The 239640-nt window shown below is 39.4% G+C and overlaps 8 protein-coding genes across 15 annotated transcripts in view; 1 reads left to right on the top strand and 7 right to left on the bottom strand.

The window, feature by feature from the left end:
• Window positions 1–11280: 11280 nt before the first annotated feature.
• On the bottom strand, window positions 11281–112424 carry ap4b1 (adaptor related protein complex 4 subunit beta 1). 2 transcript variants are annotated; one of them, XM_057822940.1, is made up of 14 exons: window positions 109652–112424; window positions 109349–109477; window positions 109008–109232; window positions 105468–105598; window positions 100494–100641; window positions 100049–100334; window positions 98036–98134; window positions 94327–94438; window positions 93946–94029; window positions 93749–93852; window positions 91842–92049; window positions 91463–91768; window positions 21442–21558; window positions 11281–11983 (listed from the first exon to the last, which is right to left on the bottom strand). In XM_057822940.1, exons 2-14 carry the CDS (start codon window positions 109459–109461, stop codon window positions 11478–11480), a joined length of 2439 nt encoding a protein of 812 aa, XP_057678923.1. In that variant the 5' UTR covers window positions 109462–109477; window positions 109652–112424; the 3' UTR covers window positions 11281–11477. The 2 variants fall into 2 exon arrangements, with proteins under 2 accessions (XP_057678923.1, XP_057678931.1); XM_057822948.1 differs by having other exon boundaries at window positions 91463–91765.
• Window positions 112425–112554: 130 nt separating this feature from the next.
• sephs3 (selenophosphate synthetase 3) lies at window positions 112555–128242 on the bottom strand. The gene is made up of 8 exons (XM_057822961.1): window positions 127863–128242; window positions 124241–124344; window positions 121874–121981; window positions 121646–121800; window positions 121293–121383; window positions 121086–121185; window positions 113627–113839; window positions 112555–113461 (listed from the first exon to the last, which is right to left on the bottom strand). Exons 1-8 carry the CDS (start codon window positions 128137–128139, stop codon window positions 113223–113225), a joined length of 1287 nt encoding a protein of 428 aa, XP_057678944.1. The 5' UTR covers window positions 128140–128242; the 3' UTR covers window positions 112555–113222.
• Window positions 128243–137446: 9204 nt separating this feature from the next.
• ikbkg (inhibitor of nuclear factor kappa B kinase regulatory subunit gamma) lies at window positions 137447–165016 on the bottom strand. 6 transcript variants are annotated; one of them, XM_057822236.1, is made up of 15 exons: window positions 164718–165016; window positions 164126–164266; window positions 161741–162000; window positions 159265–159339; window positions 159075–159176; window positions 153845–154027; window positions 153433–153494; window positions 150210–150257; window positions 146918–147115; window positions 146673–146825; window positions 142088–142160; window positions 141868–142002; window positions 139111–139247; window positions 138055–138146; window positions 137447–137941 (listed from the first exon to the last, which is right to left on the bottom strand). In XM_057822236.1, the coding sequence occupies exons 2-15, from the start codon at window positions 164262–164264 to the stop codon at window positions 137751–137753; spliced, it is 1848 nt and encodes a 615-aa protein (XP_057678219.1). In that variant the 5' UTR covers window positions 164265–164266; window positions 164718–165016; the 3' UTR covers window positions 137447–137750. The 6 variants fall into 6 exon arrangements, with proteins under 6 accessions (XP_057678219.1, XP_057678228.1, XP_057678238.1 ...); XM_057822245.1 differs by having other exon boundaries at window positions 138070–138146; XM_057822255.1 differs by lacking the exon at window positions 150210–150257.
• Window positions 165017–165284: 268 nt separating this feature from the next.
• tmed4 (transmembrane p24 trafficking protein 4) lies at window positions 165285–172188 on the top strand. The gene is made up of 5 exons (XM_057822309.1): window positions 165285–165475; window positions 170342–170442; window positions 170660–170785; window positions 170967–171113; window positions 171183–172188. The coding sequence occupies exons 1-5, from the start codon at window positions 165340–165342 to the stop codon at window positions 171330–171332; spliced, it is 660 nt and encodes a 219-aa protein (XP_057678292.1). The 5' UTR covers window positions 165285–165339; the 3' UTR covers window positions 171333–172188.
• Window positions 171993–191396, bottom strand: plpbp (pyridoxal phosphate binding protein). Its single transcript, XM_057822296.1, has 8 exons — window positions 191233–191396; window positions 188637–188744; window positions 188505–188540; window positions 188355–188430; window positions 188139–188279; window positions 187919–188061; window positions 179634–179732; window positions 171993–173140 (listed from the first exon to the last, which is right to left on the bottom strand). The coding sequence occupies exons 1-8, from the start codon at window positions 191320–191322 to the stop codon at window positions 172958–172960; spliced, it is 876 nt and encodes a 291-aa protein (XP_057678279.1). The 5' UTR covers window positions 191323–191396; the 3' UTR covers window positions 171993–172957.
• Window positions 191397–204578: 13182 nt separating this feature from the next.
• On the bottom strand, window positions 204579–218193 carry LOC130911996 (E3 SUMO-protein ligase ZBED1-like). The gene is made up of 2 exons (XM_057829703.1): window positions 217874–218193; window positions 204579–206466 (listed from the first exon to the last, which is right to left on the bottom strand). Exons 1-2 carry the CDS (start codon window positions 218086–218088, stop codon window positions 204828–204830), a joined length of 1854 nt encoding a protein of 617 aa, XP_057685686.1. The 5' UTR covers window positions 218089–218193; the 3' UTR covers window positions 204579–204827.
• A 4706-nt stretch (window positions 218194–222899) lies between these two features.
• On the bottom strand, window positions 222900–227660 carry snrpg (small nuclear ribonucleoprotein polypeptide G). The gene is made up of 4 exons (XM_057829704.1): window positions 227517–227660; window positions 227283–227305; window positions 226880–227004; window positions 222900–223092 (listed from the first exon to the last, which is right to left on the bottom strand). The coding sequence occupies exons 1-4, from the start codon at window positions 227546–227548 to the stop codon at window positions 223042–223044; spliced, it is 231 nt and encodes a 76-aa protein (XP_057685687.1). The 5' UTR covers window positions 227549–227660; the 3' UTR covers window positions 222900–223041.
• Window positions 227661–238555: 10895 nt separating this feature from the next.
• tbc1d22b (TBC1 domain family, member 22B) overlaps window positions 238556–239640 on the bottom strand; it is a 22704-nt gene continuing 21619 nt past the window's right edge. Inside the window, exon 13 of one of the 2 annotated variants that reach the window (XM_057829985.1) lies at window positions 238556–239640. This exon is cut by the window's right edge and continues 1471 nt beyond it. The gene's annotated coding sequence lies outside the window, so the exon portion shown is untranslated. The other variant, XM_057829984.1, reaches the window with a different exon arrangement.

Below are 239640 nucleotides of genomic sequence, written 5' to 3'. Positions count from 1 at the left end.
TTTTTTTTTTTTTTGATTGAAACAACTTTTTTGATTGACGTAATGTAGTTTTGCGTTTGGACCACATTCTGGCTAGGACATTTGTGTTTTTATTATTCAATCAAAAAGTAAGTTGAAAAAAAAAATTTCAATCAAAGAAAAATGGGTTCCAAATACATTTTTTTGAGTTTGAAATTTATTTTTGCATTCACATTTTTTTTTAATGGAAGCAACTTTTTTTGATTGAACAATAAAGACACAAATCTGAGGTAGATTTGTGTCTTTATTATTCAATCAAAAAAAAGGTTGCTTCAATCAAATAAAAAGTTGGTACAATCAAAATATATATTTTCAATCGAAGAAAAAGTCACTTCAATTAAAAAAAATGTGTTTGAATGCAAAAATAAATTTGAAACTCAAAAAAATGTATTTGAAGACTATTTTTCTTTGATTTTTTTGGGGGGGGGTTGAGTCAAGTTTTTTTTTTTTAATTGAAACAACTTTTTTGGTTGAAGTAATGTAATTTTGCGTTTGGACCACATTTTGGCCAGGACATTTGTGTCTTTATTATTCAATCAAAAAATAAGTTGCTTCAAACAAAAAAAGACATATTTTCAAAAGAAAAATCACTTCAATCAATTTTTTTTTTTTTTAATTCAATCATAGAAAAAAAGGTTTGAATGTGAAAAAATATTTTAGACTCAGAAATTCGCATTTGAACACTTCATTTTTCATTGAAACTGTTTTCTTTGATCGAAGCAATCCTTTTTGTGTTTGAGCCATATTATGGGTAGGACATTTGTGTCTAAATCATTCAATCTCAATAAAAGTTGCTTCAATAAAAAAAAAAAAAAAACTATTTTAATCAAAGAAAAAAACCTTTTGCAAAAATATTTTTTTAAAATATTTTTTTTATTTGAAATATATATATTTTTTATTGACGTGTCACTTTTTTGAAAAGCAAAAAGTTTTGAAGTTTTGACACAAAAAGCCAACTTCAACGCTACTTCCGACATGTTTGAGTGGCAGGTGACTACGCCAATGGCATAAAAGCAGGAAGTGAGAATAATGGCCACCAGGGCTCCATCCAACCATCGGACTCTGATGGAGTCCAAGCCGAAAATAGGGCACCACTACGGGGGTGTGACATTGGTGAGTGCCCGCGTTGGTACGGTGCCCTGTCGCGGCACACTGGTGGACCCTGATATCAACCCCCCCAGGCGCGGAGGCCGGCTGTCGAGTGGACGGCCCGCGAGTAATGTTCTAAATTTAAAAATAGCGGAGATGTGTCTACTAGATTACAAAGAATGGAATGAAATAGTTCGGTCATTGTTCCAGAATTAATTTGGATGTATACCTTAAGGCTTATATCATTCTGACACATATTTTGTAGATTTAATTAATTGGACTAAAGTGTGACCAATCCATAAGCGCAGTTTAAAGGGGGGGGTCAGGATGTCAGGCCCCCCGGTGTCCGAAAAGTGTCATTGCATGTAATTGACTTTCATATATATATATATATATATGTATATATAAATATGTTGTCAAGCAATAAAACAAACAACAAAAAATGAATGAAATGAACAAAAAAAGATATTTTCATACTGGGTCAAAATTATTTTTCGAACAGATCATGTTAATAGCACCTTAGACGACTATTTGCGTTGCATAGTATTTAAATTTTTTTTTTTTTTTTTAAAGAATAGGGGAGGGCAATTTTATTCTTCAAATGATTTTTTTCTTTGCTTGAAAATATTTTTTTGATTGAAGCAACTTTTTGGGGGATTGAATGATTTAGACACAAATGTCCTACCCATAATATAGCCCAAACACAAAAAGGATAGCTAAAATCAAAGAAAACGTTTTAAATTAAAAATTAAAGTGTTCAAATGCAAATATTTGAGTCTCAAATATTTTTTCACATCCAAAAACTTTTTTTCTATGATCGAAATTTCTCTTATTTTGATTGAAGTGATTTTTCTTTTGAAAATTTTTGTTTGTTTGAAGCAAAATAGTTTTTTGATTGAATAATAAAGACACAAATGTCCTCGCCAAAATGTGACCCAAACGCAAAACAACATTACTTCAATCTAAAAAGTTGCTTCAAATTTTTTTTTTTACTTCAATCAAAAACATAAAATTCAAATTATAGAAAAATAGCAAATTCAAATGATAGAAAAATAGCTTTCAAATGCAATTTTTTGAGTTTCAAATTTATTTTTGCATTCAAACATTTTTTTTTAAATTGAAGTGACTTTTTTTGATTGAAAATATATATTTTGATTGAAGCAACTTTTTTTTTTTTAGATTAAAGCAACTTTTTTTTTTGATCGAATAATGAAGATACAAATCTACCTCCATATGGCTCTGCGCAGGGGATACAATTTTTGACTGGGGTAACTACATTGGCACGACACCGGCGGGCGTACAATATTCAATGGATAACGATCTTGGTGAAAAGTATAGCTGTCCTAAGCAGCCTGATTTAGAATTCCCCTCAAGAATGATGGGAAACAAAAAACGCTCATTTTCAACTTATTATAAATATTCTTGTTTTTCTTTTTATTGCTGACACTGCGTTTTGGGGTCATCAACATGTTGTGCCCCCCCTGCCCCAAAAGTGAAACTCCGCCTATGGACCAATCCCTCACAAATTCCTAATAACAAAATTATCCATAGGTAAGATACTACCCTGCTAACCTCTTGATAAAAGAAAAAAAAATGAAAAAGAACATTAAGACAATTCAGCACCTCTTTTGGACATGCTTTTTTTAACATAAACTTCTGGATACAATTCTACAACTTTATCACCAGAAACCTGCTTGTGGACTTTAAATTCAGATAGAGAAAATCCTAACCCTAACCCTCTTTTTTTCCTCAGAATTAATAAAAATGAAGATGCTTTCTTTACCAACCTGCTAATCTCACTAAACTCTACCTTCACAGATGTAATGTTTGCAATCCCTTTTACAACGATACTTTCATATAAATCTACTGACGAAATTAAACAATAAAAATGCTATTCTGACACGAATCTTAAAGGGAACCTAGGACCTAAAGACTTGTAGGTTCTAATTGATCTTCTTTTACTCAAATCTGTTGATTGAAACAGAAAATATTGCCGTTGATTTGAAATACTGGTGCACGACAATTATCGGTCCGATAATAGGAATTATGACGTCATCCCTATAAATCCAATAACATTTATAATAGGACCAATAACGTGTACTGTTCTGGTTTTACAGTTTACACACTAGTATGGGAAATCAGTTGACCATTTGCGGGGCATTGCTCCCACCTGCTGGTCAGTATAATTCATTGCATCTATTTTTTGTTACTGTAGTTTGGTTCAATCACTTACACATTGCGATGTCTACCGGTAGTATTGACAGTCGTGAATGCTTTCTGATACGTTTCCGCCTCGGAAATATATGTAAGTATTTTATGTTTACTATAACATATGGATGTGCAATATAAGTTTACTTCTGTGGTGAAGGGTCCATACAGAACTTCATAAGTTATAGAAGCCAGCTAATGCTTTAGTAGCTCAAGCTAGTGTGCTATGCTATACATATAATTGTTGTGTATAAAAGTGTATTGTGCAGTTTGTTGTATATTGAGTATTGAATATGTGTATTTTTCTGTTGTACTTTCACAATATTAAGACGAGTGTCTTCCCATAAAAGCAAGAAAAGACCAAGCCTTGTGGTTTATGGAAGTGCATTCATTCTTAGCTGGCTGTCGGGCAGTGCAGAAATGAAACGCACGGTTTTGTTCATGTCATTATGAAAAATCTGGTGAAATCAAAGGCAAATCTATGTTCAATCCACTACTAGTTTTTTTTTAAACCTCCAGGTGTTCAAAAACTCAGGTTATACATTCAAAAAATTATATATTTATTATCGGGTATCGGTATCGGCTTTGAGGAACAGGAAGTTATCGATATCGGTTTCAAAAAATGGATATCGTGCACCCCTATTTTAAAATCTATAATATTCAGTACATGTTTTAACCTACATAGGACGCCATGTTTAAAGCGCTCAATGGACGCTCGGGGTGATGACGTAGATTGTCACTGTCACTCGACGAATACCACCGGTGTTCAAAACATCCTACATCGGTGAGTTATACATCCAAAGTACTACCGTATGCTTTCAACTTTTCATTTCTTTTCACTCCTTGTTGCGTCATTGTCGATGTCTATCTCAGTGTCGATATCTACAAATCCTTCTCAAAAAAATTTGCATATTGTGATAAAGTTCATTATTTTCTGTAATGTACTGATAAACATTAGACTTTCATATATTTTAGATTCATTACGCACACCTGAAGTAGTTCAAGCCTTTTATTGTTTTAATATTGATGATTTTGGCAAAAAAGTCCAGAAAAAAACAAAAATCCCTATCCCAAAAAATTAGCATATCGTGAAAAGGTACTCTAAAGAAGCTACTAACCTAATAAGCTGAATCAACGAATTAACTCAAAACACCTGCGAAAGATTCCTGAGGCTTTTAAAAACTCCCAGCCCGGTTCATTACTCAAAACCGCAATCATGGGCAAGACTGCCGACCTGACTGCTGTCCAGAAGGCCATCATTGACACCCTCAAGCAAAAGGGTAAGACAGACAGAAATTTCTGAGCAAATAGGCTGTTCCCAGAGTGCTGTACCAAGGCACCTCAGTGGGAAGGAAAAAGTGTGGCGGGAAATGCTGCACAACCAGAGGAGGTGACCGCACCCTGAGAAAGATTGTGGAGAAGGGCCGATTCCAGACATTGGGGGACCTGCAGAAACAGTGGACTGAGTCTGGAGTAGAAACATCCAGAGCCACCGAGCACAGACGTGTGCTGGAAATGGGCTACAGGTGCTGCATTCCCCAGGTCAAGCCACTTTTGAACCTGAAACAGCGGCAGAAGCACCTGACCTGGGCTACAGAGAAGCAGCACTGGACTGCTGCTCACTGGCCCAAAGCCCTTTTTTCAGATGAAAGCAAATTTTGCATGTCATTCGGAAAGCAAGGTGCCAGAGTTTGGAGGAAGACTGGGGAGAAGGAAACGCCAAAATGCCTGAAGTCCAGTGTCAAGTACCCAAAGTCAGTGATGGTCTGGGGTGCCATGTCAGCTGCTGGTGTTGGTCTACTGTGTTTTATCAAGCGCAGGGTCAATGCACCTAGCTATCACGAGATTTTGGAGCACTTCATGCTTCCACCTGCTGAAAAGCTTTATGGAGATGAAGATTTCTATTTTTCAGCACGATCTGGCACCTGCTCACAGTGCCCAAACCACTGGTAAATGGTTTACTATAGCATTACTGTGCTCAATTGGCCTGCCAACTCTCCTGACCTGATCCCCATACAGAATCTGTGGGATATTGTGAAGAGGAAGCTGAGAGACACCAGACCCAACACTGTGGATGAGCTTAAGGCCGCTATCGAAGCATCCTGGGCCTCCATAACACCACAGCAGTGCCACAGGCTGATTGCCTCCATGCCACGCCGCATAGAAGCAGTCATTTCTGCAAAAGGATTCCCGACCAAGTATTGAGTTGCATAGCTGATATACAGTGTTGTCAGTAACGCGTTAGTTAGTAACGCGTTACTGTAATCTGATTACTTTTTCAGTAACGAGTAATCTAACGCATTCATTTTTCTACACCAGTAATCTGATTAAAGTTAGTTTCCTTAGTGTCTCTGCGTTACTATTTTTTCATTGCCTCATAACGTATGTAAAATGAAGATTATTGTAGTCATGTACGAAGAGCATTTTGAATAGCAAATGCTAAAATAAGGCGTGGGCCAGGCGAGCGGACATTGGAGCCGAGTGTTGACACGTTGCGAGGGAATGTTGATCTGTGGATATCCATGAATGAAGGTGAGTATTTTTCCTTCATTCTGGAGGGTATCAGCAAAAGGTTGGACTTCCTACATGCCTGGCCGTTTTGTAGCTTTGCTGTAGCAACGACGGGCAGTCATCGCTCCAAGTTGGCAAGCTTTGTTTACATCATATGCGTGTTGCACATTTATGCCGTGAGGTGATGTGTTCGTTTAGCATCTGTGGGATGTGTTGTAAGTCCGATTGAGTGTAAAGTGCTTAGTTGCCGCCAAGTTTTGTGGCCAAATTGACCGCGTGTGTGTTGAGAGGAGTACTTCCGGGTTGTGGACGCGCATCCGCGCCTGCCACCACCTTTGCAATTTTGTGTAATCAGTTTGCATTGCTTTACATTGGCACTGATATGCTCTTAACCATAACTCGAAATTCAGAAGTTTTGACATTATGCTTAATCTTAGAGTTAGCGGGGTTTCATTGGTCGGTGGAGTTGATTTCAACAAATTCCAAGCAGTTTGTCAGATATTTGTTAGTTTCAGGGCTCCGGAGTGGCTAAGCTAGCGCGAAATTCTGATATTCCCCTTTAAATTCAATCATCGGAAAGTCAGTTACATGTTACATTATTCTGTTGTCATTCTTATGTTGAGGCAGCAAAGGGAGAAAAATGGGTAAAAAGTAACTGACAGATTACTTTTAAAGTAACTTAGTTACTTTGATGATGAAGTAATCAGTAAAGTAACTGGATTACTTTTTGAGGCGTAATCAGTAATCAGTAATTAAATTACTTTATCAAGTAATCTGTGGCAACACTGGTGATATAATTTATCACAATATGCAAATTTTTTTAGAAGGACTAGTTTTGTAATTTATTGATAAGTTTGGATGAAGAACCGACAAGAATGCTGTTACAGTTGTCAAGTCTGGAGGTGCTGAAGGCATGGATGAGGGTTTCAGTAGCAGAGAGAGTGAGTAACGGGCGAGGACGGGCTATGTTCTTGAAGTGGAAGAAGGCAGTTCTGGTGATGTGGTTGATGTGCTGGTCGAATCTTAGCTTATTGTCGAAAATGATACCTAGGTTGCGGGAATGTGTTGAGAGTGGCAGGGTGCAGTTTTTGATGGTGAGGGAAAATTGACAGTCTTTGATGTGAGGTGCAGGGTCGATGATGATTATGTCCGATTTGTTTCTGTTGAGTTGAAGATAAGTTTGCTTGCATCCAGGATTTAATTTCACTGAGGCAGTTGTGAAGTGTGGATTCGGTGCTGTGCGAGATTTTTTTGTGGAGATGTAAATTTGGATGTCGTCAGCATAGCAGTGAAATTGGGGACCAAATTTACGGATGATCTGACCAAGGGAGAGGATGTAAAGAATGAAGAGGAGGGAACCAAGTACTGAACTGAATTTAAAAAATGGAATAAAGCTTGTAAATTAAGAGGCAAACTAGTCCAAAACCTGGTTTAAAATCCCACTTTGCCTGGATTTAGTAAGCAAACGACAATACGAACCTCGCTGCCAAACCCCTTACTTTTCTCGCCAAACCCCTGGTATTCGATCGAACCTAGTTTAAGAGCCACAGTTTTATAGTTAAGACTAGGAAAATCAGTTGGCTTTTGCAGTACCATGAACATGATCACTAGTCCACAGGGCCGTGCAGAGACCGATGGAGGGGCAGGTGCTTATAGATCGAAAGGGGCACATGAACAAGTATTTAATACCTTACAACAACATAACTTCCATTTTAACCAGCTTTACAGTTTAATTGGCAGTGACTGTGACGAACTTTAATTGGGAGGGGGGAATAGTGAATAGAAATCAACACCGTCATCACTTTCTGGCTGTGGCTCAGTCAGTCTTTGCCTCTTTTCTTCCTTCAACCTCTACATCAAAACTTCCTTCCTCAACTTGTTCATCTGAAAACAGACTGCATCAGATGGTCACTGAGCCACCTTCAGCAGTTTTTTCAAAACTACTATTTCATTACTATCCATATTAGACAACTGTAGTACATAATTAATAAAGTAATGACATTAAGTGTTATCGAGCAATAACATTGTAATTGTTTATCATTTTTGTATTCTATACCTGAATATCCTTGCAAACTGTTGGTCTTACAAATTATGCTATTCACCCAGCTGATGAGGGATTCACTGCCTTTAGCAGGCTCATCCAGCTTCCTGTTTTTTTTTTTAATCCCTCAACCTCCTTTCCTTACGAGGCATGCCTACAAAATGAAATATAAATCTTAAATTTAAAATATCAGATTCCCCGGTGGCTTTTATTTTTAAAGGTTTCTTAATTTCTTTCTCTCTCAATACCTATGGAGGTAGAATTGTGTCTTTATTATTCAATCAAATAAAGTTACTTCAATTAAAAAGTTGCTTCAATCAGAATATATATTTTTAATTGAAAAAAAAGTCACTTCAAGCAAAAAAAAATGTGTTTGAATGCAAAAATAAATTTGAGACTCAAAAAGGAACTACGTGCTTCAATCCCAAAAAATATTTTTTCAGAAAAAAAATATTACAAAAAAATTCCCCTCCCCCAAAAATAATATATATATATATATATATATATATATATATACACCGGTATATATATATATATATATTTTTTTAAATATCGTTTTTAATTGAAATTATTATTGTATATATGGCAGTTTAGCGGCACGCAGACCTTTATTTTTTTATTTTAAAGGTGTTTTCAGTGGTCAAGTAAAGTACACGGCGTGCCTGCACAGTCGGCCAGCACGCATATACGCACAAAAAAATAAAATAAAATTAAATTAAAAAAAGCCCAGTCGAAAGGGGCACTTTGGCCATGTAGGGGAAAAGGGGCAGGTGCTTAAACACGCTCGCCCCCCCTCTGCACGTGCCTGCTAGTCCATAACTATAGGTGGGAACCTCTCTGGGTCTCATGATATGATTTTCAATACAAGGCTCACGATAATGATCTCACAATATGGCGATACAACAATTATTAATACACCGGTTGGGAAATCAATGTGTGAATTCTCACCTTTTAGTTCCCCTGACGGCGTTCCACCTTCAATTCATTTTGAATGGGAGGGACGAATAAGCAAATATCAATAGCAGCCAATGACTTGAAAACCCTAAAAAAATTAAGCTACAATACAATGACAATTATGAGAACGTTTCTAAACAGTTTATTGACTATCAAAATAGATGACGATTCATTTACCGATTGTTTTGTCAATTAAATGTGCCCAGTTTACCCTCTCAGTCCTAATGGATTGGAAATCTATCACCGTCAAAGGTTGCCAATGAGTAAACATACACTTTTCTCATTGATAAGTTCGGTACCAACCTGTTAGTGAAACCTTTTAAAAACTATATTTTGATAATCCACTGGCATACAAAGTATCGCAATATATCCCCATATCGATATACAGTCCCTGACAAAAGTATTGTCGCTTATCCATTTTGTAGAAACATTTGCTAACCTGACTTTTAATTATTCAATTGGTTTCAGAAATGGCTCATATGAAAGCTAAGACCCTCCCAAATTATGTTAAATGTACAAAAATATATTTCTTTCACTGAAAAAAGACTTATCATTTGAAGAAGACATAAAAGGTCAAATTTTGGCAAGACAAAAGTTTTGTTGCCTACAGAAAGTAGTGTGACAATTGAACAAAAAATGTACTTGTAATACATAAATATGTTACATAACATAAGTGAATTAAGTAGTGGTGCTGTGATATCCAAATTTAATATTTTGTATGACTTCCTTGGGCTTTGGCAAGGATTCATACAATTTATTGATGAAGTCATCAGGAACATCAAAGAAAGCAGTCTTTCATGCCTCCCAGAGTTCATCAACATTCTTGGGTTTCGTCTTCCATGCTTCCTCTTTCATCCTACCCCAGACATGCTCAATGATATTCTTGTCTGGTGACTGGGCTGGCCAGTCCTGGAGGATCTTGATCTTCTTTGCCTTGAGGAACTTTGAGGTAGAGATTGAAGTATGCGATGCAGCTAGCCTGGCTCTGCCAGACTATTCTCCCTGTATTTTTCAAACACTGAGAGAAATAGTCTGGGAACCATCCCATTAACGGCCTTTTCGAGCAGATACAAAATCAATCGACAAATCAGATTCGTTTATTTGCGTGACGTGTTCTTCACGAGCAACGTCACTCTTGCGCGTCGAAAGTAGTCTCTTCAGCAACACAGATGGTGAACGGCAGAGCCGAGAATATGTTCCAATCCACGGTAAAATCAGTTTTAAATGACCAAAAACACATCGAAACGAGTCATTGACAACAGTCTGTCTCGCGCTAGCCATGTCGAATAAACTCCGCTCTCTTCGTATGTTTACTTCCGCGCGCAAGTCCCTCGTCCTGCCGTCGCCTTTTTTCTAACGTCATGTCTGCCCGTCGCTGATTGGTCCACTCCGCTGTCTGTTTGCTGTGGCTTGCTCCGCCCTGGAAATTGTTTCCGTGGGAATGGTGGCCAGACTCAATAGCTGGAACAGCGTTGAGTCTGGTGTACCAGGCTACGATGCAGCACCATCCTGCTGTAGAATTTGTCCCTTTTTATAGTTAGGAATGTAAGAGGCAGCTAAGATTTGTTGATATTTCAAACTATTTATGTTGCCTTCCACCCTGCAGATCTCTCGCACACCCCCAAACTGGATGTAACCCCAGACAATGATTTTGGTAATGATGTCACCACCAAACTTCACCGTTTTCTGAGTGAACCTCGGATCCATGCGGGCTCCAGTAAGTCTCCAGCAATATTTGTGGAGACTGTGGTGTAATTCAATGGAAGATTCATCAGAAAAATCCACCTTTTGCCACTTTTCCAGCGTCCATCCTTTTGACAGGCTCTGGGCCTTGGCAAATGCCACACGGTTTTTTAATTGCCTGCAACCTGAGAGATGAATAGTCTGAAATATCAACAAATCTTAGCTGCCTCATACATTCCTAACCATAAAAAGGGACAAATTCTGCAGCAGGACAGTGCTCCGTCGCATACTTCAATCCCTACCTCAAAGTTCCTCAAGGCAAAGAAGATCAAGATCGTCCAGGACTGGCCAGCACAGTCACCAAACATGAACATCATTGAGCATGTCTGGGGTAGGATGAAAGAGGAAGCATGATAGACGAAACCCAAGAATGTTGATGAACTCTGGGAGGCATGCAAGACTGCTTTCTTTCATGTTCTTGATGACTTCATCAATAAATTGTATGAATCCTTGCCAAAGCCCATGGAAGTCATACAAAATATTAAATTTGGATCTCACAGCACCACTACTTAATTCACTTATGTTATGTACCGGTAACATATTTTTGTATTTGAAGTATTTTTTTTTTCAATTTTCACACTACTTTCTGTAGGCGACAAAACTTTTGTCTTGCCAAAATTTGACCTTTTATGTCTTCATTAAATGATGTCTTTTTTCAGTAAAAACAAAAATATATTTTTGTACATTCAACATCATTTGGGGGGGTCTTAGCTTTCATATGAGCCATTTCTGAAACCAAATGAATAATTAAAAGTCAGGTTATTAGCAATTGTTTCTACAAAATGGATAAGCGACAAGACTTTTGTCAGGGACTGTATTGTCACACCCATATCCACAACAGGATGTAAATATTTCACACAGTAAATGTTTCTAAACAAAGACAGGGAGAAAATGTAAGAAGCATTAAAAACATTCATTCTCCCTCTGGAGAAAGTGTATGAAGTACAGTGGTGAGTATGGAAAGGAAACCCCTCAGAGCTTTGTCATCTCTCGGTTTCTGCTTTAGAGTCACTTTTAGTTTTGCTACTTGTCCATTGTCCTTTGTCAAATCACTCTTGTTCTTCCCTTCTAATGTGACGTCCTCTTCATGATTTGCCTTTCTCTCTATTTGTTCTCCAACCACAATTATATTTGCATCGTGGTAGCCCTTCGTGTGCTCAAAGGCATCTTCTTCCTCATTTGCATTTCCAGTATAAAGTAACTCTCCCAGTATGAGTGTGCTGCAAGGAGGGGCTTCAGTGTGCGTATACAGATAAACCCTCCAAGGGAGTACATTTATTGGCGTGAAGGCCAATGTCTGGATGTTGACCAACTGCATTGCAGCCTGAAAACTTTGCGAGGAGGAGTGAGTGACATTATGACACTGGACATGTTCTATCATACAAACACCATCCTGCTCTTTCTCAGTATGCGTAATACCTAGGAGCAAAAAAAGATAAACAAAGGATTAGAAGTATTTATAGACCAAATACTAAACAAGTCGAACTTTAAACATATAAAATACCTGCTTTGAGTTGTGCGATTGAGCTATTTTTAAAGAATTTGTAAAATTAACTAAAAAAATGAACAACTGGATTAGGTTTACTTAAATCATTTATACAGCAAGTCTAAGTTTTAAGGTAATTCAAAAAATAACCCTTTTGCATCAATATACTAACTAGTAGTGGTGTCAACAATAATCGATGCGGCGATGCATCCCGATGCGGGGCATGGACGATTCGATTCGATGCGGGCAACAAGCGGAATCGATTCAGCGCATTTTAAAATATATAAGTACGTTCAAAAATCTTCCCTGCGCAATTCCGGTGATGCAACGGATTTGGTTCCCCCATTTGTATTATTATTCTCATGTTTCATTTTTTACACACCGCATAACTCTGGTCAAGTTGCCCACCAACCTCGTAGAAGCCAAAATGTCTCCAGATGTCTGCTTTCAATGTCTTAGGTGCATCAATAATCTTTCTCGCTCCCTCTTTCTCCGCTTCAGCCATTGTTATGTTATGTCCTATCTCTTAGAGGTTAGATCTTGTGCCCGAACCCGAACGGGTCGGGTCTGGCCCAAAATGTTAAGCATTCACGTTCGGGTCGGGTCGGGTCGGGCTGCGCGCTGGACTAATAAATTATAATAAAAAAAAAAAAAGGGATAAACCGAGAGCAGGCTCTCTGTATTGTGCATTTGATTGTGCACTGCGCCGCCCAGTTTTTCTTCTTCTCCGCCGCTGTGGCGCTTGTGATTCGTTATGAAAGACACTTTTATTTATGCACACAAAGGCAACACAAATGTGATCCTTTTGAATCTTCTCCTCTGTGTGTCTGCAAAATCGCATGTTTTTTTATATTAAACTTTCCCAGCGTTATTTCGTTGTGTTAAAGCTTTTATAATGATAATAAAAATATGTAGACTATTTAAACATTAAAGAAAACTTGCGTTTTTTTTCTGCCAACTGAGAATTCATTAATACACTTTTTTATGCACACAAAGGCAACACAAATGTGATCCTTTTGAATCTTCTCCTCTGTGTGTCTGCAAAATCGCATGTTTTTTTTTTTAATATTAAACTTTTCCAGCGTTATTTTGTTGTGTAAATGTTTTTATAATGATCATAAAAATATGTAGACTATTTAAACATTAAGAAAACTTGCGTTTTTTTCTGTCAACTCGAAGAAATGAAAATAAATGGCTGCTGCTGCGCTTTTTTTTCCCGTGTCACTCCAAGCCGGGTCGGGCTTCAATACCAGCGGGCCGTGTCGGGTCGGGCTGGATTTTTTAGGCCTGATCTAACCTCTACTATCTCTCTGCTCTCTCGATTGCAAACAACTGATATTTCCTCATGCTGAAACAGATTGTTATGGCTGCTAAAATGCTGCTGCACTTCATTTTAATTCATTATTTTTTATTGTTATGTGGTAGTTACTGATTGCATTTCTAAGTTGATTGCACATATATAGTGGGCTAGGCCTACATTTTCCTTTTGTTCTACATTGCAATTTAGTTGATGTTTTGTTTGCAACCCCTGGATTGATATTGCGATAAAGATGCTGCTGCACTACAATATTTTCTTTTTCGTTTTCTTTCATATTTACTTGAATATTTTTATTGATGGGTCGTTGTGACTAAAATACAGTGACCGTTATTACTGATTTTGCACAGTTCAGATGTTGCACTGTGTGAAAGGCTGCTATATTGTGTGTAAAAAAAAGAGAAAGCCCTGGTCACATTCAAAGCACCAATTAAATGCTGTGATCTGTTTTGTTTTTTGTTTTTTTAATATATATATATATATGAAAGTATTTTCATTTGACTTCAACCAGGAGTGACACAAGAGCCAATAAAAAGTTGTTTAATGTCTGACCGATCGTGGTGCCTCATGATTCACGAAAAATATGCTTTGCTTTAGAATTTTAATGCATCCCAGGCTTTAAGGCATCGCGATGCATTGCCGAATCGAACCGAATCGTGACCCTCTGAATCGAATCGAATCAAATCATGGTCCTCCGAATCGTAATCGAATCGAATTGTGAGGGCAGTGCCGATGCACACCTCTACTAACTAGTACATGGGCATCATGGTTTGGGGTCATGTAGGCCACAATATTAACATTTGGTAGACAAGCGTGGTCTATATGACCCAAAATGTATATGACCCAAAAATCATGACTATTATATGGCGGAAAACACAGACAAGAATGAAAAAGCAGTTTCTGCTCTTGCACTCCTCTTTACAAGAAACTGCTGTATTTTAGCCAAAAAAACTGTTGAGTTTGATAGAACAATGTCTATATGCTGCCATACTAGATTCATGACGCATTAAGCCCCCAACTATTTATAATTTGTTTGTTTTACCCTGGAAACCCCCATTTACAGACGTCGCGCAACCGCTTTTGTTCTAACTCAGCCAGAAAAAGAAGGTAAGTAATCGTATTTATTATCCGAAATGTCTGTCATGTTTAGCTTAGAATCATTAACTGATGTCTAATATTTAGTTTTTAAAAAAAAAAGACGAGGAGGTTAAAAAAGGAGAAGGAGGTGGTGGACGGAGGGCCTGGCGCCATGTAGGACGTGTGTCGCAGGCGCTCCGTGGGAATGCTATATTTAATGCCACTATTCAAACTCGTGAAACTGTCCGCTGCTGGAATTTAGCACACACTGTGCTGCTGCGTATTTTGAGATCGGCGGTTGTGGAAATGGCGAGCCTCCGACAGAGAACTGACCCATCGAAAGGTGGCCGAGGTAAGCAACGAACGGCGTCCGAATCCCCGCCACGGCCGACGGCAAACGACGATATGCTACGTAGCATCAAAGGCATGATGGATGAACTTCGAACGGAAATTGTAACAAAATTCGAGACAATAATTTCTGAGTCTGTTAAAACAGAAGTGGCACAAGCTCTGAAGCCTGTAGTTACGACGATCGAGGCTCAGAAAGAAACTATTTCGGACCTTGAGCGTGCGGCTAACGAGCACGGAACTCAGCTGGCTAGCCTAAGGGCTGAGGTGGATAAGCTGTCGGAAACGGTGGTGTCCCTAAACACGAAATGTGAAGACCTGGAAGCTCGTTCAAGACGAAATAATATTAGACTTGTGGGTTTAGCTGAAGGTGCTGAGGGTTCCAACCCGACTAAGTTTGTTGCTAAGCTCTTGGGCGACATGCTAAGCCTCGAGAACGAACCCGAGCTTGACTGGGCACACCGCACGCTGCGTGCTAAACCGAAGGATGGCGAACCTCCGCGACCGATGATCATTAGGATCCACATGTCCCAGGAAAAGAGCACAATTTTGCGTCGGGCGGGAGAAGCATCACCATTGCTGCACAATGGGAAGAGGCTCCATATTTTTCAAGACTTCACCCCTACTGTAGCAAAACAGAGGGCTGCATTTGCTAAGGTGAAGCGGGAGCTTCACTCGTGTGCTAATGTGAGATTTGGACTCCGATACCCGGCCACGCTACACATTACAATCCCTAATGGGCCAACTCATCGATTCGAAGACCCGAACAAGGCTTTGGAATTCGTCACCAAAACTCTCTTGAAATCCCAGGATCAATCGGGAACTTGACTTTTTTTTATTTTTTCTCCTCGCCTTTTTTTTTTACCCTGTCCAGACGCTGCCCCTTAATCTGGAATTATTTTGGAGCAATTTTGACTTTTTGAGCATCTTGGAGGAGGCTGGATTTTTTTTTGTTTCCCTCCCTCTCATCCGGATGCTACTGTGGAGAGACCTCAGACTCGAGATAAGTAATTTCTGCGATTCTGTTCCTACAAGGTACGTTGCTTGACACTAAACTACGGAGGATGATCGGCCTTTTTTTTTTTTTTTTTTCGCCTCCGATCATGTCCTGATGTTATCGGGCCCTATATTAATGTTGGGAACGTGCGCAGACTTCTGTTTTGTTTTCGTCTTTTTTCTCAAGTTTATTATTATTGTTATGAATGTATTATTCGGTTTTGCCCTCCAATGCTGTGGATCCTCGGCATCGTTCACTTCCTGTATGACCATGGGCAGTGTTACCCGGCGCATAGTATGCTACATGGTCTTAGCACAGTGTAGCTCTACTATTTTTTATTTTTTTCTCGAGCATTGTGTGTTCAATATTAGCACTGTAATGTGGATGGACAATTCATGTTAGCATTCCCCAGGCCGTTAAAAGGAACGGTAGTTTGCTAAGTTATGACAGAGTTTAGTATGTCATTAGGTAAGATAGCATGCTCCCCTTTTGGGATGCTTCTGCTAAGAGTGAGTTTTGTTTTTGGTTTTGTTACTTTTGTTGTTTTTCAATGGGTTATATTGGGGTTGAAGCCCAGGATGAGTTGGGCTGTTCAACATGGGGAGGGTGGCACATATCTCTCTTTGTATGCATATGGTCAAGTTGATCCATTACTGGCCTCATCAGGTGTACTCTTTTCCAATTTTACTCGTTCTTTGCGATGGCCAATGCTCAACTAGGTGGAGATGTCAAATTTGTGAGCTGGAATTGTAAAGGCTTGAACAACCCTATTAAACGAAGTAAGATTTTACATCATTTATCTCAACTTAATGCTCATGTTGCTTATTTGCAGGAGACTCATCTTAAAAATACAGACGCCTTTAGATTAAGACGAAGCTGGGTAGGCCAGATATTTCTCTCCTCCTTTACCACTAGAGCAAGAGGGGTGGCAGTACTCCTACATAAAAGCATTCCTTTTGTTCATATTAAGACCATTTCAGACTCTACCGGTAGGTTCATTATTGTTTTAGGCCATATTTATGAGGTGAAGGTTGTCTTTGCAAACATATATGCCCCAAATTGGGATGATGAGGGTTTCTTTAAACGGATTTTTTCAATGTTACCAGATTTGGCACAATATAAATTAATTCTTGGCGGCGATTTTAATTGCTGGCTAGATCCCTCATTGGATCGCTCCTCTTTGACCTCAGTACCACAATCAAAATCAGCCAAAACAATTGGAGCCTTTATGAACGAGTTTGATGTCTCTGATCCGTGGCGCTTTTTTAATCCAGATAAAAAGGAATACTCATTTTTTTCACACGTGCATCGAACTTTCACTCGGATCGATTTCTTTTTAATAGATAACTGTTTACTTACTGCTACTTCTGGCTGTAAATATGACTCAATAATTCTTTCTGACCATGCCTTAGTCTCCATGAAGATATACTTTCGCAAGTTCATAAATACACGGCCACCTTGGCGTCTTAATACCCAACTTCTATTAGACAAGAATTTTGTTGACCGTATGACAGAGCGATTAGATTTTTATTTTCATGTTAATAGAACTTCAGGTATTTCAGCTGCGGTACTATGGGAATCAATGAAGGCATTTATGAGGGGGGAAATAATTTCATATGAAGTATATCAAAAGAGAACAATTATGACAAAATTGACCAAACTTTCTCAGAATATAGCAGCGCTGGACGCTCAGTATGCTGTTTCTAAATTGCCTGAGACTTATAGAGAGCGGATGGTTCTTCAAGCAGAGTATGAGTCCATTATTTCTCAACAAACTACTAGGCTCTTACTTCTCTCAAGGTCAAAATTTTATGAACAGGGAGATAAAGCTGGTAAGCTTTTGGCTCACCAGCTACGTCAAAGTTCATCCTCCCAGCTAATTTCACGAGTGGAGACTGACTCAGGCATTACGTCAGATCCCTTAGAAATAAATAGAACATTTTTAGACTTTTATAAATTACTGTATACGTCGGATCACTCCTTTGGGCCTGAACAATTAGAACCATTTTTTAGCAAAATACCGCTACCCGTTCTAAATCAAACCTTGAGAGAGGAGCTAGAACGCCCTATTACTGGACCTGAACTCGAAAAGGCAGTTAAATCCTTACAGAGCGGCAGAAGCCCGGGTTTGGATGGTTTTCCGAGTGAATTCTATAAAACGTTTTGGAAGCCATTAGCTCCTTATTTGTTGGAGGTGTTTACAGAGGCCTTCGAGCTTGGCGTTCTCCCTCAAACGCTGAATCAGGCATGTATTTCTCTGATTCTCAAGAAGGGTAAAGACCCATTGAAATGCAGCTCTTATCGCCCTCTCAGTTTGTTGAATGTAGATTTTAAACTTTTGTCTAAATTGTTGGCTCTTCGTTTAGAGCGAGTACTACCGTTGATTATTTCTCAAGACCAGACTGGTTTTATTCGTGATAGACACTCTTTTTTCAATCTTAGAAGGGTTTTCAACGTTGTGTATAACCACTCAACTGAAGCCCGGTCGGAGGCCTTGTTGGCCCTAGATGCTGAAAAGGCCTTTGACCGAGTGGAATGGGATTATTTATTTTTTTGTTTGGGGAAATTTGGGTTTGGAACGAAATTTGTATCTTGGATTAGGCTTCTGTACTCGTCTCCACAAGCGTTAGTTAGAACTAATAATACAAATTCCAAATATTTTCACTTATCTCGATCTACCAGGCAGGGCTGTCCTTTGAGCCCATTGTTGTTTGCGGTGGCCATGGAACCTCTTTCGGCTGCACTGAAATGTCACCCTGACCTATGTGGTATAGTGCGACATGGTGTGGAGCTGAAAGTTGGATTATATGCTGATGATCTTTTGTTATTTTTGTCTGACCTATCGCGTTCCATTCCTGCAGCACTCACTGTTTTAAGTGATTTTAGTAGAATCTCAGGATATAAACTGAATTTGGGAAAGAGTGAAATATTTCCTGTAAATCAGCTAGCCAAAGTATATCCGTTAGAAACATTGCCATTTAGAGTATCTAAATCAGGTTTTGCTTATCTTGGAGTTTATGTGGCAGACACATTGAGCAACCTCCGTAAGATGAATTTTGAATCGCTGCTTGTACAGCTCAAACAAGACTTTGAAAGATGGTCCTTGCTCAATCTCTCTGTTCCAGCTCGGATAAATTCGGTTAAAATGAACATTGTCCCTCGATTTCTTTATTTGTTCCAGTGTATTCCGATTTTTCTTCCACTTTCCTTTTTCAAATCTGTGGACACTCTTATTAGGGATTTCATATGGAATAAAAAGAAACCCAGGTTGCGCTATCAGACACTCCAAAGACCCAAAGAACTAGGTGGGATGGCTCTTCCAAATATTTTGTACTACTATTGGGCAGCTAATATTAAGAATTTAACGTATTGGCTCTGCTATGAGAGTACTGATAGCACCCCATTGTGGCTTGATGTTGAAGCCAACTCCGTCAAACCGGTGACATTGAAATCCCTATTGTTTTCACCGCTCTTATCCTTTACCTCTCCATATTCACAAAATTTTGTTGTATTCTCCTGTCTCAGAATTTGGAACCAATTTAGAGCATATTTTGGTCTACAGGCGCCTTCTATTCAGGCTCCAATTTCACCTAATCATGCTTTCCCCCCTTCTTTACTGGATAACACATTTACTATGTGGTCTAGGCTGGGCATTGAAACATTTAAGGACTTATATCTGAACTCAACCTTTGCTTCCTTTCAACAGCTGGCTGAAAAGTTTTCATTACCTAACTGCCATTTTTTCAGATATCTTCAAATCCGCAGTTATGTTCGCTCACTTTGGCCAAGTTTCCCGATACTCCCGGCTACCTCTGTTTTAGATAATTTTTTAAAACCTTTGCCATCGCTAAAGGGTGCAATTACCACAGTCTATTCAAATATTTACAAAATCAGCTCTGATTCCACTTTAAACACCCTTAGGGCGATGTGGGAGTCGGGTTTGGAGATGAGTATACCTGAAGAGGTCTGGAAAGAAATTTTGGGTAGGACGCACAAATCCTCAATCTGTGCTAAACACTGTTTTACCCAGTGCAGGATCCTACATAGAGCACATTATACCAAAGCTAGGCTAGCCAAAATGTTTGATGCGGTCTCCTCCACTTGTGATCGATGTAAGCAGGCTCCAGCTGATTATGTACACATGTTTTGGTTATGTTGTTCTTTATCTGCATATTGGTCTGGTATTTTTGCTGTTCTATCAAAGATCACCGGGATGGATATTGCTCCAAATGCCTTGACTGCTCTGTTCGGTGTGGTTCCAGCAGCACATTTTCTACCTTCTCAGAAAGGGGACTTTATAGCATTTTCAACCTTGCTGGCTAGAAGGCTAATTTTGTTAAGATGGAAGTCTTCAGTCCCACCTACGCAAGCCTACTGGCTCAAGGAGATGTTATATTTTCTCAAATTGGAAAAAATTAGACTGACACTCAGTGGATCGGCTGAGTCCTTTGAGGACGTCTGGAACCCTTTTTTGGTATATGTTAAAAGCGCAGAATGTCATCTTTGTGTGGATGTTTGAACTTTGCCCTAAATATTTTGGGAATATTAGTTTTTCTTGAGCTGTGCCTTTTTCCCCTTTTAATGGGAAAATAATCATAGTTTTTTTTATTTTTATTTTTTTGAGATATGTGCCTTGGGTTTTGGGTGGGTCGAGGTTTTTTTTTATTTTTGTTTTTGTTTTTTTTTGTGTTCTTTTGATATGGTGGAAAAGGAAAAAATGCTCACATCTTGTTACTTATGTTATGACTTATGTGACCAATAAACAAAGTTTCCAAAAAAAAAAAAAAAAAAAAAAAAAAAAAGACTTCATAAAAAATGATTCACACACATATTTTAAACTTAAACAAATTATGTCACAATGAAAAAATTAGCATCTGTAAATAAGTCACGGATATCTACCTCATAACTATTGGTTAATTGTATTTTTTTCGTTACTGTCGCATTTTCCCCAATATTTTAAATGATAATCGACCCAAAAAAAGAAAATTTGAAAAAAAAAAAAAATTTTTTTTTAAAGGGTAAATATATGAAAATGAAAATCTTGACTACTCCTTAATGTTTGCGATTTCTGCATCGCGACCCTTGTTATATTACCATCTATCACCCATAAAATCTCCCCCAAATCCATCTGTGGCCATTCACAGCTGTGTCTTGACTCTCGGTGATAACATGCTACATGCAGTTTTTGGATCGAAAAGAGGTAAGTACGGGATAGTTCATAGTATCTCCTTAAAATCATGGCGTCTTTAATTATGCTCTCGCGTGCTCTCAGTTAGGGTTTTGCTATTTAAAAAAAAAAAAAAAGTCTTTTTTTTTAAAAAACAACACTTTGCCCATCATGGTTGTAGTTTATTATGCCCAAATTTAACTATTGGTGTCTCCCAGGGAGTTTATTATCAGGTATTCACTGGAATTATTCAGTATTTGTGTCCGCTCTGTAATGGTTAAATGCCACATAAAGGTGAAATAAAAAACAATAGTTGTATAAGAAATGTTATCTCATTCATTCAATAAATAACACCAAGTAAAAGACTGGCTCAACTGATGACACTCAACCCCTCTTGTGAGATAAGTAACTCAGGTTGTGCAATCTAACCATTGTGTTGGTTGTCTTAGGACAGAAGAGACCCTGGCTTTTTATCTGAAAATGTTACCTTGGATCCACAGATGCTCAAACTCCGCTGGAGTTAAAGTGGGAAGTAAGCTGAGAGGGACTATAGTGCTAGTAACCAGGATGTCTGAAGGCGATTGTGTGTGCTCCCCAACACTCTCTAAAGGAAACAAATGGATAAAAATTATTCAGACACAGAACCATTGGGACTGTTAGTCTTCTACTGTTAAAACCTTCACACAGGGTTCCTACAGGTTTAGTTGAAGTTAAATTTAAGACTTTTGAAGACCTTAAGACTTTTTTTTTTTTTCAACTTAATTTAAATTTATTTCTCGAAAGTGGAAATGTGGAATGTGCAGACACAGACAGCAGGCCAAGTAGAGGCATTCTTGTTAGCATTAGCATTTAGCGTAGCCAGCATCATCTTAAACTCTCGGGCAACAACAAAACTTCTGCTTTCATGGTGGCTGTGAAACCAAAAAATGTGCGTAGATTCACTCACGCAAATCCCCTAGTAATCGTAGCTGTGCAGGGTGGAGGGGGGCTGCAGCACTAGCAGCTAGCTGGCTAGTGTTAGCTGCTGTCGCTTTGCTTACATTGGCAGCTTGCTGGCTTTAGTTTCTGTCTCTTCAGGCTCGTGAGCAGCTGGCTGGCTTAAACAGGCAGATTGAGGGAGTTTGTTTCTTTCCTCTCATGAATAGGGTGACCATATTTTGATTTCCAAAAAAAAGAGGACACTCGGCCCGGCCTCGAGATTTTTACTCGAAGTCCACTCAAAGATGCCTATATAACTTTAATATATTTAAAGTATGCCTCCTCCGTCTGGATAGAAACATTCAGTTTAATTAAAAAAAAACAAAAAAAAACAACAACAACAAAAAAACATAGGCCTATTGCCATATAGTATATATTAGAGCTGAAACGAATACTTGAGCAACTCGAGTTTAAAAACTTATCCTAGTAATTTTATTCACCTCGAGTAATCGTTTATTTTGACAGCTCTAAGCATCACGTTTAGCTCGGACTACTTTTAATGCAGGACAACGCGCTGATGTCACGTGCGTAGAGGAAGAATTAAAAAAAAAAAAAAAAAACTTACTGCAGCCGACAGCCGCTACAAACGACGCCGGCGTTGCTAAAAACTAGCCTGCATGATGCTACGTTTGGAGCAGGTAGCGTCTGATGCGTCTCATGGAGCTCACATGTACAATGGGGAGAACAAGTATTTGATACACTGCCAATGGCCCATTGGCAGTGTATCAAATACTTGTTCTCCCCCCTGCATGTTGAACTAGATGCAAAATGACAGAGTCAGCGGCGTTGGTAAACAGCAGCCATCTTAAAGCAGTAGAGCGCTAAGCGCTAATAAAGAGCGCTAAGCGCTAATAAATAAGATTAACGTTACTGTCACTAGCTCACGTAACGTTAGCCCTGCGGAGGGCTAGGTTTCTATTAATTATTATGACCACTGTCGATGCGTGGCTAACGTGTCTTACATACAGGCTTTAACATAACATAGCGCTGTGGAGTGATTAGGGTGTAAAATAAAAACTTAATAATGCTAACTATCAATTTTAGCTCAGTAGTCATTGCTGGATAAAACACCAAGTAGCACTGGTCCCTAATGTGCTCCAATACAGCCTGTATCATACATTTATTTTGAACACTGCAAAAACTCAAAATCCTACCAGGACTTACAGTTTAGACTAACTTAAAACTTAACTAGAACTTAAAAATGGCTTGACACAAATAGAAATTCAATTGAAACACGTGGGAAAAAATCCAAACTTTTAAGTGATGTGTGTTATCAAGCGTAATGGCATTTTTAGGTAAGAAATATATATATATATATTTTTTAAAAAATAAAATCTAAAGGTTTTTTGAGTGAAAGCAGTGAATTAGTCTTTTTTTATTCTAGTTACATCAGAGATGCAATTGTTGGCTGTTTTTTTAACAATGTACAAGACATTGATTGACTGAAAATGGTTCAATATTAGATGAAATGTCTTGTTTTCTCATGTAGATTTATAATTGCTCTTCACCTAAAAATATACAGTATGTTTTATCCGATTACTCGATTAATCGATAGAATTTTCAGTCAATTACTCGATTACTAAAATATTCAATAGCTGCAGCCCTAGTATATATTATACACTTTATGGAAATATTTTTTTACTCAACTGGTTACTCAACAGGCTTTTTTCTTCCTAAAAAATTAATCAAACCTTTAGGGAAAAAAAACAAAAAAACAATAATGATTAAAAAAAAAAACATATATAAATAATGCACACCCATGGAAATGTAGTCCAGTCAATACGCACACACAGTAGGCTATGTGCCAACTCAACATTTTTATTATAAATTACTATCACGACAATTGTCGTTGACAAATTGTTATTCCCAATAAATTTTTATTCTCATTCAGTGTTTTAGATTGTATGCAAACAATAACCGAAATAAACTGACAAGATATTCTACCAGCATGTTTCCAAACGAAGCAGTTCAAAACTACAATGCCTAGCGCGGCTGAGCACACTGATCGCTACCCTGTTAGCAAGTACCGGGCGAGGCAAAATCAAACTTATATATAAAAGTTCATAATCATCGGCAGCACAACGATGCGACACCAAACGGGATTTTACAGATTACGCCAGTACAAATCTCTGACAGAAGTCAACAGTTGCCATTATATACGTATTTATGGCAGGCGCTCCTACTTAAAATATAATACTAACATTCAACCAAATACACGAACACAGAACAATTAATAAAAGACTAATACAATATACTGCACCTCTGTGTACACATATAACTCAATATACAACAGAAGAGACGTGATCAACATTAACAGGAGAGAAACCTACAGAAAGGTGTATGGAGCCACGTCTTAAAACTCCTTACTGTAGTCTGATCTCTTGCCAAACTGTCAACCCTCATTAGATGGTGGAAATTCCCCATGAAACAAAGGGTGAACTGACAACAAAAAACAAGAAGAAGCTCTACTCCCTCTCCCGCCCCTACTAGTCGGAGCCACGTCAACGCAGGCAGGCGCTGCCTCCTAGCGGCCGGATGGATTCTCTTCAAATTGGCCCAGTGAAAAATCATTAAAACCGGACATTTTCATGAATTTATGAAACCCGGCCGGACCCTCCGAAGAGCACGTAAGAAGAGGACATGTCCGGGCAAAAGAGGACGTTTGGTCACCCTACTCATGAAGGTTATGTGCTTGGACGAATTAGCATGGGACTCTTAGCACTTTCATACTCATTGTTCCCAGCTGTTTTTTTTTTGTTTTTTTTGCGTATGATGCAAAAGGTCTCGAACACACTGCTATCCACTGCTTTGAGCCAAAGCTGAAAGGATTGTTACTCAACTATGCTTTGTGGAATTTACATTTCACCATCTACTGTATCTAATATGGCTAAGTGTTTATAAAAAAAAAAAACTGCTTCTGAGTAGCGTAGTGTGCAGGAGCGACATCGATCTGTATCATAATAGTGATCTTTTTCAGCTGGTCGCACAGTACACCAAATTGAAGAAGCAACCGTATTTGTAGCATCTTTCAGTGACCCAACGCTGTTTTGACTTGGGTCAGCAAGTCAAAAGAACTACACAATATTCCATAATCCATCAGTGCTTGCAATCGACGATTTTTGAACTGTGGCTGCGTTGCGTTCTTAATGATTGGCCCCTCCACCCCGTTTATTTATTTAAGTTACATTATATAATCAAAAATGACAACACTTTTAATGGAGAAATGAGATACTGAGAAATCGTACATCATAAATTTTAAGACTTAGATATTAAAATTCAAGACTTTTTCAGGTGTTATTTCCCAATTCATAAATTCAATGCTTTTAAGACTTTTAAGACCCCGCAGGAACCCTGTAATTCCACTTTGTTGTGGCATCACACAAGCAAAATAATTTTAAGTCGAAGCAAAACACAGTTGAGTTAATCCTTTAGCTCAAGGGAGCCCAGACATTTTCTTCTGAATGCTTTATACAGGAAAAACTGAAAAATGCAAAGGTCATTTTGATATTCCTCAGCTTTCATTAGACAAGGGCGGCAACTATCGAGTAATTTAGTAGTCGATTAATCGATGAACCATTAGTTCGAATAATCGAGTAATTGGATAAGGAACATGAAAAATTAAATTACCTGAGCTGAGCCTCAAATGGTATAAAAAATAAATGAGGATCTGTGTACAACAAAAGAAATGGCTAGCGGGAGGAGGGATGGGCTGCGCATGGCCCCAAGACCCCACCCCCCTGCCCGCCCTCCCTCCCCGGGCTGGCTGGGTGGGGGCCGTGGCCCTGGGTTGGCACCCGCGCGGTCTCTCCGCCCGTCTGCGTGGCTGTCGCGCGCCCGGTGGGGCTTGCGTGCTGCTGGATGTGGTAGGGCATGCTCGGGTTGGGGGTTCCGGTGCCGGGATTGGCGATGCGGCGGCGTAGGGTTGGTCGCCAACGGGCTTACACTCATAAGAGATTCACACGATTACTGGGTTCTAGATCACAGAACTGATTTGTGTACACTCTACCCCTTTCAATCGCTTAGCTTATAGTCTTATAGATACCCCCACCCCCATTCTCCTCTTTCACTGGCCAATTGGCCCCCACATGGTGTAAACCGGAAATACATCTCGCTGACGATAGCACCAGCATATTAGTAACTAGTTTAGATGTTCAATGTATTTCTTGTTGTTGTTTGTGTATGTGTTTCTTTTCTTTCTTCTCTTGTATTTCTTTTCTTCTGTCCCCCCATAATCCCCTTCCTGTTCGCTGCTTTGTCATAATAAAAAGGTATTTTGAACTAGAAACTGCAATTTCGGGAGAAATTACACACCTTGGTCTTTCCTCTGTGGAGATACAGATCTTAGCCCCACTCAGGTCTATCAATAGAATGGATCATAATGCCAGTCATTGGCACTAAACATAGTTAAAGCCATTAGAAAAGATTGGGAGAATTGGACGTCCATGTCCGTCAATGGCAGCACCCTCCATAATTGTTAATGGAATCGGGGAAGTTTGGGGGACACGTCCTATTGATATCTAGTCATTTTCTGTTGATTTGGGAAAAAAAAAAAAATTCCCATTGAAAATGAATGGGAAAAATTTTGGACGTCCATGGACGTCAATGGTATCAACTTACATAAGCGTCAATGGAATCCAAGTACATTGGCATCAATAAAATGAACAAACATGAAGAAATGCCATTGGAAATGAATGGGAAGTTTGGACGTCTGTGGACGTCAATGGCATCACCCTCCATAAGCAGCAATGCAATCGGGCACATTTGGGGGACAGGTCCTATTGATATCTAGTCATTTTCTGTTGATTTGGGAAAAAAAAAAAAAAATTCCCATTGAAAATGAATGGGAAAAATTTTGGACGTCCATGGACGTCAATGGTATCAACTTACATAAGCGTCAATGGAATCCAAGTACATTGGCATCAAAAGAATGAACAAACATGAAGAAATGCCTTTGGAAATGAATGGGAAGTTTGGACGTCCATGGACGTCAATGGCATCACCCCCCATAAGCGGCAATGCAATCGGGGACATTTGGGGGACACGTCCTAATGATATCTAGTCATTTTCTGTTGATTTGGGGAAAAAAAAAAAATTCCCATTGAAAATGAATGGGAAAAATTTTGGACGTCCATGGACGTCAATGGTATCAACTTACATAAGCGTCAATGGAATCCAAGTACATTGGCATCAATAGAATGAACAAACATGAAGAAATGCCATTGGAAATGAATGGGAAGTTTGGACGTCCGTGGACGTCAATGGCATCACCCTCCATAAGCAGCAATGCAATCGGGCACATTTGGGGGAAACGTCCTATTGATATCTAGTCATTTTCTGTTGATTTGGGGAAAAAAAAAAAATTCCCATTGAAAATGAATGGGAAAAATTTTGGACGTCCATGGACGTCAATGGTATCAACTTACATAAGCGTCAATGGAATCCAAGTACATTGGCATCAATAGAATGAACAAACATGAAGAAATGCCATTGGAAATGAATGGGAAGTTTGGACGTCCCTGGACGTCAATGGCATCACCCTCCAAAAGCAGCAATGCAATCGGGGACATTTGGGGGACAGGTCCTATTGATATCTAGTCATTTTCTGTTGATTTGGGGAAAAAAAAAAATTCCCATTGAAAATGAATGGGTAAAATTTTGGACGTCCATGGACGTCAATGGCAGCACCCCCCATAAGCGTCAATGGAATTGGGGACGTTTGGGATATACGTCCTATTGATATCTGGTCATTTTCTGTTGATTTGGAGAAATTTAGTTTTTTCCCCATTGAAAATGAATGGGAAAAATTTTGGACGTCCATGTAAGTCAATGGCGGCACCCTTCATAAGCGTCAATGGAATTGGGGAAGTTTGGGGGACACGTCCTATTGATATCTGGTCATTTTCTGTTGATTTGGGGTAATTTTGTTTTTTCCCCATTGAAAATGAATGGGAAAAATTTTGGACGTCCATGGCAGTCAATGGCATTGACATCCATATAATCAATTGAATCCAAGTACATTGGCATCAGTAGATTCGACATGCATGGCCGTCAATGGCATCAATGCAATGTAAATTCCATTGGAAATCCCACTGGAAGTGAATGGGACTTTTCCCATTCGAAATGAATGGGATAGTTTTTGGCAAATTTCCGAGGAAGCGTAATTTTTTTCCAAATTCTGTATACAACTTTTATGCCCCTCACCGTCCCGGAATTTTTGATGCCCAAATTATGTGATTTGGTCAAAAATTGCAGGACTAGATACATTTTGAAACTTTTTTTTTTTTCACGGAAAATTGCCGTTTACGGACGAACGGAAAAATTTTCGGGGCCATTTGTAAAGTTTCCTGTGTCACGCGAAAATTCCGGTCGTACCGATACTTGAACGGTGCCGATCGGTCTAACGGTTCGGGCTGTGAAGCGCGCGTTTTTTTTCCATTCAAAATGAATAGGAAAGTTTTTGGCAAATTTCCGGGGAACCGTAAATTTTTGCCAAATTCTGTATACAACTTTTATGCCCCTCACCGTCCCGGAATTTTTGATGCCCAAATTATGTGATTTGGTCAAAAATTGTAGGACTAGATACATTTTGAAACTTTTTTTATTTTTCGGAAAATTGCCGTTTACGGGCGAACGGAAAATTTTTCGTGGCGGTTTGAAAAATTCCCATCGTCACGCGAAAAATCCGGTCGTGCCGATACTTCAACGGTGCCGATCGGTGCTACGGTTTGGGCTGTGCGTTGGCTCAAAAAAACGCGGAGAATTATTGAATAATAATAATAACTAGAAACTGCAATTTCGGGAGAAATTACACACCTTGGTCTTTCCTCTGTGGAGATACAAATCTTAGCCCCACTCAGGTCTATCAATAGAATGGACCATAATGCCAGTCATTGGCACTAAACAAAGTTAAAGCCATTAGAAAAGATTGGGAGAATTGGACGTCCATGTCCGTCAATGGCAGCACCCTCCATAATTGTTAATGGAATCGGGGAAGTTTGGGGGACACTTCCTATTGATATCTAGTCATTTTCTGTTGATTTGGGAAAAAAAAAAATTTCCCATTGAAAATGAATGGGAAAAATTTTGGACGTCCATGGACGTCAATGGTATCAACTTACATAAGCGTCAATGGAATCCAAGTACATTGGCATCAATAAAATGAACAAACATGAAGAAATGCCATTGGAATATGAATGGGAAGTTTGGACGTCCATGAACGTCATTGGCATCACCCTCCATAAGCGGCAATGCAATCGGGGACATTTGGGGGACACGTCCTAATGATATCTAGTCATTTTCTGTTGATTTGGGAAAAAAAAAAAAAATCCCATTGAAAATGAATGGGAAAAATTTTGGACGTCCATGGACGTCAATGGTATCAACTTACATAAGCGTCAATGGAATCCAAGTACATTGGCATCAATAGAATGAACAAACATGAAGAAATGCCTTTGGAAATGAATGGGAAGTTTGGACGTCCATGGACGTCAATGGCATCACCCCCCATAAGCGGCAATGCAATCGGGGACATTTGGGGGACACGTCCTAATGATATCTAGTCATTTTCTGTTGATTTGGGGAAAAAAAAAAATTTCCCATTGAAAATGAATGGGAAAAATTTTGGACGTCCATGGACGTCAATGGTATCAACTTACATAAGCGTCAATGGAATCCAAGTACATTGGCATCAATAGAATGAACAAACATGAAGAAATGCCATTGGAAATGAATGGGAAGTTTGGACGTCCGTGGACGTCAATGGCATCACCCTCCATAAGCAGCAATGCAATCGGGCACATTTGGGGGAAACGTCCTATTGATATCTAGTCATTTTCTGTTGATTTGGGGAAAAAAAAAAAAATTCCCATTGAAAATGAATGGGAAAAATTTTGGACGTCCATGGACGTCAATGGTATCAACTTACATAAGCGTCAATGGAATCCAAGTACATTGGCATCAAAAGAATGAACAAACATGAAGAAATGCCATTGGAAATGAATGGGAAGTTTGGACGTCCGTGGACGTCAATGGCATCACCCTCCATAAGCAGCAATGCAATCGGGGACATTTGGGGGACAGGTCCTATTGATATCTAGTTATTTTCTGTTGATTTGGGGAAAAAAAAAAATTTCCCATTGAAAATGAATGGGTAAAATTTTGGACGTCCATGGACGTCAATGGCAGCACCCCCCATAAGCGTCAATGGAGTTGGGGACGTTTGGGGTATGCGTCCTATTGATATCTGGTCATTTTCTGTTGATTTGGAGAAATGTAGTTTTTTCCCCATTGAAAATGAATGGGAAAAATTTTGGACGTCCATGTAAGTCAATGGCGGCACCCTTCATAAGCGTCAATGGAATTGGGGAAGTTTGGGGGACACGTCCTATTGATATCTGGTCATTTTCTGTTGATTTGGGGTAATTTTGTTTTTTCCCCATTGAAAATGAATGGGAAAAATTTTGGACGTCCATGGCAGTCAATGGCATCGACATCCATATAATCAATTGAATCCAAGTACATTGGCATCAGTAGATTCGACATGCATGGCCGTCAATGGCATCAATGCAATGTAAATTCCATTGGAAATCCCATTGGAAGTGAATGGGACTTTTCCCATTCGAAATGAATGGGATAATTTTTGGCAAATTTCCGAGGAAGCGTAATTTTTTTCCAAATTCTGTATACAACTTTTATGCCCCTCACCGTCCCGGAATTTTTGATGCCCAAATTATGTGATTTGGTCAAAAATTGTAGGACTAGATACATTTTGAAACTTTTTTTTTTTTCACGGAAAATTGCCGTTTACGGACGAACGGAAAAATTTTCGGGGCCATTTGTAAAGTTTCCTGTGTCACGCGAAAATTCCGGTCGTGCCGATACTTGAACGGTGCCGATCGGTCTAACGGTTCGGGCTGTGAAGCGCGCGTTTTTTTTCCATTCAAAATGAATAGGAAAGTTTTTGGCAAATTTCCGGGGAACCGTAAATTTTTGCCAAATTCTGTATACAACTTTTATGCCCCTCACCGTCCCGGAATTTTTGATGCCCAAATTATGTGATTTGGTCAAAAATTGTAGGACTAGATACATTTTGAAACTTTTTTTATTTTTCGGAAAATTGCCGTTTACGGGCGAACGGAAAATTTTTCGTGGCGGTTTGAAAAATTCCCATCGTCACGCGAAAATTCCGGTCGTGCCGATACTTGAACTGTGCCGATCGGTGCTACGGTTTGGGCTGTGCGTTGGCTCAAAAAAACGCGGAGAATAAGATGAATAAATAATAAGTACAATAAAGTTGCACAATAACAATACCTTGTTCTTTCTTTCAGAAAGACCAAGGTAACTAGAAACTGCAATTTCGGGAGAAATTACACACCTTGGTCTTTCCTCTGTGGAGATACAGATCTTAGCCCCACTCAGGTGTATCAATAGAATGGATGATAATGCCAGTCATTGGCAAAAAACAAAGTAAAAGCCATTAGAAATGAATGGGAGAATTGGACGTCAATGGACGTCAATGGCGGCACCTTTCATAATTGTTAATGGAATCGGGGAAGTTTGGGGGACACGTCCTAATGATATCTAGTCATTTTCTGTTGATTTGGGGAAAAAAAAAAAAAATCCCATAGAAAATGAATGGGAAAAATTTTGGACGTCCATGGACGTCAATGGTATCAACTTACATAAGCGTCAATGGAATCCAAGTACATTGGCATCAATAAAATGAAAAAACATGAAGAAATGCCATTGGAAATGAATGGGAAGTTTGGACGTCCATGAACGTCAATGGCATCACCCTCCATAAGCGGCAATGCAATCGGGGACATTTGGGGGACACGTCCTAATGATATCTAGTCATTTTCTGTTGATTTGGGGAAAAAAAAAAAAATTCCCATAGAAAATGAATGGGAAAAATTTTGGACGTCCATGGACGTCAATGGTATCAACTTACATAAGCGTAAATGGAATCCAAGTACATTGGCATCAATAGAATGAACAAATATGAAGAAATGCCTTTGGAAATGATTGGGAAGTTTGGACGTCCATGGACGTCAATGGCATCACCCCCCATAAGCGGCAATGCAATCGGGGACATTTGAGGGACACGTCCTAATGATATCTAGTCATTTTCTGTTGATTTGGGGAAAAAAAAAAATTCCCATTAAAAATGAATGGGTAAAATTTTGGACGTCCATGGACGTCAATGGCAGCACCCCCCATAAGCGTCAATGGAGTTGGGGACGTTTGGGGTATACGTCCTATTGATATCTGGTCATTTTCTGTTGATTTGGAGAAATGTAGTTTTTTCCCCATTGAAAATGAATGAGAAAAATTTTGGACGTCCATGGACGTCAATGGTATCAACTTACATAAGCGTCAATGGAATCCAAGTACATTGGCATCAATAGAATGAACAAACATGAAGAAATGCCATTGGAAATGAATGGGAAGTTTGGACGTCCATGAACGTCAATGGCATCACCCTCCATTAGCGGCAATCCAAGTACATTGGCATCAATAGAATGAACAAACATGAAGAAATGCCATTGGAAATGAATGGGAAGTTTGGACGTCCATGAACGTCAATGGCATCACCCTCCATTAGCGGCAATGCAATTGGGGACATTTGGGGGACACGTCCTATTGACATCAGGTCATTTTGTTTTGATTTTGGGAAAAAAAAAAAAATTCCTATTGAAAATGAATGGGAAAAATTTTGGATGTCCATGGACGTCAATGGCAGCAACCCCCATAAGCGTCAATGGAGTTGGGGACGTTTGGGGTTTACGTCCTATTAATATCTGGTCATTTTCTGTTGATTTGGGGAAATTTAGTTTTTTCCCCATTGAAAATGAATGGGAAAAATTTTGGACGTCCATGGACGTCAATGGCAGCACCCCCCATAAGCGTCAATGGAGTTGGAGACGTTTGGGGTATACGTCCTATTGATATCTGGTCATTTTCTGTTGATTTGGAGAAATTTAGTTTTTTCCCCATTGAAAATGATTGGGAAAAATTTTGGACGTCCATGGAAGTCAATGGCGGCACCCTTCATAAGCGTCAATGGAATTGGGGAAGTTTGGGGGACACGTCCTATTGATATCTGGTCATTTTCTGTTGATTTGGGGAAATTTTGTTTTTTCCCCATTGAAAATGAATGGGAAGAATTTTGGACGTCCATGGCCGTCAATGGCATCGACATCCATATAGTCAATAGAATCCAAGTACATTGGCATCAATAGATTTGACATGCATGGCCGTCAATGGCATCAATGCAATGTAAATTCCAATGAAATCCCATTGTAAGTGAATGGGAACTTTTCCCATTAGAAATGAATGGGAGAGTTTTTGGCAAATTTCCGAGGAAGCGTAATTTTTTTCCAAATTCTGTATACAACTTTTATGCCCCTCACCGTCCCGGAATTTTTGATGCCCAAATTATGTGATTTGGTCAAAAATTGTAGGACTAGATACATTTTGAAACTTTTTTTTTTTCACGGAAAATTGCCGTTTACGGACGAACGGAAAAATTTTCGGGGCTATTTGTAAAGTTTCCTGTGTCACGCGAAAATTCCGGTCGTGCCGATACTTGAACGGTGCCGATCGGTCAAACGGTTCGGGCTGTGAAGCGCGCATTTTTTTTCCATTCAAAATGAATAGGAAAGTTTTTGGCAAATTTCCGGGGAACCGTAAATTTTTGCCAAATTCTGTATACAACTTTTATGCCCCTCACCGTCCCGGAATTTTTGATACCCAAATTACGTGATTTGGTCAAAAATTGTAGGACTAGATACATTTTGAAACTTTTTTTTTTTTTCGGAAAATTGCCGTTTACGGGCGAACGGAAAATTTTTCGGGGCCGTTTGAAAAATTCCCATCGTCGCGCGAAAATTCCGGTCGTGCCGATACTTGAACGGTACCGATCGGAGCTACGGTTTGGGCTGCGCGGCGCGCCGAAAAAAACGTCAACAATTATTGAATAATAATAATAAAGAAAAAAAATAATAACTAGAAACTGCAATTTCGGGAGAAATTACACACCTTGGTCTTTCCTCTGTGGAGATACAAATCTTAGCCCCACTCAGGTCTATCAATAGAATGGACCATAATGCCAGTCATTGGCACTAAACAAAGTTAAAGCCATTAGAAAAGATTGGGAGAATTGGACGTCCATGTCCGTCAATGGCAGCACCCTCCATAATTGTTAATGGAATCGGGGAAGTTTGGGGGACACGTCCTATTGATATGTAGTCATTTTCTGTTGATTTGGGAAAAAAAAAAAAATTCCCATTGAAAATGAATGGGAAAAATTTTGGACGTCCATGGACGTCAATGGTATCAACTTACATAAGCGTCAATGGAATCCAAGTACATTGGCATCAATAAAATGAACAAACATGAAGAAATGCCATTGGAAATGAATGGGAAGTTTGGACGTCCATGAACGTCAATGGCATCACCCTCCATAAGCGGCAATGCAATCGGGGACATTTGGGGGACACGTCCTAATGATATCTAGTCATTTTCTGTTGATTTGGGAAAAAAAAAAAATTCCCATTGAAAATGAATGGGAAAAATTTTGGACGTCCATGGACGTCAATGGTATCAACTTACATAAGCATCAATGGAATCCAAGTACATTGGCATCAATAGAATGAACAAACATGAAGAAATGCCTTTGGAAATTAATGGGAAGTTTGGACGTCCATGGACGTCAATGGCATCACCCCCCATAAGCGGCAATGCAATCGGGGACATTTGGGGGACACGTCCTAATGATATCTAGTCATTTTCTGTTGATTTGAGGAAAAAAAAAAAATTCCCATTGAAAATGAATGGGAAAAATTTTGGACGTCCATGGACGTCAATGGTATCAACTTACATAAGCGTCAATGGAATCCAAGTACATTGGCATCAATAGAATGAACAAACATGAAGAAATGCCATTGGAAATGAATGGGAAGTTTGGACGTCCGTGGACGTCAATGGCATCACCCTCCATAAGCAGCAATGCAATCGGGCACATTTGGGGGAAACGTCCTATTGATATCTAGTCATTTTCTGTTGATTTGGGGGAAAAAAAAAAATTCCCATTGAAAATGAATGGGAAAAATTTTGGACGTCCATGGACGTCAATGGTATCAACTTACATAAGCGTCAATGGAATCCAAGTACATTGGCATCAATAGAATGAACAAACATGAAGAAATGCCATTGGAAATAAATGGGAAGTTTGGACGTCCATGAACGTCAATGGCATCACCCTCCGTAAGCGGCAATGCAATCGGGGACATTTGGGGGACACGTCCTAATGATATCCAGTCATTTTCTGTTGATTTGGGGAAAAAAAAAAAAATTCCCATTGAAAATGAATGGGAAAAATTTTGGACGTCCATGGACGTCAATGGTATCAACTTACATAAGCGTCAATGGAATCCAAGTACATTGGCATCAATAGAATGAACAAACATGAAGAAATGCCATTGGAAATGAATGGGAAGTTTGGACGTCCGTGGACGTCAATGGCATCACCCTCCATAAGCAGCAATGCAATCGGGCACATTTGGGGGAAACGTCCTATTGATATCTAGTCATTTTCTGTTGATTTGGGGAAAAAAAAAAAATTCCCATTGAAAATGAATGGGAAAAATTTTGGACGTCCATGGACGTCAATGGTATCAACTTACATAAGCGTCAATGGAATCCAAGTACATTGGCATCAATAGAATGAACAAACATGAAGAAATGCCATTGGAAATGAATGGGAAGTTTGGACGTCCCTGGACGTCAATGGCATCACCCTCCAAAAGCAGCAATGCAATCGGGGACATTTGGGGGACAGGTCCTATTGATATCTAGTCATTTTCTGTTGATTTGGGGAAAAAAAAAAATTCCCATTGAAAATGAATGGGTAAAATTTTGGACGTCCATGGACGTCAATGGCAGCACCCCCCATAAGCGTCAATGGAATTGGGGACGTTTGGGATATACGTCCTATTGATATCTGGTCATTTTCTGTTGATTTGGAGAAATTTAGTTTTTTCCCCATTGAAAATGAATGGGAAAAATTTTGGACGTCCATGTAAGTCAATGGCGGCACCCTTCATAAGCGTCAATGGAATTGGGGAAGTTTGGGGGACACGTCCTATTGATATCTGGTCATTTTCTGTTGATTTGGGGTAATTTTGTTTTTTCCCCATTGAAAATGAATGGGAAAAATTTTGGACGTCCATGGCAGTCAATGGCATTGACATCCATATAATCAATTGAATCCAAGTACATTGGCATCAGTAGATTCGACATGCATGGCCGTCAATGGCATCAATGCAATGTAAATTCCATTGGAAATCCCACTGGAAGTGAATGGGACTTTTCCCATTCGAAATGAATGGGATAGTTTTTGGCAAATTTCCGAGGAAGCGTAATTTTTTTCCAAATTCTGTATACAACTTTTATGCCCCTCACCGTCCCGGAATTTTTGATGCCCAAATTATGTGATTTGGTCAAAAATTGCAGGACTAGATACATTTTGAAACTTTTTTTTTTTTCACGGAAAATTGCCGTTTACGGACGAACGGAAAAATTTTCGGGGCCATTTGTAAAGTTTCCTGTGTCACGCGAAAATTCCGGTCGTACCGATACTTGAACGGTGCCGATCGGTCTAACGGTTCGGGCTGTGAAGCGCGCGTTTTTTTTCCATTCAAAATGAATAGGAAAGTTTTTGGCAAATTTCCGGGGAACCGTAAATTTTTGCCAAATTCTGTATACAACTTTTATGCCCCTCACCGTCCCGGAATTTTTGATGCCCAAATTATGTGATTTGGTCAAAAATTGTAGGACTAGATACATTTTGAAACTTTTTTTATTTTTCGGAAAATTGCCGTTTACGGGCGAACGGAAAATTTTTCGTGGCGGTTTGAAAAATTCCCATCGTCACGCGAAAAATCCGGTCGTGCCGATACTTCAACGGTGCCGATCGGTGCTACGGTTTGGGCTGTGCGTTGGCTCAAAAAAACGCGGAGAATTATTGAATAATAATAATAACTAGAAACTGCAATTTCGGGAGAAATTACACACCTTGGTCTTTCCTCTGTGGAGATACAGATCTTAGCCCCACTCAGGTGTATCAATAGAATGGATGATAATGCCAGTCATTGGCAAAAAACAAAGTAAAAGCCATTAGAAATGAATGGGAGAATTGGACGTCAATGGACGTCAATGGCGGCACCTTTCATAATTGTTAATGGAATCGGGGAAGTTTGGGGGACACGTCCTAATGATATCTAGTCATTTTCTGTTGATTTGGGGAAAAAAAAAAAAAATCCCATAGAAAATGAATGGGAAAAATTTTGGACGTCCATGGACGTCAATGGTATCAACTTACATAAGCGTCAATGGAATCCAAGTACATTGGCATCAATAAAATGAAAAAACATGAAGAAATGCCATTGGAAATGAATGGGAAGTTTGGACGTCCATGAACGTCAATGGCATCACCCTCCATAAGCGGCAATGCAATCGGGGACATTTGGGGGACACGTCCTAATGATATCTAGTCATTTTCTGTTGATTTGGGGAAAAAAAAAAAAATTCCCATAGAAAATGAATGGGAAAAATTTTGGACGTCCATGGACGTCAATGGTATCAACTTACATAAGCGTAAATGGAATCCAAGTACATTGGCATCAATAGAATGAACAAATATGAAGAAATGCCTTTGGAAATGATTGGGAAGTTTGGACGTCCATGGACGTCAATGGCATCACCCCCCATAAGCGGCAATGCAATCGGGGACATTTGAGGGACACGTCCTAATGATATCTAGTCATTTTCTGTTGATTTGGGGAAAAAAAAAAATTCCCATTAAAAATGAATGGGTAAAATTTTGGACGTCCATGGACGTCAATGGCAGCACCCCCCATAAGCGTCAATGGAGTTGGGGACGTTTGGGGTATACGTCCTATTGATATCTGGTCATTTTCTGTTGATTTGGAGAAATGTAGTTTTTTCCCCATTGAAAATGAATGAGAAAAATTTTGGACGTCCATGGACGTCAATGGTATCAACTTACATAAGCGTCAATGGAATCCAAGTACATTGGCATCAATAGAATGAACAAACATGAAGAAATGCCATTGGAAATGAATGGGAAGTTTGGACGTCCATGAACGTCAATGGCATCACCCTCCATTAGCGGCAATCCAAGTACATTGGCATCAATAGAATGAACAAACATGAAGAAATGCCATTGGAAATGAATGGGAAGTTTGGACGTCCATGAACGTCAATGGCATCACCCTCCATTAGCGGCAATGCAATTGGGGACATTTGGGGGACACGTCCTATTGACATCAGGTCATTTTGTTTTGATTTTGGGAAAAAAAAAAAAATTCCTATTGAAAATGAATGGGAAAAATTTTGGATGTCCATGGACGTCAATGGCAGCAACCCCCATAAGCGTCAATGGAGTTGGGGACGTTTGGGGTTTACGTCCTATTAATATCTGGTCATTTTCTGTTGATTTGGGGAAATTTAGTTTTTTCCCCATTGAAAATGAATGGGAAAAATTTTGGACGTCCATGGACGTCAATGGCAGCACCCCCCATAAGCGTCAATGGAGTTGGAGACGTTTGGGGTATACGTCCTATTGATATCTGGTCATTTTCTGTTGATTTGGAGAAATTTAGTTTTTTCCCCATTGAAAATGATTGGGAAAAATTTTGGACGTCCATGGAAGTCAATGGCGGCACCCTTCATAAGCGTCAATGGAATTGGGGAAGTTTGGGGGACACGTCCTATTGATATCTGGTCATTTTCTGTTGATTTGGGGAAATTTTGTTTTTTCCCCATTGAAAATGAATGGGAAGAATTTTGGACGTCCATGGCCGTCAATGGCATCGACATCCATATAGTCAATAGAATCCAAGTACATTGGCATCAATAGATTTGACATGCATGGCCGTCAATGGCATCAATGCAATGTAAATTCCAATGAAATCCCATTGTAAGTGAATGGGAACTTTTCCCATTAGAAATGAATGGGAGAGTTTTTGGCAAATTTCCGAGGAAGCGTAATTTTTTTCCAAATTCTGTATACAACTTTTATGCCCCTCACCGTCCCGGAATTTTTGATGCCCAAATTATGTGATTTGGTCAAAAATTGTAGGACTAGATACATTTTGAAACTTTTTTTTTTTCACGGAAAATTGCCGTTTACGGACGAACGGAAAAATTTTCGGGGCTATTTGTAAAGTTTCCTGTGTCACGCGAAAATTCCGGTCGTGCCGATACTTGAACGGTGCCGATCGGTCAAACGGTTCGGGCTGTGAAGCGCGCATTTTTTTTCCATTCAAAATGAATAGGAAAGTTTTTGGCAAATTTCCGGGGAACCGTAAATTTTTGCCAAATTCTGTATACAACTTTTATGCCCCTCACCGTCCCGGAATTTTTGATACCCAAATTACGTGATTTGGTCAAAAATTGTAGGACTAGATACATTTTGAAACTTTTTTTTTTTTTCGGAAAATTGCCGTTTACGGGCGAACGGAAAATTTTTCGGGGCCGTTTGAAAAATTCCCATCGTCGCGCGAAAATTCCGGTCGTGCCGATACTTGAACGGTACCGATCGGAGCTACGGTTTGGGCTGCGCGGCGCGCCGAAAAAAACGTCAACAATTATTGAATAATAATAATAAAGAAAAAAAATAATAACTAGAAACTGCAATTTCGGGAGAAATTACACACCTTGGTCTTTCCTCTGTGGAGATACAAATCTTAGCCCCACTCAGGTCTATCAATAGAATGGACCATAATGCCAGTCATTGGCACTAAACAAAGTTAAAGCCATTAGAAAAGATTGGGAGAATTGGACGTCCATGTCCGTCAATGGCAGCACCCTCCATAATTGTTAATGGAATCGGGGAAGTTTGGGGGACACGTCCTATTGATATGTAGTCATTTTCTGTTGATTTGGGAAAAAAAAAAAAATTCCCATTGAAAATGAATGGGAAAAATTTTGGACGTCCATGGACGTCAATGGTATCAACTTACATAAGCGTCAATGGAATCCAAGTACATTGGCATCAATAAAATGAACAAACATGAAGAAATGCCATTGGAAATGAATGGGAAGTTTGGACGTCCATGAACGTCAATGGCATCACCCTCCATAAGCGGCAATGCAATCGGGGACATTTGGGGGACACGTCCTAATGATATCTAGTCATTTTCTGTTGATTTGGGAAAAAAAAAAAATTCCCATTGAAAATGAATGGGAAAAATTTTGGACGTCCATGGACGTCAATGGTATCAACTTACATAAGCATCAATGGAATCCAAGTACATTGGCATCAATAGAATGAACAAACATGAAGAAATGCCTTTGGAAATTAATGGGAAGTTTGGACGTCCATGGACGTCAATGGCATCACCCCCCATAAGCGGCAATGCAATCGGGGACATTTGGGGGACACGTCCTAATGATATCTAGTCATTTTCTGTTGATTTGAGGAAAAAAAAAAAATTCCCATTGAAAATGAATGGGAAAAATTTTGGACGTCCATGGACGTCAATGGTATCAACTTACATAAGCGTCAATGGAATCCAAGTACATTGGCATCAATAGAATGAACAAACATGAAGAAATGCCATTGGAAATGAATGGGAAGTTTGGACGTCCGTGGACGTCAATGGCATCACCCTCCATAAGCAGCAATGCAATCGGGCACATTTGGGGGAAACGTCCTATTGATATCTAGTCATTTTCTGTTGATTTGGGGGAAAAAAAAAAAATTCCCATTGAAAATGAATGGGAAAAATTTTGGACGTCCATGGACGTCAATGGTATCAACTTACATAAGCGTCAATGGAATCCAAGTACATTGGCATCAATAGAATGAACAAACATGAAGAAATGCCATTGGAAATAAATGGGAAGTTTGGACGTCCATGAACGTCAATGGCATCACCCTCCGTAAGCGGCAATGCAATCGGGGACATTTGGGGGACACGTCCTAATGATATCCAGTCATTTTCTGTTGATTTGGGGAAAAAAAAAAAAATTCCCATTGAAAATGAATGGGAAAAATTTTGGACGTCCATGGACGTCAATGGTATCAACTTACATAAGCGTCAATGGAATCCAAGTACATTGGCATCAATAGAATGAACAAACATGAAGAAATGCCATTGGAAATGAATGGAAATTTTGGACGTCCATGGACGTCAATGGCATCACCCTCCATAAGCGGCAATGCAATCGGGGACATTTGGGGGACACGTCCTAATGATATCTAGTCATTTTTTGTTGATTTTGGGGAAAACAAAAAAATTCCCATTGAAAATGAATGGGAAAAATTTTGGACGTCCATGGACGTCAATGGTATCAACTTACATAGGCGTCAATGGAATCCAAGTACATTGGCATCAATAGAATGAACAAACATGAAGAAATGCCATTGGAAATGAATGGGAAGTTTGGACGTCCATGAACGTCAATGGCATCACCCTCCATAAGCGTAAATGGAATTGGGGACGTTTGGGGTATACGTCCTATTAATATCTGGTCATTTTCTGTTGATTTGGGGAAATTTAGTTTTTTCCCCATTGAAAATGAATGGGAAAATTTTTGGACGTCCATGGACGTCAATGGCAGCACCCCCTATAAGCGTCAATGGAGTTCGGAACGTTTGGGGGAGACGTACTATTGATAACTGGTCATTTTCTGATGATTTGGGGAAATTTAGTGTTTTCCCCATTGAAAATGAATGGGAAAAATTTTGGACGTCCATGGACGTCAATGGCAGCACCCCCCATAAGCGTCAATGGAGTTGGGGACGTTTGGGGTATACGTCCTATTAATATCTGGTCATTTTCTGTTGATTTGGGGAAATGTAGTTTTTTCCCCATTGAAAATGAATGGGAAAAATTTTGGACGTCCATGGCCGTCAATGGCATCGACATCCATATAGTCAATTGAATCCAAGTACATTGGCATCAGTAGATTCGACATGCATGGCCGTCAATGGCATCAATGCAATGTAAATTCCATTGGAAATCCCATTGGAAGTGAATGGGAACTTTTCCCATTCGAAATGAATGGGATAGTTTTTGGCAAATTTCCGAGGAAGCGTAATTTTTTTCCAAATTCTGTATACAACTTTTATGCCCCTCACCGTCCCGGAATTTTTGATGCCCAAATTATGTGATTTGGTCAAAAATTGTAGGACTAGATACATTTTGAAACTTTTTTTTTTTTTCGGAAAATTGCCGTTTACGGGCGAACGGAAAATTTTTCGGGGCCGTTTGAAAAATTCCCATCGTCGCGCGAAAATTCCGGTCGTGCCGATACTTGAACGGTACCGATCGGAGCTACGGTTTGGGCTGCGCGGCGCGCCGAAAAAAACGTCAACAATTATTGAATAATAATAATAAAGAAAAAAAATAATAACTAGAAACTGCAATTTCGGGAGAAATTACACACCTTGGTCTTTCCTCTGTGGAGATACAAATCTTAGCCCCACTCAGGTCTATCAATAGAATGGACCATAATGCCAGTCATTGGCACTAAACAAAGTTAAAGCCATTAGAAAAGATTGGGAGAATTGGACGTCCATGTCCGTCAATGGCAGCACCCTCCATAATTGTTAATGGAATCGGGGAAGTTTGGGGGACACGTCCTATTGATATGTAGTCATTTTCTGTTGATTTGGGAAAAAAAAAAAAATTCCCATTGAAAATGAATGGGAAAAATTTTGGACGTCCATGGACGTCAATGGTATCAACTTACATAAGCGTCAATGGAATCCAAGTACATTGGCATCAATAAAATGAACAAACATGAAGAAATGCCATTGGAAATGAATGGGAAGTTTGGACGTCCATGAACGTCAATGGCATCACCCTCCATAAGCGGCAATGCAATCGGGGACATTTGGGGGACACGTCCTAATGATATCTAGTCATTTTCTGTTGATTTGGGAAAAAAAAAAAATTCCCATTGAAAATGAATGGGAAAAATTTTGGACGTCCATGGACGTCAATGGTATCAACTTACATAAGCATCAATGGAATCCAAGTACATTGGCATCAATAGAATGAACAAACATGAAGAAATGCCTTTGGAAATTAATGGGAAGTTTGGACGTCCATGGACGTCAATGGCATCACCCCCCATAAGCGGCAATGCAATCGGGGACATTTGGGGGACACGTCCTAATGATATCTAGTCATTTTCTGTTGATTTGAGGAAAAAAAAAAAATTCCCATTGAAAATGAATGGGAAAAATTTTGGACGTCCATGGACGTCAATGGTATCAACTTACATAAGCGTCAATGGAATCCAAGTACATTGGCATCAATAGAATGAACAAACATGAAGAAATGCCATTGGAAATGAATGGGAAGTTTGGACGTCCGTGGACGTCAATGGCATCACCCTCCATAAGCAGCAATGCAATCGGGCACATTTGGGGGAAACGTCCTATTGATATCTAGTCATTTTCTGTTGATTTGGGGGAAAAAAAAAAATTCCCATTGAAAATGAATGGGAAAAATTTTGGACGTCCATGGACGTCAATGGTATCAACTTACATAAGCGTCAATGGAATCCAAGTACATTGGCATCAATAGAATGAACAAACATGAAGAAATGCCATTGGAAATAAATGGGAAGTTTGGACGTCCATGAACGTCAATGGCATCACCCTCCGTAAGCGGCAATGCAATCGGGGACATTTGGGGGACACGTCCTAATGATATCCAGTCATTTTCTGTTGATTTGGGGAAAAAAAAAAAAATTCCCATTGAAAATGAATGGGAAAAATTTTGGACGTCCATGGACGTCAATGGTATCAACTTACATAAGCGTCAATGGAATCCAAGTACATTGGCATCAATAGAATGAACAAACATGAAGAAATGCCATTGGAAATGAATGGGAAGTTTGGACGTCCGTGGACGTCAATGGCATCACCCTCCATAAGCAGCAATGCAATCGGGCACATTTGGGGGAAACGTCCTATTGATATCTAGTCATTTTCTGTTGATTTGGGGAAAAAAAAAAAATTCCCATTGAAAATGAATGGGAAAAATTTTGGACGTCCATGGACGTCAATGGTATCAACTTACATAAGCGTCAATGGAATCCAAGTACATTGGCATCAATAGAATGAACAAACATGAAGAAATGCCATTGGAAATGAATGGGAAGTTTGGACGTCCCTGGACGTCAATGGCATCACCCTCCAAAAGCAGCAATGCAATCGGGGACATTTGGGGGACAGGTCCTATTGATATCTAGTCATTTTCTGTTGATTTGGGGAAAAAAAAAAATTCCCATTGAAAATGAATGGGTAAAATTTTGGACGTCCATGGACGTCAATGGCAGCACCCCCCATAAGCGTCAATGGAATTGGGGACGTTTGGGATATACGTCCTATTGATATCTGGTCATTTTCTGTTGATTTGGAGAAATTTAGTTTTTTCCCCATTGAAAATGAATGGGAAAAATTTTGGACGTCCATGTAAGTCAATGGCGGCACCCTTCATAAGCGTCAATGGAATTGGGGAAGTTTGGGGGACACGTCCTATTGATATCTGGTCATTTTCTGTTGATTTGGGGTAATTTTGTTTTTTCCCCATTGAAAATGAATGGGAAAAATTTTGGACGTCCATGGCAGTCAATGGCATTGACATCCATATAATCAATTGAATCCAAGTACATTGGCATCAGTAGATTCGACATGCATGGCCGTCAATGGCATCAATGCAATGTAAATTCCATTGGAAATCCCACTGGAAGTGAATGGGACTTTTCCCATTCGAAATGAATGGGATAGTTTTTGGCAAATTTCCGAGGAAGCGTAATTTTTTTCCAAATTCTGTATACAACTTTTATGCCCCTCACCGTCCCGGAATTTTTGATGCCCAAATTATGTGATTTGGTCAAAAATTGCAGGACTAGATACATTTTGAAACTTTTTTTTTTTTCACGGAAAATTGCCGTTTACGGACGAACGGAAAAATTTTCGGGGCCATTTGTAAAGTTTCCTGTGTCACGCGAAAATTCCGGTCGTACCGATACTTGAACGGTGCCGATCGGTCTAACGGTTCGGGCTGTGAAGCGCGCGTTTTTTTTCCATTCAAAATGAATAGGAAAGTTTTTGGCAAATTTCCGGGGAACCGTAAATTTTTGCCAAATTCTGTATACAACTTTTATGCCCCTCACCGTCCCGGAATTTTTGATGCCCAAATTATGTGATTTGGTCAAAAATTGTAGGACTAGATACATTTTGAAACTTTTTTTATTTTTCGGAAAATTGCCGTTTACGGGCGAACGGAAAATTTTTCGTGGCGGTTTGAAAAATTCCCATCGTCACGCGAAAAATCCGGTCGTGCCGATACTTCAACGGTGCCGATCGGTGCTACGGTTTGGGCTGTGCGTTGGCTCAAAAAAACGCGGAGAATTATTGAATAATAATAATAACTAGAAACTGCAATTTCGGGAGAAATTACACACCTTGGTCTTTCCTCTGTGGAGATACAGATCTTAGCCCCACTCAGGTGTATCAATAGAATGGATGATAATGCCAGTCATTGGCAAAAAACAAAGTAAAAGCCATTAGAAATGAATGGGAGAATTGGACGTCAATGGACGTCAATGGCGGCACCTTTCATAATTGTTAATGGAATCGGGGAAGTTTGGGGGACACGTCCTAATGATATCTAGTCATTTTCTGTTGATTTGGGGAAAAAAAAAAAAAATCCCATAGAAAATGAATGGGAAAAATTTTGGACGTCCATGGACGTCAATGGTATCAACTTACATAAGCGTCAATGGAATCCAAGTACATTGGCATCAATAAAATGAAAAAACATGAAGAAATGCCATTGGAAATGAATGGGAAGTTTGGACGTCCATGAACGTCAATGGCATCACCCTCCATAAGCGGCAATGCAATCGGGGACATTTGGGGGACACGTCCTAATGATATCTAGTCATTTTCTGTTGATTTGGGGAAAAAAAAAAAAATTCCCATAGAAAATGAATGGGAAAAATTTTGGACGTCCATGGACGTCAATGGTATCAACTTACATAAGCGTAAATGGAATCCAAGTACATTGGCATCAATAGAATGAACAAATATGAAGAAATGCCTTTGGAAATGATTGGGAAGTTTGGACGTCCATGGACGTCAATGGCATCACCCCCCATAAGCGGCAATGCAATCGGGGACATTTGAGGGACACGTCCTAATGATATCTAGTCATTTTCTGTTGATTTGGGGAAAAAAAAAAATTCCCATTAAAAATGAATGGGTAAAATTTTGGACGTCCATGGACGTCAATGGCAGCACCCCCCATAAGCGTCAATGGAGTTGGGGACGTTTGGGGTATACGTCCTATTGATATCTGGTCATTTTCTGTTGATTTGGAGAAATGTAGTTTTTTCCCCATTGAAAATGAATGAGAAAAATTTTGGACGTCCATGGACGTCAATGGTATCAACTTACATAAGCGTCAATGGAATCCAAGTACATTGGCATCAATAGAATGAACAAACATGAAGAAATGCCATTGGAAATGAATGGGAAGTTTGGACGTCCATGAACGTCAATGGCATCACCCTCCATTAGCGGCAATCCAAGTACATTGGCATCAATAGAATGAACAAACATGAAGAAATGCCATTGGAAATGAATGGGAAGTTTGGACGTCCATGAACGTCAATGGCATCACCCTCCATTAGCGGCAATGCAATTGGGGACATTTGGGGGACACGTCCTATTGACATCAGGTCATTTTGTTTTGATTTTGGGAAAAAAAAAAAAATTCCTATTGAAAATGAATGGGAAAAATTTTGGATGTCCATGGACGTCAATGGCAGCAACCCCCATAAGCGTCAATGGAGTTGGGGACGTTTGGGGTTTACGTCCTATTAATATCTGGTCATTTTCTGTTGATTTGGGGAAATTTAGTTTTTTCCCCATTGAAAATGAATGGGAAAAATTTTGGACGTCCATGGACGTCAATGGCAGCACCCCCCATAAGCGTCAATGGAGTTGGAGACGTTTGGGGTATACGTCCTATTGATATCTGGTCATTTTCTGTTGATTTGGAGAAATTTAGTTTTTTCCCCATTGAAAATGATTGGGAAAAATTTTGGACGTCCATGGAAGTCAATGGCGGCACCCTTCATAAGCGTCAATGGAATTGGGGAAGTTTGGGGGACACGTCCTATTGATATCTGGTCATTTTCTGTTGATTTGGGGAAATTTTGTTTTTTCCCCATTGAAAATGAATGGGAAGAATTTTGGACGTCCATGGCCGTCAATGGCATCGACATCCATATAGTCAATAGAATCCAAGTACATTGGCATCAATAGATTTGACATGCATGGCCGTCAATGGCATCAATGCAATGTAAATTCCAATGAAATCCCATTGTAAGTGAATGGGAACTTTTCCCATTAGAAATGAATGGGAGAGTTTTTGGCAAATTTCCGAGGAAGCGTAATTTTTTTCCAAATTCTGTATACAACTTTTATGCCCCTCACCGTCCCGGAATTTTTGATGCCCAAATTATGTGATTTGGTCAAAAATTGTAGGACTAGATACATTTTGAAACTTTTTTTTTTTCACGGAAAATTGCCGTTTACGGACGAACGGAAAAATTTTCGGGGCTATTTGTAAAGTTTCCTGTGTCACGCGAAAATTCCGGTCGTGCCGATACTTGAACGGTGCCGATCGGTCAAACGGTTCGGGCTGTGAAGCGCGCATTTTTTTTCCATTCAAAATGAATAGGAAAGTTTTTGGCAAATTTCCGGGGAACCGTAAATTTTTGCCAAATTCTGTATACAACTTTTATGCCCCTCACCGTCCCGGAATTTTTGATACCCAAATTACGTGATTTGGTCAAAAATTGTAGGACTAGATACATTTTGAAACTTTTTTTTTTTTTCGGAAAATTGCCGTTTACGGGCGAACGGAAAATTTTTCGGGGCCGTTTGAAAAATTCCCATCGTCGCGCGAAAATTCCGGTCGTGCCGATACTTGAACGGTACCGATCGGAGCTACGGTTTGGGCTGCGCGGCGCGCCGAAAAAAACGTCAACAATTATTGAATAATAATAATAAAGAAAAAAAATAATAACTAGAAACTGCAATTTCGGGAGAAATTACACACCTTGGTCTTTCCTCTGTGGAGATACAAATCTTAGCCCCACTCAGGTCTATCAATAGAATGGACCATAATGCCAGTCATTGGCACTAAACAAAGTTAAAGCCATTAGAAAAGATTGGGAGAATTGGACGTCCATGTCCGTCAATGGCAGCACCCTCCATAATTGTTAATGGAATCGGGGAAGTTTGGGGGACACGTCCTATTGATATGTAGTCATTTTCTGTTGATTTGGGAAAAAAAAAAAAATTCCCATTGAAAATGAATGGGAAAAATTTTGGACGTCCATGGACGTCAATGGTATCAACTTACATAAGCGTCAATGGAATCCAAGTACATTGGCATCAATAAAATGAACAAACATGAAGAAATGCCATTGGAAATGAATGGGAAGTTTGGACGTCCATGAACGTCAATGGCATCACCCTCCATAAGCGGCAATGCAATCGGGGACATTTGGGGGACACGTCCTAATGATATCTAGTCATTTTCTGTTGATTTGGGAAAAAAAAAAAATTCCCATTGAAAATGAATGGGAAAAATTTTGGACGTCCATGGACGTCAATGGTATCAACTTACATAAGCATCAATGGAATCCAAGTACATTGGCATCAATAGAATGAACAAACATGAAGAAATGCCTTTGGAAATTAATGGGAAGTTTGGACGTCCATGGACGTCAATGGCATCACCCCCCATAAGCGGCAATGCAATCGGGGACATTTGGGGGACACGTCCTAATGATATCTAGTCATTTTCTGTTGATTTGAGGAAAAAAAAAAAATTCCCATTGAAAATGAATGGGAAAAATTTTGGACGTCCATGGACGTCAATGGTATCAACTTACATAAGCGTCAATGGAATCCAAGTACATTGGCATCAATAGAATGAACAAACATGAAGAAATGCCATTGGAAATGAATGGGAAGTTTGGACGTCCGTGGACGTCAATGGCATCACCCTCCATAAGCAGCAATGCAATCGGGCACATTTGGGGGAAACGTCCTATTGATATCTAGTCATTTTCTGTTGATTTGGGGGAAAAAAAAAAAATTCCCATTGAAAATGAATGGGAAAAATTTTGGACGTCCATGGACGTCAATGGTATCAACTTACATAAGCGTCAATGGAATCCAAGTACATTGGCATCAATAGAATGAACAAACATGAAGAAATGCCATTGGAAATAAATGGGAAGTTTGGACGTCCATGAACGTCAATGGCATCACCCTCCGTAAGCGGCAATGCAATCGGGGACATTTGGGGGACACGTCCTAATGATATCCAGTCATTTTCTGTTGATTTGGGGAAAAAAAAAAAAATTCCCATTGAAAATGAATGGGAAAAATTTTGGACGTCCATGGACGTCAATGGTATCAACTTACATAAGCGTCAATGGAATCCAAGTACATTGGCATCAATAGAATGAACAAACATGAAGAAATGCCATTGGAAATGAATGGAAATTTTGGACGTCCATGGACGTCAATGGCATCACCCTCCATAAGCGGCAATGCAATCGGGGACATTTGGGGGACACGTCCTAATGATATCTAGTCATTTTTTGTTGATTTTGGGGAAAACAAAAAAATTCCCATTGAAAATGAATGGGAAAAATTTTGGACGTCCATGGACGTCAATGGTATCAACTTACATAGGCGTCAATGGAATCCAAGTACATTGGCATCAATAGAATGAACAAACATGAAGAAATGCCATTGGAAATGAATGGGAAGTTTGGACGTCCATGAACGTCAATGGCATCACCCTCCATAAGCGTAAATGGAATTGGGGACGTTTGGGGTATACGTCCTATTAATATCTGGTCATTTTCTGTTGATTTGGGGAAATTTAGTTTTTTCCCCATTGAAAATGAATGGGAAAATTTTTGGACGTCCATGGACGTCAATGGCAGCACCCCCTATAAGCGTCAATGGAGTTCGGAACGTTTGGGGGAGACGTACTATTGATAACTGGTCATTTTCTGATGATTTGGGGAAATTTAGTGTTTTCCCCATTGAAAATGAATGGGAAAAATTTTGGACGTCCATGGACGTCAATGGCAGCACCCCCCATAAGCGTCAATGGAGTTGGGGACGTTTGGGGTATACGTCCTATTAATATCTGGTCATTTTCTGTTGATTTGGGGAAATGTAGTTTTTTCCCCATTGAAAATGAATGGGAAAAATTTTGGACGTCCATGGCCGTCAATGGCATCGACATCCATATAGTCAATTGAATCCAAGTACATTGGCATCAGTAGATTCGACATGCATGGCCGTCAATGGCATCAATGCAATGTAAATTCCATTGGAAATCCCATTGGAAGTGAATGGGAACTTTTCCCATTCGAAATGAATGGGATAGTTTTTGGCAAATTTCCGAGGAAGCGTAATTTTTTTCCAAATTCTGTATACAACTTTTATGCCCCTCACCGTCCCGGAATTTTTGATGCCCAAATTATGTGATTTGGTCAAAAATTGTAGGACTAGATACATTTTGAAACTTTTTTTTTTTTCCGGAAAATTGCCGTTTACGGGCGAACGGAAAATTTTTCAAGGCCGTTTGAAAAATTCCCATCGTCGCGCGAAAATTCCGGTCGTGCCGATACTTGAACGGTACCGATCGGAGGTACGGTTCGGGCTGTGCGGCGCGCCGAAAAAAACGTCAACAATTATTGAATAATAATAATAATAATAAACTAGAAACTGCAATTTCGGGAGAAATTACACACCTTGGTCTTTCCTCTGTGGAGATACAAATCTTAGCCCCACTCAGGTCTATCAATAGAATGGACCATAATGCCAGTCATTGGCACTAAACAAAGTTAAAGCCATTAGAAAAGATTGGGAGAATTGGACGTCCATGTCCGTCAATGGCAGCACCCTCCATAATTGTTAATGGAATCGGGGAAGTTTGGGGGACACGTCCTATTGATATGTAGTCATTTTCTGTTGATTTGGGAAAAAAAAAAAAATTCCCATTGAAAATGAATGGGAAAAATTTTGGACGTCCATGGACGTCAATGGTATCAACTTACATAAGCGTCAATGGAATCCAAGTACATTGGCATCAATAAAATGAACAAACATGAAGAAATGCCATTGGAAATGAATGGGAAGTTTGGACGTCCATGAACGTCAATGGCATCACCCTCCATAAGCGGCAATGCAATCGGGGACATTTGGGGGACACGTCCTAATGATATCTAGTCATTTTCTGTTGATTTGGGAAAAAAAAAAAATCCCATTGAAAATGAATGGGAAAAATTTTGGACGTCCATGGACGTCAATGGTATCAACTTACATAAGCATCAATGGAATCCAAGTACATTGGCATCAATAGAATGAACAAACATGAAGAAATGCCTTTGGAAATTAATGGGAAGTTTGGACGTCCATGGACGTCAATGGCATCACCCCCCATAAGCGGCAATGCAATCGGGGACATTTGGGGGACACGTCCTAATGATATCTAGTCATTTTCTGTTGATTTGAGGAAAAAAAAAAATTTCCCATTGAAAATGAATGGGAAAAATTTTGGACGTCCATGGACGTCAATGGTATCAACTTACATAAGCGTCAATGGAATCCAAGTACATTGGCATCAATAGAATGAACAAACATGAAGAAATGCCATTGGAAATTAATGGGAAGTTTGGACGTCCGTGGACGTCAATGGCATCACCCTCCATAAGCAGCAATGCAATCGGGCACATTTGGGGGAAACGTCCTATTGATATCTAGTCATTTTCTGTTGATTTGGGGAAAAAAAAAAAAATTCCCATTGAAAATGAATGGGAAAAATTTTGGACGTCCATGGACGTCAATGGTATCAACTTACATAAGCGTCAATGGAATCCAAGTACATTGGCATCAATAGAATGAACAAACATGAAGAAATGCCATTGGAAATAAATGGGAAGTTTGGACGTCCATGAACGTCAATGGCATCACCCTCCGTAAGCGGCAATGCAATCGGGGACATTTGGGGGACACGTCCTAATGATATCCAGTCATTTTCTGTTGATTTGGGGAAAAAAAAAAAAAATCCCATTGAAAATGAATGGGAAAAATTTTGGACGTCCATGGACGTCAATGGTATCAACTTACATAAGCGTCAATGGAATCCAAGTACATTGGCATCAATAGAATGAACAAACATGAAGAAATGCCATTGGAAATGAATGGAAATTTTGGACGTCCATGGACGTCAATGGCATCACCCTCCATAAGCGGCAATGCAATCGGGGACATTTGGGGGACACGTCCTAATGATATCTAGTCATTTTTTGTTGATTTTGGGGAAAACAAAAAAATCCCATTGAAAATGAATGGGAAAAATTTTGGACGTCCATGGACGTCAATGGTATCAACTTACATAGGCGTCAATGGAATCCAAGTACATTGGCATCAATAGAATGAACAAACATGAAGAAATGCCATTGGAAATGAATGGGAAGTTTGGACGTCCATGAACGTCAATGGCATCACCCTCCATAAGCGTAAATGGAATTGGGGACGTTTGGGATATACGTCCTATTAATATCTGGTCATTTTCTGTTGATTTGGGGAAATTTAGTTTTTTCCCCATTGAAAATGAATGGGAAAATTTTTGGACGTCCATGGACGTCAATGGCAGCACCCCCTATAAGCGTCAATGGAGTTCGGAACGTTTGGGGGAGACGTACTATTGATAACTGGTCATTTTCTGATGATTTGGGGAAATTTAGTGTTTTCCCCATTGAAAATGAATGGGAAAAATTTTGGACGTCCATGGACGTCAATGGCAGCACCCCCCATAAGCGTCAATGGAGTTGGGGACGTTTGGGGTATACGTCCTATTAATATCTGGTCATTTTCTGTTGATTTGGGAAATGTAGTTTTTTCCCCATTGAAAATGAATGGGAAAAATTTTGGACGTCCATGGCCGTCAATGGCATCGACATCCATATAGTCAAATGAATCCAAGTACATTGGCATCAATAGATTCGACATGCATGGCCGTCAATGGCATCAATGCAATGTAAAGTCCATTGGAAATACTATTGAAAGTGAATGGGAACTTTTCCCATTCGAAATGAATGGGATAGTTTTTGGCAAATATCCGAGGAAGCGTAAATTTTTTCCAAATTCTGTATACAATCTTTATGCCCCTCACCGTCCCGGAATTTTTGATGCCCAAATTGTGTGATTTGGTCAAAAATTGTAGGACTAGATACATTTTGAAACTTTTTTTTTTTTTCCGGAAAATTGCCGTTTACGGGCGAAGGGAAAATTTTTCGGGTCCGTTTGAAAAATTCCCATCGTCGCGCGAAAATTCCGGTCGTGCCGATATTTGAACGGTGCCGATCGGTCAAACGGTTCGGGCTGTGCAGCGTGCGTTTTTTTTTCATTCAAAATGAATAGGAAAGTTTTTGGCAAATTTCCGGGGAACCGTAAATTTTTGCCAAATTCTGTATATAACTTTTATGCCCCTCACCGTCCCGGAATTTTTGATATCCAAATTATGTGATTTGGTCAAAAATTGTAGGACTAGATACATTTTGAAACTTTTTTATTTTTTCGGAAAATTGCCGTTTACGGGCGAACGGAAAATTTTTCGTGGCGGTTTGAAAAATTCCCATCGTCACGCGAAAAATCCGGTCGTGCCGATACTTCAACGGTGCCGATCGGTGCTACGGTTTGGGCTGCGCGGCGCGCCGAAAAAAACGACTATAATAATAAGAAGAACTAGAAACTGCAATTTCGGGAGAAATTACACACCTTGGTCTTTCCTCTGTGGAGATACAGATCTTAGCCCCACTCAGGTCTATCAATAGAATGGACCATAATGCCAGTCAATGGCACTAAACAAAGTAAAAGCCATGAGAAAAGATTGGGAGAATTGGACGTCCATGTCCGTCAATGGCAGCACCCTCCATAAGCGTCAATGCAATCGGGGACATTTGGGGGACACGTCCTAATGATATGTAGTCATTTTTTGTTGATTTGGGGGGGGAAAAAAATTCCCATTGAAAATGAATGGGAAAAATTTTGGACGTCCATGGACGTCAATGGTATCAACTTACATAAGTGTCAATGGAATCCAAGTACATTGGCATCAATAGAATGAACAAACATGAAGAAATGCCATTGGAAATGAATGGGAAGTTTGGACGTCCATGAACGTCAATGGCATCACCCTCCATAAGCAGCAATGCAATCGGGGACATTTGGGGGACACGTCCTATTGATATCTAGTCATTTTCTGTTGATTTGGGGAAAAAAAAAAAATTCCCATTGAAAATGAATGGGAAAAATTTTGGACGTCCATGGACGTCAATGGTATCAACTTACATAAGCGTCAATAGAATCCAAGTACATTTGCATCAATAGAATGAAAAAACATAATTAAATGGCATTAGAAATGAATGGGAAATTTGGACGTACATGGCCGTCAATGGCGGCGCCCTTCATAAGCGTCAATGGAATTGGACTAGTTTGGGGGACACGTCCTTTTGATATCAGGTCGTTTTTTTGTTGATTTGGGGGGGGGAAAAATTCCCATTGAAAATGAATGGGAAAAATTTTGGACGTCCATTGACGTCAATGGTATCAACTTACAATGGAATCCAAGTACATTGGCATCAATAGAATGAAAAAACATAATTAAAAATAAATGGGAAATTTGGACGTCCATGGACGTCAATGGCATCACCCTCCATAAGTGTAAATGGAATTGGGGAAGTTTGGGGGACACGTCCTATTGATATCTAGTCATTTTCTTTTGATTTTTGGAAAAAAAAAAATTCCAATTGAAAATGACTTTGATGCGGGAGGTCGTAGGGTCGAACCTCTGTCAATACCAAGTTAGCTTTTGTCAATGCCTGTATCACATACATGATAACTTTATATACATATCACACAACACTGCATTTAGCAGATGGATAGCTCAGTGTTAATATCGCTGACCTTGGTACGAGAGGATGGTGGTTCGATCCCCGGTCAGTTTCCTACTTTATGCGTATACCTCAGAGTGGATTGGACGTCGCCGACGTCAAAAGAGCGGATGACGCCAACGTCCATCGAGAGGACGGCGCCGACGATCAACGAACGGATGGTGACGACGTCCAACGAGCAAACGGCGCCGACGTCAAAAGTTAGCGCGAGAGGCTGACGTCACCGACGTCAAAAGAGCAGATGATGCCGACATCCCACGTGGGACAGTGACAACGTTCAACAAGCAAACGTCAAAAGTGCAGAATGCGATGTCCAAGACGTCAATGACGCCGACGTCCCCGACGATCAACAAACGGATGGTGACGACGTCCAACGAGCAAACGGCGCCGACGTCAAAAGTTAGCGTGAGAGGCCGACGTCATCGACGTCAAAAGAGCAGATGACGCCGACATCCCATGTGGGACAGTGACAACATTCAACAAGCAAAAGTCAAAAGTGCAGAATACGATGTCCAACGAGCGGACGTCACCGACGTCCAAGACCTCAAAAGAGCAGATGACGCCGACGTCCATCGAGCGCACGGTGCCGACATCTCACGTGGAACAGTGACGACGTTCAACAAGCAAACGTCAAAAGTGCAGAATGCGCCGTCTAACGAGCGGACGTCACCGACGTCCAAAGTGCAGAATGCGCCGTCCAACGAGCGGACATCACCGACTTCCAAAGTGCTGACGCTGCCGACGTCCATCAAGCGGACGGTGCCGACGTCCAACGTGGGACAATGACGACGTTCAACAAGCAAACGTCAAAAGTGCAGAATGCGCCGTCTTACGTCCAACGAGCGGATGGTGACGATGTCAAAAGAGTGGACGACGCCGACGTCCAAAGTTTGGCGACGTCCAACGAGCGGACGTCACCAACGTCCAAGACGTCAAAAGAGCAGATGACGCCGACGTCCATCGAGAGGACGGTGCCGACATCTCACGTGGAACAGTGACGACGTTCAACAAGCAAACGTCAAAAGTGCAGAATGCGCCGTCCAACGAGCGGACGTCACCGACGTCCAAAGTGCTGACGCTGCCGACGTCCATCGAGCGGACGGTGCCGACGTCCAACGTGGGACAATGACGACGTTCAACAAGCAAACGTCAAAAGTGCAGAATGCGCCGTCTTACGTCCAACGAGCGGATGGTGACGATGTCAAAAGAGTGGACGACGCCGACGTCCAAAGTTTGGCGACGTCCAACGAGCGGACGTCACCGACGTCCTAATTGCTGTCGCTGCCGACGTCCAAAGTGCTGACGCTGCCGACATCCAACATAAAGACGGCGCCGACTTCCAACGAGCGGACGGCGCCGACGTCCAATGAGCGGACGGTGATGACGTCCAACTAGCAAACGTCGCCGACGTCCAACATGCGGATGACGCCGACGTCCAGTCGACGAAGTCCAACGTGCGGATGACGCCGACGTCCCATAAATTCCCATTGAAAATGAATGGGAAAAATTTTGGACGTCCATGGACGTCAATGGTATCAACTTACATAGGCGTCAATGGAATCCAAGTACATTGGCATCAATAAAATGAAAAAACATAATTAAATGCCATTAGAAATGAATGGGAAATTTGGACGTCCATGGACGTCAATGGTATCAACTTAAATAAGCGTCAATGGATACCAAGTACATTGGCATCAATAGAATGAACAAACATGAAGAAATGCCATTGGAAATTAATGGGAAGTTTGGACGTCCGTGGCCGTCAATGGCATCATCCTCCATAAGCGGCAATGCGATCGGGGACATTTGGGGGACACGTCCTAATGATGTCTAGTCATTTTCTGTTGATTTGGGGAAAAAAAAAAAATTCCCATTGAAAATGAATGGGAAAAATTTTGGACGTCCATGGACGTCAATGGTATCAACTTACATAAGCGTCAATGGAACCCAAGTACATTGGCATCAATAGAATGAACAAACATGAAGAAACGCCATTGGAAATTAATGGGAAGTTTGGACGTCCGTGGACGTCAATGGCATCACCCTCCATAAGCAGCAATGCAATCGGGGACATATGGGGGACACGTCCTATTGATATCTAGTCATTTTCTGTTGATTTGGGGAAAAAAAAAAAAATTCCCATATAAAATGAATGGGTAAAATTTTGGACGTCCATGGACGTCAATGGCAGCACCCCCCATAAGCGTCAATGGAATTGGGGACGTTTGGGATATACGTCCTATTGATATCTGGTCATTTTCTGTTGATTTGGAGAAATTTAGTTTTTTCCCCATTGAAAATGAATGGGAAAAATTTTGGACGTCCATGTAAGTCAATGGCGGCACCCTTCATAAGCGTCAATGGAATTGGGGAAGTTTGGGGGACACGTCCTATTGATATCTGGTCATTTTCTGTTGATTTGGGGTCATTTTGTTTTTTCCCCATTGAAAATGAATGGGAAAAATTTTGGACGTCCATGGCAGTCAATGGCATCGACATCCATATAGTCAATTGAATCCAAGTACATTGGCATCAGTAGATTCGACATGCATGGCCGTCAATGGCATCAATGCAATGTAAATTCCATTGGAAATCCCATTGGAAGTGAATGGGACTTTTCCCATTCGAAATGAATGGGATAGTTTTTGGCAAATTTCCGAGGAAGCGTAATTTTTTTCCAAATTCTGTATACAACTTTTATGCCCCTCACCGTCCCGGAATTTTTGATGCCCAAATTGTGTGATTTGGTCAAAAATTGTAGGACTAGATACATTTTGAAACTTTTTTTTTTTTTCCGGAAAATTGCCGTTTACGGGCGAAGGGAAAATTTTTCGGGTCCGTTTGAAAAATTCCCATCGTTGCGCGAAAATTCCGGTCGTGCCGATATTCGAACGGTGCCGATCGGTCAAACGGTTCGGGCTGTGCAGCGTGTGTTTTTTTTCATTCAAAATGAATAGGAAAGTTTTTGGCAAATTTTCGGGGAACCGTAAATTTTTGCCAAATTCTGTATACAACTTTTATGCCCCTCATCGTCCCGGAATTTTTGATACCCAAATTATGTGATTTGGTCAAAAATTGTAGGACTAGATACATTTTTTAACTTTTTTTTTTTTCCGGAAAATTGCCGTTTACGGGCGAACGGAAAATTTTTCGGGGGATTTTGAAAAAGTCCCTGCGTCGCGCGAAAAATCCGGTCGTGCCGATACTTCAACGGTGCCGATCGGTGGTATGGTTCGGGCTGCGCGGCGCGCCGAAAAAACGCGGAGAATAAGATGAAGATATAATAAATAATAATAATAAGGCGAATAAAGTTGCAGAATAACAATACCTTGTTCTTTCCATAGGAAAGACCAAGGTAATAATAATAAAAAAAAGTACAATAAAGTTGTACAACAACATAACCTTGTTCTTTCCCTTGGAAAGACCAAGGTAATAAAAAGTACAATAAAGTTGTACAACAACATAACCTTGTTCTTTCCCTTGGAAAGACCAAGGTAACTAGAAACTGCAATTTCGGGAGAAATTACACACCTTGGTCTTTCCTCTGTGGAGATACAAATCTTAGCCCCACTCAGGTCTATCAATAGAATGGACCATAATGCCAGTCATTGGCACTAAACAAAGTTAAAGCCATTAGAAAAGATTGGGAGAATTGGACGTCCATGTCCGTCAATGGCAGCACCCTCCATAATTGTTAATGGAATCGGGGAAGTTTGGGGGACACGTCCTATTGATATGTAGTCATTTTCTGTTGATTTGGGAAAAAAAAAAAATTTCCCATTGAAAATGAATGGGAAAAATTTTGGACGTCCATGGACGTCAATGGTATCAACTTACATAAGCGTCAATGGAATCCAAGTACATTGGCATCAATAAAATGAACAAACATGAAGAAATGCCATTGGAAATGAATGGGAAGTTTGGACGTCCATGAACGTCAATGGCATCACCCTCCATAAGCGGCAATGCAATCGGGGACATTTGGGGGACACGTCCTAATGATATCTAGTCATTTTCTGTTGATTTGGGAAAAAAAAAAAATTCCCATTGAAAATGAATGGGAAAAATTTTGGACGTCCATGGACGTCAATGGTATCAACTTACATAAGCATCAATGGAATCCAAGTACATTGGCATCAATAGAATGAACAAACATGAAGAAATGCCTTTGGAAATTAATGGGAAGTTTGGACGTCCATGGACGTCAATGGCATCACCCCCCATAAGCGGCAATGCAATCGGGGACATTTGGGGGACACGTCCTAATGATATCTAGTCATTTTCTGTTGATTTGAGGAAAAAAAAAAAATTCCCATTGAAAATGAATGGGAAAAATTTTGGACGTCCATGGACGTCAATGGTATCAACTTACATAAGCGTCAATGGAATCCAAGTACATTGGCATCAATAGAATGAACAAACATGAAGAAATGCCATTGGAAATGAATGGGAAGTTTGGACGTCCGTGGACGTCAATGGCATCACCCTCCATAAGCAGCAATGCAATCGGGCACATTTGGGGGAAACGTCCTATTGATATCTAGTCATTTTCTGTTGATTTGGGGGAAAAAAAAAAATTCCCATTGAAAATGAATGGGAAAAATTTTGGACGTCCATGGACGTCAATGGTATCAACTTACATAAGCGTCAATGGAATCCAAGTACATTGGCATCAATAGAATGAACAAACATGAAGAAATGCCATTGGAAATAAATGGGAAGTTTGGACGTCCATGAACGTCAATGGCATCACCCTCCGTAAGCGGCAATGCAATCGGGGACATTTGGGGGACACGTCCTAATGATATCCAGTCATTTTCTGTTGATTTGGGGAAAAAAAAAAAAATTCCCATTGAAAATGAATGGGAAAAATTTTGGACGTCCATGGACGTCAATGGTATCAACTTACATAAGCGTCAATGGAATCCAAGTACATTGGCATCAATAGAATGAACAAACATGAAGAAATGCCATTGGAAATGAATGGAAATTTTGGACGTCCATGGACGTCAATGGCATCACCCTCCATAAGCGGCAATGCAATCGGGGACATTTGGGGGACACGTCCTAATGATATCTAGTCATTTTTTGTTGATTTTGGGGAAAACAAAAAAATTCCCATTGAAAATGAATGGGAAAAATTTTGGACGTCCATGGACGTCAATGGTATCAACTTACATAGGCGTCAATGGAATCCAAGTACATTGGCATCAATAGAATGAACAAACATGAAGAAATGCCATTGGAAATGAATGGGAAGTTTGGACGTCCATGAACGTCAATGGCATCACCCTCCATAAGCGTAAATGGAATTGGGGACGTTTGGGGTATACGTCCTATTAATATCTGGTCATTTTCTGTTGATTTGGGGAAATTTAGTTTTTTCCCCATTGAAAATGAATGGGAAAATTTTTGGACGTCCATGGACGTCAATGGCAGCACCCCCTATAAGCGTCAATGGAGTTCGGAACGTTTGGGGGAGACGTACTATTGATAACTGGTCATTTTCTGATGATTTGGGGAAATTTAGTGTTTTCCCCATTGAAAATGAATGGGAAAAATTTTGGACGTCCATGGACGTCAATGGCAGCACCCCCCATAAGCGTCAATGGAGTTGGGGACGTTTGGGGTATACGTCCTATTAATATCTGGTCATTTTCTGTTGATTTGGGGAAATGTAGTTTTTTCCCCATTGAAAATGAATGGGAAAAATTTTGGACGTCCATGGCCGTCAATGGCATCGACATCCATATAGTCAATTGAATCCAAGTACATTGGCATCAGTAGATTCGACATGCATGGCCGTCAATGGCATCAATGCAATGTAAATTCCATTGGAAATCCCATTGGAAGTGAATGGGAACTTTTCCCATTCGAAATGAATGGGATAGTTTTTGGCAAATTTCCGAGGAAGCGTAATTTTTTTTCCAAATTCTGTATACAACTTTTATGCCCCTCACCGTCCCGGAATTTTTGATGCCCAAATTATGTGATTTGGTCAAAAATTGTAGGACTAGATACATTTTGAAACTTTTTTTTTTTTCCGGAAAATTGCCGTTTACGGGCGAACGGAAAATTTTTCAAGGCCGTTTGAAAAATTCCCATCGTCGCGCGAAAATTCCGGTCGTGCCGATACTTGAACGGTACCGATCGGAGGTACGGTTCGGGCTGTGCGGCGCGCCGAAAAAAACGTCAACAATTATTGAATAATAATAATAATAATAAACTAGAAACTGCAATTTCGGGAGAAATTACACACCTTGGTCTTTCCTCTGTGGAGATACAAATCTTAGCCCCACTCAGGTCTATCAATAGAATGGACCATAATGCCAGTCAATGGCACTAAACAAAGTAAAAGCCATTAGAAAAGATTGGGAGAATTGGACGTCCATGGCCGTCAATGGCATCACCCTCCATAAGCGGCAATCCAATCAGGGACATTTGGGGGACACGTCCTAATGATATTTAGTCATTTTCTGTTGATTTGGGAAAAAAAAAAAATTCCCATTGAATATGAATGGGAAAAATTTTGGACGTCCATGGACGTCAATGGTATCAACTGACATAAGCGTCAATGGAATCCAAGTACATTGGCATCAATAAAATGAACAAACATGAAGAAATGCCATTGGAAATGAATGGGAAGTTTGGACGTCCATGAACGTCAATGGCATCACCCTCCATAAGCGGCAATGCAATCGGGGACATTTGGGGGACACGTCCTAATGATATCTAGTCATTTTCTGTTGATTTGGGGAAAAAAAAAAAATTCCCATTGAATATGAATGGGAAAAATTTTGGACGTCCATGGACGTCAATGGTATCAACTGACATAAGCGTCAATGGAATCCAAGTACATTGGCATCAATAAAATGAACAAACATGAAGAAATGCCATTGGAAATGAATGGGAAGTTTGGACGTCCATGAACGTCAATGGCATCACCCTCCATAAGCGGCAATGCAATCGGGGACATTTGGGGGACACGTCCTAATGATATCTAGTCATTTTCTGTTGATTTGGGAAAAAAAAAAAAAATCCCATTGAAAATGAATGGGAAAAATTTTTGACGTCCATGGACGTCAATGGTATCAACTTACATAAGCGTCAATGGAATCCAAGTACATTGGCATCAATAGAATGAACAAACATGAAGAAATGCCTTTGGAAATGAATGGGAAGTTTGGACGTCCATGGACGTCAATGGCATCACCCCCCATAAGCGGCAATGCAATCGGGGACATTTGGGGGACACGTCCTAATGATATCTAGTCATTTTCTGTTGATTTGGGGAAAAAAAAAATTTCCCATTGAAAATGAATGGGAAAAATTTTGGACGTCCATGGACGTCAATGGTATCAACTTACATAAGCGTCAATGGAATCCAAGTACATTGGCATCAATAGAATGAACAAACATGAAGAAATGCCATTGGAAATTAATGGGAAGTTTGGACGTCCGTGGACGTCAATGGCATCACCCTCCATAAGCAGCAATGCAATCGGGCACATTTTGGGGGAAACGTCCTATTGATATCTAGTCATTTTCTGTTGATTTGGGGGAAAAAAAAAATTTCCCATTGAAAATGAATGGGAAAAATTTTGGACGTCCATGGACGTCAATGGTGTCAACTTACTTAAGCGTCAATGGAATCCAAGTACATTGGCATCAAAAGAATGAACAAACATGAAGAAATGCCATTGGAAATGAATGGGAAGTTTGGACGTCCCTGGACGTCAATGGCATCACCCTCCATAAGCAGCAATGCAATCGGGGACATTTGGGGGACACGTCCTATTGATATCTAGTCATTTTCTGTTGATATGGGGAAAAAAAAAAATTTCCCATTGAAAATGAATGGGAAAAATTTTGGACGTCCATGGACGTCAATGGCAGCACCCTCCATAAGCGTCAATGGAGTTGGGGACGTTTGGGATATACGTCCTATTGATATCTGGTCATTTTCTGTTGATTTGGAGAAATTTAGTTTTTTCCCCATTGAAAATGAATGGGAAAATTTTTGGACGTCCATGGAAGTCAATGGTGGCACCCTTCATAAGCGTCAATGGAATTGGGGAAGTTTGGGGGACACGTCCTATTGATATCTGGTCATTTTCTGTTGATTTGGGGAAATTTTGTTTTTTCCCCATTGAAAATGAATGGGAAAAATTTTGGACGTCCATGGCCGTCAATGGCATCGACATCCATATAGTCAATTGAATCCAAGTACATTGGCATCAGTAGATTCGACATGCATGGCCGTCAATGGCATCAATGCAATGTAAATTCCATTGGAAATCCCATTGGAAGTGAATGGGAACTTTTCCCATTCGAAATGAATGGGATAGTTTTTGGCAAATTTCCGAGGAAGCGTAATTTTTTTCCAAATTCTGTATACAACTTTTATGCCCCTCACCGTCCCGGAATTTTTGATGGCCAAATTATGTGATTTGGTCAAAAATTGTAGGACTAGATACATTTTGAAAGTTTTTTTTTTTTCACGGAAAATTGCCGTTTACGGACGAACGGAAAAATTTTCGGGGCCATTTGTAAAGTTTCCTGTGTCACGCTAAAATTCCGGTCGTGCCGATACTTGAACGGTGCCGATCGGTCTAACGGTTCGGGCTGTGAAGCGCGCGTTTTTTTTCCATTCAAAATGAATAGGAAAGTTTTTGGCAAATTTCCGGGGAACCGTAAATTTTTGCCAAATTCTGTATACAACTTTTATGCCCCTCACCGTCCCGGAATTTTTGATGCCCAAATTATGTGATTTGGTCAAAAATTGTAGGACTAGATACATTTTGAAACTTTTTTTGTTTTTCGGAAAATTGCCGTTTACGGGCGAACGGAAAATTTTTCGTGGCGGCTTGAAAAATTCCCATCGTCACGCGAAAATTCCGGTCGTGCCGATACTTGAACTGTGCCGATCGGTGCTACGGTTTGGGCTGTGCGTTGGCTCAAAAAAACGCGGAGAATAAGATGAATAAATAATAAGTACAATAAAGTTGCACAACAACATAACCTTGTTCTTTCCTTCAGAAAGACCAAGGTAATAATAATAAAAAAAAGTACAATAAAGTTGTACAACAACATAACCTTGTTCTTTCCCTTGGAAAGACCAAGGTAATAAAAAGTACAATAAAGTTGTACAACAACATAACCTTGTTCTTTCCCTTGGAAAGACCAAGGTAACTAGAAACTGCAATTTCGGGAGAAATTACACACCTTGGTCTTTCCTCTGTGGAGATACAAATCTTAGCCCCACTCAGGTCTATCAATAGAATGGACCATAATGCCAGTCATTGGCACTAAACAAAGTTAAAGCCATTAGAAAAGATTGGGAGAATTGGACGTCCATGTCCGTCAATGGCAGCACCCTCCATAATTGTTAATGGAATCGGGGAAGTTTGGGGGACACGTCCTATTGATATGTAGTCATTTTCTGTTGATTTGGGAAAAAAAAAAAAAATTCCCATTGAAAATGAATGGGAAAAATTTTGGACGTCCATGGACGTCAATGGTATCAACTTACATAAGCGTCAATGGAATCCAAGTACATTGGCATCAATAAAATGAACAAACATGAAGAAATGCCATTGGAAATGAAAGGGAAGTTTGGACGTCCATGAACGTCAATGGCATCACCCTCCATAAGCGGCAATGCAATCGGGGACATTTGGGGGACACGTCCTAATGATATCTAGTCATTTTCTGTTGATTTGGGAAAAAAAAAAAAATCCCATTGAAAATGAATGGGAAAAATTTTGGACGTCCATGGACGTCAATGGTATCAACTTACATAAGCATCAATGGAATCCAAGTACATTGGCATCAATAGAATGAACAAACATGAAGAAATGCCTTTGGAAATTAATGGGAAGTTTGGACGTCCATGGACGTCAATGGCATCACCCCCCATAAGCGGCAATGCAATCGGGGACATTTGGGGGACACGTCCTAATGATATCTAGTCATTTTCTGTTGATTTGAGGAAAAAAAAAAATTTCCCATTGAAAATGAATGGGAAAAATTTTGGACGTCCATGGACGTCAATGGTATCAACTTACATAAGCGTCAATGGAATCCAAGTACATTGGCATCAATAGAATGAACAAACATGAAGAAATGCCATTGGAAATGAATGGGAAGTTTGGACGTCCGTGGACGTCAATGGCATCACCCTCCATAAGCAGCAATGCAATCGGGCACATTTGGGGGAAACGTCCTATTGATATCTAGTCATTTTCTGTTGATTTGGGGAAAAAAAAAAAAATTCCCATTGAAAATGAATGGGAAAAATTTTGGACGTCCATGGACGTCAATGGTATCAACTTACATAAGCGTCAATGGAATCCAAGTACATTGGCATCAATAGAATGAACAAACATGAAGAAATGCCATTGGAAATAAATGGGAAGTTTGGACGTCCATGAACGTCAATGGCATCACCCTCCGTAAGCGGCAATGCAATCGGGGACATTTGGGGGACACGTCCTAATGATATCCAGTCATTTTCTGTTGATTTGGGGAAAAAAAAAAAAATTCCCATTGAAAATGAATGGGAAAAATTTTGGACGTCCATGGACGTCAATGGTATCAACTTACATAGGCGTCAATGGAATCCAAGTACATTGGCATCAATAGAATGAACAAACATGAAGAAATGCCATTGGAAATGAATGGGAAGTTTGGACGTCCATGAACGTCAATGGCATCACCCTCCATAAGCGTAAATGGAATTGGGGACGTTTGGGGTATACGTCCTATTAATATCTGGTCATTTTCTGTTGATTTGGGGAAATTTAGTTTTTTCCCCATTGAAAATGAATGGGAAAATTTTTGGACGTCCATGGACGTCAATGGCAGCACCCCCTATAAGCGTCAATGGAGTTCGGAACGTTTGGGGGAGACGTACTATTGATAACTGGTCATTTTCTGATGATTTGGGGAAATTTAGTGTTTTCCCCATTGAAAATGAATGGGAAAAATTTTGGACGTCCATGGACGTCAATGGCAGCACCCCCCATAAGCGTCAATGGAGTTGGGGACGTTTGGGGTATACGTCCTATTAATATCTGGTCATTTTCTGTTGATTTGGGGAAATTTAGTTTTTTCCCCATTGAAAATGAATGGGAAAAATTTTGGACGTCCATGGCCGTCAATGGCATCGACATCCATATAGTCAAATGAATCCAAGTACATTGGCATCAATAGATTCGACATGCATGGCCGTCAATGGCATCAATGCAATGTAAAGTCCATTGGAAATACTATTGAAAGTGAATGGGAACTTTTCCCATTGGAAATGAATGGGATAGTTTTTGGCAAATATCCGGAGAACCGTAAATTTTTTCCAAATTCTGTATACAATCTTTATGCCCCCCACCGTCCCGGAATTTTTGATGTCCAAATTATGTGATTTGGTCAAAAATTGTAGGACAAGTAGCGTTTTGAAAAAGTTGTAAAAAATCGGAAAATTGCCGTTTACGGGCGAACGAAAAATTTTTCGGGGTCGTTTGAAAAATTCCCATCGTCGCGCGAAAATTCCGGTCGTGTCGATACTTGAACGGTGCCGATCGGTGGTACGGTTCGGGCTGCGCGGCGCGCCGAAAAAACGCGGAGAAACCATTGCATAATAATAATAATAATAATAATAATAACTAGAAACTGCAATTTCGGGAGAAATTACACACCTTGGTCTTTCCTCTGTGGAGATATAGATCTTAGCCCCACTCAGGTCTATCAATAGAATGGATCATAATAACAGTCAATGGCACTAAACAAAGTAAAAGCTATTAGAAAAGATTGGGAGAGTTGGACGTCCATGGCCGTCAATGGCAGCACCCTCCATAAGCATCATTGTAATTGGGGACATTTGGGGTAGACGTCCTATTGGTATCTGGTCATTTCCTGTTGATTTTGGGAAAAAAAAAAAATTCCCATTGAAAATGAATGGGAAAATTTTTGGACGTCCATGCACGTCAATAGTATCAACTTACATAGGCGTCAATGGAATCCAAGTACATCGGCATCAATAGAATGAAAAAACATAATTAAATGCCATTAGAAATGAATGGGAAATTTGGACTTCCATGGCCGTCAATGGCGGCACCCTCCATAAGCGTCAATGGAATTGGGGAAGTTTGGGGGACACGTCCTATTGATATCTGGTCATTTTTTGTTGATTTGGGGAAAAAAAAAAAAATTCCCATTGAAAATAATGGGAAAAATTTTGGACGTCCATGGACGTCAATGGTATCAACTTACATAAGCGTCAATGGATACCAAGTACATTGGCATCAATAGAATGAACAAACATGAAGAAATGCCATTGGAAATGAATGGGAAGTTTGGACGTCCCTGGACGTCAATGGCATCACCCTCCATAAGCAGCAGTGCAATCGGGGACATTTGGGGGACACGTCCTATTGATATCTAGTCATTTTCTGTTGATTTGGGGGAAAAAAAAAACTTCCCATTGAAAATGAATGGGAAAATTTTTGGACGTCCATGGACGTCAATGGCAGCACCCCCCATAAGCGTCAATGGAGTTGGGGACGTTTGAGGTATACGTCCTATTGATATCTGGTCATTTTCTGTTGATTTGGATAAATTTAGTTTTTTCCCCATTGAAAATGAATGGGAAAAATTTTGGACGTCCATGGACGTCAATGGCAGCACCCCCCATAAGCGTCAATGGAGTTGGGGACGTTTGGGGTATACGTCCTATTGATATCTGGTCATTTTCTGTTGATTTGGAGAAATTTAGTTTTTTCCCCATTGAAAATGAATGGGAAAAATTTTGGACGTCCATGAACGTCAATGGCATCACACTCCATAAGCGGCAATGCAATCGGGGACATTTGGGGGACACGTCCTAATGATATCTAGTCATTTTCTGTTGATTTGGGGAAAAAAAAAAAAATCCCATTGAAAATGAATGGGAAAAATTTTGGACGTCCATGGACGTCAATGGTATCAACTTACCTAAGCGTCAATGAAATCCAAATACATTGGCATCAATAGAATGGACAAACATGAAGAAATGCCTTTGGAAATGAATGGGAAGTTTGGACGTCCTTGGACGTCAATGGCATCACCCCCCATAAGCGGCAATGCAATCGGGGACATTTGGGGGACACGTCCTAATGATATCTAGTCATTTTCTGTTGATTTGGGGAAAAAAAAAAATTCCCATTGAAAATGACTTTGATGCGGGAGGTCGTAGGATCGAACCTCTGTCAATACCAAGTTAGCTTTTGTCAATGCCTGTATCACATACATGATAACTTTATATACATATCACACAACACTGCATTTAGCAGATGGATAGCTCAGTGTTAATATCGCTGACCTTGATACGAGAGGATGGTGGTTCGATCCCCGGTCAGTTTCCTACTTTATTCGTATACCTCAGAGTGGATTGGACGTCGCCGACGTCAAAAGAGCGGATGACGCGAACGTCCATTGAGAGGTCCGCCGACGATCAACGAACGGATGGTGACGACGTCCAACGAGCAAACGGCGCCGACGTCAAAAGTTAGCGCGAGAGGCTGACGTCACCGACGTCAAAAGAGCAGATGATGCCGACATCCCACGTGGGACAGTGACAACGTTCAACAAGCAAACGTCAAAAGTGCAGAATGCGACGTCCAACGAGCCGACGTCCAAGACGTCAAAAGAGCAGATGACGCCGACGTCCCCGACGATCAACAAACGGATGGTGAAGACGTCCAACGAGCAAACGGCGCCAACGTCAAAAGTTAGCGTGAGAGGCCGACGTCATCGACGTCAAAAGAGCAGATGACGCCGACATCCCATGTGGGACAGTGACAACGTTCAACAAGCAAAAGTCAAAAGTGCAGAATACGATGTCCAACGAGCGGACGTCACCGACGTCCAAGACCTCAAAAGAGCAGATGACGCCGACGTCTATCGAGCGCACGGTGCCGACATCTCACGTGGAACAGTGACGACGTTCTACAAGCAAACGTCAAAAGTGCAGAATGCGCCGTCTAACGAGCGGACGTCACCGACGTCCAAAGTGCAGAATGCGCCGTCCAACGAGCAGACATCACCGACTTCCAAACTGCTGACGGCGCCGACGTCCAACGAGCGGACGTCACCGACGTCCAAAGTGCTGACGCTGCCGACGTCCATCAAGCGGACGGTGCCGACGTCCAACGTGGGACAATGACGACGTTCAACAAGCAAACGTCAAAAGTGCAGAATGCGCCGTCTTACGTCCAACGAGCGGATGGTGACGATGTCAAAAGAGTGGACGACGCCGACGTCCAAAGTTTGGCGACGTCCAACGAGCGGACGTCACCAACGTCCAAGACGTCAAAAGAGCAGATGACGCCGACGTCCATCAAGAGGACGGTGCCGACATCTCACGTGGAACAGTGACGACGTTCAACAAGCAAACGTCAAAAGTGCAGAATGCGCCGTCCAACGAGCGGACGTCACAGACGTCCAAAGTGCTGACGCTGCCGACGTCCATCGAGCGGACGGTGCCGACGTCCAACGTGGGACAATGACGACGTTCAACAAGCAAACGTCAAAAGTGCAGAATGCGCCATCTTACGTCCAACGAGCGGGTGGTGACGATGTCAAAAGAGTGGACGACGCCGACGTCCAAAGTTTGGCGACGTCCAACGAGCGGACGTCACCGACGTCCTAATTGCTGTCGCTGCCGACGTCCAAAGTGCTGACGCTGCCGACATCCAACATAAAGACGGCGCCGACTTCCAACGAGCGGACGTCGCCGACGTCCAATGAGCGGACGGTGACGACGTCCAACTAGCAAACGTCGCCGACGTCCAACATGCGGATGACGCCGACGTCCAGTCGACGAAGTCCAACGTGCGGATGACGCCGACGTCCCATAAATTCCCATTGAAAATGAATGGGAAAAATTTTGGACGTCCATGGACGTCAATGGTATCAACTTACATAGGCGTCAATGGAATCCAAGTACATTGGCATCAATAAAATGAAAAAACATAATTAAATGCCATTAGAAATGAATGGGAAATTTGGACGTCCATGGACGTCAATGGCATCACTCTTCACAAGCGTCAAAGGAATTGGGGAAGTTTGGGGGACACATCCTATTGATATCTGGTCATTTATTGTTGATTTGGGGAAAAAAGAAGAAATTCCCATTGAAAATGAATGGGAAAAATTTTGGACGTCCATGGACGTCAATGGTATCAATTTACATAAGCGTCAATGGAATCCAAGTACATTGGCATCAATAGAATGAACAAACATGAAGAAATGCCATTGGAAATGAATGGGAAGTTTGGACGTCCCTGGACGTCAATGGCATCACCCTCCATAAGCAGCAATGCAATCGGGGACATTTGGGGGACACGTCCTATTGATATCTAGTCATTTTCTGTTGATTTGGGGGAAAAAAAAAAATTCCCATTGACAATGAATGGGAAAAATTTTGGACGTCCATGGACGTCAATGGCAGCACCCTCCATAAGCGTCAATGGAGTTGGGGACGTTTGGGGTATACGTCCTATTGATATCTGGTCATTTTCTGTTGATTTGGAGAAATTTAGTTTTTTCCCCATTGAAAATGAATGGGAAAAATTTTGGACGTCCATGTAAGTCAATGGCGGCACCCTTCATAAGCGTCAATGGAATTGGGGAAGTTTGGGGGACACGTCCTATTGATATCTGGTCATTTTCTGTTGATTTGGGGTAATTTTGTTTTTTCCCCATTGAAAATGAATGGGAAAAATTTTGGACGCCCATGGCAGTCAATGGCATCGACATCCATATAATAAATTGAATCCAAGTACATTGGCATCAGTAGATTCGACATGCATGGCCGTCAATGGCATCAATGCAATGTAAATTCCATTGGAAATCCCATTGGAAGTGAATGGGACTTTTCCCATTCGAAATGAATGGGATAGTTTTTGGCAAATTTCCGAGGAAGCGTAATTTTTTTCCAAATTCTGTATACAACTTTTATGCCCCTCACCGTCCCGGAATTTTTGATGCCCAAATTATGTGATTTGGTCAAAAATTGTAGGACTAGATACATTTTGAAAGTATTTTTTTTTTCACGGAAAATTGCCGTTTACGGACGAACGGAAAAATTTTCGGGGCCATTTGTAAAGTTTCCTGTGTCACGCGAAAATTCCGGTCGTGACGATACTTGAACGGTGCCGATCGGTCTAACGGTTCGGGCTGTGAAGCGCGCGTTTTTTTTCCATTCAAAATGAATAGGAAAGTTTTTGGCAAATTTCCGGGGAACCGTAAATTTTTGCCAAATTCTGTATACAACTTTTATGCCCCTCACCGTCCCGGAATTTTTGATGCCCAAATTATGTGATTTGGTCAAAAATTGTAGGACTAGATACATTTTGAAACTTTTTCTATTTTTCGGAAAATTGCCGTTTACGGGCGAACGGAAAATTTTTCGTGGCGGTTTGAAAAATTCCCATCGTCACGCGAAAAATCCGGTCGTGCCGATACTTGAACGGTGCCGATCGGTGCTACGGTTTGGGCTGTGCGTTGGCTCAAAAAAACGCGGAGAATTATTGAATAATAATAATAATAAAAAATAATAAAGTTGCACAATAACAATACCTTGTTCTTTCTTTCAGAAAGACCAAGGTAATAAAGTTGTAGAATAACATAACCTTGTTCTTTCTTTCAGAAAGACCAAGGTAATAATAATAATAAAGTTGCACAATAACAATACCTTGTTCTTTCTTTCAGAAAGACCAAGGTAACTAGAAACTGCAATTTCGGGAGAAATTACACACCTTGGTCTTTCCTCTGTGGAGATACAGATCTTAGCCCCACTCAGGTCTATCAATAGAATGGACCATAATGCCAGTCAATGGCACTAAACAAAGTAAAAGCCATTAGAATAGATTGGGAGAATTGGACGTCCATGGCCGTCAATGGCGGCACCCTTCATAAGCGTCAATGGAATTGGAAAAGTTTGGGGGACACGTCCTATTGATATCTGGTCATTTTTTGTTGATTTGGGGAAAAAAAAAAATTCCCATTGAAAATGAATGGGAAAAATTTTGGACGTCCATGGACGTCAATGGTATCAACTTACATAAGCGTCAATGGATACCAAGTACATTGGCATCAATAGAATGAACAAACATGAAGAAATGCCATTGGGAATGAATGGGAAGTTTGGACGTCCGTGGACGTCAATGGCATCACCCTCCATAAGAGGCAATGCAATCGGGGAAATTTGGGGGACACGTCCTATTGATATCTAGTCATTTTCTGTTGATTTGGGGAAAAAAAAAAAAAATTCCCATTGAAAATGAATGGGAAAATTTTTGGACGTCCATGGAAGTCAATGGTATCAACTTACATAAGCGTCAATGGAATCCAAGTACATTGGCATCAATAGAATGAACAAACATGAAGAAATGCCATTGGGATTTAATGGGAAGTTTGGACGTCCATGAACGTCAATGGCATCACCCTCCATAAGCAGCAATGCAATCGGGAACATTTGGGGTACACGTCCTATTGATATCTAGTCATTTTCTGTTGATTTGGGGAAAAAAAAAATTCCCATTGAAAATGAATGGGAAAAATTTTGGACGTCCATGGACGTCAATGGTATCAACTTACATAAGCGTCAATGGAATCCAAGTACATTGGCATCAATAGAATGAACAAACATGAAGAAATGCCATTGGAAATGAATGGAAATTTTGGACGTCCATGGACGTCAATGGTATCAACTTACATAAGCGTCAATGGAATCCAAGTACATTGGCATCAATAGAATGAACAAACATGAAGAAATGCCATTGGAAATGAATGGGAAGTTTGGACGTCCATGAACGTCAATGGCATCACCCTCCATAAGAGGCAATGCAATCGGGGACATTTGGGCGACACGTCCTATTGATATCTAGTCATTTTCTGTTGATTTGGGGGAGAAAAAAAAAATTCCCATTGAAAATGAATGGGAAAAATTTTGGACGTCCATGGACGTCAATGGTATCAACTTACATAAGCGTCAATGGAATCCAAGTACATTGGCATCAATAGAATGAACAAACATGAAGAAATGCCATTGGGAATGAATGGGAAGTTTGGACGTCCATGGACGTCAATGGAATCACCTTCCATAAGCGGCAATGCAATCGGGGACATTTGGGGGACACGTCCTCATGATATCTAGTCATTTTCTGTTGATTTGGGGAAAAAAAAAAATTTCCCATTGAAAATGAATGGGAAAATTTTTGGACGTCCATGGACGTCAATGGCAGCACCCCCCATAAGCGTCAATGGAGTTGGGGACGTTTGGGGGAGACGTCCTATTGATAACTGGTCATTTTCTGATGATTTGGGGAAATTTAGTTTTTTCCCCATTGAAAATGAATGGGAAAAATTTTGGACGTCCATGAACGTCAATGGCATCACCCTCCATAAGCGTAAATGGAATTGGGGACGTTTGGGGTATACGTCCTATTAATATCTGGTCATTTTCTGTTGATTTGGGGAAATTTAGTTTTTTCCCCATTGAAAATGAATGGGAAAATTTTTGGACGTCCATGGACGTCAATGGCAGCACCCCCTATAAGCGTCAATGGAGTTCGGAACGTTTGGGGGAGACGTACTATTGATAACTGGTCATTTTCTGATGATTTGGGGAAATTTAGATTTTTCCCCATTGAAAATGAATGGGAAAAATTTTGGACGTCCATGGATGTCAATGGCAGCACCCCCTATAAGCGTCAATGGAGTTGGGGACGTTTGGGGTATACGTCCTATTAATATCTGGTCATTTTCTGTTGATTTGGGGAAATTTAGTTTTTTCCCCATTGAAAATGAATGGGAAAAATTTTGGACGTCCATGGCCGTCAATGGCATCGACATCCATATAGTCAAATGAATCCAAGTACATTGGCATCAATAGATTCGACATGCATGGCCGTCAATGGCATCAATGCAATGTAAAGTCCATTGGAAATACTATAGAAAGTGAATGGGAACTATTCCCATTGGAAATGAATGGGATAGTTTTTGGCAAATATCCGGAGAACCGTAATTTTTTTCCAAATTCTGTATACAATCTTTATGCCCCCCACCGTCCCGGAATTTTTGATGTCCAAATTATGTGATTTGGTCAAAAATTGTAGGACAAGTAGCGTTTTGAAAAAGTTGTAAAAAATCGGAAAATCGCCGTTTACGGGCGGACGAAAAATTTTTCGGGGTCGTTTGAAAAATTCCCATCGTCGCGCGAAAATTCCGGTCGTGTCGATACTTGAACGGTGCCGATCGGTGGGACGGTTCGGGCTGCGCGGCGCGCCGAAAAAACGCGGAGAAACCATTGCATAATAATAATAATAAAGTTGTAGAATAACATAACCTTGTTCTTTCCTTCAGAAAGACCAAGGTAACTAGAAACTGCAATTTCGGGAGAAATTACACACCTTGGTCTTTCCTCTGTGGAGATACAGATCTTAGCCCCACTCAGGTCTATCAATAGAATGGATCATAATGCCAGTCATTGGCAAAAAACAAAGTAAAAGCCCTTAGAAATGAATGGGAGAATTGGACGTCCGTGGACGTCAATGGCGGCACCTTTCATAATTGTTAATGAAATCGGGGAAGTTTGGGGGACACGTCCTAATGATATCTAGTCATTTTCTGTTGATTTGGGAAAAAAAAAAAATTTCCCATTGAAAATGAATGGGAAAAATTTTGGACGTCCATGGACGTCAATGGTATCAACTTACATAAGCGTCAATGGAATCCAAGTACATTGGCATCAATAAAATGAACAAACATGAAGAAATGCTATTGGAAATGAATGGGAAGTTTGGACGTCCATGAACGTCAATGGCATCACCCTCCATAAGCGGCAATGCAATCGGGGACATTTGGGGGACACGTCCTAATGATATCTAGTCATTTTCTGTTGATTTGGGAAAAAAAAAAAAAATCCCATTGAAAATGAATGGGAAAAATTTTGGACGTCCATGGACGTCAATGGTATCAACTTACATAAGCGTCAATGGAATCCAAGTACATTGGCATCAATAGAATGAACAAACATGAAGAAATGTCTTTGGAAATGAATGGGAAGTTTGGACGTCCATGGACGTCAATGGCATCACCCCCCATAAGCGGCAATGCAATCGGGGACATTTGGGGGACACGTCCTAATGATATCTAATCTTTTTCTGTTGATTTGGGGAAAAAAAAAATTTCCCATTGAAAATGAATGGGAAAAATTTTGGACGTCCATGGACGTCAATGGTATCAACTTACATAAGCGTCAATGGAATCCAAGTACATTGGCATCAATAGAATGAACAAACATGAAGAAATGCCATTGGAAATGAATGGAAATTTTGGACGTCCGTGGACGTCAATGGCATCACCCTCCATAAGCAGCAATGCAATCGGGCACATTTGGGGGAAACGTCCTATTGATATCTAGTCATTTTCTGTTGATTTGGGGAAAAAAAAAAAATTCCCATTGAAAATGAATGGGAAAAATTTTGGACGTCCATGGACGTCAATGGTATCAACTTACATAAGCGTCAATGGAATCCAAGTACATTGGCATCAATAGAATGAACAAACATGAAGAAATGCCATTGGAAATGAATGGGAAGTTTGGACGTCCGTGGACGTCAATGGCATCACCCTCCATAAGCAGCAATGCAATCGGGGACATTTGGGGGACAGGTCCTATTGATATCTAGTCATTTTCTGTTGATTTGGGGAAAAAAAAAAAATTCCCATTGAAAATGAATGGGTAAAATTTTGGACGTCCATGGACGTCAATGGCAGCACCCCCCATAAGCGTCAATGGAATTGGGGACGTTTGGGATATACGTCCTATTGATATCTGGTCATTTTCTGTTGATTTGGAGAAATTTAGTTTTTTCCCCATTGAAAATGAATGGGAAAAATTTTGGACGTCCATGGAAGTCAATGGCGGCACCCTTCATAAGCGTCAATGGAATTGGGGAAGTTTGGGGGACACGTCCTATTGATATCTGGTCATTTTCTGTTGATTTGGGGAAATTTTGTTTTTTCCCCATTGAAAATGAATGGGAAAAATTTTGGACGTCCATGGAAGTCAATGGCGGCACCCTTCATAAGCTTCAATGGAATTGGGGAAGTTTGGGGGACACGTCCTATTGATATCTAGTCATTTTCTTTTGATTTTTGGAAAAAAAAAAATTCCAATTGAAAATGACTTTGATGCGGGAGGTCGCAGGATCGAACCTCTGTCAATACCAAGTTAGCTTTTGTCAATGCCTGTATCACATACATGATAACTTTATATACATATCACACAACGCTGCATTTAGCAGCTGGATAGCTCAGTGTTGATATCGCTGAATGCGTATACCTCAGAGTGGATTGGACGTCGCCGACGTCAAAAGAGCGGATGACGCCAACGTCCATCGAGAGGACGGCGCCGACGATCAACGAACGGATGGTGACGACGTCCAACAAGCAAACGGCGCCGATGTCAAAAGTTAGCGTGAGAGGCGGACGTCACCGACGTCAAAAGAGCAGATGATGCCGACATTCCACGTGGGACAGTGACAACATTCAACAAGCAAACGTCAAAAGTGCAGAATGCGATGTCCAACGCGCCGTCGTCCAAGACGTCAAAAGAGCAGATGACGCCGACGTCCCCGACGATCAACAGACGGATGGTGACGACGTCCAACGAGCAAACGGCGCTGACGTCAAAAGTTAGCGTGAGAGGCCGACGTCATCGACGTCAAAAGAGCAGATGACGCCGACATCCCATGTGGGACAGTGACAACGTTCAACAAGCAAAAGTCAAAAGTGCAGAATACGATGTCCAACGAGCGGACGTCACCGACGTCCAAGACCTCAAAAGAGCAGATGACGCCGACATCCATCGAGCGCACGGTGCCGACATCTCACGTGGAACAGTGACGACGTTCAACAAGCAAACGTGCAGAATGTGCCGTCTAACGAGCGGACGTCACCGACGTCCAAACTGCAGAATGCGCCGTCCAACGAGCGGACATCACCGACGTCCAAAGTGCTGACACTGCCGACGTCCATCAAGCGGACGGTGCCGACGTCCAACGTGGGACAATGACGACGTTCAACAAGCAAACGTCAAAAGTGCAGAATGTAGTCATTTTCTGTTGATTTGGGGAAAAAAAAAAAAAATCCCATTGAAAATGAATGGGAAAAATTTTGGACGTCCATGGACGTCAATGGCAGCACCCCCCATAAGCGTCAATGGAGTTGGGGACGTTTGGGGTATACGTCCTATTGATATCTGGTCATTTTCTGTTGATTTGGGGAAATGTAGTTTTTTCCCCATTGAAAATGAATGGGAAAAATTTTGGACGTCCATGGACGTCAATGGCAGCACCCCCTATAAGCGTCAATGGAGTTGGGGACGTTTGGGGGACACGTCCTATTGATATCTGGTCATTTTCTGTTGATTTGGGGAAATGTAGTTTTTTCCCCATTGAAAATGAATGGGAAAAATTTTGGACGTCCATGGCCGTCAATGGCATCGACATCCATATAGTCAATTGAATCCAAGAACATTGGCATCAATAGATTCGACATGCATGGCCGTCAATGGCAATGCAATGTAAAGTCCATTGGAAATCCTATTGAAAGTGAATGGGAACTTTTCCCATTAGAAATGAATGGGATAGTTTTTGGCAAATATCCGGGGAACCGTAAATTTTTTCCAAATTCTGTATACAACTTTTATGCCCCTCACCGTCCCGGAATTTTTGATGCCCAAATTATGTGATTTGGTCAAAAATTGTAGGACTAGATACATTTTGAAACTTTTTTTTTTGTCACGGAAAATTGCCGTTTACGGACGAACGGAAAAATTTTCGGGGCCATTTGTAAAGTTTCCTGTGTCACGCTAAAATTCCGGTCGTGCCGATACTTGAACGGTGCCGATCGGTCTAACGGTTCGGGCTGTGAAGCGCGCGTTTTTTTTTCCATTCAAAATGAATAGGAAAGTTTTTGGCAAATTTCCGGGGAACCGTAAATTTTTGCCAAATTCTGTATACAACTTTTATGCCCCTCACCATCCCGGAATTTTTGATACCCAAATTACGTGATTTAGTCAAAAATTGTAGGACTAGATACATTTTTAAAGTTTTTTTTTTTTTCGGAAAATTGCCGTTTACGGGCGAACGGAAAATTTTTCGGGGCCGTTTGAAAAATTCCCATCGTCGCGCGAAAATTCCGGTCGTGCCGATACTTGAACGGTACCGATCGGAGGTACGGTTCGGGCTGTGCGGCGCGCCGAAAAAAACGTCAACAATTATTGACCTATAATAATAATAAACTAGAAACTGCAATTTCGGGAGAAATTACACACCTTGGTCTTTCCTCTGTGGAGATACAGATCTTAGCCCCACTCAGGTCTATCAATAGAATGGACCATAATGCCAGTCAATGGCACTAAACAAAGTAAAAGCCATTAGAAAAGATTGGGAGAATTGGACGTCCATGTCCGTCAATGGCAGCACCCTCCATAAGCATCAATGTAAGTTTGAGGGACACGTCCGATTGATATCAGGTCATTTTTTGTTGATTTGGGGGAGAAAAAAAAAATTCCCATTGAAAATGAATGGGAAAAATTTTGGACGTCCATGGACGTCAATGGTATCAACTTACATAAGCGTCAATGGAATCCAAGTACTTTGGCATCAATAGAATGAACAAACATGAAGAAATGCCATTGGAAATGAATGGGAAGTTTGGACGTCCATGGACGTCAATGGCATCACCCTCCATAAGCGGCAATGCAATCGGGGACATTTGGGGGACACGTCCTAATGATATCTAGTCATTTTCTGTTGATTTGGGGAAAAAAAAAAAAATCCCATTGAAAATGAATGGGAAAAATTTTGGACGTCCATGGACGTCAATGGTATCAACTTACATAGGCGTCAATGGAATCCAAGTACATTGGCATCAATAGAATGAACAAACATGAAGAAATGCCATTGGAAATGAATGGGAAGTTTGGACGTCCATGGACGTCAATGGCATCACCCTCCATCAGCGGCAATGCAATCGGGGACATTTGGGGGACAAGTCCTAATGATATCTAGTCATTTTCTTTTGATTTGGGGAAAAAAAAAAATTTCCCATTGAAAATGAATGGGAAAAATTTTGGACGTCCATGGACGTCAATGGTATCAACTTACATAAGCGTCAATGGAATCCAAGTACATTGGCATCAATAGAATGAACAAACATGAAGAAATGCCATTGGAAATGAATGGGAAGTTTGGACGTCCATGAACGTCAATGGCATCACCCTCCATAAGCGTAAATGGAATTGGGGACGTTTGGGGTATACGTCCTATTAATATCTGGTCATTTTCTGTTGATTTGGGGAAATTTAGTTTTTTCCCCATTGAAAATGAATGGGAAAATTTTTGGACGTCCATGGACGTCAATGGCAGCACCCCCTATAAGCGTCAATGGAGTTAGGGACGTTTGGGGGAGACGTCCTATTGATAACTGGTCATTTCCTGATGATTTGGGGAAATTTAGTTTTTTCCCCATTGAAAATGAATGGGAAAAATTTTGGACGTCCATGGACGTCAATGGCAGCACCCACTATAAGCGTCAATGGAGTTGGGGACGTTTGGGGGACACGTCATATTGATATCTTGTCATTTTCTGTTGATTTGGGGAAATGTAGTTTTTTCCCCATTGAAAATGAATGGGAAAATTTTTGGACGTCCATGGCAGTCAATGGCAGCACCCCCTATAAGCGTCAATGGAGTTGGGGACGTTTGGGGGACACGTCCTATTGATATCTTGTCATTTTCTATTGATTTGGGGAAATGTAGTTTTTTCCCCATTGAAAATGAATGGGAAAAATTTTGGACGTCCATGGCCGTCAGTGGCATCGACATCCATATAGTCAATTGAACCCAAGGACATTGGCATCAATAGATTCGACATGCATGGCCGTCAATGGCATCAATGCAATGTAAATTCCATTGGAAATCCCATTGAAATGAATGGGAAATTTTCCCATTAGAAATGAATGGGATAGTTTTTGGCAAATATCCGGGGAAGCGTAAATTTTTTCCAAATTCTGTATACAACTTTTATGCCCCTCACCGTCCCGGAATTTTTGATACCCAAATTATGTGATTTGGTCAAAAATTGTAGGACTAGATACATTTTGAAAAAAAAAAAAAAATCTGGAAAATTGCCGTTCGCGGGAAAACGGAAAATTTTTCGGGGCCCTTTTTAAAAAAGCCATCGTCGCGCAAAAATTCCGGACGTTTCGATATCCGAACGGTGCCGATCGGTGCAGCGGTTCGGGCTGTGCGGCGCGCCGAAAAAACGCGGAGAATAAGATGAATAACTAGAAACTGCAATTTCGGGAGAAATTACACACCTTGGTCTTTCCTCTGTGGAGATACAAATCTTAGCCCCACTCAGGTCTATCAATAGAATGGACCATAATGCCAGTCAATGGCACGAAACAAAGTAAAAGCCATTAGAAATGAATGGGAGAATTGGACGTCCATGGACGTCAATGGCATCACCCTCCATAAGCAGCAATACAATCGGGGACATTTGGGGGACACGTCCTATTGATATTTAGTCATTTTCTGTTGATTTGGGAGAAGAAAAAAAAATTCCCATTGAAAATGAATGGGAAAAATTTTGGACGTCCATGGACGTCAATGGTTTCAACTTACATAAGCGTCAATGGAATCCAAGTACATTGGCATCAATAGAATGAACAAACATGAAGAAATGCCATTGGAAATTAATGGGAAGTTTGGACGTCCGTGGACGTCAATGGCATCACCCTCCATAAGCAGCAATGCAATCGGGGACATTTGGGGGACACGTCCTATTGATATCTAGTCATTTTCTGTTGATTTGGGGAAAAAAAAAAAATTCCCATTTAAAATGAATGGGAAAAATTTTGGACGTCCATGGACGTCAATGGTATCAACTTACATAAGCGTCAATGGAATCCAAGTACATTGGCATCAATAGAATGAACAAACATGAAGAAATGCCATTGGAAATGAATGGGAAGTTTGGACGTCCCTGGACGTCAATGGCATCACCCTCCATAAGCAGCAATGCAATCGGGGACGTTTGGGGTATACGTCCTATTGATATCTGGTCATTTTCTGTTGATTTGGAGAAATTGAGTTTTTTCCCCATTGAAAATGAATGGGAAAAATTTTGGACGTCCATGGACGTCAATGGTATCAACTTACATAAGCGTCAATGGAATCCAAGTACATTGGCATCAATAGAATGAACAAACATGAAGAAATGCCATTGGGATTTAATGGGAAGTTTGGAGGTCCATGAACGTCAATGGCATCACCCTCCATAAGCGGCAATGCAATCGGGGACATTTGGGGGACAAGTCCTAATGATATCTAGTCATTTTCTGTTGATTTGGGGGAAAAAAAAAAATTCCCATTGAAAATGAATGGGAAAAATTTTGGACGTCCATGGACGTCAATGGTATCAACTTACATAAGGGTCAATGGAATCCAAGTACATTGGCATCAATGGAATGAACAAACATGAAGAAATGCCATTGGAAATTAATGGGAAGTTTGGACGTCCGTGGACCTCAATGGCATCACCCTCCATAAGCAGCAATGCAATCGGGCACATTTGGGGGAAACGTCCTATTGATATCTAGTCATTTTCTGTTGATTTGGGGAAAAAAAAAAAATTCCCATTGAAAATGAATGGGAAAAATTTTGGACGTCCATGGACGTCAATGGTATCAACTTATATAAGCGTCAATGGAATCCAAGTACATTGGCATCAAAAGAATGAACAAACGTGAAGAAATGCCATTGGAAATGAATGGGAAGTTTGGACGTCCCTGGACGTCAATGGCATCACCCTCCATAAGCAGCAATGCAATCGGGGACATTTGGGGGACAGGTCCTATTGATATCTAGTCATTTTCTGTTGATTTGGGGAAGAAAAAAAAAATTCCCATTGAAAATGAATGGGTAAAATTTTGGACGTCCATGGACGTCAATGGCAGCACCCCCCATAAGCGTCAATGGAATTGGGGATGTTTGGGATATACGTCCTATTGATATCTGGTCATTTTCTGTTGATTTGGAGAAATTTAGTTTTTTCCCCATTGAAAATGAATGGGAAAAATTTTGGACGTCCATGTAAGTCAATGGCGGCACCCCTCATAAGCGTCAATGGAATTGGGGAAGTTTGGGGGACACGTCCTATTGATATCTGGTCATTTTCTGTTGATTTGGGGTAATTTTGTTTTTTCCCCATTGAAAATGAATGGGAAAAATTTTCGACGTCCATGGCAGTCAATGGCATCGACATCTATATAGTCAATTGAATCCAAGTACATTGGCATCAGTAGATTCGACATGCATGGCCGTCAATGGCATCAATGCAATGTAAATTCCATTGGAAATCCCATTGGAAGTGAATGGGACTTTTCCCATTCGAAATGAATGGGATAGTTTTTGGCAAATTTCCGAGGAAGCGTAATTTTTTTCCAAATTCTGTATACAACTTTTATGCCCCTCACCGTCCCGGAATTTTTGATGCCCAAATTATTTGATTTGGTCAAAAATTGTAGGACTAGATACATTTTGAAACTTTTTTTTTTTTCACGGAAAATTGCCGTTTACGGACGAACGGAAAAATTTTCGGGGCCATTTGTAAAGTTTCCTGTGTCACGCGAAAATTCCGGTCGTGCCGATACTTGAACGGTGCCGATCGGTCTAACGGTTCGGGCTGTGAAGCGCGCGTTTTTTTTCCATTCAAAATGAATAGGAAAGTTTTTGGCAAATTTCCGGGGAACCGTAAATTTTTGCCAAATTCTGTATACAACTTTTATGCCCCTCACCGTCCCGGAATTTTTGATGCCCAAATTATGTGATTTGGTAAAAAATTGTAGGACTAGATACATTTTGAAACTTTTTTTATTTTTCGGAAAATTGCCGTTTACGGGCGAACGGAAAATTTTTCGTGGCGGTTTGAAAAATTCCCATCGTCACGCGAAAAATCCGGTCGTGCCGATACTTCAACGGTGCCGATCGGTGCTACGGTTTGGGCTGTGCGTTGGCTCAAAAAAACGCGGAGAATTATTGAATAATAATAATAACTAGAAACTGCAATTTCGGGAGAAATTACACCTTGGTCTTTCCTCTGTGGAGATACAGATCTTAGCCCCACTCAGGTCTATCAATAGAATGGACCATAATGCCAGTCAATGGCACTAAACAAAGTAAAAGCCATTAGAAAAGATTGGGAGAATTGGACGTCCATGTCCGTCAATGGCAGCACCCTCCATAAGCATCAATGTAAGTTTGAGGGACACGTCCGATTGATATCAGGTCATTTTTTGTTGATTTGGGGGAGAAAAAAAAAATTCCCATTGAAAATGAATGGGAAAAATTTTGGACGTCCATGGACGTCAATGGTATCAACTTACATAAGCGTCAATGGAATCCAAGTACTTTGGCATCAATAGAATGAACAAACATGAAGAAATGCCATTGGAAATGAATGGGAAGTTTGGACGTCCATGGACGTCAATGGCATCACCCTCCATAAGCGGCAATGCAATCGGGGACATTTGGGGGACACGTCCTAATGATATCTAGTCATTTTCTGTTGATTTGGGGGAAAAAAAAAAAATCCCATTGAAAATGAATGGGAAAAATTTTGGACGTCCATGGACGTCAATGGTATCAACTTACATAGGCGTCAATGGAATCCAAGTACATTGGCATCAATAGAATGAACAAACATGAAGAAATGCCATTGGAAATGAATGGGAAGTTTGGACGTCCATGGACGTCAATGGCATCACCCTCCATCAGCGGCAATGCAATCGGGGACATTTGGGGGACAAGTCCTAATGATATCTAGTCATTTTCTTTTGATTTGGGGAAAAAAAAAAATTTCCCATTGAAAATGAATGGGAAAAATTTTGGACGTCCATGGACGTCAATGGTATCAACTTACATAAGCGTCAATGGAATCCAAGTACATTGGCATCAATAGAATGAACAAACATGAAGAAATGCCATTGGAAATGAATGGGAAGTTTGGACGTCCATGAACGTCAATGGCATCACCCTCCATAAGCGTCAATGGAGTTCGGAACGTTTGGGGGAGACGTACTATTAATATCTGGTCATTTTCTGTTGATTTGGGGAAATTTAGTTTTTTCCCCATTGAAAATGAATGGGAAAATTTTTGGACGTCCATGGACGTCAATGGCAGCACCCCCTATAAGCGTCAATGGAGTTAGGGACGTTTGGGGGAGACGTCCTATTGATAACTGGTCATTTCCTGATGATTTGGGGAAATTTAGTTTTTTCCCCATTGAAAATGAATGGGAAAAATTTTGGACGTCCATGGACGTCAATGGCAGCACCCACTATAAGCGTCAATGGAGTTGGGGACGTTTGGGGGACACGTCCTATTGATATCTTGTCATTTTCTGTTGATTTGGGGAAATGTAGTTTTTTCCCCATTGAAAATGAATGGGAAAATTTTTGGACGTCCATGGCAGTCAATGGCAGCACCCCCTATAAGCGTCAATGGAGTTGGGGACGTTTGGGGGACACGTCCTATTGATATCTTGTCATTTTCTATTGATTTGGGGAAATGTAGTTTTTTCCCCATTGAAAATGAATGGGAAAAATTTTGGACGTCCATGGCCGTCAGTGGCATCGACATCCATATAGTCAATTGAACCCAAGTACATTGGCATCAATAGATTCGACATGCATGGCCGTCAATGGCATCAATGCAATGTAAATTCCATTGGAAATCCCATTGAAATGAATGGGAAATTTTCCCATTAGAAATGAATGGGATAGTTTTTGGCAAATATCCGGGGAAGCGTAAATTTTTTCCAAATTCTGTATACAACTTTTATGCCCCTCACCGTCCCGGAATTTTTGATACCCAAATTATGTGATTTGGTCAAAAATTGTAGGACTAGATACATTTTGAAAAAAAAAAAAAAATCTGGAAAATTGCCGTTTGCGGGAAAACGGAAATTTTTTCGGGGCCCTTTTTAAAAAAGCCATCGTCGCGCAAAAATTCCGGACGTTTCGATATCCGAACGGTGCCGATCGGTGCAGCGGTTCGGGCTGTGCGGCGCGCCGAAAAAACGCGGAGAATAAGATGAATAATAATAATAATAAAAATAATAAAAACTAGAAACTGCAATTTCGGGAGAAATTACACACCTTGGTCTTTCCTCTGTGGAGATACAGATCTTAGCCCCACTCAGGTCTATCAATAGAATGGATGATAATGCCAGTCATTGGCACAAAACAAAAAGCCATTAGAAATGAACAGGAGAATTGGACGTCCATGGACGTCAATGGCGGCACCCTTCATAATTGTTCATGCAATCGGAGACATTTGGGGGACACGTCCTATTGATATCTAGTCATTTTCTGTTGATTTGTGGGAAAAAAAAAATTCCCATTGAAAATGAATGGGAAAAATTTTGGACGTCCATGGACGTCAATGGTATCAACTTACATAAGCGTCAATGGAATCCAAGTACATTGGCATCAATAGAATGAACAAACATGAAGAAATGCCATTGAAAATTAATGGGAAGTTTGGACGTCCATGGACGTCAATGGCATCACCCTCCATAAGCGGCAATGCAATCGGGGACATTTGGGGGACATGTCCTATTGATATCTAGTCATTTTCTGTTGATTTGGGGAAAAAAAAAAATTCCCATTGAAAATGAATGGGAAAAATTTTGGACGTCCATGGACGTCAATGGTATCAACTTACATAAGCGTCAATGGAATCCAAGTACATTGGCATCAATAGAATGAACAAACATGAAGAAATGCCATTGGAAATTAATGGGAAGTTTGGACGTCCGTGGACGTCAATGGCATCACCCTCCATAAGCAGCAATGCAATCGGGCACATTTGGGGGAAACGTCCTATTGATATCTAGTCATTTTCTGTTGATTTGGGGAAAAAAAAAAAATTCCCATTGAAAATGAATGGGAAAAATTTTGGACGTCCATGGACGTCAATGGTATCAACTTACATAAGCGTCAATGGAATCCAAGTACATTGGCATCAATAGAATGAACAAACATGAAGAAATGCCATTGGAAATGAATGGGAAGTTTGGACGTCCCTGGATTTCAATGGCATCACCCTCCATAAGCAGCAATGCAATCGGGGACATTTGGGGGACACGTCCTATTGATATCTAGTCATTTTCTGTTGATTTGGGGGAAGAAAAAAAAATTCCCATTGAAAATGAATGGGTAAAATTTTGGACGTCCATGGACGTCAATGGCAGCACCCCCCATAAGCGTCAATGGAATTGGGGACGTTTGGGATATACGTTCTATTGATATCTGGTCATTTTCTGTTGATTTGGAGAAATTTAGTTTTTTCCCCATTGAAAATGAATGGGAAAAATTTTGGACGTCCATGTAAGTCAATGGCGGCACTCTTCATAAGCGTCAATGGAATTGGGGAAGTTTGGGGGACACGTCCTATTGATATCTGGTCATTTTCTGTTGATTTGGGGTCATTTTGTTTTTTCCCCATTGAAAATGAATGGGAAAAATTTTGGACGTCCATGGCCGTCAATGGCATCGACATCCATATAGTCAATTGAATCCAAGTACATTGGCATCAGTAGATTCGACATGCATGGCCGTCAATGGCATCAATGCAATGTAAATTCCTTTGGAAATCCCATTGGAAGTGAATGGGACTTTTCCCATTCGAAATGAATGGGATAGTTTTTGGCAAATTTCCGAGGAAGCGTAATTTTTTTCCAAATTCTGTATACAACTTTTATGCCCCTCACCGTCCCGGAATTTTTGATGCCCAAATTATGTGATTTGGTCAAAAATTGTAGGACTAGATACATTTTGAAACTTTTTTTTTTTTCACGGAAAATTGCCGTTTACGGACGAACGTAAAAATTTTCGGGGCCATTTGTAAAGTTTCCTGTGTCACGCGAAAATTCCGGTCGTGCCGATACTTGAACGGTGCCGATCGGTCTAACGGTTCGGGCTGTGAAGCGCGCGTTTTTTTTCCATTCAAAATGAATAGGAAAGTTTTTGGCAAATTTCCGGGGAACCGTAAATTTTTGCTAAATTCTGTATACAACTTTTATGCCCCTCACCGTCCCGGAATTTTTGATGCCCAAATTATGTGATTTGGTCAAAAATTGTAGGACTAGATACATTTTGAAACTTTTTTTATTTTTCGGAAAATTGCCGTTTACGGGCGAACGGAAAATTTTTCGTGGCGGTTTGAAAAATTCCCATCGTCACGCGAAAAATCCGGTCGTGCCGATACTTCAACGGTGCCGATCGGTGCTACGGTTTGGGCTGTGCGTTGGCTCAAAAAAACGCGGAGAATTATTGAATAACTAGAAACTGCAATTTCGGGAGAAATTACACACCTTGGTCTTTCCTCTGTGGAGATACAGATCTTAGCCCCACTCAGGTCTATCAATAGAATGGACCATAATGCCAGTCAATGGCACTAAACAAAGTAAAAGCCATTAGAAAAGATTGGGAGAATTGGACGTCCATGAACGTCAATGGCATCACCCTCCATAAGCGTAAATGGAATTGGGGACGTTTGGGGTATACGTCCTATTAATATCTGTCATTTTCTGTTGATTTGGGGAAATTTAGTTTTTTCCCCATTGAAAATGAATGGGAAAATTTTTGGATGTCCATGGACGTCAATGGCAGCACCCCCTATAAGCATCAATGGAGTTCGGAACGTTTGGGGGAGACGTACTATTGATAACTGGTCATTTTCTGATGATTTGGGGAAATTTAGTTTTTTCCCCATTGAAAATGAATGGGAAAAATTTTGGACTTCCAGGGACGTCAATGGCAGCACCCCCCATAAGCGTCAAGGGAGTTGGGGACGTTTGGGGTATACGTCCTATTGATATCTGGTCATTTTCTGTTGATTTGGGGAAATTTAGTTTTTTCCCCATTGAAAATGAATGGGAAAATTTTTGGACGTCCATGGACGTCAATGGCAGCATCCCCTATAAGCGTCAATGGAGTTGGGGACGTTTGGGGGACACGCCCTATTGATATCTGGTCATTTTCTGTTGATTTGGGGAAATGTAGTTTTTTCCCCATTGAAAATGAATGGGAAAAATTTTGGACGTCCATGGCCGTCAATGGCATCGACATCCATATAGTCAATAGAATCCAAGTACATTGGCATCAGTAGATTCGACATGCATGGCCGTCAATGGCATCAATGCAATGTAAATTCCATAGAAATCCCATTGAAATGAATGGGAAATTTTCCCATTAGAAATGAATGGGATAGTTTTTGGCAAATTACCGGGGAACCGTAAATTTTTACCAAATTCTGTATACAACTTTTATGCCCCTCACCGTCCCGGAATTTTTGATACCCAAATTATGTGATTTGGTCAAAAATTGTAGGACTAGATACATTTTGAAAAAAAAAAAAAAATCTGGAAAATTGCCGTTTGCGGGAAAACGGAAAATTTTTCGGGGCCCTTTTTAAAAAAGCCATCGTCGCGCAAAAATTCCGGACGTTTCGATATCCGAACGGTGCCGATCGGTGCAGCGGTTCGGGCTGTGCGGCGCGCCGAAAAAACGCGGAGAATAAGATGAATAATAATAATAATAAAAAAAATAAGTACGATAAAGTTGCAGAACAGCATTACCTTGTTCTTTCCCTTGGAAAGACCAAGGTAATAATAATAAAGTTGTACAATAACATTACCTTGTTCTTTCCCTTGGAAAGACCAAGGTAATAAGTACGATAAAGTTGCACAACAACATAACCTTGTTCTTTCCCTTGGAAAGACCAAGGTAATAAAGTTGCACAACAACATAACCTTGTTCTTTCCTTCAGAAAGACCAAGGTAATAAAGTTGCACAACAACATAACCTTGTTCTTTCCTTCAGAAAGACCAAGGTAATGATCACAATGGGAGTATGTCAGACTCTCCATGTGAAACATTAAAACTGTTCAGAATCCGGGCACTTAGACTTCCATTCTCTGTGTCAAACAGCTGAACAGGACAGGTTTAAAAAAAAAAAAAAAAAAAAAAAAAGAAATGGCTAACTTACATAGCAAAAGTCCGCTAGTTTAAATGCTATAAAATACTAACTTTTTTACAATGCTCTTAACAAATGGTTCAGACTCATACCCCAACAAAAATAGGCTAAAAATACCTATAAACTAAATAACGGATGCATTAAAAAAAAAACAATAGCTCAAACAAGAACGTAGCTTATGCTGGTCTTAATAGGGAGCATCTGGATTCAGCCATTTGAAATGAGGCAGACTAGAAGGCAGTGTATTCACCCAAATCAATAAAACTAAATGCATACGCTTTCAAAATAAACCATTAAAACGCCACTTAAACGAATACTCGAAGCAGCAACATTTTATTTGAATCTTTTTTTTCCTAATCGAACACTCGAGTTAATCGATTAATCATTGCAGCACAAAAAGATACTTAAAAATGTTTTTTTTTTTTAAATCAATCAGTGCAGGTTAAAATATGCTAAGCAATTATATATTTCCATAGTTCCATAAAAAATGTTTGCCTCCTTCTCAAATGTTTGCTTTTTTGTTTTCCACAAAAAAAATATTTTTGCAAACCCAAAAATTGTTTTTGTGAGCACTTTTTTTTGCTACTCCACACATTGTTTTTGTGACCACAAACTTTTTTTACAAATACAAAAAAAATTCAAGCACAGTTTTGGGGCCGTGGGCGAACACGAACAGTCTCTGACATGATTTTGATCCCATAGCATTCAGCATTTTATCAACTTTACCTCTCATCATTTGGCAGTTTTTTGAAACCCCTGACAATTGAAAACGAAGCATAATTAGGTGCATCCTATATATAACTTTTTTGCGAGATATTGTGTGCCATGGTAATGTGTCAATGTCAGTGCCTTTTATTAGCAAAAAGGTGAAATGTCTGAATACACAAGACAAGATTTTGTAGTACTTATTGACATTCTCATAAGATTGAAAGGTCCACATTTTAGGGCTTATATTAGACTTAAACGTACTCTGAAATGGTGACCATGTCAAAAAACCTTTACCGGTATTTTACATGTAGAAAATGAATTTGGCACTCAAATCTGGCTGTGCTTTACCATTTCATAGTTATTCCACCCAAAACGATGCATAATGGAACGCCCACTTTTTCCTAAGCAATTCTGGGTGTGACATCACAACCAGAATTGATGATCCTTCCTAGTTATTTAGTGCAAGTTGACAAAATGAAAGAACGGTCACATGGCAGCAACCGCATAGTATGCTATCAATAGCATACTAACAGACTCCAAAAATCTGCAGCTCATTCTGGATGTGACATCTTCTGTTGGGAGATTTTTAGCAGGCGGAGCAAATGCAGCTAAGAGAGGAAGACTATCGCAATTAGATCGTCTTACATTATTAAGCTTTTCGGTTAGGGCTGCAGCTATTGAATATCTTGGTAATCGAGTATTCGACTGACAATTCTATCGATTAATCGAGTAAACGGATAAAACATTTCTTTTTTAGGTAGAGAGCAATTTTTAATATACATGAGAAAACAAGACATTTCATCTAATATTGAACAATTTTCAGTCAATCAATGGCTTTATTTTCGATGTAAATTGTTGAAACTTGGGCTGCAGCTATGGATAATTTTAGTAGTCAATTAATCGATGAACTAGTTAGTTCAAATAATCGAGTAATCGGATAAGGAACATGAAAAATTAAAATACCTGAGCTGAGCCTCAAACGGTATACAAAATTAAATAAGGATCTATGTACAACAAAAGAACAATGGCTAACTTGCATAGCAAAAGTCAGTTAGCTTAAATGCTATAAGACGCTATAGTTTTTTTTGTTTACAATGCTCCTAACAAATGGTTCAGACACATATTCCCACAAAAAAATGGCTAGATATACCAAAGATCTAAATTACGAATGCACTAGAAAAACATTAGCTCAAACAAAAACTTGGCTTATGTTGGTCTTAACATGGAGCAGCTGGATTCAGCCATGTGAAATGAGGCAGACTAGAGGGCAGTGTATCCACCCAAATCAATAAAACTAAATGCAAACCCTTTCGAAATAAACCACTACAACGCCACTTTAATTAAACGAATACTCGAAGCAGCAAAATTTAATTCAAATCTTTTTTTTAATCGAATACTCGAGTTAATCGATTAATCGTTGCAGTACTATTCTCGGTCACATTTTTGATGGATTTGTGTCAAAAACATGGTCAGCTATCATTTTAAAGTCACTTGTGGCATTTCATAGCACCTATAAATTGCAAAAAATATCGTCAGCTCTACTTTAAAACTCACCTTCAATGCTTTGAAGTTGACAGGCGTTCATAGCATCTGAGAGGTCAGAGTTGGGTTGATATGATGTGTGTTGAAAGCTACTGTTGACTAATTCGGTTTCTGATGTGATCTGGCAAAGAGGCGTCAGTGTGTTGAAGATGTGAGCCCACTGACTTACGGGCTCTGCAGGACGTCCAATAAGAACACCGAGGGAAGGGTCTGACCTCCGACCTTGGACCACCTTACGTGTCTCGTCAACCCCGCATTGCAAGAGGCGGTAGTAGAGAAGTGCCTGATCACGGACACACATGTCTGTCTCCTCTTCTGCTAAGCAAAGATTTCAAAATATCTGAAATGCTAAAATCTGTTCGCCTTGTATTGCACAAGCACGCAAACACACCTATGCCGTAATGCAGCAGCCTTCCAAGCATGTCCTGAGTTTCAGCAGGGCGGCACAAAAACAACCTCAATGTGGCGGTCAGTAGCTCCATTTTGACTGCGGAAGAGGTTTCACACCTCACTCCGTCAATGAACGCCTCCAGCGTGTAGGGTGCGCTGAAAACTTTATCGCCATATGTTCCCAGCAACCAGAGTAAGGCCTGCTTACCCTGGGAGGATGAAGAGAGGAAGCGGACGAATGTTTCTCATTTACATCACCTTTTGAAACAGAATAATGATATGCCCTACTCTCAAAGAGCAAGCTATCAAGTTAAATGTCAGGATCAACCTAAAATGGACAAATATTTTTTTGGGTCCCAATTTCTCAAAAAGTGAACAGCTTGACAACAGGGACTGTTTATTTAAACACAAATTCTAATTTAACCAGAAAATGTTTTGGTCCAATAACTCCAATTACATATCAAAAACCTTTTGTGACTTATGTGCTTTTAGGGCTGTCCCAAACGACTAATTTTCTCCCGATTAGTCAGATGACTATTTTTACGATTAGTCAACTAATCAATTAATTAAAAAATATTTTTTTTACTAATTTAGCAATTTTTTTTTTTTTTTACACTTATCAATTCACAAAAACATTTTGTAACACTTAAATTATTTATTAAAGTACAAATAAACACGTAAATATCAATAATAAATCACAAATAAAAAATGAGTTCAAATGCTGATAGAATTAACTAGTGCAAAAGAATGGAATGTAAACAGATTCAGAACACTGACTTCGCCTTTCCAACATGATTCAAAACAATTCTTAAAAAAAAACACCTAGCATTAATATTATAGTATAGTACTATGTATAATAGTATTATAATAATTATAATAATTATTCATTGCAATCAGATTTTTCATAAAGGGTGTCACTTTAAAGGTATTCTTAGTGTAGAATCTGAATTCTGAAGTATGTGGGATTAACTCCAGAAATCGTTATTTATATGACGAACATGACATGCTTTTATTTTGAAATGTTCACCGGAAGTACGTTCGCTAAACAGCTAACTTCAACTTGACACTCCGCAAAAAAAACACTTTTTGTCATTGCATGTAGTGTCAGTAATAGTTTTTTTTTTTTTTTTCCATTTGCAAATGCTGTTAACCAGCGATTTTTCTTGTTTGACATGTCATCTTTTAACCGCAAGTTTGCTTTCATGAGACGACTGCCAGGCTAAAGTAGGTATCCTTTTTTCCCCCCATTCACCTCAGTGTAGCAGTGCTAACGTTACAGTGTTTCATATAGATGTGTTTTCTTATTTTGTACGTCTAAACTTTAATTCTACAGTGTGTTGATAGGAGAAAGGAACTGGAGTCTCATATTCCATCAACACGCACGCACCAATGTATGCACACATGCACGCGCGCAGCGATAAGATAAAACGCAGCCGTGAAAATTACTGCCCTCATTTTTATTTGCCGTGCGATAAATGGACTCATTGCATATCGTGACAGGCTTAGCAACTTCAATAAAACATGTCGTTAGTTAGTTAGATGGACTTACAAACTGGGTGACGGCGCTTCAGGTGTTTATTCACAGCCGACGTGCAGCCAAGCTTGGCATTGACGAGACAGGACACATGAGTGTACCTTCCTTTGTTTCCTTGAAATAAGTCAATGTTTTAGACACTCTGGCGCGCTTTTTTGGCTTTGTGCCGCTTTTGCCGCTTGCATACAGAGCGTCCGACATTCTGAACTTTCCACGCATATATTTTTTTAACCCTTCATTAACCGTCGACGGGATGTTGTGCTCGTCGACGGATTTACGTCATCAATGACGTCGACTATGTCGACTAGTCGGTACAGCTCTAGTTCTTTTTGCTGCGTGGGATTGCGGTTGTATGGCGTATACACCCGCCTTACCTGACTATCGTGCAGTATTTCCTCGCACCCCTCCAGAGCATTACACACAGTGTCACTGCACTGTGGAGACACCCAGACTAGGTCCCGCATTGTCTGTACCACAGCTGCAGATTGGGAGGAGACCAGGGGTTGAGTAGAAAAACAATTGATTATGTAACAAGACATTCCTGCACAGTACATGAAAAAAATAATATTACCAGATGTGATGTTCTCTTGTTTAAGCCCGAGCAGTCCAGTGAGAATCACGAGACATCTGTCGCTGTAGCTCCGTCCAATACGACCTGCAATCACTCCAGATGTCAACTAAAAGTGCATGGTTGAGGATAATCACAGCGCATCCCACAATGGTTTAAGATATCGCGCATATTTTTGTAAAAAGAAAGAAGCTATCACTTGATGCTAGATCAAGTTGATATGTCGCATGATTACATCCCGTAACACAGAAAATCTAAATATGACTATAGTAAGATTATGACCCATGCAAAAACATGTTTGGTCGCAACAGGTGACTATGGATCAATTTGGTTCACGACAGCGAATGACTCATACCTAAACTTCATTGCAAAGTGGCTACTTACCAATAGCTGATATTGCAGCTTGGGCAGTGTCTGTGTTGACATCAGTGCAGTATTCTTTCAGTTCATCCAGTAACATTGCAACATTATCATCATTTACCAGCTCTACCAGCACCTACAACCAAATTGCAAGACGACTTGTTGATATTGTGATAAAACAGCACCTAACACATGTCTGCAAAAAGAAAGTTGTGTCTGCATATTCTGTATTTTTTAAGATTTTCTTTGCAAATTGAGGCATAGTCTCATAGAAGTTCAGAAAAGGTTACACAGTGAGCCTTCGTTTTTCGCGGTTAATGGGGACCAGAAGGCGCCGCGAAAAGTGAAAAACCGTCAAGTAGCGCCCCACCAAAAAAAAAGAAAGCAAAAAAAAATTTTTTTTTAGTTTGTGTATGTACTAGTGCTGTCAAATTAATCACGTTAACGGGCGGTAATTCATGTTTTAAATTAATCCCGTTAAAATATTTGAGCATTTAACGCATGAGCTGAATGACCCGCTCGTACATTGCCTCATACAGATTACAATGACGCCGTTTTTTGCACATTGAGAGCTACGAGGCAACAAGTGTTCATTGGACCGTGCCGTTTATTGGCATAAGCTTCGGCAACTCCTTCACAACAAACATAAGTATCATTTAGTGAAAGCACAACAAAAATAATACAGTGGTACCTCTACATACGATCACTTCGACACACGATCTTTTCGACATCCGACGTAAAATTTGAGCCGCCATTTGTTTCTACATCCGACGAGTTGCTCGAAATACGACGACATGACAGCACTGCAAACGAACGCACGGTGGATTTTCTTGTGTGAGAAATCAACACAGTTTTCAAAAAAAGTTGATACAGTTGGAGAAACAAGGAAAAAAGTGATGCTTACCTTTGAAATGAAGATGCAAGTTATAGAAAAATATGAGCTTGGGGTGCGTGTCCCTGAACTGGCTCAACAATACAGCTCCGTGGTCCTCTTCCGACCACCGTTCGCCACTATTTATAAGTTAAGGTGAAAATTATCATTGTGGTAACATTGCCAAGGAAATCGCCAGCTTCGTCACGTTTTTATCATTTATTTAAGAACTTATCCAACACAAAACGCCCATTGTCTTAAGCAGTTGACTGCTCTCAAGAAAACGAAAGTATTATCTCTACCGCACCGACCTATCTCACTTCGCGGTGCGTTCAGGGACAGTAAAAAGCCTGAACTGGCTCAACAATACAGCTCCGTGGTCCTCTTCCGACCACCGTTCGCCACTATTTATAAGTTAAGGTGAAAATTATCATTGTGGTAACATTGCCAAGGAAATCGCCAGCTTCGTCACGTTTTTATCATTAATTTAAGAACTTATCCAACACAAAATGCCCATTGTCTTAAGCAGTTGACTGCTCTCAAGAAAACGAAAGTATTATCTCTACCGCACCGACCTATCTCACTTCGCGGTGCGTTCAGGGACAGTAAAAAGTGTCCGCCATATTAGAATCCGATTCGTTACATTATTTACAGGAATAATTATTAATTATTCTTCTTATTATTATATTATTCTGAATTATTTATTTATAACTTATTTGTTTTTCTATGTTTAATTGCCATTTGTAACAGTGCCAGCAGTATTTATTAAGAATTTAGTATATGTTTTTAGGCTTTGGAACGAATTAATGGAATTATAATGTATTCCTATGGGAAAATCCTGCTCGACATACGACCATTTCGACTTACAAACAAGGTCCTGGAACGAATTAAATTCGTATGTAGAGGTACCACTGTATTCCTATTACTAAAAAAAAAAAAAATAATGTTCACAAAAACAATGCAAAGAGAACTGGCATTCCCAATCAAAATAGCTTTGCAAAATACACATAAAATTTACTCAGACATTGGTCAAACTCTGTTCAAACATTTCGTCTAGCTCAACAAATACACTAGATGGCAATATTTAGTCACAATATCCAAACTATCAAAGGTCTCGTACTTGTGAAGTCAACACTCAAATGAACGTAAGGTACAATGAACCCGGAAACTACGGCGTCAGTCGAGGGGCAAAACGCACTCGTTGGCTAGATCTCGAATTAATTTAAAACTTGCCATTGACACCTTGTGGTGTATTTCAATCACTACCTTACTTAGTTAAAGACACTGTGGAAGAACGGCAGGGAGTCCATGTGGCGCTCGGCGACGTCAATAATGGTATATTATTATTAAATATTAGTTTATTTTTAATTGAAATTTTTCCAAAATTTTATTAAAACGAAAACATTAAAAGGGGTTTTAATTAGGGCTGTCAAACGATTAAAATTTTTAATCAAGTTAATCACAGCTTAAAAATTAATAATTAATCGTAATTAATCGCAATTCAAACATTCTATAAAATATGCTATATTTTTCTGTAAATTATTGTTGGAATGGAAAGACAAGACGTATATATACATTCAACATACTGTACATAAGTACTGTATTTGTTTATTATAACAATAAATCAACAAGATGGTATTTACATTAACATTCTGTTAAAGCGATCCATGGATAGAAAGACTTGTAGTTCTTAAAAGATCAATTTTAGTACAAGTTATAGAAATTTTACATTAAAAACCCTCTTAATGTTTTCGTTTTAATAAAATTTGTAAAATTTTCAATCAAAAAATAAACTACTAGCTCGCCATTGTTGATGTCAATAATTACACAATGCTCCTGGCGCATAAAATCAGTCGCACCCAAGTGCCAGCAGAGGGAGACAAAAACACAAGTAACAAATGGACATGACACTCTGCTGTCATTTTAATCTGTTTGAGCGGGGCAATGTGCGTTAATTGCGTAAAATATTTTAACGTGATTAATGAAAAAAATTAATTACCGTCCGTTAACGCAATAATTTTGACAGCCCAGTTTTAATATAAAATTACTATAACTTGTACTCACATTTATCTTTTAAGAACTACAAGTCTTTCTATCCGTGGATCCCTTTAACAAAAAGAAGGTTAATAATGTTAATGCCATCTTGTAGATTTATTGTTATAATAAACAAATACAGTACTTATGTACAGTATGCTGAATGTACTGTATATATCCGTCTTGTGTCTTATCTTTCCATTCCAACAATAATTTACAGAAAAATATGGCATATTTTAGAGATGGTTTGAATTGCGATTAATTACGATTAATTTCTAAGCTGTTATTACCTCGATTAAAAAATGTAATCGTTTGACAGCCCTAATATTTTTTAATAAATGGTTTTTAAGCAATTCAAATGTAATAATTATGATACGTTTTAAACATGTTACTGTCCCACCAAATTATTTTTAAATTAGAATAATGGAGAAAATCACTTGTCTGTATTAAATGCTTCATTGAGTGAGTCCACTCAAATCCGCTCAAGCTCACTTACACACAATGGGTTGCCACAACAACTGTTGACGCATGTGGCGCTTTGAAGTTTCGGCTTCCAAGCATTTTTGGCTGGATCAAATCTTAACGTCTGTCAATCGTCGTTAACTTTAATAAGCAACTCCAGTGCACTGCCTGACCAAGAAGAGCAGCAGGAGGGAGAGTGAGACTACGTGATTGGATCGGGACAGCTCATCTGTATTTATTTATTTTTTAATTGAGGGGGAAAAAAAGCCCCGATGGACTGAGGGCGTCAAGTTTAAAGCGCGAAGTAGCGAGGGATCACTGTAGATATTTGGAGAAAGAAAAATAAACAAAAAGCAACAGGCTTACCTGCATCTTTCTCTGCTTGATATATGCTGGTTCAGCATAGCCACAGAAAAAACGTTTGTAGTGTGCCCCCATCAGGCCAGGGACAGAGCGCAAGAGCAACTGTATGGGGATGATAACATGCATCAGCGATGTGGAAAGAAAGACGTGGCGTAATTATATTTAACGTTCACTTTAACAAAAAGAAAAACCAAACACCATAACTACACTACTTTTCAGACTCACTAACCTTATTGAAACTGAGAGCTACTTCTTTGCATTTAACAGGGTTACAAATTCGACAAAAATTTCTTAGGCTGCTTCAGGTTCAACAGCAATACATGCCAACTGCAGGTTATGAACACTATGGCTTCAAATAAATATTTATGATTCAGTGAATGATTTAGTTAGCACGTCAGAAAATATGGAAAAATTATTGGTTATTGTTTCAAATTAGATATGTCCCGATTGATCGGCATCCTGATCGATCAGGTCCGATCACGTCATTTTCAAAGTATCGGAATCGGCAAAAAAATATCGGACATGCCTTTTTAAATTTTTTTTTTTTTTTTTTAATTAAATCATTTTCTAATTGTATTTAATGTTACAGACATAATATGTTACACTCATCCAGAGTCTTTAGTTTAGGCTTAAGGTAGGGTTATCAAATTTATCCCGTTAACGGCGGTAATTAATTCATTCATTCATTCATTCATTTTCCATGCCGCTTTTCCTCACGAGGGTCGCGGAGGTGCTGGAGCCTATCCCAGCTAACTCGGGGCAGTAGGCAGGGGACACCCTGAACTGGTTGCCAGCCAATTGCAGGGCACAAGGAGACATACAACCATTCACGCGCACACTCATACCTACGGACAATTTAGAGTGTTCAATCAGCCTACCATGCATGTTTTTGGGATGTGGAGGAAACCCACGCAGGCACGGGGAGAACATGCAAACTCCACACAGGAAGGCCGAAGCCCGGGATTGAACCCTTGATCTTAGAACTGTGAGGCAGACGTGCTAACCACTCAGCCACCGTGCCGCCGGGTAATTAATTAAAAAAATAAAATAAAATGTATCACGTTAAAATGTTTAACGCAATTAACGCATGCGCTGCACGACCCACTCACGCATTGCCGCGTTCAATCTGTAATGGTGCCGTTTTACTTACACATTGAGCTAAAAGGCAGCGTAAAATGAGTAGAGTGAATTTTGGCAGCCTTTAGAGGCTTTTTTTAATTGGCTAAAGCCTTACAATCCCTCTCCCTACGATTAGAAATATCGTGGGAAGCAATGTGGGGAAGTAAGGTAGTAATTAATCTTTTTCTTAACACCCTATGTTATTTCCTAACGCAGAGAAGATATATCAATTGGTACCACTACGCACAGTCATGGTTGCACTTCCCATCATGCATTTGGGCAGAACCGTTAAATGGCTACAGTATCATTTACTGAAAGCTCAACAAATACACTAGATGGCAATATTTAGTCACAATATACAAAGTCTTTCTATCCGTGGATCCCTCTCACAGAAAGAATGTTAATAATGTAAATGCCATCTTGAGGATTTATTGTCATAATAAACAAATACATTACTTATGTACTGTATGTTGAATGTATATATCCGTCCGAGTTTTATTCCTTTTTTTCTTAATGCATTGGCAAAATTTATATTATCGGGAAAAATTATCGGGAATGATTGGAATTGAATCGGGAGCAAAAAAAAAAGCAATCGGATCGGGAAATATCGGGATCGGCAGATACTCAAACTAAAACGATCGGGATGGGATCGGGAGCAAAAAAACATGATCGGAACAACCCTATTTCAAATGTTTGCAACTGTCTTATTGATGAATAATAAAGAAAATCAATCTGATTTCATTGAGAACTACAGAAATCAGAGGCTGAAACGAGAGGATTTGCACTATTTTGAATTATACAAAATTTCACAACGATTAGTCAATTATAAAAGTAGTTTTAAATTAATTCTATGATCGATTAATTATGGATAAATACATGAACTTGGACAGCACATACCTGAATGTGGCATAGCACAGTGAACCTGATCTCTCTAGATGCACTCCCACAAGCAGCCAGCAGGGGACCCCGTACTCGTTCCAGAGCTGCCAGGCTGACTGCAGGCAAAGTCGAGCACAGGCTAAGGAAGAGGCTCAGCGTGGCGGCCATGACTGGCGTGTGAGGGCTGACCAAGGAAGCGTCCAGCAGAGAGAGGATGTCAAAGAGCTCATCTTCAGAGTGAGGTTGATAGCGCTGGAGTATCTTAAGAACTTCACTCTGACCCCACACGTCACATTCCTTCAGCCTATGTTAACATGAAACAGCTGTTCACATCAGCTATTCACACATTTGCCAATAATTGCATTTTAAATTGATAAATGCCGTTAAAAAAAAAATTTGAGCCAAACTCTAATTGTTTAATGGGTTTCACTTAGAAGGGAACACAACTGAAATATTGGCTAACCTATTGAGGAGGTGATGAGCAATGGGTTTGTTAATTGCAACCCCTCCTTCCTCCTTCAAGATCTCTTCCAGAGCTCGAAGGCAGTTCACCATCACCACAGGATCTGGGTCCCGAAGAAGGCTGTACAGCTCATTCACCACTGCACCATCTGTCAGAAGTAGGGGTATGACAAAATATCAAAATGGTGATATATCTTGATACTTTGTATCTCAAAAGGTTATCGATATACTCCTGCCAAGAATCGAGATATCGTTTAAAAAGGTGTCAACGTCTAAAAAATAAAATAAAAAGGAACCAACAAGTTGCTACCATAATCTTTCACTATAATAGTGTCTCAGTTACCTCTAAGGCCGCATTGACGGTGCACAACGCCCAATTCTTTTAGACTGGGGGTTTTCAGGGCATTTACAGGTCACTTACGGTTCATTTTAGGGCATTTATAGGTCATTTCCTGTTGAGTTTGAGTCACTACCTATTCATTTAGGTGATTCCCAGGTCACTTCCTGTTCTGTAACGCAAAATCAACAAGAAGTGACCCATAAAATACCCCAAAATCAACAGGAAGTAACTGAAGATCAACAGGTAAATGACCTTAAATGGCCCAAAATACCTCATTGCCTGGCACTGGCTGCCACTGACGGCCATAGACGTTCAATCCGTTTGAAGTGGGAGGGATGGCAGCGAATGAACACCCTCCCATTTCAAATGGATTAGACGTCTACTAGTGATAAACTCATTCCAATTCACAGCAGAAGCTTGTTTTTCTGTTTATTAGTTGTTGGTCAGAAAATCATTCTAGGATATTCTACAAATGTATCGATAATCAATGTATCGTCATTGGAGGCGTGCGAAAGATTATTCGCGATTCGGCCGTGGAAGATTCGAGAACGATTCACAAACATCCAAATTCTGATTATTGAATTATACCAGGTAAAGCGGAAGTAAAACACAGTAGGCGCGGTCTTTGGGACGAAATGAGGAACGGACCGAGAGTAAATATCATGTTCAACTCACGTCGCTAGATGAAAAAACAATCATACCTGAATGCGGCCGACAGCAGCTACAAACAACGCCCAGTTGCTAGTTGCTACGAACATACGGCTACAGTAGATATCATATATATGTAGAACTAGATGCAAAATGACAGACGACGGCAGTGTTAGAACATGTATTATTGAACAGAGATGCAAAATGACAGACTTGCCGGCGTTACTAAAGAGCCGCCATCTTAAAGCAGTAGACTTCTCTAGAAGGCTCTTTTGTAGCGAACCATATTAAGTTTTTATCTAAAATACTCCTAAATCGGCAAAATCTTGTCTTGAATCTATCTTTAAATGATGAAACAGTTTTAAAACTTTGACATATGTCAAAAGTACACAGAAGGGAAATTATGGGATAACGGGAGCAATTTTAACAACTGTAACGGTTGATTCACTACATTAAATTAATTGACTGTAGTTTAAAACTGCTGATACAGAATGGGGACTGGAGTATCTTATTTACTGTTATTTTTGTATATTTGTTTACTGTTATATGTTAACTTGATACTGAAATAGTAGTTTGGTTTAGCCTGAGAGGATTTTTGAACAATTTTGAAACTAATGTACAAAACATTAAAAAAAAAAAAAAAAAAATTTAATTAAAAAAAATTTTAATTAAAAAAAAAAAATAAGGAGGGGGGGTGCATCAATAATCATTTCATAATCGAATCGGAGCCTCTGAATCGTTATCAAATCGTTAGGTGCCAAAGGATTCACAGCTCTAATCGTCATATCGTCAGATCATTGTTATCGGGAGCTTTGTATCGCAAATCATATCGTATCGTGAGGTAACAAGAGGTTCCCACTCCTAGTCAAAAGTATGTCTAGAAGGGTAATATCATTATATACAGATATTGATGCACACTAAAGTTAGAAAAACATCTCAGTCGGACAGGTTATTAAGAAGAAAAAAAAGGTGACAGATCCAGCACATTTCCCCCCCTTTTACAGGCAATAACGGTAACACTTTTCGACATCCACCTGAAGACTACTTTCCAGGAAATATTTCAGCATTTCCTCTTCATTTCGACTTAAAAGGATGTGTTTTTTCAGTCAAATTGGGTAGATTTAAGTAAATAGGGCTCACACATGCTGGGGTTTGTCACTGAGTGTAGCAAATTGCTAAAAGAATTGATTAGCTAGCCCGAATAAATTCCTCTAGGAAAACAATATGCAAAAACTTTTAATCTCTCGGGTGAAATCAACTCACTGACAGTGTATGACTGATAAAGCAGATTTTGATAATTCCGTACTGATCGTCACAAAAATTCATGTGCACAGTTGAAGTTGGTATAAGTAGAGATGTGCACAGTTTGGTGACATTTTAATCGCAGTTTTCTGATATTTTAAGTGATTTAAGAGCTGACTTGGCCAGTGTTCTCTTTTATCTCTTAAATCTACTATAGCTAATACATGGACAGGCTTATTGTTAAGATATTTTCTTAGTTTGAAGTGTATAAAAGTAGAGATGTAAACATTTTGATGATAATCAACTGCAGTTTTAGGACATTTTAACTTAGCAACGCAAGTTTTCAGTTTCTTTGTTGATGTCATAAGCTGAAACCACAAAAACATTTGGGGGAAATGTCCATTTTGCCAATAAAAAGTACATATGTGTCATTATTCACAGATTTCAAAAAATGACTGATGATAATGGAAATCATGTACCTCGACATACTATCGCATCGACATACGATCCTTTCGATATCAGACGCAAAATTTGACTCGTCATTTCTCTCAACATATGACGACATGCTCGAAATACGATTTATGACGCTGTCACAATTTTATTGTTTTGCAGCAAGACGGACACGAGGCGAATTTTCTTGTGAGAGAAATCAACATGGGTCCCAAGAAGGTTAGTGCAGGCAGTGAAAAAAGGAAAAATGTGACGCTTAGCATTTCATTTTAAGATGGAAATGATCGAAAAATATGAGCGCGGTGTGCTGTGAACTGGCTCGACAATAAGCACGGAATATGTCTACTATCTCGATGGTCTTCCTCTGGCTTCCGCTTGCCAGTCTTTATAAATTAAGGTGACAATTATTATCATTGTAAGATCGGCAAGGAGGTCGCCAACTTTTTAATCATTTATTTCAAAAGTTGTGCAACACAACACTGCTATTGTCCACCGTACACAACAATAAGAGACAACTAAAAACTCCTACGCACCTCTCTCACTCTGTTGTTAGTTACACCGAATAGCTTGCAAAACACAACCGCCACATTACAACCTGATTCGTTACATAATTATTTTTTGTATTATTATTATTCCGATTTGTATTTATAATTTATTCGTTTTGCTATGTGTAATTTATATTTGTAATTGTTCCTGTGCGATATTTATGAAGGAATTAGTGTAGGTTTTTGGGATGTGGAACGAATTGATCGAATTATAATGTATTCTCGTGGGAAAATCCCCTCGACATGCAACGATTTCGACTTACGAACCAGGTCCTTGATCGAACTCAATTCATGTGTAGACATTAAATCAGGGCGGTAAACCGAAAATTTACCGTTACGGAAAATCTTCACGATGACAGACGTAATTTTGACCATGTCGGTAAATTCGGTAATTTAATAAAACAAGAAAATATAGTCTTTTCATCCCGCTTTGACTCTGTGCTGTTCGTCTATGTTCATTCCCCTTTAAGAAAGCATTCAGTGTGCTTACGAATGGAGTCATGTGGTTATCAGGAAGCCAAACAAACAGAAGCCCGGTAGGCTAACGCTATCATCGCTAACAAGCAAATGTGATGGAGTGTGGCTTAAGAGAAGTTCGCCAAACTTTCACCCGACATTACGTAGACTCTTGGTGGCATCCAGACGGGCTTTCACCCGCTGTCCTCCCTTGTTCTCACGATTTCCGGAGAGGGTGCTTTCAGTGCTTTCTACTGGTAGCCAGGCCACAGACTAACGCTAGCGGTTAACGCTACAAAATAACGTGATGGGAGTCGGATAGCAGCTCTAATCTTGTCGAAACGGCTGAACTTAATGAGTAGATTGGGCATGGACTGCATCTAGCAATTAGTATGTTGCGTTATTTTGTATCTGTCTGTGTGCGATTTCTCTGATAGCTTTTGTGAATGTAAAGCATTCAGCATAAAGTACAATCCAACAGTGAAACTTATAACATGACCATTTAATGGCCCCAGCTATTTTTCTGTATGTGCTTAATTCTGTGTCATTACTGCCGTCATAAAATCTTAAATTTTTATTTGCAGAAGATCAATATAGCTTTAATGTGTGTGTGTCTGTGTCGGGGTTCATGTGTGCATGCATGTATTAAAAAATGCACTGGGACAAAAAAAAAAAACTGAAACCTTGAAGTAAACACTTGTGTTGTGGAATTATTTCAGAGCAGCCATTAACAATAAGCTGTCTTTTTGAAGTGTACTGTTCAAGCTGTAAATCATTTGTGTTACAACGACATGTTTGCACAGGCATATTGATTTTGACAATGTACATTGTTCAAGCCATACAAGCTGCTATAAATGTTCATACTTGAATTCCTTTTTTTTACAATAAATTTTTATATACTTAATGTTTAGAGTGCATGTACAATCGTTAAATATATTAAATTGAAAACTGGTAAGTAAATCAATGAGAAACTGTTAATCTGTATTTCATGCATTGATTCAGATTTTCAAATTATATAACAGTCCGCTTCGGCGAATTTATCGTCATTTATCGTTATCGAGGTAAATCTGCTCCATTTACCGTGATACGTGCTTAAAGCCATATGGCCTAGCCCTAGTACACTGTATTAATAATGCTAATGTAATTTTCTTACAAAACTACATAAGGTGAGTTTGTTAATAACCGCAGGGTCCCTTTAAATTTGCTGCAAGCTTTGACTAGATATTAATTTAAGTTACAAATTTGCAAGCATCCAACATTTGTCAATTTGGGTGTTTTCATCCAAGCACCTCACCGATTTCCGAATTAGGTTGGAGTTTATGCAGTTTGGCCCAACCAAGAACAGCAACCCGTCGCACACAGGCCGCTCTGTCTCTAAGTCCAGCTGTGAGAGGCTGCTCCACATACTCCATCAAACTGGGCAACCTGGAACACAATGTACAAGTAGAAATCACCCAATAAACAACAAAAAGGATGTCCTGGATGTACAGTGGTACCTCGACATACGGTCGCTTCGACACACAATCTTTTCGACATCTGACGTAAAGTTTGACTCGCCATTAGTTTCTACATCCGACGACATGCTCGAAATACGACGACATGACAGCACCACAGACGAACGAACGCACGGCGGATTTTCTTGTGTGAGAAACCGGTTTCAAAAAGGTTGGCACAGGTGGTGAAATAAGGAAAAAGGTGACGCTTACCTTCTAAATGAGGATGCAAATTATAGAGAAATATGAGTGTGGGGTGCGCATCCGTGAACTGGCTCAACAATACATCTCCACAGTCGTTCTCCGACCACCGTTCGCCAGTCTTTACAAGTTAAGGTGACAATTATTATTGTGGTAACATCACCAAAGAAATCGCCAGCTTCATCAGGTTTTTAATCATTTATTCCAGAGTTTTTCAACCTTTTCTCTGAGTCACGCTAATTTTTACATTGGAAAATTTTTCACGGCACACCACAAATCTAAAATGTTCCAAAATTACTTTCTGTACACTATACTAAATTTTGAAATAATTTATCAACATTTATACTTACTCAGTGTTAAACTTGAGTACGTTTAAATGAACTCAAAACCGATATCCTGGCAGTAATCTTCGTCAACAGCTCAGAATGGCGTACCGCACGCAGGCTATTTTTAGACCGTGACGTCGCATCGTAAAGCTGAAGTAAAGCCGAAGTGGGACATTATAGACCCGCCCTCGCATAGACACAACGTAATTTGTGCTACTTTTCTCCGGTAATCTTTCAAAAATGAACATGCCAATCACGCATTGCTTTTTTGGAACTTTAGAAACGACTCTAGACATTACGACTCATGAAGGATGTTTTCTTCACACGTTTCCGGAAACCAAAAACTTGGAGGAAAAAATGTGAAGACCGAATTAACTTGCGCGGACTTTAACACCAGCTCGGTGAATCCATTCACATTTCATATGCAGTAAACATTATGTTGGGTTGGCATGGTCTTTCAGAGGACTAAGAGGTAAGCCATTTTTATATTTTTAACTTTTTTTTTTAGCGTAACGTTGTGCCGTACTGCTTCTGTCTGACAATGAATGACCTGAAAAGAATTACAATGGTATCTACTGCCACTATTACCGTTTCTGTTTTATATATATATATATAAACAACTTTAGTAAGGGGGAAGTGTAAATAAATTATAGAATTAAGATGTGTTATCAATGAAAAAATTAAAGGTGTTTGTTGGCTGTCACGGAGTAGCATTTGCGATCGCTACACAAAGCTAACTAAATTACCCCCAAGAACGGTAAGAGACGTAGGACAACCAGAGGATATATAAGAAAGACAGGGCTGATGGTAAAGGATAGCTTGTTGAAACAGGAGAATGTCATTGTCAGTCGCGTCGATAAAAAAGGTAAAGCTATGCTTAGGTCGGCTCGTTTTTTTTCGTCTTTTTCAGCCTTCGACACTAAAGCCATCTCTTTAACTGAACATTTTTATGTTCTTCCACATCTTTGCCAGTCAATTTGACACCAGGCACATCATTTTCAGAGAGAATTTGTAGGTTTAGCTCTGTAAACATCTCCTTCGTACACGATTTCCATTCATTTCCTATTAGGGACAAACGGTGGCTTGTCCCTACTTAGCAACAGTAGCTAATGTCATGAATATTAATGAGCGGAAGTGACGTGTTGCTTTCGGTACGCCATTATCAGACGGGGGGACTGTAGCAAGGTATTTACCGCATCAGAGGTGAGCATCTTGCAGGCAATGGTTTGCAGGCAGGTAGTTTTGTCTCTGCCACAGTGTGGGACTTTTTGGATTTGGCAACAAGTTCAGCAACAAGGTAACTGGCTTTGAGGGCTTTCCTATTTACCTTTGTTATCTTTCTCAAAAAAGTTTGCCTGTTTTTCTATGTTTTCACAAAGGCGAAGAAAATCGACTTGTTTGGAAGCGGCGGGTTTTTCGTTTGGAGATGACGTTTAAACTTGCTTGGCACCATAGCTCCTCATGTTGCGTTCAAGAACTGCTCGGATTTTTAGCCATCAGCCACCTTCGGTCGTCACATATGGATAAAATGTAAAGGACACTTTCATGAATATCGACTCTTGACGAGTATAATCAAATGATGTACAGCAGGCATGCTCTGGTCCACATCGTCGCGGACAGCAAGTTGGCTGATGGTTAGGAATCCGAGCAGTTCTTATACGCGACACGGGCAATACCTTGCTCATCTGCACACGACCAGAACCTCCTACCTACTCCTTCCTTCCTACTGCAACTCCGCCCGACGACGTATATAAAAAAAAAAAAAAAAAAAAAAAAAAGCGATATTGGATAATTTCTTGCGACACACCTGACGATCTCTCACGGCACACTGGTTGAAAAACAATGATTTATTCCATCAACTTGTGCAACGCCTACTGTCCCCCGCAGTTGACGGTGTTCTCAAGAAAACATTGAAAGTGAAAGTAAGCTTTCCCTCTCTCTGTCACGTCAGACGCGCGGTGCGTTCAGGTACAGCAAAAAACGTCCACCACATAAGAACCCGATTTGTTACATTATTACAAGAATTATTATTATATTATTATTCCAATTTTTATTTATAATTTATTTGTTTTGCTATGTGTAACTGCCATTTGTAAGAGTGCCAGCGGTATTTATTAAGGATTTTGTGGAGGTTTTTGGGCTGTGGAACGAATTAATGGAATTATAATGTATTCTTATGTGAAAATCCTGCTCGGCATACAGTATATCACAAAAATGAGTACACCCCTCGCATTTCTGCAGATATTATACTTAAATATCTGAATATATAAAAAGATATACTTAATCTTTTCATGGGACAACACTGACAAAATGACACTTTGACACAAAAGTAGTCTGTGTGCAGCTTATATAATAGAGTTTATTTTCCTCTCAAAATAATTTAAAATATAGCCATTAATATCTAAACCCCAATCTCTGCAGCAATGCTGACAGCACTCCTGTAACGAGTCACATGACATTTTGGAGGGAAAATGACAAGCAGTACTCAATTTGGACATTTAGGGATGTATGTTTTTTCATAGGGGTGTACTCACTTTTGTTGCCAGGGATTTAGATATTAATGGCTGTATTTTGAGTTATTTTGAGGGGAAAATAAATTAACAAATATTTAAGCAGCATAAAGCCTACTTTTCATTGTGTCAAAGTGTCATTTTGTCAGTGTTGTCCCATGAAAAGATGTAAATATCTGCAGAAATGCGAGAGGTGTACTCACTTCTGCGATACACTGTATGACCGTTTCGACTTACAAACAAGATCCTGGAACAAATTCACTTCGTATGTAGAGATACCACTGCATTGAAGAGTCTATGATACCTCAGGTTGGTCATGTTCCTTAAGGCCAAGCTGCGGACCATTGGGTTTGGATCTTGGCAGTCCTTCCTCAGTGTGTTGATGACCAGCAGAGAAAGCTCTGGGTTCAGAGAGGCATATGAGCACAAGAAGACATAGACCAGTTTCTTCTGGACAATGTCTACTGTGGCACATGCTTTGACCATCTCACTGAACAGGCTGGAGACATCTACACCTTGCGACATTATCCTGACACACATGAAGATGTGATGACCAAAAAGGAAAGTGATCAGAGGAGTTCTTATCATGATTGGATTATAATCACAGGCAGCTACATCCAAGTCTCAAAATGTAATCTAACCAACCTGATGACTTTGAGAATCGCATTCCTGTAACGCAGCTGGTCAGATTGGACGTGGGGGTTGGAGAGAACCCTCTTCAAGTCCTTCACCGTGTCATCATTGCCCAGATACGGCATTATGGACGCAGTCAACCTGTCATGCGTGGTCATACACATATCATGTTGATATGAATTACAACCCGTATTTCAAACACATTGGAGCAACATAAAAAGGTATCTCAAGATGACACTAAAACATATCCACAACGCTACATTTAAAACACGGGTACGGTATTTAATTCGCAAACATACTGACAACGTGCCATACCTTTCTTTCGTGTGTGTTTTCCCATGTACACTTTGTACAAGTCGAGTTCGTCAGTGTTTCTTCTTCGACGTTTTCTCTTGATTACATCTGTCGCCACCTGACGGTTTGGAAAGAAATACCATCACGCCAAATTCATTCATGGTGTGACAGACAAGACGAATTCAATTAAATTGTGTGAATAAAAAGAAAATATTAAATGTTTGGGGAATTTTTTTTTTTAATAGTTTCAATATGAATGCATTTCAAAGTACACTTGCAGACTGAACTAAAATACTACCCCATCAAATAAAATCATTAGTGGTTTTATCAGGTGAATTTTATTGTTTTTTTTCTCAAAAGTGGTTTACAGCCCAATGCTCACCAGTGTATCTCAATAACGTTCGATTCCTCCATGTTTTCGCCTAAGTCCAAACGGGCCATCATGCCAATAACCAGAAAATTGACTAAATATTGACCAGTCTAGACTGGGCATGTGCCAGCATGATATTCTGACGGTATAACCTTCAGCCAAAATATCACGGTATCAAGGTATTGCAATTACAACTCTAAAATGTGTTACTTTCAGAAATCTCTGTTAAAAAAAAAAAAAAAAAAAGTTTTTTCCATTGAACAGGATTTTGATTTTTCATAACATATTAGCAAACTGGAACCTAAGTATAATGTAAAGTTAAAAAAATATATATATATGGCGGAAAACAGAAGACTGAAAAAGCAGTTTCTGCTCTTGCACTCCTCTTTAAAAGAAACTGCTGTATTTTAAGCCAAAACAACTGTTGTGTTTGATAGAACATTTAGTCTATATGCTGCCATAGCAGATTCATGGCGCATTAAGCCCCCGAACTATTTTTAATTTGCCCGTTTTACCCTTGAAACCCCCGTTTACAACCGTTTTTGTTTCAACCCAGCCATGAAAACAAGGTAAGTAATTATATTTATTATTCAAAATGTCTATCATTTTTAGCTTAGAATCATTAATTGGTCTAATATTGTTTAAAAAAAAAAAAAGACTTTAAAAAATTATTCACTCGCATATATTAAACTTTTAAACAAATTACGTCACAACAAACAAAAAGTCACCGATATCTACCCCATAACTATCGCTAAATTGTATTTTTTTTTTGTTACTGTTGCATTTCCCCTGATATATTAGATGATATAATTGATTCAAACAAAGAAAAATTGGGAGAAAAAAAAGTTTTAAAGGGTAAATATCTGGAAAAGAACATCTCGACCACTCCTTGATGTCTGCGATTTCTGCATCGCGACCCTTTGTTATATTACCATGTTTCACCCATAAAATCGCCAAAAATCCATCTGTGGCCATTCACAGCTGTGTCTTGACACTCAGTGATACATGGGACATGGAGTTTTTGGATCGAAACAAGGTAAGTACGCGATAATATTTCGTTAAAGTCATGGCATCAGTAATTCTGCTCTCGGGTGCTCTCACCTCCGGATGGGTTTTGCTGTTTATTTTTTATTTATTATTATTATTTTTTTTTTAAATGACCTCCTGCCCAAAATTTTTCTTCCCCCAGAAAATTGAGATTTTAAGCATTCCAATGATGTATCACACATGCATATCGGACAATTTTGAAATTTGGCCAAATTGGGTTTCGGAACTTCAAGTCACCTGAGTGTTTTCTGCCATATATATTCTAAATAAAATTAAAACAAATGCAGTCTTTTAGGTGAGCCTAAACCAACAGCTCAACATATATATCTTTTTTTTTCCCCACAAAAAGCATGTGTGTATGACTTGTATAATGTTTTCATTATACACACACACACACTCTTTCTCAACACTGTTTTCAGAGAGAAAAAAAACACGTTTTACCACCGCTAGACACACTAAACACGCTGGAGTTAACGCTCGTAGCTGGTGGGAAACGTTCATAACAGAGTTTACCAACCTTTAACCCTGTAATGCCAGCAATATGAAGCACTTATCAGAGAATCCCAAAATTTGAAAAATAAGGTCCTAATGAAAACTTTTTTTCAAATTTGTAAAAAGAAAAGTCAAAATGAATATGTAATAAGCGCTCAGATATCTATAACCCTTGCTAAATCCTGTTTGTTTTTCTCATGGAACCTTTAGATGCATGCGTTGACTTGCATATCTCATTTTTTTTTTTTTTCAAAAAGGAATGTCAAAATTCGGAATTAGTCTCAAAATCATGAAATTTTAGGTGTATCAAATGTGATTCATTTGGCAATATAGGGTTAATTTTGTATAAATGCGAAATCATATTGAAGGTATTGCCTCCTCTGCAGCCACCCTCCGCAAACATGTCTGTAAAAGATCAGGAGTTTCACCTCCTCCAGCCTTCATGTAGCACAGCTGACTCACTTACACTGAGCAACAACCGGTGGGGGATGGTCAAGCCTTGCAGCTGCAAGCAAGGGATTTCTCCATGCATTTTTGGGACATAAAACAAATTGCTAGAACCTTGGGGACGGTATGACGGAAAATTTTTGTGGTTTTTAAACTAACGTTTTCATACCACGGTATATCTCGAAACCGGTAATCGGCACATGTCTAGTCTAGACTTGAATAAGCCATTTTTTTGGATTTGTTAAAAATATTAGTTGAGAGGGCAGCACAGTAGATTAGTGGTTAGCACGTCTGCCTCAGTATCAAGTGCAAGGGGTTCACTCCAGGCTCCGGCCTTCCTTTGTGGGTCTTTCCCTGGGTACCCCGGCTTCCTCCCATAAACATGCGCGATAGGCAGATTGAACACTAAAATTCCACGACACTTGTACAGTAAGCGATACGGAAGGTGAATTATTATTAGTTAAAAAATACATTCTTTGTCACATAAAATGTAAGCATGAAGAAAATGGCATTCCCTAATGTTAGGTGTTTTTTCCCCCATTCATGTTGAAACAGACTACACTCAAAGTTGATTTTTTGTTTTTATTTGATTGTGAAAAGCGGGAAATATACAAACAGCTTTAGCCCTCCAGCTAGTCAAGTCAGCGTTACCCTTCCATTGACAAGCATCCACTCCACCTGGCCCCTTAGCTGGGGTTTAGGGGCAGAGTTTCATAAACAGGAAGAATGTAACCGACTTGTTGCTGGACAACCAATCAGCTGAAAAAAGTCCATCTGTACCTGGCGCCACGTGTCCAGAGAAAGCTGCTCAAACCTTCCTCTGGACTGTAATGCCTGAGCCAGACAAACGACAGATGCACCATTCCATTAATGCGGGGGGCAAAAAAAATCATACACATCAGCCCCTATTCAACTTAAGCCATTAAAATAGCCCACGTGACATAAAAATCATCCGTACTCAAACATACAATCGTTCACTGATTAATATTTTTTTTGTTTAATCCAGTAAGGACGATTTGGAATGTTAACATTTAATTTTCCATTCATTCCCCCAATTAAGTTAAGATGACAAGATTTAAATGTACCAAAGACTGGGTAATTACACTAGATTAATAAGTATGTAGGTCCATACATACCAACTCTTATGGGAGAAAACTGAGTTGTGGTTTGTGCTTTCCAGAAGATACGGACAGCATACTCGCCACTCACACACATGATGACACATATTCATACAGTCTAGGACAAATTGGAACCAGGCACAGGGCTGGCAGAATTGTTATCCTGATTGGCCACTGGGCTTCCTCGTGGCGGAACCTCAATTATGCGGGGTTTGTCAATGATGCGAGCTCGACGGTCTCCTTTCTCTACAATTCCAATGATCCAGGCACCCTGACCTCCACCCCCTGAGCTCTGGCTCTTCATCTCAGAACAAAACTTAGCTGCCTGTTCTCTGGGCAGACACACCAGCAGTCCACCTTCAAAAGAGAAAGAGATGGAAAGGCCGTCATAAAAATACTGGATTATATAGACCAGCAATGACCAAGCAACAATGCAACGCGTAAAACCAGTATCACAATTTCCTGTTTCTGCATGTTTCCACAGAAACAAAAGCAATTGTGTGTTTGTGCCTGGATTCCTACCTGATGTTTCGGATGATGTGCCCTGAACCAGATTGAATATGTTTCCACATGCTTTGCTGACGGCAGCCATCTTGGCTATGATGGGTAGGTTATGGATGACGAAGGCCACATCGTTGCTTTGTTGTTTTGCCAAGTTGTTGGCATGTCCCAACAAACCGAAGCCCGTCACGTCTGTTGCTGCATGGGCCTGGAACTTGTGCATGAGACCTGCCGCTGAAGCGAAAAGTAAACATGACCAGACAATTTTGTATTATGATTTGATGCGCACACACACCCACACAAATATAAGGAGTTGTTGTATCTTAGATATTTCATGGCTGGATTTGGTTTTCCACAACTAGGAAAGACACACAACTCATGAGTGCATGACAAGTACACCATTATCGGTCTTGTTCTCAAAAGTACTACGTTCAGTGCAAAGTTACAAGTTACACCACCAATGTTGCCTCTAAACTGCACGCTTGCGCAATCACAAACTGCTTGCACATACTCAGCACACAAAAAATTTGATGCATTGCACAAAATAAAATTCAACATAAATACCAACAAGTCCACTAAGTAACTTTACAATCCAAACACGAAATACAGGTGAGCTGAAAGAAACGAAGCAGGAAGAAGAGGGCAACGAGCAAGTGCCGAGCTTCCCAGATAAGCAGGATTCTCAACACAAAGACAGACAGTGGGCGTGTTATGCTTGTGCTCGGAAAAAAATGCATTATCTGTAACAGATACTCAAGTCACTTGAAGATCCAGCTCATTCCTAACAACAACACTTATTGTCTGAGTGTTTTTTTTAAATAATACAGTCCCTGACAAAAGTCTTGTCGCTTATCCATTTTGTAGAAACAATTGCTAATAACCTGACTTTTAAGGCAACATAAATAGTCTCAAATATCATCTAATCTTAGCTGCCTCTTACATTCCTAATCATAAAAAGGGACAAATTCTGCAGCAAGATGGTGCTCCATCGCATACTTCAATCTCAACCTCAAAGTTCTTCAAGGCAAAGAAGATCAAGATCCTCCAGGACTGGCCAGCCCAGTCACCAAAAATGAACATCATTGAGCATGTTTGGGGTAGGATGAAAGAGGAAGCATGGAAGACGAAACCCAAGAATGTTGATGAACTCTGGGAGGCATGCAAGACCGCTTTCTTTGATGTTCCTGATGACTTCACCAACAAATTGTATGAATCCTTGCCGAAGCCCATGGAAGTCATACAAAATATTACATTTGGATCTCACAGCATCACTAATTAATTCGCTTATGTTATGTATAGAGGTGTGCAAAATTTCCAATTCTTAGATTATTCGCGATTCGGCCGCGGAAGATTCGAGAACGATTCACAAACATCCAAATTCCAATTATTGAAATATGCCAAGTAAAGCGGAAGTAAAACACACTCAGCGAGCCGGGCGCTCTTCGGGACGCAATGAGGAACGCAGCGAGAGTAGCTAAACATCATGCTTCTCATTACCCGGCCCCACGGGTAATGCCAATGCTCAACTCACGGCTCTAGCTCAACTCATGCCACGAGATAAATAAACACAACAACATACCTGACTGCTGCCGAAAAGCTGCTACAAAGTACATCCACATAATGTTAAGTAGATATCATTTATATAGGACTAGATGCAGTATAGATTCGGTAGCGTGAGCAGCACATCTACAAAAAGCTAGATGCGGGCGTTAGTAAACGGCCGCCATCTTAAAGCAGTACACTTCCCTGCAAGGCTATTGTAGCGAACCTTCCAAGCATACCTAATTAACTTTTTATGTAAAATACTCCTAAATCGGTAAAATATTGACTTGAATCTATCTTTAAAATAGTTTTAAAACTTTTACATGTCGAAAGTAGGCAAAAGGTAAATTATGGAATAACGGGAGCAATTTTAACAACTTTAACGGTTGATTCACAACATTAAATTAATTGAATGTAGTTTAAAGCTGCTGATACAGAATGGGGACTGGAGTTTTTTATTTACTGTCATTTTTGTATATTTGTTTAATGCTATATGTTAACTTGATACTGAAATAGTAGTGTGGTTTAGCCTGAGAGTATTTTTGAACAATTTTGGAACTAATGTACAAAACATAAAATAAATAAATAATTTTTTTTTAAAAAGAAGGGGGGTGCATCAATAATCGTTTTATAATCGAATCGGAGCCTCTGAATCGTAATCATAATCGAATTGTTAGGTGCCCAAAGATTCCCAGCTCTAGTTATGTAACATTTTTGTATTTGAAGTACAATTTTTGTTCAATTTTCAACTACTTTCTAGAGGTGGGAATCTTTGGGTACCTAACAATTCGATTACGATTCAGAGGCTCCGATTCAATTATAAATCAAATATTGATGTCACCCAAACCCCCCCTTTTAATGTTTTGTACATTAGTTCCAAAATAGTTTAAAAATCCTATTAGACTAAACCAAACTAATATTTAAGTATCAAGTTAACAGTTAAAAACATTTAATAAAATACTCAAGTCCCCATTCTGTATCAGGAGCTTTAAACTACATTCAATTAATTTAATGATGTGAATCAACCGTTAAAGTGGATAAAATTGCTCCCGTTATTCCATAATTTCCCTTCTGTCTACTTTCGACATATCAAAGTTTTAAAACAGTTTCATTATTTAAAGATAGATTCAAGTCAAGATTTTGCTGATTTAGGAGTATTTCTGATAAAAAGTTAATTAGGTTCGCTACAACAGAGCCTTCTAGAGAAGTCTACTGCTTTAAGATGGCTGCTGTTTACAACGCGGCAACTACTAAACAGCAAGCCTGTCGTTTCGCATCTAGTTCTTTTTATATGTTCTAACACCGCAGTCGTCTGTCATTTAGCATCTAGTTCTGCATATATGTGATATCTACTATAGCCGTATGTGGCCGTATGGTTGTAGCAACTAGCAACTGGGCGTTGTTTGAACCAGCTGTCGGCCGCAGTCAGGTTTTGTTTTTTATCTTGCGGCATGAGTTGAACATGATATTTGCTCTTGGTCCGTTCCTCATTGCGTCCCGAAGACCGCGCTGACTGTGTTTTAGTTCTGCTTTACCTGGTATAATTCAATAATCGGAATTTGGATGTTTGTGAATCGTCCTCGAATCTTCCACGGCCGAATCGCGAATAATATAAGAATCAGAAATTTCGCACACCTCTACTACTTTCTGTAGGCAACAAAACTTTTGTCTTGCCAAAATTTGACCTTTATGTCTTCATTAAATGATAAATCTTTTTTCAGTGAAGCAAATATATTTATGTACATTCAACATCATTTGGGAGGGTTTAGCTTTCATATGAGCCATTTCTGAAACTAATTGAATAATTAAAAGTCAGGTTATTAGCAATTGTTTCTACAAGATGGATAAGCGACAAGACTTTTGTCAGGGACTGTATTTAATAATATCTCTGCATTCCATGTTGACCTTCACTGTGCTTACTGTTCATTCACTGTATTAAGAGTTCATTCATTTTTAACATATCAGCTGGTTACCATACTACTTTTGACTGTGTTGTCTGTCCCACCCCCTCAGCCACAGCATTATTGCCACGCACAAATTTTTACAAGCCAGATGCCTGTGAGTTAGAGAATATAACTGGCGTGCATCTGAAAAGCACTGACACGAGTTGGAGGAGATGGGTGACTCATCCACTGCAAAATGCATACTGCATTGTTATTCTTTTAATTAGGGATGTCCCCGATCTGATCAAGTGATCAGCAATCGATCGAAAATATATATATAATTTTTTACTATACATTTATATATTTTTATTTTTTAATAGCAAAAAAGTAACAACATATTCCAGAAATAAAATGGCATTGCCAAAAGAAACAAAAACATACGTTTTATGCTTCGCAACTCTCCCAGAAAAAGAGGAAGTACTGTAAACCGTACAGTACTGTAACATGTTTGGAAAATTTGCTACATTTACATTTAATTCTATTAATGCCCAGGCTCCTTCTTATTTATCGGAAATTTTCACCCTCCGTAACTCTGACAAGGTTCTTTGTTCTACCAGCCAGCCTCTTTTGCAAGTTATCAAGGTCAAGACTTAAACAGTGGGGGAACCAATCTTTTGCAATTGCTGCCCCAAGGTTGTGGAATAGCCTACCCCCTGAAATCAGCACCATTACCAATCCAGGCCTTTTTAAATCTCAGTTAAAGAGGCACATTTTTTCCGCTGACTAGGGTAGCCTGGTTTTATTTCTTAAAGGGTTTTAATGTTTTCGGATTTTATCTGTTCAATTGTTTTATTTGCCGTTTTGACTTTTATTGTGATGCGTTGTCGTTTTTCTTTATGTCATAGTATAGTACTTTCCTTCATATCATGATCCATGTTTGTCTTTGTTGTAAAGCACTTTGAGGGCCTTTCAGGTTTTGTAAAGGGCTATAAAAATAAATTTGATTGACTGATTTGCTCAAAAACAAAAAGATTTTCGGGATCAGATTGGGATTCTGTATCGGCAGATTCTCAAAATCCAGCGACTGACTCCGGTGCAAAAATATGCAATCGGGAGATCTCTACTTTTAATTCTCTTTGGCAACCAACCACAGTATTAGTAATTATGACTAATTGGAGACCATTTCTTTCTGCACTCTTATACCAAATATATTTGTTAAATCACTGGGGATCGGTTGGTTTCCATGGCAAAGATGGCGAAATTTGGTTGCGAAAAAAATTATTTATAGCCGATTATTTATCCCATATCGTACTTGTAGTGATTTTCAGGCCATTTCTTGACCAATTGTTTAAAAAAATTAAACATCTTCCTTTGTCCTTGATGCATAATCCCACCAATTTTGACAACTGTGCAATCACAGACCGCTAGATGGCATGGAATTATATATACTATATATACAGTGCTGCTCAAAAGTTTGTGAACCCCCTCAACATTTTGGAATTTTCTATTATTTCAACCTGATTTCCTAATCAATCAATTCAGTAGTTTTTTTTTGTTTTTTTAACAGTTGTGTTGTCGAGACTAAATTAAAAAGAGTTTTCATCAACTGATGTAGGTGCAAAATTGAACTGTTTGGTCACAACCAAAACCGCCATGTCTGGCGAAAAGTCAACACTGCATACCACCAAAAGAACCTTCTCCCAACAGTGAAGCATGGAGGTGGGAATGTCAAGATCTGGGCTTGCTTTTCATCCTCAGGACCTGGACAACTCCACATAGTCCAGGGAATCATGAATTCTGAGGAATATTGTCAAATCCTAGAACATAACCTGACGCCATCTGTTTTGAAGTTAAAGCTTGGCAGAAGGTGGATCATGCAACATGATAATGATCCAAAGCATTCCAGCAATACAACCAAGGAATGGCTGAAAAAGAAGAAGATTCGTGTTCTGGACTGGCCCAGTCAAAGTCCTGACCTAAATCCCATTGAAATGCTGTGGCGGGACCTGAAGCGAGCAGTTCATGCCAGACGCCCATCAAACCTCTCTCAACTGACTGCGTTCTGCAAGGAAGAATGGGCAAAAATCCCCCAAAGTAGATGTGAGAGGCTGATTAGTCACTACAGAAACCGTTTGGTTGAGGTAATCTCTGCAAAAGGAGGCGCAATATCCTATTAACTGAAGGGGTTCACATACTTTTGCACACATGATATCTGAGTTTTTCTTAAATCAACCACTTTTGTTAAATAAAGAATGACAATATAACTATTTCTTTTGTTTCAGTCCATTATTTGGAATGTCAGTATTGTGGATTTGGGTATAACTTAACATTTAATAAGGTTATTTTAGTTTTTTTTACAAAAAATCTGACCATCGCTGTGGGGTTCACAAACTTTCGAGCAGCACTGTATGTGTATATATATATATGTCGGAAAACACAGACAAGACTGAAAAAACAGTTTCTGCTCTTGCACCCCTCTTTAAAATAAACTCCTGTATTTTAAGCCAAAAGAACTGTTGTGTTTGATAGAACAATATGTCTATATGCTGCCATAGCAGATTCATGGTCCCCGAACTATTTTTAATTTGTCCGTTTGACCTTGGAGACCCCCAGTTTACAGACACCGTGCAACCGCTTTTGTTTCAACCCAGCCATAAAAAGAAGTAATCATATTATCTTTTTTGTTACTGTTGCATTTCCCCTGATATTTTAGATGATAATCAATCCAAACAACGAAAAAAAGAAAAAAAAAAAAAAAAGTTTCAAAGGGTAAATATTTGAAAAAGAAAATCGTGACCACTCCTTGACGTTTGCGATTTCTGCATCGCCACCCTAGTTATATTACCGTGTTTTACCCATAAAATCCCTAAAAAGTCCGGTGGTTGCTGTGTCTTGACACTCGGTGACACATGCTACACGGAGTTTTTGGATCAAAACAAGGTAAGTACGCGATAATATCTCTTTAAAATCATGGTAGCTTTAATTATGCTCTCTCATGCTCTCACCTCGAGTTTGGGTTTAGAGGTTCAAATTATTATTTTTTTCTTAAAATGCCCTCTTGTTCAAAAATTTTCTTCCCCCAGAAAATTGAGATTTTAAGCTTTCCAATATGTATCACACATGCATATAGGACAAATTTTGAAATTTGGCCAAATTGGGGGTCTTAGAGCGGAACTTCAAGTCACCTGAGTGTTTCCGCCATATACCGTAATTTCTGGACTATAAGGCGCACCTGACTATAAGCCGCTACCCACCAAATTTGACACGAAAACAGAATTTGTTCATAGATAAGCCGCACTGGACTATTAACTGCACCTCTCCTCACTGTATTATGGAAAAACACGTTATTTGACAGTGGCATCATAAGACTGTCATAAGACCAACTGAAGCTTTGCATCTAACTGGTTTAAAGCTTCATTGCTTCGAGAAGCTTCATTTAGGGGAGACATTCAACCTCTGCTGCCAACTGCTGTCAACACTGTTGTCGTCCAATATGCCTCCTAGCATGCATTGTAGAGCTACAGATGTAAATATCAAAATTCATGTTCTGTGCCAATTATTTCTTCAGTTACTGTTCCGGTTGTTTCAGTAATCGCTAGTTATGGTATATGATAACACTTTATGTGATAGTGGCGCCATAAGACTGTCATATGACAATCATAATTATGACACTGTCATGAGCATTAGAGAATGCTTATAACAGATGTCTCTCAGTGTCATCAGGCAAATTATCTCACTTTTGAATGGATGTAAAAGCTCTGAGCTGGACTTAAAGGGAGTTAGAGACATAAATCCAGATGACACTGAATGACAGCTGTGATACGCATTCAGTAATGCACATGATAGTGTCATAATTATGACGATCTTATGATGCCACTGTCAAATAAAATGTTACCTTTTAACCCAAATAAATGAACAAATAAGCTGCGCTGGACTATTAGCCGCAGGCTTCAAAATGAGGGGAAAAAAGTAGCGGTTTATAGTCTGAAAATTACGGTATATAGAAGTTTAAACGATTGGTCTCAAAACAGATCACAACAATTTATACTGCATACCTGTACGGTTAAGCGTTGCCATTGAAAACATAGCTTCCTGATAGGCCTCTTTCACTTCCTGCTTGGTGATGACAAGCTTGATCTTGTTCCACCGATCAGGCTGGTTAGACAAAGCGATCCAAAGTACACACATAACAGAGGAGGTGGAGTCACGTCAGAATGTTGGTAGAGTGTTGCAAACTTGCGCACGGAATGAATGACACCGACCTGGTCGAGCCACTGGTGAGCATTGACAGCGACCTGTGTCCCAAGGGGTTTAGTAAGCACCAAGACATCACCTGGGACAGCACCGTCTGGCCTGAAAATGAGTTGGGAAGGCACCCATGGCAAGTGAGCAAGGAGAGATTAAATGAGGCTCAGAATGCAACACCTGTTCACAGGCCTTGCTCTCCATACCAGAGTTAATCAATAATCATCTTTCAAGCACAGTGTCTCAAAATCAAGCATGTTTAAAAAAAGGGTTTAACTTGCAATTTTCAAGCAATGAAAAAGAGTACAAAGGTTGTGATATAAAACAACCAACCAGAGATATGGTGCTGTCAAGAGCAATTCTGCCTTACATGATGAAGTCGGTGGGCTGGCAGACAACTGAAGCCACTCCCCCTATAATTATCCAAGGATTGACCACAGTCTGTCCGCCTGTCACTGAAGTTCCTCCCTCTTCAGCAGCATCGCGGAATCCTCGAATCATTAGCGGCATGACCCGTTCACGGTCCTGCGTCAATATGAACATAGGGAGGGAATCTCAAACAACATTCTACCTTTACAGAGGTATAAAGATACATTACCTTGTCGTTCATTTTCTGGCTGACACTGAGCAGCATCAGCATGTTGTCACACTCTGTGATGCCCATAGCGTAGAGATCACTAAGGACATTTGCACATGCTATCTTGCCCTGTAGGTAAGAGACAAAGAGTTTAATCACTGTCCTCAAACTGTGCTTGTTTACTTTTTAACATAAATTGTAGTAGCCAACCAATTCAAAACACTTTCATAAATATGTACATATGCCGTTTAACTGTACATACTGTGTATGGCAAAGGTTTCTTGTGACATCATGTTTCTGATGTTAATTATATAATGTCTATCTCCATTTTTTTGTTGTTGCTGTCACTGTTTAAAATAAAAAGTAAATGATTAGGGAGGAAATAGGCACAAAATAGACTTGAAGAGTTTTTTATGGTCATAAAACAAAAACGTTCAGCATTTAACAATCTTTTTAACTCATTTCAGTCTGGATTTCGGCCACAACACAACACCGAGACGTCGGAAAACCGATGCAGGCAAATCATCTGTTCTGCTACTATTGGAGCTCAGTGCCGCATTCAACACGGTTGATCACATCATGCAGTGGGGCAAATGAGTAGTCAACCACCAATTGTGCAAGTTCTCCTACTTGAAAAGATTAGAGAGGCCTGTAATCGTCAACATGGGTAAACCTCAACCATGAGAGACAGAATGTGGGGGAAAAAAAAGAATTTATTTCCAAATTAGAGTGGAAAATAAGTATTTGGTCACCTACAAACAAGCAAGATTTCTGGCTGTCTAACGAGGTCTAACGAGGCTCCACTCGTTACCTGTATTAATGACACCTGTTTTAACTCATTATTGGTATAAAAGACACCTGTCCACAACCTCAGTCAGTCAAACTGCAAACTCCACTATGGCCAAGACCAAAGAGCTGTCAAAGGACACCAGAGACAAAATTGTAGACCTGCACCAGGCTGGGAAGGCTGAATCTGCAATAGGTAAACGCTTGGTGTAAAGAAATCAACTGTGGGAGCAGACATACAAGACCACTGATAATCTCCCTTGATCTGGGGCTGCATGCAAGATCTCACCCCGTGGCATCAAAATGATAACAAGAACGGTGAGCAAAAATCCCAGAACCACACGGGGGGGACCTAGTGAATGACCTACAGAGAGCTGGGACCACAGTAACAAAGGCTACTATCAGTAACACAATGCGGCGCCAGAGACTCAAATCCTGCACTGCCAGACGTGTCCCCCTGCTGAAGAAAGTACACGTCCAGGCCCGTCTGCGGTCCGCTAGAGAGCATTTGGATGATCCAGAAAAGGACTGGGAGAATGTGTTATGGTCAGATGAAACCAAAATAGAACTTTTTGGTAGAAACACAGGTTCTCGTGTTTGGAGGAGAAAGAATACTGAATTGCATGTGAAGAACACCATACGCACTGTGAAGGATGGCGGTGGAAACATCATGCTTTGAAGCAGTTTTTCTGCAAAGGGACCAGGACGACTGATCTGTGTAAAGGAAAGAATGAAAGGGGCCATGTATTGAGAGATTTTGAGTGAAAATCTCCTTCCATCAGCAAGGGAATTGAAGATGAGACGTGGCTGGGTCTTTCAGCATGACAATGATCCCAAACACACAGCAAGGGCAACAAAGGAGTGGCTTCGTAAGAAGCATTTCAAAGTCCTGGAGTGGCCTAACCAGTCTCCAGATCTCAACCCCATAAAAAAATCTTTGGAAGGAGTTGAAAGTCCGTGTTGCCCAACGACAGCCCCAAAACATCACTGCTCTAGAGGAGATCTGCATGGAGGAATGGGCCAAAATACCAGCAACAGTGTGTGAAAACTTGTGAAGAGTTACAGAAAACGTTTGGCCTCCGTTATTGCCAACATTTGGTATTGACCAAATACTTTGTTTCCACCATGATTTGCAAATAAATTCTTTAAAAATCAAACAATGTGATTTTCTGTTTTTTTTTTTTTCACATTGTGTCTCTCATAGTTGAGGTTTACCCATGTTGACAATTACAGGCCTCTCTAATATTTTCAAGTGGGAAAACTCGCACAATTAGTGGTTGACTAAATACATATTTGCTCCACTGTGTATACAACTTTGTAAGATTAGTCACCAATTTGTCACTATTTGTAAGATTGCCAACGATCTCGGGTTGACAGATATGCAAACTCCGCCTATTGTTAATATTAAATTCAGGTGAAACAGTTTTCAGTTGCATCCTATGGTATACTTTATCTTCACTGGTATACTTTATCTTCAGTTAATCTATCATGCATGCCTTTCTCATGTGGAAGTAAACCCATGTAAACCTGAGAATGAAATTTATGCAACTCAAATCTGTGGGGCAGACTCGCTCACGACTGCTGTGGAGGGAAACTTCTCACCATCATGTAGGGATCCTCCACTAGAGGGTAGAAAAAGTCTGTTGTCTGGACTAAAGAAAGCCCACCGTGCCTCAGAGGGATCACACAGCAATCCATCCCCACTCCTGAAATCAGACAAATAATACTCTGTAAAGGTGTGCGGTAACACACACAAGTAGGGGTGTGACAAAATATCGAAATGGTGATATATCGTGATACTTTGTATCCCAAAAGGTTATCGATATGCTCCTGCCAAGAATCAAGGTATCGTTTTAAAATGGTGTCAATGTCTACAAAAAAAAAGGAAAATAAACCAACAAGTTGCTACCAACATCTTCCACCATAATAGTGTCTCAGTTAACTCTAAGGCTGCACTGACGGTGCTCGACGCCCAATCCATTTAGACTGGGAACGTTCGTTCTTTCGAAATCAGAGCATTCACAGTCATTTTGTCCGATTTTCAGGGCATTTACAGGTCACTTGTTGTTCATTTTAGGGCATTTACAGGTCATTGACTGTTGAGTTTGAGCCACTGCCTATTCATTTGGGTGATTACCAGGTCACTTACTGTTCTGTAACTCAAAGTAAACAGGAAGTGACCCATAAAATACCCCAAAATCAACAGGAAGTAACTGAAAATTAACACATAAATGACCTTAAATGGCCCAAAATGACCTCATTGCCTGGCACTGGCTGCCACAACCGACCATAGACGTTCAGTCCGTTTGAAGTGGGAGGGATTCGCTGCCACCCTCCCAGTTCAAATGGGTTGGACGTCTACTAGTGATAAAATCAATCCAATTAGCAGCAGAAGCTTATTTTTTCTGTTTATTAGTTGTAAGCCTGTTGCAATATGCAATAATTCCATTTATCGCACGATAAATAAAAATGAAGGCTGTAATTTTTCCGCTGCGATTTATCGCCTCGCGTGCACGTGCGGCAGACGTGCTGTCAAAAGTTCGGACTCCTTGTTACCAACTACGCAAAATGCATCGTCTTTCCAGGTCCGGCAAAAAATAGCACCGGAGCCAATCGTTCCCATTATATCCTATTGTTCAACGTATACCGGCCGCGTCAGTGCTCCGGATTGACTGCGGACCATCTCCGGCGTGTCGGTGTTGTTGACGTGTGGGCGCTCCCATCAGGGGTGGCCTTTCACGCAGGGCGGTTATTTTTCGGCACAACACCGGATATTTACAACTAAGTCCGCCAAAACATTGTTACTGACTTGGCTGCTACGAACAACCTCGCTTTGAAAACGGACAGCTGACATGATGAACATTGAGTGGCAAATTAAGAGCGCTGTGCTTCAAACTCGTCCTGTTTATGAAAGTCGATTGTCATATGCTGGTGTTGTGCAGTAATGAGCAGACGTGACTCTGGCGTTTGCTAACTTTTTTATGCGCGCACACACTAGATATCATGAAATAGCAAACTAGATGTGCTACGTCCCGTGCCATGGCTACGTGAGCCCAGAGTGATTATGGGACACGTAGTCCATATACTACATCGATGAATTATAAACCACCATGACTGAATGGAAGGCCAAATCAATCCATTCCAGTGACTATAGATAATGCTGCAAATATTGTTAATTCAGTACGTGACACAGATGGATTCAGACCACAAATAGGATGTCTTGCTCATGTAGTAAACCTAGCTGCTAACAGAGCTGTAGCAATCAACAGTGTCAGTGTCGCCTCACTTTACAAACAGTAAAGATTGTTCTCAGGACTTTTATACAAAATTTCTTCAGATCAGTAAGAAGTAAGCACATAAATATTATGCACTAAAATGCATGTTTATATGATGGCAATTTAATTTTTGCTCGTTAGCAACAACAACAACAAAAAAATACAATTGTTTTTTTTTTTCTTCAGAGCATTAAATGTATTGAATCTGATCGAAAATCGTGTCCCCCGTATCGAAAATCGTACCGAACTGTGACTTAACTGTATCGTTGCATCCCTATGGAACACCATAGCAGAAGCTATGAGGGGAAAAGTTTTCATTTGCCTAAATCAGGGGTGTCCAAACTTTTTGCAAATGGGGCCAGATTTGGTGTGGTAAAAATGTGGGGGGCTGACCTTGGCTGACGTTCTTTATGTAGAACAATATATTTAAGCACATTTTAGCAAACCATTCCTTGTGTCACATTTGCTTCATTTTTTTTTTAAATTAATAATTTCAACAATCTCGCAACTAGCCTTTGTGGCGTTCTCTTTCGACTCTTGGGCTCTTGTGAAATACTGCTGCTGTAAAATTAAACTAGCTTTAAGTTGCTTCAATTTCTCGCAAAGTATCTTCCCTGTAATCTTGTCATACATTTCAGTGTGTCTTGTTTGGTAATATCGCCTCAAATTGAACCCTTTAAAAACAGCGACCGTCTCTTTGCAAATGAGGCAGACACAGTTGTTGCGTATTTTAGTGAAGAAATAGTCCAATTTCCACCTATCCTTCAAGCATCGGCCGTCGCAGTCAACTTTTTTGTTGTTGATTGTTGCCATTTTAGAAAATTGGGAGTAGAGTTACACGGGGTAATGTTGCTTAGAATGCTGCTGCCTTTTAGTGGGTAAATGAGGAGCAGCATTTAGTGTGTAAGCTACTTCATATGTTGGTAGCAGTACTGCTGACCAATTTATTAAGTGTTTGTGCGGGCCAGACGTTATTGATTTTATGACAGAGGCTGGGGGCCGGATTAAATTTGATCAAGGGGTCCCCAGGCCGGACTTTGGACATGTCTGGCCTAAATGCTTAAGTTATTAAGTGCAATTTTATCTTTTTTCTTGAAAAACACATTTTATTTATTCTGTGTTTCTGTGCGGTATTAATATTGTTGTCTTTTACTTAAGAGGCATGGTCTATTGTTTTTAGTTGTGGTATCTTAAAAAGTATTTTTGAATTTAAGGGTAAATATTTATCGCGTTTAAATGGGTGTACTTGATCTATTAATATATACTGTATTCTCACTGTGTTATTGTAAATTGGTTTTGAAAAAAAAAATGGGGGGGGCGCAAAAATATCGCATATTACAATAATTTATGAGATAAATTACCGCACACTAAAATTTGTTATCGCGACAGGCCTAATTAGTTGGTCGTAGAATATCTTAGAATGGTTTTCCGACCAATGTATCGATAATCGTTGTATCGCCATATCGTCAGGTCATCGTTATCGTGAGCTTTGTATCGCAACTCGTATCGTATCGTGAGGTACCAAGAGTGTTCCCACTCCTACACACAAGCAACCAATGCGTTAGGCTGCAGTCATTCGCTCCCATTGACGACAAAAGACGTCAAATCCACTTTTAACTGTGAGGGCTGGGCAGTGATCATTCGCTCATTTCAAATCGTCAGTTATAGTGAGCTTTAAAAACTTTCCATAAGCTTAATTTACCGTGAAGATCATGGCGCATTGAAAGAGGGTGCCTCACACATTCAAATTATGCTGAATCATACTACCTTGTCAATTACTTTGAACTCCTACACGACGTGAATTGTTTTTTCTGGCGCTTGAAAAGCAGCCAAAGACATGCATTTGTAAAAGTTTAATTGGTCAGAACAACACCATTAAAACACAAAGTACGACAGCTAGCCTGGTTAGCTCACCGGCTAACAAAGCTTGCCTTAAAGCGGTTTCCTACCTAGTCGTGGGCCGGGCAACTGCTCCGTGAACTCGGACGCGTGGTCTCCGTCCTTCCTCGGCCCATCGACCCGGTTCGGCTCGAGTCCCGCCAGGAGTTTGAGCAGAGCCTCCTGCGGGACTTTGCAGCCTCATCCTTTCATTTCCGAGAAGGCTGTGAGACGAAAGCCGCGCTCCAAGCCATGCTCCTCGGGGTTGAAAGGCTTGTACCCAGGGGGGAAACACGCCTCGGTTGCCATCGCTTCTGCTTGGGGAAGCGGGGGAGTTGAGCTCGACATGCCTGTTTGGAGAGACCTGAATCCGCCACGCGGGCGGAGGAGACTGGCTACCTAAGACTCGCGTCCAGGATGAATGATGGAGGAGCGGGGAGAGCCGTTTGAAGTGTCACAGAGCCCACCAGGAAACGTTAAAACGACGTTAGATGATACCAAAATAAAATCGACGTAACCTCTCGCCAGAGGATCTACGGCTTTATCATTTTAATTCATGCATATGGTTCCAAAAGGCAATAAATAAAACATAAAGAACAGCATTGTTTTATTGAAAAATATATCCATCAAGTTAATACAGTATCTCAAAAGGGAAGTACATTCTCTTATTTTGAAAATAATGTTGACGAGTGTCGTAAATTTCCTTCTTTGCCTTTCACAAGAATCCACATTGGTCATCTGATCGAATTCTCAATAAACTCCGTATTTTTAATATATCGAAATCAGGCAAATATTTCGGTTAGTATTACGCCATTATGATTTATTTTGTTGTAATTGTGCCTGAATCCAACCCCAGACATTTATTTTCAGTTTCGTTGATTCGCTGGTGTCATGAATATTAATCATAAACCAATATTTTTTTTCCCCGAGTCCAAACAAGTAATTTTCTGTATCCTGTTTTTCCTGAATATTTGTCCTTATTGTTCTGGAATGTTCTTTTCTCAAGTGAATGCGACGGGCTTTTGTGGATTTTCAAAATTCAGGGTCGCGGGGATAATGGGATTTGATAGGCCCTATCCCAGGGGTCAGCAACCCGCGACTCTAGAGCCATACGAGGCTCTTTAGTGCTGCCCTAGTGGCTCCCTGTAGCCTTTTGAAAATTCTTTGAAAATGGAAAAAGATTGGGGGCAGGGGCGGACTGGTAATCTTTAGCTTCTGGAGGATCACAGAATGGCCGGTGCTCTGGACAGCCGTTGGCCGTCATACATATCCCCCCATCCTCTATGATTATCTACAGTTCACATCCAATCCGACGGGTGGCAGCAATGCACCTGGCTGTTAACCGCCAATCTGATAGGAGAAGAACGAAGAAAGCACAGAGTAGCCTACTTTGGTAAATAAAGCCTTACTCCTTGTGGAAGCTAAATAGCGACGAGCTTGGATAAACAATATGGATGGTGGTGGCAAAAGAAAGAAAAGGATGGCGCGGAGAAGATTATAGAGAAAAAACTGAAGAAACTCGAGAGCGAAGCATCAAAATGTCACAAGTTGACACACATGTTCGCAAGCAGCAGTCTGGCTGCAACGGCTACGCCGGCTAGCAACAGCCCAGCCCCCGGCGATGGTGAGCGTGGGAGTGGCAGCCGCTCTCACGTGCTGCCGGTGGAGGGAGAGACAACAGACGAGGGAGAGAGAGGGTAATGATGAGCTGGTGGAAGTTCCACAGACAAGCGCAGGGCAAGTAAGTAGGGATGAAGAGGGTTACTTGCTAGGCATATTGGCAATTGTTATCCAACAGGTAGCTACATTTTAAATCAAATAAATGGCAATTAAAGGGTTAGTGCCAGCTAGTCCATGTCCCCGTTTGCAACCGTGTCAAGTTACAGTATGCTAGTCCTACTATCCCTCTCCTAAGAATAAATATTTTAGCTGTAAAACAACGTATGCACACGCAGCAACAATATTAATTCAGAAGAAATATACCGTAATTTTCGCACTATAAGGCGAACCTGACTATAAGCCGCCACCCACCAAATGTGACATGAAAACGGCATTTGTTCATAGATAAGCCGCACTGCACTATAAGCCGCAGCTGTCCTCAATGTATTATGGGTTATTTAGACCAAAAGATATCAACTGGTAGCACTTTATTTGACAATCGGCATCATACAACTGTCATAAAACCAAATAAACCACCATGAAGCTTTGAACCAATTGGCTGCAAAGCTTGATTGCTTCAATAAGCTTCATTTGGCCATTACTGCTCCCTTGGGGGAGACATTCAACCTCTGCTACCACCTGCTGTCAACCCGGTTGCTGTCCAACATGCCTTTTAGCATGTATTGCAGTGCTCCAGATGAAAATAACAATCAAAATTCATGTTATGTGCGAATTATTTATAACTGTTATTGTTCCAGTTGTTTCATTTATTCCTAGTTATGCTATTTGGTGATACACTATTTGACAGTTGTGCCATAAAACTGTCATTACACAATCATAATCATGACATGACACTGTCACGAGCATTAGTGAATGTCTATAACAGATGTCATTCGTGTTATCCGGCAAATGATCTCACTTTTGAATGGATGCAAAAGATCCAAGCTGGATATAAATGGCGTTATTAACATAACTTGTCGAATGACACTTGACATCTGTTATAAGCATTGATTAATGCCCATGATAGTGTCATGTCATAATTATGACAGTCATATGACGCTGTTGTGAAATAAAGTGTTCCCAAATACCATAACTAGCCATTAATGAAACAACTGGAACAGTAACTGAATAAAAAAATAGCATAGAACATGAATTTTGATTGGTGTTTATATTGTTGGCGCTGCAATGTATGCTAGGAGGCATGTGTTACCTATTATCCCGAATAAATCAACAAATAAGTCGCACTGGACTATAAGCCACAGGATTCAAAATGAAGGAAAAAAGTTGCGGCTTATAGTCCGAAAATTACGGTAGTCTCCTGCCTTTTTCTGGTTCTACATAGAGATCCTGACAGTGTTCTGTTAATTTCTCAGTGAGTATTCAAGTTAAAATGTTTAATAATGCAATGTGTAGTTCTTCATAGCCGCTTCATTTTTCTCTCAAAGTGCACGAAATTGATGCATTTTACAATAAAATGTAAAAAAAAAAAAAAAAAATCTCCTGGGGGGGCATGCCCCCGGACCTCCCAAGAGGGTCTGTGTTTCTCTTCGTACAGCGATTCTTGTGAGTCAAAGTCCAGGGCTGCTTTTTAGTCCCATTCCGCCCCTGATTGGGGGGGTATATTTTTAGTTTCAATATGTTTTCTGTAGGAATACAAACATGTCACAAGCATTCTTCTAATGCTTTAATATTGTAATGAAGTTAAACTTGAGGCGGCATCGTACAACAGCGTAATCATGTGTTGGGTCATTTTCTATAAGATGCACAGCAGGGAAAATAAACATTTACCATATTTTCCGCACTATAAGGTGCATTGGAAGTAGTGGTTGACGTTGCGTTATGCATCCACAAGATGGAGCTGAGCTAAATGGAATATCATGCCATGATTAACCAATACTGATCCATATACAACGCACATCGGATTATAAGGCTTACTGTTGGCTTTTGAGAAAATTGAAGGCTTTCGGGTGCGTCTTATAGTGCGGAAAATACGATAATCATTAAGGCTCATTATGTATTTGTAGCCAACTTAGTCATTTTGATAGAAGGCTAATAAAGATACACATAGGCGGAGTTTGACTCTTGGGGCAGGCGGGGCACAACATGTTGATGACCCCAAAATGCAATGTTTACAATAAAATTAACTTACAAGAATATTTATATAATAAATTGAAAATGAGCGTTTTTTTGTTTCCCATCATTCTCGAGGGGAATTCTAAATCAGGCTGCTTAGGACAGCTATACGTTTCGCCAAGATCGTCATCCATTGAATATGGTACACCCGCCAGTGTCGTGCCAATGTAGTTGCCCCCGTCAAAAATTGCATCCCCTGGGCGGATCCCCTGATTTGCTTGATTTCCGTGTTTTGGTGATGTAGTTATTTACGAGGTTTTAAAACATGGCCCATCCATAAAAAAAACAACAACAACCTTTTCTGTCTTATAACGTAACATACGTACTAAACATAAAAAAGGCAGTATTTTACTGTTTTACTTGTAGGATGACCTATAACTGTTATCACTGTAATTCAAGTCCTGTATGGAGTTTCTCCAGTTTAATAAACGTTGCTGCCCAAAATATATAACTGTGGTTCTTTTCTGGCTTCAATTAACTATTTAAATCGACATAACTCATAACTAATGTGTGTGTGTGTGTGTGTGTGCGCTCCTGCAGCCAGGGGATAAAATTTTTGACAAAGGTAACTACATTGGCAAGACACCGGTGGTGGTTCTATTGTACAATTAGTGTCTTTAGTGGGCAAACTGAAACCCCCGCACCATTTTGGCGGTGCTCTCTGGCGTTTCATGGTCCACATTTTCAATCCTTGGTTCTTGTTCAGTAGTTGTTGTCGCTTTTGAAAGCTTAGGTTTGAAAAAATTACGTATGTCCATCTTGCCTCTTCAGTCCTCGGGTGGTTTTGGCTAAGCAAATCAAATGACCGTCTAAGGTGCTAGTCACATAATCTGTTCGAAAAATAATTTTGATAATTTTGTTCATTTCATTCTTTGTTGTTTTATTGTTTTAGAACTTTTATAGACAATGTTTTACCAGAAAACTCTTAATTTTAAAATCATATATAGGAAAATTAATTACATGCAATGACATTTTTCAGCCACCAGGGGGGGGGGGCCTGACCCCCCTTAAACTCCGCGTATGTAGATACTACATACAGGATGCCTTGCCTTATTTACACGGCATATATAAGGCTTTCAATTTTTTGTGGCTCCAGACGTATATGATTGTTTTGGGGTTTTTTTTGGTCCAATATGGCTCTTTCAACATTTTGGGTTGCCAACCCCTGCCCTATCCCATTTAGGGGTGAGAACCTCTTGGTACCTCGATACGATACAAGTTGCGATACAAAGCTCATGGTAACAATGATTTCACGATACGGCCAGGAAATCATTCTAGGATATTCTGCAAAAAAACAAATAAACAGAAACACATGCTATCTTTATCCTTCTGCTGTAAATTTATCTCTAGTTGATGTCCCATCCATTTGAAATGGGAGTGAATGAACCTGTCCCACTTCAAACGGGCCCCTCCCACTTCTATGGCCATCAGTGGCAGCCAATGTCAGGCAATAAGCTTATTCTGGGCCGTTTCAGGTCATTACCTGTTGATTTTCAGTCACTTCCTGTTGATTTTGGGGCATTTCAGGGTCACTTCCTGTTGGTTTTGGGTTATTTTTTAGGCCACTTCCTGTAGATTTTGGGTTAAAGAACAGGAAGTGACCTGTAAATGTCCCGAAAATCAGAAAGAGTGACTATGAATGCTCTAGTTTCAAATGAACGTTCATTCGCCCTTCCCAGTCTTAATAGATTGGGCATCGAGCGCCGTCAATGGCAGCCATAGAGGTAACTGAAACACGATTGTGGTGGAAGATTTTGGTAGCAACTTGTTGGTTCTTTTTTTTTCCTTCCAAAACATGGACACCATTTTAAAAGGATATCCCGATTCCTGGCATGAGCGTGTCGATAACCTTTTGGGATGTAAAGTATCACGATATAATCACCATTTCGATATTTTGTCACACCCCTAATCCCATCTGATTTAGGGCAGGAGGTGGGATCAACCTCGAACTTGTTGCCATGCAATTTTTATCATTTTGGATTAATCCATTCCTGGGTAGCCAAACTAGGATGTCGAGGAGGGAGAATAGACTATTTTCATTCAACGTAGCAATGCCTCAACACAATCATTAAGAAAAAGGTTCAGACGGAGTATTTATTGAAAAAACAAAAAGTAGGAAATTCATACATCGAATGGGCTGTAGTTATTAAAAAAAATATACAGTGGGGCAAATAAGTATTTAGTCAACCACTAATTGTGCAGGTTCTCCCACTTGAAAATATTAGAGAGGCCTGTAATTGTCAACATAGGTAAACCTCAACCATGAGAGATAGAATTTGGGGGAAAAAAAACAGAAAATCACATTGTTTGATTTTTAAAGAATTTATTTGCAAATCATGGTGGAAAATAAGTATTTGGTCAATACCAAAAGTTCATCTCAGTACTTTGTTATGTACCCTTTGTTGGCCATAACGGAGGCCAAACGTTTTCTGTAACTCTTGACAAGCTTTTCACACACTGTTGCTGGTATTTTGGCCCATTCCTCCATGCAGATCTCCTCTAGAGCAGTGATGTTTTGGGGCTGTCGTTGGGCAACACGGACTTTCAACTCCCTCCTCACCCCGTGGCGTCAAAATGATAACAAGAACGGTGAGCAGAAATCCCAGAACCACACGGGGGGACCTAGTGAATGACCTACAGAAAGCTGGGACCACAATAACAAAGGCTACTATCAGTAACACAATGCGCCGCCAGGGACTCAAATCCAGGCCATAACACATTCTCCCAGTCCTCTTCTGGATCATCCAAATGCTGTCTAGTGAACCGCAGACGGGCCTAGACGTGTACTTTCTTCAGCAGGGGGACACGTCTGGCAGTGCAGGATTTGAGTTCCTGGCGGCGCATTGTGTTACTGATAGTAGCCTGTGTTACTGTGGTTCCAGCTCTCTGTAGGTCATTCACTAGGTCCCCCTGTGTGGTTCTGGGATTTTTGCTCACCGTTCTTTTTATCATTTTGACGCCACGGGGTGAGGAGGGAGTTGAAAGTCCGTGTTGCCCAATGACAGCCCCAAAACTTCACTGCTCTACAGGAGATCTGCTTGGAGGAATGGGCCAAAATACCAGCAACAGTGTGTGAAAAGCTTGTCAAGAGTTACAGAAAACGTTTGGCCTCCGTTATTGCCAACAAAGGGTACATAACAAAGTAATGAGATGAACTTTTGGTATTGATCAAATACTTATTTTCCACCATGATTTGCAAATAAGTTCTTTAAAAATCAAACAATGTGATTTTCTGTTCTTTTTTCCCACATTCTCTCTCTCATGGTTGAGGTTTACCCATGTTGACAATTACAGGTCTCTCTAATATTTTCAAGTAGGAGAACTTGCACAATTAGTGCTTGACTAAATACTTATTTGCCCCACTGTGTATACGTATATGTATCCAGGACCTTTTTTTTTTTTTTTTGGGGGGGGGGGGGGCAAAACAAGTTAAAGTAATCTGTTAACTAATCATTTAACTTCATCTGTAGATGCATGGTAAAAAATGGTTTAAAAAAAAAAACATGGGGTGGGTTGGACAAAAATGGTAAGTATTTAGGGCTCACGGAACACACTTAGATATTCTCTCTGCAGTTAACAGCATCACGTGATTGCCAATGAATATGTGATTTATTTCGGAACTTCTCAAGTGATTGACACTATTTTCTTTACACTGACAGAGAGTATCCATCATCACAGACAATCACAAAACATTGAACTCAATGCTTTTACATTCAGATAATTGATAGCTACAGGGAAGAGAGTACAACAATATCCCATATCCTCAGTGATATAGCAGTGATGTAGTCGCCAGTAAACACAAACACAGTACATAGAAAATGACTACTTTGTTCGGTAAGAAAACCATCTCTAGTAGATATGTTTTGAGGTAATGCAGACTTGCAACATTTATGACCAAAACATACCATATTTGAATATACACTTTAATTTAAAGTTCTCTAGGTTACAAGCTCACACTTACTCTTCAGGGTTTATTGAGAAAGGATTCCACTGTTTTTTCAAGATATATCATCTTAGGTCCAAAGATTAGATATTAAACTATGGATGACACTTAAAGAAGACATTTAATTCCTTATACTTCATCTATTCCTTCCCCAAGATACCGCTATCTCTGCAGATTAAAGAGGGACACAGAAAGAAAATGGCATCAGGGACCATGTACAGACACAGTTAAAAGAAACATGTTGTTTATCAGGGCCAAAGAGTTTCATGTGAAAGGGAGGTGGAACAGTGGAAAATCAGCAAACAACAAAATAGAAGGAAAAGTACTGCAATGAATGAAAAAGCTCCAGCAGAAAGCTAATGGATGGACCATGTCAAGCGAATATAATACAATAACTATTTCATTCAGAGAAAAGTCCTTTGCTTGGCACATCGTTTCCATCTTTGTCACTTTAACTATCCATAACTATCCATAATATCCATGATAACTTGATTTAACGCAAGTTGCATTTAAGTGCAAATAAGGTGCGACAAAAAAAAAAAAATCGACCCTAGTACAGAGCTGGAAAGGGCTCGTCTGTCCTTGCCTACACCAATCAGCCATATCATCATAACCTTCAGTCTAAAACAGCAGTCATGGATTCCACAAGCCTGTGTATATTAATCCAACATCCAATTGCTTAAATATGTGTAAGGTCAAGTGGGAACCGATTGTCCGAAAAATCTGAAATTGGATGTGTATGGAGTTTGGACACCAAGTTAAAAACTAGAACTTGCATGGAAGAAAAACAACCATCACACTAGGTTATTCAATGATCAAATTCTTTAATGGTAGTTAACTACCTGGTTCAATAACTTGTCCTGTTAAGCCATTGTACTGTATGAAAAGGATTGGTTATTTATTTATTTTTTTAGGTTTTTGCTTTAGTAAATTTCTGTGGAACAACACTTGGTTAATCACTCTTAGGACCCTTTAAATGCTGTTGTTGTTGTTGGGTTGTTGGACCCCTCCTCAGAACTTGTATGGCAAATATTAGCAAGTCAGATACAGTGTATCACAAAAGTGAGTACACCCCTCGTATTTCTGCATATATTTAAGTATATCTTTTCATGGGACGAAACTGACAAAATGACACTTTGACACAATGAAAAGTAGTTTGTGTGCAGCTTATATAATAGAGTTAATTTATTTTCCCATCTAAATAACTCAAAATATAGCCATTAATATCTAAACTAAAAAAACTAAAAAAAAAGTGAGTACACTGCATGGGAACTACATACATCCCTAAATGTCCAAATTGAGTACTGCTTGTCATTTTCCCTCAAAAATGTCATATGACTCGTTACAGGAATGCTGTCAGCATTGCTGCAGAGATTGAAGAGGTGGGGGGTCAACCTGTTAGTGCTCATACCATACGCTGCACTCTTCATCAAATTGGTGTGCATGGCTGTCACCCCAGTAGGAAGCCTCTTCTGAAGACTGTACACAAGAAAGCCCGTCCGTCTCATCAGACCATAGGACATGGTTCCAGTAATCCATGTGCTTTGTTTACATGTCTTCAGCAAACTGTTTGCGGGCTTTCTTGTGTACCATCTTCAGAAGAGGCTTCCTCCTGGGGTGACAGCCATGCACACCAATTTGATGTAGAGTGCAGCGTATTGTCTGAGCACTAAAAGCTGACCCCCCGCTTCTTCAATCTCTGCAGCAATGCTGACAGCTGTAACGAGTCACATGACATTTTGGAGAGAAAATGACAAGCAGTACTCAATTTGGACATTTAGGGATGTACGTAGTTCCCATGCGGTATACTCACTTTTGTTGCCAGGAGTTTGAATATTAATGGCTATATTTTGAGTTATTTTGAGGAAAAAAATAATTAACTCTATTATATAAGCTGCACACAGACTACTTTTCATTGTGTCAAAGTTTCATTTTGTCAGTGTTGTCCCAAGAAAAGATATACTTAAATATCTGCAGAAATGCAAGGGGTGTACTCACTTTTGTGATACACTGTATGTTAATTCAATTAAATCAACTATGAGGGCAAAAAGTTAACACTGCATAGTCTTAAATCTTAACCAAGACAGGTGCAATTGGAACTAGGCGAGTTATTCAATTCACCTAGCAGTGGTTATGATGGTATGGCTGGTGGATGTATGATGCTGGTGGGTTATTTTTGTATTGTTTTTTTATTTTTTATTTTTTTAGATTGACTCTGAATCCTTTACTGTATACAGTCCATAACATGAATTTGCAGTGTGTCCATATCTGGAGCATGGTACTGGCACTTCGGACAGCATAAATCTGGCAGATCCTCAACTCCAACAGCTCCTTGATCACCAGCCTGCACCATTCCAGGATTGCGGTATATGGATGGAGGGGGCGCAGTGTTGAAAGTACCGGCAGAAAATCCACCTGATAAAAAGAGTGTGAGGAGACTTCTCAATAGCAGTATTGCTTTTATAAATTTTCTTTCAACAGGATTCCTTATTAATGTTGATATTATTTTTAATTCTGTGTATCAGTACTCAGTCGTGATGTACCCTGAGGAGGCGTAATGTGTGGAACACGTGCTGGGAAGTCATCCTGATGTCTCAGCTTCATCTGCTCCATACGTACCCTGAAACAGTTGAAACTGTGAATACCTTCATTTATCTGCTTAGGAAATCAATCTGTGTTTAGTGTTTACTTTCCCAGCATAATGGAAAAAATAAATATGTTAAATCCAATTTTGACCATGTGCCAATTGATCACATGATTCAAAAAATTGACTGATTTGCAATATTTAGGGTAATTTTTGCATTATAAGCCGCACCTGACTATAAGCCGCAGCTGTCCTCGCTGTATTATAGGATATTTACATCAAAAGATATTAACCGGTAACACTTTATCTGACAGAGGTATCATAAGACTGTCATATGACCAAATGAACCACCATGAAGCTTTGAACCAATTGGCTACAAAGTGTCATTGCTTCAAGAAGCTTCATTTGGCCATAACTGCTCCCTTGGGGGAGACCGTTAACCTCTGCTGCCAATGGTGTTGTATTTCAACATGCCTCTCAGCATGCATTGCAGCACTACAGATGTAAATAACAATCAAAATAATGTTCTGTGCTAATTAATTCTTCAGTTACTGTTCCAGTTGTTTCATTATTTGCTCGTTATGATATTTGGTAACACAATTTGACAATAGCGCCATAAAACTGTCAAAAGACCATCATAATTATGAAAAGACACTGCCATGAGCATTAATGAAAGCTTCGGACGGATGTCATTTTGTGTCATCCAGACAATTATCTCACTTTTGAATGGATGAAAAAGAACAGAGCTGGACATAAATTGAGTTAGTGACAAAATTTGCTGGCTGACACTTAATGACATCTGTCATAAGCATTCAGTAATGCCCATGATAGGGTCATGTCATATTTATGATGGTCTTATAACAGTCTTATGACGCTGCTGTTAAATAAAGTGCTACCCATTAACTCAAATAAATCAACAAATAAGCCGCACTGGACTATAGGCCGCAGGATTCAAAATAAAGGAAAAAAGTAGCTGCTTATAGTCCGAAAATTACAGTACCTGGATGCAGCTTCCTGTTTCTGTCGATCAATTTCAGCCAAAGCATGTGTCAGCTGATCCTGCAGCTCTTCTTTCTTCTGGTTTAGTTTTTCCCTTGCTTCTCGTTCTGCAAGGAAGTCTGCCTTGTAGATCTCAGCCTAAAGACATTAAGGGTGGAGGAGAAACAAATTGATTAAACCCAATAATGCCATATTGCACTTCAAATCAGAAAACCTTATCCCTCTTCTTTGTCTATGAATTCCAATTTGCTGATGGTTCAGCAGCAAGATTATTTTTCAGATGTATACAAATGGACAGAGTTTAAATATAGAATATTGAGGAACAATGTAATTTTCTTAGCAAAATATTCAAGCAATTTAAGTACTTTACAGATGTACTGTACTGCATATCCAAAATGACAAAATAATGTCAAAACAAATCTTTATAGTGGAAGGATAAGTGGGAAAATCTAGTCAGTATTGTCAAGTTGGGCCATATTGACAAACTGCACCTGAAAAAAAATGGTTTCTTCAAAGTAAAATGTGTTACTAGCTTTGGGCTGCAAACAGTTTGATGAAATACATAACAATAACTAGTAGCGGAGTCAAGCTTCAGTTTTACAGGAATGTAAAACCAATGGTTTATGAACGGTAACATGCTCAGTCAGTTGACTGATGTGCCTTTGAGCTGAGATGCTTCCTTGTTGTCAGAGGTGGGTAATAATGCGTAACATGTACTCCGTTACATTTATTTTACAAACGTTTTGAGAAAAATGTACTCATAAGAGTAGTTTTACTAAGTCATACTTTTTACTTGAGTAGATTTGTGACGAAAAAACGCTACTCTTACTCGCTACTTTGGACTACACAAGAGTTGTTCCATTTTTTCTCTTCATTCTACATATTAAATAGATTTTTTTTGCTAGCGATGCCAAGAGTAGCTCTACCACGCTCAACAATGAGACATCACAACAATAATCACATGACTCCATTATAGGCAATCAGACGCAAGTTTGCCGTTCTATGTTCACCCCAGCCTGTTCAATCACGTCGTGTCTTTTAAGCGCCATAAAAAAAAAAATGAAGTATTTGACATACAGAGCTGCCTTCAACATGACCCCAAAGCGCGGATTTTAAACTCACTCCCAATTTTTCAGTTGGCACTAATTGACCATGGAAAACCGGAGATATGATCCTTTTAATTTCATGATAGTAATTATGAAGGAACTACAGTATTCACTATTCAAAGTAGGATCTATTTTTTTCCACCAGAGGGTACTCATGCTCTTTGGACGAATAATGCTTTATTTATGTTTTTTTTTTTTTTCTTTCATCGGAATTCAATGGTTTTTTCTTATTTCTCAGGCTTAATGTGGTTATGTAATGGATTATTGTATAGCATGGGTCCCCAAAATACGGCCCGCCCCCACATTTGGTCCGGCCCCCTGAACAATTTTTTTTTTTTTTTTCAATAGTGTTATTTATTTCCTGGCTTTTTGTCTGTGAAGAACCCAGAGAGGGTTATTTGTTTATTATCTATTTAATTAATAGTGTTATTATTATTTATTTTTTATTATTACGTTATATTATATGGTACTATATTTAGGGCTGCAGCTATCGAATATTTTGGTAGTCGATTTATCGATGGACAAGTTAGTTCGAATAATCAAGTAATCGGATAAGGAACATGAAAAATTAAAATACCTGAGCTGAGCCTCAAACTGTATGTATATATATATTTTTTTTAAATGAGGATCTATGTACAACAAAAGAACAATTGGCTAACTTACATAGAAAAAGTACGCTAGCTGAAATGCTATAAAATGCTTAAGTTTTTTTTTTTACAATGCTTTTAACAAATGGTTGACACATATTCCCACAAAAAACGGCTAAAAATACCTATCAACTAAATTATGAATGCATTATCAAAGATTAGCTCAAACAAAAACTTAGCTTACGTTGGTCTTAACAGGGAGCAGTTGGATTCAGCCATGTGAAAAGAGGCAGACCAGAGGGAAATGTATCCACCCCAATCAATAAAACTAAATGTAAACACTTTCAAAGTAAACCACTACAACAACACTTTAAACGAATACTCGAAGCAAAAAATTTTAATTCGAATATTTTTTTCTAATCGAATACTCGAGTTAATCGATTAATCGTTGCAGCACTAATTTTGATTTTTTTTTTACTTTTGTTCCGTGAAGAATCCAGAAAGGGTTATTTGATTGTGGCTTTCTGAAAAACAATCAATTTTTACATTTAGGCACTCCTGCAATCGTCACACCTTTTCTGTTACAAACTTACCTCATCAGAGAAGGGAAAAATTATGTGGCCCGCACAGGAAAAAGTTTGGGGACCCCTGTTGTATAGTATCATTATAACAACACCTAATACAGATAAATTTGTGCTCACAAAAACACCATTGTTTAAAAAAAAAAAAAAATCAAACAAAAATGTAATCAATTACTCACAATGTTATTCATTACTTGAGTATCCTTTTCACCCAAAACTATTTTACTTGTACTTGACTACATTTTTTGGACGACTACTTTTACTTTTACTTGAGTAATATTATTTTAAATTAACGCTACTCTTACTTAAACGAAAAGTTTTGGCTACGCTACCCACCTCTACTTGTTGTAAACAAAGTGGTTGTAACATACTCTTTTGGTTTGGAGGTTTTTGAAATGTTAGGAAAATGATCAAATATACCTCAATACCTTCCACTTAAAAAAACTCAAATTCCCCATGAATTGAGTGACCAACAAATGTGTACCTGCGCAGTGAGGACAGGAACAGTCTCCAGTGAGCCTTTTTGTTGCTCTACCTCCTCCTTTAATTTGTCAATAAGGTCCTGCTTCAGGGCTAACGCTCTCTCTGCCTCCTCCAGTCGGCTGCACAAATCTCCTCCCTGGAACACATGGATGTGACAACAGTAATTCGGTATAAGTAACAGAATTAGCATGGGTAAGGGTTGATCATTCGATGATTTTTACCTCACTCTTGAGTATAGCATCATAGTCTCTAAAGAGACATGTGTAGGCATGCTGAAGTTGTGTCAACTTTTTCCTTTAAGAAAAGAACCGATGCAGAGTTAGGAATATTTTTCTATGACAGGTATGTTTATAAACTTTTTGATTTTTAATCAAGCACATTAAAATATATAAGCTGAAATTGATATGATTTGGAGTAAAAGTAACACGGTTTTACTTATTGAATAAGTCATGATAGAATTGCTGCACCGCGACTACAGCCACATTATTTTCAACAGTCTGTACAGTATGCATTTCATCTAAGAGCGTTGCTTTGTTCATAGACTCGAGGGGGTGGAACAATAGCATCATGAAGCATTATTAAAATAGCACCAATATATTCAAGTTAGGGCTGACAAAATTATCAGGTTAACGGGCGGTGATTAATTTTTTAAATTAATCACGTTAAAATATTTGACGCAATTAATACACATGCCCCGCTCAAACGGATTAAAATGACAGCACAGTGCAATGTCCACTTGTTGTGTTTTTTGGAGTTTTGTCGCCCTCTGCTGATGCTTGGGTGCGACTGATTTTATGGGCTTCAGCACCCATGAGCATTGTGTAATTATTGACATCAACAATGGCGGGCTACTAGTTTATTTTTTGATTGAAAATTTTACAATTTTTATTAAAACGAAAACATTAAGAGGGGTTTTAATATAAAATTTATATAACTTGTACTAACATTTATCTTTTAAGAACTACAAGTCTTTCTAGCCATGGATTACTTTAACAGAATGTTAATAATGTTAATGCTATCTTGTTGATTTATTGTTATAATAAACAAATACAGCACTTATGTACCGTATGTTGAATGTATATATCCATCTTGCGCCTTATCTTTCCATTCCAACAATAATTTACAGAAAAATATGGCATATTTTATAGATGATTTGAATTGCGATTAATTACGATTAATTAATTTTTAAGCTGTAATTAACTCGATTAAAAATTTTAATCGTTTGACAGCCCTAGTATCACATTTAAGACAGTTTATGAAAATGAATGTGTGTCAAAATGCTAATTGGACTAGGCCAAAATAATAAAACATGAATACAACATGAATACAAAGCCCTATTCTATGGTTTTTGTGTTTTCCTAAATGTTAAAAGGGAGCGATAACACCTTTATCATGTCCATCCCAGCAGAAAGAATTTTGATAAAAAATTTTCCATTTTTTTCATTTATAGATCAATGGGCGTTTTGATCAGCAATATCATTTTGATATATCAAAAAGCTGATGGACAGAGTAACCTTTAAGAATTGATATTTTCGGACTAATTGAAGATGTGCAATAAGCTTCAAAACAAAATGACTCTGGTGCTAAAATTTGGATACCCTTTGTCATTCTGTTGACTTGAATAGCAGTGGAACTTATTAGCACTGGTTAATTGGAAAGCAAAATTGACATGTGATCTTATCAAGCCTTGAAACTCATAGAATGATGCATGCAATCATGATAAAATGTATTTAATGTGGCCAAGTGCATGTTGTCTTTCTCTTTAAATCTCTAGAGAAGAATGGCAGCATGGGGGTTAAAAACAGCCCTCAGATGATGTGAACAAAAATATTGTTCAACGTCATGGTTTAAGCTAAAAATAAAAAATTAAAAAAAAAGCTATCTCTGATATTTCAGCTGCCGGTTTCCACTGTGAGGAACATAATGAGAACTGAAAGACCGCAAACACCATTCTTGTTAATGGCTGGAGTAGCAGGCGAAGAAGAGATAAGAGATGTCAAAGCGAAGGATGGTGTGAAAGGTCAAAGATAACCCACAGACACCACCGAAAAACAACAACTTCCTTTGCTGCAAATTGTGTCACTCTGCACTCTGACGCATAAGAAGCTTTTTCTGCATACTTGTTACAAACTAACTTGAGGTATGCAAAAGCACATTTAGATAAGCCAACTTCATTTTAGAACAAGATACTGTGGAGTGATGAAACAAAAATGACTTATTTGGTGATTAAAGAAGGCTATTTTCTAAGTAAAGCACTTGCTAGCCAAAGTAAAATTTGGTGGCTAATCTGTCAGGATGTGGGGCTGTGTGGCCAGTCCTGGTACGGGGGATATTGTTAAAAATGAGGGTTGCATGGATTCATCTGAATAGCAACATTCTACAATAACATTCATCAAGCATTCACAATGGGAAAGTCACACCGGGCTTAGAATACTTTACAGGGAACCTCGGACTTAAGACTCGAAGGCTTCAATAAGCCACAATTGTTCTCTTTTACTAAAATATGTTATTAGAAACACATAAAATATTGCCATTGATTTAAAAATCTATAATATTTAGTACATGTTTTGACCTAAGGAGGGCGCAATGTTTTATGGACGCTCGGGGTGATGACAGAGATTGTCACTCGACGTATAATACCGCGTTACTGCAATTCCTTCCACGCGGCAAGACGTCCAACACATGCGCTCATCGGTTAAAAGCGGCGAGGACTTACTATTGTGTTTTTATTGAGTCTTTTATTACCTCTTCATTGCCTTAAAATACTTCTTGCTTAAGCATACTGTTTTGTTGTTGGTAGCTTTAAAGCAGATTGTTGATCTGTTGACCACATTAGTCACGTAGCATATTTAAACCATTCTTATTTGATATTACTGTTTAAGTTTTTTCTTAAGGCAGCTTTAGTATGTTCTGTCTGTAAGCATCTAAACAAAACAAGCTGAAAGCGAACGGCAGTACTTTGGGTGTCAAATTAGTCTCTTGAAGATGTTTCGCCGGTGTAGCACATTTTGGCAGATGACCTTTTTTTTTTTTTACGACTCTCATCTCGTCTCAGACTGTCTTTCCTGTTCATTTTTGCGTTTGCTGCCTGTTTTGTGAAATATTGACAGTGCTGTCATGCTCATTAATGTTCCTCTCTGGTTCAAATTGAAAGGGTTGAAAAGATGGCATGTTTATGTCGCTAGAGTCATACGCTGGAAGCCCAGCAGCGTAATCATGTGATGTCACTAGTTAAACTAATTTTACAAATTGTGTAAAAACAAAAACATCAGGAGGGGTTTCAATATCAAATTATTTTAACACATAATAAAGTTTATCTTTTAAGAACTACAAGTATTTCAAACCGTGGATCCCATTAACATCACAACAAGCAACGATATTGCTTAAAATATACTTTGGTATTTATACAAAGTAGCTACAATGTTCTAGGAGGGCCATCCCAGTCCCCGGGCCTAAATATCATTGAAAATCTGTGGGATGATCTGGAGAGGGCTATCCATGCTCGGCAACGAATAACTGAATTGGAGATGTTTTGTAAGGAGGATTGGTCCAAAATAACTCTATGCAGAATTTCAGAAACTCATTGGAAGTCATAAGAAACTTCTGAATATTGATTTTTTTCGGGGGAGGTGGTGCCCAGATGTTTTCCCCTATATAATTTTGTTTTGATGCATATTGAACATCTTCCAATAGGTAGACCAATAAACCTGATTTCGCTCAATAATTAAAAAAATATAAATAAATAAATACATTAAAAAAAATAATTATATATATATATATATATATATATATATATATATATTAGGGCTGTCAAACGATTAAAATTTTTAATCAAGTTAATCACAGCTTATAAATTAATTAATCGCAATTCAAATCATCTCTAAAATATGCCATATTTTTCTGTAAAAAAAAAAAGTGTGTCTTTTTGTGAACATTATTTTTTTTTTGAGAGATAGGAATATTATTTTTGTTGTGCTTTCACTAAATGATACTGTTCTGCCCAAAGCCATGATGGCAAGTTGGGCAACCATGACTGTCAGTGGTGGCTGCAAATGGTATACAGTATGTTCTGCGTTGTGTTCCATTAGGCGTGTTAAGACAAAGATCGTCTCCTGCTCCGCCCAAATGCATGATGGGAATTTGGGCAGCCATGACTGTCAGTAGTGGCTGCCAAAGGTTAAGCCAATAAATGCGTGGTCCAATGACCGCCTGTGTCCACTCGCATTTCTCTGCCTTTTCGCACTCAATGTGCTAAAACGGCATCATTGAAAACTGTTTGAGGCAACGCATAAACGGGTCATTCCGTGCATGCGTTAATTGCGTCAAATATTTTAACGTGATTAATTAAAAAAATTAATTGCTGCCCGCTAACGCGATAAATTTGACAGCCCTAATATATATATTTGTTTATAAAAATGCTTGAGACTAGTGTGTATGTGCGTGGGTATAAGTGACATCACAAAATGGATGCATCCAGAAGCTGTGTCTTTTTTTTTGTTTTGTTTAAACATTATGATCAGCGGTCTAAGAAAGTCGCAATTTGCATAAGTAAATACTTTGAGCAACTGTCTTTTATATGAATGTCATTTATACAGGTGCTGTCTTGAGCTTTAACGCAGTAGACTAATGGGCAAAGCACTATCAAAATGAGTATGACTATTTTCTGCTGCACACAGTAAAACACAAAAAAAACCCTTTCACAATGTAGCTAAAAAAAAAAAGCCGTTTTGTCAAGCATGTGTATTTTAGTATTAATTAATAATAAAGCTTTCTAAATAGAAGAGACGTGTGCGTGTGTGTCCTCACTTTTCCACAGTGACAACATGTCTCTCTGTCTTGAGAGCTTGCTCCAAACTCTGAATCTGCAACATTAGTTTGTCCTTGTTCACATGGTGCTGGTTCCTCTGCTGCTCCAAGTCTTGTTCTGCCACTTGCAGGGCTTTTGCCTTACTACACAATCTGCTCAAGTACAGAAAAACGCCTCATATAAGCTCAATGCAAATGCTGACCCTCTTACAAATCTTAAAGACATGCTGAAAACAATAACATACTTGTCCTCCATGATTTTGCGCTCTTGCTCACTTTTGTCCAGGCAGCTTTGCCTCTCATTCAGTTCTGCTAAAAGAGACGTTGCCTGAGCTTTGAGCGCCTCACAGTCCTTGTCCTTTTGCTTTAGCAGAGCCTCAGTTCTGTCACGCTGAGCAGAACTCTTCTGTAGGTAGTCAAGCTTTTCCTCTAGCTCACGATACCTACAAATTTAAATTATATTGATTACACTGTGAAACAATTCAAGGAAACAAAAAACCTATTGGTTTAGGTCTGACAGCGGTTCTTTACTAATTATTGCGTGCGGAATCCAAAGCTGATCTCAGTTTTTTCTCAATCACTTCAACCGTTTTTCTTACTTACCAGGTTGTTACTATATGCATACAACTAGCCCTATCCTTAGTAAAAACATGTCTTAATTAACATTGCAGTCATTCCGGTTTCCTTCATATTTCATTGTATGTTATGATTTTAAAACTTTAATAAAAGAGCATGTTAAATACTGTGTTTTTTTTTTTTACATTTTAAGGAATATGGTGATCCAATAGTCCAAAAAAACGAAAAACTGATCAGATGTGGATTCCGGATCCTAAAAATTAGCTTTAAAAACAGCAGTTGGACCTCAACCAACAAATATTTTGCTGTCTAATGTTATGTGTGAATTATGATATACACTCACCGGCTACTTTATTAGGTACACCTGTCCAACTGCTCGTTAACACTTAATTTCTAATCAGCCAATCACATGGCGGCAACTCAGTGCATCTAGACATGGTTTAAGACAATCTCTTGCAGTTCAGACCGAGCATCAGTATGGGGGAAAAAAGGTGATTTGAGTGACTTTGAACGTGGCATGGTTGTTGGTGCCAGAAGGGCTGGTCTGAGTATTTCAGAAAATGCTGATCTACTGGGATTTTCACGCACAACCATCTCTAGGGTTTACAGAGAATGGTCCGAAAAAGAAAAAATATCCAGTGAGCGGCAGTTCTGTGGGTGGAAATGCCTTGTTGATGCCAGAGGTCAGAGGAGAATGGCCAGACTGGTTCGAGCTGATAGAAAGGCAACAGTGACTCAAATAACCACCCGTTACAACCAAGGTAGGCAGAAGAGCATCTCTGAACGCACAGTACGTCATACTTTGAGGCAGATGGGCTACACCAGCAGAAGACCACGCCGGGTGCCACTCCTTTCAGCTAAGAACAGGAAACTGAGGCTACAATTTGCACAAGCTCATCGAAATTGGACAATAGAAGATTGGAAAAACGTTGCCTGGTCTGATGAGTCTCGATTTCTGCTGCGACATTCGGATGGGAGGGTCAGAATTTGGCGTCAACAACATGAAACCATGGATCCATCCTGCCTTGTATCAACGGTTCAGGCTGGTGGTGGTTGTGTAATGGTGTGGGGAATATTTTCTTGGCACTCTTTGGGCCCCTTGGTACCAATTGAGCATCGTTGGAACGCCACAGCCTACCTGAGTATTGTTGCTGACCATGTCCATCCCTTTATGACCACAATGTACCCAACTTCTGACGGCTACACGGTGACCCAAAAAAAAGTTTACACTGCCATAATACAACTTAAATGCCATGTTTATTCAGCTTAGAATTAGCACAAATTATACATTATTGTAAAGAACATGTACAGTACACTCTATGTTTCAATGTGTCCTCCCTTAAGTGTCACAACAGCCTCCAGGCGCCTGCGGAACGCTTGACAGGTCTTCTTTATGTAGGATGCTGTCATCTTTTCCCAAGATCTAACAATGGACCTCTCCAAGGCTGCCACAGAAGTTTGTGGCTTCTTACAGGCAATGTCCTCCGCAGTTGCCCATATGCTATAATCCAGGCGATTGAGATCTGGACTCTGGGGTGGCCACATATCACCTTGTCAATCAACTTTTTGGTCCGCACAGATCGGGTTTTCCAGACCCAGGTTTTCGTGAGGCTGTTCCAGTATCTTTCAGCTTCTTTTTAACTTTGTAGACTGCACATCTGGATATTCTCAGACCGGCGGTGTCAGACCGGCACGCAGCAATTCAGGTACAGCTAAAGTTTTCTTCATTTTCAGCAGAAGCACAGGAATTGTAGAGACGAAAAATTACCAGCTGCATTGAGTGACCTTAATGAATCACTTAAGCATGACAACCTATTTAGATATTTTTCAATGGCTTTTAAACAAGCAGTCAACTGAGTGTAAACTTTTATTTGGGTCACCCTGTACTTTCAGCAGGATAATGCGCTATGTCATAAAGCTGGAATCATCTCAGACTGGTTTCTTGAACAAGACAATGAGTTCACTGTACTCAAATGGCCTCCACAGTCACCAGATCTCAATCCAATAGAGCATCTTTGGGATGTGGAGGAACGGGAGATTCGCATCATGGATATGCAGCCGACAAATCTGCATCAACTGTGTGATGCCATCATGTCAATATGGACCAAATGATGCAGCCGACAAATGTGCATCAACTGTGTGATGCCATCATGTCAATATGGACCAAACTCTCTGAGGAATGCTTCCAGCACCTTGTTGAAGCTATGCTACTAAGAATTGAGGCAGTTCTGAAGGCAAAAGGGGGTCCAACCCGTTACTAGCACGATGTACCTAATAAAGTGGCCGGTGAGTGTACAGTACAACTAAACTAAATTACGAAGAATGTGTAGGTCGTAACCCATCAGAATTCCTGCTTTTATAAAACCAATTACATTTTGGTGTGATCACATAATGTACAATGATTGCAATGATTCTGAGAAAACGGGAAAGAAATGTTTAAAGAGATTTGTTGGAAATGTATTTTTTTTAATGACATGTTTCTCAGTTTTTATATCTTCTCTGTTATTGATATGCAATATGATTTTCTAAGTTTAATTAACATTTACCTGCACAATTGTACCATATTGTCCAGCATTAAGAACATTTCTACTAATTCATTTTTGTTTTAGAAAATATGATTGCATTGAAGAAGAGTTCAAATAATTTTAGTCAGAAATTCTTTTACCAAGATGAAAAAATGGCATTGTAATGTTAGATTATAATTCAAGGTCTTAACACAAATTCTTCCACCATTTTGCAAATGTCTCATCTCAGTAAAGCTAAAATATAGTTGGTCACAACATAAAATGGAATGTTTTGGACTGGGGCTTAACTATTCACAATGTTTGCAGAACAGATAATTAAACAAAGCCACACAACAGGTTACAACAGCCACAGTGCAGAAGGGAGAAGACAGTAGCGAGGTAACATGCACATGACATGCTATAAGAGGAAAAAAGCCACACAGAGCTGTGGGCTCACCTGCCCTGTGTGGCCTGAAGCTGTTCTGTGAGTTTAGCCAGGCTAGAGCTGGAATAAGGAAAATGAATACAGGGAAAAGGAAGGAAGGCCTTAATTACAGAAATAAAACCTGCAAAGCACTCTTGGAAGTATAAGATTTTAAGTGCACATTTAGTTCAGATCAGAGGTGGGTAATAACACGTTACATACTCCATTACATTTACTTAACTTTTTGAGAATTAGAATGTATTTCTAAAAGCAGTTTTACCAAGGCATACTTTTTTACTTATACTCAGGGGTCGCGTTAACCGAATATTTTCCGTCGTTGACCGGTTTTTTAAAACGGTGACAGAAAAAACTGAAGTCCATCTGTCATTTTGACAGGTTGCAATTCACACCCCAGACCACAGGGTGGCGAGTGAGCATATTAATTAGCTATTGTCTCTCTTGATGCATGACGTCGTTGGCCTTACTCGGAGTTTCTTCAAAAAAAGTTTCTTCTTGAGACATTTGATTATGCACAAGCGGGCACGCAATTCAAGTCCATGCGCACCAGGTGGAAAGTGTGAGACTGCGTTCAGGCCACAGCAGGTGAACTGTTAATTTCATTGTTCCATATGTAGCCTACCTACTGGGGCCACAGTCAGCTGTTTTTGTCACTGCGGAGAAAAAGTTACATATTCATCTGCTTGATGTGTGATGGCACGGTGTGGATTCTCTGTTAAGCTTGTTCGGACAGAATATTAACTAAAAATGAATGAAAACTAAATACTATTGAATATGTCATTACTATCTAGGCCTGTTGCGATAACAAATTTTAGTGGGCGATAAATTATCTCATAAATTATTGCGATATGCGATATTATTGTGCCCCCCCCCAAAAAAGAGTTTTTTTTTTTTTTTTTTTTTAGCGTTTATTTATTTATTTACTGTCGTCATCATCGGTATCATTGACAGTTGCAAGATGTTATATGAGCAACCCGAAAAAAACGAAGAAAAGACAAGGGCTGACGAGAGAAGCATATGCTTATCAAGTCCCATCCCCTTTTAACCGATTTACAATTACACAGTGAGAATACAGTATATATTAATAGATCAAGTGCACCCATTTAAACACAATAAATGTTTACTTTTAAATTAAAAAATACCTTTTAAGAAATCACAACTAAAAACAATAGACCATGCCTCTTTCAAGTAAAAGACAACAATATTAATACCGCACAGAAACACATAATAAATGTCTTTCTTCAAGAAAAATGAAAATTGCACTTAATAACTGAAGAATTTAGGCACATAGGTATAAAGTTGCAGTAACAGTAATTGCACTTCAACAACAACAGAGAAAAATAGACTAAGTAAGTAGCAGTAACAAAAATTTGGCTCCCAAAGGTATCAAATATCATTTAACAGAGGTAAAACGGTCTCATTTCTTCAGCAATGTAGCGGACTTCACTTTCCGTGAGGGAACGCTATTTTGCGCGGTGTCGTCTGTATTTCTCACATCAAGCGAATACCTCTAATTGTCAATTAACGTGACGAGGAGGCTCCGCTTGTTGCGAAGCAGTTTTCTTACTAAGCAGTGAAAACTGGACAGGATGATAGTGTTTCAAATGAGAAAGTAGATTTATTCTGTTGGCCATCTTTGTTGAAAAAACCTCCAGAAACATTTTGCAGACTGGTTCGTCCTCTTCCTCATTCCGCTCTCTCATTGCTGTGCGCCGACAGTGCACTCGGTCCTGCCTCCGTCCATTAAATGACGGCCACTCAAACTCAAATGTATAAAACGAACATACCCAGAAGTCAATAAAACACAGTGGCACAAGGAAGCTGAACTCTAAACAGCGCTGTCAAGCACGTCTGCCACACATCTGCCGCAAGCGCGTGCGTCATGCGCGCACGCACGCACTTTACAAACGCACGCGCACGCACGTGCACGCGAGGCGATAAATCACAGCAGGAAAATTACAGTCTTCATTTTTATATACCGCCCGATAAATGGAATTATTGCATATTGCGATAGGCTTATTATTATCATTTTAAAAATTTAAGTGACGGGTAAAAATAGATTATGACCGGATTTTTATGACCCTGTCAGTCAAAATGACAGACAACGAAAAAGTCTAGCGCAACCTCTGCTTATACTTGAGTAGATTTGTGAAGAAGAAACACTACTCTCACTCCGCTACTTTGGGCTATAACAGAGTCGTTAACATTTTTCCTCTATAAAGTATTTTGCATATTAGATTTTACTTTATTTTCGCCAGATGTACCCACCGTGGCTCTACCAGTTTCACCAATGAAACATTGCAAAAATAATCACATGACTCCACTATACCAATCAGACATAAGTATCATTACATGACCACATACAAGCTTGTGCAAGTCCTGATGTTTTCTCCACTAGAGGGCACTCATGCTCTTTGAATGGTTGATGTTTCATTTTTTAGATTTTTCTAGTCTGAATTTAATGATTTTTGTGAGATTTTTTAAAATAGTACAGTACAGCCTATTATTAATAGCTTATATATATGACGTGCTGAGAATTTTTTTTTACCATTGTTTAAAATAAAATAAAAAAATCTGACATTTAAAGCATTTACTTATTACTTGAGTATTCTTTTCACTGAATTAAGGCTGCAACAACTAATCGATTAAAATTTATTCAAAAAATTAGTTGCCAACGAATTTGATAATTGATTTTTACCGGCAGCTATTAGCTGTCCCGTATGGGTCTTTCTTTGTGTGTAACGTAAGGCTGCGTGCACGCCAGTGATTATAGCAAGAGAGAGAGAGAGTTCACCGCAGTCTGCTACACTCAGGTTGGGTTGTTAAAACAATAACTTTACTAAGTGTTTTATTTTTGAAGGAAATAGTTATCCATTTTGTCTTCATTGTTAGTTACAACATTCCTGAAACAACTTTAAGTTAAATTGTGAAGGTCATTGAAAAAAGTGACATTTATCCAATTAACCGATTAATCGTTTAATTAATCGTCCGATTAATCGATTATAAAAATAATCGTTAGTTGCAGCCCTACACGAATATTTTTTTTACTTGTACTTAAGCATTTTTTTTTTGCATGACTACATTTACTTAAGTAATATTATTTTGAAGTAATGCTAATTTTCTCCCCACCTCTGGCTGAGATTGAAAATTTTTACATTGCAAAGTGTTGTTAGGACATTTTTAGTAGAGTTTGAGTGAAAGTAAAACCACGATAAAAAAAAAAAAATCATCATCATACCAGTCAGAGGAGTGCTGAGCCTCAGTCCGATGTTGACCAGCCTCCTCAGTAGCATTGCTTGCCTGTCACAGAAATTCATGTAAGCCTTTCGCGTAATAATTGATTCCAAGCAGCTCCTTGTTTCACAAAAAGTAAAACTATAGTAAGCTATAATTAAAAGTCTTTAATTTCCAACTAAATGAACAATGTAACGTATATTTTACCTCTCGATAATTAGGTTTGCGTAATTTGTTGGTGTCAATGTAAAGCATAACTACTTTTGTATTTGTCTTACTATTTATTAAAATGGGAGGTCTTTGTTGAATTAAGTTTGTAACCTTCCATCAGTTGACCAAACAAACTCAAATTAATCGATAAATCACCCAGCCCAAGTTCATGGTGCACAATTTGTGATGAGCTGGATGACCGTTACCTGTGCCTGGGACAGTTTGGCCCACAGTTGATCAATGCAGCGACGCATTCGCTCTCTCTCTTTTTCGCCCTCGTCCCTCTGCTTCTCCAGTTCTTCATTCTTCCTTTTGAGCTCTCGCATGCCTTCCTCCAGCTTTTCTTTGTGGCTCTTCACTTGTAGGACATCGATTGCACCCTCAACGAGCTGTAGAGAGAGAAATGAAAGGGGACAGCCAACTGGATGAGCATATGAAGGGAAGTAGGGAACCAATACTAAAGAAAGAAAGTGGATTGACTAGCTCTATAGTCATAATTGGCTGAGCAGAAATAAATGAAAATGTTCTTAATATTCCTGAGCTGGTTAGAAAAAGAATTTTAAACAAGCATTGCAGTGTAGTTTCTTTAAAGTGATCCTCGATCTTTATGACAAGTAATTCTTAAAAGATAAATATTAGTATGAGTTATAAAATTATTTTAAGTGATAGGTCGCCATTCTTGTTATGTCGCAGTGCGTGACGTCACCGGGCCGAACTTCCAGCGTGTCACTCTTAGCTACCCCAACACGACGTCGGTTCTGCCCTTCCAATTTGAACCAGATCGGAAAAGTGAAGACCAGGACAGCAATGTCAGTCGTTCACAAGATGAGCATCAAAGGCAAAATGAGAACAGGAAATACAGTACATTATAAGAGAAGAATTGGGCATAACTGGTGATGTACTCGCTGCAAGTGCATCTCATTGACAACGGAGCGAGAGAGTGTATGCTTTTGAGAACTCTGGTTTTTGTTGGCAGATCTTCAAGGTAAGATATTGCGTTTTCAAACTTATCCCAGTATAATTATGTAGATTGTTAGTGTCCAGAGCTGTTGTATGCTTTACATACAGTACAAGCCAACAGTTTGACGGGAACAAATCCTGGAATCGAGTGTAATCCATGTCTTGTACATTGTAACGCGTGGTAGGTAGGATACGTGCATAAAAGTACCAAAAAGGGGAGAAGCTTCCACTTATGCACATTTATTCACAAAAAAAATATTTTCACCTTGACCACTCGTCACTCGGGAGCTCAGCGGTACGCACACAGACGAACTCCAACATAAAAGTAAGGTCCATGTCAAAGTCACTGTCGTCACTGTAGCGTGCCATAGTGCGTTAATTATTTGGTAAGATTTGGGGAAACCTCCCACGAAGAATAGTCGAGAAAAAAGATAGCAATAGTAATCCAAATCCGCGTTTTTTCACTCACTCGAAGATTCAGGAATTAGGAATTAGACTGATCTCATGGCAATGTTGCAACTGCGATCAGGCCGTCGAATCCACAAAATAGACTGATCTGAGTAGCCGCTGTGGGACCGACAAATCCAGAAATTAGACAGTCCAAAACCAATATTGCCACCGCGGTGGGACCGTCGGATCCAGAAATTAGACGGATCCCTTACTTGACTGAGGATCCAGGAAAAATGTCCGGGCGCTAGTTGTAACGTGTGGTAGGTAGGATACCACAAAGAGGAGAAGCTTCCACTTATGCACATTTATTCACAAAAAATAATCAATTCCACCTTGACCACTCACGTCACTCCACTTGTTACCATTTGACTGGAAATTGCATCCAAAAGCAGCACATCGTGGCATTTTACTTCGCGAGTTTAGGCAGCAATACGCAATTGTTGTATACGCTACACATTTGGAAACATCCCATTTATGTCATCACTGCGAGCCCGCAAAACATGGCGCCAACTATCGGTCAAAATGTGTACTAAATATTATAAAATATTGCCATTGATTTAACATTTTATGTGTTTCTAACAACATATTTTAGTACAAGAGAACAATTGGGGTTAATTAGAGCCTACATGTACTTAAGGTAGAGGATCACTTTAAAGTATTGGATAACTTTATGAAAGCCAAGAAGGATTAGTTCAATCAAGCCAACAGTTAAGCGCTCCATCCAAATGCGAGCCCTTGCTTGCTTTTAGCACCACCAAAAATCTCCCAAAAATGGCCTCCTGTTGGATAGATAGGAATGCTACCTCAGAAAATATAGCACTGGAAACGTGGTGGTAGATCCTAAGAACTCAGATGCTGCTAAGTGGAGAGGTAAGAAGAAGTAGTCCTTGTGCACACGTAAAAGGCATCAACTTGGCCAATCATCCAAGTATAAATTCAAATTTGAGGCAATAAAAACGACTGTCATGAAAACCTCTGACCAAAGTGAAGATTTGGGAGTCCTCTACGAAATGTGTCTACAAACAATAACTGTTGTTTTACGTCTGGAAATGTCACTACCTGGGAAGAAATATGTTTTTACTAAGGCTGTCAAATGATTAAAATTTTTAATCGAGTTAATCGCAGCTTAAAAATGAATTAATCGTAATTAATTGCAATTCAAACCATCTATAAAATATACCATATTTTTCTGTAAATTATTGTTGGAATGGAAAGATAAGGCACAAGACGGATATATACATTCAATATACTGTACTTAAGTACTGCATTCTTTTATTATAAGAATAAATCCACAAGATGGCATTACAATTATTAACATTCATTCTGTTAAAGGGATCCACGGATAGAAAGACTTGTCGTTCTAAAAAGACAAATGTTAGTACAAGTTATAGTAATTTTATATTTAAAACCCCTCCTAATGTTTTCGTTTTAATAAAATTTGTAAAATTTTCAATCAAAAAATAAACTAGTAGCTTGCCATTGTTGACGTCGCCGAGCGGGACGTCACATGGGCCACCTGCCGTTCTTACAGTGTCTTTAACTACGTACGGTAGTGATTGAAATACAACATAAGGTATCAATGGAGAGTTTTAAATTAATTAGAGATCTGGCCAACGAGTGCGTTTTGCCCCTCGACTGACGCTGTACTTTCCGGGTTCATTGTACCTTACGTTCATTTGAGTGTTGACTTCACAACGTACGAGACCTCTGATAGTTTGTATATTGTGACTAAATATTGCCATCCAGTGTATTTGTTGACCTAAACAAAATGTTTGAATTGAGTTTGACCAAAGTTTAAGTAAGTTTTACGTGCATAGCTATTTTGTTTGGAAATGCCAGTTCTCTTTGCATTGAGCGCTTTTTTTTTTTTGTGAACATTATTTTTTTTGAGAGAGGAATATTCTTTTTGTTGTGTTTTCACTAAATGAAACTGTAGCGACAACTGTTCCGCCCAAATGAATGATGGGAAGTTGGGCAACCATGACTGTCATTGGTGGCTGCAAATGGTATATTTTCTGCATTGTGATCAATTAAGCGTGTTAAGAAAAAGATCATGTCCTGTCATTCTTCCCCACGTCGCTCGCCACAATACTTATGTTTGTTGTGAAGGAGTTGCCAAATCTTATGCCAATAAACGGCACGGTCCAATGAACGCATGTGTCCGCTCGCATTTCTCTGCCTCTTAGCTCTCATTGTGCAAAAACGGCGTCATTGTAATCTGTTTGAGGCAATGCATGAGCGGGTCATTCCGCGCATGCGTTAAATGCGTCAAATATTTTAACGTGATTAATTTTAAAAAATTAATTACTACCCGTTAACGCGATAAATTTGACACCACTAGTTTTTACATCACATATGTTACCCTCATTTATATTCAGAAACAGTCAAGCTGTTTCTTGTCCAGGCGTTTTTTTTCTTGCTTGTTCTTACAAGCTCAGTTCCTGCTCCACATACAGGAACACAGCCAAAAGACGGCATTAAGTGTGGTTAATTCCCGCGGTGGTACGTATGTATTAGGGGTCTAACGGTACAAAAAAATCTTGGTTCGGTACGTACCTCGGTTTTGATGTCACGGTTCGGTTCATTTTCAGTAAGAAAACAAAATATAAATGTGCTGGTTGTTTATTACACTTTTGTGCTTTCAACTGTGCCCCGATCTACCACTCAAGAGATCTGATGGACTTAAAAAGTGGGTTACGATTGCATATTAGTTTGAAAATCGACCGGATCCACCGTATTTTTACACAAGTGACTTCCGGTCTGCTAGCTAGTAGTATTGACACAGGAGGGCCGCGTCTCGCGTCAAATAATAAACTGCCATTCTTTTCGCGTGCATTGCGTTGAGCCGCTTCTGGGACGCGTCTAACACGCGGCCGCACTGCGACTGGTGTGCATTTGCTGATTGACTTTAACGCCCGCATTTCACTGCGTTCTCGCGGCGGCCACGGTGTTGCGCCGTTGACGTTTCTGGGTTATATACTGTTCTACCGTGTTGGTCCTCATTATAGTAGAAAAGATGGAGTAAATATAATCTACGTAAAAAAACTAACCCGATCGACTCACAGCCTCGAAAAGTAAGGGTTACATTTAGGGCTGTCAAAATTATCGCATTAACGGCCGCTAATTAATTTTTTTGATTAATCACGTTAAAATATTTGACGCAATTAACGCGCATGCCCCGCTCAAACAGATTAAAATGACAGCACAGTGACATGACACGTGTTTTTTTTGTGTTTTGTCGCCCTCTGCTGGCGCTTGGGTGCGAGTGATTTTGTAATTATTGACATCAAAAATGGCGAGCTACTAGTTTATTTTTTGAGTGGAAATTTTACAAATTTTATTAAAACGAAAACATTAAGAGGGGCTTTAATATAAAATTTCTATAACTTGTACAAACATTTATCTTTTAAGAACGACAAGTCTTTCTATCCATGGATCGCTTTAACAGAATGTTATTGTTAATGCCATCTTGTTGATTTATTGTTATAATAAACAAATACAGTACTTATGTACAGTATATTGAATGTATATATCCGTCTTGTCTTTCCATTCCAACAATAATTTACAGAAAAAATTTGGCATATATTATAGAAGGTTTGAATTGCGATTAATTACGATTAATAAATTTTTAAGCTGTGATAAACTCGATAAAAGATTTTAATCGTTTGACAGCCCTAGTTACATTACGTCAGAAACTCGTTCGGTACGCCTCCGTTCCGAACTGAGCACCCCGTACCGAAACGACTCAATACAATACATGTACCGTTACACCCTTAGTATGTATGGTTTTTTTTTTTAGGATTGAAAGGACAGAATATTAAGTTTTACAAAAAAAAAACAGTTACGTGTGGACACTGGACAAGGCCTGAAATCTCAACAGAAATATCATCTGAGGGATCCATTTTGTTTTGTTTTCCATGGGCCATTCGGACATGATTTTCGTCTCAGGAATGACTCGGGAAAAAGTCAAATAGATAGATAAAGAACATTTGAGTTAGAAAGCAGGGTTTGAGTGAGCAGTCTCACCTGGCCATTCTCCCTCCCTATTGACCCCCCCGATACCTCTGTAAGGGAGCTAGAGGGGGTTGGGAGGGGACTATTCACGGAGCTATATATACTTGCATCACCCTAGAACAGACATGCTCATTAGATGAAAAAAAAAAACTAAAACATCAGAATCCACAGCATATGCTGCAGGTGTCCACTCTTATCTTACCAAGCTACGGGGAGGAGTTGTCTGCGTATGCTGATCTGCTTCCTCTACTTTCTTCTTTTCTTGCTTATCTGGGATCTGTAGGAAGAAATAGAGTAATTCAGTCACTTTTGGTTTTGGAAAACCAGGAGTTTAGCAAAAAGTGCTACAATGAATGGGCCTTTCCCATTAGGCATCCATTACAGTTTAGCCACTGTTTTTGTATTTTTACTCAATATTGATCAATTCGAAACGCAAATCTGTTCACTTTCTTTACCAGTAAATGTTGCTGACGTTAGAGCATTAATTGACCATTAACTTGTTCTGTGGATCGTATTGAAGAACACAGAGTGTGAACTTCATTGTTAGCATACACAGTGTGCACACCAGGTTTCATAAATTCTTTCTGTGGACTGTGTGCTTATAGGTTTAAAGACAGGATTTTGCTTTTACAGAGTTTAAATAAGTTTGTGGCTTGCTAGAAAAGATTGTCACAGTTAGACGTCCAATCCATATGAACTGAGAAGGGCTGGCAATTCAATTCAATTCAATTTTATTTGTATAGCCCTATATCATAACAAGGTTGTCTCAAAGGGCTTTGCAGAGGCAATATGGTACACAGTCAGAAACAGTAGATGAATTAGTAAAGTTCAAGTCCTGGGCAACCCCTATCCTTAGACCCTAAGGAAAAACTCCAAAAACCATTTGGGAAAAATGAGAAACCTTGGGGAGAACCACAGTCAGGAGAGATCCACTCCCAGGACGGACAAGCTATAGACCCCACTCACATGACGTCACAACCACGCCTCCGCGCCATATTGTCCATCAGCTCGTCGTGTTTACGCATTACCGCTACGTAAATTCCTCCTATTATGGCGTGTTTTTCTGCTCGTTAACATTAATAATCAAAATGGTGAAGGCGTGTGTGGCGGTTGGTTGCAGTAACAGAGAAGATAGACGGAGAGACTTGAAGTTCTACCGTATTCCGAGAGACCCGGAGAGGAGAGCGAGATGGACGGCTGCAATTCGACGAGAAAACTGGGGTACTCATTTTATATCTGGTAAGATGCATTTAATATATATTTAGAGGGTTTTGGGCTGACAATCACAATTAAGATCATTGCGAGGCTAATCGCCGAAAACATACAGTTTCAAATTCAAGATGCTTATTTCTTCCACCATCATTATTTTTTCAATAATATTTAGCTGGTAACAAGTGAAAGAAGCTGGCCTCGTCTACGGATCATCAGTTAAACAGGGGTGTCCAAACTTTTTGCAAAGGGGGCCAGATTTGGTGTGGTAAAAATGTGGGGGGCTACCTTGGCTGATTTACGCAGAACAATATATTTAAACAAATTTTAGCAAGCCCTTCTGTGTGTCACATTTGCTTTATTATTATTATTTTTTTAATTCATAATTTCAGCAATCTCACCTTTGTGGCGTTCTCTTTCGACACTCGGGCTCTTGCGAAATACTGCTGCTGTGAAATTAAACTAGCTTCAAGTTGCTTTCATTTCTCGCTGCGTATCTTCCCTGTAATGTTGTCGTACATATCAGCGTGTCTTGTTTGGTAATATCGCGTCATATCAAACTCTTTGAAAACAGCGACTGTCTCTTTGCAAATGAGGCAGACACAGTTGTTGCGTATTTTAGTAAAGAAATAGTCCAATATCCACCTATCCTTGAAGCGTCGGCCATCGCAGTCAACTTTTTTTTTTAATTGATTGTCGCCATTTTAGAAAATTGGAAGTAAAGGGTCACACGGGGTAATGTTGCTTAGAGTGCTGCTCTTAAAGTTTTTCAAAGTTTCGTGAGAATAGGCAGAGTTTCTGTGGACAAGATAGTTGTAGATATCAGGGTAGCAGATGTCAGGCACAGACGTGAAGACAGCGGGTCGAAAAATATCGATTTAGGCATCAAATATGGATCTGGCGAATGGATCGACCGAAACTTTTCCACATAATGCCTTTTATGCAACACATCCAATGAGTTTACAGCATCTGAAGGCACCGGGGCTTCCATGAATTGCACTATAAATTGCACGATAAATTGAGACCATTGAGAATACGGACACACAATGACGGACAATATGGCAGAACAATACAGCGACACGTCATTGTGTGACGTTGGTGAGTGGGGTCTATAGATGCACCAGGACTGATGGTGGGTATTAGCAGCAGGAGGTCCAATTTGTAGAGATGCAATGGAATGAAGAAACAAGAGGAGGTCTATCTAGCCCAGAGGTTCCCAAACTATTCCACATCGGGCCACTGTGGGTGCTGGATTTCTTTCCAACAAAACAGGACGACACATGTGTACCAATCTGGTGTTTTACAAGTGTAATCAGTTAATTGTAGTCAGGTGCTGCTTGTTTTAGCAGAAACCTCATTGGTTAAACGGTCTGTGCTCAATCAGTAGGAATGATCATCACTCATCTCGATTGCATTATAGTGAAAACCAAAATGAATTGACAAGATTTACTCATTTTAAATGAACCAACCTGTGTTGCATCAAGAGGACCATTCTTTGTTGGAAAGGGTCCTTCAGTCTGACTGGAGCTACTGCAGTAGCTGGATGAAGACGCTGGTCCATTCACAAGACCTTGTAAAGAGTGGTTCTCCTGGGCCAACCTCTCCACCAGAGCCCTAGCCTCTTGGAAACGACAACTGAGAAATTCCCTGTCCTCCCTAGTCTTTCGCTGCCAACCTTCCATCTCTTCACAGCGCTGACGCAAAGCGTGGTTGCTCCGCCGCAAGGCATCTGAAATACAGTAAGACGGTAGTGGGCGCAATTTGTCAAACTGATATCACACAATGAAGTAATTCAGAGGTGCTAAGTTGGTAACTGATCAAATGGCCAATTCTTAAGAGGTGTACTTTATTTAAAAGACTTGAATTAATTATGTACCGTACAGCCTAATCTAAATTTGTCATACAGTACAAAGTTGCTTGTTTTCTTTTTGGTGTCACTTTTGATGACTGGTTAACACAGAAAGCCCGTCCGTCTCATCAGACCATAGGATATGGTTCCAGTAATCCATGTGCTTTGTTGACATGTCTTCAGCAAACTGTTTGCAGGCTTTCTTGTGTACCGTTTTCAGAAAAGGCTTCCTCCTGGGGTGACAGCCATGCACACCAATTTGATGGAGAGTGCTGCGTATGGTCTGAGCACTAACAGGCTGACCCCCCACCTCTTCAATCTCTGCAGCAATGCTGACAGCACTCCTGTAACGAGTCTAGAGCTGAAACGAATACTCGAGCAACTCGAGTAACTCGAGTTTAAAAATTGATCCGAGTAATTTTATTCACCTCGAGGAATCGTTTAATTTTGCCAGCTCTAAGCATCACGTTTTGCCCGTACTACTTTTAATGCGGGACAACACGCTGACGTCACGTGCCTAGAGGAAGAAGCAATAAAAAAATACCTTACTGCAGCAGACAGCCGTCACAAACTGCGCCGACGTTGCTAAAAACTACGCCCGCATGTTGCTACGGTGGTAGCAGCATAGCAGGTAGCGTCTGATGCGTGTCATAGATATCACATGTACGTAGAACTAGATGCGAAATGACCGACTCGGCGGCATTAACAAAACAGCCGCCATCTTAAAGCAGTACACTTCTTGGCGCTCATAAATAAGATTAACGTTACTTTCACTCGCTCACGTAACTTTATCCCTGCGGAGGGCTAGGTTTCTATTCATTATGACCACTGTCAATGCGTGGCTAATTCTTACATACAGGCTTTATTTAATCTGTGAAAACAGCGCTGTAGAGTGATTAGGGTGTAAAATAAAAAACATAACAATGCTGACTGTCAATTTTAGCTCAGTAGTCATTGCTGGATAAAACACCTAGTAGCACTGTTGCCTAATGTGCTCCAATACTGCACAGCATTTATTTTGAACACTGCAAAAACTCAAAATCCTATCAGGACTTACAGTTTAGACTAATTTAAAACTTAACTACACCTGATAGCTTGACACAAGAGGAAATTCAATTGAAACACGTAGGAAAAACACCTAACTTTTAAGTCATGTGTGTTATCCAGCGTAATGACATTTTTAGGTAGGAAATTATATATTTTATAAGAGCTAAAAGTTTTTGGAGTGAAAGCAGTGAATTAGCCTTTTTTTTAAAGTCACATTTGAGATGCAATTGTTGGCTGTTTTCAACAATGTACATCGAAAATAAAGACATTGATAGACTGAAAATGGTTCAATATTACATGAAATGTCTTGTTTTCTCATCTATATGTATAATTGCTCTTTAACTAAAAAAAAATGTTTTATCAGATTACTCGATCAATCGTTAGAATTTTCAGTCGATTACTCGATTACTAAAATATTCGATAGCTACAGCCCTAAACGAGTCACATGACATTTTGGAGGGAAAATGACAAGCAGTACTCAATTTGGACATTTAAGGATGTACGTTTTTTTTTCATAGGGGTGTACTCACTTTTGTTGCCAGAGGTTTAGATAATAATGGCTATATTTTGAGTTATTCTGAGGGGAAAATAAATTAACTCTATTATATAAGCTGCACACAGACTAACTTTCATTGTGTCAAAGTGTCATTTTGCAGTGTTGTCCCATGAAAAGATGGGTGTGGGGTGTACTCACTTTAGTGATACACTGTAGCTAAAAAGCAGAGTATGAGCGGGAAAGAACTGAATGTCATGCGAATATTTAATTTACAACCAACCTTTAAACACACCATTATATGTATAACTGCTCAGATTTATATGTACACTTTTATGATGGCAATAATCCTGTAATATCAAAGACCAGATAGCACATCTTTGTGGGGGTAAGTAAGGCCAGCTAGAACAAAGAAAATAATGGAGTGATCCCCTGCCATGCCAACATTGAGTGCCGACGAGGTACCTCTGAGCTGCTGATTGTCCCCAAGCAACCGGGTGACCACTTCATTGGCTGCCAGCTCAGGTGGGACCCTAAGCGCCCCCCCACTATCGTCTCCTGACATGTCCCACTGCAGTGCGCCATCAGGTTGGGGCTGCACCATGCCTAAACACACACATAAGTGCAAAATCTTATACAAACAATAGGCGTTATCGTGACATGAGAATGTTTATTTAAATTCAATTTAAACTTCAGACCACGCCGGACTGGACCCGTGAACCGTAACACAACCATCAGTACCGTACCAACATGGATGGGAGAAACGTCTTCTGTGACCGCAAGAAAACATTACGTCATCCTCATATTGGATGGGGGAAACTGAGGACTAGGAAATACTTCCCTGTACAGATTTTTTTTTCCATTTACCGTTTTTAATGTAAAAGAGAAAAGTAGCAAACAAAAGTACACGAATCATTTACTGGTACAGTATTTGAATATCTGGAAAGTAATGATGCCGTGTCCCACACAATAATAAGACAAGGTAAAAACTATCATATATGAATAAACAAACATAAACAATACGTTCATAATCTGACTATGAGGGACTTCTTGTTACCTTTTATTCTTTTCCAGCGTTGTTATCCGGAAAAAAATGCAGCCAGGGAGTTACTCGCTAACAATCAGATCGAAACCAGAGGTGGATGGCTACGACAGTTAGCCACTTAGCTCACTAAACTAGCCTGAAATGACGGCTTCTGGAATTAAAAGTAATTGTTGACAGTAAAAAAACAGACAATAAAAATAACATAACTCCAATTAATTATCAACCCCTATATTTTGTTCTCATAAATCATTTGGCGTGGGTTGAGATTAACTGTAAAACACATGACGAGGCCAGTGTTGTTAGCACAGGAAATTAACTACATAACCCCGACTTTTGACTTTCAGGCAGATCATTCTTGAGCGCTAGCACAGCAAGCAAAACGTTTGTCTGGGAAAAAAACATACTAGTCTTTTGAACTGTATGAAAACATTATATTCTTTGAACTGTATGAGAAGGACGAATTATGTATAGTAGTGTAACCAGAATAGGTGGAAAATTTGGTTTTGCTTTCATTGAGACAAAAACCAGGGCAAAATTACCCGTGTAACAAAAATCCTATCAATTCTTCCGCATTTGATGACGACACACAACGACCCTGCAGTCTGTACTTTTGCGGTGGTAGTCCACATTCAAGATGCTCACCTCCACTACGCTTGGAGTGATTTTGATAGCTGCTTGGATTTATCCAAGTTCCGCGCTCTATTTCCACATAGGAGAGACGGAGAAAAAATGCTTCATAGAGGAAATTCCGGACGAAACCATGGTTATCGGTAAGCAACGTTAGCTAGCTTTGGACGCAAGGAGCTGGCTTGTTGGATTTGAGGCGTTCGAATGTATTAATTAACGATGGCGGTGGAACATTCGATCGTAGTTGGAAAATTTCCACCTCCATTGAGTCCATATTTAAATAAAATATTCCGTATTTTTTAAAACCATGAATAATGAGTACAGATTCTCCATCACGTAAGCACAATTGTTTACCGTACTACTACCGGTTCCGCGACATTCACATTGCACCTGACACGTGGACTATACCAGTTTTATATATGGCAGAAAACACAGACAAGTCTGAAAAAGCAGCTCTTGTACCCCTCTTTAAAATAAGTTGCTGTATTTTAGAACTGTTGTGTTTGATAGTACAATATGTATATATGCTGCCTTAGCAGATTCATGGCGCATGAAGCCCCCGAACTATTTTTAATTTGTCCGTTTTACCCTGGAAACCCCCATTTACAGACGTCGCGCAACCGCTTGTTTCAAACTAGCCATATAAAGCTCAGTAATTATATTATTCGAAATGTCTGCCATTTTAAGCTTAGAATCATTAATCGATGTCTAATATTTAGTTTGAAAAAAAAACTTTAAAATATTATTCTCTCGCATATTTTAAACTTTTAAATAAATTACATCACAATGAAAAAAAATAGTGACTGTAAAAAGGTCACGGATATCTACCTCATAACTACTGCTTAATTTTATTTGTTACCGTCGCATTTTCCCCAATATTTTAGATGATAATCGATCCAAACAAAGAAAAAATTAAAAATGAAGGTTTAAAAGCGTAAATACTAGGACTGTCAAAAATATCGCGTTAACGGGCGGTAATTAATTTTTAAAATAAATCATGTTAAAATATTTGACGCAATTAACGCAAATGCCCCGCTCAAACAGAATAAAATGACAGTACAGTGTAATGTCAGCTTGTTACTTGTTTTGTGGTGTTTGGCGCCCTCTGCTGGCGCTTGGGTCCAACTGATTTTATGGCATCCTGTTTATTGTAATAATACACAAATACAGTACTTATGTACCGTATGTTGTATGTATATATCCGTTTTGTCTTATCTTTCCATTCCAACAATAATTTACAGAAAAATATGGCATATTTTATGGTAGATGGTTTGAATTGTGATTAATTACGATTAATTTTTAAGCTGTAATTAACTCGATTAAAAATTTTAATCGTTTGACAGCCCTAGTAAATACATGAAAAAGAAAATCTCAACCACTCCTCGATGTCTGCGATTTCTGCATCGCGACCCTTCTTATATTACCATGTTTCACCCATAAAATCCCCCCAAAATCCGGCTGTGGCCATTCACATCTGTGTCTTGACACATACACGCTACATGGAGTTTTTGGATCGAAACAAGGTAAGTATGGGATAATATAATAATAATACATTTTATTTCTAGAGCGCTTTTCAAACCACACAAAGACGCTTAATATCTCATTAAAATTATAGCGTCTTTAATTCTACTCTTGCGTGCTCTAACCTCCCGTTAGGGTGTTGCTGTTTATAAATGCTGTTTATAAAAAAATAAAAAAATTAAATGCCCTCCTGTTCAAAATTTTTATTCCCCCTGAAAATTGAGATTTTAAGCTTTCCATTTCCAATGATGTTTCACACATGCATATAGGACAATTTTGAGTTTGGCCAAATTGGGGGTCCAAACTCCAGAGCAGAACTTCAAGTCACCTGAGTGTTTTCCGCCATATATAAAATTAGATATTAACATTAACAAATATTTAGAAATGGCAAATAAGTCAGCAACACTAATTATTTAAAAAATGTATAGTTTACACTAAGCTTAGAAAATTGGCTTTTATATGCATCCACAAACAAACATATTGTAAGTGGACCAGTTCTTCCAGTTAAAAAGGTTTCGACGTCTATCGATGTCTGTTAAAGTCACTGATCATGATAATTTATTACCTCCAGTCCTTCCGGTTACAATCAGTTGAACGTCAGTTGCAGTCACTGGCCTCCATTGAATTCAAATTGGGTTAAAATCTGTTCTATTTTTGGTTCAATAGTCATAGTTAATAGGGGTGTGACAAAATATCGAAATGCTGATATATCTTGATTCTTTGTATCACAAAAGCTTATCGATATGCTCCTGCAAGAATCGAGATATCGCGATATAAAACAGTAAGAAAACATACTGGAAAAACAGGAGTGGAAACAAACGCACAAATCCCAATCAGACACCGTACCAAAAATTAGCATTAGGAGAGTTGGGACGGGGCTTTACAGTCCCGGCCCGGCTCCCCCCTGTTTTTAATGCACCACACACCAAGGTTGTGGGATGGTTGGGACCTGTTGGGGGTGGGGGTACCTGACGGCTGCCTCCTCACCACAGGCCCCGCCATCTCTGCACCTTTTTTAAATGCACCACACATCATACTCCACAGGAGAGCTCTGGCAAAGGGCGGTGGGACGGGCGGCTGGGCAGAAGCTCCATGCTGCGGTCCCACTGCCCCAAGCCAAGCTCTCCTATTTTAATGCATACATTGCACTACCCTCCCCTCACACCCCCATCACGGTGCTGGGTGATGGCTGCCAGTCGGGAACCTGGCAGCCACAGTAATAGGGTGGTAGGTGGGTCCCACACTTTTTTATATGGCGTGGCTCCTGGGGTGTGGCCTCCCCTCTGCCTCGGCTGCCGGCCGCGGGAGTAGGTTGGGGGGTCGGGTCCCCGATCTTGCATCGCCCCGTGGCAGTTCCTGGGCGTTCTCCTGCCTCCGCCTTCCCCTCTCTTCTCTGGCTGGGCATCCGCCCTGCGCTCCGTCGCGGGTCGCTGACTGGGCGCCGGTGTATCAGCGGGGTGTCGCCTGCACCGGCGGGGGACCCTGCCTTGCCTGGGGCTTGGTGGGCCGCTGGGGGTCCCGTGGCGTGCCGTGCCGGTTGGGGGGCTGTGGCTCGTGGCCCGGGTGGGCGGGCGGGAGTGGGTGTAGGCGTGGGGTTGGTGGTGCGTCCCCTCCTGCCATCCCTGAAGGCCGGTTGATGGGTGCGCGGGTGGCCCGGGGGACCACCCTGGGTCCCGGGGGGGGGGACGATGGCTCCTTTGCTGGGCTGCGGGAGGAGGGATGGGCTGCGCATGGCCCCCCGCCCCCGCGCCCGCCCTCCCTCCCTCCCTCCCCGGGCTGGCTGGGTGGGGGCTGTGGCCCTGGGTTGGCGCCCGAGCGGCTTCTCCGCCCGTCTGCGTGGCTGTCGCGCGCCCGGTGGGGCCTGCGTGCTGCTGGATGTGGTAGGGCATTCTCGGGTCGGGGGTCCCGGTGCCGGGATTGGCGATGCGGCGGCGTAGGGTTGGTCGCCAACGGGCTTACTCGTAAGAGATTCACACGATTACTGGGTTCTAGATCACAGAACTGATTTGTGCACACTCTACCCCTTTCAATCACTTAGCTTATAGGCTTATAGACACCCCCACCCCCATTCTCCTCTTTCACTGGCCAATAGGCCCCCACATGGTGTAAACCGGAAATACATCTCGCTGACGATAGCACCAGCATATTAGTAACTAGTTTAGATGTTCAATGTATATCTAGTTGTTGTTTGTGTATGTGTTTCTTTTCCTTCTTCTCTTGTATTTCTTTTCTTCTGTCCCCCCATAATCCCTTCCTGTTCGCTGCTTTGTCATAATAAAAAGGTATTTTGAATGATCACAATGGGAGTATGTCAGACTCTCAATGTGAAACATTAAAACTGTTCAGAATCTGGGCACTTAGACTTCCATTCTCTGTGTCAAACAGCTGAACAGGACAGGTTTAAAAAAAAAAAAAAAAAAAAAAAAAAAAAAAAAAAAAAAAAAAAAAAGACACCGTACCAAAAATATTATTAATAGGACCGATAATATATTATGTTATCGGATTTATTGGGATGACGTCATTATTCCTATTATCGGACCGATAATTATCGACCTCTAATAATTATATTATAGATATATTAATTATTAAATAAAAATGCACGTTGATACGACGCACATAAAGGCAACTTCCATTTTAAAAAAATTGTTAGAAAGTTGTATGGACTTACAATCCCCTAGCATGTTGTTTTTTGTTGTCTTCGAAAATTACACTTGGGTGACGGTGCTTCAAGTGTTTGTTCATAGCCGACGTGCTACCGTGGTATGCAAGCTCAGTTTAGCAAAGAGTACACACAGTGGCACCCTCCATATTTTCCTTAAAATAATTCCAGGCTCTGCCTATTCTGGTCCGCTTTTTTGGCTTCATGCCGCTTTCACGTGTTACCAATTCTGCCCTTTTTGGTAATTGGCGGTGTTTTCAACTCCTCGCCGTAGTGAGGAGTGAACCGGCGATTCACTTGGCTCATTGTTGTCGGATTTCCTCCTCAGGAAGGCTGTGGCATGCATAAAAACACCGAGAGGCGTCGGATGGCTCTTTATGGATACGTTTATTGAGCAAAACAAAAACGTGGGGGATGCAGCCACTCAACTCCGCACTGCCCGCGTACTCACAGATCTCGCTACCTCTCTCTCGCTCGCCCACTTTCTTCCTCTTTGCTCAATCTGACAATGCCGGTCAGATTAAAATAACAGCGGCCCCCTTGGGGGTGCCAGTAACAACCGCTTGCATTGCGAGCGCCCGCCATTCTGAACTTTATCCGCTTGTATTTTTATTTTTTAACCCGTCATTACCCGTTGACGGTGTGTTTTGCACGTCGACGCATTTACGTCATCGATGACGTCGACTAGTCGGGAGAGCTCTAAATTGTTGTATCGCCATACCGTCAGTTCGTTATTGTGAGCTTTGTATCGCAAACTGTATCAAATCATGAGGTACCAAGAGGTTCCCACTCTTAATAGTTATAGCTTAGGGGTTTTGTATCTTCACAGGAAAGTACAAAACTCAGCTGTGGGACAAACAGACAAATTCCTTCCTGCCATCCACACCTGGTCTTGGGATGCATGTTGAGATCAAGGATCCTGATGCAAAGGTATGGAAAAACAAAAACCTTGATACAGTACTAGGAAGTAGGCTCAAAAACACATTAAATTCATTGGTATCTATTCATCGGCATTTTAAAAAATGTCCCCCCAAAATTTGCCATTTGAAATGCAAAGTTGATTTGCTGCAGATTTAAAGGTCACCGTCATAAAAATGTTTTGTGGAACGCGTTCTTTGCACAAAATGTTCTTGGCAAACTTTTTCAGGTCATCCTTTCACGTCAGTATGGTTCCGATGGGCGATTTACATTCACTTCCCATACTCCTGGAGAGCACCAGATATGTCTGCACTCCAACTCCACCAAAATGGCGCTGTTTTCTGGAGGGAAACTGGTAGGACTCGACCACTTGAACTTTGAAATTTTGCTGTCACAGCTTGGGTTTTCTAGTTTTTTTTTTGTAATCCGTTGACTTGAGGGTCTTGTAAATCGGGTTGTATCAGTGTGCTCCGCTCTCTCCCACACACGGCAATTTAGTCCTTCCATTTGTAACCGCATCTTTTACGATGTTGCAGAGAGTGCATCTGGATATTCAGGTCGGAGAACATACCAATAACTACCCTGAAATTGCAGCCAAAGACAAACTAACTGAGCTTCAGCTGCGTGCCAGACAGCTTCTGGATCAGGTGGAACAAGTCCAGAAGGAGCAAAATTACCAGAGGGTGAGTGACAAAAGGTGTTAGCTTGAATTTTCTCTCACTCGCTGCTCACTGAAAGTTTTCTTTGTTCAGTATCGAGAGGAGCGCTTCCGTATGACCAGCGAGAGCACCAACCAACGTGTCCTCTGGTGGTCCATTGCCCAGACGCTCATCCTCATCATCACAGGAATATGGCAGATGAAGCACCTCAAGAGTTTCTTCGAAGCAAAGAAACTTGTTTAGCCAGAGAATGAAGGGGAGCAACAGACACGTTTGTAGACCGACTTGAATGACCGGAACGAAGACTCGCTCGCGAAAATTCACGCAGAGACGTTTTTTTTTTGTTGAGTGGAAGGATTGTGCAAATTCTAAGGCACTGAGTTGCTGTTCTCATTTTGTTTTAGTTGTTGGACAACATCAGGCATCTTTTGGTAATGCATCAGTGGATTGAACAATTTTTTTGTGACGTTTTGTATCCATTAACTAATTGACTGCGGTGGACGTCCAATCCTTTTTAACTGGGACGACTGGGAGTGGATTCGATATCTATCGGCATCATCGATGGCAACGAAACATGATCATTCACTGCCAGCCCTCAGTTAATATAAATTTGACGTCTATCACCGTCAGGGGCAGCCAATGAGTTAATTTCACTATTGAGTATATTCCCGTTTTCCAACATCTCTTTTGTGTTTAGACTTGAACAAATAAAGGATTTAAATGTTGTATAGGTGTCAGTGGAAAAGTATATACGGACAACTTGAATTCTTAACAGTTGGTCTGAAATTTGTATTTTTTTTGGTTGGTTTTTGGCGATAATTTTACTGCAGATGAAGTCATTTGATATTCGTGCAAGTTTTTTCATCCAACTTATTTATTACTATATGGGAATACTACTACATAAAATACACCAGTGCTGGAAAGGGGAAACACCTGATTAAGCCATATGTTTGGATTTTTCGCGTTGCGGTTTTAGATTTTTGCTGTTCATAGAAGTTCCATTTGAATCTCAAATTCCTGAGATGCACTGCAGCTGACCATAAAATGTTCCTTCAAAGTCTTGTCACTTCCCCATGGTTAATAAAGAAATTTGGTCTTATTATTTTTCAACAAGTTTTAAAGTACCACTTCACCAACCTATCTACATGAAAAACACTGGCAATGGAGATATTTGTAAAAGAGTTTATTGCTCTGCTTAGGTGTCTCAGAGCGATATGCTAACCAATGTTTAAATGCTCTCTTAGAGACACTATTTCCACAATAAATAATAGACTAATGCCTGAATAACGGAGACAGATCAACTGCTACAACCTTAGCATCCAGCTATGTTGAAAAGAAAACCATGTTGCATAGATCCCCTTACAACACAGCTACTGCTTGCACAGCATTCCCTCTGATTCACTCTTGGATTTGCACCTACAAAGTGAATGAGTCATGAAAACCACTAAAATACACAAAGTACTTAGGGAATTAGAGTGTTTTGACAAGTCTTTGCTTCACCTGCACAGCAAAACAGGTACATTTGTAAGACATCACTGTCAAGCACAAGTTGGGTTGGACTTGTACAAATGAACACAACACAAGAAAAAAAATATAGCTTATGTAAAGAAAATTATCATGTGTATGGTTGTCTTGTAACTTAGTATAGCTTAAAGTACCACGGCTTATTAACAATAGTTAGGTAGAACTGGTTAACTTTTTTTTTTTTTGACAAAAAGATTTTTAGAAAGTTAAAACAATTTTCAAAATATGCAATTTTTTGGCAATTCTACACCAGTGTGTGTGAATAGTACCGCTGATCTAGCTTGCACAACTTTGCTTCCTTTTCAATGGAAATTAACAAAAAAAGCACTTCATAGTGTTCAGATTCAGACTGTCAGGTGCTGCATTTTCTTGGCAGCCTCTTCTGATACCTGCTTGGATGTTTTCTCCGGGCTGGGAGCCGGACTGGGGGCAGGACTGGGAATCGGCGTGTTGGCTGCGCTGTTGGGATACTCCCTGTTGCCGAAGATGATGCTTCCCACCCGCACGTTAGTTGAGCCCACCTCAATCTGTAACACGACACCACCACAAATGATAAATATTTATGGATTTTTCACGGAAATAATCACATTGTACAGTAGGGGTGTGACAAAATATCGAAATGGTGATATATCATTATACTTAGTATCCCAAAAGGTTGTCGATATGCTCCTGTCAAGAATTGAGATAACGTTTTAAAAGGGTGTCAATTAAAAAAAGAAAAAAAAACCAGCAGCCATTGACGGTGCTCGACGCCGAGTGTTGTTAATAACAGCGTTAGAATATAACGGCGTTATTTTCTTCAGTAGTGAGTAATCAAATTACCGTATTGGCCCGAATATAAGACGGCCCTGATTATAAGACGACCCCCTCTTTTTCAAGACTCAAGTTTGAAAAAAAGGCTTTTTGAACACCAAATTAATTTTTATACAGAAAATAATTACAGTACATCTGAAACAATTGATTATAACAATTTATTTGAGAGGAAAAAGCATGTTATTTTGCCTCATTCAAATCTTAATATCTGAACATTTAAATATGTAAACTAAAGTGCAATCACATTCGTAAATGAATGGCTTCTGGTTTTTGAAATGTAAATTAACTAGGGGTGTCAAACGATTAAAATTTTTTTAATCGAGTTAATTACATCTAAAAAATTAATCGCAATTCAAACCATCTATAAAATATGCCATATTTTTCTGTAAATTAATGGAATGGAAAGATAAGACACAAGATGGATATATACATTCAACATACGGTACATAAGTACTGTATTTGTTTATTATAACAATAAATCAACAAGATGGCATTACCATTATTAACATTCTGTTAAAGCGATCCATGGATAGAAAGACTTGTAGTTCTTAAAAGATAAATGTTAGTACAAGTTACAGAAATTTTATATTAAAACCCCTCTTAATGTTTTCGTTTTAATAAAATTTGTAAAATTTTCAATCAAAAAATAAACTAGTAGCCCGCCATTGTTGATGTCAATAATTACTTACACAATGCTCATGGGTGCTGAAGCCTATAAAATCAGTCACAACCAAGCGCCAGCAGAGGGCGACAAAACTCCGAAAAACACAACAAGTACACATTTCACTGTGCTGTCATTTTAATCTGTTTGAGCGGGGCATTTGTGTTTTAATTACGTCAAATATTTTAACGTGATTAATATAAAAAATTAATTACCGCCCGTTAACGCGATAATTTTGACAGCCCTAAAATTAACCAATCTATTTTGATAAAACAACAAAATTGCAATAACTGCATTAACCATCAAAGTCTAACTGTAACTGTAGTCTTGAAACAAATCTGAATAAGGGAAAACACTGCAATAAAATAATGCAAACCGGTTAAACTTGAGAGTAGCTGAGATCTGTCATGACAGAACATCGTTTCAATGATATCTGGCGCCATCTAGCGTCGTGAATAGGTATAACGTCTAGACCGCGAATATAAGACGACCCCCACTTTTTCAGTCTTATTTCAATGCAAAAAACACTGTCTTATATTCGGGCCAATACGGTAATTACTTTTCTCATCTTGGCAACGCTGCTACCGTTACTGAAGCGGGAGAAGCGTGCGTTACGATGTTGGTTGACTCGCGCGAGAAAAGTCTGAAAAAGACCGACTCACAGAGACGAGAGAGCAGAGCAGGAGTGGGGAGGAGGCAAGGGAGTGTGACGCCGTTGCAAACGCGATGCTACTATGCTAGGTGGCTCAAATAATACCTGACTTAAGCCGATAGCCTACAAACTACGCCCATATGATGCTTCGGTAGATATCACATATATACAGAACTAGATGCAAATGGCAGACACGGCGGCATTAGCAACATGTATAATACAGAACTAGATGCGTTAGTAAACAGCCGCCATCTTAAAGCAGTAGACTTCTCAGGAAGGCTCTGTTGTAGAGAACTTTCCCCACGAACCTAAGTAACTTTTTATCTAAAATGCTCCTAAATCGGCAAAACTTAACTTAAATCTATCTTTAAATGATGAAACAGTTTTAAAACTTACACATGTCGAAAATAGAAGGGAACTAATGCAATAACGGGAGCAATTTTAACAACTTTAACGGTTGATTCACAACATTAAAGGACTTCCCACACATGGCAAAGGTTACTATCTAGTTATCGCAATATCCGCAATACCCCTGTGTCTAGTTAAGTTTAGGGTAAAGAATTGGGGTAGGGCCAATTGTCCCAAAAACCCTTTAAATTTCACATTGTGTGACCTGTTTTTTTTTTTTTTTTTTTGGAGGAAAAAAACAAAAACATGAAAATTATCACCAGTTACTTTGCCAAGTAACTAATTACTCTTACATTCAGCTACCTGAGTTACTAACACAATTACTTTTCGGGAGAAGTAATTTGTAACTAATTAATTACTTTTTAAAAGTAAGATTAACAACACTTTCAACGCCCAATCCATTTAGACTGGGAACGTTCATTCATTCAAAACCAGAGCATTCACAGTCATTCGGTCCGATTTTTGGAGCATTTACAGGTCACTTGCTTTTTATTTTAGGGCATTTACAGGTCATTTCCTGTTGAGTTTGAGTCACTGCCTATTCATTTGGGTGATTCCCAGGTCACTTCCTGTTCTGTAACGCAAATTAAACAGCAAGTGACCCGTAAAATACCCCAAAATCAACAGGAAGTAACTGAAAATCAACAGGTAAATGACCTTAAATGGCCCAAAATGACTAATTGCCTGGCATTGGCTGCCACTGACAGCCATAGACGTTCAATCCTCTTGAAGTGTGAGGGATGGCAGAGAATGCACCCTCCCAGTTCAAATGCATTGGACGTCTACTAGTGATAAACTCATTCCAATTCATATCAGAATCTTGTTTTTTTATTTTATTAGTTTTTGTAGAATATCCTAGAATGATTTCCCGACCAATGTATCGAAAATCGGTGTATCGCTGTATCGTCAGATCATCGTTATCGTGAGCTTTGTATCGCAAATCGTATTGTTTCATTAGGTACCAAGAGGTTCCAATTCATAGCAGAATCTTGTTTTTTTGTTTATTAGTTTTTGTTGAATATCCTAGAACAGTGCTTCTCAAATATTTTCTGTTTCGCCCCCCCAAGGAAGACGTAAATGTTTCGCGCCCCCCCAACTCTGCCGCCACTGTAAATAGTATCATTTGTCTATAATATTACTATAAGTACGCCTCAGCCTAACATTGTGTCCTTTTTTTCTATTAAAGAAAAAAAGTAACATAGATCAACTTATAATAAAGTAAAACTTTATTAACAGGGGTGCACATAAGTGGTCCGCATGCGCGCATGCGTACTGGACGTAGACAAACGCGCTGGCCCTCAACGGCTTCCATACGCTTTTGCGTACCGATGGCTGACCACTGTAATTGCGGCGGACATGAGAAAATAACTTCTCAAAATGTCGAAGAGGCAGGCCACACTGAGTAATTACTTCCGTATTCCCCCACCCCCGTCTAAAGACAGACAGACGACAGAGACGTCACCGGAGCTACCGAAAAAAAGGACTTTTGCTGAAAAGTGGCTACCGAAGGCATCTTGGCTAGAAGCAAATGATGCTCGCACGGAAATGCGGTACAAAATGTGCCGTGAGAATCCCAATGTCGCCGATAAGAGCAGCGCATTTTATGTAGGGTCAAAGAATTTCAGCCATCCAAACTTTGAAAAGCACGAAAAAAACAGAGAGCATGTGGGAATTAAGCAAACTATCGATGTCAAACAGGACCCCACTCGCCCTATGGACAAGTGGCGGAATAGGGCGGAATAAAGGTAATGAACAGCGACATGCACTGACAAACGTGTTTTAGCTCGCATTTTACAAAGCTAAACATGCACGTTCAATGAGGTCTTATGAGGAGGACATCCCACTTTTAAAAAGGCTTGGAGTTAATGTGGGAGCCGCATAATGCCCTTTATTTTGAAATGGTGCTTTTTATTTCTTTACATTTCACTTCAAAGTAATGGCAATTTTGTTGTGCCAGTTGATGTTAATCAAGCATTAATTGTTAATATAATTAATTAAAGTTAATTGGCTCTAAGTAAAGCTTGTCATAAATTTATCGCATCAGGCGGGTCGGCTCTCTAGCTGAATGAGGACCAAGTCACATCTCCAGGTCCTCCTCTGAGAACCTGGGCAAAAAAATTATGTGCACCCCTGTTTATTAACATTGTTTTGCTTGTAACAGAAAAGACAACGCGCATCAATTTGCCTGAAGTAAAAAAAAAAATTTAAAAAGTCACATCCAAACTGTAAAAATACACTCAAGGTACCTTTTTGACCATTTGATACTGAAAAATAAAATGTAATAAAATCAGTAAATACCGTATTGGCCCGAATATAAGACGATGTTTTTTGCACTGAAATAAGATTGAAAAAGAGGAGGTCGTCTTATAACTGCGGCCTAAAAAAAAAAAAACTGCGGCCTAGACATATACCCATTCACGACGCTTGATGGCGCCAGTCATCAATGAATCGAATGCTGAACGCGACTCGGGCGGCCAAAGCGAACCCCTGACACGAAGAAGAAAGTGGTAAGAAGGAAAAGAGAAGAAAATACCGGTAATAGAAGAGATAACCGAAAATGGAGAAACTTCGCGACAATTTGGAGAAAAGTGGATCGAAGATTGGCCAGGTTAACCGGTGTTTGGCCATTCCTTACTACGCGGCGAAACGTCCTACACAATGCTCAGGGCGCTTGCATATGCATTCACACGCATGCGCACATCGGTTGGAAGCGGCGAGTACTCACTATTTTTGTTTTTATTTAGTTATTTAGAACCTTTTCACAGCCTCAAAGATACTTTTTGCATGTATTACCCTCTCATACTTTTAACCATTGTGTTTTTTTGTGTTAGCTTTGAAGCAGTTGACCACATTAGTCACGTAGCGTATTTAAACCGTCCTTATTTGACATAACTACATTTAAGTATTTTCTGCAGGCATTTCTTTAGTACGTTATTCCTGTATGCATCTAAACAAAACAAGTTTAGAGCACACGGTAGTAATTTAGGTGTCAAATTCGACTAATGTAGCACGTTTCGCCGATGTAGGACATTTTGGCAGAACACCGGCAGCTGAGGAGACGTTATGACGCAAACTTCAAGTTGATGGTGATAAATGAGGCGGTGTCTTCAAACAACTGCAAAGCGGCTGTGAAATATGGTGTCACAGAGTGTAATGTACGGAGATGTAGAGCTCAAAAAGATCGCCTAAAAAATGCTCACAGTCAGAGAAAAGCTTTCCGTGGTCGTTTCTGTATAAAAATTAATTTGGTGTTCAAAAAGTCTTTTTTTCAAACTTGAGTCTTGAAAAAGAGGGGGTCGTCTTATAATCGGGGTCGTCTTATATTCGGGCCAATACGGTAATAACAAATTCAAAATGATTAGAAACATTTACTCTTCAGGACAACATGCCAAAAAATTTGACCGAAAAAACCAAAACTGAATAGAAGGGGGGGAAAGTGTCTTTGGACAGAAGGAAAGTTTTTATTTTCGCTGATTCACCACAGTGCTCACTGGTTTACTGATATAACACTGACAAAGCGGGACGATTGTGACAACTGGCAATATTCGGCACGTTTTCGCTGAAAAACAATCAAGCGGCTTATCAATGAGATTGAGGTCTAATGTCTTTAAGTGGCGTCTTAACTGATTTGGCTTCTGACTCTCCCCTATAATCATTTTTAGACTCAGTAAACAGTGGTCTTTCCTCATTTCTCACTATATTAAAAGTCAAAGCCAAAAGGCAAACGGCCCGAAAAAAGTGCATCCTCGGCGGCCGAGGGAGAACCGTAGGTGAGGGCGGTGGTCGTGACGATCCCAAGCCGAAAACGGCACTTCTCGGCCAGACACGTGAGAACCGGAGAAGACAGTGGGTCGCTGCGTGATTCCAGCTGTGCATGAGTCTCTTCCGTGTGCTCTTGCTTACTTCAAAAATACTGCACGCACTTCGAAAATGAGAGCGCCACTGCCACCCACGGAGTGGATGTGCAAGTACACTTTATTCTAGAACGGCAAAAAAAAAAAAAAAAGCATGTTCCCCGAGGTCACTCGCGCCACCCCTGGCATCGCTCTGCGCCCCCCTGGGGGGGCGCGCCCCACCATTTGAGAAGTACTGTCCTAGAATGACTTCCCGACCAATGTATCGAAAATCGGTGTATCGCTATATCGTCAGATCATCGTTATCGTGAGCTTTGTATCGCAAATCGTATCGTATCGTGAGGTACCAAGAGGTTCCCACTCCTATTGTACAGTATGCCACTTAATCAGAGTCTTTATTAAATTACCAATTTAAGTCAAGACTTTCTGACAGGGTTCAGTAAATATCATTTTTAAATAGCCCCGTAGGTCAAGCAAATTTGCCACAATTTTTGGTTTAATATGAAATCTTCAGTAATAGAATAATATCCTTTCCTGAAAATCTTTTTAAAAATCCTCACATAGCTGAAGTCTCTATTGTCATCTCCAATAAATTTTGAATTTGAGAGGTGTTAGTGATTGTTGCTACTTACCGCATGTTCAAAATCTGTGGACATACCCATGCTTAGCTCCACCTCCTCCAGAGGCAGCTTTAGAGTGTCGCAAACCTTCTGTCTCTGACTCAGAAGCATCTGTCAGAACAAAGAGTTTCAGAGGGAGCAAGAGACGAGATAAAACAGACAATATGTAACATTGTATGCGTTTACTGTGAATTATTCGGTCCATCTCAAATTTCTACTCAAAAATGAAATTAGTCATAAATGTGTGTTCTTAGCCTTTTTCTTTCCCTGTAATGAAATCTCTCAAAATCGCTTTGATTTTCAAATTTCAATCTGAAGTTTATATTGAAAAAACAAAAATGAAAGTACAGGGTCAAAGTGTGATTTCATAGTAATTCATTTTTTTAATGTAACCACATATATTATTCTCCAGGTTGTACTCGTGAACTATTTAAAACAGTTTAGGCAAGGCAGGGCAAATTTATTTACAGTGCGGAGAACAAGTATTTGATACACTGCCAATGGGAAAACCCATTGGCAGTGTATCAAATACTTGTTCTCCCCACTGTATATAGCACAATTCAACACAAGGCTATTCAAAGTGCTTTACATCACGTGAAGATCATAAAAATCACATTAAAATCAATAGGACGTAAAAACAGAGACAATCAAAATAGGAAATAAAATTATACATAAAAATCGCATTTAATCACGAATAAAAAAATAAAATAATAATAATAATAATAACGCACAAGAGGAATGAAAAGTAAATAGATTGAAATATATAGACAGTTATGGATATGCTGTGCTAAACAAAAGCGTTTTTAGCCCTGATTTAAAGGAGCTAACAGTTTGAGCATACTTCAGACCTTCAGGTAACTTGTTCCAGAAGTGAGGAGCATAATAACTAAATGCAGCCTCACCCTGCTTGGTTTTTGTTCTTGGAACATATAGGAGACCCGTTCCAGACGACCTTAGGGGTCTAGATGTTTCATAGGAATCTAACAAATCAAGCATGTATTTTGGTCCAAGGCCATTAAGTGTTTTGTAGACTAGCAATAGTATTTTATAGTCTATCCTTTCACTCACTGGAAGCCAGTGTAACGATTTTAAAACCGGTGTAATGTGGTCCAGTTTCCTTGTATTTGTGAGGACTCTGGCTGCACCATTCTGTACTAGCTACAGCTTCCTTACTCATTTTTTATCAAGACCCGTAAATATACCGTTCCAATAGTCCAATCTGCTGAAAATGAATGCATGCATAAGTTTTTCCATGTCTTGTCGAGTCAGAAGCCCCTTAATTCTGGCTATATTATTTAGGTGGTAATAAGCAGATTTAGTGACGGACTTTAGATGGCGATCAAATTTGAGGTCTGAGTCAATAATTACGCCATGGTTTCTGACTTGATTTGTAGATGTAAGTGACATTGTGCTTAGGTGCTTGCTTATCTTTGACCTTTCCTTTTTTGGCCCAAAAATGATCACTTCTGTCTTTTCCACATTTAACTGGAGAAAATTCTGCCACATCCATTCATTAATTAATGAATGCATTTACTCAGGGAGACTAAGGGTAGTCCCTAATCATGTGGGGACACACAAATGTAGAGTTGTGTGTCATCTGCATAGGCGTGTTAGGAGATATCATACTGTTCCATAATCTGAGCTAGGGGAAGCATATAGATGTTAAATAACAGTGATCGATTGGTAGAAAAGACACCTGTCCGAGACCGAGCGCCTACCATGTAGGACGTGTGTAGCAGGCGCTCCGTGGGAATGCGGCATTTCATTCGTATGATTAAATTTATTAAACTGTCCACCACCGTTAATTAGCACACACCGTGCTGCGACGCGTTTCTAAGACAATGGCTAACCTTCGATCGAGAATGGATCTATCGAAAACTAGTCGAGGCAAGCAAGAACTACCCACGGCGTCTGAATCCCAGCCGCGGCCCGTGGCTAATGAAGACATGCTACGCAGTATCAAGGGGATGATGGACGAGCTTCGGACGGAAATAGTTACCAAATTCGAAGCAATAATCTCCGAGTCTGTCAAGACGGAAGTGACACGGGCCCTGAAGCCATTAGTTACAAAAGTTGATGCTCAGAAAGAAATAGTTTCGGACCTTGAACGCGCGGCTAATGACCACGAAAGCCAGCTAACTAGTTTACAAGCTGAGGTGGTTAAGCTATCCGCAATGGTGGTGTCCCTGGACACGAAGTGCGAGGATCTGGAAGCCCGTTCTAGGAGAAAAAATATCAGACTTGTGGGCTTACCTGAGGGCGCCGAGGGACCCAACCCTGTCAAATTTGTCGCAAAATTGCTGACCGACATGCTGAGCCTCGAGAATGAGCCTGAGCTGGATTGGGCCCACCGCACGTCGCGTGCTAAGCCAAAGAACGGTGAACCTCCGCGGGCGATTGTTATAAGGATCCACATGCTCCAGGAGAAGGGTACAATTCTGCGCCGGGCTGGAGAGACTTCGCCCTTACTGCACAACGGGAAAAGGCTTCATATTTTCCAAGACTTCACTCCTACGGTGGCTAAACAGAGGGCGGCCTTTGCGAAGGTGAAGCGGGAGCTCCACTCGTGGGACAACGTGAGATTCGGTCTTAGATACCCGGCCACACTACACCTTACGATGCCAAACGGTAAAACCCATCGATTTGAAGACCCAGATCGAGCTCTGGAATTTGTCAACAAATCTCGCAGGAAGCCCCAGAATCAAGAGGAAACTTGACTTTTTTCGCCCACATTGGAAAAAACCTTTCAGCAGCTTTGATTACACTGGAAGAGTCTGGCTGTTCCCACCCGCTATAGTCTTCTTTTTTTCCCTTCTCTCATCTGGATGCTGAGGTGGATGTTCAGACACCTCAGTCTCGAGATAAGTATTTGTATTCTTCTGTACCTACGAGGTATGTTTTCTTGATGCTGAAACACTGAAGATAATCGTTTCTTTTGACCGCCGACCATATCTAGAGGAGCCGCGCCACCTGACTGTAATACTGTACAGTCTCAACACAGTGGGTTATTATTTCTTCATCTTGAGCGATGTGTGCTCAATACGAGTACTTTAATGTCTTTGGACAGTTCATACTAGCATTCCCCTGGCCGTTAGAAGGAACGGTAGTTTAAGGTATGACAGAGTTTAGTTTGTCACTAGGTAAGGTGGCATGCTCCCCTTTTGGGATGCTTCTGCTAGGAGAGAGTAAGTTTTTTTGTTTCCTTCTGTTTTTGTTGTTGTTGTTGTTTGTTTTTTTGTTTTTGTGGGGTTCTTTTTAAGTGTACTATGGGATGGGAGGCCCAGAGTGGGTTGGGCTCTTCACCACGGGGAGGATGGCACATATCTCCTTCTGTTTGCATGTGGCATTTATCACAGGCCTAATCAGATTTATTTTTTCCCAATATCACTCATCCCTTGCAATGGCTAACACCAGGCTAGGTGGAGATGTGAAATTTGTGAGCTGGAATTGTAAAGGCCTAAACAATCCTATTAAACGGAGTAAGATTTTGCATCACTTAGGCCAAGTTAATGCTCATGTTGTTTATCTACAGGAGACACACTTTAGGAATACAGACGCCTTCAGATTGCGATGAAGTTGGGTTGGCCAGATATTTCTTTCCTCTTTTACCAGTAGAGCAAGAGGGGTGGCTGTACTTTTGCATAAAAATATTCCGTTTGTTCATACTAAAACCATTTCAGACTCTACTGGCAGGTTCATTATAGTAATCGGCCACATTTATGAAGTTAAGGTTGTCTTTGTGAATATGTATGCGCCAAATTGGGATGACGAGGGTTTTTTTAAACGGATTTTTTCAATGTTACCGGATTTGGCAGAATATAAATTAGTGCTGGGCGGTGATTTTGACTGTTGGCTAGATCCCTCATTAGATCGGTCTTCTTTGAATTTAGTGCCACAGTCGAGATCAAGTAAAATAATTGGAGCCTTTATGGATGAGTTTAATGTCTTGGATCCTTGGCGTTTTTTCAATCCGTATAAAAAAAGAATACTCCTTTTTTTTACATGTACATCAGACTTTTACTCGAATTGATTTTTTTCTTAATAGATAAAACTTACTGCTGCCTCTGGCTGTAAATATGACGCAATAACTCTATCCGACCACTCCTTAGTTTCTATGAAGATATACTTTCGTAAATTCATTAATGCACATCCACCTTGGTGCCTCAATACCCAACTCTTACTTGACATGAATTTTGTCGAGCATATGACCGAGCGATTGAATTTTTTTTTTCAAGTTAACAGAACTCTGGGTATCTCAGCTGCGTTAGTATGGGAATCAATTAAGGCATTTATGAGGGGGGAAATCATTTCATATGAAGCACATCAAAAGAGAACAACCATAACAAAGCTGACCAAACTTTCTCGCAATATAGCAGCGTTGAATGCTCAGTATGCCGTTTCTAAATTGCCTGAGACTTACAGAGAGCGGATGGCTCTTCAAGCGGAATACGATTCCATTTCTTCACAACTATTAGGCTCTTACTGCTCTCAAGGTCTAAATTTTATGAACAGGGAGATAAAGCTAATAAGCTTTTAGCTCACCAGTTACGTCAAAGGTCATCCTCTCAGCTAATTTCTCAAGTGGAGACTGACTCTGGAACTACATCAGATCCCTTAGAAATAAATTATTTTTAGAGTTTTATAAATTACTGTATACATCGGATCACTCCTTTGGGCCTGAACAATTAGAGCAGTTTTTTAGCAAAATACCGCTCCCAGTCCTGAATTATACCTTGAGAGAGGAGCTGGAACGCCCTATTACACAATCGTGAAGTGGAACAAAATTTATTGGATAATTTAAACTTTTTTAACAAATAAAAAACTGAAAAGTGGGGCGTGCAATATTATTCGGCCCCCTTGCGTTAACACTTTGTAGCGCCACCTTTTGCTCCAATTACAGCTGCAAGTCGCTTGGGGTATGTTTCTATCAGTTTTGCACATCGAGAGACTGACATTCTTGCCCATTCTTCATTGCAAAACAGCTCGAGCTCAGTGAGGTTGGATGGAGAGTGTTTGTGAACAGCAGTCTTCAGCTCTTTCCACAGATTCTCGATTGGATTCAGGTCTGGACTTTGACTTGGCCATTCTAACACCTGGATACGTTTATTTTTTAACCATTCCATTGTAGATTTGGCTTTATGTTTTGGATCATTGTCCTGTTGGAAGATAAATCTCCGTCCCAGTCTCAGGTCTTGTGCAGATACCAACAGGTTTTCTTCCAGAATGTTCCTGTATTTAGCTGCATCCATCTTCCCGTCAATTTTAACCATCTTCCCTGTCCCTGCTGAAGAAAAGAGGCCCAAACCATGATGCTGCCACCACCATGTTTGACAGTGGGGATGGTGTGTTCAGGGTGATGAGCTGTGTTGCTTTTACGCCAAACATATCGTTTTGCATTGTAGCCAAAAGTTCAATTTTGGTTTCATCTGACCAGAGCACCTTCTTCCACATGTTTGGTGTGCCTCCCAGGTGGCTTGTGGCAAACTTTAAACGAGACTTTTTATGGATATCTTTGAGAAATGGCTTTCTTCTTGCCACTCTTCCATAAAGGCCAGATTTGTGCAGTGTACGACTGATTGTTGTCCTATGGACAGACTCTCCCACCTCAGCTGTAGATCTCTGCAGTTCATCCAGAGTGATCATGGGCCTCTTGGCTGCATCTCTGAACAGTTTTCTCCTTGTTTGAGAAGAAAGTTTGGAAGGACGGCCGGGTCTTGGTAGATTTGCAGTGGTCTGATGCTCCTTCCATTTCAATATGATGGCTTGCACAGTGCTCCTTGAGATGTTTAAAGCTTGGGAAATCTTTTTGTAACCAAATCCGGCTTTAAACTTCTCCACAACAGTATCTCGGACCTGCCTGGTGTGTTCCTTGGTTTTTATAATGCTCTCTGCACTTTAAACAGAACCCTGAGACTATCACAGAGCAGGTGCATTTATACGGCGACTTGATTACACACAGGTGGATTCTATTTATCATCATTGGTCATTTAGGACAACATTGGATCATTTAGAGATCCTCACTGAACTTCTGGAGTGAGTTTGCTGCACTGAAAGTAAAGGGGCCGAATAATATTGCACGCCCCACTTTTCAGTTTTTTATTTGTTAAAAAAGTTTAAATTATCCAAGAAATGTTGTTCCACTTCACGATTGTGTCCCACTTGTTGTTGATTCTTGACAAAAAAATTAAATTTCATATCTTTATGTTTGAAGCCTGAAATGTGGCGAAAGGTTGCAAGATTCAAGGGGGCCGAATACTTTTGCAAGGCACTGTATGTCCGCTCACTTTGGCCAAGCTTCCCTGCACTCCCTGCCGCCTCTGCGTTAGACACCTTTTTAACACCTTTGCCGCCATTAAAGGGTGCAATAACGACAGTCTATTCCAACATTTACAAAATCAGTTCAGACCCCACCTTAAACACCCCGAAGGCGGTTTGGGAGTCCAGCTTGGGAATGAGTATATCTGAGGAGGTCTGGAGAGAAGTTTTACATAGGACACACAAATCTTCAATTTGTGCAAAACATAGTTATACTCAGTGCCGGATCCTACACGGCCCATTATACTAAAGCTTGGCTGGGCAAATTATTTGATACAGTCTCATCCACTTGCGATCGATGTAAGCAGGCTCCAGCCGATTATGTCCACATGTTCTAGTCATGTACTTCACTAACTTCATATTGGTCGGACATCTTTTCTGTTTTATCCAAGGTTACTGAGTTAGATATTGTTGCAAATGCCTTGACTGCCTTGTTTGGTGTAGTTCCATTTGCACGTTCTCTTCCTCCTCTGAAGAGAGACCTCATTGCATTTTCAACCTTTTTGGCCAGAAGGCTAATTCTCTAGCAATGGAAATCTTCAGTACCGCCTACGCAAAGCTATTGGATTAAAGAGATGCTGTATTTTCTAAAATTGGGAAAAATTAGACTGACACTCGGTGGATCATCTGGGTCCTTTGAAAATACTTGGAACCCTTTTTTGTTATATGTTAGGAGCACAGATTGTCATCTTGATATAAATTTTTGAAATATGCCTGAAAACTCTCATAATATAGATGTACACTTTTGTTATGTAGCCTTTGTTCCATTCCCCTTTAAAGGGGAACTATAATAAAAATACATGGGTCGGAGATATGTGCCGGGGGTTTTGGGGGATGGGGGGTGGGTTTCATTTTTTTTTTTTTCGTTTTCTTTTTGGGTTGGTTTTTCTGTTTGGTTTGATGTATTAAAATAAAACTTAAGGGGGATTTGATGAACTGATGATGGGCGCATCTACTGCTGATTGCCTCTTAAATGTGGATTGTCCCACTTGCTTCTGATCCCCGAGAAAAAAAAAAAAAAAAAATAACAGTGGTCCAAGTATTGACCCTTGAGGGACTCCACACGTGAATTTGGTTCGTTCTGACTGAGTTTAGTGTGCTTGGTGTGCGATTCCTTTGCTTTCTTACACAGAAGAAGAGAGATATTTTTCCTGATAAGCATATACTGTATTCCTGTTTAATTGTTGCCAAACGGTTTTGAATTTTCCCATAAATGCCACCCGGTAAAACTTCATGTTGGCAAAAGCAGTTTTTCCCCTACTTTTAGAAATTAGAAACATACAAAAACCCAACTATAGGTCAGAATTTTTCAGAGATGAAACGTCATAGCCGAACAGCCGATATGTCATTGGAAAAAAACTGATCATTCTTTTTCTGATTATATCTAAAACTCAGTTTTGAAAAAAAAAAAAAAAGGGTCACAGTGACTCATTTTGCTGTCACATATGTGCACTGAAGCTCAGCCAAGCGATATAGAAACTCACTACCCAGATAGCAGACCGACATTGAATAAACGTTGATTTTCCATCAAAATCATCAGTATGGTTGACATAGAAATTTTCGAGGTCAATTGACGTTAAAACAAAGTTGTCCTATGGTATGTCCGGCGATGGTTGGGTTAATATTGTTTTATAGTTGATGAACTAATGTTGACAAAGAGTTGATTCATGATTGACCGGGAAATATGATTGAAAAGTTATTGAATTATGGATGAGCGGGCGTTTTGGTCGCAAACATAACATTGATTCAGCATTGTTCCAATATTATTAATAATCGAAATGACGTTTAGGTTTTGTAAGGATTTCAACATTGAAACAACATTAATTGAGGGTGCAAAAGAGACGTTGATTCAACGATGTAAGATCGACAACGGAATGTTGATCCAACATCTTTTCAAATTCGGTCTGCTATCTGTGTAGATAGCTTTTTGAACACAAATGCAAATTTATTTTTTTTTTTAAAAATCCAAACCGCGTTTGTACCTGAAAGTCTGGATTTGGGCCCAGTGAGAGGTTGTAGCCGTAGCGCCCAATGGTCATGAGTCCTGAGAACTGCAGCGCGGTGCATTCTAGCACAATGTGCTTCACAGTATTGACTGTTTCCTCCGGTGGGAGGCCGTATTTACCTACATTAGCACATTGATGTGTACGTCAACACACGTGAAAATACAATAAAAGATACAGTTAAGGGATAAATACGGACTCTGTTCGCCACTGGTGTTGATTTGCACCATGACCTTTAACCGCTGCGTGCTAACTCCTCTAATTCGCTGCCATGAACTGTTGACCTTGTCGGCCAATTTCGCCGAGTCAACGGTCTCAACCAAGAACAAATTTGGCACACCTGGAGGAAGAAAGGTAAAACAATATGCACGTTTTTTACGCATTCCTGAAAGGTGTACAGTGAGCTTTTACTCACCCAAGAGTTTGTTGACATTATTCTTCTGTAGATGGCCAATGAAATGCCACTTGATTTCTGGGCATGATTCTAAAATCTGAAACATGGCATCATTATTTTTAAACGTTAAACAATGACGATTAACTAAGCTTCGAAACCCTGACAACTTACCATCGGATCTGAAGCTTTGTCTACAAGTTCATTAACCTGGCATTGAGACACAAGCGTTCAGTTTATTTCCGTTTGTCACACCCTTTGCTCTTCAGAAAGATTCACAGCAGACGTTGCACACAGTGTACTCACGTAATTTTCTCCAAAGTTACGCTGGCCTTGGTTGTAGGCCTCCACGACCATCTCCGGCGGTTTGGTTTTGCTGACTGCAACGAGTCGGGGTGGCACAGCAGGTAACGTCTAAGGAAAAAGGGTGTCCTATAATTTTGTACAGTGCAGTAGATGTATTTACCTTGTGCATTTCCCAGTTGCTGCATATCCCTGGGTCCTATTTATTTGTTCTGTACTTTGTAACCTAAAATTTGGGTGTGACTGAGCTTTTTAACACTGCTAGATGGCGCCACGTTCATAGTGGCAACATATACCTTAATAGCTGGCGAGCATCAGGTCTCACTCACAAATTGAGACACTGAGCAATGAGCCTACAAATAAAATCCAAAATATGCAACAGATACAGTGGGCAAATAAGTATTTAGTCAACCACTAATTGTGCAAGTTCTCCCACTTGAAAATATTAGAGAGGCCTGGAATTGTCAAAATGGGTAAACCTCAACCATGAGAGACAGAATGTGGGAAAAAAAACTGAAAATCACATTGTTTGATTTTTAAAGAATGTATTTGCAAATCATGGTGGAAAATAAGTATTTGGTCAATACTAAAGGCTCATGTCAATACTTTGTTATGTACCCTTTGTTGGCAATAACGGAGGCCAAACGTTTTCTGTCACTCTTTACAAGCATTTCACACACTGTTGCTGGTATTTTGGCTCATTCCTCCATGCAGATCTCCTCTAGAGCAGTGATGTTTTGGGGCTGCCGTTGGGCAACACGGACTTTCAACTCCCTCCTCACCCCGTGGCGTCAAAATGATAACAAGAACGGTGAGCAAAAATCCCAGAAACACACAGGGGTGGGGGGGGGCTTGTGAATGACCTACAGAGAGCTGGGACCACAGTAACAAAGGCTACTATCAGTAACACAATGCGCCGCCAGGGACTCAAATCCTGCACTGCCAGACGTGTCCCCCTGCTGAAAAAAGTACACGTCCAGGCCATAACACATTCTCCCAGTCCTCTTCTGGATCATCCAAATGCTCTCTAGCGAACCGCAGACGGGCCTGGACGTGTACTTTCTTCAGCAGGGGGACACCTCTGGCAGCGCAGGATTTGAGTCCCTGGCGGCGCATTGTGTTACTGATAGTAGCCTTTGTTACTGTGGTCCCAGCTCCCGGTAGGTCATTCACTAGGTCCCCCCGTGTGGTTCTGGGATTTTTGCTCACTGTTCTTGTTATGATTTTGACGCCATGGGGTGAGGAGGGAGTTGAAAGTCCGTGTTGCCCAACGACAGCCCCAAAACATCACTGCTCTACAGGAGATCTGCATGGAGGAATGGGCCAAAATACCAGCAACAGTGTGTGAAAAGCTTGTGAAGAGTTTATCCTACACTTGAAGTGCAACAAAAATAAACAGATATGAATTGCTTACCACAATTACGTGAAATAGACATTCTGCTGTATTTATTGTTTGGTGTATGTTACGAAACTCATCAGTGATTCCGAAATTACAAATCGCTACAAAGCTACGAACAGTTTTGCTGCGGATGGGTGCAGGACCTGCACATTATGACCGTATCAAACGGCAACTCCATCGTTGTTGCAAAGCTAGGCTACGTGTGTTTACTATTTTCATTGCCATGAACCTGAACATGCCCAAAAGTCTTGGATGACAAATAAACAGAGCAGAGTAGACTCACTACAGCTGGTAGTTTCTTCAATTTATTCAAAGTAAGTAACGCACCGCTTTTGACCGCCAGTAACGGTAACGGCATTGTAACGGCGGAAAAAATAATTAGTTAGATTACCCCGTTACTGAAAAAATAACGGCATTATTCCCAACACTGGTCTTAACAGGGAGCAGCTGGATTCAGCCATGTGACATGAGTTGTCATATTCGCTGTTGCCACTAGAGGGCAGTGTATCCACCCAAATCAATAAAACTCAACGCAAACACTTTCAAAACAAACCATTACAACGCCATCTTAATTAAACGACTACTCGAAGCACTAAATTCAATTCGAATCGTTTTCTGATCAAATTACTCGAGTTAATTGATTAATCGTTGCAGCACTAGTCTATATGTGCCCTTCGATTGGCTGGCGACCAATTCCAAGGTCTCAGGTACCATACACTTCCTCCCAGTACATCAAAAAATGAGAATTTATCTGATTCAATTGTGAATTTTGACACAGCGTCTGTACTGAGGTCATTGATGGCATCTGCTGGTCTCCAGTGGCTTTGCTTGAATAAAAAAATAGTACAACATTTCTCTATTTGATTCATTGATAACACACTTGATAAGGGGTAGAACGCACTAACATCATAATATTTGTGTAGGGTGATAGATCAGTGGATGAATGTTATGGTCATAGTACTGCTCTGTAGTAGTCCATGGACACCACATGAATACAAAACTAGAATGGCATTCTATGCAAGAACCTTGTAGGCTGCCCGCCTGCTACACTGCCAGCTAGATCACGCGTGGTGTCAGAAGAGCCCTTGTTATGTCTCAGCCAAAGGTTGACAACCTTACATAACGGATCGTTGCAAAACACCACCACTTTTTCCAAAGTACGTGGTGTACTCGCTAGAACTCACTCGGCCCGGCACGTACCTTGGGTCGTCGGGAGGCCGCCTGGTTCACCCGCTGCACCACCGACTGTAGCGCCTTGCCTACCTCATCCGACATTGCTATTTTCCACATCGCGTTGAAAGCCTGCGGCGTGCTTCGGACGTAAGGCACCGCGTCTCCAGTGACGTCAACTGTCTTTCAAAATAAAAGCAGGGAACTGAACATAGCGCCCTCTGTTGTACAATACTTTACATCGCGCTCCTACTAAAACGCATGTGAAGATTAGTAAAATAGATTTTGGACTAGAATAAAAAATAATCCAGCACACGTATGAACCAAATTAGGGCAAACATTTAAAACCAGGGGTATCCAAACTATGGCCCGATTCCCAGTGTTTACTGGCCCGCAGGATAATATGAAAATTTCGTTGAATTTGGTCGACACAGGAAGATCGAGTTCTATGTTATGGGGCGCCGTTTGTAAAGCAGAACATGCTGAAAATGACATTTTCTCACATTTAGCGCCACACAGTGTTAAAAACGTGGGGTGGAAATTTTTACAGTCACTTTTTTTTTTTTTTTTTGCACATTTACAAAATTGTTTAGCAATTTAAATATTTATTTTTAAATAATAAGTATTGTACGACTACGACGGAGGATTAGGGCCAAATCAAGGAGAGAAAAAAAAAAAAAAAAAAAAGGACGACGCGATTAAAACCGTACTGGTACTACAAGACTAAACTCATTACATAGCGTAACCGCTACGCACATTACGTACATGTACCGTAGCTGAGCGCTACGACGAAGCATCAATATAAAGCAATCTATTGATTATAATTTTATGTAGATGAGCCAAAAGATAATGTGTTTCTTTATTTATGAAGCAAATTATAAAATATAGGCTCAGGAAAAGCACAATATCACCCGAATACGCTATGACGTCACTTACGGCGTACGTAACGTTATATTGACTTGGAACAACAGCGTGCATCTCGAGAGCGGTGGTGATTCTGTACTTCTGGATTGTTTCAAAAAGACGTTTTGGTGCATTGGCATCAAATTACAATCAATATAAAGAGTCATACACGTCGTGGCTCCCAGCCAAGGTAGGGTAACTTGTTATTTTAAGTACTTGATATAATATCCGTCGTAATCACACACAAAGCTTTCACTTCATTAAGTTTTCACCGTCAATTGCAGCCAATGAGAAAATACTGTGATAGGGCCAAATGTACGTTTTATTTATATTAAAAGGTAATACTCAAACGTACGTTTTGCTCGATGTATTTATATTAAAAGTAATAATTTATGTATCGTGAATCTTCACAATTCTTCTACATGGTGTGTCTGTATATCCATTTTTCATAGTTCTTCCCGAGCGCTTACATGTTTTGCATCTTCTCATTTTTGTCTTCCGAGTTCCCGATTTTCTTGTTTATTCAATTCCACCGATCCAAGATGGCAAAGAACTTGTTGGAAATTGTGACTTTCCTGAGACGTCGGAGTGTATCAGAGGAAACAATCAATTGGATTGAACAGCAAAAGGTATTTCTTACTTTTTTTTTTACCTTTTCATCAGTCAGTTCATGTCATTTGTAAATAACAATGTTTCAATATGCATTTGTTTCGACTATTTCTCCGTCACTTGTTACTTTTCTCATCCGCCTCTCCTCCTATGCACTTTCCTCTTACCATCCCCATCTTCTCACCTGCTTCTCTACTTCACTTCTCACACAGTATCTCGCAAAAGTGAGTGCACCCCTCGTATTTCTGCAGTATTTAATTGTCCTTTCACGGGACAACACTGAAGATATGGCTTTTTCAAAAGGTGAAAACGAGTCGGTGTACATCTAATAATACAGTGTAAATGTATTCTCTCAAAATACATTCATTAATGTTTAAACCACTGGCAACAAAAGTGAGTACACCCTAAGTGAAAAATCCCCAAATCAGTACGCCCTTTTCCCTCCCCAGCGTAACGTGAATCATTAGTGTTACGTGATCTTAGGTGAAAATACTGTAGGGAGCAATAGTGTTAAATGTGGTATTACTGCTCCTCTCTGGTTCAACATTAATGGCTGTATTCAGAGACAGATCTTCAGTTTCGTGGGATACTGTACCTTCTCTTTTCCTACAAATCTCCTCCTCATTTCTCCTCATTACCCCCTGAGCATTATTGTTACCTAGGAGTGATGTATACTAGGGCTGAACGATATTGGAAAAAACTGACATTTCGACTCTATAGGGGTTTACGATGTATGTTGTGATATTGAAACGAAAAGAATTTTCACCAAAGAACTTGCATAGCTCTATTTGGGAAGACTTTGGTTGACTCACCATGACAACACTGTATTCATATGATACCGTTAAATCCAGGCTAAGGTGGTTCATCTGTGAATGATGAAGATTGCTGCAAATAAAAGGAATCCAGGAGGACATGTCTCTGCACTATTGCTGCTTTTATGATGCAAAACAAAAATATACATGGCTAAAAAAATAATAATAATGAAATAAAACAATCACACGTCCTGCGATGGGACAATTGCGCTTGCGCACATTGCAATGGCGATGTTCAAACGATATATTGTGCAGGCCTAACGTATAGCCATTTTAACTAAAATTGAGAAATGAAAATCGGGAAATTTGGAACGTTCTGGATATCAGTGGACTTAATAGTGTTATGAAATGGAGTTCTGGATGAAAGTTACGTTGTCCTTTTTTTTCTTTGTTATGATGATGTGTCTGTCTTATTTTCAGATTGACAGCGAGGTCATCCTACTGATGGAAGATGCTCAACTGGCGAATTATCTCCCATCATATGGAGACAGGATTGCTCTCTTTAACTTTTGCAATCACCAACCACAGTCATCAAAGCGAAAGCAGGGACTGTTTGAAAAGCTAAGTGAGAAGCTCAAACTTAGAAAGGAAAACCATACAGAGAGTGAGGAAGCAACCACCTCCAATAAAACAAAAAGACCTAAACCAAAAACAAGAAAGCTTGAAATAGGGTGGATTCACACTGAAGGCCAACTGACCAAACAAATCAGAGCAAAACAAGGCGGAGGGACAAGAAAGATCTCAATTCGAAGTGAAGAAGGTTATAGTGAGATACTAAAACAAGGAAAAGTCACTTTTCTTTCGATACTTTTCTAGTCGATATTTTGACGACGAATGTTGCTGTCTGATTCCATTCAGTTTTAAATACTCAAACTGTTCTTTTTAAAATCACTCCATGAAGGGAATACTGTATTCACATAAAGATAATCAGAAACACAATTGTTCAATACCAACGTTTACAGTTTTACTACGTTAAATGTACAGTAGTCTGCTACTGCACCATATTTACAGAGATGACAGTTTTACTGTTACACGTATATATCACATTACGATGTTGTGTACGATGTTACAGTGAATCTTTAAAGAAGACCAGTATTACAATGCTACATGTAAACAGTATATGTAACTGTTACAAATCATTCTTATTATTTACAATGCACCATTATTTACAATGTTATATGTGTATATATATACAGTGGGGAGAACAAGTATTTGATACACTGACAATGGGAAAACCCATTGGCAGTGTATCAAATACTTGTTCTCCCCACTGTATGTAACAGTGGCTTGGTAATGTAACTGTTTAACAGGTAATTATGCTATTTACAGATAATGTGAATCATTGCTTTAAATTTCACTGCTGCTTTCTTGGGGACCTTGGCTGAGTGAACATTTCAAAGGGTCGCTCGCATTTGTTTGTTTTTTTCCACAAGTTCCATTTACTTTATATGTTCAATAAAAGGTTGTGAATACGTCTACATTTTACTGTGGAACATCCATAAAGCATAGAGGAATGCCATTTCCAATATTTCCACACTTTATATATGTTCGACTATTTCATTCCTTAGTCGTGAATAGAGTTCTACTGCAGCATATGCATCTGATGGAGCATTCCAGCCATTTTCCTCCATAAGGAGAGTGCAAAGCTCAAAAACCGTCTCATCGCAGGGATATGGCCCTTTCAGAGTGCAATCCTCCTTGCAAACAGGTATTTCCTCTGCAAGGACAGGCTACAGTTTGTCGTCTGCTGCATACAGCCGTGCCATGCTGAACATGAGGATGGGCCGTCCTCCAGGCGTCCCATGGGCAGATCTTGGTCGTATTTGGTGTGTGTTCCATGTCCTTACCACTTCATCCAATTCATCCTGCATGACAATTAATATACAATTGATAATCAATCAACAGAACCACTATAAATGTCTAAAAGGATAGTGGTTTTTTAGCTGTAGTTGTGAAAAAGTAGCCTTACGTCACATTTCGTTTTGGCAGATGTTTCAAAGTATTTTTACAAATGATATTGGATTATTTCCATCAATTCGCCTGCTATATATCTCTGTGTATGTTTATTATTCCTCCTCTTTATGTCTCACTCTCTGTCTGTCCCAATCTTAGTTGATATTACAGTACATGGGCAATAACTTCCTTTGTTTATTGAAATAGAATAGATTACAACTATAAACATGAACTATTCCTTTTTAGCCTCTGTGATGGAGGTGCAACATGTCATTTCTCGTAGTGGAAGTAACAGTATGACTTTTATTCTCAAAGTAACAGTATGACTTTTATTCTCGAAGTAACAGTGTGACTTTTATTCTCGAAGTAACAGTGTGACTTTTAATCTCATAGTAACAATTGGAGTTCTATTCTCGTACTAATAGGGTGACATTTTTCTCGTACTGTTACTTCAAGAATAAAAGTCGTATTATTTCGTTGGGCTAATGCTACTTACAGGGAGCTACGACAAAGTGTTGATAGCCTGTAAATAATGATGTAGATGAGCCAAAATATGAAGGATTTCCTTTTCCTTATTTGTAGATCCGATTCAAAAACACAAGACGCTTTCAATACAAAACAGTGTAAAAGCGACGTAAGGTAAGTAGCATTAGGACAACGAAATAATATGACTTTTATTCTTGAAGTAACAGTACGAGAAAAATGTCACCCTATTAGTACGAGAATAGAACTCCAATTGTTACTATGAGATTAAAAGTCACACTGTTACTTCGAGAATAAAAGTCATACTGTTACTTCGAGAATAAAAGTCACACTGTTACTTCGAGAATAAAAGTCATACTGTTACTTCGAGAATAAAAGTCATACTGTTACTTCCACTACGAGAAATGACATGTTGCACCTCCATCACAGAGGTTAAAAAGGAATAGTTCATGTTTATAGTTGTAATCTATTCTATTTCAATCAACAAAGGAAGTTATTGCCCATGTACTGTAATAATATCAACAAAGATTGGGACAGACAGAGAGTGAGACATAAAGAGGAGGAATAATAAACATACACAGAGATATATAGCAGGCGAATTGATGGGAATAATCCAATATCATTTATAAAAATACTTTGAAACATCTGCCAAAACGAAATGTGACGTAAGGCTACTTTTTCACAACTACAGCTAAAAAACCACTATCCTTTTAGACATTTATAGTGGTTCTGTTGATTGATTATCAATTGTATATTAATTGTCATGCAGGATGAATTGGATGAAGTGGTAAGGACATGGAACACACACCAAATACGACCAAGATCTGCCCATGGGACGCCTGGAGGACGGCCCATCCTCATGTTCAGCATGGCATGGCTGTATGCAGCAGACGACAAACTGCAGCCTGTCCATCCTAAGGAAATAGCTGTTTGCAAGGAGTATTGCACCCCGAAAGGGCCATATCCCTGCGATGAGACGGTTTTTGAGCTTTGCAGTCTCCTTATGGAGGAAAATGGCTGGAATGCTCCTTCAGATGCATATGCTGCAGTAGAACTCTATTCACGATGAAGGAATGAAATAGTCAAACATACATAAAGTGTGGAAATATTGGAAATGGCATTCCTCTATGCTTTATGGATGTACCACAGTAAAATGTAGATGTATTTACAACCTTTTATTGAACAAATAAAGTAAATAGAACTTGTGGAAAAAAACAAACAAATGCGAGCGACCCTTTGAAATGTTCACTCAGCCAAGGTCCCCAAGAAAGAAGCAGTGAAATTTTAAGCAATGATTCACATTATCTGTAAATAGCATAATTAACTGTTAAACAGTTACATTACCAAGCCAATGTTACATAAATATACATATAACATGGTATATAATGGTAAATTGTAAATAATAAGAATGATTTGTAACACAGTTACATATACTGTTTACATGTAGCATTGTAATACTGGTCTTCTTTAAAGGTTAACTGTAACATCGTACACAACATCGTAATGTGATATATACTGTACGTGTAACAGTAAAACTCATCTCTGTAAATATGGTGCAGTAGCAGACTACTGTACATTTAACGTAGTAAAACTGTAAACGTTGGTATTGAACAATTGTGTTTCTGATTATCTTTATGTGAATACAGTATTCCCTTCATGGAGTGATTTTGAAAAGAACAGTTTGAGTATTTCAGACTGAATGGAATCAGACAGCAACATCTGTCGTCAAAATATCGACTAGAAAAGTATCGAAAGAAAAGTGACTTTTCCTTGTTTTAGTATCTCACTATAACCTTCTTCACTTCGAATTGAGATCTTTCTTGTCCCTCCGCCTTGTTTTGCTCTGATTTGTTTGGTCAGTTGGCCTTCAGTGTGAATCCACCCTATTTCAAGCTTTCTTGTTTTTGGTTTAGGTCTTTTTGTTTTATTGGAGGTGATTGCTTCCTCACTCTCTGTATGGTTTTCCTTTCTAAGTTTGAGCTTCTCACTTAGCTTTTCAAATAGTCCCTGCTTTCGCTTTGATGACTGTGGTTGGTGATTGCAAAAGTTAAAGAGAGCAATCCTGTCTCCATATGATGGGAGATAATTCGCCAGTTGAGCATCTTCCATCAGTAGGATGACCTCGCTGTCAATCTGAAAATAAGACAGACACATCATCATAATAAAGAAAAAAAAGGACAACGTAACTTTCATCCAGAACTCTATTTCATAACACTATTAAGTCCACTGATTTCCAGAACGTTCCAAATTTCCCGATTTTCATTTCTCAATTTTAGTTAAAATGGCTATACATTAGGCCTGCACAATATATCGTTTGAACATCGCCATTGCAATGTGCGCAAGCACAATTGTCCCATCGCAGGACGTGTGATTGTTTTATTTCATTATTATTATTTTTTTGGACATGTATATTTTTGTTTTGCATCATAAAAGCAGCAATAGTGCAGAGACATGTCCTCCTGGATTCCTTTTATTTGCAGCTATCTTCATCATTCACAGATGAACCACCTTAGCCTGGATTTAACGGTATCATATGAATACAGTGTTGTCAAGGTGAGTCAACCAAAGTCTTCCCAAATAGAGCTATGCAAGTTCTTTGGTGAAAATTCTTTTCGTTTCAATATCACAACATACATCGTAAACCCCTATAGAGTCGAAATGTCAGTTTTTTCCAATATCGTTCAGCCCTAGTATACATCACTCCTAGGTAACTATAATGCTCAGGGGGTAATGAGGAGAAAGGAGGAGGAGATTTGTAGGAAAAGAGAAGGTACAGTATCCCACGAAACTGAAGATCTGTCTCTGAATACAGCCATTAATGTTGAACGAAAGAGGAGCAGTAATACCACATTTGACACTCTTGCTCCCTACAGTATTTTCACCTAAGATCACGTAACACTAATGATTAACGTTACGCTGGGGAGGGAAAAAGGTGTACTGATTTGGGGATTTTTCACTTGAGTGTTCTCACTTTTGTTGCCAGTGGTTTAAACATTAATGGCTGTATTTTGAGAGAATATATTTACACTGTATTATTAGATGTACACCGACTCGTTTTCACCTTTTGAAAAAGCCATATCTTCAGTGTTGTCCCGTGAAAGGACAATTAAATACTGCAGAAATACGAGGGGTGCACTCACTTTTGCGAGATACTGTGTGAGAAGTGAAGTAGAGAAGCAGGTGAGAAGATGGGGATGGTAAGAGGAAAGTGCATATGAGGAGAGGCGGATGAGAAAAGTAACAAGAGACGGAGAAATAGTCGAAACAAATGCATATTGAAACATTGTTATTTACAAATGACATGAACTGACTGATGAAAAGGTAAAAAAAAGTAAGAAATACCTTTTGCTGTTCAATCCAATTGATTGTTTCCTCTGATACACTCCGACGTCTCAGGAAAGTCACAATTTCCAACAAGTTCTTTGCCATCTTGGATCGGTGGAATTGAATAAACGAGAAAATCGGGAACTCGGAAGACAAAAATGAGAAGATGCAAAACATGTAAGCGCTCGGGAAGAACTATGAAAAATGGATATACAGACACACCATGTAGAAGAATTGTGAAGATTCACGATACATACATTATTACTTTTAATATAAATACATCGAGCAAAACGTACGTTTGACTATTACCTTTTAATATAAATAAAACGTACATTTGGCCCTATCACAGTATTTTCTCATTGGCTGCAATTGACGGTGAAAACTTAATGAAGTGAAAGATTTGTGCGTGATTACGACGGATATTACGTCAAGTACTTAAAATAACAAGTTACCCTACCTTGGCTGGGAGCCACGACGTGTATGACTCTTTATATTCATTGTAATTTGATGCCAATGCACCAAAACGTCTTTTTGAAACAGAATCCAGAAGTACAGAATCACCACCGCTCTCGAGATGCACGTTGTTGTTCCAATTCAATATTACGTTACGTACGCCGTAAGTGACGTCATAGCGTATTGGGGTGATATTGTGCTTTTCCTGAGCCTATATTTTATAATTTGCTTCATAAATAAAGAAACACATTATTTTTTGGCTCATCTACATAAAATTATAATCAATAGATTGCTTTATATTGATGCTTCGTCGTAGCGCTCAGCTACGGTACATGTACGTAATGTGCGTAGCGGTTACGCTATGTAATGAGTTTAGTCTTGTAGTACCAGTACGGTTTTAATCTCGTCGTCCTTTTTCTTTTTTTTTTCTCTCTCTCCTTGATTTGGCCCTAATCCTCCGTCGTAGTGCTTCTTGTTTTGTTGGGGAAAAAAAAGTTTCCATACTCGTATTTTTTTTTTTTTTTTTTTTTTTTTTTTTAGTGGCGGGAATGGGTTTCCATATTTTGGAGTGGCGGGAATGGGCTTCCATATTATGGGTAAATCCAGAGCTAAATATTTATTTAAATCGTAAATGTTAAATGTATTTCCAAAATGTAAATATGAAATAATTATGAAATATAAATATCAAATATTTATTTTAAATCTGAATTTTATATTCATATATCTTAAATCTAAATACTAAATATTATATCTAGGAACGGTTGCAACTATATATTTAACGTAATATGGAAATTGTTTATCTTGCTTGAAAATGAATAAAACCTTCTCAACGGTGGCAGTCGGCTCTTGGACATGAATCATTGTGATAATAACCAGAGGCGTCACGTCCCATTAGGCAAACCAGGCATTTGCATAGGGCCCCCAGAGGGCCAACAGGTTTAGTTGCAGCGACAAGTGAAAGCCTTGTGTCTGAGTTCCCTGAAGGGCCCCTTCACTCGATCTACACCCCCCCCTCACGTGACTCAGAGTGAGAGGCGATTTGGCTTTTTTTTAAATTGCCGTATATCCAAAATGAAGAGAAGTTATCCTTCTGGAGGCGACAAAAGAAAGAAAAAAAAGCAGAAGAGGAGAAAAGGAAGCAAGACAGCGGTGAGTGTACTATGTTACTGTAGTTTTATGTCCTAATGTAGTAGAAGCCGGGCACTTTGAATGTCCTAAAAAGCGCTCTATGAGACCGAGGCGTTATTATACTTTTATCAAATATGCTATTGCTCCAAGTCCAACTGTCCCCCTTACTTGCACACGCTCAAAGGGCCCCATGTTGCCTGGAGCCCCCAAGGAACCTTGCTACGCCTCTGATAATAACAATATCTAGGTAAAAACACATTTAGGAGCAAACATTTACAGAGTTTTAGTGGCACTTTTACACAGGAGCCCAGTAAAGTCACTAGGAATAGCCACGAGGGGTCTCTGTTGGACTGGACTGGACAGCAATGTTGTCTTCTCCAGAAGGGCCTTTTGGATTTCGGTGTAATTTTACGAGTATAATCTGGACGAGTTCGTCAAAACAACAGACAGCGCCCCATAGAGTTCAGCCTACATTCTGTTGAACATCTCATCTTTACCAGTAGATGGAGCTAGTCACAGTACTCAGGGTTCAAAACCTGACATGTTGAAATCAATTAAGGAAACTGTGTAAAATGTCATACTTTTTTTACCTACTTATTCCACTGTGATTAATTGAGCTTTATTTGATTGACAGAAGACAATTCAATGTGCTGAAAAATGACATTATGACATAAAAAGACTATTGTGGAGATAGACATGAAAAAATTACCTAGTGAAAAACACTTTTTATCTTGTAAAATCTCATTGTGAGGAAAAACGACATTATGAAATAGACTATTGTGGAAAAACGCGTTATGAAAAAAAAAAATGTGAAAAACGCTTTTCATCTTGTAAATCTTTTTCATATTAGTTCATTTTACAATTTAAGGGCCATTTTACACAATTTGTCTGGTATTTATCAAAATGTATTTGGCAGAAAACACAGACAAGACTGAAAAAGCAGTTTCTGCTCTTGCACCCCTCTTTAAAATAGATTCGTGTATTTTAAGCCAAAACAACTGTTGTGTTTGATAGAACAATATGTCTAAATGCTGCCATAGCAGATTCATTGCGCACTAAGCCTCCGAACTATTTTTAATTAGTTTGTTTTACCCTGAAAACCCCGTTTACAGACGTTGCGCAACCGTTTTTGTTTCAACCTAGCCATAAAAAGGTAAGAAATTATATTTATCATTCAAAATGTCTGTCATTTTTAGCTTAGAATCATTAATTGATCTCATATTTAGTTAAAAAAAAAAAAATTTGAAAAAATTAGTCACTCGCATGTTTTAAACTTCTGTAAAAAAAGTCAGATATCTACCTCATCACTATCGCTTAATTGTATTTTTTTTGTTAGTCGCATTTCCCCCGATATGTTAGATGTAAATAATCGATCCAAACAAAAAAAAATTGACAAATGACTTTAAAGGGTAACTATATGAAAAAGAAAATCTCAACCACTCCTTGTTGTAATTTCTGCATCGCGACCCTTGTTATATCACCCTGTTTCACCCATAAAATGGAAAAAAAATCCGGCTGTGTCCACTCACAGCTGTGTTTTGACACTCTACATACATACATGCTACATGGAGTTTTTGGATCGAAACATGGTATGTACTCGATAATGTCTTGTTAAAATTGTGGCGTCTTTATTTCTGCTCTCGCCTACAGTTAGGGTTTTGCTGTTTAAATTTTTTTTTTTATGCCCTCCTGTTCAAAATTTTTCTTCCCCCAGAAAATTGAGATTTTAAGCTTTCCAACGATGTAGCACACGTGCATATCCGACAATTTTGAAATTTGGCCAAATTGGGGGTCTTAGAGCGGAAATTCAAGTCACCTGAGTGTTTTCCGCCATTTCAAAATGGCTTTATTTAATTTGGACCCTTTTGAGGTTCCATATGTGAGAAAAAAACAAAAGGGCTGTCTGTCCCTCGAGAAGAGGCACCAAATATATTTTTAATTAATTCACTATTGTGAGTTTTAAAAGGATGTTGCATTATTAATTTGTGCTGCAACGATTAATCGATAAACTCGAGTAATTCGATTTGAAAAAAAGATTCAAATTAAATTTTGCTGCTTCGAGTATTCGTTTAAAGAGGTGTTCCGGGCATGTCCCACCGGGGGAGGCCCTGGGGACGATCCAAGACACGCTGGAGAGACTATAGCTCTCGGTTGGATTGGAGCTGGTTGAAGTGGCTGGGGAGAGGGAAGTCTGGGCTTCCCTGCTGAAGCTGCTACCTCCGCGACCCAACCCCGGACTAAGCGGTAGAAGATGGATGGGGTATTCGTTTAATAAGTGGCGTTGTAATGGTTTGTTTTGAAAGTGTTTGCATTGAATTTCATTGATTTGCGTGGATACACTGCCCTTTACTAGCAACAGCGAATATGACAACTTATTTCACATGGCTGAATCCAGCTGCTCCCTGTTAAGACCAACATAAACTAAGTTTTTGTTTCACTAATGTGTTTTTTAATGTATTTGCAATTTAGTTTATTGATGTATTTAGCCGTATTTTATGGGAATATGTGTTTGAACCATTTGTTAAGAGCATTTAAAAAAGTTTAAGCTAAGCATTTAAGCTAGTGGACCAATTGTTCATATGGTTTGTTTTGGAAGTGTTTGCATTGAATTTCATATATGACAACATTTCACATGGCTGAATCCAGCTGCTCCCTGTTAAGGCCAACAAAACTACGTTTTCGTTTGAGCTAATGTTTTTAATGCATTCGTAATTTAGTTTATAGTAGGGCTGTCAAAATTATCGCGTTAACGGGCGGTAATTAATTTTTTAAAATTAATCACGTTAAAATATTTGACGCAATTAACGCACATGTCCCGCTCAGACAGATTTAAATGACAGTTGAGTGAAATGTCCAGTTGTTAATTGTTATATGAAGTTTTGTCGCCCTCTGCTGGCGCTTGGGTGCGACTGATTTCATAGTCTTCAGCACCCATGAGCATTGTGTACGTAATTATTGACATCAACAATGGCAGGCTACTAGTTTATTTTTTGATTGAAAATTTTACAAATTTTATTAAAACGAAAACATTAAGAGGGGTTTTAATATAAAATTTCCATAACTTGTACTAACATTTATCTTTTAAGAACTACAAGTCTTTCTATCCATGGATCACTTTAACAGAATGTTAATAATGTTAATGCCATCTTGGTTATTTATTGTTATAATAAACAAATACAGTCCTTATGTACCGTATGTTGAATGTATATATCCATCTTGTGTCGTATCTTTCCATTCCAACAATTTATTTTACAGAATATATATATAATTTACAGAAAAATATGGCATATTTTATAGATGGTTTGAATTGCGATTAATTGCGATTAATTTTTAAGCTGTAATTAACTCGATTAAAAATTTTAATCGTTTGACAGCCCTAGTTTATAGATATATTCAGCTGTTTTTTTGTGGGAATATGCGTTTGAAGAGCATTGGGGGGAAAAATAAAAAGCATTTAAGCTAGCAGTTTTCTGCTATGTAAATTAGCCAATTGTTCTTTTGTTGCACTTTGATCCACTTTTATTTTTTTATACTGTTTGAGGCTAAGCTCAGGTACGAACTAACTAGTGCATCGATTATTCGACAACTAAAATCATTGATAGCTGCAGCCCTATTATTAATCAACAAATAATGCATGACTGAAATGATTGGCCTGTCTAATATACTAAACAATTTGCCTTTATCCACGTAAAAATAAAAAGCTAAAGACAATTATTCCGGGTATTGGCTCCAAAACTAAGCCTGTTTATTGCAAAAGAGAGGTTTCGTGCAAAGATAAATTAAAATGCAGATGTGAAGAAACAGGAGGCACATAACATTTACAAAATAATAGGCTTAGTAGCTGTAATCACAAAACAAACTTCTAATGGTCACATAGATGAGGTAGGTACTAGGTAGGGCTGTGAACATGTGCGTTGAGTGAGGGATCTTTTTTCAATGCATGTATGCAACTACTAGCCTTTACAACAGCATATGATTACAATGGAGAAAAGTCAACATATCAATATGTTCCGAACTAAGACTCGCTGTACGCTTTGAGACGACGTTCCCCGTAGTAGAGAACAAACGTTCCGATGGTGTCAATGTGGCCGGGATACAGAAAAACAACTTGGCCAGCTTTGCCACATTTGGATATCGTACTGCATTTGTTCTCCACCATGGCAGTGGATTCTCCTTCTTGGAGAGAGGATGTTCTCCAAAATACTGCAAAACTTCCTTTTGCACGGCTTGACTTCTTAGCTCGTCCTCATCGTCGTCTGTCTCGGAGTCTGATGACGACCCTAAAATACTGTTTAAGAATGGTTTATCATTTGAAGCTGGATAGCCTTCTAAAGCGGTGGCTATCGTTTTACTTTCGTTTGACTGTCTTTTTACAGCTAGTGCCAAGGATTGGATTGCACTTTGGACCTCAAGAACATCTTCAGCTGGCAAAAACTTCAGGTTCCTGAACCTCGGGTCCAAGGCAGCAGCTAGGAGGACAGTATTCGGAGCGTCAGGTTGAAACTGTAAGTGCTCTTTCCATCTATCTGTGATTTGTTCTGCTACTTCAGCCTGGAATGCCCTTACTGATGCGGTTTCAAATGCAAAACTCTGCGTTGCTTTCTTGAGGTTGTATATCAGCTGTGGAAGAGCAGAGAGAGTCACATATTGCTCCCCACGTAGAAACTCTATCACTCTTTCGAATGGCCCAAGGAGCTGAGTCAGCTCCTCGCTGAGGGTCCACTGCTCTGGGTTTAAATCTAGCGAGTGTGCTTTACTATTTGAATTGAAGGCAGGATCGGCAAGAACAGCCGTCATGGCCCATCTTAATCCGACGAGCCTGGACAGCATATGATACGTGCTGTTCCAGTGAGCACTTGCATCCCGAATCAACATTAGCGGTGGCATTCCCATTTGTAGCTGCATTTCTTTAAGTTTACCGCAGGCTAATTCAGTTTTCTTGAAGTGTTCAACCAGGGTTCTCGCAGAAGACACGCAATTAACTATGCTTTTGCTGCTTTTAAGTGTGCTCTGTACAACTAAGTTCAGAGTGTGTCCTGAGCACTTCACAGACGCCCAGCCGTGCCGTTCCTTTAAAATCAGAGCTGCTGCCACTATATCGGCCCCGTTGTCGTGAACAACTGCTTTCACCTTTGAGAATGGAATAAGAAATTTGACAGTTGTCTCCTCCAGCCAATCAGCAATATCGGCAGCCGTGTCCGTTTCTTTGAGAAGCGTCGTTGATAGGGAAAAGGACCTCATCTCCCAATCGTTCCCCAAGAAATGACAGGCCACTCTGAGATAGCCCTCTGAGTCCGTACTTTTCCAGATGTCTGTGGTCAATGCAACACACTCTGCTTCCTGAAGGACGGTTTTCAATCTCTCCGTTATTTGTAGATGCTTCTTTTCCATCAGGTTTGTGAAGTGAAGTCTTGATGGCATGCTGTAGTTTGGGTTGAGTGTAGAAATCATCTTTTTAAATCCCTCGTCCTCCACCATGGACAGTGGGTGCATGTCAGTCAACAGCATTTTTAAAATGCTTTCTGTTAGCAAGGCAGCTTCTTCAACAGTGCATGGCTGATTTGGGCGAGCAAAGATGTCCCCGGGCCGCTGTATCAAGCTACAAGAAATTATGAAAGAAAAAGAAAGGTATTAGCCAGAGCTGGGAATCTTTGGGCAGCTAACGATTCGATTACGATTCAGAGGCTCCGATTCGATTATAAAACGATTATTGATGCACCTCCCTCCTTTTTTTAAAGATTTTTTTTTTTTTTTAATGTTTTGTACATTAGTTCCAAAATTGTTCAAAAATACTCTCAAGTTAAACCAAACTACTATTACAGCATCAAGTTAACATATAGCAGTAAACAAATATACAAAAATAACAGTAAATAAAAAAAACTCCAGTCCCCATTCTGTATCAGCAGCTTTAAACTACATTCAATTAATTTAATGTTGTGAATCAACCGTTAAAGTTGTTAAAATTGCCCCCGTTATTCCATAATTTCCCTTTTGTCTACTTTCGACATGTGAAAGTTTTAAAACTATTTTAAAGATAGATTCAAGTCAATATTTTACCGATTTGGGAGTATTTTAGATAAAAAGTTAATTAGGTTCGCTTGGAAGGTTCGCTACAACAGCCTTGCAGGAAAGTGTACTGCTTTAAGATGGCGGCCATTTACTAACGCCCGCATCTAGCTTTTTGTAGATGTGCTGCTAACGCTACCAAATCAATATTCCATCTAGTCATATATAAATGATATCTACCGTAACATTATGTGGATGTACTTTGTAGCAGCTTGTCGGCAGCAGTCAGGTATGTTGTGTTTTTTTTAATCTCGTGGCATGAGTTGAGCTAGAGCCGTGAGTTGAGCATTGGCATTACCCGAGGGGCTGGGCTACTCTCGCTCCGTTCATTGCGTCCCGAAGACCGCGCGGTGCGCTGAGTGTGTTGTACTTCCGCTTTACTTGGCATATTTCAATAATCGGAATTTGGATGTTTGTGAATCATTCTCGAATCTTCCACGGCCAAATCGTGAATAATCTAAGAATCGGAAATTTTGCACACCTCTAGTATTAGCCCTTTTATGCAAGAACTATGATATTTTTTGTGGATTGTTTTTATCACATTCATATAGGACAGAGATCTGAAGCTTGCGGCACAAGGGTCAATTTTCTGTGGCCCCCATTTGAAATCCAATTGTGATGTTAGTGTTGCCTGCACTTCTTTTGCCATTGGCAATTAAAATAAATCTATAAATAATTTCAAATCTAATTAACGGAAGGGTCCATTGGGAAAAGGGAAAAAACGCAAATTTACAGAAAGCTACGAGAAATAAAAAATATAAACAATTCTAAATAAAATCAAACATTTCGAAAAACAAATTGAAGAAGAAGAATAAAGACAAATTTAAGTAAGTGTGAGCTGTGTGTACAGTCCCTGACGAAGGTCTTGTCGCTTATCCATTTCGTGGAAACAGTTGCTAATAACCTGTCTTTTAATTATTCAACTGGTTTCAGAAATGACTCATATGAAAGCTAAGACCCTCCCAAATGATGTTGAATGTACAACAACATTTGTTTCACTGAAAAAAGATTTATCATTTAATGAAGACATAAAGGTCAAATTTTGGCAAGACAAAAGTTTTGTTGCTTACAGAAAGTGGTGTGAAAATTGAACAAAAAATGTACTTCAAATACAAAAATGTTTTAAATAACATAAGCGAATTGTGGTGCTGTGAGATCCAAATATAATATTTTGTATGACTTCCATGGGCTTGAAAGACTGCATCCATGTGGTTCAGCAAGGATTCATACAACTTATTGATGAAGTCATCAGGAACATCAAAGAAAGCAGTGTTGCATGCCTCCCAGAGTTCATCAACATTCTTGGGTTTCGTCTTCCATGCTTCCTCTTTCATCCTGTTCATGTCTGGTGGGCTGGCCAGTCCTGGAGGATCTTGATCTTTTTTTGCCTTGAGGAACTTTGAGGTAGAGATTGAAGTATGCGATGGAGCACCATCCTGCTGCAGAATTTGTCCCTTTTTATGGTTAGGAATGTAAGAGGCAGCTAAAATTGATATTATAGCTTGATACAGTTGATATTTCAGACTATTTATGTTACCTTCCACTCTGCAGATCTCTCGCACACCCCCAAACTGAATGTCACCCCAGACCACGATTTTGCCACCACCAAACTTCACTCTTTTGTGGCAAAAGGTGGATTTTTCAGATGAATCTTCCATTGAATCACACCACAGTCGCCGCAAATATTGCAGGAGACCTACTGGAGCCCGCTTGGATCCGAGATTCACTCAGAAAACAGTCAAGTTTGGTGGTGGCAAAATCATGGTCTGAGGTTACTCCAATCTCTACCTCAAGCTCAAAGTTCCTCAAGGCAAAGAAGATCAAGATCCTCCAGGACTGGCCAGCCCAGTCACCAGACATGAACAGGATGAAAGAGGGAGCATGGAAGACGAAACCAAAGAATGCTGATGAACTCTGGGAGGTATGCAAGACTGCTTTATTTGATGTTCCTGGTGACTTCATCAATAAATTGTATGAATCCTTGCCGAAGCCCATGGAAGTCATACAAAATATTAAATTTGGATCTCACCGCACCACTACTTAATTCGCTCATGTTATGCAGCATATCTTTGTATTTGAAGTACATTTTTTGTTCAATTTTCACACTACTTTCTGTAGGCAACAACTTTTGTCTTGCCAAAATTTGACCTTTATGTCTTCATTAAATGATTAATCTTTTTTCAGTGAAACAAATATATTTTGCACATTCAACATCATTTGGGAGGGTCTTAGATTTCATATAAGCCATTTCTGAAACTAATTGAATAATTATAAGTCAGGTTATTAGCAATTGTTTCTACAAAATGGGTAAGCGATAAGACTTTTGTCAGGGACTGTAATTTACTCTGGGAATTTTTTGTTTCTTTTATTAATCTCTTGTCACTTCACTTAGCTTAACTCTTTGAGCTGCCATTGATGACAATAGACGTTCATTATACTTCATTATAACTAGGTTTCCGTCATCGACATTTGACGGTAGGTTGTGCTAGTCGACGCATTTACGTCATCGAAGACGTCGACTATTCGGGACGGTTCTACATGATGTTTCTTGTAAAAAAAAAAAAAAAAAAAAATTGTGCAACAGAAGTTCTATTGCTTGATAACTACAAAATGGGGGAAACATCCAGACACCAAGTTTTTACTATGTGAATAATGGGCCTACTCTTTTGTAGATTCAGTGATCGCTACAGGGCACAATCTCTCTGTGAAAACGAAATGGTTGAAGGCTGATGAACTTGTGCAATTTAACAAGAAACATACCTGTCAACCCGAGTCTGTTGGCAATCTTACAAATAGTGACGTATGCTCTTACAAACTGGTGACTAATCTTACAACGTTGTATGTAGCGTGCAATATGAAACAAAAATATAACTCAATTTTTTAAATAATAAGAATTTATTGGTAATATTGTAACATATAACCTGGTGCAATCAAAGAACAATCAATATCTTCTGATTTCTAAAATTTCACAGTGACTTTTGTTATAATTGTATGTAGCACTTTTGGCAATTTCTATCATGTCTTGATGGCTGCACATCATGGCACTTCAGCTCACAATTCAGTTTGAGTTGAAGGTAGTTCGTTAGTGTACCTCAAGTTACCTGAATGTAAGTGTAATTAGTTACTTGGCAAAGTAACTGGTGTCACGTTTCATGTATTTTATTTTTTCACCCCCCCCCAAAAAAAAACAACAAAACAAAACAAAGTAACCTTTGCTATGTTTGGAAGTCATTTAATGTCTTGAATCAACTGTTAAAGTAGTTAAAATTGCTCCCATTTTTGCATTAGTCCCCTTTTGTCTACTTTCGACATGTGAAAGTCTTAAAACTGTTTCATCATTTAAAGATAGATTCAAGTCAAGATTTTGCCGATTTAGGAGTACAGTGATACCTCAGCTCACGAACATAATTGGTTCCCAGAAAGTGTGTGTAAGGCGAAAAGTTCGTCTTCCGAACATTTATTTCCCATAAGAAATCATTAAAATGAGAAAAATCCGTTCCCAGGTCCCCATAAAACATAATTTTCTACTAAATAAGCCTTAAAACTACACAAAAATATACCTTATTTTATGTCTAATAAATGTGCTATTGTATTGTAATTAAAGAAATAAACTGTACTGTATAATAAAGTCGTTTTATTTACCTTTGTGATGGTAGTTGATGGCTTGATGGAATAGAGTGGGAGGAGGAGGGAGGGAGGGAGTTACTGTTTGGAAGGAGAGTCACCTTCCATAAGGACTGAAGGTAACTCAACCTCCGGTGTGCCACACACGCACCCTTAATAGCTTCCTTGTTCTTAAGGATGGTAGCAATGGTCGACTTAGCGTACTGGTACTGGGACGCTAAGTCACACAAACGCACACCTCGTTCGTGTTTTTCAATGATCTCCTTCTTCTGCTCGATCGTAATTTTCTTTAATGTCTTCTTAGGCTTAACACTAGCCTGTGGTGGGGTCTTTTTCGGTCCCATAATAGCAAAAGTACACTCAATATGCTCCAAAATGTCTATCAAACACAAACCACGTCCGCACTCAACGAAAGGGAGGGGACGAACTGGGACGCCGTGAGCGTGCGCCAGCTTCTCGTGGCGCTGTTCGACCGCGTGGTTTGGTTCGTCCGCCGAAAACTAGTTCGTCAGCAGAGACTATATGCTCGCGAATTTAATGTTCTTGAGGCGAAAAGTTCGTGAGCTTAAGCGTTCGTGAGCTGAGGTATCACTGATTTTAGATAAAAAGTTCCTTAGGTTCGCTAGGAAGGTTCACTACAACAGAGCCTTTCTGATAAGTCTACTGTTTTAAGATGGCGGCTGTTTACTAACGCCACCGAGTCTGTCATATCGTTTGTAGTTCTATATGGCAGAAAACACTCAGGTGACTTGAATTTCCGCTTTGAGACCCCCAATTTGGGCAAATTTCAAAATTGTCCGATACGCATGTGTGATACATCATTGGAAAGCTTAAAATCTCAATTTTCTGGGGGAACAAAAATTTTGAACAGGAAAGCATCTAAAAAAAAAAAAAAAAAAAAAAAAAAAAAATTTAAACAGCAAAACCCTAATTGGAGTCGAGAGCACGCGAGAGCAGAATTAAAGATGCCACGATTTTAACGAGATATGCTCGCTTTCTCACTTTGTTTCGATCCAAAAACTCCATGTAGCATGTATCACCGAGTGTCAAGACACAGCTGTGAATGGCCACAGCTGGACTTTTATTTTATTTTATAGATGAAACATGGTGATATAACAAGGGTCGCGATGTAGACATCGCAGACAAAAAGAAGTGGTTAAGATTTTCTTTTTCATATAGTTGACCTTTTTAAGATATTTTTTATTTATTTATTTGGATCGATTATTTATCATCTAACATATCGGGAAAAATGCGACCGTAACCCAAAAAAAAAAATACAATCAAGCGATAGTTATGAGATAGATATCTGTGACTTTTTTACAGACGCCAAATTTTTCATTGTGATGTAATTCGTTTAAAAGTTTAAAATATGCGAGTGAATAATTTTTTTAAGTCTTTTTTTTTTCTAACTAAAATGTAGAGATAAATTAATGATTCTAAGCTAAAAATGACAGACATTTTGAATAAAAAATATAATGACTCACCTTTTTATGGCTAGGTTGAAACAAAAGCGGTTGCGTGACGTCTGTAAACGGGGATTTTCAGGGTAAAACGGACAAACTATAAATAGTTCGGAGGCTTAGTGCGCCATGAATCTGCTATGGCAGCATATACACATTTTGTTCTATCAAACACAACAGTTGTTTTGGCTTAAACTACAGCAGTTTATCTTAAAGAGGGGTGCAAGAGCAGAAACTGCTTTTTCAGTCTTGTTTGTGTTTTCCGCCATATGCATGTGATATCTAGGCGTAGATTGTACGCTGTCGGCTACAGTCAGGAAATATTGGAGCCACCTAGCCTAGCATCGCGTTTACTACAGCGTCACAACAATCACTCTTCTCTCTCCGCGTCTCTGACTTTTCTCGCGTCATTCAACCAACGTAGTAACTAGCGGTGCAACGGTTTGCGGTTCAAAGTTCGCCCTGTACGGTTCAATACGCTTTTATGAACCGCGCCTTTTCGGTTTTGCAATTAATGTATTCCGAACGCTTGTGGAATGAATTGATCGAGCTCTGTGTGCCTGTGTGTGACATGAAGCACCGCTGTGGAGAAATACCCGCCCCGCAAGTAAATGTCGGATCGCTGTCAAGCAACTGTGTAATAGAAGCCGAGTAACGCCCTCTCTCGCTTATGAGCGAAGTGAAAATGAAACAAGAAAGAAAATAAATAGCTATGGTGAGCGGAGGAGTGGAGAGCCCGAATTTTGAGGAAGCACCGGCTTCTTTTAAATCTGCGGTGTGGCAACATTTTGGTTTCCCCGTGGACTTCAATGCGGAGGGAGAGAACATATTGAAGAAAAAAAAAATTGCAAGCATTGCTCAGTGCTTGTTCCCCATGCTAATGGCAACACTTTTATAACATGACTCCGGCACCTCAGCCGGCATCACCCACAGATATCACTTTCTCAGGGTAGGACAACCCCGAAGATGACATCAGTGAAAACACACGGCGGGCTTCGTTAATTTATTTGCAACGCTTGACCCGCGTTACATTGTTCCCTCGCGGACACATTTCTCCAACAATGTAATCCCCGACATTTGTGAAATGGCACGCAAAGCCATCGAAGATGATTTCGCTAAAGCACATAGTTTCGCCCTGACCACTGATAGTTGGAAGTTGGATGTCCCGTGCTACAGAGTGCTACTACCTAACTGTGACGGTCCGCTATAATTCATACCTGTCAAATTGTACGGTCTCGTCGTAATTTGTAAAAGTGAGCATTGATTTTTAAATGTGTACGCCGTACGTTACGTTCAAAATCTGCACGTTTTTCGTGCATTACGTTTTTTTTTTCATCCGTTCGAATTTGGTCACCGTTTCTGCAACTAGACAATGCGTTGGTTGAATGACGCGAGAAAAGTCAGAGACTCGGAAAGGGAAGAGTGTTGAGACGCTGTAGCAAACGCGATGCTAGGCTAGGTGGCTCCAATATTACCTGACTTCGCCAACAACATACAATCTACGCCTAGATAACTCCTGCATATACAACTACATTCGAAATGACAGACTCGGTAGCGTTAGTAAACAGCCACCATTTTAGAGCAGTAAACTTCTCAGAAAGGTTCTGTTGTAGTAAACCTTACGAGCGAACTTAACGACTTTTTATCTAAAATACTCCTAAATCGCCAAAATCTTGACTTGAGTCTATCTTTAAAAGATGAAACAGTTTTAAAATTTTCACATGTCGAAAGTAGACAGAAGGGAACTAATGCAAAAATGAGAGCAATTTTATCAACTTTAACGGTTGATTCACAACATTAAATGACCCCCAAGCATAGCAAAGGTTACTATGTTTTTGCTTTTTGTTTTTTTCAATGAAAAAAAAAAACATGAAAGGTATTAGGGATGTCCCGATCCAGGTTTTTGCACTTCCGATCCAATACCGATATTGTTTTGCACATCCGATACTGGCCGATACCGACCTAACTGAGCATGTGTTAAAGTTTAAAGTTATTTAGCCTCCTTACTTAGTTGTCAGACTCATGTTGAAAAAGATTTTAGTACTCTTGATAACAACTAGCCAGCTGAATTAGGTGAGTTTCAATAACACACAAGGGTTGGTAACAAGAAACTGACCTGTTTATTCAGTGACAAACACAAAACATTATAAATAACAAACAGAAATTGCATAGCCAGTCAGTAAAACGTGCAAATAATATTGTAAACTGTCTTAAAAAAGCAAAACACACCAACAACCTCAGTGGAAAATCCCACAAATCCCCCCAAACTATTAGATGCTTTTAATGTTTTGTGCACTAGTTACAAAAATTGTATAAAAAGCCTCTCAGGTTTAAATAAACGACTGTTTCAGTATCAAGTTAACATTTAAAAAAAGTAAATAAAATACTCAAGTCCCCATTCTGTATCAGCAGCTTTAAACTACATTCAATTCATTTGATTTTGCGAATCATCTGTTAAAGTTGTTAAAATTGCTCCCGTTATTCCATTATTTCCCTTCTGTCTAATTTCGACATGTGAAAGTTTTAAAACTGTTTTGAAGATAGATTCAAGTAAAGATTTTCTCGATTTAGGAGTATTTCAGATAAAAAGTTAATTAGGTTCGCTTGGAAGGTTCACAACAGCCTACTAGGGAAGTCTTCTGCTTTAAGATGGCGGCTGTTTACTAATGCATCTGGTTTTCAATACTTCAATGTTGCTAACGCAGTCGAGTCTGTCGTGTAGCATCTAGTTCTATATACATATGATATCTATTATCTCCAGTAAAACGACGTTGACGTAGTTTGTATCGGCTGTCAGCAGCAGTCAGGTATTCTTGTGTTTTTTATCCAGTGGCATGAGTTGAGCTAAAGCCGTGAGTCGAGCATTGGCATTACCAGGGTCTATGACAAGCATTATGTGTACGTTCGGGATGCAATGCGGTCAGTTTCTCATTGCGTCCCGAAGACCGCGCTGTGTATTAGTTCCGCATTACTTGACATTAGGCCTGAACGATATATCGTTTAAACATCGCCATCGCGATGTGCGCATGTGCAATAGTCCCATCGCAAGGACGTGCGATAGTTTTTTAATTTCCTTTTTTTTAATCCACAAACGTTTGTTTTGAGGAAGGAGAGGGAAAAAAAGCGCACAGCTTCTCTTTCTCTCCAGCAAGTCATCAGCTCCTCCCCCTCCCCCTGCAACAGCGGAGTGGAGGGAGGAGGGGCCGAACAGCAGAGCGGAGGGAGGAGGGCCCGTTCTCAAAGTGAAAGCAAGCAATCAACACGTTGGAGGAGCAAGGAAGACTGTATCCAAAAGGAGTTTTGGAAGTATTTTGGCAAGAACAAGACTATAAGGGACAAAAAACAGCCCTGTCGACAGTGCCTCGCCATGGTTGCCTCAACAAGAAGTAATCTGTCAAACATGTGGGACCATTTAAAACGCAGGTATCTATGCATTCCTGCTACGAGCTCCCCATCAGAGGCTTTTTAGCACAGGTGGGAACATTGTTACGTGCCAACGTTCTTGTCTCAAGCCTGCTATAGTGGATAAACTAATAGTCTTGGCCAAAAACCTATGAGACCCAGTTGAGAATTGCTGAGCAAGGAAGGTGGACGATATGCAGACAAATACATAACGCAGCTGAAGGAATGTCTTTTCTTCTTTTTATTCATGTGACAGCTATCAGGAAGGCAGGAAATTTGGGAGTTAAAATGGTTCTGTTATTCATCACAGTTATTTGCAGTTATTCAGTTCAATTATTTACTAGTTCAATTGAGTTTGTTTCTTTTATATTTAAATTTATTGTAAACCGTATTTTTCAAATAACTATATATAGTACAGCTGCACATAAAGTTTTGATACTTAATATTTTTGTTGAAATATTTTTACAACTTTGTTGCCGTTTTGCAGTTTTATATTGTTATATTTTGTGTAAACAACTCAGGGGACTAATGCACTTGCACTTTTATTAGTCAGATTTAATATTTAAGTTCAAATATGTTGACAACTTTGTTGTTTAACTGAGGTTTTTATGTATTGTTATAGTTTGTGAACTCTTTTGTCATATTTAATATTTTTGTTCAAATATGTTGACAACTTTGTTGTTTTACTGAGGTTTTTATTTATTGTTATAGTTTGTGAACAACTCTTTTATTTGTCATATTTAATATTTTTGTTCAAATATGTTGACAACTTTGTTGTTATTTTACAGAAGTTTTTATTTATTGTTATATTTTGTCAAAAACTTAGGGGACTAATGCACCTGCTCTTTTATTTATCATTTAATGTATTTGCTGCTGTTGAAGTGTAAAATATTGTATTCAATAAATGATCTATTTTGTGCAGACATGACTTCCTGGATACCTTCATACAGAAATCTTCATCATTCACAAATTAAACGGTATTATATGAATACACTGTGGTCACGGTGTGTTATGTAAAGTATTTCCAAACAGCTATTCAAGTCATTTAGTGAAAATTTCTTTAAAAAAGATAGATCTTTTTTTTTTTAATATCGCAATATAATATCGCAATATATTGCAAACCTAAAAAAAATCGCAACAATAGTTTTTTCCAATATCGTTCAGGCCTACTTGACATATTTCAATAATTGGAATTTGGATGTTTGTGAATCGTTCTCGAATCTTCCACGGCTGAATCGTTCAAGGATATAATGACGGCTGGGCATGTTGTACCGCGGTTCTAAGTGTTGGATGGTGCGTCTTTACTCACGTGAGATAATGGCTCGTCATCCAGAATGAATTCTTCGGCAATGACTCTTGTTATTCCCTGGGCTTTAGGACTGTCGAGAGCCAGTTTGTCACGCATAGCAAAAGTTTCTGCCAGTGTTAGTTGCGTAGGACCTTTCTTTTTGTCTTCGGTTTTCTTAACATACTCCTCAAATTGTTTGTGGTGGTATTTCGCGAAATGCTTGATTAGGTTGGTTGTATTAAAACTTCTTACAGCTTTACCACTACGCTTGACTTTATTGTGGCATATGTTGCACTCTGCCTCTTCGTCTTTGTCGTCCTTTAAGGTGAAATGATCCCACACAGCTGACATTTTTACCGATAAAGTCTCTCGGTAAATTGGGAGACGGTAATGTAAATGTGGTGTATTGAAGGTGTGCCGTAAAATGCGGACCGGATTTTAGGGAAACCGAAGCAAAAACTGGAATGGATTATGTAAATCGGTGCGCTAGTGCAGACATAAAAAAAAAAAAAAACTGGATCGGAAGTCTGGATCGGAATTTTTTCCGTGTTTCGATCAGATACCGATGTGCATTTTTTTCCCCCATATTGGCGTCCGATCCGATCCAAATATCGGATCGGGACATCTCTAAAACGTATCACCAGTTACTTTGCCAAGTAACTTTTTTACTACTGTGTGTGTATTTCAGTAGTCAGTCACTACACTAGCCAAAGAGCTAAGAGGCATTTTAACAGTCGAAAATGTTTACATTTTAAGTGTTTATTTCATTTTTTTAAAGCAAAATAAAGGCAGTTTAAAAAAAACTGTTCCAAAAAAAAAAAAAAAAAGCAAAACGCAAACCGAAACCGTGATCCCAAAACCGAGGTTCAAACCGAACCGTGGGCTAACTGAACCGTTGCACCCCTAGTAGTAAAGCATTGTAACACACATTGTCTCGTTGCCGACAAAATCCGAACGGAGGAAAAAAAAAAAACGTAATGCACGAAAACCGTAGATTTTAACGTCCGGCGTACACATTTAAAAATCAGTGCTCACTTGAACAAATTACGCCGAAACCGTACAACTTGACAGGTATGAAGAAATATCTTATGTGTCGTAACAGTAGCTGTGGTTACAGCCACATTACCTTTTAAATATTGCTGTATCAACGTCGATGTTCACTTTACCTTGTATAGGCGACGCTTGTTGAGCCACTGTCGACGCTTTCGGGATGCTTCCTTATCAGATGCTGCATCATCACAGACGTGCTGTTGTGGAACGCCAGTTCTGCGTTGCAGTAGATACACTGTACCTTTCGCTCTTCTTTTTTGAGTATGAAATGATTCCAAACTTTGGACATTTTCTGTCGTTTACGAACGGATTCCTCCTGAAACTCCGCCATTGCGAGAGCTTAATAAATGGCTTTACGACAGACTTCCGCTCGCCTCGGATTGATTTGTGCCTCTGCAATAATAGTCCGTGTGGAAACAAGAGCCGAGTTGAACGAAAGGCTACACGACATAGACGATAGGAATTAGACGTTTGCTTATGGCGGAAAATACAGACAAGGCTGAAAAAGCAGTTTCTGCTCTTGCACCACTCTTTAAAATAAACAGCTGTATTTTAAGCCAAAAGAACTGTAGTGTTTGATAGAACAATATGTCTAGATATTGCCATAGCAGATTCACGGTGCATTAAGCCCCCAAACTATTTTTAATTTGTCCATTTTACCCTGGAAAGCCGTTTACAGACGTCACGCAACCGCTTTTTTTTTTTTTTTTTTTTTAACCCAGCAATAAAAAGAAGCTCAATATTTATATTCGAAATGTCTGTCATTTTTAGCTTAGAATAATTAAATTTCTAATATTTTGCTTAAAAAAATATAAAAAACTTTAAAAAATAATTCCCTTGCATATTTTATAGGGTTGTGAATCTATGGCATGAAGCCGATTCGATATGTATCTAGATACACAGGTTACGATTCAATTAAAAAACGAAACATTTTTAAGGCCGATCGATCCGATACAGTTTAAGAACGATACGGTTCGATACAGAGTGAAAACAATACGATAGTAAATATTTGTTGTGTGTGTTCGTGCAGTATTTTACACATATAAAAAAAGATTAAAGATGAAATTAAACAACAAAATTTCATACCAATGTTATGTTGTTTTTTTTTTTAATTAAAAAAATAATAAAGCTTACTATATGACCATCATTTTGTTGGATGGGATTGATAATAAAATATAACGCCAGTGACAGACAACAATAAAGGGCAGTAATTTACTGTATTTCCTGGTGTTTTGAACACAATAGGTAAGTAATTTAAGTCCAAACTTTCAACATAAACATCTTACAAGCTAAAAATATTAATTATATGCAGCAGCTCTAGAAAAAAAAAAAATAAACCTGCGAGTGTTATCATAAATAAAAATAATAAATTATGCTTTACCACTGGTATAACTGAGGGAATAAAAACATGGCATTTTAGATAGACAGGTCTATAATCATTACTTTAGCCTTATACAGAGCAAAGTCATTCACTTATGTCTGTGCTTCCACATTTTAAAAAATTCCTCATCACTGTCTATATCTTTTTTGAAGGGCAGATTTTTCTTGAGGAAGATCAACTGATCCACATGTTCATGTTTAAGTACACTGCGTTTCGTGGAAACAATATGCCACCCTTTCAACCATTGTAGTGGGTTAATTTTTAGGGTTAAAAACTCACGATCTCTGTACCGCTTCACACTAGCTCTGTCCCATGCGAACAGATCTGGCTGCCTTTGTCACTTCGAAGTCCAACTTTTATTTTCCTGGGTGCGTTGAAAATCAATCGCTGCACGTCGCTGGCGTGGTGCGCAAACTGCCCATTGTTTTAGCATGTTGCTTCATTGCCACAACTAGTTTCGTTTTGGGCTGTGAAGAAAACGCTACGGAGCGTGCGTTACAGTGGTTTGGTTAGCTCTCGCGTTGTTATGACACGCCCGTGACGATCGGGTAATGATGGCGACTACTAGCGGTTCTGCCTAAATGAATGGGAAGTTGAGGCAACCACGACGGCGGTCACAATCTAAGTGCGCTGTGCGGTGAATGACTCAAGCGCAGCATGTGAGGTAAAAGCTAAATTATTATCATATTAAGCAATGCATTGAACTAAGCATTAGAAGCCATTTCTTGTGCTCGCGATAGCCGAATTCTATCTCTACTATCGATTCGTTGAATATTTAATGGCTAATTACTGTCGAATGGTAACTTTACTATCGATACAGCTGTATCTCTCACCTGTAAAACCGGATATCCGGTCGTATCGGTTTATCGTTCTCAAGCTTAATATTTTACTTTTAAACAAATTACGTCACAATGAAAAAAATGGTACCTGTAAAAAGGTCACGGATATCTAATAACAATCGCTTAATTGTATTCTTTTGTTACTGTCACATTTCCCCCCAAAATTTTAGATAATAATCAATCAAAAAAAAAAATATATATATTTTTTTAAATCTCCAACACACCTCGATGTCTGCGATTCCTGCATCGCGACCCTCGTTATATTACCATGTTTCACCCACAAAATCCCCCCAAAATCCGGCTGTGGCCATTCACATCTGTGTCTTGATACTTGATTATACATGCGACATGGAGTTTTTGGATTGAACCAAGGGAAGTACGCGATAATATCTCGTAAAATCATGGCGTCTTTAATTCTGCTCTCGCGTTCTCTCACCTCCAAATAAGGTTTCGCTGTTAAATTTTTTTTTTTTTTTTTAAATGCCCTCCTGTTCAAAAATTTTCTTCCCCCAGAAAACTGAGATTTTAAGCTTTCCAATGATGTACCACACATGCATATAAGACAATTTTGGAATTTGGCCAAATTGGGGGTCTCAGAGCGGAACTTCAAGTCGCGTGTTTCTAGCCTTATTTATTTACACTGTTTAGGTTCCTTGGGTAATGATTCCAACCACCTCCCCGCTCTTTGTGAACTCTTCACAGCATCTACTTGAAATTTCCTCACCTAATCTCGAAAGGATGTCCATACCACATATTTTAAAATGAGTCAAAGCCAAATCATTTTCAGGATCTGCCGATAATGAGTCCTGATCAGATATCACAGAAATTCACTGACGAAATAAAAGCACATCCAAGGTAAGGTAAGGTAAGGTTATGAGTGGTTTCAATGAAGTGGGGGGGGGGAGTCACAAATAGAATCAATTGTGCAGCTCAAAATAAGATTTTACCTAAATAAATTTACATTAAAGTTGATCATCCAATGTGATAAATTGAGCTACTTTGGTTGATTTTTGACTTTTTACTGTCACTAGACACATAGGCAGATCTACTATTCAGGCGAAGTAGGCGATCGCCTTAGGTCCCCAACCAGTTGGGGGCCCCCAACCGGCTGCCCTTGCCCCAACGAGCAAGGGCTTGGGCCACCGGAGCCAGCAGCACTGCCAACTATTCGTCATGTATAATTATGTCAGCATACCAAACAAACAAATAAAACAAAAAAGGAAGCCATTTGATTGTTGCATTTATATTATCTCTCCCCCACACACACGCTCTACAACGGACTGTTCCACGACGATGGACTGAGTATCAGTCGCTTAGCTTCATTTAGCACCGTTTAGCTTCGCTTAGCTGTTTGTTAGCTTCACTTAGCTCTCCAGCATTTTTCACACCACTAAGTTCGCGATTTTTACAGCTCACTTGCTACTTTGCACGTCGGGTATCGTTTATTTCGAACACATGAGCGAACGTGCTCTCCATGAGAGCCAAAGTGCAGTGAGGGAGAAGTTGAGAACAAGCCGCTAATGCCTCTTTTAACTTTCTTCTTCTTCTTCTTCACACCGGACATAAAAAACACGACAGCACACCCTGTGGCGAAACAATGCAGTACAGTTCCAATCAGCCATACATAACACTCAACAGCTGGTTAACGGCATTTGCTAAAGAAAAAAAAAATCTATTAGTGACACCACAAGCAATGACGAAGAATGTTTTTTTTTACGGAGTGTAAAGCTTTCGATTAGTGGTTTAGCGGACGTACCACAGGTGAACATTTCAAAATAAAAGCACGTCATGTTCGTCATATAAATAACAATTTCTGGAGTAAATCCCACATACTTCAGAATTAATATGTTGAGTAAATACTACGGAATACAGATTGTACACTAAGAGTCGCTTTCAAATGACACTCTTTATGACAAATATGATTGGCAATGAATAATTATAATTATACTATTACAGATAGTAGTATACTGTAATAATGCTAGATTTTTAACAATTGTTTTGAATAATGTTGGAAAGGCAAAGTCAGAGTTCTGAATCTGTTTACTTTCCATTCTTTTGCACTAGTAAATGCTATCAGCATTTAACTTCATTGTTTGTGATTATTATTTACATGATTTGTACTTTAATAAAGAATTTAAGTGTTCCAAAATGGTTTTGTGAATTAATGAGCGTCAACAAAAATTTCATTGCTAAATTAGTAAAAAAAAAAAGAAAAGAAAATTATTAGATTAGTCCACTAATCGTAAAACTAGTCGGCTGACTAATCAGGAGAAAATTTGTGGTTTAGGACAGCCCTAGTGTACCGGAACATATTTCTTCCACACCCTTCTCACCTTTTTAACCCCTGACCCATGAAGAGGGCCCCTGGATATGTTCGCCTTAGGCCCCAAAATTGCCAAGTCAACCACTGACTAGACATTTGCTCTTTTGGTCATTTAATTTCTTTATTTTTGAATAATTATTCAATATTTCTAAATAGCGTTTTTTAAAATATAATTATTAATACAGTGTTAATAAAACTAATTGAATTCAAATGTATAAAAACAGGAATACTGGTTACAGCTCCAAGTAACACTCGTTATATATTTTTAATAGTATTTAACTCATTGCATACCATTGATGGCAATACACCTCCAACTCATTTGAACCGGAGGATTAGCTGTGAATGCTCATGTTTCAGTGCCACTGACGGCACAAGACGTCCAATCCATTTTGACTGGGAGGGATGAACCCAGTAAAAATCGAGACATCTAGCACGGTCAATGGCAGCCAGTGAGTTAAATGAGTGCCCTGTAACGGTTTAAAAAAAAAAAAAAAATTCTTAAATGAAAGGGTATTGACAATTGAACTGCTTAACAAGCAAAACTCAAAAAGAAAGGCAGTAAATAGCAACAGACGATTTAATATGATGTGAGCACAGACTAGGAAGAAAAGGATTTATTTATTCACAAACCCTAAAAGCGAGTCATTTTACATAAATCAGACAGTTGTGTTGTTTCAGTTTAACCATGTATACATATATATAAAAAAAAAAATCCACAGACACGCTCCATTGCAGCTTTTCTCATACTCTTTCCAAAGCTTCCAACATGATGATGCTGTTACCTCGGATGACCTAGGAGACAAAATAAAAAGTGAGATGAGAAAGACAGATAAGACCAACAATGTTGCTGCTATATATTTTCATTGTGACGGCTGCAAATACATATAAGTCATCTACACGTAACATTAGGTGACATTCAAAACCACGCATCGTCTCATTTGTAATGTTTTATTCATTTGACACAGTAGACATAGGCCGATTACCGGTTTCAAGGTTTACAGTGGTATGAAAACGCCACGGTTTCAAAACCACAAAAAAAATTTCCGTCATACTGTCCCTAAGGTATAAGCTATTTTTATTACCCGTATTTTGCGGACCATAAGCCGCAGTTTTTTTTTTTTTTTTTTTAATAGTTTGGCTGGGGGTGAGACAAACTGGAGCGACTAATGTGTGAAATTATTAACACATTATTATATCATTTTACATGTTATTTTGGTGTTTTGGAGTGACACTGATGGTTTGGTAAACTTGTTAGGATGTTCTTTATGCTATAGTTATCTGAATAACTCTAAATAGCTATGTTACATTAACATACAGGCCACGTTTGCATTTCGTTGTTCATGAATCATGTAACATTATCATACAGTACACTTATTCAGCATGTTGTTCTCTATTGTATTTTTATTTTAAATTGCCTTTCAAGATGACATATGTGTTCTATGTGTTGAATTTTTATCAAGTAAATTTCCCCCCAAAACGCGGCTTATACAATTCAATTAACAAGTTCAATACGGAACGCAACTTTTAATTCGCAATTCGGAACAATTCCTTATATCAAAGGACAGATTTCAAGCCTATTCAAAAGTGCTGCAGAAGTAAGCTAAGCTAAGTGGCTAAGTGTGTCTGTGTCAGACAATGTCTCACTCGTTCGCTGTTTGCATTTGTGCGTAGCTATGGATGGGAGTTATGTTGCTGCTGGTGCACAAAGAGGGAGGCTAATAGACAGGATGCTGTGGTCAATTATTATTACTTATAATTTCATGAAAGCTGCTCTATTTGGCCTTTGAGAGCCAAAACCTAGAGTTTAAAAAAGTTTATTCATTATTCGTTCATTGAATTTTTACTTTCTTACTTTTGGGCTAGTATTATACAATTTTATAATACCAATTAAGCAATATTTTGGCCTTTGGGTTTCAATGGTTTATTTAACTATTGTCACTAGAGGCGTGCGAAATTTCCGATTCTTAGATTATTCGCGATTCAGCCATGGAAGATTCGAGAACGATTCACAAATATCCAAATTCCGATTATTGAATTATACCAGGTAAAGTGGAAGTAAAACGCAGTCAGCGCGGTCTTTGGGACGCAATGAGGAACTGACCGAGAGTAAATATCATGTTCAACTCATGCCGCTAGATAAAAAAAAAAACAAAAAAAAACAATCATACCTGACTGCGGCTGACAGGCGCTGCAAACAACGCCCAGTTGCTAGTTGCTACAAAGATACAGCTACAGTAGATATTAGAGCTGGGAATCTTTGGGCACCTAACGATTCGATTACGATTACGATTCAGATGGTCCGATTCGATTAAAAAACGATTATTGATGCACCCCCCCCTTTTTTTTTTTTAATATTTTGTACATTTGTTCCAAAATTGTTCAAAAATACTCTCAGGCTAAACCAAACTACTATTTCAGTATCAAGTTAACATATAGCAGTAAACAAATATACAAAAATAACAGTAAATAAAAAAACTCCAGTCCCCATTCTGTATCAGCAGCTTTAAACTACATTCAATTAATTTAATGTTGTGAATCAACCGTTAAAGTTGTTAAAATTGCTCCCGTTAATCCATAATTTCCCTTTTGTCAACTTTCGACATGTGAAAGTTTTAAAACTATTTTAAAGATAGATTCAAGTCAATATTTTACCGATTTAGGAGTATTTTAGATAAAAAGTTAATTAGGTTTGCTTGGAAGGTTCGCTACAACAGCCTTGCAGAGAAGTGTACTGCTTTAAGATGGCGGCCGTTTACTACGTCTGCATCTAGCTTTTTGTAGATGTGCTGCAAACGCTACCGCTACCGTAGTGCATCTAGTCTTATATAAATGATATCTACCGTAACATTATGTGGATGACGTACTTTTGTAGCAGCTTCAGGTATGTTGTTGTGTTTTTTTATCTCGTGGCATGAGTTGAGCTAGAGCCATGAGTTGAGCATTGGCATTACCCGAGGGGCCGGGTAATGAGAAGCATGATGTTTAGCTACTCTCGCTCCGTTGCTCATTGACCGCGCGGCGCGCTGAGTGTGTTGTACTTCCGCTTTACTTGGCATATTTCAATAATCGGAATTTGGATGTTTGTGAATCGTTCTCGAATCTTCCACGGCCGAATCGCGAATAATCTAAGAATCGGAAATTTTGCACACCTCTAGTAGATATCATATATATGTAGAACTAGATGCACAATGACAGACGATGTCGGTGTTAGAACATGTATTATTGAACAGAGATGCGAAATGGCAGACTTTCCGGCATAAGTAAACAGCCGCCATCTTAAAGCAGTAGACATCTCTGGAAGGCTCTGTTGTAGCGAACCTAATTAACTTTTTATCTAAAATACTCCTAAATCGGCAGAATCTTGTCCTGAATCTATCTTTAAATGATGAAATAGTTTTAAAACTTTGACAAAAGTAGACAGAAGGGAAATTATGGAATAACGGGAGCAATTTTAACAACTGTAACAGTTGATTCACAACATTAAATTAATTGAATGTAGTTTAAAGCTGCTGATCCAGAATGGGGAGTGGAGTTTTATTATTTATTGTTGTTTTTGTATAAATGTTTACTGTTATATGTTAACTTGATACTGAAATAGTAGTTTGGTTTAAAAAGAGGATTTTTGAACAATTTTGGAACTAATGTACAAAACATAAAAAGGAGGGGGGTGCATCAATAATTGTTTCACAATTGAATCGGAGCCTCTGAATCGTAATCGAATCGTTAGGTGCCCAAAGATTCCCAGCTCTAATTGTCACCCATGCCAAGTACGTTAAAAAAGTTCTACTGGATTCACTTTGTGTGTATAATTTTATATATATATAACTATATATATATATACACATTTCAAACAAAGTGGTATCGATATGGTATCGGCCGATACTGCACAGCCAGGTATCGGGGCCAAAAACATAATATCGGTGCGACACTACTTGTAATTAGAGATGCACGATAATATCGGTCACCGATAATTATCGGCCGATAATGGCAATTATGACGTCACACAGATAATCCAGATAAAACAAAATTCAACCGATAATGCAATCCGATAATTATATACTTGATTAAGCCTCCAAATGTGCGCAATCAACAGTTTTGTCCAATTCTGCTAGTTTTAAGGAGGTGTTTTTGCAGTGTAGTAATGTGATGTTAGGAACGGCTTACTTTTAAAGGCATTTTTGTGCAACTTGGTTGTTTATTCTCTGAATAATTGTTGCCAAAAGCATACCATTACAAAATGTCATTGCCATCGTTTAGATGTTAGAATTTACTACTTGTTCACATTTGGTTTGGAAAAAAAATAGCACTAAATTACATTTTTGCACAGTAAAATTTGATCTTTGTATACTTTAAAATTTTACATACATATTTGAATAGAATTATCGGCGTGACATTATCGGTTATCGGGTGGAAGGGGCAGGAAATTATCGGTTATCGATATCGGTTGAAAAATTTATTATCGTGCATCACTACTTGTAATCAAATCTATTAAAAAAAAAAAAAAAAAAAAAAAACTCATCCGGGTATCAGTAACCACTGGACAATGTCAGATAAGCAGTCACGCTGGATTGGTACTGACCACCATGCCAATGGTATGCTGTTGTCCTCCTGGTCCCATTTCCAGACAGTCATCCACCACCAGGTTCATAAAGGGGTCAAACCCTCGAAGGATGCCCTGCACGTGTCTGCCTCCATTTAGTTTGACTAAAACACAGGCAAAAACAGTTATTAAAAATTTCATTTAAGTATAATTTATTACCTATTAAAATGATATTGATTGTATTTGAAAGTTTATTACATTATTTTTCATGCTAAACAATTTTTAAAGCATTTAAACATTTAGAAGACATTAATAACACCAATTTTCAGCAATGGAGCAAACACGTCACGGTCAGTATGTGTATGAAGACACCTCCACCGCTAACAAGGTTAATTTTGATGCAGTCGAACAGAAATTTCAAAAAACAATGAAGCGAACTCACGCGAAAGCTTCTTGTCCATGAACCTGAAAGAAGAAAGTGAACATTTGTTTTATTTAACAGGAACCAAGAGAATGAATTATAAAAGCTCCGCGAACGTATCCGCTGCTAGCTTGATCTTGGTTTAGGTTGAATGGCGCGTTGGCGGCACACGCAATATGGACAAGTACAAACGTCTATTTACGAGTTAAAGGGAATACACAATAGGTTTAATATCATATGTGTTGCATAACTTACTTTTTCAACTCAGGAGGGTGTGCTTTGCTCATTTTGTTTGGTTCTTCACAAATCGACGGAGAATCGTTTTGTTTGAAACCTGCGGAAGAACGTGGGTAAGGCAACCGGAAGTTAATCCGCTAGTCCCTCTTTTCCGTACTTTCAAATTTGAATTACTGCCCCCTTTAGGATTTGGTCACCCATTACACACCTACGGAGTCTCTAGATTTCAAAATATATTCAACATTTCTATTTTCTACACGCTATTCAAATTAATAGCACATAAAGCCTGACGTAAACCAAAGTTCATTACACAAATTGTGCAATACATTTTTTCAAAAGTAGTTAAAAAAAAAAACTTACAGTAACGTTATACAATTATGACTTATTAGGGAAGTTTTCCATGCTCTTATGTACCTATATAGAACTTAATAATTCATTGCATGAATTACTTTTATTACAGATGTTTGCTTTCTATTTAATTAATCATTTTTAAAAAATGTTTATAATTTCTCTAAAATGGTCATCTTTACCGTTTGGTATTTGTCTGCTAAATCCATTGGAATGTTTTTAGCAATTTAGGCCTATGAACAAATTTGACTTGACTGGCTGGCAACAAGTTCAGGTTGTATCCGACCCCTTGCCCATCGCAGCTGGAATAGACTCCAGAACCCCTCATAAGGATAAGGGCAGACATGTCCAAACTCCGGCCCGGGGGCCAAATGCAGCCCGTGGTAAAATTTCTTCCGGCCCCCAGCCTCTGTCATAAAATCAATAACGTCTGGCACGCACACAGACTTAATAAATTGGTCAGCATTACTGCTACCAGCATATGAAGTAGCTTACACACTAAATGCTGCTCATTTTCCAACTAAAAGGCAGCAGCACTCTAAGCAACATTACCCCGCGTTACCCTTTATTCCCCATTTCTAAAATGGCGACAATCAACAAAAAAAAGAAAGTTGACTGTGACGGCCGACGCTTCAAGGATAGGTGGAAATTGGACTACTGTATTTCTTCTCTAAAATATGCAACAACTGTGTCTGCGTCATTTGCAAAGACACAGTCGTTTTTAAAGAGTTCATGTTTTTAAAGAGTTCAATGTGAGGCGATATTAACAAACAAGACACGCTGACATGTACGGCAAGATTTCAGGGAAGATACGCAGCGAGAAATTGAAGCAACTTGAAGCTAGTTTAATTTTACAGGAGCAGTATTTCGCAAGAGCCCGAGAGTCGAAAGAGAACGCCGCAAAGGCTAGTTGTGAGATTGTTGAAAAAATTAATTTAGGGCTGTCAAACGATTAAAATTTTTAATCGAGTTAATCACAGCTTAATAATTAATTAATCGTAATTAATCGCAATTCAAACCATCTATAAAATATGCCATATTTTTCTGTAAATTATTGTTGGAATGGAAAGATAAGACACAAGACGGATATATACCGTCAACATATTGTACATAAGTACTGTATTTGTTTATTATAACAATGAATCAACAATATGGCATTAACATTCTGTTAAAGCGCTCCATGGATAGAAAGACTTGTAGTTCTTAAAAGATAAATGTTGGTACAAGTTATAGAAATTTTGTATTAAAACCCCTCTTAATGTTTTCGTTTTAATAAAATTTGTAAAATTTACAATCAAAAAATAAACTAGCAGCTCGCCATTGTTGATGTCAATAATTACACAATGCTCATGGTCCTTAAACTCATAAAATCAGTCGCACCCAAGCACCAGCAGAGGGCGACAAAACACCAAAAAAAACACAAGTAACAAGTGGACATGACACTGTGCTCTCATTTTAATCTGTTTGAGCGGGGCATGTGTGTTAAATATTTTAACGTGATTAATTAGAAAAAAAAAAAAAATTACCACCCGTTGACAAGATAATTTTGACAGCCCTAAATTAATTAAAGAAATAATAATTAAGAAAATGTGACACACAGAACGGCTTGCTAAAATTTGCTTAAATATATTGTTCTACGTAAAGGCCAAGGTCGGCCCTCCACATTTTAACCACACCAAATCTGGCCCCCTTTGCAAAAAGTTTGGACACCCCTGGATAAGGGGCATGGAAGAAGTGTGAATGACTTAACCTAACATTTCTGAACTTTGCTCTGTATTGGGGCTCCAATTTCCCTGATTTATATTAGAAACCAAAGGCCTAATCCATTGTCTATGCAGACTGAGGTGCACTCGGTGCTGGCCAGTGGCATTTAGATAGTTAGCAAGGACAGATTTACATAAACTACAGTACAGTATATTCAGTATGTTCCTGGGAGCGCCCCGCAACAGCTGCCTCCGAAGTGGATTTTAGTTGGCTCTACATTACTCTCATAGGCCCCAGCTGCAGCATCACGACGCTGATTGTGCTATTCATTCTGCTGCATATAGAGAAGCTTTGACTTTTCTATAATATTGAACATTTTCACACTACTCATACGATGCACTTGTGTGATTCGTCTAACATCTAACTGAACTGTTTAGTATTCACCAAATAACTTAAAGAGTAACATCCCCAAAGAACAGTTTAATGACTGTAAAGAATAACAAATCAATGTACAAGTTTCAAAATCGTAGAAAATATCACACAGCAGCTGTTTGAAAACAGTAGTTAGTAAAAAAAAAAACACGTTAAATTGGCAAATCACAGTGTGTGTGAAACATTGAGTATGCACAGCCAGAAAAAGTGTACACATCGGTGACTGCCTTATATGTATATGGCGGAAAACACTAAGCTAAAAAAGCAGTTTCTGCTCTTGCACAACCTTTAAAATAAACTGCTGTATTTTAAGCCAAAAGAACTGTTGTGTTTGATAGGATAATATTTATATATGCTGCCATAGCAGTTTCATGGCGCATTAAGCCCCCAAACTATTTTTAATTTGTCAGTTTTACCATGAAGATCCCCGTTTACACACCGCGCAGCCATTTTGTTTCAACTCAGCCATAAAAAGAAGCCAAGTAATATTTATTATTCAAAATGTGTCATTTTTAGCTTAGAATCTTTAATTGATGTCTTAAAAAAAAAAAAAGGTCTAATATTTACTTAGAAAAAACCTTAACCCTTAAATATCTGCAACATGAAGCAATTATCAGAGAATGCCAAAATTTGAAAAATAAGGACCTATTGAAACCTTTTTTTCCAAATTTGTAAAAAGTCAAAATTAATATGTGTAATAAGCGCTCTAATATCTATAACCCTAGCTAAATCCTGTTTTCTTTCCTCTCATGGAACCTGCAGATGCGTGTGTTGACTTGCATTTTTTCTTTTGCATTTTTGCATTTTTTGCATCTTTTCTTTTTTCCATAAAGAAATGTCAAAATTCAGAATGTCTCAAAATCATGAAATTTTAGATGTATCAAATGTTATACATTTGGCAATAAAGGGTTAAAAAAAATTATTGACTCGCATATTTTAAACTTTTGAACAAATTACATCATAATTAAAAAAAATAGTGTCTGTAAATAAGTCACGGATATCTACCTCATAACTATCGCTTAATTGTATTTTTTTGTTACTGTCGCATTTTCCCCAATATTTTAGATAATTGATTAAAAAAAAAAAAAAAAAAAAAAAAAAAGTTTAAAAGGGTAAACATATGAAAAAGAAAATCTTGACCACTCCTTGATGTCTGCAATTTCGGCATTGCGACCCTTGTTATATTACCATGTTTCACCCATAAAATCCCCCAAAAATCCGGCTCTGGCCATTCACAGCTGTGTCTTGACACTCGCTGATACATGCTCCATGGAGTTTTTGGATCGAAACAATGTAAATATGCGATCTCGTTAAAATCATGGCGTCTTTAATTAAGCGCTCTCATGCCCTTACTTACAGTTAGGGTTTCGCATTTTTTTTTTTTAATGCCCTCCTGTTAAAAAATTTTCTTCCCCCAGAAAATTGAGATTTTAAGCTTTCCAATGATTTATCACATATGCATATGGGACAACTTTGAAATTTGGCCAAAATGGGGGTCTCAGAGCGGAACTTCAAGTCACCTGAGTGCTTTCCGCCATATATATTTTTAAAAAGTCACAGAGCAATTCTTGGGCAATTTTACCTTGAATTTGCATGTACTGTGTATATACATTCAATTAAACCTTCACCGAACATATCGGATAGCAAAGCCTCAAATCCCAGATACATGGACCAGTGAGATACTAATACTATACCTTCAACAGCCATTTTCTTCACAACAGCTGGGCATATCACTATAATGTGCTCTTGGTCGTCTCATCAATCACTCAAATTGAAAATGTTGCAGAGTAATGAAAACCCAAGGTTTCAAGTGCATAATGATTGCACTTATACCAGTACCATAAGTCGCAAAATGTGTTTCCTTCAACATATACGTACTATTTTCCCCTCATTGGAGTTACATTTCAGTATGCCCGCCACAATGCTCCATTATCTCCAATGTGTGAAAAAAGTGGTGATATGATACTTTAAATTTTTTTTTTTTTTTTGGTTAAACATGGCTTTTTTGTCTATTGGGGATTTGGAAAAAAATGAGAAAGTTTGTATTAAAAACTACCAGTATTTTTTAATATATATTTCTATTGAACAGTTTACAACCATTCCTATGATTGCTGTCCACCATGTCTAATTGCCATTAAGCAACACACTGATGTTTAGTGTGACAAATAGTTTCAGATAAATATTGATAACACTGTTCCATAATTTAAGTTCACTTGGACACTGTATTTGTCAAGCATGAAATATCCACTCTATCATGGTGACATCAATTTCAGAAATTTGTCAGTTTGCTTACTGAACTGTGTTGCTAACTAAGCCCTGCTGTTTAAATAAATGCTAACAAATGACAAAAATCCACAAAATAACATACTTGCATCGTCTACCTATATTACCTGATTCAATGCCATTGACAGAAATAGACATCAAATTTATATGAACTAGGATGGCTGGTACTGAATAATCATGGATCAGTGCCATTGATGGGGAAAGATGTCCAATCAATTTTAGACTGGGAGGGGCAGGCAGCGACACAGTCAAAATGGATAGGACGTCTATCACAGTCAATGGTAGCCAATAAATTGATTATATAACATTAAAGCAAGTACAAAAGAATGAATGGTATTGATCTGTCTCCTTAGTTTGTGTTATAAGTTATAATAGGCCAAAGTTACTTATAGCCTATGTAAGAAACTTCATTTTTAGAGATTTGGTTCATCTACCACCGCCAATGAGTTATGTTGTTAAAAAAATATACCGTAATTTTCGGACTATACGCAGTTACTTTTTTCCTTCATTTTGAATCCTGCGGCTTATAGTCCAGTGTTGCTTACCGTATTTTTCGGACTATAAGTCTCGTTTTTTTTTTTTTTCATATTTTGGCTGGGGGTGCGACTTATACTCAGGAGCGACTTATGTGTGGAATTATTAACACATTATGATATAATTTCACATGTTATTTTGGTGTTTTTTAGTGACACTGATGGTTTTGTAAAGTTGTTAGCATGTTCTTATGCTATAGTTATCTGAATAACTCTTTATAGCTATGGCCACGTTCGCGTTCTGCCTTTGGCAGTGTATGTTAAATTGTATTATTGACTTTTTTATCTTGAAATGGATGCATATAGTTTGTGGCGCTTTCACGCCCACGTGAGGGCGCACTCGCACTTGTTTACGTGACACGCCAGAAGAAGACGGACAGCTACGTAGCTCTGAGTGAGTGAGTGGGCGAGTTAGCTAGAGAGAATAGACGGATGCGAACCTACTTTCATTGTTTATGCTTTTAAATCATCTCTACAGAGGCAACGCCTGCGTGTATCATCTTTTCTGTTGCTGTTGTGTGTTTTCCACCCGCGATCGGACACTTAGAGCCAGTTGTGTGGTTGTTTGAACGATGTGCTAATGATAGCGAACGCATGCTAACCTGTTACTTATTACTAATAGTACCTGATTATCATTTATTTACGTTGATGCGAACCTGTTTTCTATCGAGGACCAAATTGATTCAGCAAATTATACGGACGTCCAGCATTGTCTTTTGCGAGTTTGCTGTATAGCCAGGACAGGCCGTAGCGTAGGACAGTATATTCACATTTCGTTGTTCATGCACTGTACACTGTACATTTATTTAGCATGTTGTTCTCTATTGTATTTTTATATTAAATTGCCTTTCAAGATGACATGTCTGTTCTATGTGTTGGATTTTATCAAGTAAATTTTCCCCAAAAATTCGACTTATACTCCGGTGCGACTTGTATATGTCTTTTTTCTCTTCGTTGGGCATTTTATGGCTGGATCGACTATACTCAGGAGCGACTTGTAGTCCGAAAAATACGGTATTTGTTGATTTTTATTTGGGTTAATTGGTCACAGTTTATTTGACAGCGGCGTCATAAGACTGTAATAATTGTGACACGACACTATCATGGGTATTACTGAATACTTATGAGAGATGTCATTAAGTGTCATCCAGCAAATTTTGTAACTCCATTTATTTCCAGCTAGTCCAGTTATTTCTTTTACAATCCACTCAAAAGTGAGATAATTTGCCAGATAACATAAATGACATCTGTTATAAGCATTTATTAATGCTCATTACAGTGTCATGTCATAATTATGATTGCCTTATGACAGTTTATGGCGACACTGTCAAATAAAGTGTTACCAAATAGCATAACTAGCAATTAATGAAACAACTGGAACAGTAGCTGAAGAAATAAGAAGCACAGAACATGAATTTTGATTGTTATTTACATCTGTATCGCTGTAATGCATGCTAGGAGGCATGTTGGACAACAACAGTGTTGACAGCAGGTGGCAGCAGAGGTTGACTGTCTCCCCCAAGGGAGAAGTGATAACCAAATGAAGCAATGAAGCTTTGAAGCCAATTGGTTCAAAGCTTCATGGTGGTTCATTTGGTTTTATGACAGTCGTATGATGCCGCTGTGAAATAAAGTGTTACCGGTTAATATCTTTTGGTGTAAATATCCCATAATACAGTGAGGAAAGCTGCGGCCTATAGTCCAGTGCGGCTTATCAATGAACAAACGGCGTTTTCGGGCCAAAATTGGTGGGTGGCGGCTTATTGTCAGGTGCAAAAATGCTTTTGACCTCAGTGTATTTCTAAAATATTAATGAGTATGGTTATGTGTCATCTCAAGAGCACCTTATAGTGGCATTGGCACTAAACTTGTTTCACCTGTGATTCACATCTAGTGGTTTCTTAGCTCTTTCCACTCAGATCCCAAATCCAAAAATCAGAAGACATTCATAGAGACCCTCAGGTCTGAGGTTTGAAGCCCCTTTGTGACTCAATCATCCTTTTCATCCCTGGATTTCAGGTGCTCCTGACAGTGTTCCAGGAAAGAATCCAGAGCTGAGAAGCCCTCCTGACATGGTACGCAGTGATAGAAGCGTTGCCTCCTTGATGCCGGCGGCTCAAAGGTGTCCATCTCCTCCATGCATACGCTGCACTCTCTCCTCACCATGGCTGTGTCGTGGAGCGCCACATGTTGACTCAGCTTGGACTGAAGGGAAAAAATCTTAGTGCAGGAAGGGCAAGGAAACTCTCCCTGTGCTTCAACATCTTCCTCCTGCTTGGGTCTCCCTGGACCGGTCCTTACAGTCTTTCCCTGTGTTAGACTGCTTTTAACGTTATAATTCGGTCTGTCGTCTAGCAATGTGCAGTCTTTGTTGTCATTTCCTGTTGCTTGTCGACATGAAGCCGCTGCGTAGTGTGCATTCAAAGATAGATGATGGAGGAAGAGCTTGCCACATTTTTTGCATGAATACGCACTTTTCTCCCTCCGCTTGCCTGATGCGGGCTGTGTGTCGCTCAGTGACATTCTCTTCCCATACGCTTTTATACTGTGCTTTTCTTTCCTGTGCATGCACAGTTTAGGTGTGTGTCTGAACACGATGCTGCCAGAAGCTCCACTCATCATTTGCTTTTAGTGGATCTGCAACATGATCAGATGGTATCTGAGATATGCTGCGAATGGCGGTGTTGTCCTGCGTCTGTACAAGCGGCTGTTGTACAGAACTTTGTCGATGTTGTCTTTCTGCTGTGGCTGAACGGCGTCTGGGAAATTGTGGGACAACATCCACCCAATTGCTGTGACTACAGGATCAGAAAAATAATCAGAGAGGTAGACACCATCTCTAAAAACAGAATTAAACAATGGATTTAAGCAGCAAATGGATTAAGGAGATCCGAGAGATATAAACACGGTCCGCAACACAAACGCTAGCTTTCATCTCTTTCTGTATAACATCACAATTTTGATTTAAACTTACAAAACATCAAAAATAGCAAGTATGAAATCTCGAGTCTACCGAGAAGTTTATAAACACCAGAGTAAGCACTTTGCCACCACTAGCATGCGGCTAACGCTAGCAATACAGCAGGCACGTTGAGAATGAACAGCGTGGTCTTAAAAATAGCACAACTTACTTCAACACCGAATTACGTGTAGTTGCAACGCCGAACAGTCCGAAAGAACAAACTGTCATTCGACATGGAATGTGAAATAAACACGTCTTTTGAATTCCGAAAGCCACGCTAACGCTCCGGCAAACGTAAATGCAAAGTTTGGGTGGGCGTTACCATATGGAATGACGTCTCTTTGCTCTCATCCAATCAGCATTGAGGACAGTACTCCTATTTAACTCATTGGCTGCTAATGACGGTGCTCGACATCTAATCCATTTTGGTGGAGAGACGCTGACACTCAGTCAAAATAGATTGGACGTCTTGCACCGTCAATGGCACTGGAACAAGGGCGTAGGTTTGAATAGGGACGCTAGGGACACAACACTACTTTTTAGGATGATCAAATTGTCCCCACCAATTTTTAAGCAACCTTATTTGCATTATATAAAGACTTTAGTTATATAGGTCTTTTAGATTGTATTCCCATATGCCGTAAGGATAGAATTGACCCTACTATTATTAAGTGAATTATTTTCATTATGTTCAGACTTACATTTACCCCTTTTCACTTCCTGAATGTTCCAGTCCATTCCCCCCCCCCCCCCCCCCTCAAACGCATGTTTGATTGGTTGATTACTTATACAACATGTTGACAACATGCCCCCTTTCAAAGAGGAGGGATATTAGTTTTTTTCAGCCGGCAGCACCAGCAGCCACTGTAAGTAATGTAAAAAGACGTCAATGTTGTGGGTGTGGGGAACACACCACAAATTTTGCTAGTGGAAATCTGACCTGAGTTCGCTTAACATTAAACTGTGTGAATTTGCTAACCTGCTAAACTCGAGTAGGAAGCTGCCTAGAGAGAAGTGTCCTCCTGTATGTGTTTTCTTCTCAAACTGTTATAAATGTAGTGAACTGAGGTTTACTCCCTCCTCCCCAATTGTCATTTTTATTTTATTTATGTGGCCTTAAAGGAGTCCAAAGGAGTGTTCATTTTCTATTGAGTTTGGCTTTGCTTGTGGGCCACAAGTTGTGGACAAAAGCATTAGTGTTTTATCTGAAGGAAGGGTCTTATTTAAAAAAATTTTTTGTTATTCCCCGACAAAGTTTTTTTTCAGTAATATTTAATTAATTTATTTAGACATTGTTGAGTGGTCTTAAGACAAATGTTTTTTTTTTTTTGCATTCCTGGATAGTTAAGACTATTAACAAGTTTGTATTTATTGTGTATGTTAATGTAATTTATGTTCAAATATTGCAATTTAAATTTGACAGTAAAATCCAGACATTTATGTTTTCAAAATGTTTCTTTAGTAGTTTTGAAAACAAAAGGTTTGAATTGAACGGTTTATCACCTGAAATAATATATATGAAAGTTAGCATAAGTCAATACAGACTTATTTTGTATTGATAATTTAGCTTATCAATGAATTAGGTTGATATTCGTGAGAAATGTAGCCCAGACCCCCATTCACCCAATAAGTTTGGTCTTATTGATGTCCTGTCCCCAGCAAAAAGTGTACATGCAGACTATGCTGTTCAATCGTCCCTGACCATTCAATTACTTTTATTCATAGGTGGAGTTTGACCTAACCCTGGGGCGGGGGGTGGGGCACAATATGTTGATGACCCCAAAACGCAGTGTCAGCAATAAAATTAACTTACAAGAATATTTAAAATAATAAGTTGACAATGAGCATTTTTTTGTTTCCCATCATTCTTGAGGGGAATTCTAAATCAGGCTGCTTAGGCGATACTTTTCGCCAAGATCATCATCCATTGAACTTGTTACGCCCGCCGGTGTCGTGCCAATGTAGTTACTCCAGTCAAAAATTGTATGCCCTGGGCGGAGCCATATGGAGGTAGATTTGGGTCTTTATTATTCAATCAAAAAAAGTTGCTTTATGCGATTAATTTAAAAAAAAAAAAAAAAAAAAAGGTTCTTCAATCAAAATACATATTTTCGACCCCAAAAAAGTCACTTAAAAAAAAACAAAAAAAAAGTGTCTGAATGCAAAAATAAATTTGAAACTAAAAAAAAAATCAAAAAATGCATGTGAAAGCTATTTTTCTTTGATTTTTATGTATTTTATTGAGGTCGTTTTTTTTTTGATTGAAGTAATGTTGATTTATGTTTGGGCCACATTTTGGCTCTTTATTATTCAATCAAAAAATAAGTTGCTTCAAAAAAATAGATTTTCAGAGAGAAAAATCACTTCAATCAAAATAAGAACATTTTCAATCATGGAAAAAAGTTTTTGAATGCGAAAAAATATTTGAGATTGAAAAATTTGCATTTGAACACTTAATTTTTCATTGAAAAACTATTGATTGAAGCAATCCTTTTTGAGTTTGGGCCATATTATGATAGGACATTTGTGTCTAAATCATTCAATCCCCCCCAAAATTGCTTCAATCAAAAAAAAAAAAAAAAAAAAAAAAAAAAATTCAATGAAAGAAAAAAAATCATTTAAAAAAATATTTTTTTCTCTTATATATATTTTAAATTACATGCAAAGCAAATGACTAAGGTGCTCGAAAAATAATTTCAACCCATTATAAAAATGTTTTTTTGTTCATTTCATTTTTGTTGCATTTATTGCTTTACAACTTTTATATGCAGTACAGTATATATAGGAAAGTCAATTACATGCAATGAAACTTTTCGGCCAGCAGGGGGCCTGACCTCCCTGCCCCCCCCCTAAAATCCGCTTAATGCTTTTATTACATCCCTTCTTCATCAACCAAGAAACACAAAAGACCACAGGACCACAAGGTTGGCCAAATGATCAATCGTTTAATATAAACAAGTAACACTACAGCAAGAACTGTAATAATTAAATTCTTCCTTTAAGGCATTAGTAAATGTCTGCTGATTTAACAGCCAGTGTATATTGACCGCAATAACTATTTGGCATTAATCGAACAGAAATAGACATTCATGAACACATTTTGATTTGGTCGGTAGTTAACACTAAATGAACACAAAAAATGGAATAAACAATGCCTTGATGGTAGGCATTGGGGGAAATTGTACCTGAATGAATAACACTCATTGGTAGCGAACATATTTTAGCAAAACAAAATTCAATCAGACCTGACAGAAAATTATTAATTTAGGTAGAAAGGTATTATGAGCACCTCACCGACAAAAAACTTTGCAGTGAACTGACATGAGAAAAGCCAAGTGATTCATTTACACCGAAGAAAACATTGTATTCAACAGCTGCCGTAAAAAGCCAGCATTCTTCCACACTAAAACTGACATTAGCAACACAACAACGTAATAGATGCTCGATCAACTTTTTAGCAGAAAAAATAGATATCTAATAAAGATTAAGGTACCAAAGGTCTAAAACTTTCAAACCAAATTAACATTTGCTATTGTTAAATTATCCTCTGCAATGCCAAGGAATGAGATTGCCAATGACCAGTTCCCATTCTCAAGGATGCGAGAATAAACAGGCCGAAACAAAAATCACAGAAAGAAGAAGCATGATTGATGACTTAGATTATTTGTAGCGCCATAAACGACATGAGTACAGTACATTACAATTGTATTGTCACATATTCTGAGCAGAACTTCACTGCTTCCAAATGACTATATCAAGTAAAATAGGACTTTATATCAAACAAAATTGAATCACTAGTATTCTTCGATGCAGTTGACTAAATTACCTGAAGTCCCATTGTATCAAAAAGTAAAACCACCATAGTTAATGTACTATATAT

Source organism: Corythoichthys intestinalis, chromosome 2 (assembly GCF_030265065.1).
Source record: "Corythoichthys intestinalis isolate RoL2023-P3 chromosome 2, ASM3026506v1, whole genome shotgun sequence".
NCBI lineage: Eukaryota > Metazoa > Chordata > Actinopteri > Syngnathiformes > Syngnathidae > Corythoichthys > Corythoichthys intestinalis.
This window is presented reverse-complemented; position numbering and strand designations above follow the sequence as displayed.

Bases quoted from the DNA above. Each gene is read 5' to 3' on its own strand.
- ap4b1 (XM_057822940.1), bottom strand. From the start codon at position 109,461: ATGCCGTATCTGGGCAATGATGACACGGTGAAGGACTTGAAGAGGGTT. The intron at 100,642-105,467 runs GTGAGGTGCTTG...TACTTCTGACAG, and splicing joins CCAACCTAATTCGGAAATCG to ATGGTGCAGTGGTGAATGAG. The intron at 91,769-91,841 runs GTGTGTTTGCGT...ATCTTTGCTTAG, and splicing joins GCTGCTGCATTACGGCATAG to CAGAAGAGGAGACAGACATG.
- ikbkg (XM_057822236.1), bottom strand. From the start codon at position 164,264: ATGGTGCAGCCCCAACCTGATGGCGCACTGCAGTGGGACATGTCAGGA. The intron at 159,177-159,264 runs GTAAGATAAGAG...TGTCTGTTCTAG, and splicing joins CAACTCCTCCCCGTAGCTTG to GGTGATGCAAGTATATATAG. The intron at 147,116-150,209 runs GTGAGCCCACAG...TTAAATTTGTAG, and splicing joins CTTCAGGCCACACAGGGCAG to GTATCGTGAGCTAGAGGAAA.
- tmed4 (XM_057822309.1), top strand. From the start codon at position 165,340: ATGCTCACCTCCACTACGCTTGGAGTGATTTTGATAGCTGCTTGGATT. The intron at 170,443-170,659 runs GTATGGAAAAAC...AAACTTTTTCAG, and splicing joins TCAAGGATCCTGATGCAAAG to GTCATCCTTTCACGTCAGTA. The intron at 171,114-171,182 runs GTGAGTGACAAA...TTCTTTGTTCAG, and splicing joins AGGAGCAAAATTACCAGAGG to TATCGAGAGGAGCGCTTCCG.
- plpbp (XM_057822296.1), bottom strand. From the start codon at position 191,322: ATGTGGAAAATAGCAATGTCGGATGAGGTAGGCAAGGCGCTACAGTCG. The intron at 188,431-188,504 runs GTAAGTTGTCAG...GCCATGTTTCAG, and splicing joins ACAAAGCTTCAGATCCGATG to ATTTTAGAATCATGCCCAGA. The intron at 173,141-179,633 runs GTAAGTAGCAAC...GTCGTGTTACAG, and splicing joins CCACAGATTTTGAACATGCG to ATTGAGGTGGGCTCAACTAA.
- LOC130911996 (XM_057829703.1), bottom strand. From the start codon at position 218,088: ATGGCGGAGTTTCAGGAGGAATCCGTTCGTAAACGACAGAAAATGTCC. The intron at 206,467-217,873 runs GTAAAGTGAACA...AATTTCTTGTAG, and splicing joins ACAAGCGTCGCCTATACAAG to CTTGATACAGCGGCCCGGGG.
- snrpg (XM_057829704.1), bottom strand. From the start codon at position 227,548: ATGAGCAAAGCACACCCTCCTGAGTTGAAAAA. The intron at 227,005-227,282 runs GTGAGTTCGCTT...CCTGTGTTTTAG, and splicing joins CATGGACAAGAAGCTTTCGC to TCAAACTAAATGGAGGCAGA. The intron at 223,093-226,879 runs GTCAGTACCAAT...TTTGTCTCCTAG, and splicing joins AGCATACCATTGGCATGGTG to GTCATCCGAGGTAACAGCAT.